Source organism: Pelodiscus sinensis, chromosome 3 (genome assembly GCF_052426305.1).
Source record: "Pelodiscus sinensis isolate ZL-2025 chromosome 3, ASM5242630v1, whole genome shotgun sequence".
Lineage (NCBI taxonomy): Eukaryota > Metazoa > Chordata > Testudines > Trionychidae > Pelodiscus > Pelodiscus sinensis.
The window spans coordinates 97,179,920-97,468,277 of record NC_143054.1 but is presented as its reverse complement, the minus strand read 5'-3'; the positions used below and the strand labels follow the sequence as shown (position 1 = coordinate 97,468,277).

Sequence of the window (288,358 nt, the reverse complement as noted above, 5' to 3'; positions counted from 1 at the left end):
TTAAGTCACCACAGCTCCTTGGAAAATAAGTTCCTTTATTAAACATACCGTATTTTCCGGCGTATGACTACTTTTGATGCTAAAAAACATCCCCCAAAAATCGGGGGTCGTCTTATACGCTGGGTATACAGGCGGCGGGGCAGCCCCGGCGTGCCTGGGCTGCCCCGCCACCCGAGCCCCTCTGCGGCTTAGCAAAGCCTCGGGGGAAGCCGGTGGCGGGGCATCCCAGGCGCGCCGGGGCTGTCCCGTTGCTGGGGTGTCCTCAGAGGCTTTGCTCCCGGTGTCCCTGGTCTGCTGGGGACCGTCTCCAGCAGACCAGGAACACCGGGAGCAGAGGCGGAGGGGCGCTGGGGTATAAGACGAAAACCTATCTTTTAACTAAAAAATTAGGGGGTCGTCTTATACGCCCAGTAGCCTTATATGCCGGAAAATACGTTAAGTCTGTGCTCCTTTAAAATGATCCTCATTCAGCTAAGGATCTGGCTCAGATTTTTCAATGACATTTCAAAGATTAAAAATGCCAAAAATCTCCTAATAAAATTTTCAAAAGTGTCCTAACTGTTCAGATGATCACAGTGGTACCTTCTGACTTGGGAATCTCAAGAATGCCTTTTGGTTTCAATAGCTTAACTTGCCTATGTAGGAGCTTTTGAAAATCCCACTGGGTACCTCACTGCAATTTTAGGCACTCAGAAACCTTTGCGTATCTAGTCCTCAGTAAGGAAAACTCTGATTTGAGGATCTAGTCTGCTGAATATTAGAAAATACCTTTCAGCCCAATGAAAAGTAAAGTCTCGGCATTTAAAAAAGTTTCCATGCGCTGTGGTGGTCAGAATGAAAAGATTTACAGACCTTAAATGAAATGATGCCGCCAGATGCTGCTGTAAGCAGGGAGGCGGGGGAGAGAAATCAGCAGCTGCAAATCCTCATACAACATCTCACTTAAAATGTCATGTGTGCTACTTGGTTTAAATTGTCACCCCTCCAGCAACCACAAACAATGCAGAAACAGCAGATGTGTTTTCTATTTAGAATTAAACAGTTTATCTCAACCACTGTCATTGTTACAGAGGGAAAATAAATAAATATCCATGTTAATGTAAACTTCAAAAGGTACTTTCTGGCAAGAATGGCTATTTCTGAATCCAGAGTCCACTGAGAACCAAGATTTGACCAGATTTTTTTCCAATAGGGATGCTGGCAGCTCAGAGTGTAGTAAAACTTAGACTGGTCAAAAAGATTTTTTGGCCAGATATTGCATCCAATAACTCATGTCATTTATACTTAATGGTCCAGAAAATTTAAGTAAACATCATAAATGTCTTTTGTTATTAAATGTTCCATTTAAAAAAAATTGTTTAACTCTTGCTTACTGGACAGTAAAGAAAGCATTTATTTGCCTACATGATAATCTGAGTCACCTCCTGGAGATTTAGGAATCTGATATAATTTCACCCTAGCCCAGAACTGCAAAAGAAAAACACAAACTGAAATGTCTTGCTGAGAGCATTTTATCTTGAAATTAAGTTACTTCTGAACTTGCCCTTCAGTCGTCATGACCAATTTCCTATCCTACTCACATGTTTAGAAGATGATAGCTTTCCTCTTCCTATGGCCAAGCAGTCACTACTATATGCATATTAGATAATCTCTCTTTTAGCAGTAGTATTTCTCCTTTTTTAAAGAAACAATTGGGCCATATCTTAAAAAAATATAGGTATTTTCTCCAGGAAAATAAAGGTAGAGATTCACTTAGCTGTTGATGTCCTGCAATTATTTTTTTTTTTTAAAAGGACATGATCTAGGTGCCTATGTATTTTGACTAAATCAGACTTGAATTCTTTCCCTGATCTAAAGAAACTTTGATAGGTGAAATATTACCACTTTCTTTTGAGTCTGACACACACTTCAGCAAATGCCTTTCTAGTGTTTGATTCTCAGCCAATATGTTAACATACCACCATTTAGCATATTTCCAGATTTTATATTTTTACAATGAGATTTTTGTTCTCATTCAAGTATACGCGCCAGTCCTTCTGACACCTTTCCTGTTTAGACATGGGCAGAGAAAAGGTCTGTATATTCAGCCAATGAAGAACTGTGTTAGCCATTACACATATTGGAATTGGGACAAATTCAAATCCCTATGCACTAATGTAATGTTGTGTTATGGTCCCCATCCTGTAAACCAATGGTCCCCAACCTTTTGGGGCTGCCGGGCGCCCACGGGCGGCACCACGCATGTGCAGCATGCCCGGAGTGGGGGCCGCGCATGCGCCGGGCACATGGGGCCTGGGACGCAAGAATGACTCTTGTAATGTGCTCCCCCATTCAATAGCTTATACCAAGTTAAAACTTGTAGTACTTAACCCAAGAGAGCAGCCCATCTGTTGGATTGAGAAAAGGGCTGAGTTCTTAAAATCTTGAGTTCTGGCCTTTGCTCTGACTCTGGCTGAGTGGCAAATGTGAATTTTGCTCTTCAGATCATATCAGCAAAAAGGTTAGGGCAGCAGCCCACCTGACTCAATGCAAACAGGTTGACCACCGGTTGCTAATGGAAACTCATTTAATTACAAAATGGCTGAGCCATTTTGCTAGTGCTGCAGTGAGTGAGACCATTTAATTTAAATTATGAAACAGATTAAGCATTTTAACGCTCAGGTTAATTTATCAAACTTTTGTTTTAAATAAAGTACAATTAATTTATGTCCAACACAAGGTTTCCATTTTTTCTTTATTGATGGTTGGAATGGAGAATTTTTTTCTGGTTGGGGCCACTGACCCACAGAGAAATTATTTGGGAACCACACAAGTGAAAAGCAAAAAACTCCTCCAAAAAAGCCCAACCTCACTGATGTGGCCCCCAACTGAGACACCTCACTCGTCTGATGCTCCAGCCTCACAGGGTGAGGGGAAGGGACAGGGAGGACTGGGGTTCATGGTTTCCCATAGACCAGATTTACTGTGCTGGAGTTAATGGATTTTGTGAACCCTTTAGGTTCTGGGGTGGGGACAAATGAGGGGTTCAGGATGCAGGACAGCTGCCAGCCAGTGGGCTAGGCATTGGGGAGCAGGATCTGGGTGGGAGGTGGGGGTGCAGGAAGGAGTGGGGTGCGAGGTCTGGGTGAGAGTAGGGTGCAGAAGCAGGCTGGAAGTAGGGTGTTTCGGATGTGGGGAGAAGAGAGGGAGCAAGAGCAAGGAAGGGTGCAGTATCTGGCCAGGAAGGCGGGTGCAGGAGCAAGGAAGGGTATAGAAAAAAGCTGGGAGTGTATGGTCTTGGCAGGAGGAGATGGGCGAGTGAGGGGGCTTGAAGGTGTGAGGATCTGGGCATGAGAGGGGACACTTACCTGGCTTTGCGCCTCCACCGCTCTGGTTGGCCCGCCAATGGGAGCAGCGGGGGAAGCCTCTGGATAGCACGTTACTGCGCGGCCTTCTCTCCAGCAGGGTGGGGAGGAGTGAAGTTCAGCCCCCTCTCCTCCTCTCCCATGCAGCGGGGAGCCCACACTGCTGCTCCAGCCTTGTGGTTGTGACAAAGCCATGGGGCTGGAGCACTAACTCCAGCTTCCCAATCAGCGGGGGTGTGGGGGGGGGGGAGAGAGGGCGGGTGTGTGAAGAATATCCTGACTTTTCCCACCAGACCTAGCTCGTGGACAGAGGCAGAGCAAGTGGCTCCGTGCACTGCTGCTCCCCCTCCTCCATCCAGTGGGAGCCACTTGCTCTGCCTCTCTCCACAAGTTGGTCTGACAGAAAAGGTGAGAGTTTTCTTCACCTCCTTCTCCCTCATCCTTCCATGCACCCTCTGAGTGCACAAAGCTGGTGATCGTGGCTGCATGGTGACAGCGAAGCTGGAGCAGCAGCACGAGCTCCCTGCTACGGGGGGAGGGGGGGGGGGAGGGAGAGAAGAGGGGCTGAGCTCAAGCCGCGAACCACCTGTAACATGGCTGTAGACCGCACTTTGAGAACCAGTGGGTTGGGGACCAAGTCTCATTTTTGCCTTGGGCACCAATGCATCCAAGTTAATGTTACATCTTATGTTGTCAAAAGCACTTTGTCCTTAGTGTCCTGTTTGTCTTCTAGGTAACATGCATCCAGGAAAAAAATGCAGTAAGCTAAAATGATTTACAAAATTAGACTCCTGTGGCATAAAGATGGGAAGCAGAGCTCTTCTTACTGCAACTATCTTATTGAAAGCTATGGGACTTAAACACTTAGAAAAATCAGGACCTTAATTTCTCAAGACTGGTTTGAGTAATATGTGAGCCTTAAGTGGTCCTTGTGCAGTGAAACAAAAGACAGGACTATGTAGCACTTTAAAGACTAACAAGATGGTTTATTAGGTGATGAGCTTTCGTGGGCCAGACCTATCTTTGTAATGGGTAAGATAATTAGTGTCTTTAAGACCCAGGCATAAAGTGTCAAATTTAAGCATGAATGACAGTTCAGAGGTTTCTCTTTCAAGTCTGGTGTTAAAATGTCTTTGAAGCAGTATGCAGGTAATCCAGTCGTTGAGACAATGCCCTTTCTGGTTGAAATGGCAAGAAACTGTCTTTTCTTTGTGATACTGTCTGATATCCGTTTTCTGTGCATTGATTCTTTGGCGAAGTGTCTGAGACGTTTGTCCAATGTACATAGCAGATGGACACTGTCAGCACATGACATAAATTATATTTCTGGATGAGCAGGAATATGTGTTCTTGATCTTATAACTGAATTGGTTAGGTTCAGTGATGGTGTCAGCAGAGTAAATATGTGGACAAAGCTGGCAACGGGGTTTGTTGCAAGGAAAAGTTCCAGGGTTGGTATTAGTGTGATATGTCCTGTGGTTGTTGGTAAGAATCATCCTGAGTTTAAGTGGTTGTCTGTAGGAGACTATGGGTCTGTCTCCCAGAGCCTCTCAGAGTGTAAGTATCCTATTCTAGTATAGGTTGTAGTTTATTGATAATGTGTTGGATGGGTTTAAGTTGGGGGCTATAGGTGATGACCAGTGGTGTTCTATTGTTGGTTTTCTTGGGTCTGTCTTGAAGTAGTTGGTTTCTGTGTATTTGTCTTGCTCTTTCAATTTGTTTTTTTTTTATTTCTCCAGGTGGATAATTGAGGTTTATAAATGCTTGGTAGAGATCCTGAAGTTTCTGGTCTCTGTCAGTGGGATTAGAGTAGATGCGGTTGTATCGAAGGGCTTGGCTATAGACGATGTATCGTATGGTGTGTTGTGGATAGGAGCTGGAGGCATGTAGGTAACTGTATGAGTCAGTGGGTTTTCTGTAGAGAGTGGTATCTAATTTACCACTGGTGATTTGTACTGTGGTACACAGGAAATGGATCTCTCGTGTAGAATGGTCCAGGCTGAGATTGATGGTGGGGTGTAGGTTGTTAAAATCTCTGTGGTATGTCTCCAGTGTTTCTTGACCGTGGATCCAGATCATAAAGATGTCATCAATGTAGCGTAAGTAGAGAAGGAGTAAAAGGGGACGGGATCTGTGGAAATGTTGTTCTAAGTCAGCCATAAAGATGTTAGCGTACTGTGGGGCCATGATGGTACCCATGGCGCTGCCACTGATCTGGAGGTATAAGTTGTCCTCAATTTGGAAATAATTGTGGGTGAGAACAAAGTTATATAGGTCTGCTGCCAGATTGGCAGTGCTGTCCTCTGGGATAGTGTTTCTAATTGCTTGTAATCCATCTTCATGTGGGATGTTGGTGTATAGAGCTTCTACATCCATGGTATATTTAAAAAAAAAAGTCTGTATCCCTTAAAAATGGCTTCTAGTATCCTAGCAATTTGCACAGCTTAACTTCAAACAAGCTTAATTTTCTCGCAACTGTGTACATTTTTCAGTCAGCCTTATTCAAAACAGCTCTTCAGGAATTTAGAGGTTAATTTTAAAACTGCTTCCAAAGCAATGGGAAACTTGTCAGATAGGTAAAGGGCAAGTGAACTACATGTTGAAGGGTAAGGATACATTTTTACAGCATTGCTTGGGAGAAATGGGCATAATCCTTTGCCACAGAAATCAGAGGCAGTTTTGCTATTTATTGTAATGGCAGCAGAATCAGGTCTTTCAAAGCACAAATTCTGTTTTTTATAAAATTAAAATCCTGGCTAGTGTATAACTGTTTAAAATACTTATAAAACTGAGAGCACTAGGGTCCCATTTGTGAGTTACCTGAAGGGGGAGGGAATTCTTTTCTGAAGTTTGTTATACAAAATTATTTGAGAAATCATTTAGAAGAATTATTCTTGATGTGTAGATTGTTAGTGAACAGGGGTTTTTTGTGTTGTGTTTTTGGCCAAATATTCAGTTGTATGGGTCACATGGGGTATGTGATAGTGTTGCTGTGGCTTGATTGGATGAATATATATCTTAAACACTTAGAAATCAAAAGTAAGACTAACCTTAGATTGTTGTACTTTTCATTCTATAGTGAGTACACCCAGAGCTACACATTGCTGCTTCAGCTTCTTATACTCTAACTTTCAGCTCATGGCTGTGCCCTTTTGTCAAGGGCTAAATGCTCCTCCCTGAGAGACATTAAGTCCACATATTTATGCCTCTACTGGCATGCCAGATGGTCACTGACTCCAAACCCCTCTCTCAGGAGAGGCAATTCTTACTAATTTAAAATGGCCATGTAACAGTCTCCTGGTAGAATAACTCCACACATCAAAGAGCACTCAGAGAGGAGTCCAGTGAGAGAAGCCATGGAAACAGCAGTCCCCATTTCAGATCTCAGCATCCACTTCACTGGCTCATGGAAGTAGAGGGCATCATTTGGCCCTCATTTCTTTTAAATGAAATAATTGTTCTTTCTCTTTTTTAAAAAGCTCCTTTTTGGGAGCAGCATTGCTGGTTGGAAACAAGTAGCAAGATGGGATGTAGCCCTGGGTGAGGTTGACAGCTTAAAATTGCCATGCCCCCAAATCATTCAACTAGGGTAGCCTCCCACGCTGCTCTGCTGGTCATACTCAACATGACTATAGGTAATGATTTATACCCAACTGAGGTACCTGGGTGCTTTTATCAAAGCTGCTTAGCAACTGACAGGGAAGGGACCAGCAAATTTTCCAGTACTCCAGCAGGCGCATAACCTCAGAATTATACCATCTTGCATTGCGCAGAGCTATGGACATTGCAAGCTCATTTAATTAGTTCAGTGTGGGGAAGATCTGCAGCAAGTGCTGTTGCAGAGCCAAGATTCACTGACACTTAATTTAAAATCTTGCTGGCTAAGATCTATCTTTCTGTAATTAGAAATCTTGTTTAATATTTTAATAAGTGATAGCAAACAGATCAAAGCAGTTTACCTAGGAAACTAAACAAAATCACAATCTAAAGATTTATGCACAGTAGATAGGATTTGAATTAGCCATGTTTCACCCTGACTGATGATGCAAACAGGCTACAGACCTTGAAGCGGAAGCTCCATCTTCTCAACAGCTTGGTTTCCCCTCTCCTGTTCCACAGTCTTTTTCTTTCAAGAGTTCTTTCAGTTGTCAAGTTGTGGGGAGTGAAGACAAGTCATGATGTCACTCCCCATTTTATATCATTTCTTCATATGGCAGAAACTCCTTTGTTCCAAGCCAGGGGTTCCCAACCCAGTTTGTGGAAAATATGAACTCCATTTTGGTACCTGTATATCATGTAGTCTGGTCACATGCTTTGCTGAGTCATAGCAGCAGATCTAGTGGTTAGGGAACAGGAGATGCTAAACACCTAAAGCATGGTTTGCAGGTGGTGGTCTAAGGTTATTTTACTCTATGGTGTAGGTCTCCAATTAATCCGGATTGCTTGTGTGATGTAATTGCTGGTAATTTAATATGAGCTTTGGGATGCATTTCTGTATTTATTTTTGAACTTACCCAAAGGCTTGTGTGCAGAACAAAAGTTTTATAAATATGGATGTAAATGAACAACACAAATTTCTCTCTTTCTATATACTGTATGCAGTGAAATTCCCTTATACAGGACCCGATTCTCTGATTTCCTCTCCTCCTCCCCCCTCAGTAAGTAATATTTCTGGAGACTACCAGAAAGAAATAATGATGATGATTAACAGGAGTTGAAGGAGGTTTGGAATGAGACCTGTACTTGCTACATCTGGCCTTCTAGGTTTCCCAGTCCAAAACTGAGTTTAATAAAGTGGGTCTAACATCTGATTCCCAGGGTGGAGTTAAAATGGGATTAGAGCTAGAGTATGGGGTGCTTCTGTATACCTACGTGCAATCTTATGTTGGTATTTAATGAGAGTCTCTTAAGGGTGATATTGGAGTCTTCAAGACATTTTTGATAACTTCATTGTCCATATGGATGACTCCTCCTTCAGACATGTGATGTCATGGCAACTGACACAATCTTAGGAGAGTCTTTATTTGCTTGTAGCTCTGGGTGTACTCTTTGATTTCTGGCTTGTTTTGCTAGGGAAGGCATTGAGGGTTGCAGGTAAGAGCTTTTTGTCGAGGAATAATCAGCCCAAAACCAAGAAGATAAAATACCAGTCTCTGTCTCCACCTCTGCTTTTGTTGATATTGTTCCCTCGCACAGGCAGCAGTCATCCCACGGAAAGTGAGTCCACACTATGCATTCACAATGTAGAATGGCAACCTTAGTTGCATTGCCCTTTCTCTTACTTTAGTCTTGAAGGTGCCACAGGACTACTCGTTGCTTTTAAAGTTACAGACTAACATGGCTGCCTCTGAGGCTTTCTTACACTATTGTGAAGCTTGTCCCACAGGAATGTTAACACAAATAATATGCATCTCAGCAGTGCATCAGGTAAAAGGTAAATTAGGCATTGTGATCACATCCCCTAAATGCTTCATGTGTGCAGAATCAGGATGGTGTCTAACTTGACTCACCAAGTACCGATTGCTGTCAATGAACTCTCTTGCAATTCAACACTGCAAATTTGACTTTGACTTCTTCTTCTGCATTCTTCACACTAGAGTTTCTTTGGCACAATCTCCTCTCCCATTTGGATGCCTTCTGCTAATTAAACAAGGAGTTTCAATGTATCAGTGATTTATAGAAACCCATCTTAGACACAACAACCAGCCATGTACCGACATTCCATTCCACTACAACTCAACCCTTAGCGTTGCCTTGCACTTATAAGAATAGTGATCATTTCTTAGTAAAATAGGGCCAAAGTCTGTGTTATAGTTTAAAAGGAAAGCAAAATTATGCAGAGGGAGAATATTGGAAAGCCAGATGGATTGTATCTGGAAATGTTTATCACTTTTAATATTTTGAAACCAGATGTTGGTGCACAAATGTTGCTGGTTGCAGCCATAGGAAGCTACGTTAGATAATTCTCTCTCTCTCTCTCTCTCTCTCTAACCTTGGTAAGAAATTACAATGTTTTGATCCAGTTAAGATCAACTATTAGTATATAATTGGCCAACCACGGTTATATACCGTTAAAAGAATAAGAAACAGATGCTTGATAGAGAGCTATCAGCCAAAGCATTCCTGATCTTTTTATAAAATGTAAACTTAAATATTTTGTGTCTTTTAATGAACTGCTATAGAACAACGTTAGTAGTCAAAACATTGCAAAAGATTAGACAGATGCAATTCGTCTTTTTTTTTTAATGTAGTCACAAAGTCAATTGTGCTCCTGGGGAAAATGGGCACAAAGCTGAATCCTGCCAGGTTATTAAAATTAGACCTCTTGTATAGGAACACAAAGTAGATATTTAAGAATAATGGCATTTTGACTAAAAAAGTAGATGCTTTTTATCATTCAAAGGGATTGTATGTGGGCGAGAAACCGCCTGATCACCATAAAATGGTGCAGTTGCATTACGAAGCAACACCTTCAGCTGTACATGTTAGTTAGCAAGTGCATGCCAAGAGATTATACTTGCAGTAAGGACAAATGCAAAAATGTTCAGATATTGTGGACATAGAGCAGATTCTGCTAATGCCATTCTGTTGCTAAGTTCAAACCTATAGAGCTGCCCTTACTTTTTTAATAAAGATAACTGAATTGGTTTGTCCTGTCCCTTTAAACAAAGAGCTGAAGCACAGAGCTTCAACAAATACAACACATGCCAGGGTGAAAACTAGTAAGGCCTCTGCCACCACTAGCAGCAGTGCATCATTTAAGAGGAGGAATGGATCTGAACCAGAATTCCAGAGATACCAGAAGAATAGTTAGCCAAACCCCCAAAAAGTACATCAGAAGCAGGAAGCCTGTTAAATCCCCAGTGGGGCCACTGGATGATTGAGGTACTGAAGGAGCACTTGAGAATGACATGGTCATTGGGGGAGAAACTAAATTAATGTTTTGCATCCATCTTTGCAGCTGTGGACATAGGGCGATTCCCAAAATCGAGCCATTCTTTAGAAGTGACACAACCTGAGAATCTGTCCCAGATTGAGGTGTCATTAGAGGAGATTTTGGACCAAATTGATAAACAAAACAGTAGTAGGTCGCGAAGACCATATGGCATTCACCCAAGAGTTCTGAAGGAGCTCAAATACGAAATTATAAATTACTATGACCGTAACCTATCCTTTCAATCCGATTCTGTACCAAACGACTAGATAATAGCTAACATGATGCCAAATTTAAAAAGGGCACTAGAGGTGATCCTGGCAAAAACAGACTAGTAAGTCTAACATCAGTAATGGGCAAAACTAATTCAAACCATAGTGAAGAATAGAATTGTCAGACACATAGATGAATGTAATTTGATAGGGCAGAGGGGGAAGAGTCAAAATGATTTTTATAAAGTGAAATAATCCCTTCCCAATTGAATAGAATTCTTTGAATCAATGAGCATGTGGATGTGGTGGAGTTAGTGGCTATAGTGTACTTGGATTTCCAGAAAGCCTTTGACAAGGTCCCTTACTGAAGGCTCTTAAGTAAAGTAAGCTGTCATGATGTAAGAGGGAAGGTTTAATAAGGGTATTTCTATACTACAGAGGTATTTTTGTTGTTTTGTTTTTTGTTTTTGGAAAAACAGTTTTTTCCAAAAAGAACTTCTTCATTTATGTCCACACTGCAATCACGTTGTTTTGGGGGGAAAATTTAGGGTTTTTTCCAACATTGGTAAACCCCATTCTACAAGGAAGAAACCTTTTTCCGAAAGAGCTGTTTCGGATAAGGCATGTGTGGACGGAGGATAGGGAGTTCTTGTGAAAGAAGAGGAAAGTGGAAAAAGCACAGGTGCCCTGGTAGCCACTCCATCCATAGTAATCACAGCTTAAATGCGAGAGAGCATCCACACTGAATGGACACTATATTTTTCAAAAAAGCAGATCACTCTTTTGATGCGCTTTGGCAGTATGGATGCTCTCTTTTGGAAAAGATTTTTTCAGAAAGATCTCTTCTGGAAAAGCTTTTTCTGAAAGAAACCTGTAATCTAGATGTAGCCTAACTGTTTAAAAGATAGGAAACAAAGGCTAGGAATAAATTGTTAGTTTTCAGAATGGAAACAGGTAACTAGTGGTGTTCCCCTCAGTGCTTTGTATGGGACCAATATGATTCAACATATTCACAACTGATCTGGAGAAAGGGGTAAGCAAAGGTGGCAAAATTTGCAGATGACACAAAACTACTCAAGATAGTTAAATCCAAAGACTGAAGAGATTCGAAAGGATCTCACAAAACAAGATGACTGGGCAACAAAATGGCAAATTAAATTCAATATTGATAAATGAAAAGTAATACATATTGGAAAACATAATCCAAACTATACAACGCAAATGATGAGAACTAAATTAGCTGTCTCCACTCAAGAAAGCTTGCAATCATTTGTGGATCGTTCTCTGAAAACATTCACTCCATGTTTGCTCTGTTGACTGCTGCTGCACAATGTTGTGAATAGTTAATAAAGGGATAGATAAGACCGAAAAATATATTGCCTCTATATAAATCCATAGTACACCCACATCTTGAATATTGTGTGCAGATGTGGTCACCAAATCTCAAAAAATCTATCTTGGCACTGGACAAGATTCAGAAAAGGGCAATAAAAATTTAGGGGTGTAGAATGGCTACCATATGAGGAGAGATTTACAAGGCTGCAACTTTTCCGTTTAGAAGAGAGGCTAAGAGGTCATGACTGATGTGGGGAAAGTGAATAAAGAGGTTTAACTTACTCCTTCCCATATCACAAGAACTGGGGCTCACCAAATGAAATTAATAGGTAGCAGGTTTAAAATGAACAAAACAAACATAACAGAGTAAAACTGTGGTTCTCCTTGCCAGTGGATGTTGTGAAGGTCAAGACTATAACAAGGCTTAAAAAAGATCTAGATACATTCATGGAAGATCTCTCCAGCAATGGTTATTGGCAGGGATGGTGTCCCTCGCTGGGAATGGGTGACAAAGGATGTATCAGTTAATTGCCTGTTCTGTTCATTCTCTCTGGGGCACCTGGAATAGGCCAGTGTCTGATGACAGAATACTGGCCTAGATGGATCTTTGGTGTTTCCCAGTATGGCCATTCCAGTACCCATCTAACCTGTACAAACCAATAACTAATGTTGAAAGCTTGTTAATTGACTTGTCATAAAGATCAAAGACTAGCCTCAGCGCTCTCACATTTATCTAAGCTGAGCTTTATAGCCCATTTAAAAAACAAACAAACTTTTTCCAAACATTCTTCAGCAGTTCACAGCTCTAGGGGCCCTGGGTTTGTGAGACCTTATGGTTAAGGCTTTAGAATGAGATGGGGATTCTGTTTCCGGTTCTGTCACCAGACTTCTTACATAACCTTAGGCAGCTCGCGCTCTCAATGTTTTTATTACTAATAGGAATAATACTTGCTGTATCCTGTTTTGTCTGTAAGCTCTTCGGGGCAGAGATTGTTGCATGTTTGTATTGTCTGTAGTACAGTGGGCCTTGATCTTGGCTGAATCCTTTAGGTGAAAATGTAAATTAATGATTTTTATTGTCCAGACAACAATAAAAGTGGCAAAGACAAAAGAACCTCTTTGCTCCCTCACATCTGGAGTTTGCTGTCCTGCCATTTAAAGCAGATTGCAAAACAGTATCCTCGTTTCTGTTAACAATACAAGACGGTGGAAGGCAAGAATGGCAAGGACCACTGCAAATGACATAAAGGCAAAATGAATCATGTCTTAGGATATTCAGGAGCAGAGAAGCTTTGAAAAAGTGCTAGTCCCTTCTAGTCTGAGGTTCTTACAATGCACATGACACTGTAGTATCTGAGCACTTTTGCTTTGGGTAGAACAATTATGGCCAGGCAGATGGCTGGACTGGACAAGCTAATATGTGGAGCTCATTAGTGTCTCTAATTTCTCTGAAATGCTTGTAAGGAAGGGTAAATTCCAGACAAAAACCTTCCACAGCTACCTATGGTTCCATGTCCAATAAAGACCAAAAAGACCTATAGATTTTTTCCCTTTGTGAAACACATGCTTATCCACACTTAAAACATGCAGTTTCTCAAACACACCAGCAGCAGTTTGTTAAAACATTGGATTCATCTACTTCACAATCAAAACACTCTGAATGGAGAGAGAACTTGGAATATCTTCCAATGTTTATCACATGATTTGAGCAGAACAGTGTTTTACCAGTTCAAAAGTTTCAGAGAGGTAGCCGTGTTAGTCTGTAACTGGAAAAACTTAAACAACAAATAGTCTTGCAGCACCTTAGAGACTAACAAAACATGTGGTATCGAAAACCTGGACCCCTTAAACTCCATTTATCTGAAAAAGTGGCTTGTGCCCACAAAAGCTTATGATACCATCTACATTTTTGTTAGTCTCTGAGGTGCTGCTAGACTATTTGTTGTTTTTTGTATTTTACCAGATCAGATATGATTTACACAAGGGGATGAGAAGAGGGCCGGTCTCTTTTTTGCATGTCTTTTAGCAACCAGATTGTTTAGTTTAATCTTTTGTTCACAAACAAGCTTCTTTTTTTCATTGTTTTTGGACTCCATCCCATGCTTCTGCTCATGCTAACCAGAGCTAGAGTACATCTGGCATTGTCCCTGCTCTTCTTCATGCAGCTGGAACAAATTAACTTGTATTGTTTCTTATGACTTCCCTTGCATATCAAATGCCATTACATGGCTCCTGCTGCAGTACTTTTTCAATCTATACTCTCCTTCTGTTCTCTACCAATTGCCAGGATTTTCTCCTTTTCTTTATTTTCACAGCAATGCATATATAAGACCAAATTTTCAAAAGCAGATGCTAAAGAAAATATGCCATAGCACTTGGTCTAATATGCTACACATTATGGTAGTGCTACTGTGTTTGGGATTATTCGGGTAAATTGTCGTTTTTATAAGAGGGCTAACATTGTGATGTACTGTGCTGTGTTTCTTCTACAAATCTGATCATCTAGACTTCTTTCTCAGTACTACCTTTGTGCTCCCGTAGTTTTGGAAGCAGCTAGGAGAATTGATTTAGTCTCCAATGTAAGTTACAGGAACTTCCATGCTCCTCTAACACACTTTGGGGATTATTGTAAAGCAAGGTGCTCTGGCCACAACCCCTACACCACATGCATACAGCTAGTCTTGCTCCACAGCAGGAAGAAAGTACCCTAAACAAAGTGAAGCCCAGCTGCACTTCTGGGACAACTCTACCCTCCCCTTCTATCTCTTTCTGATGCTACTAGTCCTCTAGCTCAGGTACTAACATTTTCTGAGAACATAAGAACACCCATGCTGGGTTCATCTAGCCAGAATCCTGTCTTCCAGTAGTGGTCAGTGCCAAGGGAATGAACAGAACAGGCAACTGTCAAGTCATCCATTCCCAGCTTCAGGAAAACAGGGACTACGGCCACTTCTACTATGGTGCTGAAGGGCTTGTGTCCTAACCTTCCCCATTACTTACATATTCAGAGGAGTATTCTGTTTAAAAATGGAAAAAGTGGCTTTGTTTGAGGCCAGAATATAGGCTGAGTAACACAGAAGATGTGCATGACTAGTTCAGAAGTACAGCTTTGCTCAATCCATTCCTTTCTGATCCAGATCTGGATTATTAGTGTTTATTTGTTAAGTGCCAACAATGTGCTCAGTGCTGTAGAAGACACAGAATGAAGACCATGCTTGCCCCAAAGAACTTGGACCTGAAGTTCCCCTCAAGTCCAAGGGCTCAGATCAGGTGTTCCAGTTCAGGATCATCTCCATTATGTAGTGGTGCTGAAAAAGTCCAGATGTTAACAAATTCTCTTGTAAAATATTGGAAATGACTCATTTTTTCTAATGAATATTTTGGAAATGACATCCATGAGGAGAAACTGTAAACTGCAATAAATTCAGTAAAGGTCCAAGTTTGTAAAGACTGAATAGGATGGAAAACTTTGGCCAAGATTATTTAAAAACTGTAAGACAAGCCAGGGAGTTAGCATTGGTGTGGTGCAACCTTATGTATCCATTAAAGGTTTCAGGCTATATTATCAGCGTTAAGTGCTGAACAGATACAGGCTGAGGCATCAGGGAGTGAAGCCTATTAAAACAGTGAGAATCCTAGAGACTAATGAAAGATTCTGAGTCTTTGCACTTTGAGGTCAGGCTTTCAGTTTAAAAACATATTCTGATGGTGCCCCTCCCTATGTTTCTCAGAGGAAAGATTGGAACACCACCCTCCCTGTCGGATCTGCTTCCCCATGAAAATGGTAGTAGAGCTCTTGCGGGGGTTCAAGCCATCCAGAGGGTTTGGTTGGGAATGATGATCGATAGGCATTTGGGGAGAAGCTTCAGCCTGGTTTGTTATCGGTCTCCAATGTTGATTGCCTTAACAACTTATGAGATCAGATAGTCAGTGATGGACAGGCAGTACACAATTCATCTCAGGGGTGAGGGGGAGAGGTTTAAAAGGTGGCCTTTGCTCTCTTCCCTCTCCCAATACTCTGAAGTGAATCTCGGAGCATTCTGAAGGCTCTATGTTATGCTGGTTACTAGCTGCCATATCTTCTCCTTGGAGTCGCTGAGAACCAGCAGAGTATGCAGAATGCTTTAACAGTGATCCCTGTGCTGGCAGCAGTGAGATTTGATGAAACCATTACATTGACGCCACACGACAAGAGGGTTCCCATACACTGCAGTGTTCTTCCACTGGCCACCCAGAATCCATTTGCAGTATAGGGAAGAACCCTTGTGCTGCACTATGGGATTGGGTCCATGCCGCTCTTTCTGCTCATCTTGCCTCTGAGAAATAGGTGTCAACCTAAGCAAATAAATAAGGTCTAGGCATTTCTAGACCTACGTTAAAACAGCCTTATTTGGTGGTCTGTCTGGAACTTGAAAGTTTTATCATCCACTCTGTGTAAACTTTTATTAGGAATCTCTGTTTTCAAGTCAGCCTTCAGGACATTGGAATAATTTGTGGTAGAAATGTTGCCACACACGGAAGAGGACTAGGCAGGAAGTGAAAGCCTAGGCAAGAACAAACAGGAGTGTTGTAGTTTCATTGCTACCTATCCCACAGCAAGAATGAGAGACTGAAGTCAATGGGCGAGGAATTCCTGTAGGCTGGAATAAATCCAGACAGCTCTTTTAAATTCAGAGGTTGGTTCACATTAGGTGTAAAGTGTTTTTGAATAGGGAAGGGAAGGGGAAGGGAAGGGAAAGGATTCTTTTACATTCCATAAATGAGGAGATGGGTCTTGGGGTAGGGTATGGAATTTTGATTCAGCCCATGTCTGCAACTGAACCTTTTAACATCTGATGTGTGGTTAAAAGACTACACAAGGCCTGATATTGAATTCTTTGGGAATGACTGCTCAGCATCTCTAGTCTGAGGGGGCTAGCAATGTTATAGATTGACTTCAAAAAAAAAGGGGGGGGGGTAGGTCTCTAGCACCTATAGGCTATGTCTACACTGCATCACTATTTCGGGATACTAGCGTATCCTGAAATAGCTATCCCATGTCTTAACAAGAAGCCTGTTAGTTTGGGCTCGCTATTCTGATGTCCCTGTAAACCTCATTCCATGAGGAGCAAGGGACTTTTCAGAATAGCAGGTTATTTGGAAATTTGGTGCTGTGTAGGCAGTACTAAATTACAAAATAAGCTATTTCAAAATATGACAGAAATAAGATAGGCAATGTGAGCTATGCGTATTGTGTATTTTATGTCACACTACAGTCCAGTGTAGACATAGCCTTAGAGACTAACATTATTTATGTATCATGAGCTTTCGTAGACAAAACCCAGTTCCTCAGATGAGCAGAGTGGGGGGGGGGGGGGTTACAAATTGTGAGGGTCCCCTCACCCCCCCACACACACTACTCATCTGAGGAAGTGGGTTTTGCCTATGAAAGCTCGTGATAAAATATTTATACAGTAAACTTCCAATAATACGTCACCTTTAGGACCCAGGGAGTGCCAGATTATCAAATATGCCGGACTATCAGAAGGGGGGGCTATAAGGCGTCTGGGGGGGGGGGGGAAATGGAGGGTCAGTGCTGCGGGACCAAACTGGCAGCACTCCAGCTCCTCTGCCCCAGACTTCCAAGTCAGCTGCTGCTGAAACTGACCAGTGGCTGACTCGGGGAAGCCCGGGGCAGAGCAGCTCCAGTTGTCTGGCTGCCTGGAGAACTTCCCTGGTGCTAGACTCCTCTGCCCCAGACTTCCAAGTCAGCTGCTGCTGAAACTGACCAGCGGCTGACTCGGGGAAGCCCAGGGCAGAGCAGCTCCAGTTGTCTGGCTGCCTGGAGAACTTCCGTGGTGCTAGGCTATCAGGAGTGCCGGACCACTGGATGCCAGACAACTGGAGTTTTACTGTAATATTAATCTCTAAAGGTACATCTACATAGCAGTGTTATTTCGGAATAACTAATGTTATTCTGAAATAACATAGTCTGCGTCTACACTACAAGCAGTTATTTTGACATAATGTCGAGCTGGAGGACTTATTACTCTGACACCTTACCTCTCATAAAATGAGGATTACAGGAAATTTGGAGGAAGAGTGCTCTTTCTCGGACTTCCTGCTGTGCAGATAGCTTATTTTGACTTAAGCTATGCAATTGATGTAACTCAAGGTGGGTAGCTTATTTCAGAGTTAGCCCTGCTGTGTAGACATTTTTTTCCTAAGGTTCATAGTTGATTTCTATAGTTCCAGTTCGGATGTGTCTACATCATATGCACATGTGCATGCGCACACACAACAACACTCAGTATGATCATTCACAGCATTGTTGCCATATGGGTTTACCTATCAACGGACTAGTAGTAATGTCGGGGTGAATTGTGTGTGTTTGAGACCAGGGTATCTAGGACCTGCCTCTTAAATTAGGCTAAAGTTAAATATTGGTTATTCTTATAGATTTTCGCATCCTAACTATTGTAGTTAGGGGATTCCTTATTATTCTAATGGCTTAATAAATATGTGCCTGAGACTGAGTCCTTGAGACTAAAATCTTTTGCTTATCCACAGAACAGGTGCAGCATAGGCAATGGTAGTTCATGTTGCCTCAAAATGTCTGGTCAGGATAACTATTAACACCTTTTAGAGGTAAGGTAAGAGCAAAGCTAGCCATTCAGTACTGTGGAGTGGACACAGGACTGACCAGGTCCTAATGAGATCGATCTTTCATGCTGTTTTACGTGGCTATATGCACATAACCAGATTATATTTTGGTTTTCCTCCAACAGCAAATGAATACTTACTTACTTCATGCATCTATTGTGAAATATAATTATTATTTAGACAATAGTTTGTGAAGTTATAAAGTATGATGATGCTAAGTGTTAGTCACCCTGCCTTCTGCATGAAAAGCCCAATGGAGCCAATATAAAGGTTCTGGGATCGGTCCAGAGCTAAAGGATTGTCTTATACTACATGTTTGGCTATCAGAATCCTTTTGTTTAAGATTTAAGTCTGTACCTTTTAATATCTGTTGTGGGGGGGGGGGAGGGAACACACACCTGCTCAGTATAATTTTATTCTGTTTTTGTGTGACATCTTTATTCTGTATTGCTCCTCTCACACTACCCCTGCCAGGTCACCTCTGATTTTAAAAACAAATGTAGTATGACTTATCTCTGTGGGAAAACTGTCATCTCATTGCCAAGTAAATTGGAAATTTCCATAACTTTAATAATGGTGACACATCAGCCTTTTGTGAAATAGACCTAGTGCATTGTTCCAGGTGAGTAATAAAACGAGTGCTTGGAATGTGCAAAATTACACATGTACCATAAACCATTCAACTGCCTCACTATTACAAATGTTTCTCAGTCTTTACTCAGGCAAAACTCCTACTTACTAAAGAAATTTCCTTCCTGCATTTGCAAGCCAGTATTCTCCATAGTAAGACAGTTGAAAGAAATGAGAGTTTGGGGCTGTTGGTGCTTTGTATGTTTGCGAAGAATATGATTTTATGGTGAAGCTAAAGAGTAGACTGCCCCCTAGTGTTTCTACAGGGTATTATTGGCCAGTAAAATACAGTTACTGTACTATTTATTGTTAAGTTTTTAACTTTCTGGTAGCACTTGAAAGACTAACACAACATGTAGATGGGCTCACAGTACCATCTACATGTTCTGTTAGTCTTTAAAGTACTACCAGACTCTTAGTCTGTAACAGGAAAAACTTAAACAACAAACTCGGCTACCCCTCTGGAAAAAGTTAAAATTAACACATTCTCTGTCTACCCAGATCTCCCAGAGTTTACATCTTGAACATATTTACTATAGTATAGTGGAACAGACAATGAGGGACTGAGCTTGGAGATAAAATATTCTGGTCCATCTGTCTCATCACATCAACCTATAAAAATAGCTCTTTCTACTACTGGGTGACAGTTCAGTCTGTGCATTCCCATGCCTTGTGGCGGGAAGGGGAGAGCAGAAGTGGAAGAGGGATTTTTTTTTGTCTTAAAACTGTGTTGTACTTTTCATGTTCTTTTGGGTGTTTGTGAATTTCTGTTTTTCCCTCTATTACCATGATGTTGGAAAGGAAAGAGAGCTCTTTTGAATCCATTTAATTGGTCCCTTTTAATGCTTACCAATTTTGCACAAGTAATTGGGGAGTGAATCAAATTAATTGCATGGGCACCAGTCTATTGGTAACGCACACGCTTCAGTTTTTACATATTGTATGTGCTATGAGTTGGCCTACATCGCCTGTTAACAAATACATATTACTGTTTGCAGGGGCGGACATAGGGCAGGGCGAACGGGGCGGCCGCCCCGGGCTTAAAAAAGCCCTGCGCATGCGCCATCGCTTCATTATTTAAATCGCCGCTTCATTTTCCTATGCCAGGTAGCCTAATCTACATGCCTCTGGCGCCAGAGGCATGTAGTCTAGACATAACCTTATTTGCTCCAAAAGGCTTTAATACATTTTCTTTCCCTTTTAGAGATTTGTACTAAGCTATTTTTTTAAAATACTCCCTTTCAAGGTATCTCCCAGTACAATGAGGTTTTCTATGAGCTGCTGATACATCAGTCATGATTTATCTCCCATGTCTCTATTTCCAAATTGGGGCAACCAAGTGAAGAGGATGCTACCGTACTATAAAAAGAACGTGTAAGAATTATATGGAGCCACAAACATTTTGTATCTGTTCCTAATGTGTTGTCATCATGGGATGTTGGCCCTAATAGATGGGTCTTTTAATATTCACAATATTTCTTGCTGTCTATTAAAGATGCAAAGTACAGATGTGGCCAGGAGGTGGCAACATTTTACTACACTTGCCTTTTATTTGCACATTATTTCCTATTGGAAATAAGTTGTAGGACATATGCAAGGGTAGCAAGAGCAAACGTTTTTAATTGTATGGAAATTAAACTACAGCTAACAGTCTCTAAAACAAAAGCAGCATGTTTGTTTGCTACACTTGATAAGTTATTGGTGTTTTCTCCTAGTACATTGGAGTCTAATGTGAGTGATAGAATTTTCAGGTTTGATCTCCCCGAGCTACTGTCCCAGTTTGAGTCTGGACTTATCAGTCTTCACTTGGCCACTGAAGAGAATAAGATTATGTTTATTCAAACTATAACTCCAGCTGTGTTGGAGGAGAGATGGCTATTCTCCCAATAATCCTTGCTGCAAGCAGCTAGACAAGAGAGGGCTTGGCAGTGGGGGAAATCCTGGTTCCATGTCTTTACTCAGTCTTGGTCTACACGGGCCGATGTAAAGTACTGGCACAGTTACAGCGCTGCCCACAGAGCTCAGCGGTGAAACCGCTGTTGTATGTCCACAGTCAGTTGCCAGTCCAATAGCGTAACCATGCTTGTTGCACTGCATTCTAGGCAGCTATCCCAGAGAGCACCTCTTCCTCTTTGACACTGAGGCTTGTGGGAAGGCTGGCGGGGGAGGGGAAGAGGGAGAGGGGATTGCAGGGCATCCTGAGTCCTATCCCAATGCCTCATGGTGCATCACTTTGCAGTCTGTAACCCCTGTACCTCTGTTCTCATTTGGCACCATCTTTTAGTGGCTTTTGTTCTCCTTGGTCTCTGGGAGAAGGTCCTGAACTGTTGAAGAAAATGCTGATTGGTCTCACTAACGTGTCACATGGCAGCTGAGTTATTCCATTAGCTGCAAAGTGATGAGTCAGACACTGATCTTGCCACGCATAGTAGCTGTGACACGAGATGCCTTGTGGCATTCATGGAAGTGCTGACCGAAGTGGAACACCACTTTTGGCCTCAAACAAGCATCTAGTGCTTTTGGATGAGGAAAGCCACTTCATGGGACTGCTTGAGCTTGCCCCCACCCTGCAGTGCAAGGACAAGGACAAGAATGAGAGCTGCCATGCTGGTGAAGTGCGTGACAATTGCACTGTAGAAGCTGGCTACTCCAGACAGCTACTGATCAGTTGCCAGCCAGATTGGAGTGGGAAAGTTGACCATTGGACTTGGGAGTGTGCAGGGCCATCAATCACATCCTGCTACAGAAGACACTGATTCTGGGCAATGTGCATGAAATTGTGGATGGCTTTGCATGGATGGGGTTCCCAAACTATGGATGGGTGATAGATAGCATGCACATTCCAATTCTGGCACCAGACTACTTAGCCTAATATTCAATATGTCTGACATGTCCCTATATCTCCTGATAATACAGGTCACTTTTCTAGTGGTCATAAAACCAGTTCAAAGGATGTCAGAGTTGGGCACCCTCGGTCTTTTTTTTTTTTTCCAAATGACAGGGCCGTGCTCTGGGCAGACCCTTCCTACATCCCCTCTTCCATCTATTCCCAGGCAATTTAGCATCCCTCTTCTTGCCTAAAACTAGCCCATTTGAATGAAAGGGTTTGACATAACTTGGATGTCCAGAGGACAATTAGGATCTGTATTAACTGAACAAAGCCCTTCAGTAATGTCTCCTTCTGGTTTGTTTCTTTCTTTTTAAGTTTTAGTTCTCAGAGGTATTCTCCGCCCTGTATGACAAGCTGTATTAAATGGGGGAGAACGCCCCCATTTGAAACAAAAGCCCATTCCATGAAAGCAATGGCAACTTCATGGGCTAACTGGTTCAGCATATGATATGAACAGTTGGGGGCAGCTGAATCATAGAATCATAGGACTGGAAGGGACCTCGAGAGGTCATCGAGTCCAGCCCCCCGCCCTCAAGACAGGACCACGCGCCATCTACACCATCCCTGACAGATGTCTATCCAACCTGTTCTTAAATATCTCCAGAGAGGGAGATTCCACCACCTCCCTTGGCAATTTATTCCAATATTTGACCACCTTGACAGTTAGGAATTTTTTCCTAATGTCCAATGTAAACTTCCCTTGCTGCACTTTAAGCCCATTACTCCTTGTCCTGTCCTCAGAAACCAAGAGGAACAAATTTTCTCCTTCCTCCTTGTGACACCCTTTTAGATATTTGAAAACCGCTATCATATCCCCCCCTTAATCTTCTTTTTTTCCAAACTAAACAAGCCCAGTTCATGAAGCCTGGCTTCATAGGTCATGTTCTCTAGATCTTTAATCATTCTTGTTGCTCTTCTCTGTACCCTTTCCAATTTCTCCACATCTTTCTGGCAATCGCAGCTCTCTGTTCCTGGCCAATGGGAGCAGTGGAAAGCAGCGCAGACCCATTAGCTGCAGATCACCGTTCCTGGCCAACAGGAGCTATGTCCACCAATACCTGTGCCTGTCCAGGTAAATATAGCACTGGCGGCCTGCTAAACCTGCTAACCCCGGTGAACCACTGCCATGTTATTGCCCACCCCTGACCTAAACCGTTCTAAAGTAGTAAGTAAGACTGTCTAACTTACACTTGCTTGAAAACTCTTTTTGCTGTTCATGGGAGCTTAAACCTCTTTCCCCCCCCCCCCCCCACCCCTCCGCTTCAATGAATGACAAGGTTTTGCCATGTGTGAATGCTGGTTTGTTGGCAGGAGCACTCTCCTGCCACCAAAGTGAAACCTGCTCCTTCAGGGTGGAAGTATTTTGCTGGTATTCACACATGCTGACTTTTACCAACAGGGCCATGTCAGTACTGACAGTTAAAAGCTACACTGTGGACACATCTAATTCTTATTAGAAAAGATATTTTTATCTACTAGAGTCTTTGTTTTCTGTGTAACTTCTTTGTATTTGCTTTTCTCTGCTGTTTTACCTTTGAATGTGTGGTTTTTCTTTTACATAGACCTTGGGCTTATTTTTATCCTGAGTAGGTGTCTGGTGTGAAAACTGTGTGGGATATGTATGCCAAAGAGAGCTTGTATCTGACGGAAGGGTTTCACATCTTAGGAATGGTCTAAGTGTTTGGTAATTGAGACCTCTGGGAGAATGTATTTGAGCACTGGCAGTGTTTGGAGTAACTAAGCTGGTAAGACTCTTTGCTGAGGGCAGGCTATTGGTGTCAGGCAATAGCACAAATAAAGCACACACAGCTACATGCCAAGTAGTGACAGAAGCTCTAACCGGGCTGGGGGGGGGGGGGGGGGGGGGGGGGGGAGCGCAAAACATCATTTTCAGGTTGAACACTTTTTCTTAGTTGTTGGGCAGATTTGAGCTATTGTTGATGTCTTTGAAAGACTGTTGCTTTCAAAGCTGATAACTCTCATATGTGAATGAAACTCTGGGGGAGCTTTTCAGTGAGAGGAGTAATATGGATAGCCAGCCCAGCTCAGGTGAGCCAATAGACTTGCCAGGCCCCTGGGCAAGATGGGTGGTCCCGGATCCATGCTCCTGGAAGGGGTGGGTTTGGTGTGGAAAGGACAGTATCGGAGCAACTGGCTTTCTGGATTGCACCCCTCAGCGCTGTCTGGAGGCCTGACTTCCTTTAGTGGGTTTAGCCCAGCCTGTTGAAAATCTGTCGTCTTCTGTCATGTACCTCTGTGGGTGACTGAAAAATCTGACACTGCTGAATGTGTGGATCTATTCCCCTACTTAGAAGGAAAATTTCTGGTTGAGAGAGTATCTCTCTCACTACTATCTAGCAAAAAATCCATATATGTTAATTTGCAACAAATAATGCCCTACCTCTGATACCTTCTTCCAAAGGCGAAGCATATTAGCCTGCCAAGGATACACAAGTTAACAAGAGGAAAACTGCCTCTCATGTAGCTCAGACCTCTGTCTGAGTGCTCTGTAATCAACATCATGCATCTTGAATTTCACCTGGGAATGGATCAATAAGTGGCTCAAAGGTGCAGAAATCTAGAATTGGTTGGCATTTTGTCCTTTTTATAGGGTCCTCCTCCCCCCCCCCCCCCCCGGGGTGAGTGTGAAAATTTTTGGGAAATTTTGACAAGTTTTTTCAGTGAAAAGTTGTAAAGTATAAACCGATATTTGGGGGGAGAGGGGAGCTTTTATAAATGGAAATTTTGTTACTGAAAAGTGTGGGGGTTTTCTCTCTCAAGTTAATTTAAAAAATGAAACTGTTTTGGTTTCTATTTGAAAAAATATCATAGAAAAAATTAAAAAAAAAAAAAAGCCCCCGAACCTCAAATATTCTAAATTTCCCAGGAAGAAAAATTGGCATTTTCTAACCATTTCTAGTACCATGTTTTTGTCTTGGAATGCCCCATTCAGAAGATAGATAGCACAGACAAATTCAGTATGAGGCTTCCAAGTAACCTCAAATGTAGACAGGGTTTAGTGGGTTTGGCAGTAATCCAGAATTTCTTACTGTCATGGTAAAAATCTTTTGGAATCTGTCAGTTTGGGGTGCAGTCCAGACTAGTGAGGGGCTGTCACCATTTGCCAAAGCTTGTAGGGACTGGTGCCATGGGCAGGTAACACCCAATGTGATGGTAGTTGGACAACATGTCTGGCTGCAGTGCAATGGCCTGCTGCTTAAGACATTGTGACAATGGCAAAACTTAGAGGAAAACTGCTGACCAGTGACTCTCTTGTGTTGTGGTTTAAGTGTGAATTATAACATGACTCTGTGGTGCTGTGACACTGTGAAAGAATCTGTGGTTTTGGTCACATGACCTTAGAGGGTCTAGTAAAAAAGAATAACCTTCAGGACAATGGAAATGGTTAAAAAGGAGGATCTTCTTTGTGAGTAGAAACTGAAAAAAATTAATGGGGCAGATCCTCAAAGAGTAAATTTTCATAGATCTGTTGAAGTCAATGGAGCTACGACCAATTACACCAGAATTATGGTCTGTTCCTGGAACTGGTTAATTTACATTGGTGACGGTGTTGACCAAGACTAATCTGATAGCAGAAGACAAAATGAATAAGGTTAGTTAAGCATTTCTGTTTATCCTGTGTTTTCTCATAACATTGTGCAAGAACAAGTGAATGCCAAAGGAAATTAAAAAAGAACAAATTTATAACTGATAAGGAATACATTTGCAGCCAATGAGTCATTAACCTTTGGCTCTAAGAGCCACATGATATTCAGGCAAAGAGCTCAGTAGGATTTGAAAAAGGGATTACATTTTATATGTATAATAAAAATATCATCGGTTACACTGGCGCAGATAGTAATTTATAAGAGTTGGCAGCCGTCTGTTTCAGGACATATGCCAACCACTGACTGCCTCAAGATAGGAAGAAAATTCTCTCATAGATGCGGTATTGCGCAGTTTATCCTTTATGGAGATTCTTCGCATTCATTGAAAGCAGCTGGTACTAGCCATTATCTGGGACATGGTGCTGGACTTGATTGTCAATTTATCTGATCTGATATGGCAATTTCTGTGTTCTTATAAAACATATGGTACCCATTTCTATTAAAAGCAATAGCTCTGGCGGAAAGAAAAGTGCTAACAGCCTTGCATGAAATATATGCAGACAGACAAAATCCACGCATGACAAAGCAATAACACATGAGATTATGAACATAAACCAGTGACTGGAAAAGAACACTATGTCAATGGTTAGATGTTAGCACAAAATTCTGCCTTTGAGTATGTAGCACACTGAATACATGCTCTCCAAGCCTCTCTGGTGGTACATGGGAGAGAAGCCAGAGTAATGAACTCTGCATAATACCTTCCCGTTCTTCCATGAGGTAATAGCATATATTTCCCTTTGAACCTCCTGCCATGTAGGTTGGCTGGGGCCTCCAATCCCGGTAGGCTCACTGTCTCTTTTGGGACATAAGGAATCTGTAGATATATTAGCTGGATTCACAACAGTCCATAGCCTGGGTTCATATCCTTTTATCTGTGTAAGCACTCTGAAGTGAAGGAGCTTTTATGTTTTTTCCTGCCTGGCACACCTGCGTGAGATAAGATGAATTAGTGGCCTTAGTGGATCAGGTGTATGTCTTCTGTTACATTCATATAAACTGTAGTGATTTTACACAAGTTTAAGGCATACATTTGTAAATAGGAATATACAAAGCTCATCATGAATGTGTTTTTGGCTTTAGCAAATTGTTTTCCTATCTCCCCTATTAATTCGTAAATATTTTTCTGCACAAAGGCTTCTTTCATTATACCTGACTAACTTGTTCTTATGGTGAACCTCTCAAACAGAGCAATCCCAAATTAGTTACTGTCAAATCACCTTGGTATACAATTATCAGGGCTGACAGTGGAACCTAGTTCTCAGGATTCCTAGCTCTGAGCTTTAGCCGCAAGACTACACTCTTCCCCTGAAATGTCTGACTTCGTCCCTCATCAGAACTAGATATCTGCTGAGAATTCCTGCTGTTGAGGGAAGAAGCGATGTAGATCCAGACTTGTTCCATTGTTTTGCCATTGTGAGATCCACAGTGGGAATATCTCTGAAGAAATGTGCTCCAGCATTCAAAAGCCACATTGAAACCAAATTTGAATTTGCTACTGTGTGGCATCATACGGGGCAATCTTCGCAGCAAAAAGTTTTCAGCTAAAGTGCTGTGAGAATACAGAAAGTTACAGTTAAGCTGTTTTATCATAAAGATTGGTTTAACAGAAACTATTGCTGCAGTTTCATGTGGCCTTCCCCATATGCCAATTATTTGATCTGTAGCTTCACTGAATCCCTATATAGCAGTTTTGGTGCTGCAGAGAGAACTTATGAGTCCGAAAACCAGAGTTAAACTCCCTACAGCACTTCTTCGTTAACAGCATTTGTCATTTTGAGCACTGAGTGTTCAGTAGCTTGGCATCTCTGTATCGCAGGCTACGTCTAGACTGCGGCTTCTTGCAGAAGAAGCTTTTTTCAGAAGAGATCTTCCAAAAACACTTCTTCCGAAAGAGAGTGCCTACACTGCAAAAGTGCATTGAAAAAGCGATCTGCTTTTTCAAAAGATAACATCTACACTGAATGGACGCTCTCTTGCATGTAAGCTGTGATTTGCTATGGACGGAATGGTCACCAGGGCACTTGTGCTTTTTCCTCTTTCCTCTTCTCCATCCACACACACCTTTTTGTGAAAGAGCTCCTTCTTTGTACAATGAGGATTACCAATGCCTGAAAAACCCTTGCATTCTTTCAATTTTTCTTGCGGAAGAACGCAATTGCAGTGTGGACGTTCCTCAACTTGTCGGGAAAACGGCCATTTTTTTTCGACACAACTCTGTAGTGTAGACCTACTTGGTGGCACTTAGGGTAAGAGATGCAGGCTTAAGAATATATATGCAGGACTCATGACTCAACACAAATGTGGAATGCTGAAGATGGATGAATTTAGCTCTCATGACACTCTTCCTGGGGAAGAATGGGTCACACTGAACTGTCAGTTAAAGTATCCTGTTGGTTTAGTGTGTGAGAAGGAGAGCAATCAGAAGGCTGTTTTGTATCAAAGTAAGCTGACTCATCCTATACAAGTTCAACCACTAACTCCTATATACCAACAGATGCCCTATGCTAAAAGCCCAGTTTTTGTTTGTGCACTGTAGCCTGTATCGAATCCTTAGTTGACTTGTCTTGGGTTAGGAGACCAGTTTTATAAATTTCCTTTTTGGCTTCAGTCAGTCATCCTTCTCCCTTCTCTCCCCTTCTCTCCCTCCACGCACACACACCCCCCTTCTCTTTTTCCATAGATTTTTGTTCCCATGTTTTCTCTTTACTCATTAAAACAATCATTCCTCCCCACTTAGCTTGCTTTGGCCGTGAGATAGCAAGGGGATAACATCACTATCTACTTTATACTGGAGAGAGTTTGTCTATGCATCTGTCTGTCCAAGAACTCCTCCTCCTAACTTGTAATAGCCAAGACAACCAAATTCGGTATACAGCTTCCTCTTATCATAACTTAAAGCAACATAAGGGTTTGGATGTGCCAGGAAAATGGAGTGTGCCCGAATAGGATTGCTTCTCCAAAAACCACATAGAAAAAGACAGAACCACCAGGCAGGTAAAAGGGGCTGGCTTGGGGTGCTCTCCCCATCAGGGACTGCTCCAGCCCGGAGCATCTCACCCTCCAGATTTATACAGGGACATTGCTGGCTGTTCCCTTTTGTCAGGGAGAGAAGGGGGAAATACACAGTTTGCTGCATTCCTCAATCTGGCTGGGGTCTGCAGATAGTAGACAAATCTGGACCTGCCCCATCCAAGGCACATGCACCTCTTCCCTGTCTGTGCCTGTTGCATCTCCATGGCCACTGCAAATCCGCTTCTTGCCTGGCCACAAGTTGTTGCAGTGAGAGAGCGCTGGGGTAGTTCTCTCTCCTGAGGCAGCCTGCGTATTGAACCCCCTCGTCCCCAGGCCTACCCCAGAGCTCTGATTGATTGAGATAAAGAAAAACAAATTGAGTTAGGGATCCTGGCAAAGGGGATCTTATTTTGCAGTGGGGAGCCATCTGCTGGCAAAAGCTTGCAACTTATCAATTATATATTTGAGAGAGTAAAATAAAAATTATTTGAGGTAAGGACCCTGAGAAATGCTGGATAAATCTTCTAGCATGAACATAAAGAGGCTAGACTCGAAGAAGAAAGAAAAAGGTACAGCACAACAAACAAGTTAGTACTGGTGCCTTCCTGTTCATCATCATGTGGTATGTGAGACTGTAAAAATGCTGTATTCCAAAGTTTGTTTGAACAGTTCAAAGTGGCATCTCCCAGATCAAAGTGAACATTGCTGGCTTTTATTTTAACTATGATGCTAGAATTTTGGAGGTGATGCCTTAGAGGAACATTTGCTTAAAATAATCTAATATTCTTTATTAATTCCGTGAGTTGGAGCACTGGGAGAACAGGTTTTATCTTGTAATTGGTTTCTCCTTCCCTGTGTCTTCCTAAGGTTTCCAAATTAGACTTCTTTAAGAATAGGTTTCCTTGTGAGTTGACCTCTTAAATATGCTTTTTTTTCAAGCCTGTACTATTGTTGGGAGCCACCTGGTAAGGCAAATAAACCAGGGGTGGCCAACCCATTCTGGGGAAAGGGCCAAGATATCAGTGGATACAGCATGAAGAGCTTGCGCAAAGTTCTCGAGCGCGCCCCCCCCCCCCAAAAAATAGAGAAGCCCCTTTAAGAAAATGCGTTTAGAGGCTTTTTTGACCACATCAGGCTCCCGCCAGCTGACACCATATTTAATACTTCATCTTTAATGGCTATGCTGGACTGCTCCCCTTTCCCAGTGAGCACAGGGAGCCTGGTGGAGAGGGTCATTTTCAGGGGTGCAAGACTTTACAAGCCACTGAGGGGCTTCATGAACTGCACCCGGAGGTGGGAGGGGGAAGAGCCATGGGTTGGCCATGGCTGAAATAGACAGTCATACAAGCTCTGTTTAACTGAGATGTCTGGCTAATTACAAGTTTCTCCAAAATCTATTAGATGGTAACAATTTTTACTAAGGAGGTGTCTGATTACATTAATATTTTGTCATAAAACGAAAGGTAGAAGACTGGAGTCTGAGAGATGTTAAAATTTTCATATGACTCCTCATAATGTTTTTGAATGTCAAACACATTCCAGGTAATGTGGGTTTCTCACATCAGAAAATAATTGGACATAAAATGTCAGTGGGAGTAAATTGTTTTTTACCTCTGTGCTTATAAACAATGCCAACAATTTGGAAATCTAGGATTCTGAACTTAGGCTCCTAAATCTGTATTTCAATATGTGAACAACATGGCTTGATTTTTTTGTTTTGTTGTTGTTGTTTGAAAGTGCTAACCTTCCACTGTATTTGGTGGGATTTGTGGGTGATCAGCACTTTTGAAACTCGCATCACTTTTTTATGTAGGTGGTGCAATATGGATTTGGGAGGTGATCCTTGGGCACCACAGTTTGGAAATATTGGCAAAACACACCCGGGACATGAGCATGCCACTAAAAATAATTCTTAGCTCTTCTGAGAGAGCTGTGCATGCAGAAAGAAAGGCCTGTTTAATTCACAGTTAGCAGGTCCAGTTCTGGACCTGCTAACAGCTGTGTTATCCAAACAGTCAAGGACTGAGAATAAGACCAACACAAGGAAGTTAATTTCCATTGCTCTCTTTCATAGGAATTATGTTTGAAGCTTTGGATAAGTTGGCAAGCAGAACTGAACCAAGGTCTTTGCTCGTATCACAATAGGATCTTCTCTGTCATTTTCTGCTGTTCCTTCAAATCTCAGACCAGTGGGGCATTTCCAGCATCTCAGTCAGGCAATGCAGCCTGGAGCACCCTTCACATACAGAAGCTACTATCCAGCTCCTCACCCACAGCACGCTGCAGGCAAGAAGCTGCCCTACCTTGGCCTGGCCTGCCGTGCTGTGCTGTGCGGGTCCAGCTGAGCCAGAGCAGCAATGCAGCAGGCCCACCATGCTGTGAGCACGGGGCCACTCCAGCCCCGCTGGGCCCTCCACTTATGGGATCCCATTTAACTGGTTTACTGGAATGTTTAAACTTCCATTTAACTGGTTAACTTTAACAGGATTTTACTATGAATAGATTAGAAACTGACCTTGTAATCAAGACACACTTCTGCTCTACTCCATGCTTATTAGGCCTCAGCTGGAGTACTGTGTCCAGTTCTGGGTGCCACATTTCAAGAAAGATGTGGTCAAATTGGAGAGGATTGAGAGAAGAGCAACAAAAATAATTAAAGGGCTAGAAAACATAACCTATGAGCAAAGACTGAAAACTGAATTTGTTTAGTTTGGAAAAGAGAAGACTGAGAGGGGACATAATAGTTTTCAGGTATCTAAAAGGTTGTTACAAGGAGGAAGGATAAAATTATTCTCCTTAACTTCTGAGGATAGGACAAGAAGCAATGAGCTTAAATTGCTGCAAGAAAGACTGAGGTTGGACATTAGGAAAAACTTCCTAACTGTTGGGATGGTTATAAATTGCCTATGGAAATTGGAGAATTATCATTCTTAGAAAATTAAGAGCAGGTTCAGAGATGCTCTTGATGATGCTTGGCCCTGCCAAGAGTACGGAAGACTGGACTTGGTGACCTCTTGACGAGCCTTCCAGTTCCATGATTCTATGATTAAGCAGAAGTGAAACTGACACTTCTGAGTCACTTTTACAGTATTGCAGATCCCAAATGTTCAAAAACAATGAATTGGGCTCACCAAAATAATGAGATTTTTAAATACTGAAATTTATGTACAGACAAATAATAGCTTTCTTGTTTATTTGCCTTCTGCATTTAAAACCTTGATGATGTAGTGGAGACCCATTTTGAAACTTTCTCCTCATCCATGAGGGTTAGAAACTTCATTTTTATTTAGGTATGAAGGCTGAAGTCATCACACATCCACTTGACTCCAGGTGCTGGGGCTTTAATGAAAACAATGATTATCCTGAGACTCTTGACAAAATTGAGTTGGCAAAACTGCTTTTACTTCTGTTTAAAGGGTAGGTACTTTCCAGAAGGCTCTTAAACACAACACCACACCGAGAAATGCAGTTCACAGGAGACTATTTAAACCCAAACACCAAGAAGATTCCAGATTTTAAAGCTGACAAATTGAGATTTCTGTGATCTTCCATGACCACTGCAGGTAGGAAAGGAAAATAAACAGGCAAAAGAGTTCTAGGAAGTTCTTGGTATTGAAGAAAAAAAAGTTGGAGAGTTAATCGTCAAGTTCTTAATCCAGTAAAACTTTGGTTATCAGTGTCTCCACTCATAGGTACTAACATGTTCAATAACTATTTATTTATTTATTTAGTTATTTAAAATATTTTTAACCCACATCTCTATTTAGAACCATCATATCCAGAGCTATACAACTTATGCATGTTAGCTCAGGCATGACATTTTCTGGCATATTTTGAACAGTGCTGAGCACACACATGGTGCCCAGTGAATAATAAACATGCCAATCATTGACTTTTGTGGACTCTTTGTGTTTTTCTGTTCTGGAATTAGCCTGGATACAGCTGTAACCTTTAAGAATTTGAGGCATGTATAACACTTTCTCATCCCTTCCTTTTCTCTAACTCAGAACACAAAATAACACAACAAAATGTTTTTCAGTTAAAGTGTAAAATCGCACAGATATCATTGCTTAACAACCCAGCATGGGATACTCCTTGGGAATGAAATAATCTTCTCCCAACTGAATCTTTCCTTCTGGTTTTCATTCTATCAACCATGACATTTTCCCCAATGTTCTGGGATTGCTCCGGCTGAAGGCTCAGAATTGGTTTTGCTCCCGTCTATAAGACACCTTTTTTAAATTTTTCCTGGTTAGGGAGCTAACCCTGAAAGACGAAAGACCTAGGTTCTACTTCTTCTATGTGACTTCCTGTATGACTTGAATGTATGACCTAAGTTGGCCTTAGGGAACAAGTTTCAAAACATTTTAGACACTAAAAGATGCAGCTTGGCTTCTAGCATCCAAACCAAACCACCTAACCTTCTAGGCACTTTTGAATATCCCACTTGGTGCCTAAATACCTTTGAAAATCTGGCTGTTAGTGGGCCAATAAGGCACAATGAGACTACAATGGGAATAAGAGCACTGCTAACTTATACCTCATGAAGGGGTTGGGTGGAGAAATAAGTTAGACATCATAAAGAGCTATGTAAGCACCAAACATAGGGTGGGAACTTCTCTTTATCACTATCCCTCCCCTTGGTTTTGGCCCCATCTTTTCACTTATGCAGCTAAATCTCCTCTTTTACTGACTATACCTTGGCTCAGAGGCCTTGGCTGTATTTCTTCTGTGTCTGCTGTTATCTAAAACAGCCCTTTCCAACCCCCAGGCATTCCTCCTTTTACAATCTCTGCTTTCCCATCCTAACTTAATCACCAGCCCTTTCTTATCTTAACCCCTACTTGTGTTTTTAAACAAAATGCTGATTCTCTGGCTCTGGGGACAACTCTCCTATGCTGAACTTACATTTCACACTAGTTATGCTGTAGTTAAGAGCTCCCCCTGGGAGTAGGGTGGCCAGTTGGTTGAAACAGACCAAAGTTGTTGAGCAAAAAAATTAAAATAAAATAGCATTAAAACAGCTGAGTGAGTGCAGGGATAGGAACAGGGGAACAGTTGACCACTAAGACTCACTCATAGGAAAAATGCAGACAGAAGCCCAGCAGCAGACTATTTATTGCATTGGGTGTAACATGTATGATTACCTGCCCTGTGGGATGGTGGCATATGTGTCCACCTGTTGCAAGGAGCTCTGACTCTGAGATCAAGTTCGAGCTTTGGAGGCCGGGTGGCTAAACTGGAGGAGCTAAGGGAGGCAAAAAGCTATGCTGATGAGACTTTCTGGGACACTGTAGTACTGTCCCACCTACGGTCTGAGAGCCCCAGTGCTCTTAAGGAGGATGAAAGTCTCAGGGGAACAGAGCATTCCATGGGAGCAGAGGGAAACCTTCCCATAGTTGGGACCCTCCTTTGAAAGGAGGTTGCGGTATCCTCTCACACTGAGGATACCTCTGAGGGGGAGGGAATGCCAGTAGTTAGTAAGAGGCAGGTGTTAGTAGTGGGTGATTCGATCATTAGATACCTAGATAGTTGGGTTTGTGATGACCAGGAGACCCGTATGGTCACTTGCCTGCCTGGTGCAAAGGTTGCAGATCTCTCGAGGCATCAAGATAAATGTATGTGTAGTGCTGGGGAGGAGCTGGTGGTCATGGTACATGTAGGTACCAATGATGTAGGGAAGGGTAGGAGAGATGTCCTGGAGGCCAAATTTAGGTTGCTTGGAAAGAGACTGAAATCCAGGACCTCTGTGGTGGCATTCTCGGAAATGCTTCCAGTTCCACATGCAGGGCCAAGTAGGCAGGCAGAGCTTCAGAGTCTCAATGCGTGGATGAGACGATGGTGTAGGGAGGAGGGATTTGGATTGATCAGGAACTGGGGACACTTTTGGGAGAGGGGGAGCCTATACAGGAAGGATGGGCTCCACCTAAACCAGGGTGGAACCAGACTGCTGGCACTAAACATTAAAAAGGCTGTAGAGCAGTTTTTAAACTAAGAGATGGGGGAGTGCTGATGGGTGCGGAGAAGCACATAAATCGGATGGAGACTTCTCTTAGAGGATAATCCATTGATAGAGATTCTCTAAGATGTAGTCAGAAAGAGGAAGGGAGAGGACAAACCATGGGCCAGAGAGGACAGACAACCGCATATAAAGGAATCCAATGCATCAGGGAAGGGCAGACAAATAAACAGTGGCAATTTTTTAAAAGTGCTTCTATACAAATGCTAGGAGTCTGACTAATAAGATGGGTGAACTAGAGTACCTCGTATTAAAAGGAGAGATTGACATAATAGGCATCACTGAAATCTGGTGGAATGAGGAAAATCTGTGGGTCACAATCATACTGGGATATTAAAATATATCGAAAGGAATGAAGGCTGTGTGGGTGGCGGAGTGGCACTGTATATGAAAGATAATGTACAATAAAATGAAATAAAAATCTTAAATGAATCAACATGTTCAATAGAATCGCTATGGATAGTAATTCCATGCTCCAATAATAAGAATTTAGCAGTAGGGAGATATTATCGACCACCTAACCAGGACAGCGATACTGACATTGAAATGCTGAGGGAGATTAGAGAGGATACCAAAATAAAAAACTCTATAATAATGAAGGATTTTAATTATCCCCATATTGACTGGGTACATGTCACCTCAGGAAGAGAAGCAGAGAGAAAATTTCTCAATGGCTTAAATGACTGCTGCTTGGAACAGCTGGTACAGGAACCCACAAGGGGAGAGGCAATTCTCGATTTAGTCCTGAGTGGAGCGCAGGATCAGGTCCAGGAGAGAACCATTACAGGACCGCTTGGGAATGGTGACCATAATATAATAATATTTAACATTCCTGTGGTGGGAAGAACACCTCAGCAGTCCAGCACTCTTGCATTTAATTTCAAAAAGGGGAATTACACAAAAATGAGGAAGTTAGTTAAGCAAATTAAAAGGCACAGTGACTACAGCCAAATACATGCAGCTTGCAGGGAACTTTTTAAAGACACCATAGTAGAGGCCCAACTTAAATGCATACCAGAAATTAAAAAAACATAGTAAGAGACCTAAAAAAGAGCCATCGTGGCTTATCCACCAGGTAAAAGAAGCAGTGAGGGACAAAAAGGCATCTTTCAGGAAGTGGAAGTCCAATCCTAGTGAGATAAATAGAAAGGAACATTAACACTGTCAAATCAAGTGTAAAAATGTAATAAGAAAAGCAAAACAAGATTTTGAGGAACAGCTATCCAGAAACTCAAAAAGAAATAACCAAATGTTTAAGTACATTAGAAGGAGGAAGCCTGCTAAAAGACCAGTGGGTCCCCTAGACGATTGAGATATAAAAGGAGCAATCAAGGATGATAAAGGCATTGCGGAGAAACTAAATGATTTATTTGCTTCAGTTTTCACGGCTGAGGATGTTAGGGAGATTCCCAAATCTGCACCGTCCTTTGTGGGCGATGAATCTGAGGAACTGTTCTGGAATGAAGTGTCGTTAGGAGGTTTTGGAACAAATAGAAAAACTTAATGTTAACAAATCTCCGGGACCGGATGGCATTCATCCAAGGGTTCTAAAAACTAAAATGGGAAATTGCAGAACTATTATCTGTGGTTTGTAACCTATCCTTTAAATCCGCTACCTAATGACTGGAAGTTAGCTAACGTGACACCAGTATTTAAAAAGGGCTCTAGAGGCGATTCTTGCAATTATAGATCAGTAAGTCTAATTTCAGTACCGGGCAAATTAGTCGAAACAATAGTAAAGAATAAAATTGTTAGGCACGTAGAAGAACATAATTTGTTGGACAAAAGTCAACATGGTTTCTGTAAAGGGAAATCATGTCTTACTAATCTATTAGAGTTCTTTGAAGGGGTTAACAAGCATGCGGACAAGGGAGATCCAGTAGATATACTATACTTAGATTTTCAGAAAGCCTTTGACAAGGTCACTCACCAAAGTCTCTTGCGTAAATTACATTGTCATGGGATAAGAGGGAAGGTCCTTTCATAGATTGAGAACTGATTAAAAGACAGGAAACAAAGGGTAGGAATAAATGGTAAATTTTCAGATTGGAGAGGGATAACTAGTGGTGTCCCCCAACGGTCAGTCCTGGGACCGATCCTGTTCAACTTATTCATAAATGATCTGGAGAAAGGGGTAAGCAGTGATGTGGTAAAGTTTGCGGATGATACTAAACTGTTTAAGATAGTCAAGACAGAAACAGACTGCGAAGAACTTCAAAAATCTCACCAAACTGAGTGATTGGGCAACAAAATGGCAAACGAAATTTATTGTGGATAAGTGTAAAGTAATGCACGTTGGAAAAAATAACCCCAACGATACGTACAGTATGACGGGGGCTAATTTGGCTACGACAAATCAGGAAAAAAATCTTGGAGTTATCGTGGATAGTTCTCTGAAAACTTCCACACAGTGTGCAGTGGCGGTCAAAAAGGCAAACAGGATGTTAGGAATTAAGAAAGGGATAGAAAATAAGAGAGAGAATATATTACTGCCCCAGTATAAAACTATGGTACGCCCACACCTTGAATACTATGTACAGATGTGGTCCCCTCAACTCAAAAAAGATATTTTGGCCTTAGAAAGGTTTCAGAAAAGGGCAACTAAAATGATTAGGGGTTTGGAATGGATCCCATATGAAGATAGGTTAAAGTGACTGGGACTTTTCAGTTTAGAAAAGAGGAGACTGAGGGGGGATGTGATAGAGATATATAAAATCATGAGCGGTGTGGAGAGGGTGAATAAAGAAAAGTTATTTATTAGTTCCCATAATAGAAGAACTAGAGGACACCAAATGAAGCTAATGGGTAGCAGGTTTAAAACTAATAAAAGTTGTTCTTCACACAGCGTGTAGTCAACCTGTAGAACTCCTTGCCAGAGGAGGCTGTGAAGGCTAGGACTACAACAGTTTAAAGAGCAGCTAGATAATTTCATGGAGGTTAGGTCCATAAAGGCTATTAGTCAGGGGATAGAAATGATGTCCCTGGCCTCTGTTTTCAGAGGTTGGAGAAGGATGGCAGGAGACAAATTGCTGGATCATTGTCTTCGGTCCACCCTCTCTGGGGCACCTGGTGCTGGCCACTGTCAGCAGACAGGCTAGTGGGCTAGATGGACCTTTGGTCTGACCCAGTACAGCCGTTCTTATGTTCTAGTTTCTTTAGGTGGCTTTGAAAGTCTCAACCAAGGATCTTGCAGACTCATGTTCTCAAGCATTTGACCAGTGAGTGGACAGAGATGAGGCTCTTAGAGCCTGCTTGGAAACCCGGGCTGCTTTCTCTATATAGATGGAGCCCTTACTCTGTGTAGTGTACTCTGCTGTCCTCATCAGTCAGCGAGTCTCCTCTACTCCGACACCAGGCGGTATTTCTCCGCCTATGCCCTATTGCCGTGTCTGCCAACACCACAGGCCTCAGCTCAGATGCATGAGTTATTGTTAATTCTGGCTTATTGCACAACATTCCAGCATGTGGACTCCACAGCATTTTGTAAGGAAACTTCTGCAATGATGGATAGCCTGAGAGAGGCCAAGGAAAGGGCATTATTATAACAGTACATAAATATGGGTTTTTTTCCTCCCGCTTAACATTAAAACACCTGATTTCCTTTAACATTGTAAACATGTGATTTTATTAGGTACTAGAGAGCTGATGGATTTAAAGCCATTTTCAGAGAACAACTGACGGACTTGTCAGCTTTTCTGTTTGTCACATAGGAGCAAGAAGTAGGAATCTTTATCATAGAAAACTCACTGAGGAGGGAAAGGGATGGGAGGGAGGTGGCCTCCCCTCTGAAGCTTTCCATGGATGTGTAAGAAGCCACCCAAGAGTTTTCAATACTTAGTGGAAAATAATTTAAAAGTGGAACGAACATAGGATATAATTTTCCTGAATGAAAGTTGGCAAAGACACTGTGTTTTGTAGCTAATAAATTCAGCTTTCAGGAGGAAATTCTTATAGGCTTCATTTACCAATTTTTGAGAGAAAATGAATACATTAATTATGTACATTTTTACCATCTGGTAAACGAAGTAATTTTGACCAGCTCTTGGCAACCCCCTCCTGGACATAAACTTTTAAAAACAAGCTTTTTCAACCATAAAATTACTGCCCTAGAAAAGGACAGATAAATGTCTAGGTAAGCGCCTCATTACTGTCAAAGCGGTGATTTGTTGTTTCATTATAATGTGTTCTCCTTATTATTAGAGTTAAGGTTGAGTCAGCCTTTCCATTATAAATAGACTCCTACTTTTAGAGTGACATGGCTCAGCTGTTTTTTTTATAAACTTGCCCTGGGCTGAATTGAGAACTCAGCTAACTGCAAGGATTAAAATAAGAGATACAATGTTTCTAAAAATTTGAATGTACTTCTAGGATTGACAAATGCTTGGCTTTTTAAGAGCTCCTGGGTAGAACCCACCTTGCCAAAGCCTGCACTGAGCTCCGACTCCCTCTCTTAATGCAAGTGATTGAGCATGATTATGTAAGAACATAAGAACGGCCATATTGCGTCCGACCAGTGGGCAATTCCAGGTGCCCAAATCATCAGAACATTTCATCAAGATATTCATTCCCTGTCGCCCACTCCCACCTTCTCACAAAACAGTTAGGGTGGCTGGAATCTTGGCAAGTGCAGCTGTGCCAGCATTGATGGGGGGAGGAAGGGACCATAATCTGCTCCAAGAACGAGGTTAGAGCAGGTTGTTTCTTCCCAGAAGTGGGAAGGAAATTGGGAGGCTGGACTCGGGTTCCCAGTCTGCTCCATGTGCCTTGCAACAACATGCTTTTCCTTACTTGGCCTTCAGGTACTGCAATATAAATGTTAAATAATTAGAAATGAGTAATGCTGCTTGGGGCTTGTGACAAAGCAACAGTTCAGCTCCAAATGTGTAAAAATAGCAGAATCATTCCCTCTAAAAAGGGAGGGCTATACTTGAGAGCCATTGTTCCATAAAACGATTTGCTTTGCGTGCCTGCTGAGCATGTAACAGTGGGTTAAAATGGGATCGTTTTTGACAAACTGGTGACTTGCAAACATGTGGCAAAACTTATTGGCTCCTGCACTTCAGCTGTGGACTATTTCCCCCCCGCCCCAAATAAGTGCACAGTAAGGTTCAGCGGCCCCCGAGGTTTTATTTACCAACTAGCATTGGCTCAAGAAGAAGTGTAAGATATGTGCCAATCTGTTGCCATGTAAACACAAATGTTTTAAAATGGCAGATGTTACTAAAGGCTGTGCGATGGGAGTAGGAATGATCTAGTAACACACTACAAATGTCTGAAGGTAATGTTTGATTGACGTTTACAGCAGGGAGGGAGAGAAATTTGTGTAGTGTCACACCCAGAAGTATAATAAGGACCTAAGAAAAGAACATTTAGTATAATTACCAGGAGACTTTTTGGAGGGAAAGGTTGAGATGGGAGACTGACAAGCATGTTAGTCAGTTTCTACAACCCCATCATATTTGATGTACATGCAGGTGCACACCCTCCCCCCAAATAACTAGGAATAATTCTTTCCCTCTGAATTAAATTCCTTATGAATGGAGAGGACTGCAAGGGGACAAGGAATACTGTTGTTCTACTGAAGCATGCCTCCTACAAACCACAAATGCCAACATGTATCCATTTGGTACTGTTAAATATTTCATTAGCATAATAGCAACCTGGTTAAAATAAGTGTGTGTGATTTAAAAATCACAACCCAAAAAAGTGCATGGGTATTCATTGTAGTTACTTGAAATTACTGCCTATTCCCATCGAATGAATTGTTTGTTCCAGAGGAAGTATCCAATACAAAAAATGGAAACCTGTTTTAGTGTTTTCAGTAGCAAGGGATTATATAAACTGCAGGTGATATCTACTAAGGTTTCACCAGTATATATTACCATTTTCTGGAGAATTACTTTAGTTGGTTGTCTGTTTCTTACAGATATAATTTGCTTATAATTGTTCCAATCCTTCCCTCTGCTTCTGCCCCAAATCCCAGTTTCAGAATAACTATTACATCTACACTGCACCCTAGAAAGGTCTGGCTTGCTGCCAGGGGGTGCGGTGGGGGGAGGGATTTCAAAACCCTGACCCCTTTGAATTGTGTGGCATGGCTCTGAAGGTTGGGGGGCACACTGTGGTCTGGGTAGTGTTGAGGGCTGGCTACTTGGCTCTGCCCCTTCCAAGGGCTCAGAGCCAGCTCACCCTCCCCCACCTTGTCATGGGGCCTGTAGTAGCTGTTGGCCCCCCGACCAATATCTCCCTTGAGTTGTGTTATAGCTCTGTGACACCTAAGCCTGCCTTCAAAGTATCCCACGCGTTCAGCCTGTGAGACGTGTCAGATTCCTTTGGTTAATGTGCCTATTCCCATTGCTTCTCCTGGCCCCAGATTAGGTCTCTTTTCCCAGGGCTCAAGAGTGCTCTCCTTGTACTCATCTTAGCAGGGATCATTCTTTTGTTTCCAGACTTGTTGCTGTACCTCATGTATGTGTGTGTACCACCTCCCTGCCACCCTGTGGCTCCCACAAACTGCTTTTCTTGGTAGCACTGGCTTGTTTGTAGCATCCCTTCGTGGAATGAACTATTAACTGTATTTGTGTTATTCTGGGGAAGTGCCTCACCCTAACTTTAATTTCCTCCCTACTTTCAGGTCAGATCCTCAGCTGCTACAAAGCCAGTACCATTTTATAACTGCAGGAAAATGTGTTGGAAGGAAGTAGCTTTCCCCTTCCTCCTTGAACTCCCTCTGCCATGATTCTAGTTCTCCTATAGAAGAGCAGGGCATCAGCTTTGTGCAAGAGCTCTTCTAGAATCACTTGAAATCACTAGGAGCCTGATTCAAAGCCCTGTGAAATCCATGGGTGTCTTTCCATTGATTGACTGAGATGTTCTTTTGGAATAGGTCTAATTGGACACATCCTCCTGGTCAGCAGGTTCTTCCAGATTCTCAGTGGAGTTGTGCCTGTTGACACCCTCTGAGGATCTGGTCCCTAAGTTTGACATGCTCTAGCTCAGCCTTCACAGCATCAAGTCACATGCATGAAAGGCCCAATCTTGTATCCCTGAAGTGAAGGAAATAGAGCTGATGCAATGACTTAGGTTGCTTCTGTCATGGTTGAAATGTTGGTGACCTCAAGCTCATTAGTCAGTCCCTCATCCATTTGACGTGGGTAATTAGGTGTCTGTTACTTTGTTCTGGGACTATATAAATATAGGCCTGTGCGATTATAGATGTGAGGAGATCTAAAAGTGGTAGGGTGTTGTGGATTCTAAGGGTAGAGTATTTTTTGGTTTTGATCATGCTGATCAGCTCTCGTTCTGTAGCTTCCACCTCCTGTAAATCTCTGGGGAGTCAAAGGATGATGACTTCACTAGTGCTTCAGCTCGGACCCTAACAGAAGTCAATGGGAGTTTTCTGAGTAGTCAGTAATTAGGCTTTGGAGAGAGGCCTTGCACTGTGTGTGCACTCATGGGGGGGGGGAGGGGGGAACCTAAACCACCGATAAATGAAAACGCAGCTTTCACGGATAAATGAAACCAAGCTTTGGGTGGTTGTGTGTTAGCACTAAGTACCAGACATTCCACTCAGTACTGAGAGCCTTCTTCCTGCTACACATGCTGTGATTTAATTGCTATATTTAAAGGTGACATTTCTGTGGGGTGGCACAACTGTAGCAAGCAGTTTCACTTAAGCTTTCCCATGCCAATCGCACAATGTTTATTCATTCATAAGTTTCACAAATGGAAAATAAACGTATAGTTCGGGGGTGGTGAACCTCAGGCCCAGAGGCAGTGACCGGCTTGCCTGGATCCAATTCCTGGGCCTGTGGTTCCCCACTTGTGTGAGGTCCCGGACTGTGTTTTTTTTCTTCCTTTGGGTCAGTGGCCCCCAACGTTCCCCACCCTGGTCAGTGTTCCCTCTAAGATTTTTCCATCCATGAGCTGAGTGAGTTTTGTCTGGTCACCAATATTGAGGTCATGTGGGCTTGTCCGGGTGTGTGCCTCCATAGAACCTACCATGAAAACTACTACAACAGCTCTTTCCCAGTCACAAAGAATAAAAAGAGCTGTTAAGTCTGAACTTTTCCCAAAGAATCCTTCTTATTATGGGTGACCCTGAGTACCAATGTACTGTCATGCACCAGCTATAGATAAGGTAAAAAGACATCACCCACCCTCCTCCTCCCTCCTCCCCCCCCCCCCACATACCTGCAAAGTTTGAACAATAACCTTTTTTCTTAGACCTGTGCTGCGCTGCTACACAACTGGGATCTTAAATGTCTGTTCATTGAATAGTTGAGTAACCTCATGAATTCTTATAGGTTAGTCAACTTTCTATAGTCATTGGGGGCAGGGCCAGCAGTGAGTGTGCTCTGGTCTCGCTCCTTAGAGCCCCTTGCCACTCCGTGCTGCTGCCTCTATATCAAAGACAGCTGTGTGGGGTGCTAGGTGGGAGCTGATATGCGGGGGGGAGCTGAAGCTGCTGGAACAGCTGGTCCAGTCCCCAAGCAGCTGAGCAGCCACTTCACAGCCTTGCTGAGGGAGTGAGCAGGCCTCAAATTCTTGGTGCGGGCTGGTGCAGGCGAACACCTTACAGGGCACATTGTCCCTGGTATAGTAGTTCTCATTCACAAGAAACTGTCAGATACTAGTGTTAGTAAAAGAATGTGCATAAATAATTAGAATAAAAGGTCCAAGGCACAAACTTTGTATTATTTATATTTGCTCTAACTTTGAGATTGTAGCATTACAAAAACATCCCTAGTGGTTTATTTAATAGTCTTCAGGGTTTTTTATAGCATAGTTGTATTAGCCCATCACCAATATTGAGTCTCTTGCTTTTACACACAGAGCAGCCCAAACCCTTCTGGACCCCAAATATGAGGGGTTTGGAACGGGTCCCATATGAAGAGATATTAAAGAGACTTGGACTTTTCAGCTTGGAAAAGAGGAGACTACAGGGGAAAGGGGGTATGATAGAGGTCTAAAAATGACTGGCATGGAAAAAGTGAATAAGGAAAAGTTATTTACTTGTTCCCACAATATAAGAACTAAGGGTCACCAAATGAAATTAATAGGTAGCAGGTTTAAAACAAAAGGAAGTTTTTCTTCACTCCGCACAGTGTCATCCTCTGGAACTCCTTGCCAGAGGATGTGGTGAAGGCTAGAAATTGTACAGGGTTCAAAAAAGTGCTAGATAGCCATTGATGGACCTAACCTCCATGAATCTAATAGCTAGGCAGGGTAGGAATGGTGTCCCTAGCCTCTGTTTGTCTGGAGGTTGGTGACAGGAGGGATCATGTGAGGATTACCTGTTTCCTCCCTCTGGGGCATCTGGTATTGGCGACTGTTGGCAGACAGGATACTGGGCTGGATGGATCTTTGGTCTGACCCAGTATGGCTGCTCTTTTCCTACTCTCTAATCCAGTGTTTCCCAATTTTATTTGGCCGAGGAACCCTTTTCAGCTTTTCAGAATTTCAAGGAACCCCTAAGTTTGTCAAGCAAAAAAAAGGGTGGGTGGGTGGATGGGAGAAGAGACCCACCAATTCATGAACATCACATTCCTTCCCCAAGACTGTCCGCTCTGTTCCCCTCCTCTCCACCACTTGCTATCCCCAGCCCTTATACACTCCCACTAGGTTGAGACAGGAGGTGTGAGGTGGGAATGAGGGATTTGGGTGTAGAAAGGGGTGAGAAGTACAAGCTCTGGGAGGGAATCTGGATGCAGAAGAAGGGGCTGTTGGCTCGGGGGGGGGGAGGCTCTAGGCTGGGGAGTATTGGGTTCAGGTGGAAGGTTGGGGTGCTGAGCAAGCCAGGGCTTGTGGATGTGAGGGTGCAGGAGTTTGGGCTGGATATGTGAGGGACTCAGGGCAAGAAGGTTGTGAGTAATGGGCTCAGGACACAGATTTGTGATGTGTGGATGGTGGAGGAATGTTGTGGCAGAAGACTGAGGATGTGGGGATGCAAGAGGCTCAGGACAGGGGGTTCTAGTGTATGATAGGCTCAGATTTGGGGTCAGGTGGTGCAGGAGTGTTATGATGCTACAGTGAAATGGGGGTTTGGTCCCAACTGGGGGGCTTGTTGGCCAGGCTTCATTTTTAAATAAAATATTGTCAAACTCAAAAGGTTTTAGCATTGTCTTTATATATGAGAGGGGTGAGGAACCTGTTTTGAGTCAAAGGTCTCTGACCCACAGAAAAGTTAGTTGGGGCCACACAAGTGAGATGCAAAAAACAAAAACAAAAACTCCTCCAAAACCCCCAAACCTCACTAATGTGGTTTCAAATGTGCTGGTGGAGGTAAGGGACAGAGTGCTAGTGGGTACTGGGGCTAGGGAGAGAGTGCTGCTAGGTGGAAAGATGCTGGCTCAGGTGGTGGTGTGCTGGGGCAGGCAGGTGGCAGGGTGCTGGGGTTAGGGACATGGTCCTGCTGGGCACTAGGGTGATTGGCAGGGTGCTGGGACAAGGAACAGCATGCTGCTGGGTGCTAGAGTGGATGGCACGGTGCTGGGACTGGGTCCAGGGCGGTGCTGAGTCCTGGGGTATGAGGCAAGGTGCTGGGGCCAGAGTGGTGCTAGGGTGGTTGGCAGGGCTGCCAAGGAGCGGGATAAAGATGGGGTGCAGGATCTGGGAGGGAGCTGGGGGGCGGAAGGGGTCAAGGTCTGGGTAGTAGGTAGGGTGCAGAAGCAGGCTGGATGTAGGGTGTCTGGCCAGGAGGAGGAAGCAGGAGCAGATTGGGGGTAGGTTGTCTGGCTACGAGGGAGGGTGCAAGTAGGAGACTTGGGTAGGAGTTGGACCTTCCTGATCTGGCACCCTCTGGACCTGTCTGGTCCCAGATGAGGAATTTTTGGACTGGGGAGGTCATTTCAGGGCTCCTGGTTCCCCTTCCCCACTAGGCTTCTTTGCACAGAGCTCTATCCCCTGCAACCCAACTGAGCTGCCCACCCCTGCTGGTTCCCTGCACTCCCCCCCCCCCCCAAAAAAACCATCCCCACAATCCAAGGGAGTGCAACACCAGTTCCCTGCAGCCCCTCACAGCCAGCTGAGATGCCCATCTATTCTGTATGCCCTCCCCCATCCACCTCAGCCCAGTTGAGCCCTGCACTGGTTCCTTGTATGCCTCCCTCACAGCACAGCTGATCCCCGTTTGCCTGCATCTCTCCCAAGCCCTGCAAAACTGCTGAACCAAGAGCTGATTCCCTGCCCCTCCCTCCCTTTGAGTCTAGCTCCGGTTCCCGGCACCTCCCTCCTCCTGCAGCCAAACTGAGCCCCCCCGCACCCCACTGCCCAGCCCAGCTCCCCAGACCTCCCCACTCTGCAACCCAGCTGAGCTCAATTTCCCTGCACCTTCCCCCAAACCATGCAGACATGCTGAGTCAGTGCTGATTCCCTGGCCCTGCCTTCCTCCCTCCCCTTGGCTGTGTCTACACTGGCATGATCTTGCGCCAACGCGGCCACTCTTGCGCAAAAATTTGCTGCCTGTCTACACTGGTCATGTGTTCTCGTGCAAGTACACTGATGTTCTCATGTATGAAATCAGGGCTTCTTGCGCAAGAGGCCAGTGTAGACAGGCAACATGAATTACTTGTGCAAGAAAGCCCTATGGCTAAAATGGCCTTCGGCACTTTCTTGGGCAAGAGAGCGTCCACACAGCCATAGATGCTCTTGTGCAAAAGCACAGCTCGCACATGGCAGTGTGGATGTGTTCTTGCACAAAAACTCTTGCGCAAGATGTTCTTACGCAAGAAACAACCAGTGCAAACATAGCCTGAGTTCCCTCACATGAGCAAAATGAATTTTGTGTTGTGCACCAGTACTGAGTTCATGTGGCTTGTTTGGATGTGCCACCCAAGTTATTAATAACTATTTTTAAACCTCTACCTTTTCCCTCTGCTGCCATGTCTCCTCCCCTTGCCTCATCAGCTCCCCTGGTGCCTGCTGCCCACCCTCATCTGCTGTCCTGACTCCTGCTCTTCTCATTGTCCTCAGCCCTCCTGCAACCTGCCCCCGTCCGGGCGTCTCCCCACACACAGGTTTGAGCACACTGCGCAGGGCAGCAGCAGCCAGCAAGGGGGAGTTCAGAGAAGGTTGCGCACGGTGAGGATGGGACCGGGATAGGGACGGGGGAGAGACGCTCTGGGGCCGGGGTCAGGACCTGCTCCAGTTCCAAATATTGCTGGAGCATGGGCACCATGAGCCCACACAACTCGCCGCCCATGCCTCTGCTGACTAGGTGGCGCGCGCTCTCTTTTTCAGAGGGGGCGGGGGAGTGCCGGCTCCTTGCGGAACCCCTAGTTTTTCTCTGCGGAACCCTGGGGTTCCACGGAGCACCAATTGGGAAACACTGCTCTAATCAGTCTTGCATGCCACCCTCTGTATGTGAAAAGTACTGGTGAAAAATGTAATTCAAAATATATTTGTGGACAAAAAAGGCCTTTTTCTCCACAACAAGCTTATGTAGAAAATGCCTATTTTTCAACAACATAGGCCAGCTTTATTTGTAGAAATAGCAAATTTTGGGTATTTCCAAAAATCTGAAATGTTCTATATTATTCTGGTTTTGGTTGCCTGAACCCCTTCTCATCTTCCAATGGTAGGTGGCTTGCCTTAGACTGTGAATTCATTGTGCCTCTTCTGCATTTTTGGGCTCAGCCTGCAGCACTGGTTCTGAGACCCATTCCTTTCTTGGGGTTTCAGAGCCTGGGCTCCAGATCAAACGGGAACATCCACATAGCTCTTTTCAGCCCTGAAGTATGAGCTCCACAAGTCCAAATCAGGTGACTCGGGATCTAAGACACAGTCTCAAGTCTTAATGTGTCCATACTGAAAATTCTCTCTGACTCAATGGATGTTTTATTGGTTGACTGGGCAGCACTTACCATGCTGTGGGTGCTATAGTAATGCTCCTTCTATTATTGGCATTGTTAATGGTATGTTGCTATCTAATTAAATACACCTAAAGAGAAATATGTTTATGGTAAATGTAATGTAATTGGTTGCGCTTTAAATGAATTTAGAAAACAAATGAGATTGGTAAAAGACCTCTGAAATCCAGAAGTCAAAATGTTGTTGGTACAATTATTGATGTTTTTGCACAAGCATGCATTCTATGTACAAAAGCGTTAATAGGTAAAAGACCAGCAACTTCATACTCACCCCCCCCTTCCATGGCCTTATTGTGGATCTTTGCCAAAAGCCATTTATCAACTCATGGCATCTGATTTACACTAGTGAAGTTCTGATTTTGGTGAGCTCCAGGGGACTAGAGACCTGCTATTCATAGTGGTTTAATTTACTAGTGTAAACTAGGCTTGTGTTTGTGAGTGGGTAGGATGGACAATAAACTTTGTGAATTACATCCCTTAGTCTCCATCAAGCAACTAAAAGTATAAGTTTTCCACATGCTTCCAAGGATGTGAACTTTTGGAAGGACTTTGCTTGGAGTCATGTGCTTTGCAATCTTTGTAACAATTACTGACAAATCCACTTTGCTAAGTGGTGTTTCATTAGTTAAAAATCATGGACAGCGTGGTGCTTAATATACATTGCAAAGGTCTAGGGCAGTTTACCACCTGCAGACCTCTGCAGGAGGTAGAAGACAACTAATTTTCAACCCCCACAAACTTAATCCAGTACAAACTTAAATACAAGTAATATTTGATCATTTGAGTAGCACTCTTTCAGAGTTTTATAGGAGAATGTGCACCTTTGTTTTGAATTAATTGGGATCAACAAGACTTAGGAAAATTTGCACCTTCTATTAATTCTTTTCCCCATTACTGTTTTCCTAGGGCCAGGGCTTTGACTGCTTCATTGGCAATTGACTTGAATAAAAACACATTTTTATGTGGTGAGTATCTGGCACTTGTTGCTTTTAGACACTAAAGAGAAGACTGGTTTATAAGGAGACTTAGGTCTCAACCCTGCAGAAACTTATGCATGTTCATGACTTTGATGTCAAAGGGAGTGGTTTACCTGCACAAAGTTATGCCTATGCTTAATTCTTTGCAGGACTGGGGCCTTAAGGTTATGCCATATCCTTATGTGATGGTGCGTCTTTAATGAACTATATCTATAAGCCGCCACTTATAGAAAAAATGTGATTACTATTCCCTTTCTTCATGCACAAATGAGCAATTAAGACCACTGACAAGCTATAAATAAAATGATGGGGAAACTGCTGCAGAGTGATACTTTCCTCAAGATGAGGGTCACTACTGAACTATTTGGCTAAATTACCTGTTAATTCCTTAGTAGTAGTTCAAGCTGTGTTCTGTGCAAAACAACCCACATTTTGATGCATTTGTGACACACAATAAATGAATGAATTTCTGATTCATTCATTTATTAAGAAAACTGTAGTGAGACCCTGCTCTTAGAAGAAATCACTGTGTGATGAAGGTTTCAAACACCAAACCAGAAATCCTGCGGGCAGCACAGTACAGAAAATAACAACAGTTCCAAATGTATTTATTGATAAGTAGTAAGATGTACATATATTTTACAAGCTTTTAATATTAATTTACATTTTCTTAAATTATGTAGGCCCCAATAAACTAAACTTGCTAATACATGACAGAGACACTTGGCTTCAATTAAATTTCCAAAATGCTGTTATTGCTGGGAGTCATAATGCAATTTTGGCTCATGTCACTAAAGTTCCTCTTTAGAGATACTAAATACCATATTCATTTAAAGCATATGTTTGGTATAAGGTAGAGCTGGCTCCTGAATGAAAACCCTGGAGCTGGATCCAAGTTCATTGCTAAAACTTAGCCTTCCAGTCAAGGGCCAAATCCATGCGCACACAAATTTGGGATTTGGATTTCAAACCTCCCTCCTATCATGGCAGAAGTGTTTTGGATCCAGGATTTTTATATGGGCACATTTGCTTAGATTGGAACATGCTTTTGCACCTGTTTTTGGTGCATATATTGCTGCTTATACTAATAAAATCCAATTCTGGGAATCAGTCATCACCTATGTCTTTGTACTCAATCAGCATATGTTTCTAAGAGCTTTTTCACTGTATTTTTTTATATTGAGCTGTACTAACTTGCTCCCTATTATTTATGATATTGCTTACTCTGTGATTGAAATTGCACTATATTCATATCTTGCAAGTGCAGTATTAAAAGTGCCTAATGTTCAAGTACTGTACTCATTTTAGGTTGCTACAGTAACTGCAAAGGCACAATAGTCTATATTTTAATTGCACACAGTAAATGCAAACATAACATAGTGTTCATTTTGGGACTAGGGGTTGAAGGGAGGCGATTATTGGATTATATACATTGAATTAAAATGCACTCAAAGTCCAAATGACCAAAGCTTAATTTAGGTCCAACCATATCTATTTGGAACTGTCTGGTCTGACTAAAATATTTGCCTTGGTTAATCATGCCTGTAGTTCTCACGGAGGAAGCTTTATCAAAGTAAGTAAATACTATGAGATTGTAGTTAATGATAACCCCTGTGCTTCTTTTTCCTTAAGAGGAGTATATCTGTGCCTCTGGAAAGAGCTTTGGTATTGTGTATATGAAATATACAGAGCTTAGGGCTAAACCCTTAAGTGGGGAAGTGTCATAAGATTTTGTGAAGTATGTATTGTTGTTGATATTAAGATAATACATAAAAGCTCAATATTATCAGGGCTTCAGTGTGCTAGATGTTTAAAAAAAAAAAAAACAACCCAACATTTTAATCACTCTGAGCCATACCCCTCCCATGAGGTCATGATTTGATTTTGTAAATAGATGGCAGGCTATGGACTATTGCTTATGTCACTCTGTGTTACGTGCCTTTCAAAACATTGTTAATGGCCTTCAGTATATTTAAAATATCTTCACTTATAATAATGAAAACTAAATTTTTGACCACTTGGCCTAAAATTAAAATGTTATGTGAAATTTTATCAGGTAGTATATTGTAAGAATAAACTGCCTGTAAATGATTTTCAGCTATACAACTCTTTCAAGAAGAGGGGGGGAAAAGAATCCTAAAAATTCTTGGGTAAATAAGAGACAATTTAATATTTGGATAGACCAGTCTGAATGCTGTACACTATTCATTTAAAACAAGTGCCACTAGCATACCAGCCTGTTATATGCCAGTCATTCATACAAAATTCCAATGGAGGCAAAGAAATTTTTTCACTCAGTTAAAGAGTTTTGCCATTGACTCACGTGGGGCCAAGATTTCCTGTGAAGACATGCATTTGATATGGTCAATGTAGTTTAGTGTTGCTTATTTCCCCATAAGCACCTCCAGAGTAGAAATAGGTTGGCTTCACAGCAAAGAATGGGAGGACAGTACATCAGTATTGAGTTCTGTCCTTAGATATGATATAGAATGCCAAGGGCATCTAACGTGACAATCTCTCTGCCCAGGCAGAAGGGGTGGGTGCACATGGGCTGTCAGTATCAAGGAAGAGCAATTTCCATCCTCCGCAATAAAGTCATTAACACTTTTAGTTGTGTCATGACATTGCAATCTGTGGGGTGAGAGGACTACAGTGTGGAATGTGATGCTGTATGCTCTTCCTAAACAGGGCAAAGTATAAAAGCAAATCTCGAAGAGTGAATTTCATTTTACGTAAATAGCAGATGCTCTCTGAAGTTTTTCTGTAATCTGTATGTGAGAATGAAGAAAGTTCAAGATGTTAAGCAATTGCGTTAGCTTCGAAGGTTACGGTCCCCAATATCATTTCAGCCTCCCAAAAAACTCTTAACTTGCCTCATACAATCAGTGGAACTAGTCAGAAACCACATAAAAACCACAAACTTTTCTTTATTTAGTTTTTTTTTAACTGCAACATATTTAGCTGCTTTTGATGCAGTCCTGCTCTTCAATTGAATTTGAAATTTGGTCATGTCAAAAATTTTCACAACTCTTGGTTTATCTACATAGTTGTTAACCAGAATTACATTGTAACACACAAACATGGTTGTCTTATGTCTTTAAGGCACAACACATCATTTATGCATGTTTCATTTGCCAAACTTATAAAAGAGACAATTGTATAACCCTTCCCTACAACCCCCCCCAAAAAGAAAAATTGCATCCACTTCCAAAAATCAGCTGCTAATAAAGTCACAGTAAATTATTTTCATCAATAATTTACACAAATTAGAGGTCTAGACAAGATTGTCATTATACAGTCTGAGTGCATTCCAATTCAGATTTTCTGGGTTAGGTAGGCTAAAGTCTGGTTCAAACCTCAGTGCTGAGAGTATATCCCATATTGAGGAATGTTGTCGACCACCACCTTGTCGGTCAGAAAACGCATGTTCGTGCTTTGTCAGCGTGAGTTCTTTATTCACTCCCGTTAGGGCTCATTTGGTGTGTACCAGCAACTTTCATAGTTTTTATTCATTTAAAACGTTGCATATATAAGACCATAGAGCTTCCTTATGTAGCGCTAACATTTTTAACTCGATTCAGCAATCTGAATTCTTCATTTTGGAATTTTCATTCCAAATATTTCTTCCCTTCTTAAGACAATTCATATGTGTTAAGCCAGAGGCATCGAATCACACATAAAAATTCAGTGTACTTGAAATATAAAAAGGCTCGCCAACTATAGAACACAGTTACAAATACTCTAGTTCCAGTGCTTGATGTAGAGCCAAGAGGTCCGAATGACTTGATATCCTCCAGAAAGGCATGTTGTGCTGCATGTGTCAGGAGAGGAGAAGTGAGGGAAAAATGAACACATTATATACATCAGAAGGCACACAACATATGAATACCGTTAAACTCACAATATATTTTGTGTGGCCTGATGTTTGTTAGTGAAAGTCTGACAATCAGACCAAAAATAGATGTGCGCTTTCTTCTTAGAACTAGGAAGAAATAATCAGACAGTCTGTTTCACAATTTGCACTGGAAATAGCCCAAAACTCAATGAATGCAGTTCACTCACTTGCTACTATGGAGTTTAATAGTAATGGAATAAGAAATCACTATTTATTTGTACTAATTTATTACCATTTAAGAAAGTTCAAGTCCCATTTTTAAAAGAAAGCCCCATATGTAAGAGACAAGTATATTTTGGGGGGAGGGAGAGTCTAGCTGTGGAAAAACTCTTCTGGAGAGAAACTTTCAAAACACTAGGTTAAATAAAGATGCTACAGGAAGCATCTATGTCGGTAGATGCAGTATAATGATTTACAGATTTACCCATGCCAAATCACTCCTTGAAGGATGCTACTGCTGGATATTCTAGCTAAATAGATCCCTGGAGCTAGGTAAGAACTTACTTTTGCTAAGTTCAGATCGATTTATTAACTGGTATGTTCAGCTGTTCCTCCGAAAACCATATCTAGTCATGCAAGTACAGCTACAGTTAGAAACATGCCAACTGCCCAAACCAACCACCTGTGTTCAGCACAGGCTATAAGAGACCCATCACCAGTACTACACCTCTATAAGCAACCATTTGGAATGAACATTTTGATTCTGCTTTATTATAGCTTAAAATAACACATAGCACCCATCAAAATATTAGAAAGATTTAAGTTTTGCTACCCTTAATGCTAATTCATGGTTTTTCTGGTTACAACTCAGGAGGCAAAGAGCACGATGTTTAGAGGATAGCTTTCCCACATTAATAGGTGTTACGGTGGAATGCAAAATGTGTTGACATCCGAAAGATTCCCAACTTGTTGTTTTCTCAGATATTGACTATTTAAATTGCTTATGTCACACTTCTTGTCTTTGAAAAACTGTGCGCTGCAAACATTTTTACTTATACAGGTTGAAGAAACTGTTTCTATTTCTGTGTTCTCCTTTTGCAGAAATGTTTCTTGAAACTAGCTCTTTTAAAATCAATAATTTCCCTCTTAGAATATTCTAACTTTTTTTCTTCATAGTGGTAGAACTTTGGCATAGATATTTTGGTGGTTTTCTGCATTCTTGCCAATAGTGCTCATTCTCATTTCCACATGTGTTGTTTTAACCAAAACCCCTCTTACTTTATTACTACTTTATTACTTCTGTTGTATCATCTTGTTATGTTTCTTTTGCCTTTTCCCCTCCAACAATCATTTAAGGTTTTATTGGGGAGGAGGCAGGGGTACATTTCTTACTCAGATTGTCATAAAACAAATGCTAGAATCCAAATAGCTTATTTTAATTCAAGTGTAGATCTTATCGTGCTCTTGGTGCCTCTGTGTATTGAACTTATTTGCCAATCTGCAACATTAGCAGCAATGAAACAGAAAGGCTTTCATTAGTATCTGTGTATCACACCAACATTTCATAAGACAGGTTACCTTTTTTGCTGCCTGTTCTTCTTCTACACCATCCCCAATTACAACATATACTACTTTTCTGCCAAACCTTTGCATTATTCGTTCAAAGCAACTTTCTTTTCCTGGAAGATAAATGAGATAAAAGTTCAGAGTGAAGTTACCTGATTAGCTGCATGCTCCTCATCGCGTCCATCTCCAATCACAACATAAGTTATGTTAGTGCCAAATCTGGACACTATACGCTCAAAACAGCTTTCTTTGCCTGAAAAACAATGCACTACTTATTCAAGCCATCATGTGAGTTATCCTGAAGCTTTACAAAGGGTTAAGTGAATTTTATTAAAAAGTGTGCATTTTTGGCTTGTTTCATAGATACAATGAGCAAAAAGGCAGTTGAATTCCTTTGGTCAGACTAAGCAGATTTAGTTGATTATTAGATCACATACCTAACCTTAGGTAGAGGTTTTGGCTGTAACAGAAGGATGTTATTACCACCATTGTAAAACATAAAATGTCAATAGTTCCAGATTATTTTAAACCCTTCTTCTCCCTCCCCTAAGGGACAGTACCAGTCATTTAAAATGTATTTACTGCAGGGCGAAGAGCTGTTGTGATGGGAAGATGAGCCCTGAATGCTAGAGAGAAAAATAAAAGGAAGTAGAAGGTTGCAGAGAAGGTATCCCTGAAATGTGCCATTTTGCAGAAGTGGATTCAGCAGGCTCAGCGAATGACAAGAAGGGTTATGATTAGGAAAATATGGTGTTAGAACTGCTGAACTAAAAGGACCAGATTAGAGAGAGAGCTAAGAGCCAGCTCTTTTAAACGTCTTTAGCAGCACAGCCCACCTGAAAGGATGCAGTGAGAGGGGAGTACTGTTCATTGTATCCTTAGAAGGGATGTAGCAATGGGCACAGTTCTCCTACATGCCAGTCAACAATTCTCTTTCTGTGCCAGATTTTGCCCATAGATTCTGCACAGATGGTGCTACTCCGCTTCAAATCTTAGTGTGGCCTAAATACTATTGTTGTCTGACTGCAATTTGCACACTAGTGTACAATGTGCAGGTTGCCATAAGTATGATATTGGTTTACTGTAAGTTAGGCTATTTGATATGCTGAATTCTTTGAGAGTTTTAAATGATTTGGTGCATCTTCTTCCTATGGAATGATGTAGCTAATTAAGTTATCAAAATATCCATTTTTCTCTGTTGCTGAAAGGCACATCTAAAAACAATCATAGTCATGACACTTTGCCAGTGAAGTCCTATCAATTCTATTTCATCTTATTTAAGCATCTGGAATAGATGAATTGTCAGATATGAACTCTTCCAAATTTATTAGCTGTTTAAAAGTCTCTAAAATGGTGATTTCCCTTAATTGACAACTATGACAGCTATGATTCTCAATGTTCAGATGCAAGTTTTTCTGAAGAAAATTCTCCCTAGATTTTTCAAAAGAAATTTGGTGGTTCTATGACTTAAATATGAGAATCATTTAAGAACTTTTAATACATGCTTTCATTAGTTGGAAACCTTCATTCTTTCCCCATATTCTATATTCGCAGGCCATGCATTGGAGTTAGCATTTTCAAAGGAGTCTTAGAGGTGCCTTTAAAAATCCAAACCTAAATTTTATTTTGTAGATTATAATCTTCAAGATTATAATTTGTCACTATATATAATAAATAACTTCTTGTAAGTCATTTAACAGACCCGAATAGTATTGGATGACTGAAATTGGTGTGTATGAAATGAAGATCTTTGTTTAGAATACAAATTAGCTGGGTCTTTCAATATTGGTGAGATGTCTGTAAAAATGCAGGCTCCTAGATATACATTATGTAGTTCCAGTGCATTTTAATATCTAAGACTGAATTCAGTTTGAAGAAAGTTAGAGGGAAGACCTGCCTAGAGCACCCCTTTGTGGCATGCCATGGCATGATAGACATTCCTGCCTCACTTTTGCCTTCCAAAGTCCCAAGTAACTACTCTTCAGATTGTCGTCTTATAATATCCTTTTTGCGGCTGGTTTATTAGAAAACCTCAAATTGGATTTCTGTTTTGCACATTTTCCACTTCTTCCCCAAATCCAACCAGTTATGAAAACAAGATATCTTGTCATTTGATGAAACACATACATACTGGCTTTTTCAATTTCCCCAGTTGGTTAATCACCCTGGTTTTTGTACCAGGACAGCCACCACAGCTCTTCCAACTGAAGTATAATCTTGCTCTTCCCAATGGGAACTCCTTAGTGTAGCCTCTTCTCTGGCCTTTTCACAGTTCCTCTGTGTCCAGCCTATCAGCACTAGAGATGTCAACATGTAAGCCGTTTGGTTGCCCCATTTGTTCAGCTCCATCTGGTCAACAGCTCTGGCTCTGTACCAGCAGGCACCTTCCTCTGCTGCTAATCCTTCCTTCGCAGCCTTCTCCTGACCCTGGCTATATATTGCTTTGGGGAAGTCAGCCAACACAAACCCCTCTATGCACTCTTCTGGCCTTCAACTGTCCCTCAGAAAACATCATCTGCTTCTTTCTAGGTCATTCCATAGTCCCTGGGCAGTTCTCATTTGTCCCCATTTCCCACACAGGCAGCTCTGACCCATCAGTCTTTTTCTTTTCTGCTCTACAGCCCCCAGCCCTCTTAACTGTCCAAACTAGAGGCATGCAGATAAAGTGCAGGTGTATTTGCCCTGCTTCCCCTGAAGGCCAGTGTCACTGTGTGACAGTTATATATTTAGATTATACATATTCTATATATAAATAGTGGGATTAGAAGTACTCCTAACAAACAGATGTTGACATTTCTTAACAGTATTTAAACAGGCAAGAGGCAGTGCACAACTTATTTTCTGCCGAACATTCATACTATCAGAGAAATAGCTCTGAATCCATTAATAAAAGGAGGAAAAAACACATGATGAAGCAAATACAATCTTTGAAGACTAAAGAATAATTTTCTTACCTATTTTGGTTGCACTGTAAATATTTTCAATAGGAAAAGCACCTCCTAAACTGTACAGCAGGACTTTTGCAAGTGCTGGGATAAGTTGGGTGGTTGTTACCAAAACGTTTACACAGTTACTCCTGAAGGGAGAGAAATAGTTCTTGAATCTGCATAATGGTACATCATTGCAAAAATTGCACAGTTAATATTTTGCTAAATAAAACTGGCCACTGAGGATGGCAATCAGGATTTCCTGACGTCAACTGTTAATCCAAAGGCATTACTATTACTTAAACAGCACTGAGAATAGTTATACTATAAATCTTTCTTGGCAAAAATCTTTCCTTTGTCAAAGGTGTTTCTGTTCTGGGCAAGTGTGCAGGCCTGCAGCGCTGTCAAAACTGGCTCCCTTTAAGATGTGCCCAAATAGATGCTCAAAAATGGAAACTCCCACAATCACTAGTTGCTTTCAAAAATTTAGGTTCCAATGTTTCCAAAACATTCTCAGACTGACAATTATCGGTGACTTACAAACAATCAGAGTTAATAGGGGGAAAATGCTTTGTTGTACCTGTCTTACAGGAAGGACTGGGATAACATAGAAATTCATATTTTTTCACCCAAGAATCATAAATTAATAGTGGCCTCAAAATGGAACATCACATTCTTGGTATGTCAAGACTGAAAAGAGCAATCTTTACAAAAGGGAGGAGGAGAAAAACTAATCAGTGATGAAACTCTGAAGTTTTAAATGTCATGGCAGTGAATATACTACCAGAATCAGAACACTACAGGCAGTCCCCAGGTTACGTACAAGATAGGGACTGTAGGTTTGTTCTAAAGTTGAATCTGTATGTAAGTCGGAACTGGTGTCCAGATTCAACCGCTGCTGAAACTGACCAGCAGCTGACTACAGGAAGCCCGAGGCAAAGTTGCTCTGTCCCGGGCTTCCTGGAATCAGCCGCTGGTCAGTTTCAGCAGCGGCTGACTTGGGGACGCCTGGGGCAGAGCAGCTGGGGTGCTGCTGGGTTGCTCCAGTAGCACCGCTCCTCGGCGCTACTGGAGCAACCCAGCAGCACCCCAGCTGCTCTGCCCCAGGCGTCCCCAAGTCAGCCGCTGCTGAAACTGACCAGCAGCGGCTGAATCAGGACCTGGAGCAGAGCAGCTGGGGTGCTGCCGGGTTGGTCCAGTAGTGCCCAGAGCGGGCGCTGCAGGACCAATCCGCAGCGCACCAGCTGCTCTGCCCCAGGGTCTAAAACAAAAGCCTGGTCTGCTGGGAGGGGGGCACACTAGCCGCGCCCCCCCCCCCAGCAGACCAGGGACACAGACAGCAGAGCCGCAGCGGCAGCAGGGTACCGCGCCTCTGAGGCTTTGCTCTGGCAAAGCCTCAGAAGCGCGGGAACCCGCCCGCTGCTGCCACTTCAGTCGCGGTGCCTGTGGTCTGCAGGGGACCGTCCCCAGCAGACCACAGGCACTGCGACTGAAGCCGCAGCAGCGGGCAGGTTCCCGCGCTTCTGAGGCTTTGCTCTGGCAAAGCCTCAGAAGCGCGGGAACCTGCCCGGTGCCCCGGTCTGCTGGAGACTGTCTCCAGCAGACCAGGGGCACGGGAGCAGCTTACGAACGGGGCTTTCTTGCCCCGGAGCTCGCAGGTAGCAATCCGCTACCTCGACCTCCGGGGCGAGAAAGCCCGTTCGTAAGTGCGGATCCGACATAAGTCGGATTCGCGTAAGTCGGGGACTGCCTGTACTTGACAAATATTTAAACATCGCTGACTGGACTTCATGTAATTGGCAACAATTTTCCAACAATCCATTATTGCTTAAATGACAATAGCATTTTTTAATATTCCAGTTTAGCTGCTACTTACTTTTTTTAAAAGTAAATGTTTAAAATAATTCATTTTGTTCTGTTCCCTGAACACTGGTTCATTTTTCACCCATGTTAACTCTTGAAATGGCTCAATGTAGCTCCATGTTGTTCATTTCCATGGTTTTCTGTTTGCAGTATTGATTAGCTCAGAGGGAACATGCACCACTTTGTGAAGAGCATCTCTTAAGAGCCAGCAATGATGGTTATTTTTATTTCTTAGAGATGGGAATGGTGGGTTATAATTACTTTGGCTCAACAGCTAGTTGCTCTAAAGAAAAGTGTACATGTATCCAGGGGTCTATTTATGCTTCAATGCAAGTCCATGGTTAATGGCACAGGAGTTAGAAGTAGATCCTGGATTTGTTAGCCTACAGCTGGAGTGTCTACACATACCTCATTTTAGGAACTACTGAACCTTGGGTCCCAATATGGGGTTCCATTGTCTATGCACATTATGCAGCCTGAGTATAGCCCAGACTTCCTCGTGACCTCGCAAAATGTAGCTGCATTAGTCTTTTGTTCATTGAGCTGTGTGGGAAAATTTAACTGTCCCTCCCCAAACTTGACTGCTTAGAGAATAAAGTCAGCTCATGGGCCATGATAGGTGGACTTCCAGAACATGAGTCTTCTGGGGCTGTCTCTACCCTGAATCAGCATAGAGCTTGAACCCTGGGTCTTAGCTTGATGCAGGGGTGGACTTTCCACCCATATGGTGTTCTGAGACCCTGAGTCAGAGTGATTTGTGTGTAGATGGAAGGGGGGCTTAGGCATGAGCCAGAGTTCAAACTCCTTGGCTCACACAACAGTGTAGCCATGTCTGCAGGAATGTATCGACCTCTTGAGCTCTGAGCTTGTGTGCAGATGCCACTATGCAGAAACACATGATAGATAGATTCTAAAATTTAGAGGACATAATTTTAAGATGAAGTCCATTTTAGGCTTACATTAACTGTAGGCAGTTAATATACATTTAAAGAACTAAAACCTGTTAACTTAATGGTTTCCCTCCTTCACTTGTTTGTTATATTATAGGGTTGCTTATGAAGGCTTTTCATTACATGTATTTTTAATACAGAATAAATTAATATGAATGTTACACAAATACATACCTAGTGCTAATAATTGATAATGATTTAAGTGCATTTGTCAACCAGGAGTCTGTCAGAGCTTCAATCTCTGCTCTTAACTGCAGCCATGCATCCCTTTTAGCAGGGCCAAGGAGACCTTATATATAAATGAGTAAGGAAAAACAAATTAAACTATGCTTTAGCTGAAGCATACAGATGTTGTAGTAACTTACTCTATTTTGAATTCTGCTTTTTTTTAAAGGTTTGATTAAACAAATCCACTGAAGCCAATGGAAAGATTCCCATTGACTTCAGTGATGAGTGGGTTTTACTTCTCCCCAATGTGGATGTGTAAGGCTCTAGGACTTTTTGTTTGAAAGATACCTGAGCTCTCATTAATAACCAGTTTAGATACCCATATGTGTATGTATGTGTATTTACAAAGTTAGAAGCTGGAAAGTCCTACTTCATTTCTCCATCAATACATAACTTTTCCCAATGGTGTGTTTTTTTCCAAAGCAATTAGACTATCTCCTCTTTTATTGCAAGGGTATCTACAGCCTAACACCATACATCCCACTGAAATGGTAGCCCCATTTATCTCTGTTATTGTTCTCTAATAACTTCCAACCTTGGTAGCTGAAGCTGTTGCAGCCTTGAAGTATTTGTAGATTTTATGACACCTTTCCTCTAATCTTGTCTGAGAAACTTATAAAAGCTTCCCTCCAACCTCTCAATAGTCCTGCTTAAATAGGAAGAGCCAGATTTTCTAAAGTACACAGTTGTTGCAGAACATTTGAAAATCTGATAACTTAGCTCAGTCAGGTTTCTTTGTCAATGGCTCTTTTGAAACAAGACCACATAGTGAGGAAAAAATGTTACAGAAGATGGAGGGAGTAGGATAGCTGTGTGAATTGGCCACAAATGGTGGAATATATTAGATAATCAAAGTACAAACAATGTTTATGGGGCAAAAGAAAAATACATATAGAATATACTATGCATACAGACTTCAGAGTGATACCAGTTATAACAACCATCTTTAGATTCTTACACATTGGCTCAGTAACAGGTTGTGGGTTTTTTTTTAATGGCACAGAGAAAGTTAAGAATTCTAGAACCAATAGTAGCTTTTTTATGAATGTTTAGTAAATCCATAGGTTTACTTTTTTCTGGTATTTTAAATGTATAAAATCCCATTTCAAAATAGTAATAACATGCTGAACAAGATGGTGGCTTGGAGCATCATTAACTTCTCAGGTATTTTAAGCTGCTTTATCTCAACACCTGCAAATGCTCTATCTGCTTCATTTTCATGTAAATAAATACTTTTAACTAATAAAAATGCAAAGGCAAAGATATGTCAGTCTAATTTTCAGTGAAATGTCTACCATGGTGACCAACGCTCACTGTCCACATCATCCTCACTCATGATTTACATTTCTGCCAGAGAGACTTGGTTACAAAGCAGTGCCAAACCTGCCTGTTTTTGTTCACACCTAAGTTTTAATTTTAGATTATGCTCTGCATGAATCTCAAATGAAGTGAGTCGTATTGTAAAAGTCAAGAACTTCATTGGGATCCTCAGCCTCACACAGGCCTGGGCTTTCCTTCCCCATGGCGTTTGGAACAGGGGACAAGTGACAAGACCATGTCATCTTGGAGTGGATGACTGATCTTGGTTTTTCAGAGTGGGGCTGGCTGGACTGCTAAATCATACAGGAGGAATATTCTGGATTGATTCAGCCTTCTTTCGCAGCAGTAGAATGATAGTATCTCTACACTGCATTCCTCTTTCCAGAGAGGAATGCAAATGCAGGTGAGCGAAATTGCAAATGAAGCAGGGATTTCAATTTCCTGAACTTAATTTACATAATTGCGTCGAGCTGCTATTTCTAAAAAAATGCTGTGTAGACACAGTTATTTTGGGGAAAAAACCCTTCTTTTGAAATAACCCTTAAGCCTCATTTTATAAGGAGTAAGAGTTATTTCAAAAGAAGGGTTTTATCTCGAAATAACTGTCTACACAGCGTTTATTTCGAAATAGTGGCTGGATGTGATTATGCAAATGAAGTGCAGGAAATTCAAATCCCCACTTCATTTGCAATTTCGCTCACCTGCATTTGCATTCCTGTCTCCAGAGAGGAATGCAATGTAGACATACCCCTAGTAAAGATGCCCTCATCTTGTGAGAGGTCAGAAGTTTCCTACTAAGACAGGTAAAGTTAGGTGGGGGTGTCTGGTACAGATTTAAAGGGAACAGCAGCAGGACTCCAAGAACCTTTCCGGCTTCAGAGCTACAGCATGTGGTGGACTAACGTGACTGTCTGCCAGGGGCTCTCGCCAATGGGGTTTGGTGGTAGCCACCCTCTCTAGCAAAAGAGGAGGATGGGGGAATAGGCAGTCATCTTCATGCTGAATCTACCAGCATGGCGGAAGCAGGAGGACACCTGAGCTGTCTCCTAAAAATCATCTGAAGTGGTTGGAACAGCCAGCAAGTCCATGGGACTTGTGCAATTGTGTTGGAAGGGTGAAATTCTAATCACACTGAACTCCACTGGAATTTTGCCACTGATATCAATTGGGCCAGAATTTCACTCTAAGTATGCTGCTAACACACTTCTCTGCAGTGTCCCCTAGAAGTGGTATTCCAGCAGTCACTCTTTGTAGCAGAATATCTTGCCCAACTCCAGCATGGTCATTTTATATTACATTTTAATAGCATGAATTTCACTGAACTGAATGTTCATGTAGAGATTCAAAGAGTACAGTAAAATAGCATTAATTACCATAATCATACAGTAACTTATTCAAAATATTATCGAGTTACATTGAATGTGCCCTACCCTTACCTCCTATGTTGTTCTTGTAAGTATTATACAATTCTTTTACTCTTCTGTAACGGAAAGCCAGCTTCCTCATCCAGTCAACCCCTCCTCTTACACCTGTTGGCAGACAAAGGTTTGCACTACTTGCAGCTGCATGGAAGCCATCAGTTGCAAAACTGTAGGTACTGCAAACACCCAAAATATATTAAAAATAAATACAATATATTCCTGTAAAAAGATCAACTTTTCTAATCTTTGCAAAAAATAAAATTTTGAAAAAGAATACATCTTACCTTAGATCTTGTCCATTATCATCAGAAGAAACATCATCTATATGAACTTGATCACATTCCTATTGAAAAATTCAATTATAAAGATAACTTGTTATAAAGGTTCATGTATGTGTTAATGCTTCCCAATATGGGTTTTTTAAAATACAGGTATTACTGAAACACCTTTTGCATAGCTTTGGTTATGCCAGAAGATGGCAGTGTCTGCATGCTTGTAATCTCATAATCATGACAAAGTTTTCTTTCCAAACAAAAGAAATTTCAGCTCCTCCGACACTACTCAAATTGAGTTACAACGGTGTTCCCAAAGAAAGTAACAGGATACGTGGTACTTGAATTTGATTTTTGGACAGCAATTTTTTAAAACCCTCTCCTAGTCTCTCTCTGATGTGTTGTAAAATTTTTGTTAACCTAGCATTTCAAAATCAGTTCAGACCATTGTTCTACAATCTCTATAAAAACCTGTAATGGGTGAACCTCAAAGATTTGTCATTTCTGTTAAGCATCTGGATTTTTGGAGGCTTATCAAAGTCTTATCTGAACTTACACAAACCTTTGGTTTGGAAATCTCACAAAATCAAGTTCTTAAGGGCTCCACTACTTCCTGGTTTTAACTGGCCTAAAAAACCCCCACAGAAACAGCTTGTTCTGTAGTGTTTGAATACATCCAGTTCGGGGGTGGGGGGGCGGGCGGGGCAGGGGAGGAATGGGCAGTATGGAACATACAGAGAACATATCTGATTTAAAAAACTTAAGGTTTTGCCATTATTCACAGCTGTTATGGACAAAAGCGAATTTGGGATTAAAAAATACTCTACACGTACACAAGTACTGTGTCAATTTTACATTTGTTTTCTGTACCATAGTTATAGTACATTATCTGGAGGACATGTATGAATTTAGTTGTTTAGAGATTTTACCTGCATATATTTAGTGATACGATCATAAGAAAAAATAATCAGAATTTTATGAAATTTAGGATTAAAGGGTTATGCTGAAAAACAGTAAAATTATGTCTAATTATTTAAAGGATGAGGGACGATTTTGAAAATGGATTCACGCCCTCTACTGCTGTAACTCTTATGCCAAGCTTTCCACTTATGGAACTGCATACCCTTAAATGACTGCATACCCTTAAATGACAAGTTCTCAATCATTGTGAAACAAAATCACCAGTCAAGCTGTGCACATTTTAGAAGTCTCAAAGCTCAGTCTAGTATAATTGCTAAGAAATTTTAAAATCTGAAGAAAGAAGAAATTTCAGAATATTCACATTGAAAACTGAGAATTTAAACTGGGAAGACAGCACATGGAGTTAGAGATGTATTTGTTCAAATTTCTCCAAACCTTAATATCAACAGTAAATATCATGATTTTTTTCCAATACAAAGTAAACCTGTTAAAAATCAGATTACACTTTTAGAATCAATTTGTGGACAAAATTAGTGCAGACTACATAGTTTAAATCTCATTTATGATTCACCATTGTCAAATATCCAAAAGAATTAGCTTCCACATTCTACTTGTTTTGGCTTAAACCAATCCTGTAATTGACATGGTAGTGTTAAGAACGCAAGAGCTTACTCATTCTTCTCTCCTTGGGAAAGTGTGTAGTTTTGCTCTAAGTGGAATGGAATTATCCTAGTGTGCAGATTATTAAACAACATACTATTTTCCCTAGGGTCCATATTTAAGTTTGCACAAACTTATGCTGAGGAAATAAAAAAAGCCATTTTAAACAGGGTTGGTTTTTTCTGAGTTTTTAAAAGTTCAGATAACCTGCATCTTTGAATTTATTTTTGACTAGACCTCTGAACTTCCTAGTTCTGATGGAGATTAGCAAAATGCTATTGGAATGTAGAGCCTTAAAACCTCTCTAAGAAAATAGAGATGTGGCAGGGGGATGTTAGAGTGGGGAAAAATGAGTGCCAGATGCAAATAAAGGAGCTGTTCTCTTACTCTCTTGCCTTCACTGTTGTTTGTGCGTATGGAGACATGCCTGTGGAAGACATCACACAGTTGTTTCTCGTCAGGCTAGTATCAGACTCCATATTACACTGGGACAGATTCTGATACCTTTACTCACGTTAAGCAGTATCATATTCTAGAGCAACTCCATTGATTTCCGTGGGATTGGTTATAGAATTGCAATCTGACCTGTGAGTTTGTGTACCTTTCATTTCCTCACCATGCAAAAAGTATGAACAAATAAAAAGGAGTGTCCATATCTGTTCAATGTTTGTTAAACTGTGCAGCTATTTTATGAGTACTACAATTAGAGTACATTTTTAGTACTAGAAAATAGATTTATTTGGAATGGAACCAATAATTGGCACATAACCAACACATAAAATTCCAGAGACTAACTTAACTGCAAAATTGAATATGAAGGGATGGCAAAGCCTCAGCCATTTTGTTCTACTTTGAATTTGTATCTAACATCTTGAAAACTATATCCAAATTCACCAATTTATGGGGAGGAAAGAAAGAGGGTCCAAGAGCATGCAGTTTTCTAACTTCCTTGCTGCTTGTCTTTGCCAAGAGGGTTTTTCAATTTCCAGTGTCCCAGGATCAAAATACACATGCTTTTACAATTCCCTTTCCTCACTGATTCTATGGCTCATCCTTTTAACCAATTGTCTCTGAGCTATACTCACATGGTTACTTGCCATCCCCCTCTACCTTTTTTGGTGCATTACTGAATACTCACAAGGGAGACCTTAGAGCTGATTAATATGCTATTTCTAGTCTATCAAAATATTCCTTTCTTCTTGATTTTTAAAACATTTTAAATAGTCACACTAGACCAACGTATTTGTAAATTTAAATAAACTTTCATACCAAAAATGTCCAAGTTCAACATAAACCAAAGTCAAATTGGGTACAGGTTTTTAGTCAGTTCCCTCCCATTCCCAGTCGAAACAATGAGCATGTTGCACAAGATTAGGAGATTGTAATTTGTTCATAGGAAAGATGGGATAGAAATGGGGAAAAAAGCTCTCTGATAATTGTAAGGTAAAATACCTTTTCACAACAGCTACAGTACTGGCTACACTCAAGTCACAGTGGGTCACTGGCTGTGCAAGTTCAAAACTAAGAAAGATAAAATATATTTTCTATTACTGTGTGTGTACAGAATTAGTCCAGGTACAATAACTGACTTTTCTTTGCAGTAATATTTATTTTAAACACAACTTGGTGCTGTTATTTACCCGTAGGAATTTTTAGAGCTTGAAAATTTTACTGAAAGTCCAGAGCCTATGAATTGTCAATAAAAAATTATCCTCTTGGAAGGGATAGTAATTTCATTATCCAGTAAAAACAGTGACTCACTGCACTGAAAACAAAAATGCTATTATACTGCATATATTCAGCACTATACATTTTCAGGATGTACAGAACCACCCATTTCATGTACATGCCCCGATCTCTATTAAAACTGGACTGAATTGCTTGCCAAGTTTTGAGGTTTATTTAAACTGCTACCTGAACTTTCCCCTCTTTTATGTGAAAGAAAAAAATAGCACAAGGTTGATTTTTTTTTCAACATGAAAAAAGTAAATGTATAGATCTTTCATACCTCATTACCTTTGCTGCTCTCTAAACCAATATTATATATTTATATTCCTTTAAACTGTATGAATTTGGCTTTCCTGCAGCTTGTGAAAAAATGACAACAAATAGCAACAGACTATTTTACTGTTGCATACATACAGGACCCAAATCCTAATTTGTAGACCCTGATTTGTGCATGTAGTGGTGGGGAAAGCACTAGAACTGAAATACTTTCTACCAACATTTCTCTGTCATCCTTAATACTTCTGTAGGGAAACATACAGTTACATTTCTTACCTGTACAACAATCTTCTAATAAATGGAATTGCCACTAATTCAGACATTATTACTGGGTTGGCCCCACCCTCCTACCAGTCTAAAATGGCTTTGCTGCAAGAATTTTCTAGAGCATGCAGCCCCTGTATATAATGGAAGGCCGCAAACTATGTTCCAAATGATACTTTGCAAGCTCCCTAAAATTTATATTTCAAGAATGAAACAGCTTGAGAAAAGAAAAACCCAGCCTGAAATACCAGCAGAAGCTTTACTGACTAAAACATGGTTTACTAAGTTTCTGAGGACTTCCTCAATACATGGGAACTTCTGGGTTGGTGAAAATTATATGACAACAAATAGGGAGAGGGTAGTGCAGATGGCAATATTAAATAATCTGGATATTACTACTAGCAATTTTCAAATAGCGAAAAGGATAGAAAGGGTTAAGAAGATGACTAGATGGGCATGTAATCTAACACTGGCTACCTTCAGACTGTATTTCAATCATATGCTATTTTTGAGGATGAAGATAACAGGAATAAAGAGGCTCTAGTTCATGTATAACAGAGTGGCTCAGCTCCTCAGTTGATGAGAAAACTGGTGCTCTGCAATCTCCACCTCCCATTTCACTACCTCCAATGTCAATTGAAGGCCTTGGTTGTGATGTGTTAGACCATCAACAATTCAGGACCAAGTTATGTCTGAGACTGTCTCCCCATCCAAGACTGGTGTACTCTTCATGGCCAATGCATCCCAGGGCATATAATCTAGGACACAAAGCACGTTGAGAGTCATTTTGAAAAGCAGAGCTTGTAGAAGGAAGGACTAAAGGAAAATGGGCTAAAGAAAAGAATGACTGATTTCAGAACACCCCGAATAACCCAAAGTATCCAACGGTACTCAAGAAGAACCAGGAAAGAAAGGATGGGGACTCTAGTGGAGTTTTTAAAAAGGAGGAATTGCAGACTGGCCAATCATCATGAAGATCTAATTTACCTAATCAAGGAGCATTATTAAAGCTCTTGGGGTATGTCTACACTACCCCACTAGTTCGAACTAGCGGGGGTAATGTAGTCATCCGCAGTTGCAAATGAAGCCCGGGATTTGAATTTCCCGGGCTTCATTTGCATGAAGCACGCCATTTTTAAATGCCGGCTAGTTCGAACCCCATGCCGCGCGGCTACACGCGGCACAGAGTAGCTAGTTAGAAGCCTAATCCGAACTAGCTACTCCCATGCTGCGTGTAGCCGCGGGGCAGGGGGTTCGAACTAGCCAGCATTTAAAAATGGCGCCGGCCGGCTTCATGCAAATGAAGCCCGGGAAATTCAAATCCCGGGCTTCATTTGCAACTGTGGATGACTACATTACCCCGCTAGTTCGAACTAGTGGGGTAGTGTAGACATACCCTTAGAGAGCTGAAAGAGTCCCTTGACAGATAAAGGGATTCCATAGTGGCCAGCCTGCAGATTTTTGCACAAGTTGTCCAGACCCTTATCAACTCTGAGATGCACCAATTGATTTTCTGGAATTGTGGCTGCAGGAAAGGTGGAGAATCTTGTTGGCCTTCTGATATATTTCAAAACAGATCTTAGCTTTTTTTTTTTTTTTTCCTTTTGGCCCTACTACTTTTTATAATACACATAGTTGGTTTTGCAATAGTGTTGAGGCTAGAAAATACTCAATTGTTTACAGACATTCAAGAAATTAAACTAATTTCATTGGAATGTAAAATTCTTGGACAACAATGTTGATCTACATCCCAAATTAAACTTCACAAGCTCTCTAAAATAGGAAAATGTTTTGATTTAGGCCAAACTCCAAAAGAAGCTTGAGTATGATTTTTAGGGAAAAACTATATACAGGCAGTCCCCGAGCTACGCGGATCTGACTTACGTCGGATCCGCAGGTACGAATGGGGCTTTTCTCGCCCCGGAGGACGGGAGCGGCGGGACGCCCAGATGCACTGCGGTCCGCCGCCCCCATCACCGGGGCGAGAAAAGCTGCTCTCCGTCTCCCTGGTCTGCAGGGAGACGGGGAGCAAAGCCTTGGAGCACGCCCGCAGCGGGACAGCCCGAGCGCGCTTGAGCTGTCCCCCTGCAGGCGTGCTCCACGGCTTTGCTCCCCGTCTCCAGACCAGCAGACTAGGGAGATGGGGAGCAAAGCCGCGGAGCATGCCCGCAGTGGGACAGCCGCGGCGCGCCTGGACTGTCCCGCTGCCCGCGTGCTCTGCGGCTTTGCTCCGCGTCTCCCAGGTCAGCAGACCAGGGAGACGGAGCAAAGCCGTGGAGGACTTGGGCGGTCCCGCCACCCCCGTCTCCCTGGTCTGCTGGGGGAGGGCTGCAGCTAGTGCCCCCCCCCCAGCAGACCAGGCTTTTCTTGCCTACCCCTGGGGTAGAGCAGCTGGGGGCTGCCGGGTTGGTCCTGCAGCGCCGCTCCGGACCAACCGGGCAGTACCACAGCTGCTCTGCCCCAGGCATCCCCAAGTCAGCTGCCACTGAAACTGACCAGCGGCTGACTACAGGAAGCCCGAGGCAGAGTTGCTCTGCCCCAGGCTTCCTGGAATCAGCCGCTGATCAGTTTCAGCAGCAGCTGACTTGGGGACGCCTGGGTTTCTTATGTTGAATCTGTATGTAAGTCAGAACTGGCGTCCAGATTCATCCGTGGTTGAAACTGATCAGTTTCAGCAGCAGCTGATGCCAGTTCCGACTTACATACAGATTCAACTTAAGAACAAACCTACAGTCCCTATCTTGTATGTAACCTGGGGACTGCCTGTATATAAAACCTTAGTAAGAAAAAAGAGGAAGTGGTATTCCTAAGTAGAAATTACCCTGTTTGCTAAATCTATACGCTGACACATCTCTAAAGATGACAACTTCATTGGTGAGAAACGAAACTAAGCAAAGCTTTGGTGAATGGCTCACAGAGAAAACAACAAAGCCAATACAGCATGAAGATGAAGTTCCACTTTGGAAGAGGGAGCTGACTGGTGCCTTGAACACAGCATCAGACTGAAGAAACCGGGGCACATGCTAAAAGAGGGTTCTTATAGCTGCCACTTGAAATCTGAGCATGCTAGGACAAAAGTTCATTACAAAGAGAACCTAACCAATGCTTTGAAAAATTGATTTAGAATCTATCCTTTTCTCTGGGCACCAGAAGAAGAATATTGATCACATGCTTTTACATGGTCAAGTGATATCTCATTAAGACTGCAATAAAAGATGCACTACCTGAGGAATAGCCAGGGTTTCAGTTCTCACATTTCACACTGCTAAAGAAAAGAGGTAAAGCTCAGGTGAAGGACCGATCTTGGGACAAAAGGTTGAGGGTAAGGGGAATGATCTGAGCTTGGGACAATGAAGACTACATCAGCATGGTTCCTCTTAATTTTCTTATTGGCCGTGGAACCAAGGAAGTGACTATTACAAGAAACCTCACCCCCCAGTGGAAGGAAAATCCATCCATTCATCAAGTCTTTTCTCCCAGAATTTGAAGCAAAACATTGTCAATTTTGGTTTTAACCGGTGGTAAAAATGTCTACCTGGGGAAGGTATGCTGATCCAAATTAGAAGCGGATCTGTAGTCTTCTGTATGCCTATTCAGAAAAAAAACTCCCAACAACTGTGAGGTGGTTACATTCCATAATATCAGAACTAGACTCCGTGAGAGGCACACAGTGTTTAAATAGTATTGCTGATGGGTATGGTGGAACATGTTTAGTAGGGTGATGACATTGAGAATAAAGGGCTATGAATTAAACATGTTGACAATGAACTCATAAGTGGAAGAATTTGAATGAGTGAATAAAGGATTTGAACCTCCTTGAGAGACACCTGGATTAAGAGACTGAGGCTCATTATTCTTTTTACAACTTTTTCTGACAGTACAGATGATCTATGAAAATGGTAAAGGGTAGTCTGAAAACTCCCAATTTTCTTTTGGACTAAAAATAAACCTAAAGTGGATCCAGAAGCTTTTTGAACAAGGTTTAGTAAAGTCTATCTGTTGTATTAGCTGAGGGGAAGGAAATGGGATATTCTGTTAATGAAATAGTCATAGGCTTTTCTTTTTATATATGTACAACTGTACTATATTTTACTGACACCTTTCTTGTCTGGAGTCTTCAACCATAACCCCACAATACTCTTCAGAGAATGGGAAAAAATAATTTGCCCCTGAGTTTTCTTATCTCAAAATCAAAGTTTTTGAAACTGGAGATCTGGAGGCATCTTAGGGGTCTCAATTTCTATTTCTTTAGAGATATGAATGATGATTATGCCTAGATTGTTTAGGACTAAAAGTCTGTCGTTATGATCATAACTTGCTGATGAGAGAGCTTGAGTAGAATAATGAGAACTCTCCTTCTTTCTTGAAAAGAAAGGGTGGCTCTTAACCCTGAAAACATGAGAAAGTCACAAGGCAGGCCCCAAAAGGGGAGTTTAAGAGGAGGACATCAAACTCGTCTGTTCATATATCTTTTGGAGGCAAAAAGTGACCACTTCAGTTGAGAGAAAAGAGGTGGAAGGTAAGTGGGGTCTCTTCTCAGGAGTACATTGTAGACAGACAAATCTGCAGCATCAGAAAAACAAGCAGTGCGCAAAGAGCTACTGTAATGGACAGAGGCAACACATTGAGGATGTTCCCTGCTCTTCAGATAAATACGCTGATGCTAGAGAAAATTATTGCAGTATGACTGACTCTGATTGTTCTGTTAGACCGACCAACCTCAAAATAATGTCCAAGTGAAAAATACTAATATGTAACAAATCACTGGTGTCATGCTCTGGGATGAAACAGTCAATGTTACATTCTTTAGATTCTTACCTCCAAGTCATTAAAGAATAAATGTGTATCAGCGAGATTAAAAATCATTTCTTCCATTCGCAGGCCCAGTGTCACTGCCATTGGTGGATCCTTAGAAAATGAAAAATTAGGTTAGATATTTAATTACAATCAATTACAATTCATTCAGGTAGCAATTATTCAAAAGTTAGTATTCTAACATTTTGCAGTGATTTCTCAAACAAAAAATTCCAAATATTTGGCAACATAATAGTCTCCCAAACTAAGTGCTGGAAGCCTCTTCAGTGAGGACATGAAAAACTGGACTGGAAAAAACTCACAAGCTATTGTATTGTATACAGTAATGCTATATGGCGTGAGGGAGAGAACTTTTCAATGTCTAATGTCTATGTTTTGTGAAAACAAAAGCCAGTCGGAATCTTCACCCATCTTCCAAACAAATTTCACTTTAGAGAAATAGCCTCTGATTCATCTATGTATTTTTCCAATGCCAGTTCTCTTCCCCATAGTGTCTGCTGCTCCAAAAACATGGATTGGCCCAATTCATAACCACTATTTCAATTGAACACCTGTCCTTTGTCCCACATGATTTCACTATCTATCCTCCTTTCACTGCAGGCACCCACTTGACCAAATTCCAAAGTTTCCCTCCATTTGTAATTTATGCCTCCCAACAAATGCTGATCTCCAGTCCCCTTTCATTGTAGGCTCTCAGCCAACCTCATGTACTCTGTGGCACTATTGATTAGGAGGCCCACAATATTGGGAAAGCACATAAAGGTCTTTCTGCAACTCACAGGCTATGTCTATACTGCAGCCTTCTTCTGCAAATGAAGCACGGAGTAGAATATCACCACGCTTCATTTGCATAATTAATTAGAAGCCATTTTTGCGCAAGAGGCTTTTGCGCAAAAAGGAGCTGTGTAGAGGACTCCTTTTTGCACAAAAAACCTCTCTTGCGCAAGAGCCATTCTTCCTAAGAAGGCTGCAGTGTAGACGCAGCCACAACTAAGAGTTCTTTCTTTAATTCAAGTTGTAAAGGCACACTGCGGGACAAGGTCTGCAGCTGTTTGTGGTTTATTATAGACAGGAGTTAGACTCTCCCTAGGTTAGGCTGCCACCATGCTCCCATTACAAGAGGATCAGATCAGCTTATAATTAAAAAAGAAAAACAAAATCCACGTTCATCTTGCTGATCACTAGAGTTTTCTGAAATCTTTTAAGTACCTTGAAGTCAAAAGACACATTATTTCTACAGACAGCAATGTTAACATCTGCTATCCCCTTGTCAACAGAATCACTCTCCACCACAAATCATCATTTACAGGCAGTCCCCGGGTTACGTACAAGATAGGGACTGTAGGTTTGTTCTTAAGTTGAATTTGTATGTAAGTCGGAACTGGTACATATTGTAGGGGAAACTCTAGCCAAACATTTCTCCAGAGCTCAGTTTTATTCTCCCACACCTCACTTCCCTCAGTCCTTTATTCTCAAGCTGAGGTGTCTGCTGAGAAAAGCTGCTCCGCATCTCCCTGGTCTGCTGGGGGAGGCGCTAGCTTCGTGTCTCCTTGGTCTGCTGAGGGGAAGCAGCTAGTGCGGAGTTGCCTCACCCCGTTTGTAAGTAGGGATCCGATGTAAGTCGGATCCATGTAACCCGGGGACTGCCTGTACTTGTATGGCAAAATTTTTGTTGATAAATCAGGCTCTGGCCACCATTGTGGTGGGCACTTGGCAGACAGAGTAAAAAAGGGTTCCTGCTCTGAAGCACTTAAAACTAAATGGCAACATTTGCAACAAACATACTTTGGAACTGGCCCAGGCAAGAAGCAGATTTAAAGGGCAAGAAGAGTGGAGTGTTTGAGAAATTGCCATTAACTAGTAATGAGACCCAGTTCTCTGCCAGTTTTGCTATTCAACTCCAGTATTTTCATGCTGACTTCTGAACTGGCCCAACTTATTTTTCTAAAAGAAAAAGAAACCTCAGTACCTTGTAAAATGGCTTGTTCCTGAATTCTCCACAAAAATGGCCTTTTGGATAATGAGTACTTGCGTGAAAAGTATAGCAAGTGCTCACGTCTTTTTTCCAGGGAAGGTAACAGAGAAACATGGGTTTAGTGATTTGCCAAAGGTTACATGGGATGTCTATAGGAGAACTGGGGACAGAACCTTGAGCCAATAAGAAATCCATGTCTCCCTCACTAGGCCGTGCTGCCTTCAAGGAGTAACCACTGGCTGTTAATCACTGTCATGTAGCAGACTAATAGTTCTAGACAAGAACAAATTGACTTAATGTATCAAACATCGATTTTTTTCTTCACTAAGCTCTTGAAAATCCTTTTCAGTGAATGTTAAGAGAATTTCCCCTCTCCCCCAAATATGAAATTCACAACTCTTATTTTTGCAGTATGATGATTGACTTCAATCTTGCAAGGTTTATGCCCATGCATAACTTTACTCACATACGGTAGACTCATTTCTGTCAATGGGCCTACAGTTAGGAGCATAACTGCTTGCAAGATGGGGGTCTTTGGCCTTTTTACTTGTTTTCTCCTTTCTCTGTGGAACTGGACTTAATCGTGGAAATACACTGTAAATGACTGCATCATAATCCAGTTACGTTTTATTGGAAGAGAGAAAATAGTGTAATTGTCTAAATGAGACACATACCTGTCACATCGTGTGGTGTACCACATCCAGTGACCTAATAGCAACTGTATGGGTGAAACCAATCACTTTTATACCCTTAAATGAACTCACACAAGAAAATAAAGATCCTGTTATGGAAGGGGGAGGGGGGGGGAGAGGTGGGGAAGAGAGACACTTTTCACAAAGCCATCACTCCATTTCTGACCTCTCACTCCTCATCCTCAAAGAAGCCTGCACAACTCTTTCAAAAGAGAACCCTGAGAGCTTCAATTCATAAGATAGCTAGGCACAAACAATAATGGACTAAATACAGACTGTAGATTTATGGTTTATTAAAATAATCTGTAATCTATTTTCCTTGGACCGACATGGCTACAACATACTGCATAAAATATTATGTAACATTATGCTGAATTTGGTATATAATAATAGTAAAAACAAAATTAAGATACCTCTTTTCCAGCTTCTCACATATTCAGTTTTTTATCTCAGAATAATACAATTTTGTCAGGGCAGATTTGCTGAACCCTTCAGGAGAGAACCTGGCCTCCTTAAGCAAACTTGCCAAATTCCATAATGCAACTTTTTAACAAACGTTGGTGACCAAATTCCAGTACTTCCTAATTAAATTTGTCACTGCACACACAAAGAAATGAGAATCAGGAAGGAGTAAAAAGCACTCATGTACTTTGGTCAGTTTAAAAGATTTCAAAATGTGGAGGAATAACCTAATGTTCACTTTGTCTCTTAACTTGATCCTGGGAACACAGACTCATATGTTAGAATATAAATTAAAACCGGACAAGAGAAAAAATATGAAAAGCAAGCAAGGTATTTAAGGAGAGAAGAAGCAAAAAGACTCCTCCCGTAGTCATACACAATGTAGCTATAAGAGAAATTTAATAAGGCAGATCGAACTTTTTGCTAATATATTCTGTGTGACAAGGCATTCGCCCTGCACTGGCCCTTTAAGGGCAAACCCCAGCTGGGGCTGCATTAGGGGATGAGGGCCCAGCTGGGGGCTATATAAGAACCTGGGTGGCGGCTCCCAGAAGGAAGGTCAGTGAGGGCCTGGCTGCTGGGGAAGCAGGAGGCTCCCTGGAGCTAGAGCAGGGCTGGGGAGGCAAGGCAAGGCAAGGCAAGGCAGGGCAGGGCAGGGCAAGGCAAGGCAGGGGAGGGCAGGGCAGGGCAGGGCAGGGCAGGGCAAGGGGAGCTCTAGCCAAACAAACCCCCAGACTGCAGGGCCTGCATAACGGCCCGGTGGAGAAACAACCACCCCCGGAAGGGGGGCTCAGAGACGGACTTGGGCACTGCCGGAGGGCAGTGTGGTGAAGAGGACAACACGGCCTGGAGGAAAGAGGGAAAGGTACTCTGCCTCCGGAATCAGCTCCTTCTGCTGGCAGACGGCAGACCCCCGCTACGGTGGTGAGTGAACCCCCTCTCACACTGTTATTCCATGTATTAGAAAATAAAATTGGATCCCTTTCCACAGATATGTAGATGCATTAAAAAAACACCACCAAGCAGCTCTGTAGCCAGATAATACTAGTACGCAATGGAGTCACGATCAGCTACAGCACTTCTCTCTAGCAAAAATACCAATGCTTTTAGTTACGTTAGTAGAGGGTATAAATTGGAGCCAGACTGTCTGGACTTGTGTGCTAGATTGAGCCATCACTGGAATGCCTCCTAGGAGACTAAGTAAAAATATCTCGACAAAACCAATATATGTTTTGAGGAGAAGAGAATCATGATAGGGTCCCATATAAAGTCTAAACGTCTTAGTTTAATTATTGGCAGCATACTGTTCAAAATCACTAGTCACGAAATGCTCATTTATTGTATTTGGATACAAAGGAAACATGCTATTTTATATTAACTTTTCTAGTTAAATATAACACCACAAATGAAACCTTTCTAAAATCTTGGTGAACAACAATGTGAGAACATACCTGTAATGGGGATTATTGCAGAACTTAATAGGAATAGCACTGTCCTCTGGAAAAAGTTTATTTTACAGGTGGAAATGTTGAGCGTTAAATGTTAATCTTACTGGCCCAATGGCACTGCTAGTCTAAGGTAGCAGCATTAGGTGTAAATCCAACTCTCTTCCCTGGGGAGAGTCATTATGGAGGCTGGAGAAGAGGAAGTGAGAGCACTGCTGATGGACTCCACAGGAAGTCCCTGTCTATTACTCATTGGGCTAAAGTAGGCAGTAGACAACAAGAGTATAAGAGCAGCAAAATGAGAGATCCTGAGACATCTGACTCAAATACAAAACAATCAATGCAGCTGAATGATTTTTTTTAATTGAAGTATAGTGGTGCTGATGAAACGTGCCAGATAGGAGAGGGCAATAACTCATGACCGGGTAATAATGAGTATTCTTGTACCTCTCTGCTAATATGATTCAGCTGTGACCTGGAGGGACACTCAGTAAGAGGATAGTATGGTCTTCATGGGCCATTCTCTATTTTTGGGCTCACTTCAGAGACTGTCATCAAAGGGGGACGATCAAGTTTTAATACTAGTGGCAGAGCATTTTGCCCTCTAGAAGACCACCAACTTGTTATCATATGCCATTAAAACAGCTGCCACAATTCAATCACAAATAAGACTGGCCAAATTTGAACCGTTAAAGGTTAAAAGATACCTTAATCAAACACTAGGGCCAATCTAATTCATAGTCATGAAAAATGCATCACGGACAGTGAAATCTGACCTTTCCCATAACATCTGGATATTGTACAGGTGGGGACTCCTACTATGGACTGGGTTCTAGCTGTTTGTCCTAGCTGGGCTGGAGAGGGATATGGCTACTTCTTCCCCTGCAGGGGCCACTTCAGAGTCATGTCAGATCCACCTCTGGGAGCCTCCCGTAGCTACATGAAGCTCTAAAGGAAGCTTCCTGCAGCTGGGAGATGTTCCCAGAATTGGGTCTGACCAGGCTCTGGGAGTGGTCCCTGAAGGAAGCCCTGTCCCTCCCCATCTGGTTGAGACTAGTGCACTCCAGGCCCCAGCTGTTGTAGGAACCTCTAGTTCAGGGCCCAATGCTCAGGTGTGAAAGGGGTGTTCAGCTAGCTGGTCAGTATCCCCCAACCATGAGGGCCTGGGCAGTCACACTACTGTATGGACAGCCTTTTCCAGTACCGCCCAACAGAAAACCCCCAAACCTGTGACCTTCACATCTGTGCTGCTGCTGGCAATAGTACTTGATTGAGACCTGGGTGCTTGGCCAGCAGCAGCACAAAAATAAAGGTGCCAATACTACTAACACCCATGATGACCCCTTTAATATTTTCTATCCATATGTGGAATAAACTTTATGTGCTCTGAAGAATACGCAGATGTGCAACACCAGTATAAAATTCATCCTGCTGGCTGTGGGCACTCTGCTAATCATCTGGGAAGCATTTGAATCTCTCCTGGGTGACTGCCCAAGAGCTCAGCTTACAGGGAACACTGGTCAGGACCTCCAGGCTTAAAACATCATGGAATTTCAGATGTAAACATATGAAACCATGGAACTATATTAAAAAATCCAAAAAACATGAAATTGACCAAAATGAACCATGAATTTGGTATGGTCCTCTCAGTCTCCTATCCCCTGAGCCTCTTATATAACGAATAAATAAATAATAATAATAATAATAATGATAATAATAACAACAATAGTAATAAATAAAAAAATATATTAACTAGAAACAGCTAGAGATATAGTTGGACCAGAAAATTGTAGAAAAAACCCTGATAAATTTTGGCACTGACCTACATCTGAATCAAACTGTGATAGTACAGGCAGTCCCTGGGTTACATGGATCCGACTTACACCGGATCCCTACTTACAAACGGGGTGAGGCAACCCCGCACTAGCTACTTCCCCCCAGCAGACTAGGGAGATGCGAAGCTAGCGCGCCCCCTCCCCCCGCCCAGCAGACCAGGGAGAGGTGGAGTGGCTTTTCTCAGCAGACACCTCAGCTTGAGAATAAAGGACTGAGGGAAGTGAGGTGTGGGAGAATAAAACTGAGCTCTGGAGAAATGTTTGGCTAGAGTTTCCCCTACAATATGTACCAGTTCCGACTTACATACAAATTCAACTTAAGAACAAACCTACAGTCCCTATCTTGTACGTAACCCAGGGACTGCCTGTATTTATCTACTTGATAAAAAAAAGTTGGTCGGTTCTGTCCACTTTCTTTTAAAGTATGCTCTAGGGTTTTTTTTTCTGTTGACTTGTACTGTCATATTTTGTACGTCTGCCTAAACATCATCCTGAATTCTGTATAATACATATTCAAGTTTGGAGAACGAAGACTTTTTTCCTCTGGAGTGCCATGAAAGGCAGTTATTCTTTTTACCAGCCTGAACTTTGACTTACGGTATTTTTGGAGCATCTTTGCCCTTTGAATTGACCTTAAAGAAATAAAATGATCCAAGTCGGAAATGCTAACACTCAAACTCCTAAGTACAACCTAATCATCTGAAAAACAGAGAGAAATCACTGGAACATAGTAGAAGGAAGAATGCATATTGTTAATAAGAGAACAGGAATGTACCTCATAAGAGAACAGGAATGTACCTCATAAAATGTAACAGATGATGACAGTCTTCTAACACATGGCCTGTCACATCAACAAATCCTTATTTAAGAGTTTAGCATTGTAGAAAACTATATGTGCCAACTGGTGCTCAGCTGCAAAAACCATCATCAGCCACACAAGTCATAACATAACAGCTCAGATACCAATGATCATAATTTGCTACTGCAGTAAATAATTAAAAATAGCAATGTACTAATTTTATGGTGCATGAAGAGCATCAACAAATGAGATGAGCAAAGTAACCTTACAGTTACCTTACATGTTGAGAGAGACATATTTTGATAAAATAAAATAATAAGGGAAAGTCCAGTAAAAGAATCAGACAATCACTTAAGTGTGAATTTTGGCTTTTTAATTAATATCTTGTAGCTCTATACTGACCAAACTCAGATATACAAAGTCTCTCTCACTTCAGGGGTTAATTTCAAGTTATTTTTTCAACGGGCTTTCTCCCATGAAGAAGCAATTTGACATATATTTTAATGAGACATTTATAATCTTGCTCATAACATTAAAAATATGCATTCTATTTGTCACAGCTTGCTAATACTATTATTATTTATAGTACACCTGCCTCAATGCAGAGACTGGACTAGATAACCTACTGAGGTCCCTTTCAGTGCTAGATTTCGGTATTACATACAAGTCCAAAATGAAACCAAGATCACCATTCTCTTCTCCTTTATGCTACTGCCTGCGAAAAAGGAGAGTGAGATGTAAAAGAAGAATTTTTAATCTGCTGGTCTCTCCATGGCGGTGCACTGGCCTTGCATAAAAACCAGTCTGACTGTGACACTCAGCTAAATTGGCTCTACTCTGTGCTACATTTCTTTTCACAGCCATAATAACAGTAGAGGATTAAGACCTAAAGAAAGTTATTAAAAGTTTTTTTGTTCCTCCTAGGTCACAGCATAAAAAAATAAGGCAAAGAGAAGGAAAAGAGATAGTAGGTATGTTTTAGATGGAAAATAACTATCGTGTGTGCATCCATCTTCACATTGAGTGCCTGTATAAATGTTAGACTAATAGAACAAAGGTGAAACCCTGGAAAACGATCCATCTAAGTACTGGTATAATCCCAGAATTTCACACCTTGAAAATGTAACTTGATCATTCCATTCACCATAAACTGCTCTCTCCCTATTTATAATAGCATCATTATAAATATGCTTTATAGAAAAATCTTGGAAAACATATCAGGAGGCCCTCGTCTGTCTCATTTAATCTTCTCTTTTGAGACAAAAAATTTTCAATAAACACAACAAAATATTTTAAGAAAACCCCACATTTACAAAGAGATGAGAATCAAGCACACACTGTGTAAAGTTACTTGACAGCTTAAAGACGGTCATCATAGGCACAGACTGGAAGTGGCGATACCTGCAGGACTAAGAGATAATGCAAAGGAAGGTGTAAGACTCACTGCTATGATTCTGTGCCATCTGGGAATTTCCCTAAGATGAGGGAATTCTCTATTGGCTGCTTAAACTCACTTTAGACCAACTGTGTGCCACCGGAGCAGCATGGTCACAAGAAAGAATCAATGTCCAATATGTTTTTTGAAGCAAAGAAGTATAACTAGATCTAAGGTACATATGTCAACTATTACCATAATATCTATGTGCCTCACTATATTTTATAGTGTGTTTACTGTCACAACACCTCTTGTGATGTCACAGTTGGTTGCTATAACTAGCCATTAACACATACTCTGGATTTTGGTGGGGACTACATTGCAAGACCAGTTGAGTTTTACAAAGCAGTGACGTGTTACAGACTGCAGGAACGTGCTGGCTGCTACTCCCCACACCTCCCACTGGACAGGAATGGCAAACTGTGAGAGCTGCGCCCGAGGATGATCAGTATAAACACAAATGTCTCATGGCCTGCCAGTGGATTACTCTGATGGGCCACGTGCTGAAGATTGCCAACCCCTGATCTACAATGTTCCTAAGATATGGAGGGGAAAGGAAAAGAAAAACCAAGAGGAGAGAACTAAAAAGATATCCCTGCACAGTTGTTGCCAAAATAGTTTTCAGTTATCCAGAAAGGATTGATAGCTCTCTAATATTTTACAATTTAAAAAGTTTTGCACGAATAATTTCTTAATTTTAAATATCAGAGATGGAGAAAATATTGCATCAGGACAGTTATACCATCCAAAAGGTCACAATGACCCATTTGGATTAAAATTATAAGTAACTGAATCATTAGGGCCAAATATAATAATTCCCCTGGAGGTCTGTGGTCCACATTCAATGGTGATATAAACAATGCAAGTTGTGTGTTTGGTCTGATTAATCTCTTACAGAGATATAAAAAAGAATTAATACTGTCAAAGTCAAGGGAATTATATGTTTGTATTATTAGAACATCACATGGGGTACATGATAATGTAAGTGACACAGTAACAAGAACTGATTTGGCACTGTAAAGCCAAATCTTATTTGTACGAGAATCAAATTAACTAATCTTATATATGCATTTCAAAATGGTCATGGAAATTCACCAGCTCGTACTAAAGTCTGATGGCCCACTCTTTTCATACACCAAGAGAAACAACTTCCTGTGTTTCCAAACACACATACCCATACACACAGCCCTGCAAACACCTCCACATGCACATAAACACCAAATTCTCATCACTCCTTTTTTCATTAACAGAAACATGCTTCAGACCTGTCACTTCCTCTCTCTCTCTCACACCCACACAGCTCCACAACTGTTTCTTATACACACTAAATAACGACAGCATCCTGCAATTCATAGACTTGTCTATCTTCCCGCACTGAAAACATCAGCATTCATTCTGCCACCAGCCCTGCCAATGTCAGTGCAAAAAAAACACTGTGGAAAATCTGTATAAAATTTACTTCTTGAATGTTCTGAAGTTACAGAGCGGTAACTCCTCTGTGGAATCACAAAGTTCCATTAATCTTGCCTCCTCCCCATTTCAGCCTTCTTCCATCTTCTATCCTTCATTCATTCATTTGCTTTCATTTTTCTACCTCCCAATGGTCCATCAATGCTATCCTTTCTGTAAATCCATTGGTCCCCCTTCTCAGTCCTCTTTTTCTCCCTTCTTCAAGCTCCTCAATTTTCTCCATCCTTCATACCCACAGACTCCTTCCCTTTTCCCACTAGTTCCTCAGACCCAGGATGAGTTGGGTTCCTTGCTCATTCCTTTTGCTATTACATATGGTTGCTTCTCCCCTTTTCTCCTTTCACTGCTTACTGCTCCTTCTCCAGCCACCTTTGGATTTCTGAGAGGCAAAGAAAGGAGTAGTTGTGAACAATAAAAGCAATAACCGATTGGCAGCAGGGAGTGTTTCTGCCAATGGCTGTGCCTATGCCAATAGACAGCCAAGAACACCAAAGACTCAGCAAGAAAGCTGATGTGTCGGAGAACACATCAAAAACCTAGAGCCTCCACCCTAGAGTTGAAGTTAGGCAGGTCTGCCTCCCGCTCATTTACTCTGACTTAAGATTTCCCTTTCCCTGCAAACTCATCAATTCCATTTTCTTTTCCATTGTTCACTTGATTCATTCCCTTGCCCTGATTCCAAATGTATCAATTATTTCTCCTTTCCCACCAAATCTATTATCCATTTGCAATAGTTTTTCAAAGCTCTCCCTCAATGAGGTCTCCTCCTTAGCACCTACCTCAACAACACTCTCTCTGTTGGGCCTCACATCTTACCTAAGAGCAGGTGCCTCATCTGTTTCCTTGGCTGCTCCATTTGGGCAAATTACAACCTCTGTGTACCTCAGTTTCCCAGTCTGTAAAATGGAGTTAATACTATTCACCTCCCTATCTTTCAGGGGCACATGAATATTAATTACGTTTTGTAATGAATACTGAAGATGAAAAACATAGTAAAAGTGCCAATTGTATCAACAGTCTGAACTGACTGTTGAATTCATTAAACACATACCTTGCCATATTTTTGTGCATAGGATCCTGTAAGCAGCGAATGAAAAACAATGATGGTTTCATCTAAATCCCAAACAAATACACGCTGAAAATAGAAGAGGTGGCAAAATTAGTGTGTCATCAAGATACAAGAGTTATGATCCAAAATAATAAAATCAGTCAGGTCAGTCATGTCTTCTCTTTAAATAAGCCCTTAAGTGAGTTACTTTATTCTGAAAATCAGCACTGATAGTGTACCTTAAAATAATCTATAAAAAATACACAGGACAATAAGTTTTTCAATTACTTTCCAATATTTTAATTACTCTACAACCTTTAACAATGTTTTAACCCTACAGAATCTTTATTACCCAATAAAAGATAGTATTTCATCCTCCTGGTCTCTCTATCAGTATACTTCATTATAAATAGCCATTAATTTAAGGATACATTTTTACAATCAGATTCTTATATGCAACTCATATTGAGTTCAAGGAATTTGTTTCTCCAATAAAGATAATATTAACTCCTGGTGCTAGTTCTACATCCACAAATACTATTAGGCCACAGTAATTCACGCAGAAAAGGAAATTTAAATAGTTTAAAAAATATATTGTAATTTAATTTTATTTTATTTTGGTTTTTAAGGAAAATTTCTTAGTGATGAAAGAAGAGGGCTCCCTCCCCCCGAAATTCATCAGTGAAAATAAAAATAAGGAAAAGAAAATGGAACTCTTTCCACAAATGTAAAAAGAACAACTGCTTAATTTAAAAAAATAAGTTTGTGGAAAAAAATTCCTCATCCTTTGTACAAAAAGCTATGGCATTCAATATTGATGTTAAGCACCACAGTCAGGCCTGTCCCTGTTATAAAAGTGATGCAGGGACAGGTACAGCCAAGTGATGATAAAGCTAACTCCTGATGATAGGTAGAGATAAGCACAGAGGGTAGAGCAGTCCAGTGATACTAGCACTGAGTGCCAGTATCACCGTGGGAGGAGGCACATCACAAATGTGCAGAACATTATTCTGATCCCTGTGCTGGAACATACCATGCATTCAATGAGTGGTGGTCTTTTATTACAGTATGGCAGAACATTGCTAAAACAGGTAACAAGAATATAATCACTCCACTAGGAGGACACTTGTTTTAAAACATTATCTTGCTCATTGCACAGACATATTTCCTTGCTAAGGCCTTGTTCTCTCAAATAGTGGTGCATAACTATTGAAGTCAATGATACTACTTACCAGAGGAAAAGTTAAAATCGTCCTTAAATGTTTTCAGGATTAGGGCCAAACACAGATGTGTCATTTATGCATTCCTTTTTGTAATGCACATTTTTACACTGAGTATATAGATAACTAGATGGCTACATATGAATTTTTTTTCAAAAAAGAAAGTCAAGCAATACACAAAATAAAAGTTGATCAAAAAATATGAAAAGAAAACTCTTATTGTTTTGTACATCTATTTCACATTAAACTGGAAGAGGCAGTATGCATGGACATAGTGTATTGACACTGTTTACCTTACTTTCAGTGTATTTAAGGAAACCCTGAATATGCCCCATATTATATAAATGTAAAGTGATTATTAGGAATCTAGTACTTTCAATTAGTTATATATATGGTTTAGGTCATTTTTTTAAAAAAAAGCTTTAAAAAGTCTGTGCAGCTTTAATTTGCCAAATCTACCTTCAGGTAACCATTTATCAGTTACCATAGGGCATACCTCCAAGTCACTGTCCGGAGGGGGTGATGGATTATTCTTCCGCCCTCTACCCCGGGACTTTGACCCAGAACTCCGACACGTTCTCTCATCAAGATCTTTGATCGGTGTTGTGGGGCTCTGTACTGTGTCAAACTCTCCTGTAAATATAACCATTCATGGAAAAAAATTAGTGTTAAATTTTTAAATAAGGCATAAAAGCTTTCAAAAAATGTCCCTCTAGACAGTTTATATGCCAACCCAAACACAAGGTGCACACATGCTGTAAACATAAAATGCAGAAGAGCAGTTCTCCGTTTCACATAACAGGAAATTGCAAATGCCACAAATACATTCTGACTTTACCAGAGACAAACTTCCACACATCTCCTTAGAAAAGGAGAGTGGATTTAAATGCACTAATGTGCATATTTATATATAACAGTGTGGCATCACAGTAAGCTTTTTAAAATGCCACACTAATAGTCATGTCATGCCTTTTAAAAAAAAAATTAAGGTATGGATATCTTGTTTCCTATAAAGAAGTCAGCTAGACAGATTTCAATGTCCTCTATTGGTGTAAAGACTCAACTTTAACTCCTGTTCACACTAGCAGGAGACCCACCATCCTTACCTTAAATATGGAGGAGGTACTAAATACTCCTGCAGGTATCAGAATTACCAACCACCTTCTCCTTTCTGAGAGACTAACAATCCAATCTCCTCACCCATCTCCCTGCTCTTCCATACTACCAGCTCTTTGTCAGTTGGTTCCTCTACCTTCTCAGGCTGATTTTCCTAATATAATCCACTTTACTGCTGCTGATCACAAAAATGCCTCTCTACACAATTTAAAGCATGCTGATCAATGGAGATCTGTGAACAGAATAAGGCAGATCACACTGGGAAGGTGGGATGAGGTAAGAGAATAGAGTTACTTAGAAGGGATTGGTTAAGACTTGCTCCATCTCATCTTTCAGTAATCAGAAATTTTTCCTCCTTCTAAGGCCATGTCTTCACTATGGGAAAGATCCACCTCATGATCAATCTTCTGGAGTTCGATTTAGTGGGTCTAATAAAGACCCTGTAAATTGAACTCAGAGAGCGCATCCATCAGCACTGGTACTCCTGCTCCTCTCAAGGAGTAAAGGAAGCCTATGTATGTTTGCTCCTATTGGTCTCCTGCTGTGGAGACCACATGGACACTTGAATTAACTTAACATAGCTGGAGTTGTGTATCTTAATTCAACCTTTCCCTTTATTGTAGACCTGGCCTAAAGCACATCACTACCAGTGCATCTCCAGAAACTTGTGAAGACATATCTAGGGACTGACTAATTTAACCAGATTCCTAAGTGTGGAAAGACATGAATCCTCCCTTTTGTCTGCCTCAATAATGATATCATAGCTATTTCAGAACAACAATGGGTACGTCTATACCTGACATCTTCCAAAGTATTCAATAAACTGATTCCAGGATGCCATCCAATATTTCTAATCTATTGGGTTCTATGCTGCAGTACTGTCAATGGTTCTTTAAAATACTGGGTGATTTAAGATACAATGACTCCAGCTACATAATTAAGTTCTGGAATTGTGTATCTTAAGTTGACTTTCCACTCTAATGTAGACCAGGCCAAAGCGACAATACTAAAGGCACAAGAGCAATGAGTAAACTATCCTAATAATAAGGAAAGATAGCAAGACTAGCAAGAGGCCAATATGCTTCCACAAGGAGTTCTCTTTAATGACATGTAAATAAATACATTAATTAAATAAAAGAGAATCCTACAAAGAGTGAAAATATGAATAAATTGCTAAGGATAAATACAAAGAATAGTACAGGAATGCAGGGATAAAATCAGAAAGGATAAAGCATAAAATGAGTTACACCTGGCAAGGGTGTAATATAGTACCATTCAATATTAATCCATGACTCTGTATTTAGTTTAACATGTTATTCTACCTGCATGTATACTTTCTATGAGAATGCCTTCAGATAAAATTTGTACTGAGATATAAGCAGCAGAGTTCTATAGAAACTACACAGGGCTATGTATCAATTAACTAAATACCCAAAGCCTTTAATAGAAAAATACTTTTTATAAACTTTAATACCATCCTATGCAACTGTATAGAACAGTTATGTCTACTAAATTCATTAGGATCTGTCCACAGAAGACTGACATGTTTGCATTACACACAAATGACAAAGCTGCATATAGGAAGATTTTTGGGGGGAAACAGACTGACACAGGTGAGAAAACAAGGCTAAAATCTTATCTAGTGTAATATCAAAGAAGTGAGGAGTCTAATACCTATTTTCAAAAGTTACTTAGGCACTTAAGAGTTTTAGTCTAACTTCCAATGAGACTTGTGTTTCCAGATGTATAAATCACTTCTGAAAATGGGTCTTAACATTTCCCTAGGTTACTGAGGGCCTATCTGTATCTCTATAAACACCAGCATCTAAATTAATACCTTTACAAAGCTTTAAAAATCTGTTTAAAAAAATTATCCTAATCTAAAATTGTAGTAATTTGCTGAGGAATGAAAAGGAAATTAAACAGAAATAAATCACTTTCATGTAATCATGACTCAGTCATATTCTTGCTTTGCTGTTGTAAAATTAGTCAGGAGAAGGAGTTCTGATTAATCATGCAATTTCATTCTCGGAGTTGTGGCAGGGGTTGTCTGGGCTTGCTAAAGGAGATGGCTCTGCTTTATGGCTGCAGAGGTGGAGGGGGAAAGGGAGTGCATGAGGTCAGACTGTTGCAAAGAGGTGAAGGGTGGGCAGTTTTGCAGTGTGACTCTACTCCTCTCCCCCAGGAATGTGAGGTCAGAAAGGTATAAAGGAACAAACTCTGGGTGGAAGAAGCCCCTTTGTTCCATGCAGCAAGACCCTCCCTTCCATAAGGAAGGTGAATATCAAAGGTTAGGTTAGGACCTGACACGGGCATCATGTTAGTCACTCCTTTTTAAGGGCAGCTGGCTTTGGCAGAGTGAGATTTTTTTCACCTTCCCCACAGAAGTTGTCAGGGAGAACCTTTGGGGTAAGAAGAAAAGATGGTAGGTCATGTGCAGTAACTTATTTTGTAAGCGTGGGGCGATGTGCAGCAGGGTTCCCTCTAAGCTGTGTGCCTGCATGGCCACACACACAAATTTTTAGGCCCACCCAACCTGCCTGTAGAGCCGCACAGCAGCACTCACAACCACTCACTTACCTTCCTGTCCAGCAGGAGAGTGGTGGCAGTGGCGGTAGCAGTGGCCTGGTGGCGCCATGTGGCTGGCCTGTTCCGCCCCTATTTGCTCTGGCTGACGCTTTGCACAGTGAAGCTATACCTGCTTGGGAAGTTTAACCGGCCCCAGTTCCAGCCACAGTGGGCAGGGAGCCACAAGCTGGCCAGGACTGGAGCCATGTGTCAAGTGGTGGCTGGTTTGGTGGCCCTACCTGGGACCAAAGCCACTATGTGGCAGGAGGCAGCTGGTCGGGTGGCAGAGCAGACACATGGCAGAAAGCTTGTTGGATGGCTGTGGGCAGTGGCTGGTTGGGTAGCCCCGGCCAGGACTGGAGCCACCATATGGCAGGTGGAAGCAGCAGCTCCAGGGCTGGAGCTGTTGCATGCCCCCCAGATCTATCCCCCTGGCTCTCAGCTGCAGCACCATCCAGGTTGGCAGCCAGCAGCCCTGGCTCACTTACCCTGGAGCTGCTGGCCAGCGCAGCCCCAGCTTGCTCCTCACTCACCGGTTGTGGGATCCAGGCAGCCCAGCCCCGCTTCCCCCACAGCGAAGCAGCTTCTTGAGGGACCGTGCAGCCCAGTCCTGGGCCCACCACCCACAAGAATAGGCAGCCCAGCTCCAGCCTTCCCACAGCGAGGAGCTGTCACTTCCCTGACTTCTCAGCACCCCCATCATGAGATTTCCCCCTGCCCTGAATTCTGCACCCCCTGAGCTACGCCATACCTTCCACCCCCGGCATCCCTGATGCCTGCACTGATGGGTCATGCACCTTGTTAATTATTCCTTGGCTTGGTATTTTTTCTTGTATAACAGAAAGACACGGACAGAGACTGGTGGGTGCCATGGTGGTGAACACCCAAACAAGCACACATAATGTCAATGTTGGTGCACAAGACAAATTAATTCTGCTCTCAGCTGGGAAATCTTAAAGGGAACACTAGTAATGATTTGAACAAACATGGATTTGTCTGCATTGTACTCTCTGCTGGATAGTCCCAAACATCTATATAATAAAGTTTCAGTCTGAATAAACCCATACCAATAGTCTCCTGTCTTCCTTTTGGAATACCCAGACAAGCCAATATCAGTAAAAACAGAAAAAGTAATGGAGAAGTAAATAAAGCCAGCGAGTATTGGCTTGTCCTCCCATATATGAGAGAAGAAAATATACTTGGTTAAATGAAGAGGTATAAAATTACAACTCAAACCTGGATTCTTTGCACAACAAGAACTTCCACTGACTTCAACTGGAGTTCTGAATATGTGTCTTATAGAAGAGGACCCTTATTAAAGGAAATGTTATTTCTTAGCTCTTCCAAGACTACATAAAAACCAAACTAAAAGAAAAAAAAACACACCTTAATCTCTTGCCCGAGCTTTTTAATTATTTTTAACACATAAGAAAATGTAATTTATGTGAAGAATGTAATGTTTTATAAATCTATATTTAATTACAGAGTAACATATTAAAACATTTGTTCCTAATTATTTAATTTACTTAATTCTTCCAAAAATTCAAAGAATCTTTCTAAATCTTCTATAAAAATTCCTAATAACTGAAGTAAACAACTGAACGCTATTTACAATTTCCATTTAACATTAATCATTACCAGTTGCTCCAGGCTTTGACTTGGGCCAACAATGTACATGATTGCATAATTATCCATTAATCAGTACTGTAACTAATCACTGTACCTTGTAAGTTCTGGATATTTAGAGCCAACTTTATTTCATTAAACTGATCTCTAAATCAGAATGACCAGCTGTCTCACTTGAATGCAAGGCATGCTTCTATTTTAAAACTGCAGAAGTCAGTAGTGCATAGGTTTTTGAACAACTGTAGGCTTAATTGCTGGATTTGCTTTTCATAAACAGCAGGCTTATGCATATTAATAGGGAAACCTATTCTTTATCCTTAAATGGCTTTAGAAAACTTAAAACAAAAACAAAAAAACCTGACCAAAATGCAGAGCTATGGTGTGCAGGGTGTCCCCACTATAAGTCGCCCTGATATACATCTGTTCCACACTAAAGTTGTTGATACTTGTAGGAACTAATGCATTATAAGTCCTCCCATTCCCTGCTCTTAAGTCATGCACCCCTCCCCCCTACCAATTTGCACAAAAGGAAGTCAGTCATGGGGAAAAAATTCCCTGCTTTAAGTTGTTTAACTATAAGGAGGGATGTTAAATTTAGATTAATTATCTCGAATAGTTGCTGCAATTTGCATCAATTATTCGATTAGTCTATAAGGGCACCTCTGACTCCCCAGCTGGCCACGAGCTGCACACAGAGTTTCAAAGTGGCAGCACCACACGGAGTCCAGAGTCAGTTGGGGACTCTAGTCTTCTGACAGAGACAGCAATGGGGGGAGGGAGAGAAGCGACTAGTCCTCTAGCGTGTCAACTATCCGATAAGCATTTGGTTATTGGATAGTCGACTAGTCGTTCACATCCCTAGCTATAAGTTCAAGTTTTTTGGAATGTATTTTGGACTTACAGCAAGGTCAGCCTGTAGTAAGTATGCATGTCAAATCTGACACACTATCCGCAAACTGGTCATAGATGGATGGACCCAAAAATGTGTGTTCTTAGAGATAAGGAAGTCCTAGTGCAGTTCACTGAAGTTAGAAATATTAATTGTAATGCTTGAAATTCTTTGTGTTTACTATATTCAATAATGGCTAAGGATCCTGTTTGGGAAACTTTCATTCACAGGCAAGTGTGAGTATGAAAACAACAAAGGGGTAGGGAAGTGTTAAGCATGTACATGATATGTTATTACAGACACAGTAATAATCAGATACTGGTGAAGGGCCTGTACAAAGCCTTCTTTGCCACTGAATCCACCACAACTCAACTGATTAAGAGTACGAGCACAGTGGTTTCAAAGGAGGCCTTTTGGGAGGGAAGACCCAAACACACAAACCTGGTGAAAATCCCCATGTCTGCTGCTTCTGAATAGGCTTGTGTAGACCAGGAAAGTCAATGCAGGCTGATTCATACACATGTTTATTCCTGTGCACAAGTAGGCCCTAGCACCGTTATCCCAGTATACCAGCAGCAGGCCTCACTGTGCCCTTTTCCCACCCACCAGGTGGAGGAGTAACCCAAAGCTCTTTCCAACTGCTACCTCTGAGCTATGATGTCCAAGTGCCATCTCCAATGTCCAGAAGCAGCTGGACTCCATTCCTTTCTAAAGGAATGAAGTTGCTAAGATCCACAGGCCACTTTCCTGTTCCCAGTTGGCCGTTATTGGCAACATCCCTCAGGCCAATGTGACATCACTCCATCAATAACTCCAAACAGTACATGATGGAGCTTGGCTTTAGGCTGCTTATGGAACATGGCGAAGGTCCAGTCAGTGTTGTAAATTAAAACCCTGTTCATAATAGCATTAGGGAACAACAGGATTGTTAGCATGTCTCTGAGCTCTCTCTGTGCTTACTGGGATGAATGTTTATGCCTGAACATATTAAGATAACATTTGTACTCTCCACAGGAATTTTGCTATAATGCCACTTCTAGAAGAAACAACAGGTTTTCTGTACAGGAAACCTCTCAATCTCTAAAGCATGAAGCAGCCAGAGAGAACAAGTTCTGATCTGTCCCAATAAACGTGTGTTAATGTGCTGCCACACAAGGAAGAGGCTGAGAAATTAAGAATTTGGCCTGATGTGCAGTGGCTGGGTTACCAGGAGCAATCCTACACCCTGAGAACTTATCAGACAGCTATTATTGTTCCTTAGTTTCTTTACATCTGCCAATGGATGTACTTCAAAGGCAGCAAAAAGGAGGCAGGGCCATCACCTGGCACATCAGAGAAGGTAAAGTGCACCATGGGGGGGCGGGCGGACTCATCCCATAGGAAGGAACAGCTATTACACCCCTTACTCATACTAGAGGGCTTGGGAAAAAGAGATATACTGTCCCCAAGGTAGGGATGTGATTTAAAAAGGTACAGTCTTAAGTACGGGACACAGACTGGTAGGAGAAAAGCCAACAAAACCATAAATTACAACCTTGCCACCAACACAAAGGGACACAACTGTCAATCCTTTACTGTTCTGTTTTCCTGACCTGCAGTCACACAGTCTCTTGCAGCTTGTATCTATCAATGGTAAGTGTAAACAGCTGTTATGTTTTTCATCTGTTTATCATCTCTCTTTACTCAATAAACACTATCATAAATGGGATCTGTCTGTGGATTTTAGTGTCACAGTTGTTTGACTAGATTAAAGATCCTCTCCATTCTGGGCAAGAAAAGAAACCATGAAGCACCAGGATGCATCTATCTTAAATTTTAAATGACACAGCCCCATGGTTCTTCAGCCAACAAATCTCTTTCGATAGAATGTGCTGATCCAGGCTAGAGTAGTGCTAAGATAGGACCTAGTGTATCGGTAGTGTTCACAAGTTCTAAACTATGGGCTAAGCATTCAAAATGCTGCACTCCATTTATGCAAGTGTATTTTTAAAGTCACACACAAGAACAGAGGCATGCAATGTATTTTCAAAATGGGTGTTGCACTGTGCACACAGTGTCGCATGACGCACTCAGCACTCTCCAGAAGTGAGAAGTGCATGAACAGATTTACAAGTTCAGATTTAAAAGGGAGACACACTCATGTGCTTAAATATAATAACCTTTCTTACTAATGCATTGTACTTATACACTCATGGTTTTCAATTATTTAGCTTGTATGAAGTTCCCGTCTGTAGTGCATTGAATGAAGATTATAAAACACTAGCATAAGAGATTTTGTAAATACAGTATGCTAACAGATCATTTCTAAAAAGCACAGCTACAGGATGAGATAAAGTGCAAACTTACTCTGTCAAATATTGTTAACTATGCAAGAAATATAAAGTGTCCTGAAGCACTTGCATACAGAGTTTTCAAAATATAATTTTAAGAGTATTCATGACATTTTTGAGCATACACCAGAATATTTTTTAATTATGTGTAGCAATATCTACAGTGAATGTTCGTTCCTCAAGAGTTCTAATTTCAGTTGATTATAACATAATATTTTACTTTTTGTCTTAAATTTGGCAGGTTTGCTGTGAGTCCAGGACTTAATATTTTTTTTAAGCTTGTGCCAAAATGGTTCAGCTTATTTTTTAAGCTTGTGCCAAAATGGTTCAGCTACTTTCAAGAACCAAGGGAGTGAACAAAATATACTTTCCCATTTTACATAAACACACACTTTCCAAAAAAAATTCACCCTGAGGCAGACACCTGGCATGGGAAATTTCAGCCCATACAATTAAAGTCTGGCAAAGTTATAAGTAACTGAAACAGGGTCTTGTAATGGGAAGTGTCAGGCAATCTCAACTGTAAATAGTTCTGTCAGATCTGAGTATATTTTTACACAACCTTAACTCCTCCCCTTCTGCTTATTCATTATTATTAATATAGTACTGCATTTTCTATGAAGCAGCTCTGTTCACTAAAAAGTGAACGAGACAGCCTTGTGTACTGAATTGGTCTGGGATCCAGTGCTACCTTTCTACATTCAGGGACTGATCCAAAACTTATTAAAGACAGTGACAATAGGTTTTGGATCAAGTCCCACACTGCAGAAACAGGGTATGATGAATGAAGCATGTTCCCCTGGAAAACAAAAAAAGCTCATGTGCCACTGGACAGACAACGTGGAGATCCGTAGTCTTTTACTGCCTCTCTTACAGATTTTGCATGTGACCTTGAGCAAGCCACTTAATCTCTATACCACAGTCTCATATTTGTAAAACGAGGATAATACTTCTTGACTTTGCAGGAGTGTTTCAAGGATCAATTCATTAGCTTTTGCAAGATGCTCACCTACTAATGTAATGAGCATTATAGAAAAGTATTCAAAGAAGGAAAAGCAATCCTTATGTACAGCAGTGTTTGAATGGTGTGTAGTGTATAAAGCCGGCATGGAACTATAGGGAAAATAAGATTAAGGCAACTGTCCAGTTTTTCTTGTCCACGTCAGACACTGAATGAAATGTATTCCTGTAAAAAATGTTGAATGTGATTTTATAATAAAATGCTGTAATGCATATGCCCAAAGGCATATAACGGGGCAGGCAAACTTAACTTGTCTTGGCTTGGCTTCTGAGTGCTTTACTTTATAACCTTAACTATTTTAATAGAATTTTAGTAGACTGATACTAATACCTGATAGCTTTACTGTGAATTAGCAATATGGCATGCACATACTCAAAGTTAACCACATTAGTAAGTGCTTGTCTAATGAAAGAAATAAATATAGTTTGGTTTTAATTATTTATTTTAATATTTCTCAGTATACTATATTAGCAAAGAAGCTGTAATAAGGGAGGCAGTGTGACCTTGTGGATAGAGCACTGGATGGCACTCACGAGATGTTGGTTCTAGTCTTGGCTCTGCCACTGGCCTTCAGAGTGACCTTTGGCCAGTCACTTCACCTCTCTGTGCCTAAGTGTTGGTCCATTCTACAGTGTTAGGATGATATAAACTGCCTTAATGTCAGTGTACACATTACTGCACTGTTCCTGTCAATGTTAAGTGCCCTACTGCTCCAACATCGTAACTCCACCTCCACAAGACACTTAGGCTTTGTCTACACTGCAGGGTTTTTGCACAAGAAGCCTTTTGCAGAAGAGTTCTTGTGCAAAAGCGCATCCAGACCTCAAAGAGCATCGCAAAAACGATGTGCTTTTGCGCAAGAGAGTGTCCACATTGCATGGATGCTCTTGTGCAAGAAAGCTCTGATGGCGATTCACAGAATGGCCATCAGAGCACCTGTGCTTTTTCCCCGGTAGGGGTTTCTTGTGCAAAACCCCCTGTGGAGTGTCTACACCTGCCTTTTTGCGCAAGAGCTGTAGAGCAAAAAGGAGTTATTCCTCGTGGGGAGAGGAATAACTCTAACAGCAAAAGCCCTCTGTTCTGTCGATTTTCTTGAGCAAAAATGTGCTTGAGGTGTGGACGCTCCACCAGTTTTTGCGCAAAAACAGCTGTTTTTGTGCAAAAATGGTGGGTTTTGCGCAAAAACCTTGTAGTGTAGACATAGCCATAGGGTGTATGCTGGTATATATAGGGTGATGCAGAATCCCTGTAGATATCTTACATCTACTGGCTGTCATTCTTGTCAATTTCATGGCTCCCCCGGACAGGAAAGTCAGCTGTGGTTGCTGAGCTGGGTTGCTGCCTGGACTCCACTCCAAGATGGACTGATGTTCTCTGTAAGCTGTTCCCTCAATGTTCCCTGTAAGCTGGGTGTGGCAGCACAGCTTCACAGGTGATTAATCAGCCCAGCCCAGTCAGTCAGCTCCATGCACCAAGCCCTGCGCCTCTGACTGGGCCGTGACGATTAATCACCTGTGTAGCTGTACTGCTGTGCATCTTAGAGGGAACACTAGCTGACAGCCAGAGTCTTGGCTCAGACTACTGCCCAGGCTCTCTCTTCCCTGTGGTGAGCTCTGCTGCCTCCTCCCTGCACCAGGTTCCTGGCTTCCCGCTCCTGTCCTGTTTGCCATCCACGGTCCTTAGCTCTTGGCTCCCCAGTGGGAGTACGGCAGACAGGTCGACTTTGAGTGTGGTTTTCCCTGCCAGGAGCCTGACTGGGCTCACTGCTCCATGCTAGGATTGGGACAGTCACACAAGGCTTCTCAGCAATATGCTGGGAGCATAGCAACTGACTGCACTCTGGATGCGCAATTTTCCACCGGGAGCCTGGCTGCTCTCCGGGGCCTCAGCTCCCCATTGGGAGCATAGCTGTGCCCAGTGGGGAGCTATGTGCTCAAAATCCAATCAAATGCCACATGCCTGGTGAAGGGGAACAGAGCTTCCTGCAGGGAGATCTATGGCCAGTGTTTGCCCTGTTCCAACTGGAGTGTTAAGAGGGGAGAGGCAGCCCAGTAGGAAGCCAGGCAAAGAGCTATGTGGAGTTGACAGCCCTGGCTCTCACTCCCCTGCACTGCCCCTCTCTAGCTGGTGGAAGTGCTCCTGAAGAGCGCACGCATCACTGAACGAAATGCTGGCAGCATGGACACAAATCACCACAATTATTACTACAGTGGTTGTAAGTCAACCTAATCTAGGTTACCTTCAGTTTACATAGTAAACATGCCCTAAGTTTCCCCATCTGTAAAAGGGGAGTTATGATTCTGACCTTCTTTGTCTATACGGCAGCGTTATTTTGTAATAATGTCAAAGAGCACGTCTACACTACAGGCTGTTATTTCAAAATAATGTCGAGCTGGAAGACTTCTTACACTGACTCCTGTAACCCTCATTTTATGAGGAGTAAGGGAAGTCAGAGGAAGAGTGTTCTTTCTTTGACTTCCTGCTGGGTAGACAGTGCCAAAAGTCGAATTAAGCCATTTCGACTTCAGCTACGCAATTGACATAGCTGAAGTTGCGTAGCTTATTCCAACTTTAGCCCTGCTGTGTAGACGTACCCTTTGAGATCTATGGATGAAGAACTAGGCACTATTATTATTAGGTGACAGTAATACAAGACCTCAGCCCCATTCTGCTGTTAAATCTTTGCTGAGAGAGAGGAAAAGGAACTGTCTTTTTTTAGTGTGAATTACAAAGGTTTTGATATCAAACACAGCAGTTTAGGACATTCAAAGATATATACTTGATTGTTGTGTCTTTTTTCATTCCTACAATGATACATATATCAGCTTGACAAAATAATTTGGTTATGGTAAAATGTCCACCCTGAAATACAGTAAAACTCCGATGGTCTGGCATCTGACGGTCCGGCACTCCTGATGGTCCGGCACCATCAAGAACCCGGAAGTGCTCCGGGCAGCCGGACCATTGGAGCTGCTCTGCCCCCAGCTTCCCCTATTCAGCCGCTGCTAAAACTGACCAGCGCTGAATCCAGGAAGCAGGGGGCAGAACAGCTGGAGTGCTGCCGCGTAGGTCCAGTAGCTCTGCCCCTCGGGGCTGCGGAACCAACCCGGCAGCACCCCAGCTGTCCCGGATTCAGTCGCTGCTGAAATTGACCAGCGGCTGACTCCAGGAAGCCCAAGACAGAGTTGCTCTGCCTCTGGCTTTCTGGAGTCAGCCGCTGATCAGTTTCTGCAGCGGCTGACTTGGGGACACCTGGGGCAGAGAAGCTGGGGTGCTGCCGGGTTGGTCCAGTAGCGCCGAAGAGCAGCGCTGCGGGACCAACCCATCAGCACCACAGCTGCTCTGCCCCAGGCGTCCCCAAGAGCAGCTGTGGTGCTGCCGGGTTGGTCTCGCGGCGCCAAGGGTAGGCGCTACCGGACCAACCTGGCAGCACTCCAGCTGCTCTGCTGCAGGCGTCCCCGATTCAGCCGCTGCTGAAACTGACCAGCAGCGGCTGAATCAGGGACGCCTGGGGCAGAGCCAGACTGGGGTAGCATTCCCCCACCCCACCCTAGACCCCCTCATGCCTCCCCCCTTCTGATAGTCCGGCATATCTGATAATCTGGCACCCCCTGGGTCCTAAAGGTGCCGGATTATCGGAAATTTACTGTACGTATTCTTTCAAAAAAATGTTCACGATTATTTCCATAATCAAATATTTTTCTAGACACATTAAGAGAAGTATAAAAATTCATTTTCACCTCAGTTTGGTTAAGAAATTACCTATGTTTTCACACATCTAAACTGATGGGATGAAACACAAAAGTTTTTCACCTGGATGAAGATCTGTACCTGGTTGACTATTCAGGCCAGGGAGAGATTCCTGTAGCTGGTAGGTTGATGATGATGAAGAGGTGCCATCAGCTGTGTTGTTTGAGGTCATATACGCTCCATATGTTGATGCTGAATAATACTGTGCATATTGGTTTTGGCCAAAAGCTGTGTAGGATGGATAATCCTAGAAAAAGTAGAGGCAATTTATTAAGTGAATTAATTTCTTTATCATGTACTTTTAAATAAAAAGCTTGATCAAATTGTCTCATGAAGATTGCAGTATGTGGTTACATATTATAGTAAAGGTTGAACCTTTTTAATCTGGCACCTGCGGGACTTGACCAGTGCCAAATCAGAAAATTTGCCAAATCACGGGAGGCCAATATTGTAGTGAATGTGTGTCTATTTTTATTTCACTAAGGCGAATAAATGGAACAACACTTGTCATGCTGCTTAATAATATAGGACTGTACTGATATACCCTATGTAAACCTATGCCTAGCCAAGGCTTATCAGTTGTCTTCATAACAAAGTGTTAGTGTTGTTCATGCTCTTACTGTACTGGCACAAGGAAACAAGCAGATAAAGCATAACAAAACTTGCTTACACTTAGCTGCATTACTAGCATTTCCATTGCTTGCTGGTCTGTTAGAAGGCAGTTAGGGATAATTTGCCAAGACTGGCAGCTGTAAACAAACTTTATGGGACAGCAGGAAACTTGACCACACCCACGATAAGCAGACATCCAGCTAATTAAAATCATGCCAGACCACAGATGTTGCCTCACCAGGCAGTGCTGGACTATTGAGGTTCCACATGTACATTGCTGTCCTATCAAACTCTGAATCATAATAATCTTGTTTTAACCTAAATTGGTCAAATTATGCAATTGCCTGATTACTTACAATGTTATCTTTTTCTGTTGCATATATAAAAGTTTTGATATTCATACCTGCTGTGAACTACTGAAGTTTGTAGAACTGGAAACTGAATTGTTTGCATAAATAGTAGATGAGGGTGTAAAACTAGAACCTGAAGATAAAGGAAATAATTTATTATAAGAATCTATTTGTGTATCGAAAAGAAAATCTTTCACATTATAATACACACAAATCAGAAGTACAAATAATTGTGATCCTGACTTTAAATTATAAAACATTATAATGAACGCTCAACAGAAATAGAAAAGTGCTTCTAAATTTACTTTGTCCTTTTTATATTGTTTAAGTAAACTTGATTAACAAAACTACATAGTTTCCAAGAAAACCTTGTCACACTTACTACAGTGCTTCATCTACTCCCTTTTAGTTTTTTTTCTTGTTCTTTTTCTTGCTATGTGTATTCATTGCTTAGTTCGCCTTCACTTGCAGTCATCTAGTCTTAGTCTCAGCACAAAACAATGCAAATCCCTTCTCCCTCTCAAGTAAAAGGTGGTTTTTAGCTAAGGATTTTTCACATCCTAGATTAATACCCTTTCCACTGGGTTAAGGACTGAAGGAAGTAAGTCTCCTTTCCCCACTGTTTTGCATAAGCTTGCCTATTGGCAGGCAAGCTAGTTAGGAGGAGGAACACCTACCTTCCCCGGTTTCTGTATCACTCTGGGGCTTAGGAAGCTACATGCTTGGAATGGGACTGCAGTGTACATGCTCAGAGGCAGAAACCTAGATGCCAAAGGAACTTTTACTGCAACAAAAAATTAAGTGCCAAATGAGTTCAGGCACCTACCATGTGTAGTGGCAGCTGAGAGAGCATTTTGTGAAGTCTATTAGCACTTGACTCTAGGATTTAGGCAAGGTCCCTAAGTCCTTTTGTGAATTTAGGCCGGGGTGGATAATAAGCAGCCAGTGGGTCAGATGCAGTTTGCCAGGGATAGCCCTGGGCAGGTGGCCAGACTATTTACCTGTGTGTCTGAAGGAATAACTGTGGCTCCTTGTAGCTCCTACTATGTGCGGTTTACCATCCCCAGCCAATGGGAGCCGCAGGAAGTGGAGGCCCTGCCCTACGCCACTTCCCACAGTCCCCATTAGCCAGGAACTGTGAACTGTGAGAGTACCTTTGGACAGTCAAGTAAATAAAGCGGCCGGCAGCCCGCCAGGAACTAACCCTGGTGAACTGTATCCAGCCCATGAGGCTGCTTATTGCCCACCCCAATCTAGCTCCTATTGATTTCAGTGGGAATTAAGTGACTAACCTAAGCTTTTGAAAATCCCACTAGATGCCTATCTACATCTTTAAGTCCTTAAATAATTTTGAAAAATCTGACCCTGAGCATTTTTGTGACTGTTTCTTACAAAGAAATGCATACCATAACACTACATTAAAGAGAATACCTTGCATGAAGTCGCATGATAAGCAGCCTGCGCACCACATTTTAATAATTTTACAGCAATACGGGCGCCTAAATACCTTTGAACATCTGAACTTAAAGGCCTGCCAGCCTTCAGATATTTCTACTCACACTGAGTGGTACCTCACTTGTGAGCAGTGCCATTTAAATGTAAGGGGGGAAATGACAATGAGGGTTACTGACCTGGCATTTGATAAGAATACGGTGTTTGGCCTGGCTGTGGTGTGGAAAAACCCGGACTATAACTCAAGCACCCACTTTGCAGTGGTGACTGCGTTTGCGAAAGCCCGCTTTCCGTCTTGATGCCTGGCAACATTACACCCAAATCTGTGTGAGAAATTAATTTTGAACTGATTCTATAAAATATTTTCTTGCAGTGGGGAAAAAAGTAAAGAATGCTCATGCTGATAATTAATCTTACTTCTAGCTAAGAAGGAATTACAATTAGAGGTAAAAATACCGTAAGTAGGTAAGCTGTAAGGCTGTCCAGTCTGTGAGTAGGCTGTATAGACTGCTGGCTGTTGCATTCCTGAATACTGGGTCTGTCCGGAATAGGCAGACATTGTTTGAGCTGCTGGTGTAGAAAGAATGTGTGGATAGGGCCTAAATATTAGGGAAAATAGCATTACTGTGGCAACAAATACTTTGCATGTTGATTCAAGTAATAAAATAAAAAGTCTATAAGCAGTTTTCTTAGTCAAAAACTAACTCTTCTCAAATCCAATCTAACCTTACTGAAGTAAATGAAGAAACTCTCCGAGTCATATTCTCTTGTGCAGTGTGGATGTTCTATACAGTATCACCAGCATGATATAACCTTAAAGCTGCTGTATCCAACCCCAGGTGGAACATCCCAGTGCCAACATAGTTCTATAGTGACTCCTCCATCTCCTTCCCCCTTTTGGAGCAATGAGCTTCTGGCATAAGTCAATCAGTGATGCCCTCAAGCTGCTCTAACCTAATAAGGGGGAACTGGCTTAAACACAGTGGCAGCAGGATCAGGGAAGTACCTTCATGAGTGCCAAGATACACAAACTTGTACTGTGTGCAGTTCAGCTGTAGCTGAGTACTTGGTCCTCTGATTTCAATGGGAGATGGACTATATATGAGCCTATATAGAGAGGCATTAAAAATGCCTGAGGTAATACTTTAACAACAAGATGGGCTTTCACCATTTGGGAAATTTGGGTTACAGAAAAAATGGAAATAAAAGTGATCTTTTGTTTATGAACACTGAAGTTTTATAAGAAGAGTGAATAAAACTAAGTTTAAAAATTTTATCTTCCAGAGTTGTAAAAATGTATTCAGAAATATTTGTCTTGGAATGTTTAATAAGTCAAATAAGATTTTATGGACTAAGAGTGATCAAACACACACTGAAGAATTATTGTAACTGAAACCTGGCCATTAAAAGCCATGACTAAATAACAAATGCTAATTTCTTTTCCTTTTTTTTTTTTAAATAATTACTTCAGCACAGTTGGCAGCAGCTGCTATCAGAAAAAGATTACATTTTAATTTAGATGCCAAAAATTATTACAGTAAAACAAAAATTCAATAAGACTTTGTAATATATTTGGACAAGAATATCTGATGCACTGCAAGCCAAATCTTATAAGTGAAATAAGACTACACTTAGTTCATTGTTGTTTGCAGAATTGTTGTAACTGACTGAAGAAGTGCCCTGTATAAGGTTGAAAGCTTGTCTCTTTCACCAACAAAAGTTTGTTTAATAAAAGATCTCACCTCATTCACCTGGTCTCGCTAATATGTATAATTGTAGCTGTGCTGGTCCCAGGATATTAAAGAATCTCTCTAATATGCGTAGTTTAGAAATCAGACATTTACTTGTCATCTTATTACATATTTGTTATATCACCATGTGAATGCAAACTTACTGTAACAAAGAAGCTTTAGAAAACATAACTTTCTAATGCTTCAGTGTTTTGTTTTAAAAACATAATGCCAAATTCTCAAACATAGCCTCCTGCTTGGCTCTGTCAAGTATTCAGGAGCAAACAAACTTCACATTGCAATCAGAAATATGTATGCAGAAAACAGAGTACCTCGTGCAAATGGGGTACTTCCATTAGCCACAGCATTGATAACTCTAGTGATTTTATATCAAATCTCACAATATTTCGTGTTTTATCAAAGTCCAAAGCTCTCTGAAGTCATGTGACTACATGAGAGTCTTAATTTTAAATGGGTGAAAGGAGTGTCTAGTCCTAATAGTTAGAAAAAAATCTTGAAACATGACCTCTACTGGTTTAAGAACCAGGAAGTAAATAATAACATTTCAACCAACCTTTGCAGGATCTGATTGATGATTTTTTGAATGTTGGCATCACTGACTATGCGATATCTATGTACAGAAAGTTCTCCTTGTTTAAGGCACTCGTACTTATGCATTTGAGAACTCATTTTGCACCTGCAATTGTATTTTTTCCTAATCAAGCGCTTGTTTCCATGTGTTTGAGCAAATTCTGTCAGCACAGCTTAGATGCCTATGTTTGAGAATTTGAGCACTGGGATTCAATCTTGCCCTTCCATCTGTGTGCAAAATCTATTATATACATTGTACAACAACACATAACTGCACATTTAAGAACCAGACCAAGGTCTTCGCCAACTGTGTGAGAGAAAGAAATTAGAGTAATGAAGCTAATGGGGATCAGTATCAAGTCTTAATTTTTTAGCTATACAGTATAGCCATTTGTTAGTACTTTTATTTATTTATCATGCATTAACATTTGTTGGAAATTTTGGACAACACAATTGCCTGAAGTCTTGGTCATTCACTATGATAGACTAGAAAAGACGTGGGCACTAACTTGGAGGGATAGATCTGCGGAGAGTACTGATGGGCTGATCTTGGACTGTAGCCACTACTTGTTATTACTGCAAAACAAAAAACAAGAGTGCCATATTTAATGAAAACAAAAAATAGATTTAATTCACATACCAAAAACTTTGCAGTGTTAATGAATGCTAAAGTATTTACATTTGTAGAGCATTTAACTAAAATGGGATAACCTTTCATCAAGGCTTAACTACTATAGTTTTAATATGCAAACTGAAAATACTGCAGTAAATTCCCAAGTAGCTCATGTTGTAAAAATGATCATCACCCAGTAACAGCATGCAGCATATTTTAAATTTGATTTATAATTTTGGCATATATTTTAGAGGCCTACAATTCACACATAATATTTGATCCACAAGCCAGAAGCGAACATTTAGGAAAAGTTCCTATAATGCATTACAAAACTGCTATTTTAAGAAGCTTGTGATCTAATGGATAATATTATATAGACTTGAAAAAAATATAAAATTAGCTTTAAAAGCTTGACACTTACAAGTTGAATTACAATTTGGAATTTGCAAAATATGTTTTATCTCATGTTTGAATTTCTTAGTGAATTTTGCAGTCATGAAAGAGATCAAATTAATAGTCTGAGGAAACAAATTCAAGTATTTATTCTCAGATCAGTTAGAGCAAGACGTTGGTGGTATTTTTAACTAAAATGTAAGTAAAACAAATCCCAGTTCAATTGCCATCAACCTTTTATTTGGCTATACTATTAGCAGCTGTATTCTTCCGAAAAAGCTTACAGAATGATAGTCATATCCTATTAAAATTTCAATCAAAAGCAGCACCCAAATTGGACTATTTCCAAGAATTTGGACGTTTCACTTTCCTTTAACCATCTGTCTTGACTAAGACAGATGTATTCCAAATATATGTACTCTAAAGTGTTGAACCAATCCCTTCAGAGCAAATCCATATTGAGCAAATATACAGAGTGTCTTTATTAGGCCATCTGCTGTTCATTCAATGTTCAAAAGATTAAAGTAGTACACAACGAAGGACTGGAATTTCTGTAGTCTAATCAATCATAGTTGTACTTCAAAGTATACCCTTCCTGAGTTGTTCATAATGGTCCTGCAAACCAACTTTTAGAACTGTATAAGTGACAAATAGGTTCGGGTGCCTATATGAAATGTGATACATTTCTAGATCGAAGTCTAATGCGTGCCTTCAAGACCTATTGCTCTGAACACATGCAGAACTTAATAGTTCTTAAGCTATTGTAGAACGTTTAGGAAAATGTAGTAGAAGAAAAAGAATTAATTCCCCTTAAATGTGTTTTAGGTTAGCTTAAAAATTAGGAAATATTGGGTAATAATTTTTAGATCCTGTGCTATCAATTTTAATTTGTAAGTTGCAGCATATATCAAAGCAAACTATTGGTAAAACTATAAAGTATTCTTTCTTATTTGCAAAACTCCTGGAGGATAATGACTCTTGCCTGCAACACCTTAGTCTTCTTTCTGAAGACAAAACAGTTACACAAGGCGATCTTGGAGATTCTCAGGTCAATGAACTTGAATGTTCCATTAATTGCATCTGCTGTTTTTTGACCAGTAAATATCATGCCATTTCCTTGTCTGTTATTTACTGAGCTTTTTGATGAGAGCTGGGAGATCAGCTAATTGATCAAATTTGAAAAATGAAACAGGTTATTTATTGTACTACTGTAATTGGTACAAAGTAAATTTCAGAACAGTTACACTGGATGAACTATTCAAATAACTCTCAGTGAAATTAATGTTGTACAGAAAAATGGATGCTGTACTTAAACACCTCTGCAAATCAATCTCTACTTAGAGCATTCAGAAGAACTTAAAATATTATTGAATGTGTCTTTTCATATTCTTTACATTTCACCTTAATGACTGTAAAAGAGTATTCTTCTAGTAATTTTCCTTATTGCATTGACCTCAGCTGGTCTGTTTTGGGATAGAAAAAAATATAGATGCCCTGACAGAATTACATGTACATCTTTTGTTTACATATAATATTAGATCACATCTCTGAATATCCTGAAGACATTGAATCATGCCAGGGGATGGGGAATGTCTGGATGCCAGGGTGAGGGAGCTAGGTGGGTTCAGAAGCCGGAAGTGAGAAACTGGGAATGGCTGAACAGGGAGACTGGAATTGGGAGTCAGAGGAGACAGGGATAAGGAAACTAGAGGGGTAAGACTAGGACTTCTGGGTATCCTGAGGGAGTCTAGGACTGACTAGATGAAAGCAATAGGGCTGGGACATGGACTCAGGGGAGGGGACAAGACAGGACAGGCACAGGTTGGAGTGGATAGGAGAAAAGGGGTCATACTTGAGGGTCCCAGGTAAGAGAGTCTCAAATGGAACCTCAAGGTTCCTGAATCTCAACCTCTCTCTGCAGTCAGCAAATATCTATGAAATCCACTCCACTGGCAAAGTGTCTCATCCCTCTCTAGTGTTATCCCCACAGGGAATGACAACCTACAACTGCTATCAATTATTCTATTAGCTCAAGTGGCAGAGATCTGTATGCAGGAGCTTAGGATTCCACCATGTTCATGATTCAGGTAGGTGTAAATATGATGACATGAAATGGACACAATAAGTTAAGAACATTATTAATGTTTCAAATCCAAACATTGAACAAGTAGGAAATGCCAGAGTAGAAGTTGCCTGCACAATTTTAATTCAGCCTCCTCATGTATGTGCATTACAATGCAGTGCTTATTTACACCATCACATATTTTTTCCCCAAAGGACCTCTGCCTCAGATGGTGCACAGGATGGATTACCTGGGAGGATGAACCTGGAATGTGTAGTGATGGAGATTGTTGTGCACAGGACCCGATTCTTTTGTGGCAGAAGTTGGAAGATATGGAGTAAGTCAGGGGATTATGGAAGATCTCTGGGTTAACATAACTGACTGCTGATATGGAGAATTAGATTCTGCTCCTGACTTGGCCAAAGCGTGACACCGAGCAGGTCAACAAACCAAACTTTTCCATATGCGGTCACTATTTGTGCATCCTTCAATGTCTGGGTGCATGATTTAAAGATGTGTTGAATAATTGCTCCTGCAAATGAGGTTAAGGGGAGCTACACTTTCAACCTTGTGACATGACATTCCATATGCTTTATGAAAATATGGATATGATACAAATTTCATAACCGAGGTGTTTGCTTTATGTCAGGTCATTAATGTGAGATATCATTGGAAAGGTTATGATTTACTGAATATGATTATCCTATTTGTAGGCTTGCATCAACTCTGTTTCTGGAGTTAAGAATTTCTCTAAGAAGATTGGTGGTGATTGGGCACCTAACATAGTGAATGCCAGTGAAAATGGGGTAGGTTCAGAAGCTAAAATAGGAAAAGAAAAAGCTAAAATATACTTAGACAAGTTAGATGTCTTCAAATCATCAGGGCCTGATTAAATGCATTCTAGAATACTCAAGGTGCTGACTAAGGAGATATCTGAGCTACTAGCTATTATCTTTGAAAAGTCATAGAAGGGTTCCAGAAGACTGGAAAAGGGCAAATACAGTGCCCATATATAAAAAGAGAAATAAGGAAAACCCAGGGAATTACAGACCAGTCAGCTTAACTCCAGTACCAGGAAAGATAATGGAGGAAATAAGTAAGGAATCCATTCACAAACACTTAAAAGTTACAGTAAAACTCCGGCATCCAGTGGCCTGGCACTCCCAATAGTCCAGCACCAACTGGAACCCGGAATTGTCCAGCTGACTGGAGCACTTGGAGCTGCTGAGAGCCCCATGGGTGCTCACAGCTGGGAAAGGGAAGGGGATTATACTCCTGTGACGGGTCTACCGGGACCCGCACTGCGTCTGGCCGGGGGGGGGGGGGGAAGGGGGAACGGCGCAGCAAGGGGCAAACCCTCCACCGTTTTTCAGGAAGGCGGGGGAAGAGCCATGCAGCCACCAGCGACAGGCCAGCTGGGGAAACCCAGCCGCCGGCCTGCAAGCGGCAGAGGAGGAGAGGGGGCAAGAGCTAAGTCCCCGAACTTGCCCCATTCCGGCTGCGCTCGGCCCTGTGCCACCACCGAGAGTTTCTGGGAGGGGAGCGGGCTCCCCACTCCCCAGACTGCAATAGTTATCACCGAGCAGGGGGATGAGGGGTGGCGCTGCGGGACCAACCTGGCAGCACCCCAGCTGCTCTTCTCCTCCACTTCCCCAAGTCCACTACTGTGATGAGTACTTCTGAATACTCCAGCATATCTGATTATCTGGCACCACTTAGGTACCAAAGGTGCCGGATTATCAGAAGCCTACTGTAATAAGGTTGTAAGAAGCAGTCAGAATAGATTTGTAAAGAACAAATCATGTCAAACCAACATGTTATTCTACCAAAACTATCAAGCCTTGTGGATAAGGGGGAAGCAGTAGATGTAGTATATGCAGACTTTAGTAATGCATTTGATAAAGTCTCACATGACCTCATTATTTACAAACTCAAGGAAATGCAACCTAGGTGAAGCTACTGTATGGTGGGAGCAAAACTGGTTGCAAAACCATTCCCAGAGAGCAGTTATCAATGGTTTGTAGTCATGTTGGACTGGAATAACAAGTGTGGTTCTGCAGAAAGCAGTTTTGGGACAAGTTCTATTCAATATTTTCATTGATGATTTAGATAATGACAGAGAGTACACTTATAAAGTTTGTGAATGATACCAAGATGGGAGGGATTGCAAGTGCTTTGGAATACAAGACTATATAGACAAACTGGGGAAATGGTCTGAGGTAAATAGGAAGAAATTCAACAAGGACAAACGCAAAGTACTCCACTTAGAAAGGAACAATCATTTGCACACACAAAAAATGGGAAAGGACTGCCTAGGAAGGGAGTGCTGCAGAAATTGCTCTACAAGTCATTATGGACCACAAACTAAATATGAGTCAACAATGTAACACTGTGGTAAAAAACCCAAACATTGTTCAGAGACGCTTTAACAGGAGTGTTATAAGGAAGATATGATAAATATGGACAAATTTGAGAAGGTCCAGAGAAATGCAACAAAAATGATTAAAGGTATAGAAAATATGAGCTATGAGGGAAGATTGAAAGAATTGGGATTGTTTAGTCTGGAAAAGACATGACAGAGGGGACTTGATGACAGCTTTCAGGTATCTGAAAGGTTGTTACAAAGGGAAGGAAGAAAAATTATCCACCTTAAATTATTCACCCATACTGATGATAGGACAAAAAAGGCAATGGGATTAAATTTCAGCAAGGAAGATTTAGGTTGGATATTAGGAAAACCTTCCTGTTTGGGGGGGAGGGGAGGTGTGTTAACACTGGAAGGTTGTGGAATCACCATCATTGGAGATTTTTAAGAGCAGATTAAACCTGTCAGGGATGGTCTAAATCAGGGGTAGACATGAGAAGCAAAAAACCCAACCCTAACTGACTTGCTATTGACTGAGAAGGAGAAAGACTTTCCTCAGGTTCCCTTTGCAAACCAGGGATGTTAAATTTAGTGTGATGAACTAATTAACTAGTTGATGGATTTTTCCATCAACTAGTTGAATACTCAATAAAAAGGGGGGCCACAGCAGGGTTAGCTCCCACCAAGGAGCTAATCCCACTGCGGCTCTGCCTTTTAAATGTATTAAGAGCTTGTTGGCTCTTAATACATTTAAATGGCTAAAGTGCAGCAGGAGGTACCGGATAGCTGATTCCTGGCTCATGCCCAGTCCTGCCCGCTGCACACCAGCGTTTTAAATGTATTAAGAGCTGACAGTGATTTTATGCATACTCCTTTGCATGCGTACTTTCTGATCCGCTCTCCTTTGCTACCTCTTCCATTAACCCTACAGACTCCATCCCATCTCTTGCTCTCTGTTGAGTCAACGCTTGTTCCTTCCTTCACCTCTCCCTCTCGTGATTTTTCCTCTTTCAATACAAGTACACATTAATGTTTTCCACCTTTAAAAAAACCCTCACCTCTTTATTCACCATCTCATCTCCTTGACAGCTCTACGTTCATGTAACATACTGTCCGTAATCATTGTCTGGAGTTTCTCCCCAATCTGGCATCTGCCCTTTGTGCTACACTGAAATCACTCTCAACAAAGTTTATTAATTCCCTCTCCCTGGCCAAATGTATTAAAAGCTGATAGCTCTTAATATATTTAAAAGGCTGGTGCACAGCATAGGGACCCAGCATGAGCCGGGAATCAGCTGTCCCAGCTTGTGCTGGGTCCCCCTGCTGAACTTCTGATTTGTAAATGTATTAAGAGCTATCAGGCTTTTAATACATTTAAAAAAGTAGAGGTGCAGTGTCTAGGACTGAGTGCGAGCCAGGATTTCCTGCTACTCCGGATTCCACCCCCCCAGTGGAGACGGTGCTGGGGGAACCAGCACTGACTTCTGCTCCATCCTCCTTGCTGCCTCTTCTTTTGCTTATAGGATAGTCAACTAGTCACTTACATCCTTATTGCACACCAGAGCCTTGGGAGGCCTAGGCTAGTAGATTTTGTGTGTAGGGGGTTGATGGCGGAGCTGGAGCACCAGCATGGCCTCTCCAATGCTGGGGGGTAACCCCAAACCTCAGGAGAAGTACCCGGAAAAGCCTGGGGCTGCATCCTGACTACAGGCCTTAGGTTCCCCACCCCTGGTCTAGATAGCATTTGGGCCTCCTAGGAGTTCAGGGGACTGGACCTGATGACTTTGAGGTTCCTTCCAGTTCAATTATTCTATGAATATGGACTGTAGATTTATATTACATTCTGGGTGAAGCCTGCTACCTGTCCTTCAAAATACAAAAGGACAATGCTGATGGCCCATTAGCAATAGACTATGGACTGTAAAATGTTTAGTCCTCTTGCAAAGATGCCTACACAGACGTATGACCATGTCAACTAATATTGAAACCCATCTTGAATGCTGTACTTTTCCATGTAAGGATTTCCCACCTTATGGGAATTATATACAAGGCAGGAAAAGAAAACAATGATTGGCTTCAGATTGTTTTCCCTCTGCCTCCCCATTTCAAAAGAGATATTTGAAAACACCTGGAAACAAAAGGACTGTGACTGAAGTGGGGAGAGGGGAAGAAATGCTAGACCCAGGCCAAGAGACACTTGGAGATGAACTTCATTTAATTTTGGGTTGGTACCCTATAGGAGAGGTGAACATGTAGGGACTGGAGTAAATCCCTGAAGCCGAATCCTCCCAGAGCTGACCTTAGTGTCTGTATCTGCAGCTGAATGTGGCCCTAGCACATGGGTTTTTCTAGAGGAGACTGGAGAGCCTGATTCAATAAGACCAGCTAAAAAAGGGTCTAGGCCAATAGAGAAAGGGGGCTCTGTAGTGTCTAAGCACTGCAGGTGACACCCCATGGGTCCTGAACCATCACAAACTGATAAAGAGCTATAAAATGCTAAAAACTTTAAATTATCAGGACTTAGCTTTCTCTACTTGGACACTCAAAAAGATGATCTCCTTGGCTCAGAGTCTCAAAGTTATTTAGTCTCCTAACTGATTCAATGGAAATTAGGAGCTTACATGCCATTAAGGATCAGTACCTGTGTGCCTCAACCATCTGTAAAATGGTGATGATACCATCAAATTAGGTATGAAATAAATACATTTATTTTTGTGAGTTTTTTTTTTACAGTGATGAGCACCCTAGAATTATTAATTTCTTCATAGACTTTTCTGTCTTCATAGAGGGGTTTGAACAGTATGCAGTAAATAAAACCTGAGGCCATGTATTGAGTAACAAGCAGTGAGGAAAACACAAAACACTGAATAGCTGCTCATTAAGTCAGCAGTACCCATTCTGTGCCCTGAATGAGGCAGAGGGTCCAGTGGAAAAACTAGTATGTGATCTTTGAATTAAAGAATACATCATAATGCCTAAGCACTAAGGGGGCAAACAGATTATGCAGACAACCTTAATTTTCCATTTACTAATTTTTGAATGTGGATTTTGCAGCCATAATAATATTCTAACAAAGTTTTTTGTGTATAATAAATATTTACTGAAAAGTGATGAAACTAGAAAGCCTAGAAGTTGCTTGCTGCTCCGTTAAAATTGTTATTAATTCTCAAATTCACCTAATTTAAACACAAAAATGTATGCTGAACTAACACTGCAGTCAAGGCAAATTTATCAAAGAAAAAAATTCAGAGTTAAAAACTCTCTCAGTGTCTTGTAGCTTCATGTATCTAGTACATTGTAATTGCCCAATATAGTCCATTACCATATCCCAGAGTTTCCTGAACTTCATACAGTATTAAATACCAAAACCATATTCTTCATAGCTATACCATTATATGTAGAAATGGTGAACAATTGATTTGTCTCCACAGTTAACCTGGAGAGACAAATATTTTCCTCAGTGGTAACGTGATAGTGTGTTGTACAATCCTCTGAGGCTGTGTCTACATTGGCACCCCTTTCCGGAAAAGGGATGCTAATGAGACCAGTCGAAATTGCAAATGCCGTGGGGGATTTAAATCTCCCCCGCGGCATTTGCATGAACATGGCTGCCGCTTTTTTCCGGCTCGGGGTTTTGCCGGAGAAAAGCGCCAGTCTAGACGGGATCTTGCGGAAAATAAGCCCTTTTCCGCAAGATCCCTTATTCCTACTTTCAAGGATAGTTTAACTCTAAATTTATTAATGATAAATGGTTTCTCTCTTATCATTAACATTAGTTTATTGTGTCTGAGATGTGACATTTCCTATTCATTTTAATATAGGGCTGTTTAAAACACACAGTTTTAAGCATTGTGTAAATCTCTTTAATGGGGTTGTTTGTGTTTAAGTGCTGAATCAGAGTTCTTGAATATTCCTGATTGTAGTCTGATGTCTTATACTTATATCTATCTATTCATGTAAATTGAAGAGATTAGATGGCTGAAGCTCACAGATCTGGACACCCTATCAATCCAGAATTATTTCCTCTCCCCCATCATACTCCCACATATATCCCCTTCCTGGGGTTGGCTATCTCTGACTGCAAGCCTGAATCCACAGGGCATGTTTTCTGCAGAAGAGAGGGAGCCTTATGATCGATTTAATTGTTTTAAAGCTATATGGCAATGCTGACATTATGACTTCCCCAGAGATTGGGTGTTCAATTTGCTGGTATTTGTCAGAGGAACATCTTGTTGCTTTATTTAACAAGAATTAGATCCACTACATTCACTTGCCCTTAAGCCAGGCTTCCCAGTGACTACACATTTGGCAGCTTTGTGCATAGATACTAAGCAACAACAACAACAAAAAAAGAATGTGGAAAAAAAGTATTTCTCTGTTTCAGCTGGTATATTTGGAAAGCTACATGTAGCTGCCATTAAAAAACACATGTACATCCTCTTCCTGGCAGCTGAGGGATGCTCAACACTGAAAATCAGGTACTTATTTAGGTGCCTAAATATGAATTCAGGAATTTATCTCTAAGCAACTCTTCCTGAAATTCTTACCCTAGTCAAGCCCAGATTCCTTAAAGCTAGAGTGTGGATCAATAAAAGCTACACAATCAAAACAAAACCACTATTCTTTCAGCTGGTTGTGAATTTTTCAACTAATCACATTTTTGTCTAAAAACTTCTGATTTGGCAAAATGAAACTGTTCATGAGTCCATTTTGACAAATCTTTCAACGTATAAGTTGAACAAAGTTTTTAAGTTGTCTATATAATTTGTTTTGACCTCTTTTAGACCAAAAAAACCCAAACAGTTTTCCTGCATGAAATTACTTTGTTTCAGAATTTAAGATATTTAGATTAATAAAAAGTTTAAAAGGAAAGAAAAAAGATTAAAATCAATACAAAACATTTTGGAATTATTTTAACAAAAAGTTTCAGCTGACCCAAACCTTCATCTTCTATACACATAACTTCTGTAAACAACCCTAGGGACATCATATCCTCAATAACAAAGCTAACTTATTCTCAGCTTTCTGTAAGTGCCATGAGAACTTGGATGTAATGGGCCTGATCCAAAATCTACTGAAGTCAATGGAGAGTTTTCGTTGACTCATACTAGTTTCTATGTGTTCCAAAGATGTTTATAGGTGGATTATTATTCTGCTTTAATATTAACATGACCAAAAGCCAATATTGAATTATAATGCAAAAAATATGTACTTTCTTGTACCTTTAATTCTTTTCAGGCAGCTACTTGCAAATAATTTTATTTTTTTTTTTTAAACAACTGGGAAGATAAAGTTTATTTATATTGAATCAAACAGATACTTCACATTGAGATCCCTGGATAAGATAATTTAGGACAGCCTCATCAGCTAATAAGCACTACTGGAATTAAGGTTAGGATTACTAAAGCAATATAGTCTTCAGATTTAAATTCTATAAATTATAATTGCTAATAAAATTTGGTTACAATAATTACAATCTGGTTTTTTCTTACTCTCGCTGATATTATATGAACCTACAAACTATAAAAAATAGGTCAATTGTGACCATTGTTACTTAAATATTCTTGCACACAAGAATGACTGTAAATATAAGTTTCTTAAGAACATAGCTGATAAGAATTGCAAGTTAAGGTGTTTTCAAAAAAGGCATTATTACTCTTTGGTATTAAAGCTACTTTATAACTTTCACAAAATTTAAGAGAAGTTCTCCATGCACTGACATGTTCATAGTGAAAGTTACCAATGCTGTACTAGTGTGTATCTCATAACATGTGATCTTATTATAGCTTTACCTGACCCAGTAAAAGTGTCAAGCGATCCATCTCCAGTTGTGGTAGTGGTGGTGGTTTCACTGCTGTTCATAGGCTCTGTTTTGACTGCAAGAAGAGACACTACATAGAAGAATAAGTAGACATGAGATTTTATTTCTAAATTTACATCAGAGACCTCATGCCAGTGTCACGAGTGGCAGTCCAGCTAGAACAGACATGCGATTGAAAAGTTTAGAATTTTATGAGAACAATCTGCTATGAACTTTCTGAAATGGCCACACATGCATCTATTTATGTATCTAATTGAAAGACTTTGATAATTATCTGATTAATTGCAATCTAAATCTAATTGATTCTAGCAATTCCTGAAAACCAGTGAACAGGAAAGAGAAAAGAGTATATAGCATATAAAAAATAGTTATGCTTGAGAACCAGTACAATATGTTTTTGTTCTCTTCTAGCAGCATATTGCTTTTCACAGTGCAAACTTTTTCCCAACAGAGATGTCTGCTTTTATCAGAGGCTAAGCTGCCCTAGGAAAATTAAAAATTATAGCTAAAATTATCACAGTTACATTCACAACACTCAGGTAAGTAGATGTGCATATTTACAGCATATATTATTTACCAGTTGATAAATACTGAGGGAGGGGCTGGTTTTCATTAATTTTAAGGCTCTTTTACAAAGCTAGTGATATAAGGGGCTAAGTATAAATTAGAATCAGGCCTTCTATGTTTTATTAGACATGTGGTATATTGTGCATTTTCATTCTAAGAACAAAAAAGGCTGGAATTTTCAAAGGAATTTAAGGGCTTACAATGGAAAATTGACTACCTGAACAAGAGAAGTATAATTATACCAGTGTTGTTTGGCTGATCAATTACGCAACATTGACAAGTCCTTAGCAAATTGGGGAAGGAACCCTCAAAATCTCAGCTAAATTCTTTGATGGCTTTTACAAACTATGGGATCTATTGTAGCTGTTTGAAATTACACACCCACACACACATTTGTCCCACATCCATACTGGAGCTTTCATAGGCAAATGTGTGAGTTGGGTGATTAATACTTAAAAGCAACACCACAAAAAACACATGGCCACATATTAGAGATAAAATTTGGGACACTGTCTACATTCAAAGTTCAAAGAAAGACTATGGAAATTTACTTTTTGACTATTTATAGGAATCGTGTAAATCTTAATATGGGCTATGAATATTTCAGGGTGCTATCAAATTGGCAGCCTGAACAACTCCAGTGTGGTTGGTTGACTTCATAGTGTAGGATAGAAGAAATAGGTCAAAGTAGTTTACTCCTATCAGTGGTCCTCCTGTTCTCTACTCCACATGACCGGGAAACAGTGTCATGAATATGGTTCTGAAAAAGTCAAAGTTAGCAATATCAACTGAAGTACCCAAAAGGAGGAGTTACTTCTTCAGAAGTCCACTGAACTTGCTCCACAGAATTTTTAAAAGGAGTTAAAAAAATCATCATCAACAACAGCATATTCTTAAACCAAATACTACATTTCATTGCATCTCTGACTTGAGATCATTTCCAAGAGATGGATAGTTCAGATTAAATGTGGAAATGGAGTGACATTTCTTTGCACTGATAATAAATAGTTTTTACAATGAGAAAGCAGCTGGAACAAAAAGATGTATGCCAAAATTTAGGGAATGTATTTTTATACTAAATACAATCCATATGAGAAATTAAGGAAGGCTTTTTTTCCATAAGGCAAAGATTGTCTTGCATCGCTGTTAATACGAACACAACCTAAGGGTATTTGCTCTATAAATGACAGTTGTGCTGTGAAAGAGAACACCTCTTACTGATTTCATTGAGAAGAGACTCAGGCCTTGCCTCCCCTCTCTCTACATATATCAGAATTATGCAGTTTCCTAATTTGGTCTTTTCTGCAGTCTTTGCTCTTTTTATTAACCTCCTTTTCTCTCTCTCTATGGCTCCCATCACAGCAGTCTCTGACTACCTCACAATCTTTATTTATATTTATTTTTATAATATCCTTACGAAATAGGGAAGTGCTATTAACCCAGCTTACAGATGGAAAACCAAGGCACAGTGATGCTAATTTTTTGCTAAAGATCATATAGAGACTCTCTAGTAGAGCAGGGAATTCAAATTACATCTCTCAAGTCCTAGGTTAATGCCCCTAGCCAGAGGATCATCATTTCTCTCTTCTAGCTAGACTGATACATATGCAGAAAAGCACTTCAGTATATGCATAACTGCATAAAGTACGGCATTGAAAAGTAATGTATTGAATTATCCTTCGCTCCAGTCATCATGACATGCAGCACACTTTCCTGGGCACAGATATTCACCCAATTTTCCTCTCCCTGCCAAACAATCACTCCCCCCCCCCCACTTTTAACTCTTTAATTAATTTGATAAAAACACCAAGTTTGAATTACATTTTGTGAACAGTACATCTGGAAAATATCTTTTGAGATACCCTTGATTTTAAAACAGCTCTAATCTGTTTCATTCGGTTTTTATTAGAGTAAGGAATTCAGCAAGATCTTTTCTCTGTATCGTTAGACTTTTGGAATACTGCCCTTATTTTTCATGTTGCACATAATTACACCATGAAGTAAAACCATTAAACAAACAAAAAAGAGTGCAACTTTAAAATAAAAAAGGCAATAAAAATACAAGATCACACCATTTAAACACACTATTTTGCCTAGGTTTTGTAGCATATACAACACGGTGTGTGGCATCACGCAGTGTTCTGACACTGCTACAAGATCTATCATAGAAAGGGAGTAGGGTGACAAAGACTGGAATTACAAATCATTTTTAATTACTGCTTTCAGAGTATAAATAAGATTCTGTATTATTTCTAAAGCATCAGTTATTCCCTATTTTAAATCAAAATCAAAACAGAAGTTCTAAAAATAAAATTGAAGTATATTGGAGTGCTGAATGTAGCTCCCAATAAGTAACATCTTTTACAACTGACTTTATTTACTTGATTTAATGGCACACGATGGCCAAGCTGTCTGACTCGTGTTCTGAAACTAATGACATACAAAACTTCATTTTAACAAATAAACTATATTTTAAGGACTGAGAATGTGAAATGGTACAGGCTGAACCTCTCTAGTTCAGCACACTCTAGTCTGGCAACATTTGTGGTCTTGCATGATTTTAGTTAGTTGGATGTCCACTTATCATGGGTTTGACCAAGTTTGGTGCAGTTTGTTTACAGCTGGCCCTCAGTGTTCTGTGCTAATATTTAGCTCTAATTTACTCCTAAATGTCTTTTAAGAGCCTAATAAAAGCTGCTAGACAATACTGACTTCCCGTGGTTCAGCAAATTCTCTGGTTCGGCACCAATAAGGTCCCGAGGGTGCTGAACTACAGAGGGTTAACCCATACAATAAATCAGATGGGCAGCAGATTCTACTACTGTTGTTCTGCCTTATACACTAGAGCTTCAGTGTTACAAATTGACCGGTCAACCACACACTTCATTTGGAACTGGAAGTATGCAATCAGGCAGCAGAAAGGGAAAGAAAGTTTTCTTTTTAAATGTTAATGCAAGGAAACTGCTTATATGCTTGTTTCAGTTAAATTAAGATGGTTGAAAGGCAGCTTCATTTTTCTTCTGCATAGCAAAGCTTTAATAAGTCAATGTTCCAGCTGTACATTTTTGAAAGGACAACCATAATGTTTTGTTCAGTGTTACGAACACTTCAGAGTCATGAATAATCTCCATTCCTGAGGTGTTAGTAACACTGAGGTTCTACTGCATTTGAAAGCAGTCGCAGATGAGGGAGAAGAGGGGCCAATGAGAGCAAGCAACAATGGATCCTTTAGCAGATCAATCCAGGGAGGTGTACAAGAAAGTTAGCCAAATGACTTAAGTGAGCCCTCCTTTCACTTAACATCCAAGCCTGAGGACTTGTGATAATGGAGAAAAGTAGTTGGCAGGCAGCGAAGATGCTCCTCAAAGAGCAAAGGAAGATAATAGGCTACACACCGCAGCACAGGAGACCAGCAGTAACGGGCTGGGATAAAGTCAGCGCAGCCAAGCAACCTTTCCAGCTGTGGGACTTAGGCGGGATGCTATACTCAGATGAGAATGGAAGATGTAGTCTGTGACTCCAGTGCAAGAATACAGGAGCAATCAAGGGAACATACATGCTGGATGGGGTTATCATTAGCTAGGACTTGAGGAAGTGCTAAGGGGACTGTCAGAGAAAAAAGTTACAGAACATCTAAGATTGATGGGTGTGAAAGGAAGCACATGCAGGGAACAGACCAAAGGCAGCCATGCACATCCGATGGCATAACTCAATACACAGAGGCATATACTCTAATCACACACAGTTCACCAAGCAAATACTATGCAACCACAGATGCAGGTGGTCAGTGAGGACACCTGCTGGGGTAGCATGTGTCTACCCACTAGATTTCCCCCTTGCCGCTTAGCTAGGAACTAAGATGTGTGTGGCAATGTACTTTTTCCTTCACCTGTACTTACTAAAATAACAGATTAGAACAGATGAGTTATTCCATAATCAGACTAAATTATTACTTTCACACATAGCTGTCTAGCCCCCATAATAAGCCATTTATCCTGGCATGGCACTTCCTCTGTGGGACAAATAGAAGATATTTTTATAATACCTTATAGTGGCTGACTTGCACATATGGAGTCATTTCAAACTTTTTTTGGGGGGGGGGGGGTGTAAAGGCAACTTTCTGAAACCTGACTAATTCTGTCCCTAAACATACAAAGCTAAGTATGTGTGTCATATTCTCCAACAGGGCCTTTCAGAATAATAGATTATGGTTAGAATTTGTGTGTGTACTAAGAACAACTCTACACATTATCTTAAAATATTTAGATTACATGATACACAATACAATGGATTTCATTAAAATGCATATCAAATATGACTATATATTCAGCGGACCTCAATACCGACCTCCAAAACCATGCATGCAGGATCTTGTATGAGCAAAACCTAAAACTGTAAATGCAAAGAAGTTTGAGTGTCCAAAGCATGAGAATCCAGCTTCATAGAAAGGATTTGAAAATTGGTCTCAGCCAAACTTTCAAAATCAGCCTCGCAGGGTGTGTCTTTATTACAGAGTTAACGTAGGTGATCACAGGAAGGCCACTTGTCTTGTTCTATATAGGACAGTCCTCTTTTTGAGAGATATGTCCCTAGTGTGGTAATGGGCCAAATCTGAAGTTGTTTTCTGTGGTATTAGACAAGAGCCACCATTTTCAACAGTTTGCTGCCCCACCCCTGCCGACATCATCTCACGTGTCAATCAGAACTATGGATTCTCAGACTCTGAAAATGATGCCATTAGGTTTTATGAGGCTGTGTACAGTTAATCTCATTCTAGGACAATTAAAATTCTTATTTCTAGTGAAATGGCTTAACAAGTATGATTAAAAAACAGTTTGTTATTGTGGCTTCCTGATTTACCAACATTGTACAAGGACTCTGAGAAGTAGGAAATCAAATACAAAATGTTCTAAATCACAGAGAAAAAGAATTAAAGAAATCAAGAGAAATGTAACACAGCAGTCAGGAGCCACACAGTCACACACATGCATTGTACCATAATCTCTCATACTTGTTGCAGAAGAGGGAGTGCTGCAACTCAGCAACCAGTCTGCAGTATTTAAAACAGTCATGTTGTCTCCTGAGAATGGGAATGGTATAAAGATTCATTGTCTGAATGTCTTCTCAATATACATGGATATTCTTCAATGCCAGTAGGTGTTTTTGCACTTTGAGCCTAGTGTTTAACTGTATGGTATTGCTTTTGTGAGTATTATTCTAGCTGGTTTATTTAAGTAAAATATATACATGTAAATATTAGTGCTCTCAAAGATCTAATTTTAGTTTCAGCCCCTTCTTATTCTGGAACATTAGTACAGTATTTGGTGTTTAAAGGTGAATATATTGAATCTAAAGATATTTCTACAGGGGACTATTGCCTCCATATGCACAGGTAAATTTTCACAGATATTAATGGAATTTTTGCATAGAGAGAAGCAAATATTGTGGTAAGAAAGAACTGAACCATAAAATGGTAATATACCAATGCAGTGCACACTAATGTACAAAACCTAAGAAACACGGGTAAAATCCTGGCTTTGCTGAAATCAATAGCACAATACTTATTGACACCACAGGGACCAGGATTTCACCTGTTTTGATATCTTTGCTCACCCTGTGCATTGTCACTTTCAGATTACTCAGTAGACCAAGGGCAGCATAAACCATTATTAGCATTAAAATGTAATATTGATCTAAACTTCACCAATGATGTCTTTATAGTGGTACACAGAGCAGCAATCATTTAATTAATAAATTAAGTAATGAGCAGTAGTAATTAAACAGGTTAGACAAAGATCTATCAGGGATAGTATACATTTACTTGATCCTACCTTTGTACAGAGGACTGGACTAGATGACCTCATAAGATCCCTTTCTAGGGCTTCTATATTTTGAGCATTATACGGTGAGAAAGACTGGTATATTACAACCATTATTTATGTTATACTTTCAATACTTGTAGACAACTGGGTTTAAGACCCAATATCTTTCCTCATTAAGTTTCAAGTTGTTGAACAGAATTAAAAGGAAACAACTGTACACAATTAAAATGTTCTATTTAGCTTTCTTGTTGATGGCTGATATCTGGCTTATGCTCACCACTATACTGAAATGCTGAACTTAAAAAGTTTATTAAAAATAGCAAAATGATATATAGCAACTTTCCGTGCATTGATGATGTCTTACACTTACCTCCTGTTCCATTTGTGGTGATGGATGTGCTGCTGAGATTAGATTTATCCAGTTTGGAACTACCCGGATTATCACTGCTTCCAAGATTATGAGGACTTGTTAGATCCTGCATTTCCATAGACCTTTTAAAAAAAGGAAGCAACACAGGGACATAATAAAATCAAACAACAATATTTAAATCTTTGTATTGCAATAATCCCTACAAGACCCAATCATTGTTTGAGCTCTCACCATTGCACACATACATCCCCCCGAAAAGATGCACTGCACACATACATCCTCCCGAAAAGATGTTTCCTTCTGTAAAGAGTTTGCGGTCTTAAAAAGATAAATATATGATCTTATTGAAAAACAAACCTGTTGCTAATAATGAATAGCTAAACTACCGTTACCAAAGTTTTGTCGTTTCCATGACAACTGCTTGTGGTTTGAAGCAGGAGAGAAGGATGCAGATGTAGCAATATTGTGGGCATTTTTTTTTTGTCTAATCCCTAATATATTTGTTGAAAAACTCCATTTTAATAGACTCATAAAATACTAGAATTGGAAAGGACCTCGAGAGATCATCAAGTCTAGTCCCCTGCCCTTTTGGCAGGACCAAACACAGTCTATATCATCCCTGATAGATGTCTATCAAACTGCTCTTAAATATTTCCAGTAACAAAGATTCCACAACCTCCCTAGACAATTTATTCCAGTGTTTAACCACCCTGACACTTAGCGCAAGAAGCAATGGGCTTAAATTGCAGCAAGGGATGTTTAGGTTGGACATAAGGAAAAACTTCGTATCATCAGAGGCCAAGGAGAACCATTTTTCTTCCTCCTCCTTGTAGCACCTTTTTAAATACTTGAAAACTGCTATCTAAACTAAACACACCCAAATCTTTCAGTCTTCCTTCATAGCTCATGTTTTCTAGGCCTTTAATCATTTTTGTTTTCCACTTTCTCCAATTTTTCCACATCTTTCTTGAAATGTGGTGCCCAAATCTGGACACAATACTCCAACTGAAGCCTAACCAGCGCAGAGTAGAGCGGAAGAATGACTTCTCGTGTATTGCTCACAACACTCCTGTTAATGCATCCCAGAATCATGTTTGCTTTTTTTGCAACAGTGTCACACTGTTGACTCATTTTTAGCTTGTGGTCCACTATGACCCCTCAATCCCTTTCTGCAATACTCCTTCCTAGACAATCACTTCCCATTCTGTATGTTTGTAACTGATTGTTCCTTCTTAAGTGGAGTACTTAAGCTTTATCCTATTTACCTCAGACTATTTTCTAGTTTATCCAAATCATTTTGAATTATGACCCTGTCCTCCAAAGCTTTTGCAACCCTAACCCCTTTGGAGCTCTCTGTTCCCCATGCTAATCTCTTGCATGTTCTGAGGGGGAAACAATTTTTACCTCCTGCTGTTTGAACCTGTCCTCAAAGGGGAGCTTTATTTTGTGCGCCTAACAGTAGAAAAACTTGGTGAACATTCTACTTACTTCAGGTAAATCTATCTGAAGACAGCATAGGGTTATATAAGAGATCTGAAAGTCTTTCATTTTTTTGTTTTGTACAACATCACAATTTGGACAACAGAGTAAGGTTCTTCTCTGAAGCCCCTCAAAGCCAACTGAAAGAATCCCATTGACATCAATGATTATTTGATTTGGGCCCTATATGAAGCAGAATTCTTTCGGCAGGGCACTGTACCCAGCAACAGTCTGGATGAGTAGTGGGACTCTTATAAGTGCAAGGAAGAGGTCATGCATCAGTCTGTATGAATTTTATACTAATATTTCAATAATACAAAGGCATAAACTGTGATTTAAAGCATCTTGACCCAGATTTCACCATATAACTGTATATCCAGTTCTATACATCTGTCTACAGAAGTTTATATTTATTGTCTACTGGAAATGTGATCAGTGATGAAATAAAATGTCAGGTTTTGTCTAGTAGTTTGCTGTACAGTGAAACTGCACAGCTAAAGGTTACAGAAAGTCTTAATGCTTCTGTCATGTAAGTGTTTGAGAAAGCAAGGGGGACGCAAGATAAACAATACAGATTAGTTCTCCCTATATGTTCACTAAAGCAACATCATGATTTTCTGTTAAAAAACGACCAGCTTGGAAATACCTGATGGATGCTTTAAAGCTTAGAAACACACAGTTGTTCTCTCTTTCTGGTCAAGGTAAAAACTATTTTTTCTTCCACATACATGTACAAGGTCTACAAAAGGATACACTTCAGTAATATTGCAGAATGCAAAATAATAAGCTTCTCCACATATTAAAGGTTCTCCATATTTTAAAGGTTCCAAACACCTTTTACTTCGGATATGAATCAAGGTTATTTAAAACAGAAAACAATTACCCTATCAGGTTTTTTTTATTATAGCATATAAGCAGATCACAAGGGATGGCTGTGATTCCCCATATTTATGTCATCTATTGTATATTTAACTAATATGCTTTAGAAGTAATGAGTTGAAAAGATCAATGAATGAATAGGAATTGTGTTTCGATGAAAAAAAAGACACTCTGGTTGATGCCACTGTGCTTGCTGAGGCACAGTAAAGTTTACAATTATTTCATAAAACTATTTATATAAATATTTACATATTTATCCTCAATTGCTTTGCCTCCAGTGAACAAGCAAGAAGAACCTTTAAATATTTCCAGGTCAGGTACTGTACATTTAGATTTTACCTCGTGTACTGGATTTTAATTCACCTGTCTCAATATATCCTGCTCACCGTTAACATAAAACATCTCAGCTAAGGTACAAGAAACCTACTGCATATAAAGGTAATAAAAAGAAGCATGGAATTCTAAACAAAATTTCTTAAAAAAAAAATGATTTGCCACTGACCTTCTATATGATTCTATACGATTTTGTGCAAAATTATCACAATAGATCTTCACAAGGAAGACAAAATAAGGAACTGTGGCATTTCCTAACTTCTGAATGCTTGACTTTGCAATGGTCAAATTTATTTAAAACAGGATTTTTTGTATATAATATATTCAAACTATTTCTCTGGCATGGCACATCCTTTTTTTTTAATTCAATTTTTCCTCTCAGTACAGCTATCTGTTCATTCTTCCCCCTTTTTTCAGAAAAAAACAAACATCCATTTGCAATTTTTAAAAGAGATAAAAATAGAATAATTCATACAGATGGAATAAATCTTACCAGCCACTTCAGAAAAGTGTTAGCTATTTAAATTGACAACTTAAATGGGGAATAACTGGAGCAAGGTCTTCTCAAGTCAGAACATTCTTCAGTGGAATTCATGACTTGCAGGAAGACACCACATTAGATCTAATTGTGTCTTCATTAATTAGAACATTTAAATGACTAAAGCTTTTTATTAAAACATGCCAGTTTTGAAAATAATACATTTTTACTGTACTTACAAACTACTTTCTATCAGCTTCAGAGGTATAGCCAAGTTAGACTGTAACAGGAAAAACTTAAACAACAACAAAGAGTCTAATAGTACTCAAATAGTCTAGTGTCCACTCATTAATGCAGTGGTCACCAACCTTTTTGTGGCCAATAGCACATTCATGTTTTCAGAAGAGTGTGGCGGGTGCCAACAATTTTTCAAGGCTTATTTTGTATTTGTACATTAAATAATACGAAAACATCATATTTAATATTACATAATATATTAATCCATAAGATAAAAAAGGTAATTTTACATGTAAAAGGTATTAATTAAATTATTCAGCAATTATTCGGCCCCCCCTTTGGAGAAAAAAAATAGAAGAAAGGCGTCAAATGAGAAAATTGAAGGCTATTTTCATATTAAATGTACATTGGGTAAATTTGATAGAAACTTAATTTAGTTGGATAATTTTTGTTTTAATTATTTTGTAATCCATTTTTAACAAAATTCTGCATTAATAAAAAGGGGGGCTGTCCAAATATTGAGCAAAAAAAGCACCCCCCCCAAATCATGGCACCTTTAAATTTCACACTCCCCATCCCCACCATGTCCCCACCATTTGCTGCCATGTCTCCTCCCCTTCCTCCATCAGCTCCCCTGGTGCCTGCTGCCCCCCAACCTCTCACCCTCCTCTGCTGTTCTGAATCCTGCCCTTCTCCCTGCCCTCATCCCTCCTGAGACCTGCCCCCCTCCACCAGCCCTTCTCTCCCTGCTGTGCCCACTCCGATCACGTGAGCTACCCCCTCTCTTAACACCTCCCTCTACACACCTGCCCTGCCTCTCTCCTCTGGTGCTGGTCCCTCCCCTAAAGATGTTGGCCCTTCTACTTCACCTCCAGAATCCCCTTGCACCTGCACCTTCCCTTACCCCTGCACCCTCCCCGTGCTCCCCTTCTCTCACTGCTCCTGCCCCCTTTGCCCTCTTTTTCTCTGATGCCCACCCCCTCACCAACCTCTGCCCCCATTCCTCTCATGCCCCTGTGCCCTCACACATGATTTGCTCCACCCCCAGCTGCTTCCGTGACCCAAGACCAGGTGCCGGGCCTGGAGCTGGGCCACGCAGTTTTTAAATTTAAAGTCCCGGGCTGTGACGTCATGGCATGCCGGGTGTCTCCTCTCTCAGCTGTTGCATGAGCATTTGAAAATGCCGCGCATGTGCTCCCTCGGATGCAAACCAGTGTCTCCCCTCTCAGCTGTTGCGTGGCGGCATGCGCTCCCTCGATAGTCGGCACAGGGGCACTTAAATGCCCCAGTGGGTGCCATGGTGCCCGCAGGCACTGCATTGGGGCACCGTATTGGGGACCCCTGCATTAATGGATCTGCCAATTCTCTTCCAGAATTTGATCTGAGAAAGTAGGTCTGGCCCACGAAAGCTCATCACCTAATAAACCATCTTGTTAGTCTTTAAAAAGTGCTACATAGTCCTTTCTTTTGTTTCTACATGTTTTGTTAATCTTTAAGGTGCTACTAGACTATTTGTTGTTTTTTAAATTTTTACTTTCTATCAGCAAGTTCTAAAGCACACACAAAATCTATCAAACTATGTTTGAAAATAAAAACACACATTATTTCCTTATCTAAATAAAATATTTTTTAAAAAGTAAATAAACAAAAAGTGTTTCTAAATAAAATGCTCTGAAAGCATAAACTCTATGGTAGGTAACACTGTTAGCAATTCCAATGTTAAGTGAATTTAAAGAAGGACTAATTTACCTTATTCTCTACATTTTCATAACAACTCTTTCGAAAACAACTGAATTCTCTACATATTTGAATGAAAATCTTTACTACTTTTGCTAAGAAAAGTATGGTCCATTTTTAAAGTTTTGTATACAGTTTTTCTAATACTCCTCTGATTACAACTAGATTTCCAAACTTCTCTCTCTCAAAAAAAAAATTATAATATTTCAGACACTGGTTACTTTTGAATTTCTAAAATTAAACAGAGTTTCCCCCTTTATTTAAAATTATCATCTGGAGCTCCATGAAGTCTGACTGATAGAACTACTCTGATCTGCCAATTACTTCCGTTTCCTAATGAAGCCAGTTCAGCTCTATGACCAGAGGCTCAATTTAGATGAAAAACAGAAACATTTTTTTTTGTTTCTGTTTTTCCTCAAACCTCCATTTTTTGTCAAAAATGTCCAGCTGTGTTCTGAATATGCTCCTGGTGAGCAAAGACAACAACCTATGTCTCTTCATCTTTACCCTGAACAGCCAACATGCAGCTTTCACATCAACATGCACACAGATGCAAATTTCAGTTCAGTAGCTTCTACCTAAATGTCTAATGATCGCTAACGATACTGACCATCCATGTACATAACTTTACCTAAACATTATAGAAAAGCTTGTCTCACAGCAAGCCTCATTTATACTTAGACATACAATCCACTTACAATGTAATTCATGAAAGCTACACCACCCTTTTATGAATCAATCAAAGGACATGAACATTACATACACTTAACCAGGTCTAAATGAGACTGGATAAATGTGTAGTCTGGATGGCAGAAGTGCAGAAAACTGAGGATGATAAAGGAAAACTCATCCACTAAGTGAAGATGGGTATTTTGGGACTTAGCATGTTATCTCCTTGTTTTTATCATTTATGGTGGTAGATGGGCTATTTAGCAGCCTTGACTCAAAATTAACAATATAAAAATAAATAAATGGATTCTATCATAGGTTGCCACAAGCACAGTAAGTTATGATGATGCTGCCCTAGGATGATATCTTAACATATTACATTCCCAGTCATCATATTATTCCTGGAGTGCTTTTGCAGATGCTTTGATTTTGTAGGTGGCTGTCTCTGTGATGTCTAATGTCAACAAGGATGACTTTCTAGGAAATATACCAGTTAGAACTGCCTGTGAATAACTCTAAACAGGATATGAATTTCTAAGACTGTAAGAATGACCATATTGGGTCAGACCAAAAGTCCACCTAACTCAGTATCCTTTCTTCCAACTGTGGTCAATTCCAGGTGCCCCAAAGGGAGTGAACAGAACACAAGCATCAAATGATCCCTACTCCTGTCATCCATTTCCAGCCTCCGACAAACTATTTGTTTTAGTATACTATTCTGAACCGCAAGTTCTAACTCAGACTAGGATATCCCTGACAAAAACAATGAAAAACTTTAAAAAACAACAAATAGTCTAGCAGCACCTTAAAGACTAATGAAACATATAGATGGTATTGTGAGCTATTGTGGGCACAACCCACTTCTTCAGATGAAACTTGTTGGGTTTTAGTAAAGTGCAGCCAAGAGAAAGTGTGTGTGGAAGCTTGGCTTTTTATGAGAGTCTCTAATGTTGTCATTAAAGGAAATAAATATGGGTTTCTTTCTGAACATACACTGCATGTGCCTTGTTTGTTATGACTCCAGATACTTATACAACTCCAATGAAGTCCAAAGCAACTGCAAAATCCAGTGAAAGAAGAATAAACTGATAAAGTTTTTGCCATTGAAATTACTTTGGATCTCTCATGCAGACTCAGGATGAAGGAGAAGAAACTGCACTCTCTCAAACTGGAATAGAAGGAAATGACACCAACTCCACTAGTCTACTGTTTATTGTTATCCTGACACTATAGACCAAAAGCACACCCACTGACAGCACAGTGTCAGTTCTAGCTGTTCGCCTGAGAGGAAAAAACAAGTACAGCAGACTTGCAATAATCCAGCACCTTTGGGAGCCAGGGGGTGCCGGATTATCAGATATGCTGAAGTATCAGGAGGTAGTCCGGCAGGGGGGCTGTGATAGGTCGGGGGGGGGGGGGAGGAGGGCAGCATGGGGTGAACCAGGTGTTGGTAAGGGGCAGCACTACGGGACCAACCAGGCAGCACCCCAGTTGCTCTGCCCGCTCTTCCCTAAGTCCGCCGCTGGTCAGTTTCAGCAGAAGCGGACTTGGGGAAGCCGTGGGGCAGAGCAGCTGGGGTGTTGCCGGGCGCTGAGCAAGGGGGTGAGGAGCGGTGCTGCGGGACCAACCTGGCAGCACCCCAGCTGCTGTGCTCTGCACCAATTCCCCAGGTCCACAGCTGGTCAGTTTTAGCAGCGGACTTGGGGAAGTGCCCGGAGCAGCTCCAATTGTCCAGCTAGCAGGAGCACTTCCGGGTTCCAGTTGGGGCCGGAGCACTTCTGGGTTCCAGTTGGGGCCGGACTATTAGGAGTGCCGGACCACTGGATGCCGGACAATTGGAGTTTTACTGTAATAAGACCGAATGCTAACAAGAATCCACTCTTCATTCTTCTTCTTGAATAGTAATACAAATAATGAAATAACACCACATGAAAATACTAAGCATTACAATGTGTACATTATCTGTCAGAGTATAAAAGTAGAGGTGAGAGAATTTTTTTTCTGTCAACAAGTTTATTTGTCCAAAAATGCAGTTTCAGGGAGATTGGTGCTATCCATGGATTTGTCTAATAGTTTCAGATGAATATAAAATGTTAATAAAAAAGTCAAAATAGTTGCTGAGATATTTTCTAAACAAAATATGTTGACTTTTCATTTCAAAATATTTTGTTGAAAAATTGAGCTAGATGTTTTTAAATCTTGCTTTAAAAGGGGCAAAACACACCTACATATTCAACAGCAACAAGTACTTCAGGTAATAAAAATATTTCCTTCAACCTGAAAATGTTTTCCTCCCTCCCTCCCCTCAGTTCAGCCATCAAAATTGCACCTCTGTTTGGGAGAAGAGAGAAGCTTGGAGGTATTGAAGCAAAAAAGGAGTAGAAGATATTGAAGATTCAATACCAGTCTTCAAGTGTGGGCTTCTGAAGTGTAACATCATTCACTCCAAGCAGTAAATGATATCGTGAGATCACCATCAACCCTGCAACTTTTATATCAATCTAGAAAATACCTGCTAAGCCATTTGCATGAACTGCTACATAAATGTCAAAGGATAGTGGTGGGATGTTACTTGTCATTTTATTTCCTACTGAGAAAACCCCTAGTTTTCTTCAGTTATCTCACACCCTATACAAGAAAAACAGCACTATTCAGAGAAGCAAGTTAGCAAAATGGAGAAGTACAACTCTAAAATTTTCCACAAGCCTTCCTTAATTATAATGATCAAAATACACCACATAGGTCAGCTTTGTAGGGTCCCTAACACAATCCAATGACTATGGAGGAGTCATTATGAACTGGTATGTTATTAAGTTCACAGTGCTGAAGAAAATTCATAATGAATAATCTATACACATAAGATGGGAACAAAATCACTGTAATGAAAATTTATGTGGGCTATTGGTGTCACACCTTGAGGAAGATCAGTATTGCCCATTTTGTTTCATATCTTTTTAGTTTGCAATAATGCTATTTATTTTGTGGAGATCTCAGTTCAAAGATGGTTCTCTAGTTGATTTTCCTTGGTTCAGCCACTGGTTGTGGTTATTCCTCTGCTTTTCTTTCATAAATAGCCATAATCTGGGGGCTATCTAGTCTCTCATTCAGGGGTGGGCAATAATTTTTGACTGGGGACCACTTCAGAAATTTTTGAAGTGGCCACGGGATGCCCCAGAAGGGGTGGGGCTCAGGTGGAAGCGGCAGGGTTAAGACACTGCTATGCTTCCCCGCCCACAGACTCAGATTGGTCTGTGGGTGGGGGAGGACATGAAGTCTTTGTTCCCTGCCCTCCCCCAGAAAGAGCCACCAGCCTGTGCCCCTGGCGTTAGGAGGAAGACTTCATGTACTCTTCCCCGGCCTCCTCACCCCCCGCAGATAAATCAGGCCTGGGGGCAGAGGGAGCATGCAAAATCTGCCCCTGCCCTGCAGGAGAGCGCCATGCTTAGAATCTCCTGCAGATGCTACTCAGTGCTGAGCTCCTTGCAGGGTGGAAGGAGACTTTGCAAGCTCCCCCTGCTCTAAAGCTAGTCAGGGCCTGGAGGTGGGGGAAAGCGTATTAAGTCTCCTCCTGCCCTGCCTCCATTCTGCAAGGTGTGCGCAGTGCTTCCAAGGGTCATGAGCTCTTTGCAGGAAAGGGTGGGAAGAGACTTTGTGTGCTTCCTCCCAGGCCCTGATTGGCCTGGAAATGGGGGGAGCACGAAGTCTCTTGCTCCCTGCCCCGCAGTACATGGAGCTTAGAGTCAACTGCCAGGGTTGACTCAAAGCACTGCATGCTCCCCCCCGTCCATAGGCCCTGATTGGCCTGGGGGCGGGGTAGCAGCAGGACCTCCAGAGGCTGGATCTATCTGCTCTGCGGGCTGAATCCGGCCCACAGAGGCCCTTTAAGCCCACACCCCTGCTCTAAATCTAGGAGAAAAAAAATCATGTCAACAGTATTATTTTTACATGAAAAGCCTGACAGGAATCTAACTTCCAATTTATGCAACAGTGCAAACTACTTAAAATGTAAATATAAAAAATAGGCTGAACAACAAAGCCAGCTATGTACTAAAACTCACTATGCCATTCACTGCCTGAGAAAAATTATGCTTTTCTGGCCCCCTTCCCAATCCGCTCCTTTAGATTCAGTGACTTAATTCTTATATTCAAGACTCTGCCATTCTGAGATCCTCTATTCTTGTCCATAAAAATGAGACTTTTTCCTCCACACTTCCCTCTCTTATCACTATTTGATCAGAGGCGAAAGGCCATGGGTTTTATTTGTCCAGGATATGACTATTTCTATAATAGGAAGAAGGTCTGGTTAACTTATTGAGATTTTCAATGGATTCTCAGTTATGATCATGGTAGGGATGTTAAATAACAGTTACTCGAATAGTCAATTAACCTCATGAATTCTTATAGGTTACTCAAATATTCTATAATTCCCAAGGGAGGGGCAAGCAGCCAGTGCACTCCAGCCTCACTCCCAAGGAGTACCCTGCCTCTCTGTGCTGCTGTCTCTGTATCAAAGAAAGCTGCATGGGGTGGTTCCGGGAGCTCTGAAACTCTCCCCCCACAAACAGGGGCTACTGCCCTCCCCCCACAGACAGGGAATACAGAAGCAGCAGTGTGGGGTGCCAGGCAGGAGCTGATCTGTAAGGGAAGCCATTTTAAAAATGAGCTCCCCTTGCGGACCAACTGCCTGTCACCTCGTGCTGCTGCCTCTGATACAGAGGCAGTAGTGCAGGATGGTAGTAGCCTCTATCCGGGGAGGGAGGGTGTCTGAGCCAGACCTAGAGCGTGCCAGAACTGAACTGGGCTGCCTGTCCACCCAGCTCCTAATATACTTTAAACGTAGAGCTATAGCAGAGGTTAAGTCCTGGACCCAGCGCAAGCCAGGACTGAGCCAGGCTGTTGAGCAGCCTACTAAAATATTTACTAGTGGGGGGTGTGGAATATGTGTAGTCTATAGCATTAAATGATTAGCTTTTACTTATCAGTTAATCGGTTAATTGACTATACTATCACATCTCTAGATCATGGTAGGCATGAGTGTACACCAAATTAAGTATTTTGAAATATAACTGAATACAAACCACAAGGTTGCTTTTAATGTGAAAAAAAGCTGAAACTCTTCTACCTGATGGATGAAAAAGGTTGATATTTGTTGTGGACACGTTACTGAGTTGACAGGGATGTCCATACTGTATACTGTAGTTACTGAAAACTGCCTTACGTTATAGAAAACTCAGCGTGCAATTCATTTTAATGGATTTTTGCATGAGTGGACAACACACAAAAGTAACTTGCAGTAAATATTTCAGGTTTACTGTATCAGAGACCATTCATCTAAAGCCAAAATGAAATGAAATAAAAATCAAATAGCTCTAGAGAAACTACTTAAAAAAACCAGTTTAAACATGAATTTCCAGCTCACTGAAAAGTAATGTTCTCTATGTTCAATAGATTTCATGAATATAAAATAACTTACACTTAAGTTGTGGACATTGGAGACTGGTTGGTGCAAAAGAACATAAGGTAAAGCCTTTTCTTGATAGGTATTTTGTTCGAATTTGGGATGGGTTGGTTGTGACAGAGTCTTTACTTTCTGACAGTACGCAGCATATTAGATGTTTAGTCAGAAAGCATTTTTAATCAAAGGGATACACAGAAAGGAGCAGTTCAGAGAAAGGCTACTGTGTTCCACCTGAAGCGTGAGCAGAAGTACACATGAACACAAGATTTTAAAAAAGGGCCTCAGATTTTAAAAATGGGTGCCTAAAATGAGGCTCTTAATTTATTTAGGTCCCCAAATATGAACCTTCCTGCTTGTCAGAAGTGCTGATAAAACTTCAGATTTACTGGGACTGGCTGGAGATTCAGCACTTTTTAAAATTAGAGCACTTATTTAGGTCCCTAAATACAGGCTTTTGGATCCAACATTTAGATACCTAAGGACAGATTTTCAAAAGAGCTCTATACCCAACAGTTTTATTTAGGTACTTAAACGACACAGATTTTCAAAAGTGATCAACATCTAGCAATTTCTGTAATTCTTAGAAACAAAATAAGAAACTATGTAAAAAAAAAAGTCACTGCTGTTAGTCACAGGATTTATTCCTGGTCCTTCTCCCTTTACCTCCAAATATGTATGAGGTAGCTGTGTGTTGTTTTCTCTCTTGTATTTTTATGGTAGATCATGGTAGGAAACCATAGACTTGTAGGCTACGTCTACATTGCTCTTTCTTGTGCAAGAATATAGACAAATGAGGTGCAGTGATGAATATCGCTGTGCCTCATTTGCATATTTAATGAGCTGCCATTTTTGCGCAAGGGGCTTTTGCGCAAGAAGGAGCAGCGTACACTGCTTATTTTCAGGCAGAACGGCTCTTGTACAAGAGGGGTTTTTTGTGCAGGAAGGAGCAGTGTACACTGCTCCTTGCGCAAAAGCTCCTTGTGCAAAATGGCGGCTCATTAAGTATGCAAATAAGGCACAGCGATATTCATTGCCGCGCCTAATTTGCATCTGTTCTTGCACAGGACTGGCCAATGTAGACATAAGCACAGAGTTTCAGAGCTATGCTTGGACAGTTCTGCTGTTCTTTACTCCACTATCATTCTTTCCTTCTCTTACAATGGGGCCATGAATTTAGACATATAATTATGGGGTTAAGTGCCCAAGATTTACCAAAAGTTTGAGTCTTTTCTGAACATATGATGGTCCTTACAATAGACAATTATGAAACTGGAGTGTTTGATCAAGTGATTTCTTAGCTTTAATTGGGTTTAAGAGCCAGGATTTTTTTAAATATAAGAGTTGGTGATAGGTTCTAGTACTTCTAAAGTCTAATTTTGATCAATAAAGTGTATTTAATTCATTGTATACTAGATTTACCCAGTGTTGCTCAGATCATTAACTCAATTTTTTTTTTTTTTTTTAAATAAAATGAAAATGTACATGCTTCATTTAACACATTGCTCTGGAGTAAGGCTAAGGATGAAAAGTTCAGAAGGGGTAGGTGATTTGGGGATCGGGCAGTCCAGGAGCAGGAAGGGGCATGCCACCCCTGCAAACACCTTTTAACTGCCTGGTTATTCTCTCTTTTTAGTATGGCTTAATAAGATGCAATCCTATTCCAGGCACATCTCATTTTCCTGGCACATCCAAACCCGTACCTTGCTTTATGTTACGGTAAGAGGAAAGACAGGTTGAATCTCTCTCGTCCAGAAAGCCCCTAGGATCAGTGAGCCCTAGCAGAGAGAAGCTGGTCATGGAGTCCCGGCAGCCCTGGGGCAGTGCAGCCTGGCACTTTGGGGTTGGCTGCAGGGTTGGAAACCTGGTGGCCTGAGGGGCTGAGCTCCCTTGGTCCACCAAACTCCCTCTTTTGGGACTGGTCAGGTCCCAAGGATGCCAAACCAGGGAGGTCCAGCCTGTACTGAATTTGGTAACCCTAGCTCTCACCATATAGGAGAAGTTCTTGGACACACACACACACACACACACACACACACACACACACACACACACACACACACACCGACAAAGTTTCTCAAATGTATTGTAGATATATATAATTGATAAACTGTCCTTTCTTTATTAGTATGGTTCAAAACTGCATCTTATAAAAAATGATTTAAAAGGCCCAGGATCGGTCTGCAGGAGTTTGAGTGAAAGGTGACATTTTTTTCTGCATCTTTTAAAAACAATGAATTGATTTCACAACAAATCGGTGAAACTTCAAGCAGGCCTGCATTATTGCATGATGGTATATCTGTCTGTAACTGAAATTAACAGCTATAATGGGCTGATTGTCTCAAAGAGGAGATAACTTTGGGATAAACAAAGGAAAAGAGGGCCTATATCTGAACTTCTACATTTCAAACTGTTTTAAGCATTTAGTCCTTTAAATCTTCAAAGCCACTTGTTGCCATTCTGGGATCACAGAAAAGACCCTGTGCTTTTTACATGGCTACTTCAGTGGTGGAGAATTCTTTAGCGGCAGCATGTTCATTCCTACATGTGGGTGGAGGCCTGAGAGATGACACACTGGAGTGCCCTTCTCTGGCCAACAGTTATCTTTTCAACAGATTAGCTATATGGACCTATATAGGTGGCACAAAGAGGGCCTAAGAGGCCCCTGCCACTCCTCATCCCCAAACAAAAGAGAACTAGTGATCTCTGGACACGTCTCTTCTGCTACCTGATTTCCTGACTACCTTTCTCATGTTAGGAGAGAGCATAAATACGTATCTCCTTTCTAGCCTAAAACAGACTATGGTGTAGAATTCAGGAATTTGTTGTTCTTGAGTGTGTCAGCAACATATTGATTCGATAACTTTCATTTTATCAAATAGGGTAATTTGAGAAATAATTTTAATTGCATCCAAAGTCATATAATCAGCAAAATCCTAGCCACACTAAAGTCTTTGGGAGTTGATTGATTTTAATGGAGTCAGGATTTCACCAAGTAAATGTTTCATTCCTGTTGGGTATGGCCTGTGTTCCTGATCCTCCTAAATTGAAAAGCCTCTTTCACTTTAAACTAGAGCTCGAAATATCTCTCTCTCCATCCTAAGGGGTCTCTCAAGGTAACTGTCCCAGATTCAGCTCCCCTTTCCTGCTTCCACCCTAGGAACCCACAAAAACTTTATCCACTCCTCATAGGGCTGAATTATCACAATTAATGTATGCCTCAGCAGTTACCAAATGTGTCTTAATACTATACTTAAACTCCATTGTTTAAAGCAAATATACTACATCAGTCTTTGTAAATATCAAATACAGAGAATTACTGTCAAACAGGTTTAACATGGGAAACATTAACACATCACACTTAACAATGAAATTCCCCTTAAAAGTTAAATGTGCTATGAACCTCTGCTACCAGTGACATTAGAACTCCACAGAGACTGCTTCACATGAAGCAAATTATGCTTGGCTCGAGAAAAGCCTGTGTCAAAATCAATCATTTTTGTTCTCTAACGGTAGTGACAACTACTATACCATTGGAAACAAAAAACAAAACAAGGCAGCTTTCTATTTGCCTTGTATTAACACATGCCAACAATCTAATAATTTATGTTCCATTCAAATATGTAATAAGTATGGGAACATACTGGATATCCACACAGATTAGATGTCTTACACAGAATTCCTTTGTCTAGTCAATGAGAACACTTTATCTGTACACTAGCTAGAATAGGGGAAGTTAATTGTAATGAATAATCACATTTAAAACATTTTTAGTGATTAAGTCTCTTGACAATGTAAGTATATTCATTGATTTTCTGTATCTTTTTAATTTTGGGTGAAGTAGGTAATTTAAAAAAAATAGCTGATAAATATTTGCAGTTGAAGACTCAGACAAACACTTCAGTTACCCTTTTGGTCCACAGGAAGAGAGCAAGGTGGTAATCTGATACTGGCCCATATCAGCAGCAAAGCTATGCTACCTCCTGCATCAATTCAGCTGGTTGGCATGTGGGGGGCAGTGTTTGTGTGGGTGGTAACACAACTATGACTCCAATCAATCACTCTATGCCCTACCTAACCCAGTACCCCTCCATAGCTGGGCCTAAGGTCCAAGCAGCCTGTGCAAGGCTATAAGGGTTTGTCTACACTAGCCACCTAGTTCAAACCAGGGAGGCCAATGTAGGCATTCGAAGTTGCAAATGAAGCCCGGGATTTAAATATCCCTGGCTTCATTTGCATCTTCCCAGGCACCGCCATTTTTAAATCCCCCTTAGTTCGAACTCCGTGCCCGCGGCTACACACGGCACGGAGTAGGTAGTTCGAATTAGGATCTCTAATTCGAACTACCGTTACTCCTCATGGCGCCCGGGAAGATGCAAATGAAGCCAGGGATATTTAAATCCTGGGCTTCATTTGCAACTTCGAATGCCTACATTAGCCTCCCTGGTTTGAACTAGGGGGCTAGTGTAGACATACCCTAAGAGAGCTAAGTCCTTATAGCCCCGTCGGGTATGTTATCCACCTCAGCAGTGGTTCCCAAACTTTTTGGCATCATGCCCCTTTTTGATTTTTGAGAAACCCTCACGCCCCCGTCCCAAAAAAACTGCAGCAAAACTTGGGGTGGGATAGACGGGTGTGTGTGTGGCTGGGTCACCTTGCTCCCCCCCCCCCCCGAATTTCTTCAGATACCCCCAGGGGGGTACACCCCCCCAGTTTGGGAACTCATAGCCCTTAAAAATTAACTATTTGTATTTATATAAAATCTAGTTCTGTCCCAGGAAATAGCAATGTAAGCAAAGAAACTTATCTACAGTGTTCCTGTTTAAGGTCTGTCCCTGGAACGCTTATGTACCTGAGTACAATAGATATGTGTATAACTCCACAAAGTCTACAGCTTAATGGTACTAGGACTGTATTGCCCTTTCGGTCTGTATAGGTCCCAACACAGTCAAGCCAGTCCTGATTAGAACAACTAAGTGTTATTGTAATATAAATGTTAAATTACAAAAGCTATTATTCTTTAACTCCTTATTGTTACTTATTTAACATTAAAATGACATTGATATTGTTATGCAATGTTATTGTGGACATGGTCGTCCTAGGCTCAAGTGACCTGAAGAAGAGCTCTGTGGAGCTCATAAGCTTGTCATTAACAAGAAGGTGGTCTAATAAAAGATATTACCTCATCCACTGTCACTATCATGCAACACAGTACAGTATACAAACCTTAAAAAGAGAATGAATGTTTTATTATTGATTCAGAAAGTCACAAATAGCTACAGTAGTGCAAGAATTTACTGTTTATTTCATTTTCAAATTTTAGTTTAACTACATTTAAAAAAAAATAAAGGAAGAATGAAGGGAGGGGAGAAAGGAAAATCCAAGAGAGAACAGTAGTAAAACAATTCCAAACCAGTGTAATTTTATCAGTATGGTCTTTTAGTTAGCCAATAAGTTGAACTGGTAATTGCATACTGAAAAGCAAAGAAAATAAAGTACAGGCTACAAAGAATGAATGATACAGATGCTCAACTGTAAATCAAAACAGAACATAAACCAAATTCAGAGGGAAAAAAATGTTCTGGCTCACTGCCTTCTTCACTGTTCTGAACATGCAAGCATTTCTAGCAGAAAGGTTTGTTCATAGAATTGCTTTATTTGGGTGCTTTGTGACTTCCTAATGCAGCGCTGCTAGTTATGACCTGCAACAAATTTGATACACGAGTCCGGGATTCACCTAAGCAATAAACAATGATTCCCTAAGGGCTACATTGAGCCCACCACACACATTTTCACCTGTAACCAAATTCAGATATGAACATAGGTGTTCAAAGGGTGAAGGCTGGGGGAGGATAATAGAAGGCAAGTATATATCATGCTTCAAAGAGAGGTAAAGTTACTCTGCTCCAAAAGAGATCATATAGAATCATAAAATACTAGAACTGGAAGGGACCTTGAGAGGTCATTGAGTCAAGTCCCCTGCCCTCATGGCGGGACCAAGCACTATCTAGACCATCCATCCCTGATAGATTTCTAATTAACCTGCTCTTAAATATCTCCAGAGATAGAGATTCCACAACCTCCCTGAGCAACTTATTCCGGTGTTTAACCACCCTGACAATTAGGAAGTTTTTCCTAATGTCCAATTTAAGCCCATTGCTTCTTGTCCTATCATCAGAAGCCAGAGAGAACAATTTTTTCTCCCACCTCCTTGGAACACCCTTTTAGATATTTGATAGGGTAATTCCCAAAGAAATCTGACAATAATAAAGATTCAGCTCATGCTGAATTATATCACTTGGCAGTGAGACTGGAGAAATTAATCCAGAACTGCAAACACAACTCAAGGTGCACATGTGGAATTATGGAAAACTTTGGCATTTCTTACACAAAGAATCATGCACAGGGATCTTACGGGACTCATAAAGAATCTTATCAATTGGAAAAGGGTGTGTAAATATCTAAGAATGGGATGACAGCTTTTTTTTTTAAAACACATTCAAAAGGATAAAGGCCTGCAGACAGCTCATCTGCAATCTAACCACATAAAAGACCCATGGGCAAATCAAAACCCATTAGTAGAAGTGCTTGAGGAATCTGCCAAGGAGCCAGATGCTGTCTCTGGAAGAATATCTTCCACAGGTTGTCATCTGGATCCCCAGACTGCCATTCAAAGTAGGGACAATGAAGAATGGTGATCTGATTAAATAGTGTGTAAAGAAAGCCCAAGTATGCCACATATTTCCTTGAGTTCATACAACAGTTCACTGCCTATGTTTTAAGAAAAAAAAAGACAATTGAACCTAGAAATAAAAAAAATATATTTAAAATACACATTCATGAAACAAACCAGAAGACGAAGATGCTATATTAATGACTGCCTCTGTTGCATTTGATTTCTATATTCTTTAACGGTTACTCTTTAGATTGAAGACATGTTGGGATCACTCTTACCTTTTCTTTTATTACCTGTTGCCCATTGACTCCATTTGATTATGTCTGATCAAGATATAGCAAATGGATTTAAAAAAAACAAACATTGGGATATTACATGTTTAGTACCTAGTGTAGACTGGCATTTATACTGGCTGAAATGTGTCTGACTAGAATATGAAATATCATCCAAAAAACTGCACACAGAAAAATGGGAACTAGCAGAGACTATTTTTCTTAACTGGAATTCCAAACCAAACTTGCAAGAAAAATCCAAATCCAAGTATGTACTTTTGTGTAAATATACATAAAAGGGCTAACCCCTTTTTAATGTACAAATTCCACTAAGAATCCACTTATTGGCCTTGGAGTAGAATGTAACTGGAACTGAACACATTTATTATTTAAAGTTGTCTATGGCACAAGTATATTTGGATTATCCAAGAAGGTCAGAGAAACTGGCATGGAGTCTGAATTACTTCTCCTATGCTTTGCTGTAATTTGATGCCACAAGGGCAAAAATAGACTGAGGAAAGGGAGAAAAGCAAGAAAGAGAACTCCTTCTCGCTGTTACATTTTCTGGGCTTCATGAACCAGTATCACCATTTCTTGGCTCAAAATCCAGTTCAACTTTATGATAAAAAGCCCCAGGAATAGATACGATTACTTAAAATATAATCATAGAATATATTCTTCTGCCTACGTACCCTTTTCCTAACAAATTTTCAAGATCTTCACAACACTAAAACATTAATAGTATGTTTCTTTAATAAACAGTAAATAAGGTTTTTTTCACGTTTCAGACTTTCAAAATTCAAGCAGGCCAAGTGAACTGAAAAGAGTTATGATATTAGTTATGTATCATATGAATTTTTTTTAAGTATTTAAGAGGGCAAACACATAGAATGACCAATCAGACAGTAAATCCTCATCGGGAATGATCAGGAAGCAGCTCTCCAGAGATCCATTTTCCTTCTTTAAGCAGAAGTCAATTTCAACAAGTTTACTGGTTCTCAAACTGAGGTAGTTGTCCAAGTTATGCCATGCCATTGTGCCCAGGAGGCATTGACAAGGCAATCTCTCTATTAAGATTTAATCCATATTATAAGAATCTCTGTATCACACTGCTCTTTTTCTGCTTTTAAATTGTTCTTCATGGCAAATTAAAAAAGCAAAGCCAAAAACCTAAAAAAGGCCTTCTGTTGCAGAGTATATATTCACTAATTAAAAGAAAAGTTTTAGTTATACATATGAAAATGGTGTTGCTCAACACAACAAAGATTTCCTGCAAGTGAAGGACAGGGTTAGCCACTCTGATGGGTACATAAGAGGGGCTACTAGACCCTCCCACTACTTCTACCGCTAAACACACACACACACACACACACACACACACACACACACACACACACACACTTACTTTAGTGAACTAACTCAACCAGAGATAGCGTAGGTATGTCTACACAATTTGGGAATCGCAGTCCTAGCTTAAGAGGGAGACTCGAATTCAAATTGGACACCGTGATGTTGACATTGTAATGGCTGTTTGGGGACCAGAAGGAAGGAAGGAAGATATTATAGAATTTACAGCCCTATGAATAAATATGATTACTTAGAATACATTTTTAGGATTTATTCCTCTGCTCAAAAGATAGTACGTACCCTCTTCCTAAAAAATGTTAAGAGCTTCACAACATTAACTATCAAAAGTATTATTAAAGAATACAATATAGCAAGATACAGAGCACTTTGGCCCTGATGCAGCACAGTATTAAGTGCTTAACTTAAGCACAGTATGTGCTTAATTTAAAGCATGTGAGTAGTTCCATTGAAACATGTGTAACTACTCACTTGCTTAAAGTTAAGCACCAATGTTTGCAGGATATGGGCTAGGGATTTTTTTTGACAAATATTTAATTTGAAGTTTTGAATTTGTATTAAATTTGGTCAACAGTTTCAGTCCAAAATATCTTTTTAAATTAAAAATGTTTGAATGTTTCCAAAGTGCCCAACATTTATGACACACTATTTAAAATAAACACACAAATATTATATATGTGTGTGTATTTTAAAAGGTAATGGTATTATATGCTACAACTTCAATTTGTGCTCAGAAAAGGCAAATTTTGAAATTAAATCCTTTGAACTTTTCATTTTTAAAGACATTTACAAATTAAATTAATGATATTTCTAAATGAAAAGATGGTAAAAAAAAAAACTCCCCCAAAATAAACAAAAATGCTTTGGGTAAAATAAATAAGTTAATTCCAAATTAAACTTTTAGTTTTAGATTCAATTTTTCATTTAGATTGAAATATTTCATTAATCCAAAAATTATTTTTGCTTTTATTTTGGCAAGAAAAAAACCAAAGAATTTCTATATCGATCTGACCCCTGGGGTTTTTGGGGGTTTTTTTTCCCCCCAGATTTTTCAGCTCAGACCCCAAACCAAATTTATATAAACTGATGTATTTTGGTACTTGTAAATTAATACAAACGTGATAAAAGAAATGTCATAAGTGTCTCATGAATCAGAGTTAAGACTGCAAGATTTGCATAGTGAATTTTTATGTCAGCATCATTATTAAATTGTGAAATCAATTATAAATTAATTATTCTCACTGGTTATTTCAATATTTTAAAATATTTAGTTATTTTTCATTATAATATTTTAGAGCAACTTTAGCAAAATGTTATTCTTGTTAAAAGGTACACTGGGGAGGAGCTCTGAAAGCATTTTAAAACAGATTGCTAGACACAACATTATATATGAAGTCACTACCACTGTCAAAGAGGCCACTTATCCAACTACCACCAACTTTTTAACCCACCACCTTACATAGAAATTAAATTAAAATATTACTGTTGCATCATGCCATTTCGATCTGGTTTCTTGTGGACAGGTGTCAACATCCAAATAGCATTTTCAAACTTAGCCCCAGAAGAGAGGCTCAGAAAGACCCCCATGTAGCAAAGCACAAAAGACCATGTTTAATTGTGAGTGAATCCAGCTGAATTCAAAACAAGAGCTGGATAATCTTGTTCAGCACAGACTGAAAAAAATGTGTGAAATAATGTCATATTTACATTACTTTCACAAAGCCATCATTTTATATTTGATCTGCACATGTCATACAGGTTTCCCTCATTCTCAAAGGAAACCTATATGACATGTTCAAAAGACAAGCCTGGGATCTTAAATTCATAACTTTGCTAGACATTAAAAATCACAAACTGAACAAAGACACTGGATTTATGATTTATTACAGCAATCTGTAATCCCCTAACAACAATCCCTGACAGATACCTTTTCTCTCCTCGCCCTCCCTACAACTTCACCTTGAATGGTCCCTTGAAACATGTTACTTACTTATGTTAAAAAAATCTGTTTCACCATGTCTTTCACTGAGTATGTTTCCCAGACCAGAAGAACAGCTCTGTGTAAGTTAAAAAGGTTGTCTCTCTCACCAAAAAAAACTGATCCAATAAGGCAACGGATTCTTTTTGAGCCCCTCCCCACCCCCACCCAACATGCTATAAAAATTCCATAGCCTAGTTATGCCATAACACCAACAACTGGTTTTCTGCATATGAGTCAGGGTCAGCATTAGGGGGTAGCAAGTAGGCCTGCCCCACAGAGCGCCCAACGAAGTTAAGTGCACAGTTTTCAATCCAAGGTTGTGTGACTTTGGCTTTCTGTCCTGGGCCCCATCAAGTCCACCCCCATATCTGGTGGCAGCCCTTACCTCCACCCCAAGAGACCCTAGATCCCTGGTTGAGAACCACTGCAATAAGGATATGTCTATAGTGCAATTAAAATCCACAACTGGCCCATGCCAGCTGAGTCACATTCTAGGGGCTTGGACTAAGGGGCTGTTTTACTGCAGTTTTACTGCAATTTCAATAAAACTGATAGTGGATGCATTCTCCCGTCATGCTAACGAATGGTCTGATTTTAAGGCCATTTTAAGGAGAGCTGTTTGCTTGAGTCTGAATAATAAGCAGTAACAATGATAACTAAGTTTGCTTTTCATGCATTCATTTGGAAAAGTACAGGATAAAAAAAACTGAAGCCATCACTCAAACCAGTATTCCATGGACTCAGATTTCACATATCCAGGTGAGAGGAAGGCTGACTGAATATTATAAGGGGGAAAAAAATTGTGCAGCGTAATAAACTCTTTGTATTTAAAAACTGCAACATGCACTGTGTGCATTACATCACAGTTCACATACATAATGGTTAAATCTCACCAACAGTTAAAGAAAAACAAAGATGGGAGCGCCTTTAAAAAAAAAAAAAAAAAAAAAAAAAAAAAAGAGAGAGGACTCTCCTATCCCCAAATGTAATTTTGGTTATTGTTGCTGCTGATTGGTTTGCTTTTATATTATATTTTTATAAGGTTTTGGTGTAAAATCCTCACATCATAAGGTATTAGCCAGTAGTAAGGTACTTGAAGTTCAAGTAGCTGTTTGATAAATGATTCAGTTATTTTTATATCAGGTTTTTTACCATTTCACTGTACATAAATTCTGTTATATGTAAATTGTTTGAAAGAGAATTTTCTATGTTAAAAAGCATCTTTCACAATGTGTCCCATTTTTCTTGTTTCTTACAAAGTTTTACCAGGCTTGAGCCAAAGTTCAGGTCAAATGGGAATCTTTTCATTGACATTTATGGCCTTGGAATGATGTCCAGAAATCATTAATAAAGGTGCAGAGGTAGAGACTTTGTGCATGATTTTAATAAATTGAGTTTTCTTTTCTAGCAAACCTTAAATATGTAGGGCTGCATCAAAAAATTGTGAATAAGGACACACACATATCATGAATCTGTGAACATAAGCCATTTGAACTATTCTCCATGATTCATCCATACCACTTTGTTTGTACTCTAAATACATTATAGTAATTTATGTAATTATTATTCCATATGTTTATGGAACTCTTTTGGGGCCTGATCCATAGCCAATAAAAAGCATTGGAAAGACACCAACTAACTGTAGTGAGCTTTGGATGCAGTCCTTGCTGTAATAATAGTAAAACTAAAAATCTGAAGTTAACTTTGTTATATGTTAAAGGATAGCCAACAGGTAAGGGGTCTTTACAAATTTCTTAGATACAGTCAGATATTGGCATTTTAATGGAGATATAGCTTCTAAAATAAAATAACACTTTATTTTTGTAATACAGTTGTCACAAATTTTATGTTTTGGTCCACTGCACACGTTTGCACAACTATCTCACAAATTAAATTATTTTGATGGACTTACCCTTAGATAGACTAAATAGTTGCACTGACTTTTCAGTAAATAATAATAAACAGAAATCAATTAAAAATTTAAAAAAATCTACAGATGGACTCATTTAATAGAAATCTTATTCCATAATACAGTATTTTAAAATTGGAAAATTGAGATACTTTTGCACGAGCAGATGAAAGGATGCCAACAAACACTGCATGTGCCAATATCTTGACAGAAAGACTGAGGCCCGGGTCTGCCAATACTTACTGCTAGGAGTGTTGCTTCAACTGAGTGTATTTTCATTGAAGTAAACACTACCTTGTCAAGTATTTGCAGAATTGGGCCCTATTACTGACTAAAAACATTAGTTCTTTCTTTTCACAACCATTTATATCAGCTTTTCAGTTTCAAATTATTTAATTCTATTACCAACTTTTCATACAAAACATCTGTTCTGGCGTATCTGTTGCTTATACGTTTCTTTTTTTAAAAAAAAAAATCCATGATGTACCAACTGACTGTTGCTAAACTATTTTCCTGGCAACTAAATATTTTTACGATGCTTTTATTCCCTCCTGGAATTAAACAGTTTTAAAGAAAAAAGAAGACACTAATACAAAAATAAAGCCAACACTTCACTGTCATTGCTTACTCTGGCATATACATTCATTCTCCTTGGAATGAATCTGCTCCACATGAATTATACTGTCACCAGCTTTTTCATGCATACCTAAAAGAATGGACATGGTGCAAGCCCATGCCTGAAGGCACTACAAAAGTACTGGAGGCAACTGCACATATGGGACCAGATATCAAGGGTCAGAGCCAGAGTCAAAGACTGAGGGTGATAACTGGGTTGCCTGGAGTAGGGGGTGTTAAAATGTGTTTATTTAGGTAAACATGTAACTGATGAAATTTTCAATGGTTACATGTTTACATGTGGGGTGCAGGGCAGTTCCCCAGAGAGATGCCTCTCTCCCTGCTTCTCCCCATGCTGCTGCCTCCCATCCCTCTCCATATTTCTGGAGACTGCCAATCTAATAACTCCCCGCTCCTTTCTTTGTGGTCAGACTCAGACCTTGTAAATAAAGACTTACTAGAAGATTTACCCGGCATTGCTCCGGTCTTTCAGGCAGGGGGGCTGGTGGAGTGGGAGGTGCACGAGTCAGGACAGGAGCTTAGGGATGTCCAGGGCTCAGGGCATGGGATATGGATGGTGCAGAAGTTAGGGATAGGGGTGAGGAGGTGCTCAGGGCAGGGCGTTGGGGATGTGGAGAGGTGCAGGAAGCGGCAGGGACCATGTTTCCTGGGCAGCAGCTCCTGGGCTAGCCATGGCAGGAGCCGTGCTTCCCGGGTGGGTGACTCACCATAGTTAACTGCAGCAGAGGCTTTATGGGACAGGTGGGAAGCTCACCTCCATCTCTGACTCCTCCTGCCAGAAATAGGGTTGTAGTTGGTCCCCGACTCTATCCCCTTGCTGCCCCATTGTGGTCATTACATAGTATAACTATCCCTTTCTGTGTTATAACAAATAATTGCATTCCAGGGACATCCCATTGTCCTGAAACAACCAAACTCTCACTTTTCTTTAAATTATGATAAGAGGAAGTGGCATACCAAATAAGGTGTTCCTAGCTCTTACTATTTAGGAGAGGTTGTTGAACAAACAGACAGACATCCTTGCTTGCTCACAGACAAGCAAGACCAGTTGTAGATGAGTTACCTGCTTTATGGTCAATCGCAATAGAGTGGGCTGCTCCAAGCTCTAATGCCATGCAAACTGACATGCTCAGAGATTTGGTGTGCCCCAAAATGCAGATTAGATTACACAATAGAAAATTTGAAGCTAGCAACTAAGTCCCAGCACTATGATACTTAGTAGAAGCCATAAATAGCTGCAGGGAAAGAGATTGAAGAGGAGATCTGCTTTGAATGAGACTATGCAAGGTGAGCTCTCAGTCTGTTAAACAGGTATAGGACAGAATTAGGGATGTTAAATTTTGAGTAATTGACTAATCAAATAGTTGATGCAATTTGCATGACAATTCAATTAGCAACCCTAGGGCTGATGCTACACTTCAAAGGTGAAAGTGTTGCGGTGAGCATGGGGCTAGTGTGGCAGTCCCCCACTGGCCCTGTGTTCCCCACTGTGTTTCAAAGTGGTACAGATCCTGGAGATAGTAGGGGAGTCCCCAGCTGATCCTGGGCTCCATGCAGCGCTGTCACTTTGAAATGCCACATGCAGCCCGGGGACACCCCAGTTGGCCCCGGGCTGCATGCGGTATTTCATAGTGGCAGCGCCATGTGGAGCCCAGGGTCTGGCCCCTGGCTCCATGTGGCACTGCCACTTTGAAGCAACCCCTCCTCTTCCTGCCTCCCCCCCTTGCTGCCTCTTTCTGATAGAGGCAGTATGGGGAGGAGGGATGGAAGCGACTAGTCGACTAGCCTGTCGATTATCCAATAAGTCATTCGCATCCCTGGACAGAATATTACAATAAGATAAAGACTCTCAAGACAGAAAGATAATAATTATTTCTATTCTTGATTAAGGCGGTTTCAATAAAATTAAGTCATTTCTGTTATGCCTGTCAGAGTACATCTTCCATTTAAATGTGATGTCTCATACGTAATTATATCAAATGATAATTATGATTAGTCACAGTTCTTTCCCCTATAATAACCCTATACTTCCTTGCTTTCAACATTCAGGGCAGATTTGCCAAGGATGTCAGTATCTTAAAGCCCTGATTGAGACCAAAAATGCTCATCACCAAAAAGGATCTCATTATCTTGTTTCAAAGGGAGCTGCTGCTATTTTAATGAAGATATAAAGACTGATAGGTAATGGGCTAATGCTATATCAGTATATCTCAAAACTATAAATACAGGTCAGTTTACTGGCTACAAGATATAGAGACAGTGTGTTTAGGTCTAAAGGAAGGATCCTGAAAGATGCAGCTCTTAAAGCTATTCAGTATCACAAGCAAACCAATTAGCTAACGAACAAAGGAGTGTTAATTAGAAGCTTTGGAGAAAGCTATGCATACCACACCCAAGGTACGTCTACACTGCATCCCTAGTTTGGACTAGGGATGCAAATGGAAACGACCGAAGTAGTTAATGAAGCGAGGATTTAAATATCCCACGCTTCATTAACATGATCTCGCCGGCGCACTAGTTCGAATCACAGTTGATTCGAACCAGGAAGTGCGCGCCGGGACACTTTAGTTTGGACTAAAGCCCTTAGTCTGAACTAATGTTACTCTTCAAAAAATGAGGAGTAACATTAGTTCGGACTAAGGGCTTTAGTCCAAACTAACGCGTCCCGGCGCGCCCTTCTTGGTTCGAATCAACTGTGATTCGAACTAGTGCGCCGGCGAGATCATGTTAATGAAGCGTGGGATATTTAAATCCTTGCTTCATTAACTACTTCGGTCGTCTCCATTTGCATCCCTAGTCCAAACTAGGGATGCAGTGTAGACGTACCCCCAGAGAGTAACAAAAGCTGGCAGGAAATTGAGGCAAGTAACAAAATAAACAGCTCTCTCTCCCTCTCCCCCTCCCCCTCCCCCTCTCTCCACCCCCCCCCCCCCCCCTATATACTGAAACTACTGCTATGTTAGCTAGTGGAGGCTCTAATTTTGGTGAAATATTGGAGACCTATGTAGTATTTTAAAAATCCTCAGTTCTATTCAAAACATCTCAAATGGTTTAGCTGGCAACTGTGTTTCTTTATCACATTGTTTACTTGGAGACTGGCAGGGTTTTTTTTTTTTTTTTTTTTTTTTTTTTGGTGGGGGACATGCGTTATTGAATAACCACATACTCTGAGATGAGCTTTGTCTAATTGAGAATACCTAATGTAACTGTTAGTGTGCTTGTGACAGTGTTGCACTGTAGTGTCTGGTAGAAGTTTTCATTGGAATTTCCTTATGAGCAGTTTCTCTTTCCAGTTTTCCTACTTTTTTGAATTTAAAACCAAATAAAAAAGGGTAAATGGGGAGAAAGTGTATATCCTTAGGCAAATGACCTATAAAATTGTAATAAAAAATATGTATAAAAGCATTACATGCATTTTGCAAAGCAAAGTGCCTCCTTGAACCTTATCAATAAGAAGTTGCATGGTCCTGTGAGTAATAGAAGGCTTGCTTGTTGGCTTTTTACCATCTCTGAGTATTTTCAGAAATAATTCAAGGTCAGCTGACCTCTGTCCACAGGCCAGAAAACTATTTCCCAAAGTCTTCAAGTGTTCTTTTTATTCGTAGATACTATCCTCACACATTACATATTTTCTCTCTGTATTTATAAAGTTTCTGGCCTCCGTTCTTACCTGGAGGGGGATTACCTCATGCAAGACAGAAGAAACTCTCTGACACTGAGCTCACTGAATGTTTTACTCATTCGTCAGTGGGCTATGATTTGTCATCCCTCTCCATCAGAGAAAGGGAGAGAGAGGGAAAACAACAACCAGGAGTTCTGTTCTCTTGACCCATGGATTACAAGGGCTTAGCTGGTGACATAAGTCCAGATGGCACAAGTCATGCCTTTAGGTGCTCCACTATTACAGCTCTCTTTAGAACCCCATTAAATGGAGATTTAACAGCAGAGCAGGCAGGGAGGAAAGGAGTATCTGTGGAGTGAAGAGCCGAAGAGCCCATGCTGACTGGGGCTAGAACACTAAAAACTATTTGAATCTTTTTGAGTCTATTCTGTCTTTGAGCAAGACAGAAGGGATGACATTCTCCCCTTCACAGGCTCTACATTGTTTATATTTACCCCATGCTTCCATCTAGTTCCTTAATTGTTTCTGTCTGCTGTATAATTAATTTTGCTGTGTGTGAATCAATCGAGATGGTGGCATATAATTGGTCAGAGAATGATGTTACAATGTATTAGACTTGGTCAGTAAAATTTCAGGAAAATGATTGGTTAAGCCAGTATAGCTAAGCAGAACTCTAGTTACTACATAAACTAAGTTCAAACAGGAAATGGGGGGAGGAAATTGGAATCATGTTTGCTAAGGGAGGGGATGGGAACAGGGATTAACCTGCAGTGTCAGAGCTGGGCACTACATCTACAAGGTTACTGACTGATTAATCTGATTATGTGGTCATATTATCTGGACTTTACAAGAGTGTACTGAAAGTCAGTGCTATTGCTGACTCTGCCGCTGATTGGTAGTATGACTCTCATCAAGTCATGCCCTCTCTCCATCAATTTAATAACAGTGAATCCAAAATTAAATTATAGGGGCTTTTATGTTGGGAATCTATCAACTCATCTATCTGAGAATTTATTTTTTTATGACAAAGGAAATAATTTCATAATTTAGCTATCACAAGATACCACAGAGATGGATGCAACATAAATACCTAGACAGAGATAAAGGAAAACATTTTCAAAACAGCACATAGGAGATATAATCAATCACTCCCAGGAAGCTATCACATGCCTACATTCTTTTGCCTTGCTTGAAAATATATGGGTCAAAATATGTGTGTGATTGAAAGATATTAATGATTAATGCACATTTTTTGTGCATTCATGTGCTTAGAGAAGACCATCCTATAAAACAAATTTGCAAATTTTATAACTGTAGCCAGGTCCTTGCCCAAGTGTGGTGTTCAACATCTATCAACTGGATAACAATTTTGTATACATGAGAAATAACTGCTGTTGATTAGGAATGTTAGAAATTGTGTAACTGAATAGTCATGTAACCGCATGACTACACTACTATTAGATAGTCCCTGGGGGTGGGCTAAGCAGCTAGTGTACTCCTGGCCCTACTCCCAGAAAGCACCTTGCCACCCTGTGTTCTTGCCTCTAATACAGAGGCAGCAGCATGGGGTGGCAGCAGCCTGTGTGTGCTGAGAGCTTGGACCCCACTCCCCGACAGGTGCTGCCGCTGCACATCAGCGTCTGTCTATGGCAAGCCCAGGAAGCTGTGGACAGAGTTGCTTTGTTGCAGCCTCCCTTGCTCCCTCTGTCCCTATGCTGCTGCCTCTGATGGGGGCAAAGCAGCACTGCAGAGCTGGTGGGGGAGTGGGTGGAGGAGAACCAGCTTTTAAGCCGGCTCCCCCCAGCACTGGCTCCTGACTGCCCACCCCCTTGCTGCCTCTGTAGGTGGATCTGGTACTCACAAGGAGACGGCATAAAGCCAGCTCCTCACAGGCACCTGCTCTCTCTCCCCCAGACTTATCGGTTAATCATGAAGTCGATTACCTGTTGAGATCCCTACTGTTGATGTTTGAGCTTTATCACACATATGGCAGGATACTTCTATGAAATATAGGCTAGTAGATTTCCTTTGCCCAAATTTACCAGTCACATCTGTATCTTGAAAGTTTCTTACTAAAAGAGGAACCAACGCCAAGTAAGACAAAGAATATGCTGATACACACATGTCACTCCAAGAATTCTCCTGACAAAGTTCCCACACCCAATTTAATTACTTCCCTACTGTAAAAACACTTTCCATCTGCATTTATTGTAATAGATTCAAATCCAAAACCAACACACTATAAAGCTAGCTAAATAAATGAATGATATTAGCCTTGAGTCCCAAGCCAGCAGCCATTCTATAAGGCAACATGTCTCCAGCATTCATTTTTATGCTGATGTTTCATTTTATGTGCAATGTTTTCATTTAAGATGTATTGGAGAAGAATTACCTTGCTCTAGACATTAAAACTTCAGGAGATATAGTAGTGCCCTCTAGCACACACTTGTCAAAGGTCTCTCTCAGATTCCATTCTAAGACCACAGTTGCATCTTATATCAAACTGGCACAAAATTTGCTTCTGGCTATATTCACATCATCAGAAACTCTCACACCAAGAGCATTCCCTTTCATTTAAACTATATCTGGCTTAAAAGAAGTTTCCTGATATAAGGAGGACATAGTATACATATTTTTTGTTCAAAATTTTCCTTTTTTTTTTTCAGTAAATTAAATTTTACCAGATTTACAGTTTAATTGTTCACAGTGTTTGTTGGTCATGGTTCAGAGAAAAAATACTTCTTAGATTTATTTTATATAGTAGATCAACAGAACTACAGTTCAACAGAATGTTCACAATAGTGTCAGGATTATGAAAGTATATTGGGTCATGAAGTACCCTTACACTTGTTACAATACAAGGCCCTGACTGACCAAAGCTGCTGAACATGTGGATAATTTCAAATATATAAAGAGTCCCATATATTCATGTGCTTAAAGGTAGGCTTATATTCAAGTGCTCTGCAGACTCAGGACCCTAATTCTATTGAAAGTACTTATAAAGAGCTGTGAGGGTTTTTTTAAAACTGTAACTTAATTGTCAGTCAAAAATACTAATGGGAAGGATTATTTAATAGGAATCGAAGGTTCAAAGCAGCTCCCATTGAAATCAATAGCAAATTCCCCATGGACTTCTGTAGAAGTAAGATCAGGCCTCAGTCTGTTCAACTCCTACTGAACCCAATGGGAGCTATGCGTGTGCAACTGAATACTGTAATGTGAAAAGCAAATCAAACAAATTCTGACATGCCATAGAGCACTACTTACAACTATTCCATTGTCCATAGGCATTATTGGGTCCCAACCAACCACAGGCTTTGCAAACATTAAAGGTGCAATACTCAGATGTAAGAACAGTTATGTTTCAATAATTTTTAATTTCTTAGGGGTGGGGGTTGTGGTTTTTTGTGTTAACAGATTGTTAATGTTACTTTAGGTTTATTTTGTTTTTCTATTTGTATTAAACATTTTCCGCCTGTGAAACCGAAATATAGCTCATGTAAAAAAAAATAAAGGCAGCCTATAAAATATTTCATACCACAAATCTTAGACAAAACAATGTCCTGTCTCTTAAAAATTGAATAAGTACCAAATATGTACATGCTGGATGGCACATTTGCAGTAATTATTGCATCACTTGTCCAAAATATAGACAGAACTAGTGACTTCATTTAAGTTAAATTAATTTCCTTTTCCACTTAGACATACAATTAGGAATCACTGCATTTTAATACATCCTTTTGGAAGAAGGAATGTCATTTTTCTAAGATATAGACATTAGCATATTTTGCACAAGTAAAATAATAAAAACACACCCCACTGATAAAAGAGTCATTGACCAAATAAAAACTGATGTGCTGACACTAAAAGTAAAAGGAAACTAAATGAATGACAACAATCAGGTGCGGAAAGAGATGGAAACAAAATAACTTATCTACCAACTTTATTTATTGTTTTAAATGGGATTAGCTTCTAAACTGAAGGTGACAAATCACTGTTAATATACTATCAAAACTCTCTCCATCCCTCCCTTCCCCGCTCTATCCCCCAATTTCAATTTTTATCAGTAACTGCAGAAAACAATACAACCTCTGGGATGAAATACTACATTTAAAGTAATCTAGCCAGACTCATTAACTCTCAATACTAATCTCTCAAGCCCTTTCTACATAGCTTCAGTATTACTTCACATAATCATGTTCTTCTCATCAAGTATTTTTTTAGTTACTGTACCTGGAATTCTGAACCTCTGAAACATCTGATTCTGTGCACGTTTTCTTTACCTGCAAAAACAAAATCATTATCATCAGTTACTCTCATATGAAAACACAACTTCCTCACTCATAGTTCATGCTCTTACACCACTTAAAATGGATACAGCTCTGCTCACCATAGTATCTATAAAATACTTCCCGCATTTTACAGCAGCAATATGCAGTACTAAACAGTGTGTTTCATTATTATCCCATGAACAGCTGCCAACTGCACTTCCCTAGGCTCCATTAGTATGTAAAATGTTCAACTAAAATAGCTTGGGAGTAGTCTAACTAAGAACAAAGAAACCAAAGAACCAGGTTCCCCACTTAGAAACTAGAAAGCCATACTGTTCTCCGTTCAGAAAAGAAATGTTTTCTCAATTGATACTGCTTCTGTTTCCTGCTAAAACTCACAATAATAAACACCAGATTCTGGGGCAAAGTGCAGTGTTAGCTAAATAATTCATACCATTAATTTTCATTTTCTGAATCTAGTAACTAAGGGTACGTCTAGACTACAAGCCTTTTTCGAAAGAGGCTTTTTTGAAATAATCTTTTGAAAAAGCCTCTTTCGAAAGAGAGTATCTAGACAGCAACCAGTATTCTCAAAAAGGAAAGCTGCTTTTTCGAAAGAGAGCACCCAGGCAGTCTGGATGCTTTCTTTCAAAAAAAGAACTGTTTGAGTTCGATAACGCCTTTTTTCGAAAGAGCATTTTTGAAAAAAGGCATTATACCTCCTAAAATGAGGTTTTCTGCAGTTGAAAAAACTGCCGCGTTCTTTTGATTTAATTTTGAAAGAATGCAGCAGTGGTCTAGACGCAAGTCAAGTTTTTTTGAAAAAAACCTGTAATCTAGACACACCCTATATGTTTAAATTATGTTCATAAAGTGTCAATGAAGATTTTCACACATTTGAAATATACAATTATATATATTCTATTTCAACCTTCAAATTCATCTTTGTGAAATACTGCCATTAGCCAGCAAAAGGAGAAAAAAAAAACCCACTTCTAAGACTATAAACTACTCTTTTCCAGACCCTCTATAGTGTTGGGTATAGTTTGGGTTCTGGAGTAGTGCAATTTGCACCTTTAAGTCATTTGAATTTCAGTAACTTTCTGAGAGACTTTTTGTTGAATATGCAACCTACTGAGTTCGTTTCTTCTATTAAGACCATCTAAACCTATTTACAGATACTCTGGCTTACTTAGTATCACTTATACTTACTGAACACTCCCCTTGTAGCCAATAAATGTTCAAATTCTGAGCATTTTCAATTATAGTACCTTGGATCAAAAGATTCATCTATTGTTAAACCCTCCTTTTGTTACACTGTTTTAAAAAGTATTTCTGTGATATGGTGGGATTTTCAAACACACTCAACTCTGCCAAACATTTCCCATCAAAGTCAATGGCAGAGCTTCTATTGACCAGAGAGTTAGGTCAATACTGAGCCCTTTTAAAAATGCCAGCTTTCATGGCTTGAATGGATATCATGCAAAACTACAGGCAGTCCCCGAGTTACGCGGATCCGACTTATGTTGGATCCGCAGTTACGAACGGGGCCCGTCTCCCTGGTCTCCAGCAGACCAGGGAGAGGAAGCAAAGCGGCGGAGCACGCGGGCAGCAGACAGCCCAGATGCGTCTGGGCTGTCCGCTGCCCGCGTGCTCCTTGGCTTTGCTCTGCTTTGCTCCTCGTCTCCCTGGTCTGCAGACCAGGGGCACGGGGAGCAAAGCAGAGCAAAGCGGCTGAACACGCGGGCAGCGGACAGCCCAGACGCATCTGGGCTGTCCGCTGCCCGCGTGCTCCGCGGTTTTGCTCTGCTTTGCTCCCCGACCAGGGAAATGGGGAGCAAAGCAGAGCAAAGAGACGGAGAGCAAAGGAGTCTGGGCTGTCCGCTGCCCGCGTGTTCCGTGGCTTTGCTCTGCTTTGCTCCCCGGCCCCCTGGTCTGCAGACCAGGGAGACGGGGAGCAAAGCAGAGCAAAGCCGCGGAGCCCGAGGGCAGCAGGACAGCCACGGCGCGTCTGGGCTGTCCCGCTGCCCCCGTGCTCCGCGGCTTTGCTCCGGACGCCTGTGGTACAGCAGCTGGGGCGCTGCCGGTTGGTCCCGTAGCGCCGCTCTGGGAGCTACTGGACCAACCCGGCAGCACCCCAGCTGCTCTGCCCCAGGCGTCCCCAAGTCAGCCGCTGCTGAAACTGGCCAGCGGCTGACTACAGGAAGCCCCTGCCCCAGGCTTCCTGGAATCAGCCGCTGATCAGTTTCAGCAGCAGCTGACTTGGGGATGCCTGGGGTTCTTAAGTTGAATCTGTGTGTAAGTCAGAACTGGCGTCCAGATTCAGCCGCTGTTGAAACTGATCAGTTTCAGCAGCGGCTGAATCTGGACGCCAGTTCCGACTTACATACAGATTCAACTTAAGAACAAACCTACAGTCCCTATCTTGTACGTAACCCGGGGACTGCCTGTACTCAGAGATATGCAAGTACAAGAACGAGTCTAGAGCAGTGGTCTCCAACCTTTTAAAGCACAAGATCAATCCAGAATCTACCTCAAATTCAGATACTCTTGTCCCGCCTCCTTCATGCCTCTTCTCCAAAGCCCCACCCCTGCTCACTCTGTCCTCTCTTCCTCCTCTTTCCTCCCTCCCTTACACCAGGCAGGGCCAGAGGGTTGGGGCACAGGCTCTGGTCTTGGGCTCAGGGATTTGAAGTGAGAGAGGTTTCTGAGCTGAGCCTGGGACAGGGAGTTGAGGTGCAAGAGGGGGTTCAGGGTACAGGCTCTGTAAGGGAGTTTGGATCTAGGAGAGCTCAGGGCTGGGGCAGGGATGTAAGAGGAGGAGTACATGACTGGGGCAGGGGTTCGGAGCTGGATCCAGCTGGACACTGTTTACTTCAAGTGGCTCCTGGATGGTGGAGCTAAGGCAGGGTCACCCTTGCCCTGGCCCTGCAGCACTCTCAACAGAAGCCAGCAAACTCCCTCCATCCCAAGCCCTGTTGTATAGCTGCCCTCCATTCTGTGGAGATAGAATACAGGGTGGGAGAGGGGGTACCCTGACAAAAGCATCCTCCTCTCCCTTCTCTGCACAGCAAGCAGGAGGCCCAACTCCAAGGCAAAGGGCAGGAGATGAGCAGCAGAGGGGGAGGGGCAGCTGAAGTGCCAGCACTTGATAGCGTCTTGGCCAGGCAGGATCCCCTGTCACAGGCAGGATGCAAAAGGGGCAGTGAATGCTTTAACATCGACTGTGTGTGGGTCAGTACTAGCAGCCAATTCTTACCAGGGCACCATCCTGGCTCACATTAGCTCACTTTCACTTCTGCACAAAACTGGTATTAGGATGACAGCAGCAAGGTTGCCAACTTTCTGGTTAAAAAAACCTGAACAGAGTTTTCCTGCCTCTTCCCCATGGCCCTGCCCTGTCCTGCCCCTGCTTACTCCACCCTCCCTCCTCCTTATGCTTGCCGTAACCCAGTGTTTCTCAATCTTTGTTTATAAAGTACCCCTTTTTTAAAAAAAATATAAGGTACCTACCCCCAGTACCTACAGTTTTCAGGCACACATTTTTTTCCTACCATTGCAACACATTTGTTTAAACGACTTAATTGTAGCTGGGGAGGGGGGGAATGAAATTGTGGGTGTAGAAAATACAAAAATAATAAAGCGCTGTAAACACAAAAATTCCATTTTCTCCAAATTTAAGTTGTGTTGACATACCTCCCAGACTTCTTTTGAGTACCCCTAAGGGTAGTTGTACCACTGGTTGAGAAACAATGCTCTAACCCACCCTTGCTTTGCTTACTGATTTTCACTGGGCTGTGGCAGGAGGTTGGAGTGTGGAAGAAGGAGAGGGCAAGGGCTCTGGCTGGGAGTACCTTCAGGGGTGAGACCAGAAATAAAGGATTCAGAGCGTGGGAAGAGGCTTCGGGCTCGGGGTAGGAGGTTGGAGTGAGGGGTGCAGGCTCTGGGCAGCACTTACCTCAGGCAGCTCCCAGAAATGGTCAACTTCCATCCCCTCAAGTTTGAGGGGCAGGGGCAGCCATAAGGCTCTGCATGCTTCCCTCATCAACAGGTGCCACCCCGCAGCTCCCATTGGGTGTGGGTATTATGGAGACGGGGCTCAGAGTGGGGGCAGGTTGTGGAAGTTTCTGTGCCTTGGAAATGGATGGAAATGCCAGCTTCTTCCAGTAGCCATGTAGAGCCAGGGCAGGCACTAAGCCTGCATTAGCACTGCTGCACCACTAGCCAGACAATTTGTATAGTGTGCGGGTGTGTGTGTGTGGGGAGAGGGGGTGCTAAGAGCCACTGAACCAAACTGTAAGTCTCCTATATAAAATGAAAACTACTTCAAGTCAGACAGTGCTACAATACCCGCCACACTCCTAATTCCAGTACATATGAAAATATGTTGTTCATGATAAAAAAAAAAAATCTTATAATTGTTTTCTGAGAAGCCGTCTAGAATCTCCATGCTTTGGAGCAGGTATTTAAAATTTGGCAGAGGGTTGGCCCTGGTGCCAGCGATGGGATGAGCCTTTTGCCATTTTTGTGAAAATCTGCCTAAATTTGAGCAATTTAAGCTTCTGAAAAAAATTGCTTTGCACATGATCAGCAGGCTTGTTAGAAGCGGACCATAAATCCTCTGAAAATTCCACCTGCATTGATCATATTCCACCTCAAAAGCTGCAGGGGCTGATCAGAACTTTTCCTGCAATTCCACTTACTGGTTTCTTTATTGGTGCCAGGCACAGGGACTGAGAGCAAGGAGACACTTCTCAAAACTGCCTCTATAGTCTATACAAACTCAGAAAGCATGGAAGAAGAGGAGAAATCAGTTTGATTCAGAGGGAACTTTGGAAGTAGGGAAGGGGGAAACAGAGGGAAAATAAGAACAGAGAGGAAAAGAGGTGCTAGAGGGTAGGGCAAAGAGGGGTATATGGGTTCAGACAGAGAGGGAGCCAGAGAGCTGGATAAATGGGGGCATACAGGAGCAAAAGTAGCCGTTGTCAGACAGTTGGCAAATGGAATAGGGAGGGGGGTAGGAGCTGAGAAGCCAGGACATGGGTTCAGATAGGAGCAGAGCAGGGGGGGACAGGGTTAGTGGGTAGGAAGAAGCAGAAGTATGGTGGTGGCAGGAAGTGGGGGGACAGAGTGGATTGACTTAAATCCAAATGATTTAAATTACCTATTGGAATAATCATTTAAAACAGCAAGCAGGGAACCTTGATTTAAATTATCAGTTTTAATATTGTTTTGTATTTGTGCTTCTTGGTTCCTTTTTTGAATTAGGATGATACTTAGTGGCTAGTATCCATTAAAACATGTTGATTTACAACTAAATATAGTATTTAGATTAAATTTGGTGCTTCTTTTTAATAACCAGGATACACTCCATCTATGCATATTTATTTGAGCATATTATATTTATTCAGTTTCTTAATCTTTACATTTTTACTATGGCTGAAAATGGTGATTGATGCATTTGTTTACTAGATAGCAATTAATTTGTGGTTTATAGCAAGCTCTGTTTGGATAGAAATTAAATTAAATGCATAAAACAGCACTCAATTTTAATAAATAAAACTATTTAAATGTCCTAAATGCATAAGAGAAAAAAAGTTAATCAAAACTGATTAAACAAAAAAAATACCTGTAGTTAGTGAACTGACATGACTATTTCTAGTGACCATGTTCTTCAATGTTTTAGACATAGTAGAGCCCATCCTCTCACCCCCAATTTTTATTCATAGACTGGACGCTTTTCTGCTTTTTTGACTCCAAATTGATTTCTTAACTTTGAATGAATTAGTCATTAAATTGAATTAACTGAATAAACTAAAATGAAGAAAACATTCTCTATGTACCTGGAGAACAGGTTACTGCTCATAATGGCTGGTTTAGCACAGAGATACATTTTGGTTTCAGATTAGTAGCCATTCACTTCCACCAGTTCAGTGGTTTGTCTTTCTTTAAAACTTTGCAGGAAATAGATACATCTTATTTTTTTTCATTTAATTTAAATATTTGAATAGATTATAACGTTAGCCTTTACTATAGATTATCAATTTCAAATTTAATTTTACATAAGTTTATTGTAAATGAACTTTACAATTACATTTTAAAAGATCTCATTTACTTGATTTTTTTTAAAACTGCTTTTTATCTACACCTGATGGGGTGGATGTGAATAGAAAAGGAGTATGGGCGTAGGCGCCTTTCTAAAACCTGGAACTGAATGTCCCAAGCTTCTGTATTTCTTTGCTGCCCACAAGCTTGAAAGACTGACAAAGTACACGTCTCACGCTCGCCCCAGTGGATGGTTCCCAATGGTGACTGGCCAAAGGCTACTATTGCTATCCATTGTATGTGTGCTGCAGATTTCAACACCCAGACCTGCTCATGCACCAAGTTGGGGTTCAATACACGACAGGATCTCTCTTGTATCAAGACGTTTGTTTTTTGTGAGTCTTTTTTTTTAAATCAGGAAATTATATGAAAAACTATATTGAAAGAACATTTAAGGTTGCAAAGTCAAGCACTCGTAGAGAAATACAAGAATTAAGGATGCCTGTATCATGCATTACAGGCAGTCCCCGGGTTACGTACAAGATAGGGACTGTAGGTTTGTTCTTAAGTTGAATCTGTATGTAAGTCGGAACTGGCGTCCAGATTCAGTGGCTGCTGAAACTGACTGCCAGTTCTGACTTACATACAGAATCAACTTAAGAACCCCAGGCGTCCCCAAGTCAGCTGCTGCTGAAACTGATCAGCACCTGATTCCAGGAAGCCCGGGGCAGAACAACTCTGCCTCGGGCTTCCTGTAGTCAGCGCTGGTCAGTTTCAGCAGAAGCTGACTTGGAGACGCCTGGGGCAGAGCAGCTGGGGTGCTGCTGGGTTGCTCCAGTAGCGCCGCTCCTCGGTGCTACTGGACCAACCCAGCAGCACCCCATCTGCTCTGCCCCAGGCGTCCTTATTCAGCCGCTGCTGAAACTGACCAGCAGCGGCTGAATCAGGACGTGGGGCAGAGCAGCTGGGGTGCTGCCGGGTTGGTCCAGTAGTGCCCAGAGCGGCGCTGCAGGACCAATCGGCAGCGCCCCAGCTGCTCTGCCCTAGGGTCCAAAACAAAAGCCTGGTCTGCTGGGGGCACACTAGCTGCGCCCCCCCCCCAGCAAACCAGGGACACGGGGAGTAGAGCCGTAGCGGCAGCGGGGTGCCGCGCCTCTGAGGCTTTGCTCTGGCAAAGCCTCAGAGGCGCGGGACCCGCCGCGGCTGCGGCTTCAGTCCCGGTGCCTGTGGTCTGCTGGGGACCGTCCCCAGCAGACCACAGGCACCGGGACTGAAGCCGCAGCCGCGGCAGGTTCCCGCGCTTCTGAGGCTTTGCTCTGGCACAATCTCAGAAGCGCGGGAACCCGCCCGGTGCCCCTGGTCTGCTGGAGACGGTCTCCAGCGGACCAGGGGCACCGAAGCAGCTTACGAACGGGGCTCTCTCACCCCGGAGCTCACAGGTAGCAATCCGCCACCTTGACCTCCGGGGCGAGAAAGCCCCGTTCGTAAGTGCGGATCCGACATAAGTCGGATCCGCGTAAGTCGGGGACTGCCTGTATTTATTAAATATGCTCACATACTATTTTTTCCAAATATCTGCTACTTCATTCAGGGCACAGGATGAACTAAATTATATGAAAGAATAAAGGATGTATAATGAATTAAGATACTATTTGCTACATAACTGGGAAGGTATATAATCAATAAGGCACAGACTGCAGAAAGAGAAAGAAATGCCAAGCTGTCCAGGATAATTTCATTTTACCCTCATCTCTGTCACAGAGTTTCTTTGTGATACTGGGCAACTCACTTAAAGCAAAATGTTAACAGTTGGCCACTAACTGTTGTGTAACTTATTTTCTGGATGCTCAAAATGAGACTCATGAGGCTAGATTTGCAGACGTTCTCAGTTCAATGCTGCAACTGAAAGTGGGATGGGGTCTGTATTTCAAACATATGAAATGGTTTACAAATCCTAAGTACTCTGAAAAATGAGAATGTGTTTCAAGTTGGACACCCAAAACCAGCCCTTAATTTTGGCAGGACCTCCATGTACTACCATAATATAAATAAATTAATCAAAGCAATTGATAACTTCTTGGCCCATGGAAAGCACACAAGATCTAGTTTGAATAAACAATTCATAAGGTTAACAGTCCTCTGATAATGTTTTTCTGTTTAGAATATGCTTTTCAAATTTAGATTAATAAAGTAAATGTGTCATTAAGATACGAAGCACGAGGACAATGATCCCAATTTGGGACCTTCCTTCCAGTTGTCATGGTATCTGCTTACAAAGAAGTTACCTCTCCCACAGACAGGAACCCATTATTAGGAAGAGATAGGTAAAGTAATGGGGGATTTGATTATTAAAAATATAGATAGCTGGGTCTGTGATGACCAGGACAGCTGCATGATGAATTGGCTGCTGGGTGTGAAGGTTGCAGACTTCTCAAGACATTCAGATAGATGTATGTGAAGTGCTCTAGAGAAGCTGACAGTTGTATATGTAGAAAAGAGGGCCTGGAGATCAACTTTAGGTTGTTAGGGGGAAGAGACTGACGTTCAGAACCTTCAAGGTAGCATTCACTGAAGAGATTCCAATTCTAAAAGCACAACCGTTTAGACTGGCAGAACTGTAGGGTCTTGATGTGTGAATGGGACAATAGTACAGTGAGGAAAGATTGAGGTTTATTAGGAACTGGGGAACCTTTAGGAAACGAGGTACCTATACAGAAAGGATGGGTTCCATATAAACATAAATGCATAGCTCCCAGATCTAGTGCAAGCCAGGATTGAGCAGTCCTGGCTCCTGCCAGGTCCGGGACTGATGCGGCTCTGCATTTCAAATGTAGCAAGAGCTGGCCTGGCTCTTACTACATTTAAAATGCAGAGCCGCAGCGGGGGTAGCTCCTGGACCCAGCATGAGCCAAGTCTGAGCCAGGCTTGCTCAGTCCCAGCTTGCACCAGGTCCAGGACCTACCCTATTGCGGCTCTGCAGTTTAAATGTAGTAGGAGCCCGGCAGCCTGCATGCCCAGCTCCTCCTATATTTAAACTGAGAACCACAGAGGGGGGGTAGCTTCTGGACCCAGTGCGAGCTGGGACTGAGCACTTCCCCTTATCAACTAATCACGTAGGGTATGTCTACACTACAAAGTTAATTCGAACTAACAGCTGTTAGTTCGAATTAACTTTAATAGGCGCTACACATGCAAACCGCTAGTTCGAACTTAATTTGAACTAGCGGAACGCTTACTTCGAACTAGGTAAACCTCATTCTACAAGGACTAAGGCCTAGTTCGAATTAAGTAGTTCGAATTAAGGGCTGTGTGGCCACTTGATTCGAACTAGTGGGAGGCTAGCCCTCCCCAGCTTTCCCTGGTGGCCACTCTGGGCACCACCAGGGAAACTCTTCTGCCCCACTCCCGGCCCTGGAGCCCTTAAAGGGGCACGGGCTGGCTACGGTGCCCGTGCCACATGCAAGCCTGCCAGCACCCAGCCAGCAGACGCTGCACCTGGCACGGCACGAGCCAGCCACCCGATGCCACCCAGCCCTCCCCCTCTTCCCGGGACCAGGCTGGCGGCTCCCAGGAGCCTACCCAGGGCCGCAAAAGGCAGGCGCCCGGCTAGTCTAGTGCGGAGATCGTGGACCTCATCCATGACGTCCGCAGTAGGCACAGGAAAGTGGCCATCTAGGGCAGGATAGCTGCCAGCCTGGCCACACAGGAGCAGGTTTGCAAGAAAATCAGGGTGGTCCAGTGAGACCCCCAACCCTGAGCCCTGAGCTTAGAACATAAGAATGGCCATAGTGGGTCAGACCAAAGGTCCATCTAGCCCAGTAGCTTATCTGCCAACAGCGGCCAATCCTAGGTACCCTGGAGGGGATGGACCGAAGACAATGACCAAGCCATTTGTCTCGTGCCATCCATCTCCAGCCTTCCACAAACAGAGGCCAGGGACACCATTTCTACCCCCTGGCTAATAGCACTCCATGGACCCAACCTCCATGACTTGATCTCACTTCTCTTTAAACTCTGTTCTAGTTCTAGCCTTCACAGCCTCCTGCAGCAAGGAGTTCCACAGGTTGACTCTTTGCTTTGTGAAGAAGAACTTTCTTTTATTAGTTTGAAGCCTGCTACCCATTCATTCCATTTGGTGTCCTCTAGTCCTTCTATTATGGGAACTAATGAAGAACTTTTCTTTATGCACCCTCTCCATACCACTCATGCTTTTATAGACCTCTATCATATCCCCCCTCAGTCTCCTCTTTTCTAAGCTGAAAAGTCCCAGTCTCTTTAGCCTCTCTTCATATGGGACCTGTTCCCAACCCCTGATCATTTTAGTTGCCCTCCCCTCTCCCGCCCTCTCTCTTCCCCTCTCCCATCTCCTCTTTCCAGTCTCCCCAGAGGTTAATCCCCCTCCCCCACCCCGAGTTTTGTTAAATAAAGAGAGTTTCTATTTTTGAACACACGTGTCCTTTATTTTGTACATCAGGAAGGGGGGCTAGGGAGGGGTAAGTGGAAGGAGGTGAGGGAGGCATGGGGTACGAGCCCCTGATGGGGAGGACTGGGGTGGCTCCTCGGGGTGGAAGCTCTCCTGCAGCCCCCCGATTGACCCCCCGCTCCCGGATGGCAGCCTTCGGCAAGTGCAGCCGGGCTGATGGCCGAGTGCTGTGATGTGCCGAGTGTAGGCATTCAGGGCACTCCAAGCCAGGACTGCTTTGCTATCCCTCATCAAGTTAGACAAGCGAGCGGGGAACCCCTGAGAACTGTCTTCCCAGGGTGGGGGTCGGGTCCCTTTAAGCACAGCCCTCGGCTAGCCTGAGACAGCAGCTCCATGCTCTAAGTCCTAATCTGATGCCCTGCCTGCACTGCTTCCGGCCAGCCTTAACCTCGGTTCAGGGTCCACTCAGTGTGGATATGCTAGTTCGAATTAGAAAAATGCTAATTCGAACTAGTTTTTAGGTCTAGATGCACTAGTTCGAATTAGCTTAGTTCGAATTAACTAATTCGAATTAAGTTAGTTCGAATTAGTGCTGTAGTGTAGACATACCCGGAGTCAATACAGATTGTGTTGTCTACACAATTAGCCAATTATCTGCTACCTAACATCCTTACATGAGTACCTAGTATAAAAATGAGCATATTGATATAATTGGCATCATGGCATCACAGAAACTTGGGTGAATGATGGAAATCAATGGGACAATGTAATAGCAAAGTACAAAAAAATAGAACTAACAGAGAAAGTTACACTTGTGCGAGAGTGACACCTCTCATCTGCAGAAATGGGTTTTGTCCACAAAAGCTCATAATACAATTTGAACCTCTCTCAACTGGAACTCCCTAATCCACGGACCCAGCAGGACCACGGATGTTGCTGGACCAGAGAGACCTGGTGAAAAGCATGAGGCTAGTGGGGCCAGAAACCCAGCCAGGTTTGCTGCAGGGAGGCCAGTGGCAGGGATCCCTGCTACAGGAGCCCAGCTGAGCTGGCGGCAGGGCAGCCAGAATACCAGTGGTTTTTGGCAGGGCAGCAGTCTGCTGTGGTGAGGCCAGGAGCACTGGTGGCAGGACTGCAGGCTGCTGCAGCAGGGCTGGCAGGACCAGGAGCCTTGGCAGGACTCTCTCAGTAGAGCTGGCAGGGTCAGGAACACTCGTGTCTGAGCAATGGTCTGCCATGGAGACTGCAGGCTGGATGGCAATGCTGGTGCTATCGTACCAGTGGAGGGACAGGGATTTGCTGCAGGGGGACTAGGTAGTACCATGGGTTGGCAGGGTCAGTGCTACTATGGCAGGGTTGGTGAGGCCTGGAGCACCATCAGTGGAGCCGTAGTTTCCCCCGGTGGAACTGAGTGCCCCAGCGCTGGGACCATGGGCTGCTGTGGCAGGACAGTGCAGCTGGTGGTAAGTGGGAGCTGTAGTTGGACTTTCAGAAGGCCTTTGATAAAGGTCCCATGCCAAAGGATCAGAGTTGGGATGGGGAACTAGAGGTAAGGGGGCCAGAAATGACATCTCCGGATCCATCAAAATCTCTTGTTTGGGACCACTCAGGTCCCAAGGGTGCCCAACCAGGGAGGTCCAACCTGTACTATATTTTTTTGTATTAGTGTCTATGATGCCATAGGACTACTCATTATTTTTAAAGTTACAGACTAACACAGCTACCTGCTTGTAATTATTAGAACTGGGAGCACTGGCTGTTGGGAATCTGGAAGCACAGGAAACGGGAAGGAGGGGGGAAGAGATGGGCCAGGCCTGAGTGAGAGCTACAGAGGGGAGCAGCAGCAGCTTTGTAAAGAGGTTTCACCTTTGGTAAATAACAGCCCTGTTGAAGTTTGTTACTACCTTGCTTGCATGATACAACACTACCTCTCTGAGACTATATATGAAGAAAAGCATGGAGGCAAATACAGTAAAAATCTTAAATGGATCTGTACCATAATATCTCTATAGATAGAAATTCTATATGTGAATAAGAGTATAACATAGGAATATACTACTGACTACCTGAACAGAATGGTGACAATGACTGTGGAATGCTAAGGGAGATTACAGAAGCTACACAAACAGAAAAACCAATATTAATGGGATATTTCAACTATCCCCATATTGCCACCACAGGATGGGCTGCAGAGGTAAAATTTCTAGTCACTGTAAATTTGAGGAATTATCCCAGTCCGATGCATCAGTAGAGGTGGTTTTGGAACAAACTGATATTTAACAATAATAAGTCTCCAGGACCCGATGGTATTCACCCAATCGTTCTGAAGGAACTCACATATTAAATGCAGAGTTACTAGCTATGGTATATAACCTGTCACTAAAATCAACTTCTAACCCATATGACTGGAAGACAGGTAATGTAATGTTGGAGTCTCCATAGGTGGCACCAGGCAAATTTAGTTAAAACTATAGTAAAGAATAGAATCATTAGACATACACATGAACATAACATGTCGGGGAAGAGTAAACATGGCTTCTGTAAAGGGAAATCAGCTCACCGTAATCTATTAGAATTCTTCAAGGAGTTAATAAATATGTGGACAAGGATGATCCAGGGACTTTCAGAAGGCCTTTGATAAAGGTCCCTTGCCAAAGGCTTTTTGTTAGGATGGGATAAGAGGCAAAGTCCTCTCATGGATTAGTAACTGGTTAAAGGATAGAAAACAAAGAGTAGAAATAAAGGGTTAATTGTCTCAGATAAATAATGGGGTCATCCAAGAGTCTGAATTGGGACATTTGCTGTTCAACATATTCATAAAATCATCTATAACATCTATAAAAGGAGGTAAATACCAAGGTGGCAAAATTTGCAGATGACACAGTATTGCTCAAAATAATTAAATCCAAAGGAGTTTGCATGGAGTTACAAAGGAATCTCACAAAATTAGATGACTGTGCAACAAAATGGTAGATGAAATTCAATGTAGATAAATGCACAGTAATGCACATTGGAAAACATAATCCCAACTGTACATAAAAGAGCATGGGTTTTAAATTACCTGTTACCACTCAAAGAGATCTTAGAGTCATTGTGGATAGCCCTCTAAAAACCATCTGCTTAATGTGCAACAGCAGTCAAAAAATCTAAAAAATCTGTATACCCACACACATTATGTGCAGTTCTGCTCACCTCACCTCAAAAATGATAAATTAGAATTGAAAAAGATACAGGGAAGGGCAACTAATGTGATTTATGATCTAGAACAGCTTCCATATTAGGAGAGATTAAAAAGACCAGATCTGTTCAGCTCAGAAGAGAGATGAGTAAAAGGGAATAGAACCGAGGAAGTACTTGTTCACACAATGCAGAGTCAACCTATAGAACTTGATTCCAGGGGGTTTGTGAAGGACGGAAGTATAAGTGAGCTCAAAGAAGAATTAGGTAAGTTCATGGAGGACAGGTTCATCAATGGTTATAAGCTAAGGTGGTCAGGGATGCCACCCCATTCTCTGAGTGTCTCTAAATCTCCGATTGCCAGAATATGAGACCGGTGACCGGGGGCAGTCACCTAGTAATTACGCTGTTCATTTCCTCTGGAAACATCTGGCACTGTACACTGGTAGAAGACAGCATACTGGGCTAATCCAGTGGTATGACCTAGTAAGGCCATTCTTATATACTAGTTTTCTGGTGAATTACAGTTGAAATACTGTTTCAGCTATATAAAACTTAAAAGCAAAAATGAATGAAGCTTGCATAAGAACAAAAATACATGGTTCACACATGGAACACCCTGGAAAAAAAATCCCTTACAACACCAAATTCTTAAACGTCACAGTAAATCGTTGCTGAAATGTACTTGAAATTTCTTATAATTGGTGCAATTAATTAGCTGATAATACCAAATTATTTAGAGTTTGCTTCTGCATAGGCAATGACCCAAGAGCCAAATTCAGTTAAAAAAATAAGCCCAACAAACTTGATATTACTGTTGTTTCAAGATCACGAAAGCAGAAAATTAATTTTTCACAATTTTTCAGAATACAGAAGCTGGACATCCTTTATTTTAATAGAATTGGAGTCTAAAAATAGTTTTACAATATCTCACCAATTCTGAAAAAGTTTTATTCTTTAACTACATAGAAGGTCCAGAATAAATTTGCTTTATATGAGATTAACTTTGAGAGTGAACACCAAGAACAGTGAAGACATATTTATCAATTATTAAAACAATTACATCAGATCATCCACAGTCACACACTGATTCAATCAACTTATAATTACAAGGCTAGTTTCTAATGTAGATGATCATGCAATTTTATACTTCAATATAATTGACAGAATTGATGACAAAAAATGGGTTAGGGAACTAGCATCAGGTTTTATATTTTATACTAGCTACCAAAATTACTCAAAAGAAAAAGGGAATTAGTTATGCTGAAAAGTCAGTGAAGCCTGAACCTAAAGGCAATATTATGTAATATTATAGGTCATTTGAATCTCTCATGCTAATTTACTCATTTAGCTCAGCTCATAAAGTAACTGTTTTCCTGCTGCACACCTACCATATACAATCCATCCCATTTTCTTACAGAATATTGTTTCAGCAAGTAAAAGCTGACAATTGTTAATTACTGTACTAAAAAATGTATATCATTTTGAATATACCCAACTCTGAAGAACCTTGTCAAACTTTTGGCTGAAATCATGCCCCTTTGACTTCAAATGCAAGCATGAAAGTGGATTTCAGAAATTGACTCTGACATATGAAATCTTGCACGAAGCACTTCAAAAGTTATGAAAACATCAGAAGTTGTATGGATAAGAGAAACAAGAATGCTGCAGTTCAGGCTATGGGAACAGGACTTGTGTGTCTGAGAATGGAGTTGGAGATAGGAAAGGGTGGGGTTAAGTAGACAGCAGCACCAAAACATTTCCTGTTCCCCTTTCAGCATGAAAGTTTTCTTTTTTTCCCTTCTTTGTGTAGTAAAAACTAAGTGTGCTTCTTCCCCTCCATTGCTTAAGCTCGAAACAGCACGTATCATTTAGCTGATTGCGCATGTCTTAGAAGCTGCTAAACTTTCTGCCAGGGAACTGAGTAAACTTGCAGTGACCAATCACGTTGCGACACGATGGCCAGAAGGAATGTAGAATCCATAAAAGTTTCAGCTCAGGGGATGCTCAAGGTCGACCTTGCTTTGAGCACTGAGCTCCTTTGCTGACCTTGTTTGCAAACAATAAAATAGAGTTGGACCCAGCCTGAAAGTGTGACTCTCTTCTTGAGGCAAATTGAACTAGCCTCCAGGGGACGAAACTAGCAATTTACGCGACATTTGTAAACAAATTTGCAAATTAAAGCAAAGAGAAGTCAGGGAACTGCTCAAGTCATTCTCTGGACTTTATAGGAGTCTGAGGTCTGCTGAGAAATAGCTAATGCCGTGGTCGGCAACAAGTAGATTGGGATCTACCGGTAGATCTTGGACCATCTGACAGGTGATCCTGACTGATTAGCCAGGAAGCTATCAAGCTCTGGCACTTCAGTTGCCCCTCCATCCACTGTCATGCTGCCTCTGCCCTCTGCCTTGGAGCTGCTCCCCCTGGGAGCGTCCTGCTTGTTGTGCAGGATGTGGGAGAGAAAAGAGCAAGTGTCCCTCCTCCCCCCACTTCTGTACCCTACCTCCACACAGACAGAAGGGGATGGAGGGGATGGCAATGCTAATCTCTGTCACTTTCACACACTGTGTGCCGCTCATTCTCACAAACTCCAAACAACCACCCACGTATGTGTTGTCAGGAGATGAGATGTCTCTCATCTCCTGACAACACATACGTGGGTGGTTGTTACTTCTTTTACTGCTTGCAAAGTATGTTGTTTGGTTTTTGACTGGTTTGTGCATTTCATAATTTTCATTTCTCTCTTATGCTTAAATGTAATTCTTTGAGTAGTGAGTTCTAAAATGCCTAACCTGTCTGTGGCTGCAGTAATTATCTCTAAGGTAATTGCTGCTCTTAGAAGTGACTGTCATGTCCTTGCAGTCCCAGAGAAAGGGAGTGCAGGAAGTCTTCGCATGCTGTCCTTGGACACCACTCCTGCAGCTCCCATGGACCAGTAATGGGGAACCATGGCCAGTGTGAGCTGTGGGCTCAGTGCCTGAGCACATGGCACCATGGAGCCATTGCAATACATGTCAGATGCTTTCAGGAGTGGGTGCAGAGCCAGGGCTGGAGTAAGCCTGCCTTAACCCCACTGCTCCTCCACCAGGAAGACGTCTCAGTTAAATGGTGCCCAGCCAGAGCCTGCTTCCTGAACCTTCTCTTACACCCAACCTCCTGCCCCAGACGTGAGTCTCCCTGCACCCAAACTCCTTCCCAAGGCTTGCATCCTGAAACCCCTCCTGGACCCCAACCTCCCCTCCCCCTGGGCTAAGCCCAGAGCCCCTCTTACCCTCCAAACCCTTGGCCCAAGACCAGAGCCTGCATCCCAAATCCTTACCCCAGCCTGGTGAAAGTGAGGGAGGATGGGAGAGGAAGGGGGATAGAGTGAGCAGGGTGAGGCCTAGGAGAAGGGGTGGAGCAGGGGCGGTGCCTAAGAGAAGGGCTGGGAAGGATGTGGGGCAAGGGCATTTAGGTTAGAGGTAGATCTTACATTGCACCTAAATGGAAAAAGTGATCATGTGGTTAAAAAGGTTGGAGACCACTGAGCTAATGCATCTGGGGACATCCCTGACATTAATTTTGTGCATATGTTGTTTTACGCCTTACCTGCTCCCAAATCTCCTTATTTGGTTGATGGCAAAGATTTTTCCAGTCATCTAACCTTTCTCTGAGTAATGAATAAATACTCTCAGGACCCAGGAAATCAATCCCATAATCCCATTCTCTCACAGATCTCACACCAGCCCCATAGAAATATCACAGGGCTAGCAAACTAGATATAACCAATAGACCATGAGGGGTAGTAACACAAAAATTACTTCTGTGCATTTTGTTAAATTAATGCATTACAGTACAGTACCATAAGGTATACTATGTTCATTTGGTATCAGTTTGTGGGATCAACCAAGAATGACACATGCACCTGGCTCATACAAAAAGAAGGCCATGCTGAATCCTCCGTCAGTCACAACAGAAATTTTTTGCCAACTTAATTCAGACCTTGAATTGAAGAGCCTTGATTGCTGAACCTTCCTGAGAGCTACCTTCTATCTCCAGGAACAGAGAAACAACAAAGCCTTCCCTTCCCTCCTCCAAATGAAACAGGAAAATTCCTGGCCTAGAGCCACAACATTCAACTTGTAGGTGCTCTGAAAAAAATCACTGGAATCCAAACAGGTATGTAGTCTTCCTATACACAGAATGAAGAGAAACAAGCTCCTAAGAATAGGATCCAAAAAAGCCAGGAAACTGAGTCAGGAAGCTGGCTAAAATAGCCAATGAGAGATGCAGAGAGGAGGAGTGTTTCTTAAGTCCCATTCCTTTCACAATGTTAGGATACATCTACACAGCAGCATTATTTCAAGATAACTAACATTATTTTGAAATAAAATGCATGTCTACGCAGCAAGCTACTGTTTCAAAATAATGTCAAGATGGAGGACTTCCTACTCTGACTCCTGTAACCCTCATTTTACTAGGAGTAAGGGAGGTCAAAGGAAAAGTGTTCATCTTTCAGCTTCCTGCTGCATAAACAGCATCAAAAACCAAGCTATTTCGACTTCAGCTACGAAATTGACGTAGCTGAAGTTGAGTAGATTAATTCGACTTTTGCTCAGCTGTGTACTTTTAGGCATTAACACTGGGCCGGTAGAAGGCTCTGATTTCTGCTTTTGATGTGCAGCTAGCAGTCCATTTCCTGGAACATGGTGGTTTAAACGCCCAAACTAGTTCTTACAAGAACAGAACCAAGCAAACTTGTAAGTCCTTATAACTTTGAGCCAAGTGGTTAGGAAACTCATAAGAACATAGGACAGACATACTGGGTCAGACCAAAGGTCCATCTAGCCAGTATTTTGACTTCCAACTAGGGGTGTAAAAGAATAGTCAATTAGTCGACTACCAATAAGTCTACCCGCATTTCCCATCCCCGCCCCCCTTACTTCTTCTATATCAGAGGTAGCATGTGGCAGAGGGAAACAGGAGCTGGTGCTGGGGGAGCTGGCTTAAAAAGCTGGTTCCTCCCCAGCAGCATCTCCGGGGTGCCACTTGCAAACCCCCATGCTGCTGCCTCTATCAGAAGCAGCAGTGCAAGGGTTTGGGGGAGGCAGCAGCTCCTGTCCACGGGGGGGGGTCCCAGCAGGGAATTGGGGCCCCCAAAGTAGGGGCTACTACTGCAAAGCAGCCCCGTCCGCTGTCAGCCATTGTGAATAGGTACTGCTTCACCACAGCAGCTCCTACCTGAGGGGGTCCCAACTATGCAATAGGAGTCCACGCGGACAGGGGAAGCTGCTGGCTGGGCTGGCTGCCAGGCTCAGTCCCAGCTTGTGCCAGGACCAAACCCCGGTGCAGCTCTGCAATTTAAAAGGCAGTAGGACAGGAGTGAGCGAAATGGCCTCTGTGGGCCAGATCCGGCCTGATAAGTGGGTTGATCTGGCCCACGGAGGCCCTGCCACTTCCCTACCCCCAGGCCAGCTAAGGCCGGGGAGAGGGTGAAGCGCACAAAGTTTCCTTCCCCCTGCCAACAGAGCTCAGCGCTTAGAAGCACCATGCGCTTCTGGCAGGGCAGGAGGAGACTTTGCGCTTGAAATTTCCTCTGCCCTGCTCAGTGAGTGCAGTGCTTAGAAGCACCACACACTCCTGGCAGGGTGGGAGAAGACTTTGCGCACTCCCCAGCCCCCATGCTCTGATTGTCCTGGGGGAAGAAAGGGGAGCACGTGAAGTCTCTTCACACCACCAGGGGCATGGGCGTGTAGGGGAAACATCTTGGGTAGGGGGGACAAAGACTTCACACACTCCCCCATCCCCAAACCAATCATGGTTTGAGGGTGGGGCCAACAAAGTATCCTGGCCCCGCCCCTTCCACTGCAGCCCATGGTTACTTAAAAAATGTCTGAAGTGGCCCCTGGCAAAAAATTATTACTCACCCCTGCAGTAGGAGCTGGGCAGCCTGCTCCCTGGCTCCTGCCATGATTTAAATTGCAGAATTGTGGCCAGGTTTGGTTCCAGTGCAAACCGGGACTTAGTCAGCTGCCTTCCCCTATCAATTAATTGAATATTCCATAAAAATTCTATCGACTACTTAATGAGTAAAAAAAAATCTCATTTCAACAGCACTACTCCCGACAGTGGCCAATGCCAGGGCCCTTGGGTGAATAAAGTGAACAGAAAATCTTGAAGTGATACATAACCTGTGGTTCATTCCCAGCCCTGACAGATGCTAGGGACACCATCCCTCCCCATTAGGGATGTCAACGTGTAGACAACTGCACAATTAACTAATAAGCCTGGGCTTATCAGTTAATCTTGTCGACTACATGCATTCCCTCTACCTTGCTGCCTCTGTATCAGAGGCAGCAAGGGTGGGGAAACGGGAGCCAGTGCCTATGGGGATCCACTTGCCCCTACCTCACCACTACCGCGTTGCTACCTCTAATAGAAAGGCAGCAGTGCGGAGGGTGAGGGGGACAGGTGGAGCTGATACACACAGCTCCATACATGCAGGTTCTACAGACCCATCTCCCCTGAAAACGCTGCCTCCTACAGCGACAGCAGGGTAGGGGCAGGCAGGTGTCGGTACTGGGAGGAGTCAACATCCCACAGAGAAGCTTCTGTCTGCAGCAAGCCTGGACCTCCTTCCCCTCCCCCCCCACCCCTGCTTTGCCCTGACAGAGAGGCAGAAATGTGGGATGGCATGGGGCTCCCCAGGGGCGGGGTCCGGAGCACACTAGCTGTCCACTACACATCTGGAAACTATCAAATAGTCTTGTAACCACAAAAATTTGATAGTTTCATGACTACTCAATTACACACTAACATCCCTATTGCCCATCCTGGCTAACAGCCACTGAAAAACCTATCCTCCATGAATTTATCTACAGGTTGGACCCCCCCGTGGTCCAACAACCTCAGGACCTGAGCAGGAGAGTTTGCTAGGCCAGGAGAGGTCAGGCTTCTGGGGCTCACCTCCGGGCCCATCAACTCCAGCAAGCATGTCTGATCCTGGCCTGCCTACCAGGCTCCACTGACCGTACCCAGAAGGCTGCCTACACTCTGCGGGGGCTCTACTCTGGCTGCCAGCCCTCCAGTGGGGCCTCACTCATGACCAATGACCTTGTGGATTGCTGGCAGGGCTCCCCGCCTCTAGCGGGACTCTGCTCCGCGCTGCTGTCTGGGGCTGCCTGCCCCAGGCAGGGCTCCACTCTGGGCCACAAGCCCCGCAGCTGCCAGGCTGCTGGCCTGCCAGACCAACTGACCCCAGCTGCTGGAAACCCCTCTGGCTGGGGCTCTCTGGTTCAGCAACATCTGTAGTCCTTCCAGATCACAGCTGTTGCCAGACCAGAGAGTCCTGGATGAGTGAGGTTCAGCCAGTCGCTCTTTTCCGAACTATGTTAAACTATGTTAAAGTCTTGGCCTTCCTAGGGAAGGCCTCTAGCAGGGAAATTCACAGGTTGACTGTGTGCATTGTGAAGAAGTATTTCCTTTTGTTTGTTTTAATCCTGCTGCCTATTAATTTCATTTGGTTACTCCCAGTTCTTGTGTTATGGGAAAAAGAGTAAATAACTTTTCCTCATTTATTTTCTCCACACCAGTCATGAGTTATAGACCTCTATTATATACCCTTAGTTGGCAATTTTCCAAACTAAAAAGTTGTAGTCTTATTATTTTCTTCTCATATGGTGGCCATTCTATACAGTTAATCATTTTCATTGCCTTTCTTTGAAACTTTTTTAATTCCAATACATATTTTTTTGAGAAAAGGTGACCATATCTGCACCACTCTCTTTTGGCCATTGTGTGTGGCATAGACTTGCTCTAAGTTCAACTAATGGATTGGCCCCCTTAAATAAGTGTTGCCCTGCCCATCTTCACTTGCTTAAAGGATTACACTGAGTCTTAGGCTACTCCTAGACTGCAGCGCTTTTCCGGGATACCACAAGAAAAGCAAAAGCAATGCTGCGTCCAAGGAACACGTCCGCTTTTCAGAAAAAATGTTTGGAAAAGGGGATGCACTCTTTCATCATCCCTGTAAACCTCGTTCTAAGAGGAAGAAGGGATGTGTCGAACAAGTGGGTTTTTCTGAAATTTGGAACTGTGTAGACATGCCAAATTTTGGAAAAGCCTCTTTCAACAGAAAAGCGGAAAAAGAGACACAATTTGTTTATGTTTTTCCAACTTATCTTTGTAGTCTAGTAACCTCAGGCATGAGATAGGTGTCCAGACACCTGCCTGAGACAGCAGTTTGCATGCTCAGAGGCAGAAATTTAAGTATCTAGTGAATTTAGAGTTTAGTTTATGGTTGAGGGAGGGGCACCAGGAGAAGCTAGACCCTTTGTGAATCTGAGCCCTTTGATATTTATTCTGCTAGGCTTATTAATTGCCTGGGCTGGAATTTATTCCATCCCATCCAAATTTTGGTTAATTAGTTCATGGATACAATTAACTGTTCAACTTACTAATAATAAGGGTAGCAGATGAGTGACAGTAGCGTGCGACTGAGGCCACACTGTGCTGGTGTTGTACACACATGAAGACAGTCCCTATCCCAGAGAACAGTCAACGATGGGATGCAATCCTGCAACATTTTATAAACTTGTGTTACTATATGCACTGTGAGTAGTCTCATTGTACAGTGTGAACTGTCTCAACGAAGACAAAGTTAAGCATGTATATAAGTGTTTGCAGGATCAAGGCCTGAGTTAAGGCCAAGATGCAACAGGTGGACAAAGTAAATGAATAGGCTGAGAAGAGTGGAGATGAGGGAAGAGTAATATGATTATGTAATATGCACACAGTTTGGCTCACCACTATCAGTTGGCAGAATTCTATAGGCATCCTGGAAGAAGTAAGCACTAAGAAGGGATCTGAAGGAGGACAAAGTAGAGCAACAGAACAGTACAAATTTGATACAGGTATAGGACCTGCTGTAGGATTAGAAGTATTGACCTATTAACATACACTCCTTTGTACACTATTGGCCCAAACTTAATTTTTAGACACCACTTAATGGGAATTGTGGGCATTCAGCCCCTTTGATATGGAGGAGTTTGGAGGAGACAACATTTTTTTTAAATTCATAACTTTGGAATTTCCTATTTTTCTGAGTGTTGTCTGAAATGGATGCTGTACAGTATTTACATATTTGGAGAACAACAAAAACATTTCTATAAAACACTTAAAATTTATATGAAGGCTATATTAACAATCAATGGAGTTCAGCACAGGGGAAAATATGGAAGTGGTACAGGTATGAGAAAGTAATAAATATTCACGTATTATATTCCATCTAGAAAATTACCAAGTACATTGACAGTGCAAAAGAAGTATACAGCTGTCCTTTTCCTTCGGTTTGATATATTTCTGTTCTTACCCTCTAATGACACTAATTTGTTTAGTATTATAACAATTTCTTACACCTGTTGTCAAATAAATAAACTATGTCAGATAACTGAAAATGTCAAACTATTCCCAGTAAATATATTAAAAATCCATTGCTGAATAAACTTATATCTAAGTAACATAATATAACTCCTTTCTTAAGCCATACACATATCCTTACTCATAAAAAAGTACATTCACTAATAGTCACACTAAACTTTAATAATTAAAAACTCATAGGAGAAATAGATCTAGTGCAAGGACAAATAGTGTGTGTTATACTATTCTATCACAGATTGTGGGAAATAAATTATTTTTGAAAAATATTTGAGAGTGCTTAATTAATCAAAATACTCTGAATAATTTTCCCTTTAACAACAATGCCCAAAGACTCACCGGAATGGAGGTTGAAAAGTATTCTCCAATAAATACACACATACATAAGCCTATGATATGTTGCAGATATTAAATATTATAAGGTATATATATTATAGATTTTAAATTGTAGGTTTTAAATGCTACAAGGTATATATTTTATTTGTATTTTGTAATTTGACTTAAGATGTTAATCATTCAGTGGATAGGCACCAATCTCATGCTGCGGGAACATTTACGTTATTTACAATTTACATTTATATAAAAAATATAAATATCATATAGATTCCTCTTAATTATGCACAGTGGGATACACAACCAACTCTCGCTGACATGGAACACGCTAAAATAGGGCAGATCGTTTGCTTATTTTATTATTTATTTTTGTGCATTTATATTGAAGTAATATAGCAAAATAATGTCATAGTTAAGAAATTATTACCACTGTGGGGTTTTTTAAAATGTGGGATAGCTCTTTGACACCAGCACTAATATCTGTATTTACAGTATGAAATATGTAAGTAAATCTCAGAGCATCAACTAATGGTATACTTTTCATTATTAGTCAACAGGGACTACATCTGAGGTAATATAGCACTTAAAATACCACAGAAAGAACCACAAGATGCTTTGATAGATCATGTTTCAGCTCATACGTAAGTATTTCTCTTACTCTCTTTTTTTAGGTTTGGAAATTTAACTGGTTTGTTGATTTACACTAATATGTCCAGGTTTAACACTTTGGACAGATATTTTCATGCCAAAAGTATATATCCTTCAAAAGTGCTCTACTGACAAACTTTCCAACTGTAATTACTTTATGGTGTTTGTTCTATTTTGTTCATATTTTCAATTCTACCACATATTGTTTAATGAAAAGGCAATTATTTTACATCAGGAATCCTTACACTTTATTTTGAACTATTTTATAAATGCAATTAGCATTAAAGCAAACTACTGCCATTTTGCAAGTATAAGAACAACTAGGATTATGAACGTGAAAATGTGTAAAACAAAAACGATACAGTTTAATGTTAAAGGATGTGTTTCTGACAGCTTGACCACTGAATATGTAACAATGATAAAAGTATGTGGCCATTTATATGCATTAGTTGTTTCCACAGTGTTCTCAAGCGTAACTGAGTACTTTAGAAAATAAACACAGTCTGCACTCATACTCATCCCTTAATCAGAAAAAAGAGACTCCTTCTCAACTTAACTTGAAAAGACATCCACATCTTTTTTTTCTACATGAGATGTTGGAATGTTTTGGCCACAAGGTTAAGAAAGATTCTCCCATTTATCACAACCTGCCAAGCACAACAGGGTCACCAATCCAAGCCAGAATTCTACCACTTAACTAATCCAGCTTCATCACAAGCATGAAACTTCAAAGATTTTTTGCCACGGGCAAAAATTAGCTCTTATTTGCTTTAAAACTGAAGTATCAATCAAGTTAAATTGTGCTTTAGCGGAGCTAACGTTTTGAACATTCAGCATAATGTATATTTGCTCCCCAGTCCTGACTCTAATTGAATGCAGAGCTTACCTGGTATAACAATATAACTACTTCTGCAACTTAAAAAAAAATCAGACTGATTTTTAAAGCTGTAACAAAACCTTCTATCTTTTTTCATTTGATTAAAAAGCAAACTTTTATATATCAAAATTCTATGTGAATACAAAACATTCAAATACATACAAGAATACAGAGAATAGGTAATCATAGAGCATAAAAGACATTTTAAAATTGTTTGCATTCTACACTTTTGATTTCAAGATAGATTTAATTGCCAGAGATAGTTTTTTTTTCCGAATTCCATCATTTTGAAATTTTATTGATGTTTTGGTTTCAATTCTATATAAACTATTTGAATATGCTACTTTTAATCAATGCCTTTTAAAAGAATTAAATGAATCCTTTGAAAAAAAGTGATTGTATAATAGAGTTTTTCAAATTCTCATATTTCAGGACACTGTCTTAGAGTTTTCTTATAAACTATACTGTATTTCTTAGAAGTACAACTTTAAGCTAATTCTTAAATATTACTTTAACAGAGATCATATGGAACATGGGCGGTGATACATGAATTAAAAAATTCCTGCTAAGGTTCTATGGGAATGTATTTTTCTATTAGGCTTTATCCATTATTGTTTTGTTAGTTAGTTTGTATATACATGACAGTATATACAAATGTAGCATAACAATACTATTATTGTTTTAATTAAAATATATCATAGTGCAATTACAATTACAAATAAAGAAGCATTTATTCTGAAATTCCAAACTGTATATTTTAAACAATGTTAATTTTTTTCAGCTTGCCATTTTCAAGCAACCCAAAGACCGTATTAATTCTTATTAAATTTACATGTATTTATGTGCTGAGGAAGGAAAGAAAGCAGTAGAAGATAAAGAAATAACAGGTTATACAGTATTAGCATAGCTATAAATTATAATCAGGATATACCGTATTCTCTTATTTGCTTGCTCATTTTACAAAATGCCTGGACCAGTTATTAAATCTTGTTCAACATACATTTATGAAGTCATTTGCCTTTTGTATTTCTTTAACAGCTGTAATTACTTTCTCTATATACATAAATTTAGTTTTGGGGAAATAATGTAAGGTCACGTGGAGACTATAATCTACAGGGTTGATGCTACTTAATTCAGGAAATCATGTCCCATATAAACATATTTCTAAGCCTTGAACAATTGCAACCAAATAATTCTTGCTTAAAAATTCTCTCAAAAAATTCTTGCAAAATTAATATTTAAGCCAAGAATTAAAGAAGTTATTGCTATACCTTTTTAGCATATTAATTTAGTTTAGAAGACAAAAATCACAGTGGCAAAAAAAGGTGCTGAGACAGTTAAAAGTCATTCAGCTGAAATGTATTATATAAAATAGTGAGCAATCTAAGAAAAGAAACATGTAATTGGACACTGCTGCTTGCTGTTAACCAGACCCTAGAAACTAAATTGAAGAACTTATTGGCTGTTATAATTTATCATACCTTTCTTCAAAACAGGTTCCCTAAACAATACAGCTCCCTGTAGCAGTAAATCAATTTTCACAGATGGACAGAAGTAATTTTCCCCCCTGAACTTTGCTTCCTTTACTAGGATAATAAAACAGTACTCCTACAGCAAACCCTGTCTGATTCTCTTGAATGAAACGGACATTTAAGAAGCAGTAATCATTATGCCAACTCACATCATGGCCCCTGAATGCAGCAGAGCAATAGCTTTGCTGTACTCGCCTCCTACTTTGCATTTGAACGTTGTGTACTGCAGCACTCTATGCAAGAACCGATGTAAAAAACATTTTACAGTCAGAACTCATTTTCCAGAAACTATTTATGTTATTACAAACCACATGAAAAAGTTCTCAAAGGTTTTACAAGCAGTAAAATTACAATCAAATATGAACTCCAGACATTTACTCCCGAATGTCATATAACACTTCAGAAAAGTTTACTAGGAAAAGTAAAAGCTAACTTTTTGGGGGGGGAAAGGAGGAGAATTAGTTTGATACATTAGTATAATTACACTTCTTCATCTTCTTTCTTAAACAATTGTCAGATGATGTTAGAAGTATACTAAAATTCAATAGAGACCAAATAAATTAACTTGGTGTACGTACATAATTAGTTATGAAAACAAATATTTCTGCCAAATGTAGTTAATGAATTTCATTTCTAAGTCTCTGAAAAAATGATCATTTCCCATCAGTACATATCTCAATGTTTTAACCATTAAAGATGCCTTAAATTAAATGTATGAAAAATCAATAAATTATTCATAGATTAAAGTATCAGACCTGCATTGCACTTTATTTCCTAAAAAACCTAAAGAATAACAGGGAAAATGAAGCTTTTGGAAAAAATACAACAAGAGAGTTTGAAGAACTCATGATTTCCATGCTCAACTACTGCCCTCAAGAACTACTATTACCAAATAGATTGTGTTAAAATCAAATTCAAAACAACTAGAGAGGAGAAAATATATCCTTTTTTGCAATAAGATCTCATTGTGTATATAGTACCCACTAGTATTTCTCAATTTATCACTAAACTACATGCATTTCAAGCTCTGACATTAAAATCCATCAAAAGCTTACCTCATTTGCCTTGGAAGAACTGAAACAAATTCTCAATGGTGTAAATTTATTCTCCAGAAAAATATTCTTGTGTTATGTTTAGCACCAATAATTTCCACTGTAGAGCATATAAGGTGAGCAGCCAGTTCCAGGACCAGGAAATTCTGTGTAAGTCAGCAGTATTGTCTTCGATTCAGGAACTACTGAAGACACTTTGTTCTCCCTTGAACTGTCACTGTGCCTAGCTCAGTTTAGTTATTTAAGTTAACTAAGAAGAGATCTGAATAGTAAACAAGGCTGGCTCTGACCAATGGCTTTCCACACCCTTCTGTTTATAGTAAGATGACTTGCATTCAGAGGTCACCCCCATCAACAGCTCCTGTCTTTCAGTAGGCATCTAATGCGCTGCATTTATCCCAAGGCTCTTTTAATGAAACCACCTTCCTAGTCTCTGCTTGCCTGCTGTCACTGAGACACATCTGTTCCTTAATATAGGAAGTAACTTTAAGTGTTAAAATATAATATTATAGAAATGAAATAATTTAGCCTACAAACTGCAAGTAACTAAGGTATATTAAGGTAGCTCTATTTATATTTGTAAGTAGCAAAATATACTTTAAAGATTCTAAGATTTATATTAGGCAAAGGACATATGTTTGCCAAGAAAATACTCATCTTATAAATAAAAGAAAAGCAGGCACAAGGATAATGAATTCCATTGTTTGATCTGGACTTGAAAACTATTTAAAAAGACTCCTCCCCAAGAATAATGTATGTGACTGCACTAAATAATATTTACTTGAATATGTTAACATGCTGGAAACAAGAGACAGGGAGTATCCTCAGTGAAAAAGTGCCAAGAAAACCAAAGGTCAAATGCCAGAATCTCAATGCAAACACCACAAAGTCAATTCTATTCTTTATGTGTATTCTTTATGATTGTTCTTTAAAAGGTAGAATAAAAATACAACAGGGTAAATAAAAATAATGTTCATGTATTATGCAGACAATAAATGACAAATTGGTTGTTAGTATTCTGTGTATGCACTAGCATTGCCCCCTCCTCCATTTTTATTATTTTTTACAGCACATGTTCTTATAGACCAAAAGTTGGAAACAAAGCGTATTTCTTGACATTTATTGTAATGCAGGTTATGTCACAATCAATATGTCTAAATAAACTATTTTAAAAATGAGTATGTGCACACACACGGGTTTTCTTAATAAAAGGGACATATTTCCAGAGTTCTACCACTATAAAGGATTTCACTTTCTGCCACCAGGGAAAAAAAAAAAAAATCAGAATTCAAAGCTGGTTTACATGGACACATGAAACTGAAGATGGCACTCTCTCCCCACATGAATATAAACTAACTTGCTGCTTAGGAATAGTCTTTGAGTGAAAGTTACACCTGCAGCACATTTTCGGCACCAGTTTTTGTCACCACTACAAAATTTAAATGACAGACAGCAGCCTGGCTCTGTTAAAGCTAATAAAACATGATTGATGAACTGGGCTAGAAAGCTATGTCACTTCGGATTAGGATATTTGTGCCATCGTTTGACAGCTCCAATCTTTATTATTAGAAAGGATTGCCAGGGCTGCAATAAATACTTACAATCAGATACCTATTTTGTGTACTTAAAATTCCTACTGAGAACTTCATGGAACTGTTGTTTAGCTTTTTATCTCAGAGCATTTCCTTAAACAGGTGCTTGTCAGCTGTAATTATCTCAAGTGTTTAAAGACCAAGTAATCCTCATTTTATTGTATTTTATGGTATAATATAAGCTTGCCTCTCTGACAATGAAAATCCATTGAAGCATATGTAAAGTTTTGAGGAGAGTATAATCGGCTTTCAAATATTGTTTTGGACATTAGTATTAGACCAAACCCTGTTCTTAACTGTTGTAACAATCAAAATGTCAAATGTTGAAACTATAGCATGAGTAAGCATTTGTGGTTTATTTCACCATTAGAATTAAAAAAAAAAAAAAAAAAAAAAAAAAAAAGGGAAAATCCACCATAGAAAATTCTGTGAAAGTGAAGACAAAGAAAAATACACCGTATGAACCAAGGGCCAAATCCTGCTGCCCAATGCAAACCCAGGCTAAAGGACTTTTCAGAAGGGAAACCCCATGGAAGCTGATGAGCAACAGAATCAGATCCACCTTCCACCTCATATTATGTACAGAGAAACAATGCAGTTACTCTCACAACCCACTACTATAGTGCATGGGCATTTGGCTTCCTCCTGGAGTAGCAGAATCAAAATTTCTCCATTAGTTGGTTGGTTGGTTTGTTTGGCATAGAATGGTGGGGGGGGGGGGGGGGCACATTTGGTCTAATAAAATTGTAAAGGCAGCATTTTCAAATAAAAACGAGAAAGTTGTAGGCAAAGTAGTAATAATAATTAATAATGTCAATAGTGCTTCTATCAGAGGTTACCCAGAGGGTGCTTTCTCCCCTGTGCCAGTTAGGAAAACCTTCACTTCAGCATCTCCATGACAGGCAAACTACTGCACCTGCAAACGGAAATTACTAAGAAACCACCATTTTCCATAGATGTGATTTCTCGCCTGTGACTTTGTTCTGTTTTTTGCACAGTTATAGAAGAGGTATCACTCTCAAACCCAGCTGGTTTTCATGATCTTGGGGAACCCAAGCTGCCTCTAGATTTGCTTCCTAACAATTACGTATAAACCATTATGTTCTACAACTCTTGCTTGCAGGGTCTTGGTTGTAAATGGGGAGGTGAGCTAATAAAAATGAAGAAATTTATTTATTAGCATAAGTGCGTTAACTGTAACACGAGGGAGTCCTAGTCATGGACTTCAGCCATCATTGTGCTGCTACTCTAAGCATTCGTGTCTGCAAGGATAGTTGCTTTAACATCACTGCAGTCAGAAGAGGAACAGACTATGCTAAGTCTGATCACAATCTTGGTCACCTCCCCTCACTTTGCTCCACTCACTAATTCCCTCACAACCACAACACCATCCAGAGATCTCAGAGGAGTTTTTGAGAGTTATACGGAAAAAAGGAGAGCAAGGAGCAGAGCTAATGTTCTCTTCTTACAAACTTTTCACAACAACCGTGCACTTTTGTCTTCTCCCCTAATAAAGTGCATTCCATAGTGCACTTAATTATTATAGCTAAGTTTTTCAAAAGCACCCAGCTCACTGAGAAGCACAATTCCCATTGATTTTCAGTGGTCTTCAATGCTTTTCCAAAGTGTTTCTTTTCTTATTTTCAAAATATCTGATTTTTAAAATCTCTTCCTTAAAGCAAAAGAATGCTTCACACAACTGAAGCAAACTGGGTAAAATTACTGGACTCATGGGAAAAGACACTTTGATATATAAAAATTTACAACATTTATACTGTCCAAAATGTTGTGTCTGTACCGTACATACACTCGCAGATGCATTATATATTGTAAATGCAAATGCCAATACTGCCAGCATCACATATTCAACAACCATTAGAGATCCAAAAAAATCATGAAATTAACTTTAAAATCCTGAAATTATAAAATAATAAATGTGGGATCTTTTCTTTTGCTTTCTGGTGAGCGATTTGGTGTCATATATTCCAAATTTTCTCCACAGCCATGAAAGCCAGAAACTTATTTTTTTAATGAAAATTAAAATTCTAATGTAAGCACACAACTTAATGAGTTGGGTCTTTAATAAACAATCTATGAGCAGATTTATGACAAAGTTGTGAGAGTTGACAATACTGCAAACTCCCCCTATTGAAAAATTAATGACAGGTTTTTTTCGATTGGTTTTAGTAAAATAATGACTGTCCCCACAATGCGAAAATGTACATTAGATTACTGCCTTGTGTTTTACAATGTACTGCTGTCATCTATCCTGGGGTTATTCTACTAAAATTAAATCTTGATGCCTTAAAAAATTACTAGCACTTGGAAATAGGTATCCAGTTTCAAGAACTTGTTTTGTGAAAACACTGTACAGATTATTTCTTCTAAAAATAGGTTACAATGTTGTAGTTCAGACTTACAAGACACTGGTCTATACTAGAGGAGGAGGAAGACCTAAGATCTCCAACTCCAGCTACGTTATTACGTAGCTAAAGTATCTTCAATCACAGATTCCTACAGAGGGAGGTCGATGAGAGAAAATGTTCCCGTAGTCTTCCCTTATTCCTCATGAGGAGCAGGAGTACACTGGTACCGAAGAGGGCACCCTCTGAATTCAATTTACTGGGTCTCCGCTACATCTACTAAATCGAACCTTGGAAAATCGATCACAGCAATCGATCTTCCGCATAGTGTAGTCATAGCCTGAAGGTAAAAGCTACAAAAATATTTTATTCCAACCCATTAAATACAGTTGTTTGTTACCATCGTGCTCAAAATCCCCAATCATAATCAGGGCCTCATTTCATACACTAGGTGTATGAGAACATGATTTCTGCACTAAAGATTTTAGCATCTGTTCTTTTTATTTAGTTCACCTAGTACACTATTTTCTGAAGCTTCTCTTGGGTTGCTTTCTGAATTCAAAAGATCATTTCACCTACAAGACATCCTGCAACTCCCTCGGCTTCCACTGATGATCTCCAAGTAATGGCCAATCTTGACTCTACTCAGTATGTGAAATCCAGTAAGATGTTTTATGGTTTCTGATGCTAATTTAAATGAACATCCTAAAAACAGTTTTGCTTGGCCACCAGTGAGAAGTGAAACAGATATTAAAAAGTGCTATCAGAGTGAAGATAAATTTTCCAGCTTGATTTGACTAACAAGTTGGTATACATAAGAGGAAGACGCTATTATATACAAGTGAAAGCTGGAGGACTATTATGTATTTCATAATATTTGAAGGTGGTCAGGAAGGAGAAGATATAATTTACAGAGCTTTTGATTTAAATCTTTTGGGGAGTTCTTAACCATTTTTAATCACTGAAGTCTAAAAAGTCGAGGGTTAAGTGCTAGTGTCCTGAACAAGCTTTAATCTGAGTAATTTACTTTTCAGTCTATCTACAGTTTCTCCATTTGTTCAACTGTATGCAATATACTTTATTTCTTGTGTTGAACACTTTTGTACAGTGTTGTTCAGATCTAGTCCTCTGAAAATAAATACATTTAAACTTTATTGTATTCTCAAAAAATTTGCTATATTCTCAAAAAGTGTAATTTTATGGGAGGAAATGCTATATTTTTACTACGTAATAAAGTGGTTGCATTCCTGTGTTAAGTGCAAAACTCAAATTTAAATGTGCAGCTAGATCTGGCATCTCTATAATTTATAATTAAAATACCCAGTGCAAGCCTCAGCATACCTAGATATTCATTAGACAATTGCTAAACTTACAGAACCAGATGCTCTTCTACTTGGCACAGATGGGGAAGGCTAACAGGGAGCTAACTAGAATTCCTTGTTACAGAGATCCAAACTTCACTGTCTCTGGGCCTACCACAAGTTAAAGCAATTTATACCCACTTGTTATGGTTCCTAAAAAATCTCAAGGCATCTGAGAAATGGCAGAGTTCAGGGGCACTCTATCTCCATGCCCAACATCCCCTAAACCTGGGACTGAAGGTTAGTTGGTGTAGGAACTGCCTATGCCATCTTTACACTAGGGATGTAAGCTAGTAGTCAAGTAGTCAACTACCCGATAAACGTAGGTCGCTGCCTCTGTATCAGTGGCAGCAGAAGCTAGTTCCGCCCCAGTACCACCTCCGTGGTTCTGCCTGTCCTCCCCCTGCCATGCTGCTGCCTTTATCGGGGCAGAAGCGCGGGGGGGGGGGGGAGGGAAGGACAGCAAAGGGAGGTTGCTGCAAAGCAGGACAGGGGCTGCTTCACGGCAGGAAGGATCTGCTGGGATGCCCCACAGACAAGGACCCCTGTTCGCACCGGCCTGGGCTGGCCATGAACACAGGTTTCTCAGGCAGCAGCCCCTGTACACAGGGGTCCCAGCTCCCCACTGGGACAACCTGCCTCCCTTCTTCCCTATGGACAGGGGCTACTGGACCTGGTGCGAGCCCAGCTCCCACTATATTTAAACTGCAGAACCGCAGCAGGGGTAGCTCCTGGACCTGGTGCAAGCCGGGACTGAATGCCTTTCCTTATTGACTAATTGTGTATTTGACACAAATTGTATCGACTAAGCAATTAGCCAATTACCCACCTCTTAACATCCTTATTTTATACCAAGAGCTCCTGACACCAACCACTAGGAGAAATTCTCAGCTGGACAGCTCTGGTCAGTTTTAAGTTATTTCACGTTACCTGAACAGTGCAAAGGAGTCAGTTTAGTTTAAAAACAGTTTGAAATAAAATTTTTATTACTTTAGAATAATATATATATATATATATATATATATATATATACATACACACACACACACACACACACACATACACACACACACACACACGAGATCTTCATCTCAGCTAGCCCTTAAACCCTATCCTATGTATAGCTTACTTTATGGTGAAACCTACATTAATGTGTCCATTTCAAGGTACTAACAAAAAAACAATTGCTGAGCTGAGGTGGTCTTTTCAGGAAAGATGGAAGCGAATTGCATTGCACTTCATATTTTAAGTTAATTAAATGGTGTTTGGGGACACCCTTTTAAGAGCTTACATAATGATGATAGTTTCTTGTATATGTTTCACTATATTTGATTTTTCCATTTATATGTTTTCTCTTTCATGTGAAATTCTATGTCCAAAACATACAGTAGGAAAATTTACTTGGTCTTTTCTTCATACACAAAGTTTCAGCACTGCATATAAAATAAAAGTCACTAAAAACAAGGTGTTATAAAAGGAACCCTAACTTTTGGAAGCACTACAAAAGGACCTTTAAACAACCTTATAGAGAAAGTTATACTTCCAAATGGTACATGCTTTGCCTAATTTTGACATTTAAGGCAGATGGTGCTGCATATAAGCATTGAAATAGAGCTTTTACTAAAAATTAATGTCATGCTTCAGTCACATAGCACAGTACAGTCTGGCTCCTGTGTGAGCTTTGGTGGGTACTGAAGAATGATACCTCTTCTCTCTGGCTTAGCTAGGTCTGTTAACCTTAACTGGTCCTTGATTGGAAACAGCTTTGTCTATTGAATAGCCTTTTTTTTCCTGTTTTTTATGCTGTTATGTGGGGAATACAGTGAAACCTTCTCATAAAATTCCTTTAAAAATTAGAGAAAAGGATAGGTTAATAGACCATTGCTTTTTCATAAAAGGATTTTTTTTTACAGCTTTTTCCATGGAATTAGATTTACATTTGAGGTTGACCATGTGTTAACAGATAAATCATATCATAAAACAGTTACTGCTGAGAGTTTAAAGTTCATACTGATCTCTCGAACTTTTTCTTTGAAAGATACTTCAACTTTATTTTAAGTAGTTAACAAAAACGTTTAAAATATCGCACAGAAATATATTTGTAGGTTTTGATCTTTAAAGTTATTAATACTGTAATTGTGATTTTTATGGTCAAAGTTTCTTAGTAAGAAAGTATTTGCTTAGGAACATATTTTATCAACCTATTCTCATTATTGCTTAGGTTTTTATATTCCTTCTGGATCCTCATAAAACCTTTCTACTCTATCTACAATGCTTCTAAGAGAAAATATCAAGCATTTACACTGATAAAGGCATTCCTCTGATTATATGTTTTTCTACATTATCAAAGGGCTTGGGGGAAGTTTCAGGGGTTTTTGTTTGTGTTGGCAGCTTTACCAATGGGAATTACAAAGAATTTCACAGCCTAGCAAAGGGAGGAAGTAACATCTCTATATCCCCAAATTATCCAGCTTTCAGCAACTTGCTCCTTTTTCTGCAGTTACACTACAGTCTTTTATTACTTTTTTCCAGCAGGAAAATCTAGCAACAGCTGAATGCTCATCTAAAATAAAATCCTCCCTCTTTGTAACATTATAAAAGCAAACTCTAATTTAAGGCTACTATATTCTCGTTTCTTACCATATTAAATATCCTTTGTAAGACACAAAACACGCATGGGCACATTCTCTTCTCTGTTATATCCATGCAAACTCATTGATTTCATTTGGGATGCCAAGACATAACAGAGAGGACTGCAGCTCTTGGCTTTCCAAAACAGCTTTATCAAGAGAGGGCACTGTACTAATCCTATCCCTCCTGAAACTACATAGGTAAGAAGTAAACATGCAATGCCTTTTGAACACATCACACAACACAATTTACATTTCTGAACTCTTCAGTATGCATGAATCCTGTAGCACTTTATAAACACTCTAAAGTTAGCATTGAAGCACAATGCTGCTAAACTCCACTTGCGTACAATTCTCTGAATTACAGATGTATTAAGCCACACTGATACCAATGAACCAGCAAAATGTGGCACTTCTTACGTATATTTACATGATTGCTCTATGTATAAAGAAGTTGCAATACAGTGCGCCACGTTCTCTTCTCAGATACAGTGATTCAATCCTATTGAAATCTTATAAGGATACTGTCAGTAGGTATGTACTGCTGTAACAGAGAGCAGAATTTAGACTAATATGGATTTCAGTACCAACCTACTCCAAAATACAGGATTTCAGCAGTGTCACCACAACTTTAAAAGTGAAGTCTCTTAAAGAAACTATCACTGGAGAGCAAACATTCATCATCATCATCATCATCATCACAATCAGTTTCTCACCATCAGCATACATCCTTGGAATTATTATTTAGTTTTAATTAAGTATATAAACTGTAGTCCTGGATATGCTAGATGGAAATAAAGGTATACAAATGCAGATTTACTATAAAAAAGGAATTTGTATTTGTATTCTGCCACTGAAAAATAAAAAGTTGTAAATCGTAACATTTAATAAAATAAGATGTTTTAATTGAGGTGGTCTATAATAATTGGCACTTGATTATAGCACACATTAGGAATAAACTGTTTCAAAGTTGGCAATATAAAACAGCATCACTATTAAAATCTGTAACGTGTGCTCCTATCTGTATAGCTGCAATGTTCAATAGGTTTCTATTCCACAGGCTTTGTAATCATTGCTACAAATAAGCAGTGAAAATTTTCAAAATGGAGCACAAAATATACCAAGGCTGTTTTAGGGGTGTGTTGTTATTGTTTGTTTTGGTTTTGATTGGGAAACAAACAAAACAAAAAAATTTGAGGGCAACCTAGTTACTTTTTCAGGTGAACAAAGTATCTGTCCAGACTAGGAACCAACTGCCAAGCCTTAATGGAATACAGACAAAAAACATTAATGGTATTTCCTTGTAGTTAGCCAAGAGATTTTTCTCAGCTTTGAAGGTAGTATTCTGATACTGGTAATTGGTCACACAAAACGAGTGGAGATATTCTTTCTCCGGCCTGCTCTCTCTCTCTCACGTACATATATGTGTAATTATATTTTCCATAATTTTTTGTGAAACTCAAAAAAATTTAGTCGTGTTTAATTAAACAATTTTATTTTAAAAACATAGTTTATGTACAGATAAGTATTTACAATACACTTCATGCAAAGATTTATGCATGTATTCATTCATTTCTTTTTGCTTGTAAATAGTCACATTCCCTTTAAGGGGATTACGCACAGTATGCAGAGTTAGACGTGTGTGTAATTTTTTTGCAGAAATATAACCTCAATTTGAAATACTGCAGTAGGCTCTTTCCTCAGATTTCCAATCAGCTATATTCTGTTTTTCAAATTTGCAAAACTCTATGTTCTCAAAGAAAAAAAGTAATATATAGTGAAGACTAATTATGTGTCTCATACATATTTAGAAATACACAAAATGCACTTTGATATTCTTGGGGGAAAAAACCCATACAAAACATGTATATTAGAACACTGTTTAGTGGATAATATTCTAATGCAAATATATTAAGTCAAGATCCTTCCAGTTAGAAATGGGCCTGAAACACACTACCAGATTCAAATTTTTCAGACATATAATACCATAAGGTAAAACTTTTAAAGAAGAAAAAAGATGAAAAAGGAAATAAAGAAAATAAATAAATGCACAAATAGAAGCTACAAAGACAACAGCAGCCAAACATAAGGTTAAGGAAGTGTTTGGAAATATGAAATAATGACGGAGATATTCTGCGGTGTGTGGAATGGGAGGGAAGGTACAAGTTACCGTTATTGTCTGAAATCAACAATAACACATTATCTTTTACAAGGAGACAAATCCTGCCACATATACAATATATGTATAAATAATGAGCACTGAAGCCACGCATACAGGCTCCACACCAATGCAGTCAAAACTCAGTAGAGCTGGGCTCAGTATGCAAGGTGTTGAGAGGGGTTCTATGTCTACTCATAACCTGCAGAACTGCTCATGAAAGCAGAGTGTTCAAATATACCTAGATCACCACAGATTCTGCTCCCACAGTTCCAACCCTCTGAGAGCTACCATGGAACAGATGAGAGAAAAGAGGGAGTCTTGAATGGGCTCCAAAAATAAATTTAGAAAATGTGACTACCTTTGTGAGGTTGAGGGGTTTGGGATGTAATAGTGTAGATGATTACGTGATTAACCGATACGCAAACATTTATCAGTTAACGCCATCGACTTACACAGAAGTTTATTTTTATATAGGGCTGGCCAGCTGCGGCTCTTAAATTACTTTCAGTTCAGTGGAAGTAGTTGCTGGACCTAGCACGAGCCGGGACTGAGCACTATCCCCTATCGATTAATCATGTAGTTGACAAAATTTGTGTCAATGAAATGATTAATGAATTACATGCTTCTTAACATTCCTAGCATGGGTATGAGAGGATGGGTAGTGTGGGAGGAGAAGAGACTCACTGTTTAAATAAGATATGGAGCTAGCAAATGGGGGACTGCAAACAAAATTAGAGGGGGAGAAAGATCCTCTTACTGAATGAACAAGATGCGAGTATTATCTCTGGGATGAGTGAGTTTTCTCGAGTATGTGTGTTTTTCTCTTTTAGGGTATTTCAGCTACTGAGTCAGTTGGGATTGTGCATCTGGGTACTATTGGAACCTTTGTTCCCTGGATCATCCTTTATCATCTTTGATCAGCCTCAGTCAGCCTTGTGATCACCTGTCCCTGGTATGGTTAAAAAGGAGATCGAGGTGACCTTGGAGAGGAAGTCTTAAAAGCCAGAGGCCAAGTGACCCAGGGGAGCTAGCAATCAGGGGACTACAAACAGATGAGTATGGGAGGAAATTCATATGTGGGAGTCATAAGAAATCACTATGGTTAGAAAGGGCTGCATTGCCTGTGCTAGCAATGCTCCTGTCTTCTCCACCTGCGCCTGAATCCAGACAGACAATCTAACCATGTATGTCTCTACCCAGACACTGGTGTGGTTTTCCTGAGACTGTGGCCTGCACTTCCCATTCACGGAAAACCAGCTTTGGGAGGACCATCCACTGTGAAATATGCCTGCTAGTAGAATCTCTCGTGAAGCTGGTAGGAGAGCTACAAAAAGAGGTGGGTAGGCTCAGGACCATAAGTGCCCATGAGAAATTCCTCAAGAGTTTTCCTCTGGAGACATCATAGGCTGAGCAAGCTATCCAGCTACAGAGGACTGCTGTCAAATCACCAGGAGAGGAGAACATGACTGTCACAGGGAGGGCACTGGGATCTGTTTACTTCTGGCAGCAGGCAATGCTCCATCCCCAAGGCTGTGAGGTCTGCAGTCACCATTGCCAGCAGGAAAAGCAGGGTAGTGATGGTTGGAGACTCACTTCTGAGGGCAATGGAGGCACTCGTCTATCACCTTGACATGGCATTCCAGAAATCAGGACAACCCAGAATTGGTTGTCCTTATTGGTTGAAATAAGGACAACCCAGGAATTAGAGATCAGTCAGCTTAACTTCTGTATCAGGAAAGATAATGGAGATCATAAATTAAGGAATCCATTTGGAAACATCTTAAAATAATAAGGTGATTGTAATAGCATAGGTTTGTCAAGAACAAATCATGTCAACCTAACCTATTAGCTTTCTTTAACAGAACAAGCCTTGTGAATAGGGGAGACATGATAGATGTGGTATAGTTAGACTTTAGTAAGGCATTTGATAGAGTCTTGTATGACCTTGTCATTAACAAACTAGGGACATACAACCTAGATGGAGCTATTATAATGTGGATGCACAACAGGTTGGATAACCATTTCCAGAGAGTAGTTATCAGTGGTTCATAGTCATGTTGGAGGAGCATAACAAGTGGAGTTCCACAGGGATCAGTTCCACGAGGCGTACAGATAGTTCGGATTAGAAGCCTAATCCGAACTATCTAGTCCGTGCTGCGTGTAGCCGCGCGGCACGGGGTTCGCACTAGCCTGCTTTTAAAAATGGCGGCGCCGGCTTTATGCTAATGAAGCCCGGGAAATTCAAATCCCGGGCTTCATTAGCAAGTTCGGTATGCATACATTACCCCCCTAGTTCGAACTAGGGGGGTAGTGTAGACATACCCTCAATGACTTAACCACCTGCATTCTGCTACAAAGACCTTTTACATCTGCACTTGAAAGGGAATCCTCTGAACTGTCATTCATGTTAAAATTCGACACTCCAAAAAGGAATGAACAAACACTCAGGCTATCTTACCCATTACCAAGATAGCTTCCCCAATTATCACCTCTAATACCATTAACTCACAAACATCCCACTCTCCCCACCTCTAATATCAATTCACAGACACTTACCTTCCTTCCTCCCCCCCCCCCCCCCCGCATCCCCCTCCTGTTCTGAAATGTGATTTGTCCTTTTCATATGTGTTCATTTTTTTTAATTGTATCCTTTGGTATATATGGTTGTGACTATTTTCTTCCACTATTTGATCTGAGGAAGTGGGTCTGGCCCACAAAAGCTCATCATCTAATAAACCATCTTGTTAGTCTTTAAAGTGCTACACTGTCCTGCATTTTGCTTCAGCTACCCCAGACTAACATGGCTACATTTCTATTACCTTTCAGTTTTATGATTTTATGATTCTAACAAGAAGTCTGGTTCTATACCATTATAGTCAATGAGCATACCATTGACTTCCATGGGGAAAGGATCAATCCAAAAGGAGCTTTAAGCAGTCTGACTAGAATACTTTCCCACTAAGCAGATCATTTTTAGTTTCTTGACTCCTGTGATGTCAACATTTCCTTCTAGAATCTTCCCGGGGTGAGTCTAATGTGGTGACTTAGACTTAGATGCATACCATTTACAAATATTAAACCCTTCTCATATTGCCTCTGAATTGGTCTCAAATAGTTTGAGTCTAAGATGGTGCTGCTGACATGCTGAAAAGCTGCAAGACAGGGTATAGCAGAAAAAGCAGCTAACAGGAACATACATTAATAAGTAGTTCATCTCCTGTATTAACTTACACTTTCTTCTGTCTCTTATGTATATAAATTAAACCAATCTGAACCCAATTATACTCATACATACACATCTAAGGGAGTCTAGATTGGTCACATATACACATAATAACTTCTTTGCATGTTAGCAACACCAACTCAGACTCCCTTATGCCCACTGATATGCTCCTGCAAATGTGGACAAGTCAAAAATGAAACAACCAAAGACCTAATCACAGCAAAAGCAGAAGATTCATGTGCTACGGTGATAAGCCTACTTTAAAGGCAGCTTCAAAAACAGCAACTACTTTAAACTCTAAAAGAGAGCCACTTAGGACCTTTTAGCCTGGAAAAAATTACAAGGGCCTAAGTCCAAATGCAGAGTTTATATCAGCCTACACATTTGGGGGAACAGACACTTCCTGGCAGTTAAACAGAAGTTAGCCTAATGGTTTCGGAATTGTTTTGACTTTGAGCCAATGCAATTAGGGATCTGTACAAAATTACAGCTGTCCTGTGCAAAGAGGACTATCACAGTATGCTTCAGAGGTGTGTTCTTACAGATAGATTGGGTCCAACTGGACAGGGTTTAATTTGCAATTTAACAATGATACTAAACATTTGTCTAGACCCTAATAGGCTGGATGGAAAAATAAAAGCTTTAAAAGAAAATCCACAGAATATAAGAGTCTTTGCAGTAATCCTACCAAAAAGCTAAGAATGAACTGGATCAATGTACTAGCTTGAACTACTGAACAAAATATTTTATGTAGCATTTGGTTAGTAAATGCTCTAAATGTGTCTACATTTCAGATAAATGAATTTAAAATAAAACAATCCTTTTCAACATTTGAAGTATGTATTAAGACGTTCAACCTGATTGAAGGACCTGCCTCCACCCTAGGGTCTCAGAGCCCAACCCCCAGTTTACATGGCAATTTTTACCACATTTCATGAGCCATGCAAGCCTGAATCAGTTGATCCATAGCAGTGGGACTAAGAGCCCACAACTTCTTTGGCTGTGTAGATGTACCATGGGATTGATTATTAATATAATCTGGAACAGAAAAATTCTGTGCCACCATAGCCATTCTGCAGCTGAGCAGAATGTGGTTTCCTTACTCGAATGTGATTGAGGGGGTCTTCTCTTTAGCATTGGAAATGCTATAGAACCTAGGATAGGTTCTATTTGTAGTAATGGGGGGGGGGGAAGAGTTTTTCCTTAATATTATTCAGGAGGAGGTTTTATTCTATGCATAATACATTTTTAGGTTGTTAAATATGTCTTAGGGTGTGTTTGAGAGATTCTATCAAAGACCCTGAGTGTGTTCCACATAGGTTTGAAACAGGTCCATGTTAATACAAGTTTTCTTCCACTTGACTCCCCCTCTACACACCTTTTCCTTTTACTTCTGCTTTAACTTTCTAACAACTCATCAGACCAAAAAAACCCAACGAAGTTCACTATCTACAAACCATGAACAAAACACAACCTAAATAGTTACCACTAACCCCAATGCTTCATGTTCTAGGGAATAAGTTCTCAGTGATCTTAAAACAGACTGAAGAAGAAACACTCTCTTCTACACACAATTTGCAATGTACAAAAATTGTTGATTGTAAGTAATTTTATTGCATTCCTGGGTAAGTATGATTGAGTGTAAACGTCTAACCACTTAATAAGTAGATGCTTATCAGTTAATGGTGTCAGTTACATGCAGCGAAGCCTCCTTCTCAGGAGCTGGGCAGGGCTCTGTACCTGGGGAGGAAGGAGGATCAGCAGTTATATATTACATGATTGGGAGTATAGTTTCATTATTAGACAGTCTAATAGGTGGGTTGGAAGGAAGGTAACCAATCTGTCATAAGAAGGTAGTGTTAGAGTGTTCTATTCTCTCCTAATCTCCTTTGTGGTTGGTTACTGTTTGTTTGTGTTTTTTGTGAGGAAGTGGGAGCAAATGTGGATCCACTGCAGACTACATGATACTTCTTATCTCAGGTAAAGCTTTGGAAAGGTAAGCAGGTAATTCCTTGCCATTGTAGAACCTAATTAGATGTTGATAATATGGCAATCTAGCTGGACAAGGGACATAATAGTGCGAATGTACGTCAAAGGGGAAATCCTGGCTCCTCTGATGTCAATGGCAAAACTCAAATTTACTTAAATAGGGCCAGGATTTCACCTCAACTGTCTGCTTCTACACCTCCACATCTTTTCCCTCTACCTCCCAAGCCAGTGGAGTATAGGAAGGAACAGATCTAAGGGTATGTCTACACTACCCCCCTAGTTCGAACTAGGGGGGTAATGTATGCATACCGAACTTGCTAACGAAGCCCGGGATTTGAATTTCCCGGGCTTCATTAGCATAAAGCCGGCTCCGCCATTTTTAAAAGTCGGCTTGTTCGAACCCCGTGCCGCATGTAGCCCCGTTCCACGAGGCGTACAGATAGATCGGAATGGCTACATAGTTCGAACTATCTAGCCCGTGCCGCGTGTAGCCGCGCGGCACGGGGTTCGAACAAGCCGGCTTTTAAAAATGGCGGAGCCGGCTTTATGCTAATGAAGCCCGGGAAATTCAAATCCCGGGCTTCGTTAGCAAGTTCGGTATGCATACATTACCCCCCTAGTTCGAACTAGGGGAGTAGTGTAGACATATCCTTACTGCTTCAGTCTGGTTCTTAAGCACTATATCCTGTGAAGCATGTGCCGCCGCCACCAGATTCATCAGGCTATGATGTATAATGCCCATCTTGAATCATCCATTGAAAGTTGTCTTTTTTCAGCAGGAGCCCATATGGGAGGATTTAGGTTACTTAAATCTCTCAAAATTGCATCTTTCAATCTCATTTGTGGTTGGGCTCATGCTCTACTTCCTTCAACCCTATCTCTATCAACCTTCTGTGAAAGCATACCTACTCCAACACATTGGACATGACCCATCTCTTCAGTTATGTTGTCCTCAACTGGAGCAAGACTAACTGGCTAGGATGATCTGAGTATTTCCTTTTATGTGACAAAATCAGAGCTATTAATACACCTTAACATTTGACATTGAAAACTGTTTCATTTCCTCTTCTCAATTGTTTTTTCTGCTTCATCTCTACAACACTCAACGTCCATGTCTTAGTTTTCACAGACATCTTGCCACCCAGATGGAGGTCTTATAAGCTGCTAAAATACCACTGATGCAAAACCAATCTGACATGGAGATATAGGGCCTCCTGCTGTCAACTGACTATCCTGATAGATAAAACTATTCACCGATTCAGTGTACTGTCCATTTTATACTGCATCAGCAGGTTGCTCATTTCTGTTTTACAGAAGGCACACTCAGCTTTGATTTTATCAGCACCAATCTTGCATCCCCTAGACCGCATTTTTTCACAGGTCTTCCAAGCATTATTTGTAGCTGGTCAGTAATTTATCCCAGTAAGGCAGTATCATCACATACATGAGATCCTCTACAGATACATCTTTGAATTTCTTATCTCCTGCTTTAGCTCAGTAAAGTTTGTCAATGGATAGTTTATTAGAACATTAATTTAGGTGAAAGAACAAATTCCTGGCCCACTCCTGATTCTACTGAAAGACAGTCTGCAATACAACTATTGTCTCTCACACCACTAAATGTTCCATGGTACACTTCCTTCAGTAGGCACATTAATTCCTCAAACGCCCTTCACTTGTGGCAGTATATCAGTATTCACAGTGCTAATCAATGAACTTAGTCAAAAGTGGCTGCAAAATCTATACATTTGATGTGAACTTTCTACTGCTGTACCTGTGCAATACCGTCCCATAGAGCTTACAGCATATGGATAGTAGATCAACCTGTACAGAAAACAACAGTGCTTGTCACCCATTTTTGAGTGAGACAACATTTCAGCTAGTTCAATAGCATGATCATAAGCACTTTCCTTGGGACTGACACCAGTATTATTCCCCTATAACTTGAACTAGCTGATGGCACTCATTTTCTGAAAAATGGGATGATGCAGCACAGTTTCCAATCTTCTGGAATTTGACCAGTTTTCTAAACTTAAGTCAGTTTCAGATAGCCGGTTATTCAGACTTCCATTTTTAACAGTTCTAACAAAACATTGTCAACTTCAGATGCTTTATCATTTTGTAACTGTTTGACTGTCACTTCCTCTAATATCACTGGCATTTTATTTGCTGGGTTAATTTCTTGAGTAAATTTCAGTTTAGATGGCACTCAGTTTCTTAATTTACAAAAATACTCACACCACCACTTTAATTTTATCTCAGTATCCCAGCAGCCATTCTCCATTTTTGTCCTCACCTGGCATAAACTATGAGTAGGGTCATCCAGATAGGAACTTAAAAGCCTTAAATACACATTTCCTGTCATGTCTTTCAGCAGCTTACTCAGGGAACTGTGCTATTCTATTCCACCACAGATTACATCAGGGATTCTCAAACATTTTTGGCGGGCCCCTCCTTAAAAATATTTCAGGATGTGATGACTCCCTCTACCACAAAAAAAGTGATATGAAATTACTGTTCATATTCATAGAAACATGCTCATGCTATTGCCATCCTTACTTCTGTGTTGCTGTTGGTAGTAGTGCTGCCTTCTGTAGATGTCCAGCTGTGAAGACAGCACTGCTACCAGCAGCAGCACAGAAGTAAAAATGGCATAGGATGGTGTTGCACCCTTACTTCTGCTACTGCTCTCTGGCCCTCCCAGCTCTGAAAGCAGCAGTGCAGAAGGTTGGCAATACAATACCATGCCACCCTTATTTCACTCCCACCTATAGATAGCCATACAAAGCTCACTCAGTGTCAGTGGCCAGTACCCACAAAGACTCATCTTTTCTAAGATAATTCCCGAGAATTTTTTTTATAGACAAGTGTCAATCACCCAACAAACAGCGCTTATGATTAGGGATGTAAAATACCAGTTTATCAATTAACCGGCTAAATGTTAGGTTAACCTAATTTTTAACTGGCTAACCAACTAGCGGGTTCTCTGGCTCCAGCCCCCCCAACCCTGGGGCTCCCAACCTCACACTTGGGCTGGGGCTAGTCGCTGGCTCCTGGATCCAACTGAAAGCTGCATGAGGGGCTGGAGCAGCCCTCTGCCGGCAGCAGGCTGTGGAGGAGGGGAACTGCTCTCCAGGGAACCAGTTAACATCAGGTAAACATCCCCTAGAAAGGTTAACTGGTTACCCGTTCACATCTCTACTTATCATGCAACTATTGACATACTTTGAATTATGATAATTCTAGCAGAAGTTGGAGGCAACTTTTAATATGCATACTATTGAGGCATTGGATGGTGTTTTCATCTATGGAAAGTGCACAGCACACTTTGAGCACTACAACACTAAGGGTGTGTCTAGACTACAAGGATTTTTTTTTTTTTTAAAGTGGCCTTTTTTCTAAAAATCTTTACCTGCGTTTAAACTGCTGCCGTGTTCTTTCAAAAGTAAATCGAAAGAATGCAGCAGTTTTTTCGACCACAGAAAACCACATTTTACCAGGAAGAATGCCTTTTTTCGAAAGTGCTCTTTTGAAAAAAGGCGCTATGTAATTCAAACTGTGCTTTTTCGAAAGAGAACAGCTAGACTGCCTAGGTACTCTCTTTCGAAAAAGCGGCTTGCTTCTTTTAAAGTACTGATTATAGTCTAGACACTCTTTTTCGAAAGAGGCTTTTTCAAAAGTATCTTTTGAAAAAGCCTCTTTCAAAAGAGGCGTGAAGTCTAGATGTAGCCTAAAACATTTACAATATTCCTCCCTAAAATATTTTATTTATGTACATTAACATTTCCTGTCAAATTCATTAAAAAATGAAGTTTCAGGAAAAAAGGAAGTGACTATCAATAAAACTCCTGAATCAAATGCAAAATTAAGACATCAAGTATGTATTTACTAATTAATATTGCTTCTTTATACGATGACATAAAAACCAGTTCAACAATTCTAGCACGGCTTCATAAAAAGCACTGCTGCTGTAAACTAGGTCCTTTCTTAGAAACTGAGCAGACACAGTGCTCATTTATTATTTAAGGTGTCTTGTGCCCATGTCAGCTCCTGATTAATAATTAAAATTAATCTCATTATGGTAGATTTCATTACAGGATAATTTAATTAAATGATGAATTGGCTCCCAGATGTCACCATTTGTGCCACCTTTTAAATAATGCTGGTGATGACACAGATTTGCCAGGTGGATCAATTAACAGATTTTGCCATTTTAGCAGCAGGACTGGCATTGCTCACTACTATTACTACTGATACACAGGAATGAAGACCTGGACACAAAGGTGTCAGTAGGCAATTTTTATAAAGGGTTTTCAAACATATTGAGCATACAAGACTTCTACCATTAGTGTCCTTGTGGAGATGGTGTGCCAGGACCATTCCTTATCCCCGAAGCCTAGTCACTGCTCCAAAGGTGGCTAGGCTATTTTAAAATTCATGTCTAGGTTAGAGACCTGACCTGAGTTAGTTTAAGACTACAAATTCAGCTTCCTAAGATTTTAGGTGAAGGGAGGGGTTGGAGAGAAGAGAATTAGGAAGGAAGAGAAGAGGAAAAGAGGCACCAAGGTATCTTCAAGGGGAGAAAATGACAGCTATAAACAACCTTCTCCAACACTTCAGTCTACTATAATAATCAGTGGCCTATTCCCCCCTCCCACACACACACTTTCAATTTGCCCTTGCTATTAAAAAATAAGTAAAACAAACAAACAATTGGGCTTCTAATTTAGTTTTTTCAATTCAAAGCAAGGTATCAAGAAGTTGCTAAAACACCAACCACAGATGAGTGGAAAGCCAATATGATCATAATAGGGACCAGAAAGAGGGAAGAAATGAGGATCTTGCCTAAAACTAGGGATCATATCAAAAGGTATTTTCCAAGAAAATATTATGAGAAAAATATTCAGAACAGTGAGAGGGGGGAGAAAGCATTTATTTTATCATCTTCTCCAATGTGTTACATTTCATATTAAAAGAACACATTGTACACAACCCACAATACTTTCTTTTAAAGAATTTTATGTTATTAAATAAAAAAATTAATAGCAGCAGGCATTAATAAGCTAATGGTGCTACTTTAGATAGCTAAAGTTGCCTGAGACACCAAGAACCTGTTATTGACTTATTCAGAAGAGTACCACTGATGCCAAAGTTAATGATCACTAATGCAGCAAAGAAGAAAAATATGTTAAAGTTAAAAGCAGAAAGCTATAATTTTGACAGAGGTCACCCACATGATAACACCTTTAAATATTCATTTCACAGACTAAGAAGAATTCCAGGGCCTGTAGTGTTACCAGAAGGTTGTATGTAAAAATAAAACTGTCAAATTTTAAATTTTGAAGTTGAAATTGCAGTAGCAGTTCTGATATCAACTTCAAACCATTCACATTTTGCTGTGGGTTTGTTGGTGAAGGGTTTGGTGATGACAACAGCTTCTTTATAACTTTTAGTCCAGTGACTAGTGCATTCTTCTAAGAGGGAGAGGAGACTCCTGTTCAACTCTCCCCACACCCAGTCAGAGGCGGCAACTGAACCTGGGTCTCCCTCATTCCAGGGGCACCTGGGGTCCACCCTCACCAGTTGCCTTGCTTGTTATATGAAAGCTTATTTCTTAACTTTATCACCACTATTTTCAGTTCTTTAAGCAATACAATTATTACACAAAAATCTACATTTGCAAGTTCTCTTATACCATTAAACAAACAAAAAAAAAAACCCAAATCTTTCTACTTCCATCCTTAACCTATAGGATTAATCTGTTTTGTACATAAGAATTATATTAAATACTTGCTCAATACTTTATCAATTTGCAGAGTAAACAAAGCTTTTTATTTAAGCAACTCAGTTTCCTATTCCAGAAAAGCTGATGGTATTTCAGAACTGTTCGCATTAACAACTCCCAACTTAAATTAACCGTATCATTCTCTGGTGATGCATAAGAACACTGCGCCAACCCAAAGGTCCATCTAGCTCAGTATTCTGTCTTCTGACAGTAGCCAATGCCAGGTGACCCAGAAGAAATAAACAGAACAGGCAATAATTAAGTGATTCATCCCCTATTGTCCATTTCAAACCTCTAACAGAGGCAAAGAACACCTTCCCTATCCATCCTGGCTAATAGCCATTGATGGACCTAACCTCCATGAATATACCTATTTTTTTTAACTCTGTTATAGATTTGGCCTCACAACATCCTCTGGCAAGGAGTTCCACAGATTGATTGTGCATTGTGTGAAGTACTTCCTTTTGTTTGTTTTAAACCTGCTACCTATTAATTTCAATTGATGACCTCTAGTTCTAGTATTATGGAAAGGAGTAAATAATTCTTCCTTATTCACTTTCTCCATACCAGTCATGATTTTATAGACCTCTATCATATCTCCTCTCCCCTTAGTCATTGTTTTTCTATGCTGAAAAAAATCTCAGGTTTATTAATCTCTCCTCATATGGTAGCCATTCCATACCCTTAATCATTTTCATTGCCATTTTCCAAATTTTTTTCAGTGCCAGTATATCTGTTTTGAGACGAGGTTATCACATCTGCATGAAGTATTCAAGATGTGAGCATGCCATGGATTTATATAGAGGCAATAAGAGATTCTCTGTTTTATTCTCTCTCTCACTTTTGAATGATTCCCAACATTGTTTGATTTTTTGATTGCCACTGTACATTGAGTTGATGTTCTCAGAGAGCAGCTGGTTGGATCTCCTGTACAGAGATCACACACCAGCTGACCAGAATCAGTGTGCTAGAGTGAACATCCTCTTGAATTTCCCCATCTGGGCATTAGCGTTCTAGGTAGCTGGGCATGTGTCTGGGTACTGTGGCCTCTCCACTAAGCAACAGTGGCCTCTCCACTGGTGCAACAAGATTGATTCCAACAATCTCCTGTAGGTACCAAAAATTCTGGCAGGGAGACATCCAAGCCTCATATGACATCACCTCAGTAACACTCTATCCTCAGCCACCTAGCCAAACTTTGTAGACAAGTCACAAAGTTAGCTTATACAACAAACATTGCAAAACACATGGAAAGTTCTGTAGATTTCCAAAGTAGTAGTAGCAGTTGTATTGGTTATAGACAACAGACTGGCTTGATGAAACTTAAACATACATTGTTCAGTAAAATAGCTTAATTTAAATACATTGATGTTTGGTTAGCTGTTTTAAAAACAAATAGAAGTAGTCAAACTTGTCATTCATTAGTAATAAATATTCTTATTAACTTGGGTTTTAAAGGAAAGAAAAATTCAGCTTTAAATTTTTCTGCATCCAAATATGTATGACAAAGACTGATGGGTTATTCCTCCTAAGCTCTCACTCTGGCAAGACAGCAAAAACCCCTTTTAGTTTGTTCACATTTATGCTCACACTTACCCCTGGTGTACTAAAGCCAGAGAGGGATGCCTACACAGCATTCCTCTTTCAAATTTTATAAGGAGTAAGGGTAATTTCAAAAGAAGGATTTTCTTTCAAAATAATTGCATCTAGATAGCGTTTCTTTTTTCGAAATAGGGTATTTCAAAATAGCAGCCGGATGCGATTATGCAAATGAAGCGCAGGAAATTCAAATCCGTGCTTTATTTGCAATTTCGCTCAGCTGCATTTGAATTCCTCTCTCGAAAGAGGAATGCAGTGTAGACATACTCCAGGAGTGTTGTTCAGTAATTAAAACATGTTCATAGGATATCAAGTAATAATATTAATTAAAAAGGACAACAGTAGTGACTTTTTTTTTTTTTTTTTTTTTTTTTTTTTACCAGAGAGGTCTCACTGAAACACTGGCAGATATTACAGATTAACTACCCAATGCTGTATTCTTCACGAGCATGTAACATACACTCAGATCAATCCGAATAGTGCTCACAAGGGCAGAAGATCAGTTAATGTGCAATCTCAGGAAGCTGTGGAGTATAATTTTCACTCATAAGACTATGCAGTTACGTCTGTAGGGTAAAGAGTTTTCATAAGATGATCTTATTCTTCCAAGTACACTTCTAGACAAAAAATATCTTTTTGGATCAAGGGCACATGTGGACACCGAAAAACAGAATCCTGCTATTAATACATAAAAAAGGAAATGCATGGTTCAAGTGGAGAAGGACAGAAAAGATACTTTAGCAGCAAATTTGAACTCCAAGGAAAGGAACCTGCGTGTATCTTAGGTCTAAGATTTAATTCTGCCTTAAAATACAAATGAAAACAAGAGATTGAAATTGTGTCCGTTTTCCCATTCATTGCTATAAATGGCTGCTTTTAGTCTTCAACAAAATATTTAAGCACATGCTGAACTGTAAGCATGAGTAATCTCATTGCTTTTAATCTGGACTGGGGCACTGAGTGCCAGATCTTTATCCTATCCTGAAGGAACTCTGGAATGCTTGCTATGGATGATTTAACACCAAGCTGAGAAGCCAATCCAGTCATTGCTTTCCAAACACTGGAAGTCACAAACTTATGAAACAAATACAGCTGCATAGCTCAGTATTCTCTGAGGGCACATCTACACAGCAACATTATTTCAAAGTAATTAGCATTATTTTGAAATAACTTAGTCTGCGTCTAGACAGCATGCAGTTATTTTGAAATAATGTTGAAATACTGTGCAGCTGAAGGACTTCTTACTCCCACTCCTGTAACCCTCTTTGTACGAAGAGTAAGGAAAGTCAAAGGAAGAGTGCCCTATTTCAAAGTAAGTGCTGAGTAGATGCTCACAATTTCAAAATAAGCTATTTTGAAATAAGCTATGCAATTGATGTATATCTTGTTTTGAGATAAGCCCTGCTGTGTACACGCATCCTTATATTCCAAGTCAAAAGGTATAGTCAGCTGCATATTGTGTGGTAAACTGTATTAGTGACACAGCGCCATGGACGTAAGCAGAGGAAACTATATTAATTCAATCAAGTTGCTTATATCAATGGGATATTTTACTAATATATGGAACAATGGTAGTTTAACAGAGTGACAATTACTAGTTTCAATCAATATTTCTGCTATTCTGGATCTTACCTAGTTAAAAAAGATATATATTACTAATGTGACTGCAGGTCTGGGACAGTACACTAGTGGTGGAAGAGAAAGCAGCCTCTAGACTCTCAGTCAGAGAGAGGCTGGGTATTGCTGAATTAGGGAGCCAATAACTAACTACCTAAACACCTTTCCATTCCAAGCCCATAACAAATGAACTTCAGCATGGGAAAAAAAAAAATCTAGCCCTTCATTTTTAATGTCCTAGTGCCTAACTCAGGCAGAATTCTTCCAGGAGCTCACATTTGAATGACTGGTCTCTTCTCCTTGTCCCTTGCTCTTATGTCCACTACACTAATATGGCTTTTTAGACATATCTCTTCATAATAGACCTACAAATAATTAGTGTCTCCAGAACTTCTAGGAGATAGAATAAACTAGTTTGCCCCTACCCCTCAGTTTATAACTAGACACATGGTTAAGACAAAGTTTGTGCCCAATGGACAGTTTCTCACGGATACATTTGAAAGAGCTTTTATCAGTCATCTATATACATAGGATAAAATAATATTCCTTATTTCTATGTAAGTTGTTAGAACTAACCTTTTTATTTTTAGCAGTACATAAACTCACAGGAAGACCAACATACCTTTGATAAGAAATACCAGTAAGAAAGAGCTTTTCCCATTGCAGATTTAACATTGATCAAATTTCCCACGATTACAATATACACTTGATGGGAAAATATTTACATTTCCCCTCATAATAAAGATTGTCTTATCCTTAACTGTTAGATGTTAGAGACAACAACATTCTCATCAGTACTTTCTACTTTGAAAATTTGTTTTTGTTGGCTCTGATAAGAAATTAAAATATGTATTAATACAAATGTGTTGGATACCTTTTAGTATGGTACTGACCAGCCAGACATTATAAGCATAGAAACCCACTTAGTTTTATGTCACAGTCTTCAGGTAAAATATATTTTTTCAACATGTCACTTTTAAGTAGTATATTTTTGGAATAGTAAACCACATTTAGTTAAAGTGCCATTTGAAGACATTAGAGCTTTACAATCTTTATTTTTAAGGTGTCTCTAAAAATTAGTGTTGTAGTCAGTTAAATTCAACAGAGCTTCATCAATTTAGTAGAAACAAATAAGGACATTTTACTTGTGTGTTCACCTAGAAACTTGGGTAACACTTCCTCATTGTAAGCGGCTGATTCTGAAGCTACTTTAATTCTTAATGTCTTAATCACTTGCACTTACTAAATTATTTAAAGTGCTCTGAAGAACAAAGATTAGATGTTTCTTCCTCTGCAGGCAATGGAGTAAGTGAGGACTCTAGGTTCCCAGAATATGAAAGGGGGTGGGGGAAAGAGGAGGGAAAGAGTTGCTCATGAGTGTTTTGTTTCACGGTTTGCCTTTTTGTTAAGTACTTTTTGTTAAGTATTAGAGAACAAAAAAAAAAAATTAAAAAGGATGAAACATTAGGAGTGGATTCACGTTTTGTTTTCAAAATTTTCCTGCATTAAGAGTGTTCCTCTTCCTGATTCCATTCATCTGCCTTTGTTTCCAGATGATTTTTATTCAAAGTCTATTACTTAAGGGGGGAAATTAATGAACTGAGGCACCTGTTTTCATGCTATTGTAGTATCTTTGGATGTTGAAAGGGAACACACTTTAGAATTAACAATTCCCTTCCCATAAAGAGCTATATCTTAAAGGGCTCCTACTATCCATCAGCATCTATGGTGTGAAGATCAGCAAAACCAGTACAGGCCTATCATTTAGAAAAGGACAAACCATGAAAAGGGAAGAGTCTCTACCCATTTTGAAGCATTATGCTTTGTTCTAAGGGAATGTGGGAATCTAGCGATGGGGGTTTCGTAATGTAAAATGGCGGGGGAAGGAGAGAGGTTGGTGGCAAGGTGGGCTGGGAGAGGTGCAGGGCCCTGGGAAATAGATCTATGATTAAAAGAGAGCTGGAATAATTTTTAAGGTGGGAATGCTAAGAGCCACTGAACAAAGCCAGGGGCAATAAAACAGCAGCCATTCGCCAGGGTTAGCCCCTGGTGAGCCACTGCTACTATATTTAGCTGCACCTCAGCAGGTACAGGCGATCACAGCTCCCATTGGCTGCAATCCCCCATACCTGCAGAGGCGCAGGTAAATACTGTGGTGGGCGACTCATCAGGGGCTAACCTTGGCAGACTGGTATTTGCCCATTCTTGAACTAAACTGTAAACTCCATGAATAAGGGAAACCACTCCAAGCCAGGGGGTGCTGTAGCACCCCTGTCCCCTGGCACTCTTATTTCCAGCACCTATGTGTGATTGTGTTGATCTACTACATAAACCATCCTACAGAGGTAAAGAAAGGGGACACTGTGGCTACACTGCTTATATGAGCAGCGGCTGACTGCTCCAGTGCTGGTGTGCAGCCTGAAGGGATGATACCTTCTACCTTAACCCTGAATTATCTCTTTAAATCAAGCTAAGCACAGGTATAGTGCATTTCAGCCAGTCAATGTCAGCTTAATCTTCAGAGAAGAATTCTACCACAAGTCAAAAAGTTGTACAGATTTTTCTCTCGCACTCTAAACGATGGCATTTACTTTATAAGATTAAAGAATACTGCCAAGCACAGCACTGATTTTTTTTTTTTACTCTCCCTTTTTTCCCCTCACATTTGAAGTTCCTCTCTTAGGGAATGCTCTTGAAACTAAGCATGCTTGCAAAGAATAAGATTACCAGGTAGTCATAAAAAAAGTACCGGACACGCTTCATCGGGGGAGGGACCAGCCGGCGGGAGAGCGGTGCTGGCCGGGAGGAGGGTGGGGCGGGAAACAGAGCTAACGGGGAGGGCAACAGGGCTGGCCAGGAGACATGGGGGGGCCGACGGGAAGCAGGGCTGGTTGGGGGTGGGATGGGGAGTCGGATGGAATGGGGCTGGCTGCGGGATATCGGGGGGGGGGTGGCCGGCGGGGGCAGAGCTGGCCAGGGGAGCTCAGCAGGAGGAGAATGGGGAGGGGCTGGGAGAGGGGATAACTGGCCGCCGGATGCAGGGCTGGCGGGAGCTGCAGCGGGGCTGGCCGGGGAAGATCCGGAGCAGGAACCGGCCAACAGGAGACAGAGCTAGCAGCAGTGCGGGAGGACTGTCCAAGGAAGACGGGGAGAAGAAGTCGGGCAGAATTAACCAACCGACCGGCTAGGACGGGGTGGGGGAGCGAATCAGCCAGTGGGTAGCAGGACTGACTCAGGCTCTGCAGATCTCAGGGCGCTCCCGTTCCACACACGGCAGTCTGGCTGCGGTTCCACCACATGCTTGACTGGCGCGCAGGAGGGCCGCCCATCCTCCTCCTCACACGCAACCAGGGCTCCCAGTGCCGATCGCGCCCCGCCTCCCAGTCACTCCCCCCACCCCCGCCAGGCTTCAGCCTGGCGCCCAACCGGAAAACCAGGAAATACCGGACATTGGACATGTCCAGTATTTTCTGGATTTTTTTATCGGGCAGAGGGCCCGAAAACCGGACACTTGGCAACCGAAGGGGTGAGGGTAGGGGGAAGTTGAAGCACATAATACACCAGGTGAGATGTCCCTATCTGAACATGGAAATACTGAAAACAGCAGCTTGATATGTCTGACTTATGGACATGTTAGAAGGAATAATCTATGAATCAGAAATGGAAGCAGTAAGAGAAAACCATACAAACGCTTTTAAAAAAGTCAAAGTTAAAATCTAAAAGCCTAATTACAGTGGAGTATCCTCACCTCAGAGAACTCAAAATTTGAATACTGTGAATTCTATATTGAATATGTATATTATATTTTGTTTTACTATCATACAAATATGTCCAAATACTTGTGTTACCTGAGCATAATGAAACAGGCTTCAAGACTCATAAGGTCCTAAAATTAAATACAGTGAAATTATCCTTAGTGGCACATCACTGGCAAAATATAAACTAATGTATCTCTCACCTTCACTCTATTGAACTAGACATCAAACAAATCTTGGATTTAATTTAAAAATATTATGTAGGTACAAATAATTATGCACAACAAATAATACAAGCTTTTATCTTATCTAACTTAGCTAAAAAGGCAACAGTCATGGAAAAACTAAAAAAAAGAGTCAAATGTGTAATTCATGATTGCTATATAGTACAAAAATTATCAAGGGTGAAATCAAATTTATTGCAGCTGTAACACTTCCAAAAGAGAACAGAGGTATGGATTTATGCCAATGAATATAATTTGAACAGCTGATCACATGATCTTCAAACTAACTACATTAACTTCATTGTACAAAGAGAAAAGTAAAACCCACTAAATTTCAAAAACTAAGGAGTAGGTAAGTATTTTCCAGTTGGAAAAGAAAGATTTTTAAATCTGTTAATAAGTTTCATCAAGCTCTCTAACATGATATATAATACCAATTAGAAACTATTAATTCAGAACAAATGGATTTAACATAACACCACCACAATTTTAAAGAGAATATATACACTTAATTTTTACCTTCAGATGCACACTTTTCATCAAAAACAAAACTAAAGTACTGACAGGTCTTTATGAAGTTTTCATATCAAAATTTTGTTCTATTGGTGTTCTACAGTTCTCAGAAAGCTTAGGATCGATAAGCATGTCATCTCCCTTCTGGCTTGCAACTCCCATGCTCAGTGGACACAAAGTGAGAGATTTCAGCACAGCCACCAGTCATTAATATAGATCCAAATTCAAGAAAGCATCCCTTTTCAGGAAGGCACCTAAGCACATGCTCATATATACATACATATTTCAGTGTTTTCCTGAATTGGAACTAGGGTTGCCAGATGGTTTCAACAAAAATACTGGACACACTTCACATCACACCACAATCTACATTACATCTTATTTAGAAAATACTGGACATTTATATTTTCGCAATTTGTTTCCCAAACAGAAAGCTCAAATACTGAACTGTCTGGTTCAAAACCAGACACCTGGCAACCCTATATATAACTGGAAGGGAGTATGATGTTTTGGCTATACAGTACAGTCATGCACATTCATCCTGAAAAATGTGGAGATTTGGACTTGCCATATTAATAACCAGTGACCAGACTATAGGGCCTACTAAGTCTCCAGCATCTTAGTCCAGCAGTGGTCAGGTGCCAAAAAGGGTACTGCATGGTACCATGGGGAATTTCCGTAGTGTATGGCCAGCTGCAGGAATAAGGGTGTGGTGGGAATGGGGGAGAACTGGACAGAGCTCCTTGCATTTCAGCAATTTTGTTCTGTCCTCTGAAGGTAGGATAATAAGTAATCTGCTTAACCCGCATGAAAGGAGATTTAGGTGAGAGAGAGAGAGAGAGAGAAAGAGAGAAAGAAAGGTTACTAAAGTACTAGAATAGGTTGTCTCAGGAGTTTGTGGAATCACTGTGTTTGAAGGTTTTTAAGGAAAGGGATGAACTAGACAACCTCTTGAGATCTCTTATGTTTTCATGATTCTATGAGGAAGCTCATAAGCAGCCAGATAAGGCTGCTGTATATAAAATGAGAGTTGGGAGGGAATTAAATTAATACATCCTAACATGCAGGCAGGCTTCAACTCCACAAGCAGTTTCTCCCAATGGCTGCAGATGTATAGAATAAGTAAAGCAAAAGCAAAACTGAGAGCAGACATTGCATACAAATGATAGGACCCACTGGCAAGCTCTGAAAATGCTAAGTTTTGATTGGCTGTGATTTCTGCATGTTATTATCCTGCCATTTCTGTTTTATTAGCAACAAGTTAGATCTATTCTGAAGCAAACTAAGTTTAAAAAAAAGTAATTTACACAAATATGGAATACCAGACCCCATATTTAGTATCAAATCACTGTTTTAATCAAATATATTGTTTTTCTAGTCTGGTTCATGTTGATTTTCTGTCATTTAAAATACTAAGCTGAATACAACATATTACAGTAGAATCATCTGATCTTTTAACTTGTACAGAGTGCAAGAATAGCCACTACCTCACAACTCTATGGGGCCAAAAAGTGTAAAGCTTGATTATGAATTTCGCTCAGTGCAAGAAAACTACCATTTAATATCAAAATATGAAATATAGAGATAGTTTAAATTCCTTTTAGCCACTGAAAACAGTAGAAGTGTTAGTAAATATGTCTTGATGTAACACAAAACAAGTAATAACAAACATTTACAATAAACCAAAAGTTTTCAATAACATTTCAAGTAAATTATAGAGCAGCTAATTAAACTGCTTCTCTGAAATCAGTTTAAATGTTAAAGAATTCTGACTAAAACTACCAATTACCCTGGCTAAAAAGATACTCAAAATGACATGAAAACAGATTTTTACAGAATTAAATACAAGAAGAGTCTTTGAGAAGGACGCGCTCAGAAATTAAAAACCTAACAGCTTAACTCAGCTGAATAGATGCATAATATAAACATTGTAAACATGACTGCCGATGTAAATGAACGTGAAGCAAGATTCTTTTCAAGTCAAAGTAACGTGACAAGTAAATAGAACAGAAATAGCAGGGTGCTGAGCTCTCTGCATACCAATTCAGCATTGCTACCATAGACTGACTTACTGCTACCAAAGGCTTTACTTTTCACTATGCAACAATTGTTGAAGGCCCTTTCAAGCATCAAATGTCAAATCACAATGCTATGCAATCACATAAATGTTTTTTTACTTTGTGATTTCATTATGCCAAATAAGGGTGACTTACAGTCCAGTCCCTCTTTTCTAAGCAGGGAAAGATGTCTCAAGTATTAAAATATGGACTGTCCCTTTCCCACTTCTTCAAAAGCAACACTTCTTAAAGCAATGTTAATTGCAAATAGGCTATGGAACTTCCATCCAGCGCCTCAGGTTGGTTTTTCCTTTTCCTTTACATTTGTCAATTTTTAATTTCCTCCCTAGACATCTTTCTCTGCATAGGATGTAACAATAAAACCAGGACAAACACTATCAAATCTCTGTGGCTGCTGTCAGTGTTTCCCCTTCCCTTCGAGGGCTAATCATTGAATGTGAAACAATACAGTATGATTTATCTAATGCTAATAAGAAAACACAAAAGCATTCATTTATTCCTTATAGTATGATGCATTTCAAATTTAAGGCCTAATATTTTTATGAGGAATGCACAATTTTATGGAGATTCAACACTGTATCATAATTATTTAAATGAGCTCATTCCTCAAATCATGAGGGGTTTTGCTGAGTACCTAACAGATGTAGAAAACTGGCTCATTTAAAAAAAAATATTTTTCCAGTTGAATCTTTACATATTAAGTTATTTACACTGAAAGCAAGTGTAGAAACTTCTTTTCACCACAGGATGCTTAGATTTTTTGCACTTCATTTAGCCACCTATCCTCCGCATACATGCAAACATTCCTTCTCTGAATATCCAAAAAAAGCAGGAAGCTCCAAGAAAGGGTAGAGTCAGCAGTAAAAAGGTGGCGGTACTAATTTTAATCATTTTGAATATTTGTTTTAAAAAGAGCATTAGCAAATTACTTAAGTCCCAGAGCAGCAATAACTCTTAAACCAAAAGGTAATATTGATAGTATACATGCAGCTACTATTCAATATATGCTGTATTGACTTCTTACTAAAACATATATATCTACTTAAAAGAAAGAAAGTTATATAATAAGAACCACTTCATTGAAAAGAATTGTAGGGAAAGAAAATTTTAGCATCAAAGGTAATATTTCTTTCTTAAATACAATGGCCATTTATAAAAATATTTAACCTCTTATGCAGAATAGCCGAAATACTAATCAAAATAGTTGAAGATTAATGGATTAAAATATAGAAATCCTCAGTGGGTTATTTAAAGGATAATAAACTCAAGATGGTGAATTATGTCATCTCTTATATGGTACATTTTACACCCAATGACTGTCCATTATCTCTGCTGACACAATAAGAAGGAAGAATGAGCCTCTACTGAATATGTGGTTGTTGCACAATAAAATTTGATATTCTGCTGATAGGCAGTAAACATAAGATTCTGTCTGATGTGATTTAAAAAGATGGAACTGCATGCACCTATACAGACTCTAATGCTTAAATGAAACTAAATGTTATCAAAACTCATTATTAATTGATTTCAAAAGTCTGATAACATCTTTGTAACTGCCTTTTTAACACGGCATCTCCAGTGACAAAGCTTCTCTACGAATTCCATTTTCTCTTTCAGTATAGTTGTTGACCTGCCTTGAAGCATTGACGCAACCTATTCAATGCTTTCAGTTTGCCAAATGATCCACCCAATAAGATAATGAAGAAACTCTCATTATACATGTAATCTACAAGGTTTGTATTCCCAAAGATGAAAATTTTAAATTCATCATCAAGCAATTCAAAGGAATGTTGTAACACTGTCCTGCATGATAACGACGTAACTTCACTGTGAAACAGAAACAAGTGTGTTCAGCTTCTCTCTTCACATGGCACATACGAAAACGTGTTCACTGTCCATGATTTTATAAAATGGATAATTTTAACAATTTTGAGGACCTCATGTGCTTCAGATTGCTACTTCTTGGATACCAAATCTTGCCAATAAATCATGCAGGGTTACCAAACTGCTGCTGGCACCACTTTCTTTATTCATACTGCAACCTCACTGTTCTTTCTGGTCCTGGCTGCATATCCCCACACACATGGGTCAATTCAGACTTTCTTTCACTATGAATTTATTCCACACTCTTCAATATTTCCTCACCTGATGTTTACGTCAGGGTTTCTTCAAAAAATAAAAGTTCTTCAATTGTTGTCCCTGCTTTTACAAATCTCAAATAGCGAAGAAGCTATGTCTGGGTTCATGAAGTTGCAGTGCCAAAGTTTGCCTTTTTTAAAAGCTCTCTCTTATCCCCTGACCTGCACGTTTACTGCAATTTGTGAGTGTTGATGGATAGTTTTGTTTGACACATGAACAATTTTCAGTGGCATGTGTTGGGGTCTGGCAACACATGGATGATTGTACCCCAATCATAATTCTACGTATCTGTTGCTACTGGAAGTGGAAGGGTCTAACCAATTTTGCAAGGCCACAATATAAAACACTTGTAAGTGGTGTTCTTTGTAAGCTCTGCACTAGTGCCACCATTCAGGAGAGATTCAAATGCTGCACAGCTCATTAGCAGAGCACCCACAGCTAGATTTTTTGTTTCTGGTGGTGCACATTCACACATGCCTCGATGCACACACACAAAAATATTCTGCACATAAATGGAAAAAAATCTGCACATGGTAGAAAAGATTAGAGGGAACATTGCTTATAAGGCTTTTTTTAGAAATAGTTTCTTCTTTAGATATGATTTTCTCCTTTTTCTCGCACTTTAAGTGCTCTGGGGAAAAAATATCCATCATTCTTGCTCATGAATGCCCAATGTTTGGTTTCTAACTGACTATGTCATTTCTATGGCCTCATATTTTCATTTCCTAACATGAAAATAAAATACAGATTGTGGCTGTGGATTACTATAGTAATACCAAGAAACAAAATTCCAAACAAACGTAAAATAGGGTTGCCAGGTATCCGGTACTGGTATTTGCAGCCTCTGTCTGGTTAAAAAAAATGTCCGGTATTTTCTGTTTTTCTCTGACAGAAGGCCTTTTTTTTGTTGTTTGGTTTTTTTCCTTTTTGCTCAACCAATTTTTTCCCTGGCATGTTCGGTATTTTTTGTGAAAGTAATCTGGCAACCCTAAATATAAATATTATCCCATTGTCAACTTTTCTTCCTTTTCTGTTTACCATTATTAAAATTGTCTTCTTCAGCTGAACATTTGCTACTGGTAAAACAGTTTCATTATAAAGAGAACATGAACCACTCTCTCTCTCTCTCTCTCTCTCTCTCTCTCTCTCTCAGTCCCTTTCCTTTGTCTGCTAGTGCTGCCGGAGCCTCTCAGTGCCCCAAAGCAGGGGGGTTTCAGCACAGAGATTTCCTGCTGAATGCTTCCCCTGAAAATATCCTGTAGGAATGAAGAGGAGTGAGAGGCTCCCAGGTCCAGCAAGCAGCAGTATAGATTAGACAAGTGATTTCTCAGATCCTGTTTTAATAGTATCTTAATTAGAAAATAATGCAAATATCCATATTGATTAATTCTCTCCTCCCCAAAACACTGGCATGGCTCACAGTTTAGGAAGCACTGCTATAGTTTACACCTTCATTAGCACCAGAAATCTGAATTTTGTTCAAAAGAATGGACTGCCCTAGATATCCACACCTGGGCTATTTGCATATTGTGATTGCTTTTAATTGTGGCTTCTACAGAACACTTTCAAAACTAAACCTGATGACATGTTGTCTTCAGGGAGTCAAAGATCCTTTGGAACTGTGGTGACCTGTAAATATAACACTTGAAAAGTCAAACAATCACTCTATTCAGACTACTGATCTATTACAATTTGCACCACTCCCCCACAGCGACTCCATCCTGTGGAACTCAGAGTATCAGAGCAAAACTCATTTCTTACCAGACTCTGGCACATGTATACCAGAAACAGTTAGAAAGCACACGAGGTGGTTACCTAGTAGACATTTTATTTCTCTTATTCACCTTGGCAGGAAGGCAGACACTATGTCTTTCACATTTCTGAAGTATTGTAGATAATGTTAAGCTATATTGTGTATATGTAATGTGAAGGAATAGACATATCCTTGTGATTACATTTCCTTTATAAATTTGGCTATTTTTCATTATTATTATAATTTCCTATCTATTATATATTTTGAAGAGTTTGTTGATGGATTTGTTTGTGCAAAATAAAAAGTCATATTTCACGATTACCTACAAATACCAAATTTTGCATAAGCAATCCTGCCACTTAAATTAGCTGAATATAGTAATTTTTACCCTGGAATATGCTGGGTGAAAGGTTTAAATAAATATTTTTTGTTTTCATTGGGGGAAAAAAAGTCATGACTATTATGATTAAAGTTAATAAAAAATATTTGCTAACAAAACTAAAATTGAGTCACCCATTCAACAGTCATTTTAGTGTTACTGTTAAAATCACAAAATAATTCAAATTAGTTACGGAAAGAGTAAGGGAAGCTTTACAAGTTTCTGATTCAAATGTACTGTACGTGGTAATTATTCAATGAAATGACTAATGGTTGAAGTTGAATTCCTACAAAATTTAAAACTGTTCTTTTACTTCCCTTTTTGCAAGAAATTCTATTACATAAAATTAATTTCTTGAACTTTCCTATAAGTGTAATCTATGTAAAATGACTTTGCCAGGTCAACAACAGGCCTCACCTGCTAGTATTTAAATAATTTTTAGTTGCAAGAAATTATCAAGAAAATAATCTCAAATCCTATTCATTAGTAATGATCATTAAAATCTGTCCCTTCAAATTCACATAGTTATTATTGAAAGGACTTCTGAAATAAGTGGTGCAGATAAATTGCTTAATTTCACATGAAAAGTAAGAGAAGGAATAAATGATCTTCCATTTATTTACTTTATCCATGTTTTATGTCTGAATTTAATGCATATAATGCCAAAATCTGTGTGGACTGTACAGTTTATATTAACTGTAGATTATAAATAAAATGGACCAGGGATGGATTTATTTCATCTCCTGTAGATTAGAGAGCACGTTTTCAGCACTCTATAGACAGTAATAATTCCTAATGTTTATGTCATTGTTTTGTCCTTTATCTGCTATTTTTTTTTACTTGTGTACTTTAATTCATCTCTTTACAGCAGTTATTAGTTTACGTCTGTCTTGGGAATCTTGCTACTAAAAAGGTTGAAAAGGAAAGAAAAGGCTATTCAAAGCTCCCATACTCTTTCAATAAAATAAACAGCATTGGTGAGGTCTTCCCTTATGAATTCCCTTAGCTAACAGTTACAAAACAGACTTAATTCAAAAGAATTTTAAAATTGAAATGTTTAGGCAGTACAGTCTCCAGTTAAATCTTTCCAATCCAGGATGCCAGATAACTAGCGCTGCATAGACATAGAAAGGAAGGCCAAAAAGACATGCAGCCAAGACTCACAAACTGAGTATCTTCATTTGAACAATAGCTGAAAATACTACCCATGAAGAAAAATAAACTTCACTATATATTCTTCCTTTCACTGTCCAGGGAATGGCTAGGTTTGAAAAACATATACAGGAAAAATACCGGCTATTATTAAAGCAATGAAGTTTCAAGCCCCAAGAAAGGAAACTTGTATTTCCAAAGAATAATAAAGGGGGGAGATTTCCAATAAGGTTTATGAACAAAGTAGTTAATATTTCCCTTTATGAGTTTTATGGTTTATTCTTTAGGATTAACATTTTCTAATATTTCATTGAATTCTGCTATCTATTAATTTTCTTGAAAATGAATTGCCTGGATGTATAAATGTTTACTATATTCATATTCTATGGAAAGACCATAGGCAAGAAATTAGCTAACTACTCAACTATTATGGAACTCTTCTTTGTTCCTACCAGATACCACATCCCAACTTCCCCGTAGGCCTGGACAGTGTCCCCTAAGACGGTCAGAAATTGGCAGTAGCCAGTCTGCAGGCCAGCTCCTTAGTTTAGGATATTCCAGATGGACTTGCATAAGGAACCATGCTCCAACTAATGCAGCCCTATTAAAGCCAGCTGGCGGCCTTCCTCTTCACTGCATTTCAGGACAGCTGAACCCAGAGCATAGTGAAGAATACAACACAACCCAGGAATAAGCCCAGGGATATTAACCATCTTTAGGTTAGCTCTGAGCAGGACTGAGAACAGCAATTCCAGGCCCTGGGGCAAAACGGTCATCCTCCCCCCCCCCCCCCCCCCACACACACACAGAGTACCTGTGCAGATGAAGTCTGCCTGACATTTGGTCAGTACTACAGCTGCACCGGATGGTGCACAGTGAGCTTGGACACGCTCTTCCAGCACTGTCCTGACTTTCACATGCCTGCTTGGTAGGGTTGCCAACTCCCTGCCCCTTCTCCAAGGCCCCACCCCCACTCACTCAGTTCCCTTCCACCATGACTCACTTTCCCCCAGCAGGAACATAGGGTTGGGGTGCGGGATGGGGAGCAGGCATTGGGAGGGAATCTGGATGTGTGTGAGGGAGGAGTGTAGGCTCTGTAGTTGGAGTGAGGGAAGGGACCAGAGCTTACCTCAGAAGGTTCCAAAAAACAACCAGCACACCCTTCTGTTCCTAAGCAGGGAAGGCTGAGGAGCACGGGAGGCCAAGGAGCTCTTTCTGACCCCTGGACATATGCCCTCTCCCCTTCCCATTAGTGGTCTGTCTCTGAGGCAAAGCTGGACCTAAACTCTACAGCAAGAATGTCTGGCTTCAGAGCATGCCAGCACAGCAAATGGGAAATTCCATGGCAGATCCAGGAAAATTAAAATGGGAGGTTTCTGAGGACTTAAATATGAAAATGAATAACAATCAGTATAACAGTCTTTGTTTATTATTACACTACTGCATTACATTTAGATTATACTGGCATCCAGCTTTCAGTGTGATGCAGACTTTGGTACTGACAACATAAAATTTCATTGTAGAAGCTGCTGAAGATTCTAACACCTGGGGAGAGGCCAGTTGAAGCTTTTAGGATCCAAGGTGGTAAGAAAGGCAGCATAAGGTTCTGAAACCCAGGAAAACCCAGTCTTTTGGCAATAAGAAGTACACATATCTCCTCTCCTTCCCCCCACAGGCACTTGGATTTTAAATATTATGTAACAGCTTGTTTGCTTTTACCTATCCAGCAACCCTGGACAGCAGTGAGATGTCCCATTGTATCTGGCCCCATGACACTGCAACCTATAACAATGGGTGAATTTGATATTTTCTGCAGCAGTAAAATGGTTATCAATCTTGACATTTAAATGCCATCTTTAGGATTACTTTTTAATGCTCCATTAAGATCAGACCTCTCTTACAGCTGTTTTAGTCTAGTTGAGTGCTACTGCATTAGGACATTGCACTGGGTTATATTTATATGGTTTTCACCACAAATTCATAAGGTAGAACATGTTTTGGATTAAATCTTATATGCATTTAAACTATTCTGCCCGAATATAGATTCTGCAGCAAGTACTCCAGACAGTGACTCAGATAACACTCAGGGTTTTGGGCAGTTAAACTGGGGATAATATTTGAGGTTGTACGTCTAAATATTAAAATACAATATATTTAAGAGGAGGGTATATTTAGATACATTTAGAATACAGTACTATACAAAACACTTTTAGACATGCAATAAGTTTCCTACAAATGTCTCAACTTCACTAATATTGATCATTATATAAAGATTAAAAATTAGCTATTTTCAGATATTTGATATAATTTTAATGCACATTTTTCATATATATCATTTGAGACTGACAATCAGCTTTTCTATTTTTATGTTGTTCACATGTTTGAATATAGACTACTTTGAACTTTACGTGAATGACAAATACACAGCTTCCCACAGCCTGCTGAAGGTCAAAGCACCAATTACTGCAATGTAAATATACCTTTCTTTCTTCTTTTTTTTCCCTAAGTATGTATGTAAAGATCCAACACAGAAGCTCTGCTTGAAACCCCCAGGATCGTGCATCTGCTGATTTTTGCACTCACATTATACAAGAATGAGGCAAAGTATTAATGTCTGGATGAGAGCAAATATACAAGTTCCCATTTTTGCAAACAAAAAACTATCTTACTATCTTAAAGTGCAAGACTAAACCATGTATAATGCAACACTCAGGTACAATGTCAGATAATTATTTGCCTTCTTTCAGCAATATACAACTATTTACACACACAAAATAAAACACTATTAGAAAACCTTTCCAAAACATGAAACTACAGACAAGAAAATTACTCCTTCAGGTAGGATTAGCATTTTCAGGATCTCATTAACCAATTATTCAGAGATTCACTTATGAGAACTCAAAACTAGGTCTTTCCCACCAAAATTAATGGTAAAATTCCCAATTTCTTCAGTGAGAGAAGAGTTATATCAGCTTTGAGCACTTTAAAATACTGTTTAAATATTTTTACTTTGGTAGAATCCGTAATTTTCACTTCTGGAAATTAATAATGAGCTAAAGTATACAATCAGTCAACCTGTGAAGCAAAGATGATTCATCACACCAGTCACTCCTAGCCCCACAATGAGGATTTTTTTCCCCACTGCTGGGATTGCTTTGACAATCTTCTGAATAAATTAGGTTTCTCGCAGGAAAAATCAAACATATCTTTTGAATCAATTCACATTTCTAACCCTCACTGACTTGAAAGGGGTGATTTCAACATTCATCCCTTAACAAGCCCATAATTGCCCCTAAGTGATTTTTACATGGCATGATTTCAATTATTTGCTATTTAAAAGCAAATACTGTACTCCTGTTTTGTTAATAATCCTAAAACCTGATAGCCACTTGCAGTGAGAAAATTATGAGAGAGGGAGAATCAGTTTTAAAGCCATGCTTCCTCTAGGCCACTGGTCTCAACCAGGAGTATGCATAACCTTAGGGGTATTCAGAAGTCTAGTAAGGGGCGCATCAGCTCATTGATAGTTTCTCAGTTTTACAACAAGCTACATAAAAAACACTAGCAAAGTCAGTACAAACTAAAATTGCACACAATGATTTTTATACTACTCTAGATATTATACACTGAAATGTAAGAACAATATTTATATTCCAAAGAACAGATTTATCCAGCGTTGTTCAGGTTCAGAATTTCAGAATTCCATCAAGTGTATTTTGTTTCTCCATCCTTATACAAACTCTTATCATTCGCTATGTTTTAACAAAAGAGGGCTATAGTCAATTTGGTTTCCAACATCATTTTCTTCTAGTTTTCAAACGTAAAGCATTGATTTAGCTGTGCCAAAACAGAGCATTCCTCCAAATTTCTCAATTTTATCTCTTTTCTGTAAAGTTTATTAAGAAGCAATCCTATTCCAGGTTCATCCTATTTTTTTGGCTCATCTTGGTTCAGTCTCTTTCAACATAACCTCAGTTATGCCAATCATGAGGACTTGCTTTAGTGATTCTCTCACATTTATTTGGTTTTATGAGAAGCAATCCCTTTCCAAGCACATCCCGTTTACCTGGTACAACCAAACCCTTACACTGCTTTCAGTTATGACAAAAGGAAACTGTATACCAAATGTGGTGGTCCTAGCAAGCAGTTTTTAAGTGAGGTGAAACTTGGGGTCTGCAAGACAAATCAGACAAATCACCGATCAAAGCTGTAGCACCCACGTAACTTCCCACATGATCACATGTGGTGCAAACTACCCAATCTTAATTTTCTGGGCTATATTTTATGGGAGGTAGAAGAACTTGGGGCACTAGGGTCCAGGCAACTGATGAAGACAGTAAAGGGAGGGAAATTTGAAGAATGCCAGGATTTAACTGACAATGGCAATAGGAGGTCATAAGAGTTATAAAATAATGGCAACCCAATGGCTCCAATAAAGTCAATGGAGAGTTTTTCCAAGATTTTACACAATACTTTTCTCCAATTATTATACAAATCAGAAAAGGTAAAGAAATAATGGAAAATGTTAAATGTTTCAAAAAGAAGAAATGGAGGAAGAAAAGAAATGTCAAAAAGGACCCGAGAAAATCCAAATCACTGCAAGCAGCACTTCTTGTCATTCAGCACCTATAGAATGAAAGTGATGCCTACTGTAAATTTAATTCATATACTGGGAATTAGCAAGAGAGAGACTTGAATCACTTAAACCCAAAATAATTTGAAACAGACTAAAATGTAAAGCGTACCAACTGATTAGCAAGGGAAGGGAAAGGGATTCAACTGCCACCTGATAGTTTGGGATTTGTTCATGTTCCACTTGATGATTTAAGACTATTTGCTTTTTATAAATTCCATTTGTCAGCAAAAAAATAAATAACTAAAATATGAGTACATTTAGATGAGGATAATTGATTGCAGAGGCTGTAAAAAATTTTAACGGGTTACTACTTCAAAAGTGCTATTCCCGTCAAGCCTTCTTTTTATTTTATATGCTTACACACCAAAAATGTACAAGTTGAAATGGTTTGCACATAACAGACTAGTTTAATGGAACCATTACAAAGGAATATGGAGCTTTATTAAAGAGAATATACATTTACTAAGGCTATGTATTTTCTCTGAACCACCACTTTTTCTCTCTCAAGCAAATACAAAAAAAGTCCAAGAACAGTCAACACACAAAAAATTAAATACGATGAAAATCAAAGCTGGAATATTTAAAGGGGCTTATGAGAGTTATGTGCCTAAGACCTCTAACTCCTTTGAAAATCTCTCTCTAAAGCTTTTTAAAATCTATACTTGAACTGTTGTAATTCTTTTCAGAAAGCACTTAAGTGTGGCAAGTTTTGTTCTCCATAAATCCATGTTGCTTATAGAATTCACATTTCAGTTCTCAAGATGTTTGTTTAGGCTTTTTTTTTTAATGTATTCTTTTGTTTTTCTAAGGTGCATGTAAATGGTGATTTAAATAAGGAGATTTAAGAGGTTTTTATGTTTTTGGACAGAAATCTTAGTCCCGCAAAAGAATGGAAAAATGCAAAAAGAAATATGTAATACGATATGCATTCTGCAAATAAATTAGTTTGTTAAAATAATAGCTTATAGAGACCATTTTATAAATGTAATTAATCCTGGTGACTTCAATAAGCAAAGAGATATATACTTAAATTAGCTATTTAAAAAAAAACACACAGCATATTTGGTAAAATAACTAATTCTGATAAATTTATGCCACAGTACTCCCTCCAGTGGTCAAAACCACAGAAGGGCATAAAAAGGGAGAAACCCCATGAGGACCTCTTAAATAATGGTTGGGAAATTTATTTGAACTATCACATTTACCCAATATTTGATATAACGCAAGATTAGCAATGGGGGGCAGGGAGCAACAGCCTTTCATTGTTGAACATTCAAGTGTCTGGGGAAAAAATTCACAATGACTATCATACACATATAAGCTTCATCTCATACTGAAATTCAGGACCTCACTGAATATAAGATTCACCATTACATGCACACATGCCAACATAAAACAGATTTAAACTAAAAAAGTGTTGCAACTAAAACATGGGGGAAATCTATATTCCAGCTTGCCTCAACTTGCAAAGAAAAACTGAGCAGAGTATTAAAAATTAATGGTAGCTTAGGTACACATGATCATGACTGATAACATTTCTAATGTGAAAACAAAATAGTTCAAAAAAGCAATGTATATTATTGTTGCTTTAAAAGAACCCATTTTTCAAAACTGAAAACAATTATGAGCCAGATAAGCTGGGAGGAAAAAATTAATCATAGAAATGTGAAGGATAACTGGGAATAGTTTAAGAACACTTCACTATATGCCCCAAAAGCCACAAACCCACAATTGAGGAAGAAGGTTACTGGTTAAAAAACCAAGCCAGATAAGAGGGGAAATGAAGGCAGCTATAAAAAAAACCTATATAATAAATGGGAGAAATATGAAACTGATCATAATTAACATAAATCAGAATCTAGGGATTGTAGAAAATTGATAAGAGAAGTAAGGAGACACATGGTGAACTATGGCCAGAGAAATGTTCAGGAGAAAAAAAAAAAGTGTGTTTTCTAAATAGGTTAGAAACAAAAAAGAATTGGTCCATTACTAGATGGAAACTGTAGAATTATCAATAATAATACAGGCAAGGTAAAAGCGATCAGTAAATATTTCTGTTCTCTATATTTGGGGGAAAACAGATGATGTGCTCTGATCATATGCCCTATGCAGATAGACTCAAATAATTTACTCTGTTGAGCTCAGTGGTTCTCAAACTGTGGGTCAAAACTCCAAAGTGGGTCATGACCCCATTTTAATGGGCTTGCTAGGCTAGCATTAGACTTGCAGGGACCTAGAGCTGAAGGGAAAGCCCAAACTCCACCCCCACATAGAGTAATTGGGCTCAGGTTGTGGCTCCCCTCTCCCTCCACCAGGGCCAGAGGTGCTCAGGCTCTGCCCCTCCCCCAACAGGGGCCATGTAGTAACTTTCTGTCAGAAGTGGGTCATGATGCATGAAGTTTGAGAACTGTCCTAGCTGAACAAAGAGAAGATGAGGGGTGACTTGATTACAGTATGCAGGTGCCTACAAAAATTTAATAGCATGCTCTTCAATCTAGCAGACAAAATTATGACAATCCACTTGCAGGTAAAAACGAGTGGTCCTGTGGCACCTTAGAGACTAGCAAAAAATATATAGATAGTATCATGAGCTTTCTTGGGCACAACCCAGTTCTTCAGTGGAGCAAGAGGCACAGAAACCACAAAATTTAAAGCAGAAAAAGAAAAAAATACCTCATCACATAAACCAACACATCAGAGGTTAGGTCCTTTTTCTTTTTCTGCTGCTTTAAATTTTGAGGTTCCTGTGCTTTTCTATGCCTTTCCTCCATTCATCTGAAAAAGTGGGTTTTGCCCATGAAAGCTCAAGATACTATATATTAGTCGGTCTTTAAGGCTATGCCTACATTAGGAGATTATTTTGACTTTACTAAACTCGACTTTTGGGCATCCAATTTTACAAATTCAAACTTCCATGTCCTCACTACAGGGAAACAGAGCCCCAGGAAGCACTCTCGGGAGCTGTGGGAGGCCTTGTGGAGGCCAATTAATTCGAATTAGCAGAAGTAGAGTATCTACACTAACTTTATTTCAAATGTACAAGTTCAGGAATAACATTATTCCTTATGAAAAGCAAGACTACAGAGTTCAAATTCCGCAGTCCCTTATTCCAGAATAATGGGCTTGGTAGTGTGGATGCATCGCTTACAAATTCGATGTTGGGGGGGAGGGGAGAAATTACTTCGGACTGAGGTCCTAGTTTAGACCAGGCCTAAGATGCTACGGAACCACTCATTTTTTAATTTTTTGTTAAGTTATAGACTAACCTGACTACCCCACAGACATTTAAACGTGCATTTGCTGGAAGTTAGAGCTAGACAAACTCAGTTTGGAAATAATGAGGAATTTTAATAGTTACAGAAAACAACCATTATAAAAATTTACCAGCAGATAATGGATTCGCCAATCTTGATTTTTTTATAAATCAAAATATCTACTCTAGAAATTATTTTGGAAAACTTCTACAGCCTGTGTCATGCAAAAATCAGACTATATGATCACATGTTTCCTTTTGTCCTACCATTAGCAGTACAAAAGAAATAAAGGCCTGGCATGGTATTGCCACCCTTACTTCTATTCTCCTTCCTGCAGAGCTAGGCCCTCAGTCAGCAGCCATCATTCTCCAGCCATCCAGCTATGAAAGCAGCAGTGCAGAAGTCAGGATGGCATGCTGCTGCCTTCAGAGGAGGGTGGTTGGACAACAGCCCCTTCTCTCCAGCTGCTCAGCTCTTAAGACAGCGCAGAAGTAGGGGTGGCAATACCACAACCCTATAAAATAATCTTGTGATCCCACCCTGCAATGCCCTTTTGGATCAGGACCCTAAATTTGAAAAATACTGGTCTCCCCTCTAAAATCTGTATAGTATTGGGTAAAAGCAAACAAGAGACCAGATTTTGCTTGAGACATTTTTAATGGCCTTGAATTTGATAGAATGCTATCCATTCTAGCTAGCCCATAACAGGATATGCTTTACTTCTAGAAGATTTTTATTCATTTTGAATGCCCAGACACTGTAAACAGGAGTCACAACATAGCTTTGTTTATCAGCATCATTTTAAAATGTCTACATCATGAGTATTGCCTCATAGTTCCATAACACCTACTTCCTATCGTTCCCACCCTCCGTGAGCAAGTAAGACTTAAAACTCAGTTAAATCAGCACAGTTTCACTGCGGGAGGGGGGGGTAGAGGGGGAAGGAAGGAAGGGAATGAGAGAACATCAGGCGTGGGGAGGGTACTCTGTAGGAAACTATGTCCCCTGTGTGCTGCAGGGCATTGACATGTAGCAGCTGTCTTTTTGCAGACCAACAAAAGGAGGCTTGGCAATAGGGAGGAACCTTTGAACAGGTGGTCCAGAGTCTGCAGCCAAAGAAGTGTCACCAGCACCCACAGAGCTGCTGGGAGAATCTCCTTCACCTTGTCACCATTTTATGAGAGTTAACTTCCATAATCCACTTAGGCCCAACAAAGCCATTTGCTAACGCTGTGTGTGAATACAAGCAGTTGGCCCATAACTCTTAACCCTGGTGGGCTACCTTTCAGTAAAAAAGCTCCTGAAACAGAAGCAGCCTCCATAAACTTAGTACCACACTGTGTGCAATTGGGTCACAATGTTTGTTTGTTTGTTTGTTTTTAAATGAGTGGAATTTAGTTGTATAGTGCATCTTTTTTTAGTAATGTGCTCAATAATTTGAGGGAAAACACCTGGACATGCTTCACAGGCAAATTTTAAATGGACGTAACTCTCAGAACCAAACAATAGCTTTCAGAACAGTCTTGTACTGCTGCATGGGGGGAAACTATTTCCATTCCAAACTGGAACTTTCAAAACCACAACAGTTTCAATGGTGAGGACAATTCAAATACATACATACATACATACATACATACATACATACATATGGCACAATTTTTTTTCATTGAAATGATGGGAAAAGGTTTGTTTGTTTTCATTCTTACTCAACAGTTCTTTGGGATTGTGGAATTGTTTGTTGTTGTTTTTGTTTATAAGTTTAAACAAACAGATAAACAAAAAAATCAGTTTTGGGGAGAAGTAAATATGGACAAACGTCACCTCAAAAGATCATTTCACAAAACCAAGACTGACTTAGACACACTCTATGAAAGAAACATTTTTCCAACCTTAATCACAGTGGTCACTATTGCTCCCACTGTTAAAATCTATTATTCTCTCTTTCTCTGCCCTGCCTGGGCAAAAAAGTGAAATTTAATAGATGTTGATACAAAATTTTACTAGAAAATTCTCAATTGCATGCAATTCCACTTTAGGCCCAAATTAGACTAAGATTATACTAAAGTGGTTAATTTTATACCTGGCGTGGCCAACGTGAGTTAGATAAACTTAATCTAAACTGAGCTATTCTTCCTAGAATAGACACAGGATAATACTTTTCTTTTAGCAAATCAAGTTATAGCCAAGGCTCCTACAGAAGTTTAAAGTTTTAATTTCTCTAGAATGGAGCTTGAGAGGGTGTAGAATGGAGAACAGAGAAAGAATCTAAGGCTCTGTCTGCACTATGGAATTTTTCTGGGATACCAGAGATGTCCTGGAAAAACTCCGCTGAATCCAAGGAATGCATCTGCTCTTCTGAAATTTTTTTTGGAAGCGCAGACACGCTCTTTTGAAAGCCCTGTATTCCTGATCTTATGAGGAATAGGAGTTAAGAACATAAGAATGGCCATACTGGGTCAGACCAAAGGTCCATCTAGCCCAGTAGCCCGTCTACCAACAGTGGCCAGCACCAGGTGCCCCAGAGAGGGTGGACCGAAGACAACGAACAAGTGATTTCTCTCGTCCCATCCAACTTCAGCCTCTGACAAACAGAGGCCAAGGACACCATTTCTATCCTCTGGCTAATAGCCTTTTATGGACTTAAGCTAGATAATTTCATGGAGGTTATCTTTAAACTCTGTTATAGTTCTAGCCTTCACAGCCTCCTCTTGCAAGGAGTTCCACAGGTTGACTATGAGCTGTGTGAAGAACTTTCTTTTATTACAGTAAACTTCCGATAATGCAGCACCTTTAGGACCCATGGGGTGCTGGATTATCCGATATGCCGGACTATCAGAGGGGGGGGCTATGAGGGGTCTGGGGTGGGGTAGGGGGATGCCACCCCAGACCCCTCATAGTCCCACTTCCGATAGTCCAGCTCTGCCCCAGGTGTCCCCAATTCAGCTGCTGCTGGTCAGTTTCAGCAGCAGCTGAATCAGGGACGCCTGCGGCAGAGCTGCTGGGGTGCTGCCGGGTTGGTCCCGTAGCGCCGAGGGGCGGCGCTATGGGACCAACCCAACAGCACCCCAGCCGCTCTGCCCCAGGCTTCCCTGATTCAGCTGCTGGTCAGTTTCAGCAACAGCTGAATCGGGGAAGCCGGGCGCAGAGCAGCTCCAATTGTCCGGCTGCTTGGAGCACTTCTGGGACCATCAGGAGTGCCGGAGCATTGGATGACGGACCAATGGAGTTTTACTGTAGTTTTAAACCTGCTACCCATTAATTTCATTTGGTGTCCTCTAGTTCTTCTATTATGGGAACTAATAAATAACTTTTCTTTATTCACCCTCTCCACACCACTCATGATTTTATATACCTCTATCATATCCCCCCTTAGTCTCCTCTTTTCTTAACTGAAAAGTCCCAGTCGCTTTAGCCTCTCTTCATATGGGACCTATTCCAAACCCCTAATCATTTTAGTTGCCCTTTTCTGAACCCTTTCTAAGGCCAAAATATATTTTTTGAGGTGAGAAGACCACATCTGTACACAGTATTCAAGATGTGGGTGTACCATAGTTTTATACAGGGGCAGTAAGATATTCTGGGTCTTATTTTCTATCTCTTTCTTAATAATTACTAACATCCTATTTGCCTTTTTGACCACCGCTGCACACTATGTGGAAGTTTTCAGAGAACTATCCACAATAACTCCAAGATCTCTTTCCTGATTTGTCGTAGCCAAATTAGCCCCCATCATACTGTATGTATAGTTGGGGTTATTTTTTCCAACGTGCATTACTTTACACTTATCCACATTTACTTTCATTTGCCATTTTGTTGCCCAATCACTCAGTTTGGTGAGATCTTTTTGAAGTTCTTCACAGTCTGCTTCTGTTTTGACTATCTTAAACAGTTTAGTATCATCCGCAAACTTTACCTCCTCACTGCTTACCCCTTTCTCCAGATCATTTATGAATAAGTTGAAAAGGGCTAGTCCTAGGACTGACTCTTGGGGGACACTACTAGTTACCCCTCTCCAATCTGAAAATTTACCATTTATTCCTACCCTTTGTTTCCTGTCTTTTAATCAGTTCTCAATCCAAGAAAGGACCTTCCCTCTTATCCCATGGCCATGTAATTTACACAAGAGACTTTGGTGAGGGACCTTGTCAAAGGCGTACTGAAAATCTAAGTATACTATATCTACTGGATCCCCCTTGTCCGCATGTTTGTTAACCCCTTCAAAGAACTCTAATAGATTAGTAAGACAGGATTTCCCTTTACAGAAACCATGTTGACTTTTGTCCAACAAATTATGTTCTTCTATGTGTCTGACAATTTTATTCTTTACTATTGTTTCGACTAATTTACCCAGTACTGAAGTTAGACTTACCGCTCTGTAATTGCCAGGATCGCCTCTAGAGCCCTTTTTAAATATTGGTGTCAAATTAGCTATCTTCCAGTCATTAGGTACGGAAGCCGATTTAAAGGATAGGTTACAAACCGCAGATAATTGTTGCAAGGGGATGTGGATTGCAACTGCTTTAAATACTAAGGAGAGGGGATCACCACATGGGAGTGTAAAGGATTTTTTATTCAACTAAAACTGGGAAGGGAGGGGAATCTCATTCATACAGTCAATCACACTTACAGTCCCAGGCAGGATGATAAGGCGAGCAGAAGGCAGTTCATATTCTTTAATCGTCCCAAGTTGACGCCTAAGCTGGTCCGCTGGCCAGGCGATCCGAGCAGAGGGCGTTCTGGGAGGCTTCACTTGATAGTCCACCACCACTGTCTCTCTCTCCCTCTCTGTCCCTCTCTCCTTCAAGGATCCGCCACATGCAGCCTCTGAGTCTAGGCCTCTTGGGGCCGTGTGCACACCCTGCTGGGGGCCGTGTGCACACCCTGCTGGGGGCCGTGTGCACACCCTGCTGGGGGCCGTGTGCATTGTTGTTTACTCCTGCTGTTTACCTCAGACATTCTTCTGCACTCACTCAGGGAAGGGGTAGGGGGTTAACAGACAACACTCCAACAGTTTAAGGAACCAAATAACATTAACAGGTGAGAAAGAACAACCACCATTTTAACTGTCCCCTTACTTCTCCTTTGCCTCCAACACCCCGCCCCTTGATCTATTGATCATCCCATGAGGTGATGTCGTTGGAGGGCAAAGGTTACCTGTTGAAGGCGTACCACTCTATTTACCAATCTACGAGTATAACAACATAGACATAAAAATACAATAAAGAACACAATTAACAATAACAAGAGTCCTACAATAGGGTGGACTAGAACTCGTAGGATAGATCTGGCAGATCCTGACCACCCTTTAAAAATGTCCCACCAATGATGCTGAGTAATTTGAACAGCCTCATCCCCTATTTCTACGAGGCGTTTACTTTGTTGAATAATGTGTATTTCTTTATTTTTAATTTGTTGAGCTACAGCTTTGGCTTTCTTAAGACTATGTTGGGCATCCTTTTGTAGTTCAGCCCAAACAGCAAAGTTAATGCTTGGGGGGGGTCGGTATGACCATATAACTGCTTGTATAGCCAAATTCTCAACTGGGGGAGGCAATAAGGCAGGTGAAAATATACCATCCACTACAACCCCGATAACGTTAGATACACAACAAGTATAATTACTGGGTGCACACCAAGAAGCATTGGAAGATGGGGTCCACACCACTGCAGTAGATAAATTTGCTCGAACCACACACATAAATAGTGGACTAGGGGTCAATACCACTACCGGTTCTTGTAATCGCTGCAACACACACATGGTTTCGGCATCCCATGGGGAATAACAGTCATCTTTGGCTGGTGCTTTGGCAGGACATATCCATCGACCAAAACTTGGGCTTACACACTCTTTGCCTAAATTTAAAAACCCCAGTTGTGGGTGGTGATGGCTGTGAACACTACGGGGAATCCATAGAGATGGTCCTAAAGCTTGGGGCATAGGAACCAGGGTACACAGGGTAAAGTGTGGGGACTTTTGGGGAACTGCCAATAATGACAAAACCCCTGTCCATGGCCCCTTAGGCACATAGGATATACGGTGAGCATATTTCCAATCGATTTCAGTAAAATGCTGTTGCACCACCCCTGGAACCAAACCCTGGTCTAGGAGGGTACGTTGCTGGAACCAGCTTACAAACAAAACTTGCTGAACTGTTAAACACTGTTCTGCCCAAGAATGATTGACAAAAGATTTTACCAAAGCCGAAAGGGTATTAGTTAACAGATGGAGGGGTAGAACCCCCATTGAGGCAACAAGACTCTGCCCAGCTGCCAAGTCCTCTGAAATACTCGCAGCCGTTTTTTGGGCCTTTTGAAATAGGGACCCTGTGGCAGATAACTTGTTGGCCACTACTTCAATATCTACAGCATTTAAAATGCCTGCTCCCGTGCCCAAACCTCCCAAAACCCACCCTCCTAAATCCCGCTTAGCACGGTAAGGGGGGTTAAGAGCTAATTTCAACCATGCTTCTACCAGGCGAGAACAATTGGGCCACACGGTGGACACATTAATTAAAGACATGTCAAATTGAATCCGATACAGAACCAATTGAGCCACCGTAACCGCTTCCGCCTGTAGAGAGGGAATTTGGGCACAAATTAGAGGTGACGGCGGAGCCCGCGGGACTATCCGGCCAGGTACCCATCCCCCCCGCAGTTGCAACAGCCATCCTCTAAATCTGCGGTTCTGGCCTCCACAGTTTACATATAAGTTTAGAATACCTTTGACACATGGCTCTATCACTTGGACACTGCTATCCCACCATTGGGACCACAAAATCACCCGCTGCTGTGAGCTCAAGTTGGTGGAAAGAAAAATGGAGGAAGTAGTGGGATCCCACCTTTGAAGCCGGGCTCGAAGCCGGTTGAACCAATCACAAGTTGTAGTTCGTGCAACCATATTAGTGTGCTTCCAGATTCCCTCCCACCAGATAGAGTTGCTTGGGTCAGCAAAAGATCCATTGCCATTCCGCCAGATCAGTTGAAGGGTTACTGGGCCTACCCATGGAACCCAAGGTGTACATCGTGTGTGTAGACGAGTATTATAATAATCTCCTATTCTTGATGGGTTCCCTCCCCGATTTGGTCCTAAGTGGCCACATGGGTCAATTATGGGTAAGGCGGTTCCATCAGCAGTGGAGGCAATAATTTGCAAAAAAGGCCTTAAAGGAATGGATGGATACTTGTCTACTGATTTACACCACAGAGTTGAATTAATGTTGGAATGGTTCACATGCGTGCCTGTTGTCTCATTCCACCATGGGGTCCGTTCTGCAGGTGGTGGGAAAAACTGCAAGTCCAAACGCCCTTGAGCTCCAGGATACTGGCACCATCTGTTTTAAAAAAAAACTCACATAACCAGATTAACATAAAGCATGGTAGTTTTCTTGAATCGCTGACACTCGCTTCAGTTGACCACGGTGAACCCATTTGCCTTCAGGGATCTTGTCTATCATATACACTGTGTCCCCAGCCCGATTTACAATGGTGAATGGGCCCTCCCACTTTGCCTGAAGGGGTCTGGTTGAGAACTTGCAATACATAACTCGAGTCCCAACATCCCATGGGTTCACCTCCCGCCGCCCCTTGTCCATTCGGGCTCTTGCTCTGTTCATGGCCTCCTGTAGCTGATGGGTTATATAGGGTTTTTCCTCCACCAGCGTCTTATACCACCGAATCCAATCCTCGGGGCGATCCTCCAGGGGTTTATTGTCCCCTGGAGCTGATCGGAGAAGGATCATCGGGGTACCAAATAACAGCTGATATGGGGACAAATGGGAATTCAACCTGTTTTTGCTCCTAAGAACTGCCAGAACTAAGGGGAGCTTCTCTACCCATGATCCTTTTTGCTCTTCTAATACCTTCCCCAATGCCTCTTTAATAGTACGGTTCATTCTTTCAACTTGTCCCGAGCTGTGAGGGTGGCGTGAGATATGCAATTTGCGTTTAATACCTAACGCCCCCAACAAATTTCCCCACATTTCTGAGACAAATTGTGGCCCTCTATCAGAGTCAAAGATTCCTGGAGAACCAAATCGGCAAATGATTTCTCTAAAAACTATCTTGGCAGTGTCTGCTGCGGTATGTCGCTTCATAGGAAAAGCCTCTACCCAGCCGCTGAAGGCATCTATAATCACTAGACAACAAGTTTGCCCTCGTGGGCCAGGGGGAAGACCCTCAATAAAATCAAGCTGAACACGGGACCATGGCCCCTCCGGAATGCGCTGATGTCCTAATGGCAGCACTTCCTCTGACTCACTACCTGCTCGGGCATTATACATGGCGCACACCAGACAGTTGCTTACCCAGTCCTCTACTTGTTTCCTCTGACCCGGCCATCGGCTTATCTCCCGCACACGCTGGTATGTAGCTTCTACTCCCTCATGTCCCAAACTGTGAGCCCAGCATATAATATCCTGCCGGTCCCATTTTCCAGGAATTGACACTGGGAACTCAGAGGGGTCGCCTGCTTCCTTTAACTGTTTACGCAGAGCACCTCGGGTAGTAACAGCTGACACTACTGGTGACTTAGCCAATGCATCTGCCCTATTATTCCAAAGGGCCTCAGGGGACCCTTCTGGATCTTGATGTCCTCCTACATGGGTCAGATATAATTGTCCTGGATGTGCCTGGACCCATTTATACACAACCTGCCAATCTTCTGCATGCGCTAGTGGTTTCCCATCCACACTTCTCCACTGATCACGGGCCCACTGCCACATCCAGTTCCTGGTCCCTTCCACTACATACTTTGAGTCACTAAAAACCACCAGTGGTCCCAGATTCTCTGACCAAAGTCTCAAACACTCAACTAGGCCTTTAAGCTCAGCAAGCTGAGCTGATCCAGTGGCCCAACTGCGGACCAAGCTGCGATCCATTAAATTAAGGCATGCTGACTGGATATGAAGTTTGCCATCTATTCGGGTTGCTGACCCATCAGTAAACCAAATATTTTCTGGGTGAGTGATTGTCTGGGCTTCTTCTAAGGAGGTGACCTGTGGAACAGCCTGTTCTGGTACCTGAAACGGACATTCATGGGTCTTTCCTGTACTTGACAGGAGACCTGCGGCTGCCGTAGCTGCTCCTGGGGTGGACTGATACTGCACTCCTCTGTTGACTAAGGCTAGGGTCCACTGTGCTAATCGGGGGTTGCTCACACCACTCCCCATAAGTTTGCCTGACAAAATGTATCGCAGAGGTGTATGGGAGCTCTGAATGACGATGGGACTATCCCCTATCATGGCAGCAGATACCTCCAGGGCCCATACAGCTGCCAGACACTCCCTCTCACAGGGACCAAACTTCTGTTCAACTGGGGTCAGAACCCGGGAGTAATAGGCAACAGGGCGAGCTGGTTCTGCCCCTATTGCTTGGAACACTGCCACGGCCAAAGCCTGGGGTGAGGTGGCAAGCCTAAATTGAAAGGGGAAGCCTACCCTGGGGGTGGCCAGCACAGCTGCCTGTAGGACCCCCTTTTTAATCGCTGCAAAAGCTTGGGATTGTTTTTCCCCCCACTTAAAAGGCACACCCTCTTTTAGAAGGGCATACAGGGGCCGGGCCAAATTGGCAAAGTCCCAGACATGTGCACGAACAAAATTGAAGGAGCCCAGAACCATCTGAAGCTGGTGCTTATCAGAGGGCACTGGGAGAGTCTGCAGTGCCTGCAGCCGTTTTTGACACACCTGCCGTCCCTTCTCTGATATTTGTACCCCAAGGTATGTGACTTGTGGCTGAACTAGCTGGGCTTTTTCCCGGGAGGCTTTAAAACCAGCTTCCTGTAAGACGTGCAGAACCCTCTCTGTACGTTCTTGGGTCTCCTGCTGCTCTGTCCCCATGGTTAAAATGTCATCTACATAAGACACCACCCAGGGCTGATCCAAGGGTCCCAGGTTATTAAGAGTGGCTGTCACAGCCTGGTGTGCTAGTGTCGGAGAGCTGTGAAAACCCTGAGGGACTCGGGTAAACATATATTGTCGGTTCTGAAAGGTGAAGGCAAAGCGGTCCTGGCTTTCAGGTGCTAAAGGCAATGCAAAGAAACAATTAGCCAGATCGACCACCGAGAACCATCTCGCCTCAGGTGGCATGCTTTCTAATAAGGAGGTCATATCTGCCACTATTGGGGCTCGCTGTGGGGTATTTGCATTAATTCGGCGATAATCAATGGTCAATCGCCATGATTTGCCATCTGCCTTACGAACAGGCCAGACAGGGGAATTAAATGGAGAGGTGGTCTCCCTAATTACCCCTTGTTTTTTCAAAGCCTCAATAATTTCCCCGACTGCCTGTTCAGCTTCTACTGGATATTTATATTGCCGCTGTGGAGCGACCAGAGGGCCTTTAATCACAATAGGCTCTCCCTTCCATAAGCCACAATCATATTTATCTGTAGCCCAAACTCCAGGGACCCTATAACACCACTCATCATCCTCTGGAACATTCACAGAAGCAACTCCCAGCATTGAGCGAGTTAACACCCCTGAGACACCTCCTAGTGCTTCTGGATTCCAATCTCTCTTAGGGACCTGCCACAAACCACGATTAGCACAGTCTACCACCAATTGCATTTCCTTTAATTGATCTATTCCCACAATTGGCTCTTCTATTAAGTTAGACTGGACCCATGGTAACACCGAGATGAGGTCTGCCACCTCCCATCGGGTGGGAGACAAGACCCGTCCTTTTTCTTCTTGACCCCCATAAGCAGCTAAAACAACTGACTGGACTACCAAACATTCAGGAGGTCTGAAGGGAAGAAGGGACACAGCGGCTCCAGTGTCCACTAGCGCTGCACAAGGGGTTCGCGCCCTTCCCACCCTCATTTGGACCATAAGGCGTCCCCCTGTATCGGTGGACAGAGTGGCAATCCATTGCCATCTGCCCTCCGAACGCCGGTCCTCCTGTGGGCTTCCCTATGGGGTTGGAGTCAGCCGGTGGTTCTCAGCTGACCGGGTGTCATCAGGGGAAGAAACCCTTTTAGGGTCTCCCCGGGGAAGGGGAACTCCTAGATGGACGCATCTCAGCATCAATTCCTCTGTTGGCTTCCCATGCCAATTGTCCATATTTTCCCCCTTTTCCAATAAAGCCCGCCACAATTCGTTACGTAGGCGGGAAGGCCCTTTTCGGGTCCTTGGACGGGGGTCCTGTAACTTATGCTCTACCACTGCCACCTTAGAGGGCTTGCCTGTGGGTGTTGGTGTGACAAGAGCAGCCTGTCGGACGGCATCCAGTAAGGCTTCCACGTCTGCAGGTTCCCCAGGCCTCCATCTCCCTATTGCCTGCTGTATATACATTGGGAGCCCCTGTGCAATTAGCCTTAATTCGTCAACAGGTAAAGCTATTTGGGCTATGGATGTGGGGGTACCACTCCTTGCTGCAACAGGCACACCCCGACCACACAGACATGCCAGGAGAACCATCCTTTCCACAAACCTAGTGGGGTCTTCCCCCGGTGTGGCAGCTGCTGAAACCAGTTCCGCCAGCAATGCTCGTGGTCCCACAGCTGATGTCATTCCCATCAGCATCTCAAATATATCTTTATGTGTGGTATCACAGGCCTGCTGTCGGGCTACCCCTGCTAAGTCCCCTCCCAATCCGGATGCAGCCTTGAGTACCCGCCGAGCCTCTGTCATATTTAGGCTCTGATCCAGGCACAAAGTCACTAGATCTCGGGACCATCCACTGAACCCAGAACGAGAGGGTCCTCCTAAGGTTTTGGCCAACTCCACCGCCTGTGCAGGGGTCAACTCAGTCTCTGCCACTGTATGCCCAATATTCGGGGCCTCTCCTCCCCCTTGGGGCGTGGGCCCATAAGTCCGGACCACCCTCCGGATCGCTGCAACCCTATGTCTGAGATCTGGCCCTCCAGGGTCTGGATCTGGGCGATCTAGGTCACCCCAAGTATCCCCATCCCAATCTTCACCCCAGTCTAGGGATTGATCATTTCTCTTAGGAAGCCCTAAAGCTGCTACTCTTCCCTTAGAAAGCAGCCTTCCCTCTGGCCTACTCTCTCCCAAAACTAACTCCTTGAGACACTGCACCCTTTCACTTAAAGTTCTATTCTCCTCCTGGACATGCTCCCGTTCTTCTTCTGCAGCTGCCACTTGTATGGCAGCAACAGAAAGAGAAGAGGCTTGGGCGCTGGCTGTAAGCGCCTGAGCTTTCCACATATCTCGTTCTTTCTCCAGTTCCTTCTTCTGTTCCTTCAACTGCTCCACATCCTGTGCTAGCTGACTCTTAGCTGCCTGCCACTGATGTACTGCCTGCCATAGCAGCCAAGCAGCTGCTCTCTCCTTACCTCCCTTGTCTGGCTTATACAACAACACATATTTTTCCATCATTAGTTCCAAATCAGTCACTGAAGCACCAGAGAGCACCGCCCCTTGAGTCCAGGGGTCAGCCCCTTTACTTTGGATCCATTCCCTCAGGGGTCCGGGCGTAGGTGCTGCACTCCACCCTTCTCCTCCCTTCTGGGAGTCCTTTACACCTCCCTTTCCTTTACCCCAAATGGGCATCTTGTTGTCGGGAACCTGGACTGTGTGCCGTGGGTTGCTAGCCTACCACGTTACAACGCACCCCAGTCCCCCAAAGTTCACCGTCTCAACTTCCCGTGGGGAAAGGACTTTTACTTATCCCCTCCTCCCCGGCATCTCCACCAAAAATGTTGCAAGGGGATGTGGATTGCAACTGCTTTAAATACTAAGGAGAGGGGATCACCACATGGGAGTGTAAAGGATTTTTTATTCAACTAAAACTGGGAAGGGAGGGGAATCTCATTCATACAGTCAATCACACTTACAGTCCCAGGCAGGATGATAAGGCGAGCAGAAGGCAGTTCATATTCTTTAATCGTCCCAAGTTGACGCCTAAGCTGGTCCGCTGGCCAGGCGATCCGAGCAGAGGGCGTTCTGGGAGGCTTCACTTGATAGTCCACCACCACTGTCTCTCTCTCCCTCTCTGTCCCTCTCTCCTTCAAGGATCCGCCACATGCAGCCTCTGAGTCTAGGCCTCTTGGGGCCGTGTGCACACCCTGCTGGGGGCCGTGTGCACACCCTGCTGGGGGCCGTGTGCACACCCTGCTGGGGGCCGTGTGCATTGTTGTTTACTCCTGCTGTTTACCTCAGACATTCTTCTGCACTCACTCAGGGAAGGGGTAGGGGGTTAACAGACAACACTCCAACAGTTTAAGGAACCAAATAACATTAACAGGTGAGAAAGAACAACCACCATTTTAACTGTCCCCTTACTTCTCCTTTGCCTCCAACAATAATAGTTCAGCAATTTCCCATTTGAGTTCTTTTAGAACACTTGGATGAATGCCATCCGGTCCCAGTGATTTGTTAACGTTAAGTTTCTCTGTTTGTTCCAAAACCTCCTCTAATGACACTTCAATCCAGGACAGCTCCTCAGATTCAGTTCTTCTGAAAGAGGAGGTTTTTCTGACATTTGGCCCCTTGTAGACGGGCCAAATGTCGGAAAAGCCCCTTCCAAAAAACTAATAGAAAAAGGGTACACAAATTGCAGTTTGCAATTTGCATACCTTTTTCCGAAAAACCTCCCAGCAGTGTAGACACAGCCTGAGAAACAACCAGGATTACCAGGGACCTTTCTTCTGCATCAAAACTTGTTGCACATTTCATAATACATACTAAACAAAGACATATCTTTATTTCTTCTTCCCCAAACTCAGGGCTGGCTGGATTCTCAACAAATTGCCCTGCTCTTTTCATTCCTTCTGAAGTTTCTGGCATTGGCCACTATCAGAAGATAGGATAGTGGACTAGGATAGTGGACTATATGGAGCAATCTGACTCGTATGGGTGTTCTTATGTTCCTTCATTTTATTTCCACCCAGGATGTTTCTCACCTTGTCATCCTCAAGAAATTCAATTGCTAATTTATGGAACACTGGAACTGGGCAAAAAGCATGGGCAAGATTCATTAATTTATGTTCTATTTTAATATTCCCTTAACACCTGTAATTCAGTAAAATCTTTTTTATCCAATGCTAATGCTCTACAGTAAATGCAAACAAATTGTTCACTTCCCTACCTCACAGCAGTGTCGTGAGGATAAATATATTAAAAACTGATTGTGAAATGCTACGAAATGTACTGATGAGATGTTCTATATAAAAGCTAGGAGCAATTATTACTGTTATCACAAAATAATTGAGACCAGTATATATTCTCACTTGAGAAGTTAGCATGTTTTTCATTTTGTGAAGTGAGAGAAAAACGTGTTACACTGAGATTAAAAATTGTTACTTTACAACAATTTGAAACAATGAGAACAACCATTCCTCAAAAGAAAAAGTTGTGCTCAGTGGTTTACTATCAGAAAAGAATTTCAGTCAGTGCTGGAATTAATACTCCTATAACCTGTGTTCAGAAATTAGGTCAGACTCAAACGGGATATTTAAGAATCTTGATATACTAACTTCTAATATGATACTTTAGTATAACATAACAAAAAGTGCTGGGCCCAGTAATATTATATGACATTGTAAATGAAAAATAATTGTACAATAAAAAGCAACGTCAATGCGGCAAACAACTCATTGTTTCAAAACAGTTAACCTTAAAACCATACAAATCTCAGTGTCCAACTTTTTCTCTAATGTCATAAAAGCCAAAGTAAGTTAAAAATTTTATTAAAATTTACATCATTCTGAAGTATTTTAAAACAAATACCTGGCACTCTGCCTACTGCCAAAAAAAGGCTCTGTGGTTTACTGATTTCAGAGTCAATCAAGACTACCCTAGGTCTAATTCAGTTGAGACACTGACAATGACCAAACAAATGAAAGTATGCAAGTCTCCTTACCTGATTTCAAAGGCAAGTAAGTCCTTAAACTGAAATTTCAGGCACAGATTCTCAGAAGTCACTGCTCAGGAGAATGGCAGTGAAAGTGAATTTAAAGCACCTTTGCACTTCCCCAGTTCTGGGTTGAGACTAGGGATATAAATGACTAGTTGACTATCCAATAAGCAAAAGCCAGTTCCCTCAACACAGTCTCCACTGGAGGCAGGGGTGTAGTGGGGACTGGGTGCAACCCTAACCTAGTCCCATACACTGCCTCTGCTTTTTAAATGTATTAAGAGTCTGCCGGCTCTCAATACATTTAAAAATCAGAAACGTAGTGGGGGGACCCGGCATGAGCCGGAGGGTCCCCCCTGCTGCGCACCAGTCTTTTAAATGTATTAAGAGTCTGTTGGCTCTTACTACATTTAAAAGGCTAAAGAGCAGCAGCAGGGACCCAGTGCGAGTAGGACTGCTGATTCATGGCTCATGCCGGTCCCCTCCACTGCACACCAGTCTTTTAAATACATGTACAAGGCTGGTGTGCAGTGGGGTGGGAGGACTGTTCAGCTGGGAATCAACTGTCCCGGGCTTGTGCTGGGTCCCTCCTGCTGCACGTTAGCCTTTTAAATGTATTAAGAGCCAACAGGTTCCTAATACATTTAAAAGGCAGAGCTGCTGCAGGGTTAGCTCCCAGGCTAGGAGCTAACCCCACTGTGACTCCCCCACTTATCGACTAATTCACTAGTCAATGGAAAGTTCATCGACTAGTCAACTAGTTGGTTAAATTGAATTTAACATCCCGAGTTGAGACAGGAGCCAAATTCGTCATCTTAGTGTCTGTGCCTGATAAAAAAAATACAGTGTGTGTGTGTGTGTGTGTGTGTGTGTGTGTGTGTGTGTGTGTGTGTGTGTGTACACACACACAAACACTAGCTCGCTCGTCTACATTTACAAGTCAGTGTCAAGGTAGGTACAATAACTCCTGGCCACTGTTGTGATAACTGGGCCTACAAATTTACCCTACCTGTGAGGGCAACTGTAAAGACTGAATGAAAGTTTATAAAATGTCACAAAAACCTAAAATAACAAACAGCAAACACTGATAGGTGCTAAATGGTGACAGAAATACTGAATTGGTCCCAACATAAAGGACTAGGTCAAGATCATCTCTGGGTTTTTTGTTTTAAAAAACCCCCACACATATACGAATGTACACTAGAAATGTGGGATCAGAAATCAATAGACCCAATAATGGTGTGCTGGAAATTAGGCCTAACTGGTGAATTTAAGGGCTATTTCGCCCATCTCTGCACTTTTAGAATTCTCAAAGACTTTTAGAGGGAAAGCTCACAGGCATGGACCAATGGATGCCAATGCTGTCTTACTAAAAGGTGAGAGAAGGGAAAGGAGAAACCTACATTGTCCTTGCTGCCAGAACCCATCATTTCCTGACACCCACTGTGAAATAATTGGGCCTTTTTTGTCCTAATCCCTAGAGATCTCTTGCCCAGACCAGGGGAAGGAACCAGGTGGCATTGCCTCACTACTCCCACTCACTCTGAATTTTCTCTCTCTCTCTCTCTCACACTCACACTCACACTCTCACACACACTCACTCACACTCACACTCACACTCTCACACACTCACTCACACCCCCCGCATGTCCATGTTCTTCCCCACTTTAGTTCTCTTTCCTATCCCTTTCTATTTGCCTTCTACCTAATAGAAGTCTTACCTGGCCAAAACCATTTTGCAACACTAATTAAGCCTGTGACCAAGAAGAAAGATAAGAGCAATGATCTAAAGTGTCTGATGCTGTTACAAGTTTTCCAGGTGCTGGATTGGCTAATAAGACTGTATGTTTATGCTTGTGTTCTTCCAGCACTAGGGTTGCCAGGTGTCTGGTTTTGAACCAGACAGTCCAATATTTGAGCTTTCTGTTCGGGAAACAAATTGAGAAAATATAAATGAGAAAATATAAATGTTCGGTATTTTCTAAGTAAGATGTAATGTAGATTGTGATGTAATGTCAAGTGTGTCCAGTATTTTTGTTGAAACCATCTGGCAACCCCATCCAGCATAAATCAACACTAGCAACAGAAGCTGCATTTTCTATCTTTGCTCTTGTTTCCTGTTTTGTGCACGTCTTCATTTTGCCTTCTGGGTAACTGAGAGGTCTCAAAATGTAATTGTCAAAGGGGAATCCTTAAGTGGCCCACAAGGATCAGTTCCTAGCTTTATGCTATCTACAATTTTTTATCAATAACCTGGAAGAAAACAAAATCCTCACTAATAAAGTTTGCAGAGGAAACAAAAATTAGTAGTGTGGTAATTAATGAAAGAATAGGGTCAGTAAGGGCACGTTTAGACAACAGGGCTATTTCGGGATACTGTGGCTTTGAAACGCACCTGTTATTTCGAAAAATATCTCAAAATAATGGACACACTATTTGGGCATCCCTGTAACCCTCATTTACATGTCTCGAAATAGCACATTATTTCGAAATTTGGCGCTGTGTAGAAATGGCAAATGTCAAAATAAGCTATTTCAAAATGCAGTCGTATCTTATTTTGAGTTTAAGGTGCTGTGTAGACGCACCCTAATATAAAGTAACCTTCATTGCTTGATAATCTGTCTGAAGGCAAACAATCATAGACTACTAGGACTGGAAGGGACCTTGAGAGGACATCAAGTCTATTCCCCTGCCCTCATGGCAGGACCAAATACTGTCTAGACCATCTCCGATGGACATTTATCTAACCTACTCTTAAATATCTCCAGAGATGGGGATTCCACAACCTCCCTGGGCAATTTATTCCAGTGTTTGACTACCCTGACAGTTAGGAACTTTTTCCCTAACGTCCAACCTAAACCTCCCTTGCTGCAGTTTAAGCCCATTGCTTCTTGTTCTATCCTCAGAGGCCAAGATGAACAAGTTTTCTCCCTCCTCCTTATGACACCCTTTTAGATACCTGAAAACAGCTATCAGGTCCCCCCTCAGTCTTCTCTTTTCTAAACTAAACAAACCCAATTCTTTCAGCCTTCCCTCATAGGTCATGTTCTCTAGACCTTTAATCATTCTTGTTGCTCTTCTCTGGACCCTCTCCAGTTTTTCCACATCTTTCTTGAAATGCGGTGCCCAGAACTGGACACAATATTTCAACTGAGGCCTAACCAGCGCAGAGTAGAGCGGAAGAATGACTTCTCGTGTCTTGCTCACAACACACCTGTTAATGCATCCGAGAATCATGTTTGCTTTTTTTGCAACAGCATCACACTGCTGACTCATATTCAACTTGTGGTCCACTATAACCCCTAGATCCCTTTCTGACGTACTCCTTCCTAGACAGTTGCTTCCCATTCTGTAATGTGTGAAACGGATTGTTCCTTCCTAAGTGGAGCACTTTACATTTGTCTTTATTAAACTTTATCCTGTTTACCTCAGACCATTTCTCCAATTTGTCCAGATCATTTTGAATTATGACCCTATCCGCGAGAGCAGTCGCAACCCCTCCCAGCTTGCAATCATCTGCAAACTTAATAAGCGTACTTTTTATGCCAATATCTAAATCGTTGATATTTGGATACAACACACATTGTTTGTGTTATAATATAGCTAACTGTAAACTTACACATCTAAAAACAAATAATGAGAGTCATAGTTACAGGATGGAGGACTCCAAAAATTTGAGGAGGGAGGAGCACTATGAAGGATACTCAACTGAACACAAGCTCCCAGTGCTATACTGTGGCCAAAAGAGCTCATGTGATCCTGTAATACATGAACAGGGGAATCTTGAATAGAAGTAGCGAGGTTATTTTACTTCTGAATTTGGCACTGGTTCAAAAACTGCTGCAATACAGTATCCAGTATGAGTGTTCAAAACTGAAAAAGCACGTTAATAAAGTAAAGAGGATTCAGAGAAGAGCCACAAGAATGATTAAAACATCAGAAATGCGCCTTTGGTAATAGGCTCAAGGAGTTCAATCTATGTAGGTAAACAAAGTAGTAGTGAGAGATTATTTGGTTCCAATCCGGATGAGAAACAAATATTTAATTACAAGCTTTTCAATTTATCAGACAAAGGTATAGTACAATCCAATGGCTGGATATTGCCGGACCAGAGAGTTCCAGTTGTGGAAGGTGGAACCTGTATCTGAATGACTAAGTTGTTAGTTATGTCTGCATAGCAAAAGCGCTGCATGGGCTAGTCTATCTACACTAGCTTCAATTCAACTAGTGAGGGTAATAGCAGCAGCAAAGCCTGTGCAACACAGGAATCAGTGCAGACAGTACATGATTTTGGCAAGTATTTTATGCTTTTGGCTCTCTGGCCCACTCTGAAGCTCCCATTGTGCTGTTTTCGCTGCTAGACTACTATTGTTACCTGGGCTAGAAGGCTTCAAGTTAGCTCAGATAGATGAGCCTGTGAAGAACTTCCACCCTGTAGACATGTCTATTGTCTTAAACACACACCAATGTTTTTTAGTCCAACCAAAGGCTTCATCTGGTAGTGCTGGTCTCCCTTACATGGACAACAGAGAGCACATCCCTGACTCACTGTAACACAGCACCACGACTAACCACTGAATTTAATAACAAAATTTGCAGCTTTTAATCACAAAACTTTGGTATTTTTCTTAAAGCCCCAACTCTAGATGAGGTGCTTATACAAGACTTTCAGCTTCCATGGGAAGAGAGGGGGGAAAAGGATTGCAACCTTCATGAGTGCAGAGAAAAACAATTTAAAGTCAACAGGACAAACATACATTTAAAAGTGCTTTTTTTAAGCACGTCCAAAAGTAATTTCAGAATCGAATCAGAAACAGAAGCATCATTGCTCAACAGATCTCAACTGTAAGTAGTTTGGCAACATCTGAAGTGAAATGACATTTCTTTAAAGAGGAATGGTTGCTGGAGCAGAGGCTGCAGCATACCAAAAATAGCAGAATCTAGTAAACAGAGGAACAAAAGGTCCCCTTGGAGGGAGGCTTTTTAAAGCTTTAAAACAGAACTGAAAATATTGCAGGCTTGACCTGAACATTATCTGGAATGACAGATATTGAGGGATTATTTCAGTTCAATGCGATTCTTAAAAAGGCTTTTTAAGGATACAAATCACAAAGCCTTTATTTTCTTAGTGATATGTTTTGAAAAACAGAGCCACGTGAATCACAAAAATCCCCAATGTTAGTGGCTTTACAATCCCACAAAACACTATCAGAATTAAGGCTACATATATAAACTGTCTCACTTCATGAAGACCAGCTATCTGCAAACTTTAATTATTTTTAAGACAGATCCTAGAAATCACACTGATTCCAATAATATCTATTACTATGACAGAGAGAGACAGTAATGACAGAAAACCAATACACAAAAACAATTATGCAAGGGATAGAGAAAATAAATAGCTAAACATGGATCTAAGGGACTGCTCGGGAGATTGAATTAAAAAGGGGGGCTCTCCAGTGAGAAAGCCCAGCTGCCCATCATGACGTGTTTAACCTTATGATTCAACAGATTGTGTTGCCAGCGTTTGTGTGGGTAGAACAATGCACTCTGAAGCTCTCTACTCATAAAATCTAAATAACTGGGTTGCCACACACACTCCCTCATTTAGAGATGTTAAGAAGTGTGTACTTCATTAATTGTGTAGCTGACAAAAATTTTGTCGATTACACGATTAATCGATAAAGGATAGCACTCAGTCCCAGCTCATGCCGGGTCCCGCAACTATCCTCCTGCTGCAGCTCTTCACTGAAAGTAATTCAGGAGCCAGGCGAGCAGACAGCCCATCTTAGTCCTGGCTCGTGCTGACTCCAGGGAGCTACACAACTCCTAAATTACTTTAATCATCTACACTATTACAGGCAGTCCCTGAGTTACGCGGATCCGACTTATGTCGGATCCGCACTTACGAATGGGGCTCTCTCACCCCGGAACTCGCAGGCAGCGGGACCGCCCAGAGCGCAGCGGTCCCGCCACCTTGACCTCCGGGGCGAGAAAAGCTGCTCCGGGTGCCCCTGGTCTGCTGGGGACCGTCTCCAGCAGACCGGGGACACCGGGAGCAAAGCCGCAGCGGCGGCGAGGTGCCGTGCCTCTGAGGCTTTGCCAGAGCAATGCCTCAGAGGCGCGGCACCCCGCCGCCGCTGCGGCTTTGCTCCCGGTGTCCCTGGTCTGCTGGGGGGGGGGGGGGGCGCAGCTAGTGCGCCCCTCTCCCCCCCCAGCAGACCAGGCTTTTGTTGTGGACCCTGGGGTAGAGCAGCTGGGGTGCTGCCGGGTTGGTCCTGCAGGACCTACCTGGCAGCCCAGCTGTTCTGTCCCAGGCTGGAGATTCAGCCGCTGTTGAAACTGATCAGTGGCTGATTCCAGGAAGCTGGGGGCAGAGCAATTCTGCCTCCAGCTTCCTGTAGTCAGCCTCTGGTCAGTTTCAGCAGCAGCGGCTGAATCTGGAGCCAGTTCCGACTTACATAGAAATTCAACTTAAGAACAAACCTATAGTCCCCATCTTGTACGTAACCTGGGGACTGCCTGTACATCCCTACCCTCTTTATCTTAAGTGGGGCTGTCTAATGGACTTTTCTGACTATCTTCAGTTATTTTGAGGGGTGAGTGGATCATAACAGTTTATATAAGATTTAACCTAAAACATCACATGCCTATTACTCAGTTTCTCCTCCAGCCACCATCCCACCTGCCCTATCTGGATTGGAATATGACCAGCTCGCTCTCATTCAGATCCACAATCAGATATTGCTGAGATGACAGAATTTTGGTTTGGGTGAAGAAAGTCAGAATAATCAACCTATGGATAACAATGCAGCCTAAAATCTTCTTTAGTGACTTCTGGAACCCTTGGGATGGGACCACTACACACAGTCTACTCCCCAAAGAAGTTGAAGAGCTCTCTGTAGATCGAAACACTTTTCTCCTTCACTGACAGAAGTTGGTCGGATAATAAGTATTACCTCGCCCACCTTCTCTCTCTACTTCCTAAAGAGTCAATAGCACATAATGGTCACTGATATGGAAAGCTGCTGCTACTTATGACATTCCCAGAAACCCTAGCGCTGTCTATTTTAGAGCAGTTCTTTTCTATTTTATGGTAATTACGTCTGAAAGCCTAGTGAATCTATCATTCTTTTCAGTCCATAAATATATACTTGAATAAACACATGAGCCACTTAAGTGATGAACTGTGGGGAAAAACTCAACTGACACAACTGCTATATGCCCATACTGTAGGTTGTCAGCAATCTTTTCAAACCAAGAGCCAAACTACATCAAAATTCAGAACAAGTGGTGAAGAAAGACAGGATAAGAATGCCCAATTGCTTGACTGAAAATATACAACTTAATATTATCGATAATTGACATGATGATTAATAGCAGGATAAATGAAAACTTGTACACACAGACTTTATTTAATGGGACTTCTGCTACTGCATCTTTTCACACATTTTTCTGAAGTTTACATAATAACTGGTCAAACTCAGGTTCATGCACGCATTCAAGCTACATAAGTAATTACGCATTTTTAAATTTTTGAATTAATTTTTCATTTTAATTTAAAAAGTTACACTGTATTTTGGAAAGGAGTAGAAAACCATATTTGGTTCTACACTGAGCCATATTTGGCTTGAGTGGCATAGGTTGAAGACCTCTGCCTTATTATATGAGTAAAGGGCAGCAGAACTATAGTTAACATGTCCTAACTGAGGGAGTGGTGATGATAAACCCAAAAAGAATTTAGAGAGGGTGAGAACAGGAGTTTCTACCTTCTGGACTGAAATCCTAGGGTAAGTTTATTCTGTAGTTAAAAACCTACATCTGGCCTATGCCAGCCGGCTCAGGCTAAAGGGCTGTTGAACTGAGGCGTGGATGTTCGGACATTGGTTTCAGCCTGGGCACTAGACACTGCAAGGTGCGATGGTCCCAGAGCTTGAGCTCCAGCCCGAGCCCAGAAGTTTACACAGTAATGAAATAGCCCCACAGCCAGAGCCTGAGTTGGCTGACACAGGCCAGTTGTGAGTTTTTCTTTGTTGTGTAGACATGCCCTTTAAGGTGCCTAAAGATGATATTCAGTTTTCCCAGATTATTGGGTGGAATGTTGAAAGCTATATTTAATTATGAATAATATTATGGAAATAAGACTATCCTAAATGTAATGCATATTTAACAGCATTTTTTGTATCTATCAGACATTCAATGTTTAAAAAACAGTTTAACCATCACAAAGTATACATATTTTTGTTTAAACTTACTAATCTACTTTGTTAATATTTCTACTAGGTAGTTGCACAGATTAAATTACCTCAGATATGAAAAGAGAAGCTATTTAATGATGCTGTTTAATTCTTACATGCTAGAGTTTTGGCTGAGAACATTTTAGATAAATAAATACAGCCGTACCTAAACAGTGCCACTACTATGACTCAATCAGTTTAAAGGATATTTAAATCATCTATGAAAATGTATTTCAGCATAAACCTCATACATAAGGTGTCAAAGGAGGAATGAATTATTTTTCCCACCATCCAAAAATGAAGAAACCCTTCTGTTCTGATTGAACTTTTAAGAACAAAAAAACTGGAAGTACTGTTCTCTGCATTCCTGTTACCTACAAAAAGTCTACGTTACTATAAAAGAGTTACACTTTTTCCATAATGGACTAGTAGAATTTAAATATATTAGACAGCAAAATACTGTGTCACCCAATTACTCCTTACAGAGGAAGAAAAAGAAATTATTAATATTGTTCTCACTCTTTCTGTAAAAGGAAACTATAGCAGGATTATCTACATGCCCGGCAAAACAGGCCATGGAACAAGTCTCCAACCCTTACAGATCCCCACACATCCATGGAGTCCCAGGAGGATCAGCATGAGCCAAAAGCTTTTCACACAGTTACTCTGCACCTCTGTATCACTCCAACTACCCTGCAGCTCTTGTTTCTGGTAATTGGTAGTGTGGTGATAATAGAGCTTAATTGCCCTACGCCCGTGGTCCCCAACACGGTGCCCGCGGGTGCCATGGCGCCCGCGGGGGCATTTGCATGCGCCCGCCAGGTGCTCGGGGCTGGCCTGGCCCTGGGCACATGGCGCGGCGCTTGCGGGAAGCGCCAGCCCCGGACGCGAAGCGCTTGCGGGGGGGGGGCGGGAGGAGCGCCGGCCCCGGGCGCACGGCCCTTGGGGGGGGGGGCGGGGGGGCGGGGGGAGGAGCGCCGGCCCCGGGGCGCGCGGCTACGGGGGGGGGGTGCCCCGGCCCCGGGGCGCGCGGCTACGGGGGGGGGTGCCCCGGCCCCGGGGCGCGCGGCTACGGGGGGGGGGTGCCGCCCCGGGGCGCCCGAACGGCCACGCCCCCTGGCGCCCGACAATCTCAAAAGGTTGGGGACCACTGCCCTACGCTATCCTGGCCACAGTTCTCTCCTCGGAAGAGGATCCACTGCATTATCTTTCGGGATGATCTCTGTAGGACATATGGGGTATGTACAACTTTCCCTCTTTGGCCTATCTACTTCTCCCAAGTGATCAACAGCTCTGCCCCAGGTCTCCAGACTATGGGACATCCTCTGTGGGGAAGAAAGAGGATCTCCCTCTGCATGGTTCATAAACAACCAGAAGTCCTGTGGCATCTTACAGACTGATCGATTTATTTGGGCTTAAGCTTTCATGGGTAAAACCCACTTTGTTACTTGCATCAGAGTGGAAATTACAGAGACAGGCATATATATACGTACTAGTATATCAAACGAAGGGAGCTGCTTATCAACTACAGGACCAGCTGACTCTAGCAGCTGATGAGGAGGGGTGAATACCAAGGGAGAAAATTGCCTTTGTAGCAAAATAACCCTTCTAAATCTTTATTCAGTCCTACTTAGAGTGTGTTTTATTTGCAAAAGAATTGCAGTTCTGCTGTTTCTCTTTGTATCGGTTTTTTGTAGAAGGATGGCTACTTTTCAATCCCTTACTGAGTGTTCAGGGAGGTTAAAAGGGTTCTCCTACTGGTTTATGTAGGTTAGCTTTCTTGACCTCTGATTTGTGTCCATTTATCCTTTATAACAGAAATGTATGTTCATGTGAAGGTCACTGAGGCATGACAGAGCCACAAGTTATTTCATTTAGAATTGGTATTACATATGCACAGTAATTATTTAGCAAAGTAAATTATCTTTGGTAGGGAGAGAGATTAATATACAGCCTAAGGAATAAGCACTCTTATCCTATCCTTATTCTCTTATCCTTATACTTGTCAACATTATCCCATGGATGCTTAATTAAATGTTTCATGTTTTCAAATTCTCCTACAAAAATTGTGTTATGCTTAGATCTTTTAGATTATAAACATATAGCAAAGTAAAATTGATGAAATGCAGAGTTAGAACTCCTACTTCCTTCATGAGGCCAAGTTGTTTGTGTATAGTAACAAATATTCTACCAATGGAATCCTTGATTTCAGTAGGAATATGCAATATTTTCCTCCATCATAACTAGCAAGACAAGGAATATTAGCTGTAATTATCTATTAATGCTAACATTTATCGGATCTTTAACTTCACTGAAACAACTGTGTGCATGAGTGTGCGAGAGAGAGAGAGAGAATTTACAGTACAGACACAGTGAAAGTATGTTTTGACAGAGTGATTTGAGCTAGGCACAGTGCAGATAAGTTTCTACGCAACATCTCCACATACTGCTCTTCCACGGTATCTCAGTTCCCTCAACTCTTACTGTTTCAGTTCTGACAAACCCTGCTAAACTGTGTATTAATTTTGCAGTGTGGAAAAACAGACAAACGTGAGACCAGAAAACTCACTTCACCTCTGCCCTAAAAAGTAATTTGAGCCTATATTCCCAGAAGCTTCCTCGGGGTCTTTTTGTTCAAAAAAACTGGTATAGATGTAAGAATTATATCCCCTCAGAGAGAAATTTCTAATAGCATCCTTTTGAAGATGGTATACAAAACAATGCAATGTCAATTTCTTTGATAAAACTTTACTGAATTTGTACTTACTGACTGTTCATTTAAATCCTGAGAGTCTTCCATGGAGGTAACTTTTCTTTTCTCCTCCTTTTCCCCCACAACAGAAGTATCTTCTCCTTAAATTACAATAGGGATTTCTAAATTTGAAAAAAAAGAGAAACATGTATTTTGATCTAATTATTACTTCTAAAGTATGTCAAATAAACATTCTGGGTGAAATAAATGGCAATGCTCCCACTGACTCCAATTGGGCCACGGTTTCACTCCGTTGTCCAACATACCCAGTGTCATTTTGGAAAGTGGTAATATTTGAAACACTCAAACAGAAACACACACTTAAGCAAGAATTCTTCAGCTCCTGCCCGAAAAAAAGTTCTGAAAATAAAGCAGCAGAAAAGCTAAAAATGTTTAATGCAAGCAGTTATTTAAATAGACAACAAAAGATAAACTTTGGGTAAAAATATTTGAAAGGTAGTTATAGAATACACAACAAAAAACCGCACACACAAAACTTATTCAAAAGAGAAGCATTAATGACAGTCATTAAGCACGTAGCAGAGAGAGATTACTGTATAAATTATCAAAATGATATTGTCTTAAACCTCCATTAAATTCCTTTAGGATTAAATAAAATACAAAGGGATTTAAAATAGGCAGTCCCCTACAGAGGGTTAAATAATGAGCATTACCCTAATTATCTACTGCCTCCATCCCCACATCATTGCATCAAATGATGTAAGTTGATGTATGCACATTTTGTGACTTAAGAGATCACTGACTACTGCAACCCGAACTATGGAGCCAGGGCCATTTTACTAGATAAATGTAATGTTAACAGTTAAGATTGAGAGTACACAGCAGTAATTTAGAGTAAAATGTGTACAGGGACATTGGGGATAATTCAATCCAAGCATAATAATGGGAGGAAAGTCAGAGTTGGGTTAACCTTAAAGAAAATCCAAGCACATTAAAATAGGAAAATACAAAGTTAGTGAATCCAAACAAACTTAACTTTTTGCCTTTTGTTTGTTTGGGGTTTTTTTGTTTTTGTTTTGGGGAGGGAGTTGGTTTTTTTTCCATTTTGTTTGTTTAATCGTACAAAAAAAGTCAAAAGAAAAAGCTACTAGGAGATATTTCTAATGATTTGAAGGTATGAATGATCCGTTTTAAATTGTAACTTCTATGTCAGTATGCTCCAGCTTTTTTATGCCATTCTGGAGCACCACAAAGTAATTTGAACATACTTGCCAGTTAAGTTGTGTTTACATCATCAAAGCAGCAAAGTAGTTGGAGGTTGTATCTCACTCCCTACTGCACTGAACATTTTCCTGTACAAACAGACCTCAAAGTCCACCTGCCTCTCTACATTTCCTTCTCTTATCTTCCAGATCATCCCCCTATGCTGCCCCATACACAATTTTAACAATAACTTGTAACACTTAGAAAATTAATCCTGTATTCAAAGACTGATTCTTCATACCTCAAGTAGCTGAATCTCTGCCGTAAGTGCAAAACTCAACCTTCACTATGGAACTACAATTGGCACTTCTGTAATACCTAAAATTAGTGGACTCACTGTTAAATCTTTAAGGGCTGGGTCCAAACCCCACTAAAGTCAATAGAGACAGCTCTCACACCTTTTCTTGAAAGGAACAGAAGCTTATTGATATTTTAGATTTCTTAAATATACACATTCTGCCCCTATTGCCATTAACTTAAGTGCAGTTAGGTTTTCACCCACACAGTTTATATATATATGCTTTCAAAAAAATACACAAATGAATTCTATTCACATTGCCACCGCTCATAAATAAATATATGCCAACTTCACATAGAACTTGGAAAGAACTTAACTGCTCTTTACTGAATGATTTACAAGAGTAATACCACAGGAACATATAATTAGAAATACCACTTGTGTAAATTGTATTATTCTGAATATGCCTGATACTGACCAATTAAAAAAATATGTTGACTCAGTTCTGTTCTAATTTTGCACAAATGTACAGTGATACCTTAAGTGCTAAGTTGCTTATTTGTTGTCTCCAAAATTCTGATGAATTGTTAGGATTAAATAATTTCCTGACTTAATACTTAGAAAAATATCCTAATACTGTATTCTTTACATTTGAAGTGCTCAAAAGATGGTCCATTTTGAACCAAGTTAAAACTATCATTATGAGTAACCACAAATGCATTATTATTCATACAATTGCATGAAGGTGACTATACCAATTACATTGTAGAACCAATATGTAAGGGGGGGAAAACTATTAGATAACTTAATGGTTCAAATAAGACCTACATTACTCCCCAATGAAGATATAAAATTAAGGGATAATAGCAACCTCATGCAGTTTTATAAGCCAATAATCCAGTTACCAATTCAATCATGTAGTTTATCCCATCAAGAGAACCAGATTTAAAAACAGAGGGATAGTACTGCTGTCCCTATTATATTGCAAGGGTTTTTAATATAGTTTTCAACTATTTTTTAAATCATTAATAGGCTTAAACTCACAGATAAGCCAGAAAGAAGAAAAAACATCTGTTTCTGTTCTTGATCCAGTCCTCACAGATGTGGCTTTAAAGCTGATGAAGTGTTTTATGCTTCAAGATAAAAAATTATCTTTTCAAGAAGTGTCTTAATTAGGAAGAGTCCCGATTTCCTGATCAACAAATGCATTTTTTATCTTGGTGCATAAAACACTTCATCAGGTTTACAGCTGCAACTTCCAGAACTGTATCCAGAGCAGAAACATGTGTTTCTTCCTAGTGATGCACATGTAAGTTAAGAGCAATGAAAAACAATTTTGAAAACTCCCTTTAAAATCTTATAATACATATGGGTTTTAAAAAATAATTTTGGCTTAGAAGACAGCTAAATTGTGACCTAGCCTGTAACAGTGACTGATTGCAATCTTCTATTCAGCAGAAAGTTAGAGTTATGAGGAACTAACCAGATTGATGGGAAATGTTCAAGTTGATCCAAAACCTGTAGGGTGGAGGTTCTATGCTGCACTTCCTGGAGGTTCAAAACAAGACGTTCTGCCATAGGGACTGGAGAGCCAAGATAACTATCAGCTAGTTGCACACTTCCATTTCTAGACTACTCCAAGGTCTCAAACTGCCTCCAGAATAACTCAGGGAAATGGAACTCCAAAAAACAGACCGGTCATCTTTCCTTGTTTGCCCTCTAATACAGATAATTTAGGAGGAGAATGTGCCCTCTTCCAGTCTCAAAAAATTACCTTTTTAAAGTAAAAGTATAGAGAAGTTAGTGGGACCTACCTTAGCATCTTGTCCATGCAACCTTAATTCAGTTCTCATTAAGCATATGCATTATAATAGTAGTTAATTATATGTTAATATACTATTTTTTCATAGGATCCCTGCCTCATTCAGTGCACAGGACAGAGGATCTACAAATTAACCAGGTTATGTAGTAAGTTAGGCTATTTGTAGGATCCCTGCCTCATTTGCCCTTGAAATTGGAAGTTGAGAAAAATAAAGAAAGATAAAGAATGGTCTTATGATTAAAGCAGGTGATAGCCACTAAGATTTCTCTCTTCCACAAACCTCCTATTTGTTGCTGAAGAAGCCACTTAAAATGGCTAGAACTGTGCACTCCTTGTTTTCTGGGTGCCCAACTTGAAATACCCGGGGAATTATACAGAAATTCTCAGAAGTCACAACTGCAATTGATGTCAATAGGAGTGGTAGAGATTGTCCATATATGTGGAATTAAGGCACTCTGTCAGCAAAAATTAGAACAGCACCACAAGTTAGAAGGTCATGATTTCTAATCCCGGTTCTGCCACTCAGTGTGTGGCTCCGGCAAATCTTTTTATCTTATTTTCCCTATTTGTAACCTCAACATCTTCTCTTATCTCACAAGGGTGATATGGAGGTAATTTTATTCATGTCTGTGAAATATTCAGTATAGTAATGAGAGCCCTAGGGAAGACAATGAAGACATGAATAATGCCCTATTTAATGCACAGTTCTTTTGTGGACAGGCATGACAATACACTCTAATTACATAATCACACACTATTTTATTCCACAATACCCCTGCCTCATTCAGTGCACAGGATGGATGCGCAGGAGCTGGAATTAAAGATGCACAGGCATACATTGGAATGTCCTAACTTTTATCTTTCCCTCTTGAGTAGTATGAATGCTGTACTTTGTAGAAAGAAATATTAACCTACTAAAGGTAGCATCTTATCATTTTGTACAAGGTTATTTATTCCCAATTGCAAAATAATAATTAAATAACTTTAAACATTTTCATTATAACAAACAAAGAAAAACATGCCAGCATGACACACTGTTCTCTTGAGGAAAATCAGTACATGGAGAGAAAGTAGACAGGAAATGCAATGAGATTTGCCTCCCTCACATGATAGTCTCTTTCTGTTCCTTTCCTAATGATCCGGATTCCTTCAGGATTTGTAGGAGAGCCTTAAGGTCAGCAGGGATAACTGGCTTTACCACCTGCCTTCAAGCCAGTTAAAGTGAATCTACTAAATGAGAGTCTACTTAGTCTGGGCCAGGGATCAATTTTATTCTTTGTACAGTGCCTAATAAATATAATAACCTTGCTCGTCTACTGATTAAACATGTAGTGTATCTCAAATGTCATCCAGTCTCTGAATATATTTATCCTCACAAAATCCCTCTGTTAGAGAATGGTTATCCCCATTTTACAGATGAAGTACAGAAAAACTGAACCACTTGCCCACAACCACACAGGAAGTTGGGGTGAAGAAAGAAATTGAACTTGAGTCTTTGCAGTTCGAGGCTATCACCCTAACCACTACACCCTTCTTCCTATTCAGTGGAGTCCTGGTCCATGACCAGGGCTTCTACATGCTACTATAATACCACTAATAAATAATATATTACAGAAACCATTACAGCTACAAAATTTGCTATAGAGTTTGTAACTAGACATATATGTAGCTCAGAATGTGATTTTACCTCTCTAGCTTCAGCAAAGAACAGGCAGTATTTTTAAGAATTTGAGACCACTAAAGTGTCAACTATAGAATTTATCTTTTCAGATTGTGTTTTTCAATTGCTAAGAATACAAAGGGAAATTAACATAGATCTAAGAATTCCCCAAACACTGATGAAAGGAGACCCCCATTTGATTTCTCTACATAAAGAGAATATATGAGCTACACATATTTCCCTCTCATGGTCAGTCAATGCCTTCCCTGGGCCCTAGTGCTCAACCATTCCGCTCTTGCTATCCCTATTCTGAAAGTTGCTGCACTCTCCCACAGCAGGCAGATCAAGGCTTGAAAGTTTTCCCTGGGAGTATATCTAGTTCACTTAAAAGTGAAAAGTCTTCCACCTTGCCAGACTATTAGTATAACATTGAAACTGTGAAAGAGCCACTAAATGGTAATGAACCTAATTCAGAAATATATGCCTTCAGTTTCTAAACTTTCATTACTGTAATAGTTTAAAAATTGCTTTAAATATTTCATTAGTTTGTTACTGAAGATGATAAAAATAGCATATCTAAAAAATCCTTGCATAGATTTTCAGATGCATAATGTGAGTATTCAGTTTTAGCCTTAAATGCTTGGCTCTTCAGACATACAGGGAATTTTTAAAATAAATTCTTCAAAAGACCACCCTTGTCTAATACACACATTTTAATTACTATAGTGCAAAATACTTCCTTCTAAAGTCTTCTTGTCCATTCCTGCTCTTCTTTAACTGCCTCCCCCCACACCCAGGAGAAGAGAGTCCTTATAGGTACAACATCCCTTTTCCTCCAGTTGGCTGGATAAATGAGTTTCCCTTTCTTTATTTCTGACTATTTGATGAGCTAGTTTTAAGAGAATAATCCACCAAAATCAGTATCTTGGTAAGATATAAAATCCTTTGCTAAGATTAAAATCTTTGGAAACAACATATTTTTAACAAACATATCATGACATTTCATAAACATGTCTATACTTATGGAGATCACACAAAATAAATCAGCATTCCCTTTTTCCACAAGCAATGAGCTCTGTTATGAACACACTAAGCCACTCTGATTAATTTAAAATATTTGTTTTCAATGCATTAAATATGAAGTAATCTGGTATGATAATATTTTATGAAGACTTAAGAGTACATTTAAAATATAAAGCATGTTAGAAATACTAATTAAGAACATGTAAAACAGAAGAGCTGCATCATATTAATGTTGTATTCAGCAGAACAGCTGATTTGCCCTTACTTACAAAGTTTATGCGAATAAATTTCTGACAAACTTCAGTGTATATCAAAAAACCCGTGACTGACATTTTTTATTCACAAATGCAGTGCTTTTAATTAGGTACTTTCTGCATGTCCAGTCTTCATAATCTGGCATGCAGTGGGAAACATATTCCATTTTCTTTAGAAGAGTAGGGTTTTTTTTTTTCAAATATGATTTGCTAAATTTGAGTTCAGAGATTTGGCTGGAAGGGGTGAGCAAGAAAGGAATAGGGAACAGAAGAGAAGAGGAAGACAGGCTAGAAACAGTGGAGCCCGGACAGAGTGGAGGTGGGATTTGGGCAGAGCAGGGGTGGAGTATGGGCAGGGCCACAACCTAGGGAGCTTTACACCCAAAGTAGCAGCTTCACCCATGGCCACACGTTCCTGCTGACTCATTCCAGTTCAACCAACTTCAGGATGCTATGGCCACTTTAAAAAAAAAAAAAAAAAAAAAAGGTACTGTACACAGCTCAAAAACAGTTCTTCCAGACTTCTTGTAACCAAATCTAATCTATAATTACATTGTTTGCCCCTAAAAAATAAAGAAAAGCTAATTTACAAATAAATAGATGTGGGGGAGAATATTAGTTTATATCTAGATACAAAAAAATCATATGCAGCATTTCAGGAGTGAGTAATGCAGAGAAGCAAAAAGGCACACAGACTTTAAGAACTCTATTAGAAACATAAATTTTATGGGGAGGGTTTGTCTTATGGGTCAGTGGTTTGGTTTTTCAAAAATTACATACTTTGGAGACTTTCTGAATCATTTTGCTTATTGTTTAAACAACTACTGAAAACAAATGACTATAAGACTATTTTTTGTTCTTCTTAAACAGGCTCCTTAAAAGAGTATCACTATTACCACTGGATGCCCAGTATACTTAAAGAGATACAATCAACATTAAAAAAAAAAAAATCACATCTCTGTGATTTGTTTCAAACAAATCGTATACATTGAAACTCTATAAACCAGTACCCTCTTGTCTGACAACATCTGTGGCTCAGCACTGATGTTCAGGATCAGAGAGTCCCAGTGAAGGGGGAGCTCTTTGTGCCAGCAAGCTTTCTGCAGTGAGTAGCCAGCGGAGCCTAGAGCTGCAGCAGTGGAGCCGAGAGCCTTAGCATGTGGCTTCTCAGGGGAGCAGACAACTGCAGCATACAGATGCCTGGAGGATGGGCAGGACAGTGGGGCCAGAATCAGGTGGGGAGCCAGATGCAGGCCAGAGCTGCGGTGGTGGTTATAGGGGGGGCCAGAAATGACCTCCTCCGGTCCAGCAAAATTCCTCATCCAGACCAGTCACGTCCCAAGGGTGCTGCACCAGGGAGGTCCAGCCTGTCATACTTTAGACATATAACTCATATTGCATAATGTCAGTTATGATAATGTAATTATATCTAGGATAAGATCCCTTAACATGTCATATTGGAATTCTTGTGGAACCCAAACATAGATATGAACTCTAACAAAAGGAAACTTTTATGAATCACCATATATATTCTCATTCAAGCCTACTTAGTATACAGTGAACACATTCCATTTGTTCCAGGAGGTATACTACAATATTCATAGAGTATTCAACAATAATATCCCTGATTTGAATGGACATTTAACTATTTTTAAAAGTAACACCCAGAATCACTAGAAATGAAAGTGTTTAAAGAAAAAAAAATCTGCTTTTCTTTGTTTCTTTACATTGATCATTTGACAACACTCTTTGTGCAATTGGTTTCATGCTTTCCTCTATGTACTCACTTTCCACTGTTGCTTCTGTGAGTCTTTAAACAGATCAGCAGAAAAGAAAATATTTTGAAATACATGACAATTTTATTGAAAAGCCACAACATTTGGCAGAGGTTCTCAGGTATATGGATACTAAACTAAATATTAGAATACAAGTTGCCAGTATCCCTGAAATAGAGGTTCAGAGAATGGAACATCTTTATTTCCAATGAAGCACTGAATAATGAGCAATATAATAATCTGTGTACAAAAACAGCCTCAGAATAAATAATAATTGTTGAACAACTCTTGTAGACTAGAGGCTGCTTCTTTAAGAAACTGAGGAAAAAAGGAAAATCATTTATCATTTCTATTGCAGTCACCTCAAGACTGACACTGAATCAAGCATTTGAAATAATATAAATAAAAACAACAATTGTTTGGGTGCCAGCTAATGGAAATTTGTAAGAATTTTTAATATAAATATCAGTAAGTGTTAGATATTAAGATTATCTTCATCATGGGCCTCTGTTGCAGAAAAGGTTTCTCACACACACACACACACACACACACACACGTACACGTCTGAAGCCTGGTTCTCATATGTGTAACATGGCTTTTGCTTAAATCTATAGCCAAAAGATACATTTTGTGGGAGAAAAAAAATCAAAGCAACCAACACCATAAAGATTGGTGTAAGTTCAATAGGTGAAATCCACTCCACTCTTAAAAACTGAAATACTACACTTAGGGTCTATATGGTTGGACAGCCGAGTTTCTATGAAGGTGAAATCCACTCCTTCAGTTGTAATATTAACAGAAATAATGGCTACAGCAATTCTGCTCCACTTGTGAGCGGGATGTTGAGACCACTCTGAATCTATGAAAATGAGGTTCCAATAGATTTGTTTTGGCCTCCCACCTCTCCGATCAAATCCTCCCATGGTTCAGAGTGTGTCTACACAGCAGGGCTTAACTCGAAATAAGCTATGCAAACTGAGCTATGTTAACTGCGTACCTTATTTTTAAATTGGGAGTATCTACACCGCACTTATTTCAATATAGAGCACTCTTCCTCCAACTTGTCTTACTCCTCATACAATGAGGGTTACAGGAGCCAAAGTAAGAAGTCCTCTAGCTCGAAAGTATTTTGACATTATTTCAAAATAACTGCCTGCTGTGTAGTCACGGACTGACTTATTTCGAAATAACGATAGTTATTCAAAAACAATGTTGCTGTGTAGACGTACCTTCAGAGTCCCCTTCTTCAGCACAAAGAAACTACATTAGATCCCTCTTAGTGGACACTGTGATCCTGTAGTAAAATATAGTAAAGACTATGTGTGCTTCTTCCCCCTTCCATTACTTAAGCTTGAAACAGCACATATCATTTAGCTAATTGCGCATGTTTTAGAAGCTGTAGTAAAAAGGGGAACTAGCTGTTTAGACCCATTTTTCAAGGACTGGAGTACACGTATTACTTGAGTTAGGGAAATTTGCTAATTGCTATTGCTTAAGTAAGCTATACTGGTGGTTGTTACTGAATGGAATAGAGTTGAAATATGCTAACCAATAACGCGGCAACACGAAGCTAAGGTAACAAATCAAGATGTGCCAAGTTAGATAAGAAAGTTAAAGAAAGTATAAAAAGATGCTTAGCCAACGCTCAGGGTCGGCTCTGCTTTGAACATTGAGTTCCTTAGCCGTACCTTGGTTGCAACCAATAAACTTGAGTTGGACCCAGCCTGAAAGTGTGACTCTCTTCTTGGGGTAAATCAGACTAGCCTCCAAGGGGACGAAACCAGCAATTTATGCAACAATCCTAGAAGCTGATCATCTGAGCAGCCCCTTTGCAGAATTTAAGTGTTATGGAAGTCCTTAGCTTTGGATAATGTACCAAGCTACTGGTGAATTTCAAATTATACTGGACACCAAGTATGCAACATGCTATAATTATGAAAACTAGAACACTGCTATACAATATATTTTAAGTGTACTGAAAAAAAGTCAGAGCTAAGTTTTAAAAAGTGTCATCAGTCCTCAAAGATCCTCTCATACAAAGACACAAAGAGTTAAATTAGATTTGTCAAGCAACACGGTTTGAACACTTGAAATTAAAATACACTATACAATGTTTTGCCTTCAGAAGACATAATATAAAATGGCACATCTGACAGACAACTGCAATTATTTCCACTAGAAAGTCTCTGACTGCACTTAAAAAAAAGATGTGATGTACCATGTTATTTGCAAACAAAATAAGTTATCAAATAAGTTAATACTTTGTGACAGTAGACACTAATAAAACATAGTTGCCATAAATTAAACATTTTCCATGGAGACAGATGAGTAACAGCCACTTTTGAGAAATGGTCAATATCATTCCACAGGGATAGCAGTAAAAAACCCAATCAGTAGCTGTTGCTATACACTTTGGTGACCAAGTTTTCTGCCAATAAAATTATGCTTTGTCTTTCCCTCATAAGAACAAGTTTGAAACAGAAGAAAACCCAAATAGACAGTGTATATCATCATCTGATACTGCACCTAAATTTTCACAAAGCTAATGCATAAATCCCAAAACTGTCACCTCCAAAATGTCACACATGGACCTGTCGGAACTTCCCAGAAGTGTTACCTCCAAAAATGTGCCAAACAAATCTCTCTCAATGCAAGTTATTCCTGACTCTGAAGCACCTCTGAGATCTACTCTAATTGTGAGTTCTTGAGTAGAGATTTTCTAAGTAAGCCAAATACTGCAGGGTAGTTTTAAGTACCCATCAGGGATTACGTAGAGCATTCAAAATTCAATCTCACTTATGGCCTAAGCCAAAATTTGATCACTGTTTGAGCTAGCCTCCAGAGAAATAGCAGCACATACCTAAAATATAAAATATTTTATGCGAAAACAAGTTAACAGTTAATACTCGTCTAAATAGCTATCAGAAATGTCTAGGAGAGACTTAGTTGGACAACTCATCTGAAGGGCATTACCATTTTCATTGTAGTCACATCCAGTATTATTGTTCTAAAGCGTCAGTCAGCTATAAAGCCAACTCCTGGTATGGTACCTGAACACGATCTTCTGGCTGTGAAATGAGATATTAACTAACCCAGATCAACATGGTGAACTATCAGTTCCTTATATCGCACCAATGTAGAATATTAAGATAAGGTGGTACTCCCTTCTACTGCCTAATGTCACCTTTGGAGTCCTACTATAGATCCAAATCTTGTTTCAGTTTGGGAGACCTCCCTAATAAAAAGTTATCCAGTTCACAGAACCACTACAGTTTTTAGCACAATTATTATTCTCTGCATTTCAGAGGGCCAGGACTGGTATAGCAGGTTGGGTCTGAGATGAACTGACTGAAATTGGCAAGGAAATTTGCCTATAACCAGTGTTCCCTGTAAGATGGCGCTTATGCAGCCACTCAGGAGAAATTCAAATGCCTATCAGTTCCTTAGCGCCCACTGCTAAGTTTTGTTTTTACTGATGATGCACAGTCTCATATGTCTCCGTGTGTATAAAAAAAAATATTCCACGCATGAGTGGAAAAAATCCACATAAGGATGGAAAAATATTAGAGGGAATGTTGCCTATATCCCCCACCCATGCTTGATTCTAGGACTGCTCACTTGCATGAGCACCAAAATTACCTAAAAAGAATTAACAACCAGTTCATATATTATGTCTAACGGAGCCAATGCTCCAGTGATATTATTGGCTCACAATTCTCTCTTTTATACCCTAAATATTGTTACGTTATTAAAAATAAAATATTCTTGCACAACTCTGAAAGCCCCCCCCCAAAAGCAGAAAATTCTAAGATCTGACTGTATCTTTATCTTTAACTTATTTTGTTCTGACTAGTGAGCACAGGAATCTCCAAACTGTGCACGTAACTTGCACATAATGTGTACTACAATATCTTAGACATAAGAGACCAAGTTAAAAATAGAGGGTCTGATACTCAATGAGTATAAAGCTGAACAGTCCCACTGATTTCAACACAATTATACTGATTTACAATAGCTGAGGATCTAGTCAAGTCAAGATTCCAGTTACCTCCATGCAAAGGTATTGATTACAATAGCGTTTATGCATATAACTGAGCAGAACTCTGTTCAAAGTTTCAAGCTTAGTTCTGCATTTCTATTCTTTTGTGCTCCTAGTTAGACCCTCACTGATAGGTCGGTGTAGATTTTTGTGGTTTAATTATAGATGTGTCAATAGCAAAATGCTTACTCTCTGCATCAACCCAATTAAAAAAAGGCAGCAGTAATTCTTTACATTGCTGACAATGTCAACGTACATGGGTCATTTCAGGTTAGTATCAGAGTAATACTTTGACTATTACATTGTCAAATTAATTTAGGTATTCTCTCACGTAAAAAAAAAGTTAAAAGCTATTCCAGGTATAAAATTACTCCTATCTACAGTTATTTTGTGGATGATAGTGTCTATCGCAAGTCTTTTTAATGAACGAAGGATACAAATTACAAAAATGTATAGCCTTGGCAATCAAAACAGAGCTACAGTACTTTTCTATTGGTACACCGACTGTAGCTTGACCATTATTTTTCAAGCAACTAAACAATCATTTTCCTATAAGCCTATTCATTGTATTGGAGTTTAAGAAACAGCTGTCCAGTATGGAATCACAATGATTTTCCTACTTGTTCTAGAGAGTATGAACTTAATCAGAAAAGCTGCACTGACCTTGCTTACCACAGCACTGAAAGCTCTTATGGGATTAATTTCTTGTCATACAAAACTGTGACAAGTTTGAAAATGAAGTGCTTAAGTTTGGCATTTTCAAGCCTACCATTAGCAGTGGCCATTTTGCTGAAAAATGTGACAACCAGTATATATAAACCTGTCAGCATGAGAGCTCAGTGACAAGATTGGACATTTCTGCACAGTCTTTTTTAATACAGGATTAAAGGGGGGAAAAAACAAATGCTTTAGTATTTAAGCAAAATATAGAATATGTCCCCAGTACAGTTTTCAGGTTTTGAGTCTACTAACTCCCCATGGATGTCCCAAATAAATTGCAATAATGCCAAAAAGAATGCATAACATGACTCAAAATGCAAATATTAAATAAACGTGCCTTCCAAATAACATTAACTTTATACTCACCAAATATTTGAGTTTTCACATTGCTGTAAGATGGACCCAAGTTTCTTTAAGCACTTCTGATTTAATCTGATATTCAGACAGAAGTATGAATTCGACCAAAAATCTTTCACATCCCTCCCATGACAGCCTATTTCTATAAATTAACATAAAAAATTTAACCATTATAAAACATGTAAATACAAACAACGGCATTTTTAACTGCAGACTATGAAGTCTAAGAAGTCAAGTTCAGAGTTTAGGAAAGCAAAACTCCCATTGACTTCAAAAGGAAGAACACACAAAACAGTTAACTTTTTAAAACTATTTTTATTTAAATTCAAAAAGGGTAATAGTTTTATGTCTTCAGCAGAACCCTGTTCTGAAATCTCAAGAGCGATTAAAAGACTATTGCAAAGCTGAATGGTTTCAAATATCAAACTGTATTATTATGTCAGGGCCCGCAAGATCAATTAGCGCTTTTTAATGACAGGAAAAGTTACAGTTAGACTCACATTTATACAATGTCTAAAACTAAAAAAGAAAAATGTTTATCATATTTACTTACAAACTTTTTAAACAATCAAAATGTTAAATATTTTCTTTAATTCACATGGTATTAGAGTGGCTTTTCTGTTGCATATTTTAAAAAACATTTTATTAACTGAAGTAAGTTGTTGCTGCAGTTACAACAAATGTATATTCTGAAATGGCCAGAAATCACAGGGAACATTAAATTATGCAGTAAAACCAGTATCATCTTAAGGTATTTCAGTATATGTGGTGCTGGTACTAAACCTGGTTTATTGCTAGGCTTTATAAAGCTTTAAAAACACTTGGCAACTATCTACAAATCATTTGCTTTTTCTATCTGGGTTTACATTCTTTTTGAGAATCCAAGCTACAATATTATGAATGGATAAGTGAGTTTGGCTCAATGTTTCTAATTAAAAACAAAAAACACTATCATAAGACAGAAACAAAATATAAGAATTAAATACATTTATATAAAACAGCTTATCACAGATCTGCATCAAAAAAGTAAGTTTTATACTTTGTTATTAAATGCCGTGCATAAACTTAAATGTCAACAAGCGACTGAATATATATTTCACTTCTAAGCACAGAAAGAAATTATAAGTGGAGATACAGGTATGTTAGAAATTCCCTCTTGGTACATTGTGTTCAAGCACCGTTTGCTGTAACAAAATACCTCATTATAGTTTCAAACACAATTAGTTTAAGACTCTCTCTGTGGTGATATTTCAGAAGACAGCGAGAATATTAAAAACACACTTTGTGTATGGTTTAAGCTGTAAGCATATTATTTTTAATAAAAGTGAAGCATGATTGCTTTTATACAAACAGCAGACTTCAAAATTTCATATTCTGAAACTAAACTTTTCTATTTATTTCTTCAAGGAGTGATTTGAAATATTTACTACCAGACAGTACCTAATTTTAGGTTTTAAGTGCTTTAACAGCTCTATGAAATATGATCAGCAGCTGCAATGTAGAAGTACGCTGAATAAACTATCCTTTATAAAAAGGGAAACTCATTTTACCCAGAGTTCATAAAATCCTCACTTTCAAAACAGAAAATGATAACAAATAATTTATATTTGCTTTCTACATCACTTCAATAAGTTGATATTTTTTATTGATTGAATTTAATATTAAAACAGAAAAAAGTAGTTTGTTTTATTACCTGTAAAATAGAAAGAACACTGTTCTATATAAGCAACTCTTGCCAAAAGTGCGTAATTGTTTTTACGCCTTCTCAACCAAATTCTGATACATAAAGTAAAACTAAGGTATACCAGAGCCAAACACAACTACGTTGATTTCAAAGCCTGTATCGCAGACTGAAAATATAAAATAGGACAGTGTCTTTCTACATTTCAAGTGGTAACGCACAATACATTTTCATTGGGAACTGTAGTATGAATAGCAAGGAACTCAGTGATGGTGGAAACCTGATCTACAGTTTTGTCTATGAACTCTCAGTCACTTAGAACATATTTCTATTATAGCACGTTACTACTGTTCTGTAAGACATTACTACATGAAAGGAACTTCTAAGCATAAGATTCAACTGAATATGATAGTATAATTTAACACAACCCAAAATAGGAAATATTTATTTTTCTAACTATGCACATATCATTTGAACAAGGTTATATAGGTACAAGTAACTATGACATTCTTGCCTTGTATTTTCCTTGTCAGATATTACAGTTAATTCAAAAACAGTTGGTAATATGAACACCAGCATTCAGAAAACTAAAAAAAGAAAGGTTTTATTTAAAATTTGTTTTAGATTTAGTTCAGATACCAGCATAAGTTGTAGGTATATAAAGATCTACATTCTACAGCATTGTATGGATACGCTGGAGAAAAAATGTAAAGTCTACAGTGATTTTAAGATTTTGGATTCACATGATCACTAAGAATTGATGAGAAATCAGAGAAAAATGTTGAACATAACACAAAACACTATGAAAACTGAAGTTATGATATAGCCAGAAGATAAAACATAAGACTATAATTACAGAAATACAGTAAAAAAAAAAATTGAGAACTGAAATCAGATACAAAATAATTTATAACTGTTTACAGTGAAAATACACTTCTCAGTACGTCAGTGCAATTCTGAATTTTCTATATACTTATATTATCCCTGCTACTATTTCATACGTTCAAATCAGAGCTTTAATTTAAACCAACAAGGATTTATTTTACGAGTTTAATGCAAAACAATTTTATTATTTAAAATGTTATCTGATTTTTAGATAGTCCTACCTAAATTTGATCTATTCAATGCCAAATATCTATTACTACATAATTTATCTCCTTGTGTTTTGCTGTGAACTTTGCTCACAGGATTACCCAAAAAACAACAGTATCTGCTTGATTTTTAATAGTAGTTAGTTTCACAAATGTAAATTAAAGTTTAAATGCCAATCACTGGTTGGCAGAGACTCAATCCTGGAATGCCTTTCACTTTTGTTAAAAATGCCTAAGTCTGGGTGTTACCTAGATCTCTATACTGCATGACACCGAAATGGGCACATACATAAAACCAAACAGTTGCCTTTACTTAAAAATAAAAAGTCAAAGCGACTATGAGTTTGTCATACCCCACTAATATCGATTAAATGGATGCTAAGTACCACGCCAAAAAAGACAGATGTAGGAGAAACAAAACTGTTAACTACGAGTCCTTAATGTGAAATCTAACCTGCAGTTTTTCTTGGGTATCAGATTTTGGAAGTGTCCGTACTGACAGCCAGAGAGGCAAATTAATGGCCAACAGCCCATTGGGTTTAAACACGGAGAATCCTGTTACCTCCTCAGATTAAGTACAAACACACACAGACTCTCCTCCACGTGGAAGTGTTTTCAAACCCAAACACAAGCCCCTGCATGCTGATCCACCTCGGCGGAACAACTAACTCTACTAAAGAGCTGTAATTCCTGTGTTTTCGTCTAGAGTAGAGAGTTAGCAAAAACAGGAAGGGGGAGCCCTGAAAAAGCCAGACAAAACCGAGTTAAACCACAAAAACCAGTCATTCATATTATTTTAAACACACACTAGGGAAAGAAAGTGGGAGAGAAACAAAAAAGCGCCCTGGGTTCCTACTGCCCCCAATTTCCGCAGCCTCCTTCACATTTTATTTTGTTGCCAGTGTGAAATGAGACCGCCCTATCAGCAGTTATTTTCTGATGGCTGCAAACTGTAAGTGTGATCCATTAAGAAAGAAAAGTCTATTTAAATATTGCCGGATTCTGGGGGTGGAAGGGGGTTTGGAAGGTACATAACACGGCATAGGATGTCATGTACAACTGAACAAAAGGGCATATTTTCCGGACCAGATGGAACCATCTACGTGTTTACAATGCTGAAAGCTAAGCATGTTTGCACAAAAGTTGCCATAAATTAAAGAAACTCCTCTTCTCCTCCCCCCTCCCGCAAGGACTGTTAACCTATAACGCTCATACTGCATGATCAGATTGCTGGCAGCAATCGCTAGTCAAGTTACCGCACCAAACCTCCCGAAAACTCGCTGCCTGGCACTCTCGGAGTGACCACCTCTACATGTCCTGCCCCAGCCGCGATGCCACACACCCCGCCGGCCGCGTGCGTCTCTCCCTCGCTAAGCACAAAACTTCCTCGAGTTGGGGAGGAGGATCCTCACCAGAGACAATAAAATCGCCTGCAAAGTGCAAAGCGGCGCTCAGGGGGCGAGGAGAAAAAGGCTGGTGAGTTTCCTGCTACACAGGGTTTCTCTGCCTCCTCCACCCCAGTCCATGTGCTTTTCCGGCTACAGCCCGGCGCTAGGGAACTGCATTGCAATGGGACGGGGCTGCCCCCCTCCCCCGGGCAAGCACAGCAAAGGGTGGCGGCGGCGCGCGAGCCTCGGCTCACCTGGCGGGGGGCACAAAAGCCGCCGGGCCAAAGGAGCGAGCCGAAGGCAGCGAGGATCTCGCCGGCTGGGGCTGGGCTCGGCTCAGCCGCCGCTCCCGGGGAACTCCGCTGCGCCTCCTCGCAGTAGTTTCAAAGGGAGGGAAACAAGGTTCAGTAGCCGCGGCGCAGGCAGGCAGGCACCCGGCGCGGGACGAGGTGGGACGGGGAGCGGAGCGGAGGAGCGACACTCACCTTCTGGGGCTGGGACGCGCCGCTGCTGGCACAGGCTGCGCCCGGCTGGCGATCCCCCTCCTGCTTCAAGCCGAGGTTCCCCCTCTGCGCTTCTCCTCCGGCAAAACAACAGGACATCCCCCTCCGCAACTCCCACCACCACACAACCCAGAACAACCACGGGGGGGGGGGGGGGAGGAGGGCTGGTACGGGAGAGAGCAACCACTGACTCTCCTCGCTTTAGGGCGTGCAGCTAGTCCCCCCCCCCCCCGCTCCGGGCACACACAGCTGCCCCCTCCCCCAGAGCACCACTTCGCAGTGAACCCCAATGAGGCGTTCGCTGCCCAAAGCGGGAGGGGCGCGTGCAATGCAACACCGCCCCGGGCTCGGCTTTGCACTTGTGTAGGGAGCTGTTGCAGGCAGCGGGGCCAAGGGTGCAGCAGCACGGGGCTGAGCGTGCAAAGGGGGTGGGGGCTGAGCCTGTAGCCGTGTTTACTGCAGCCCAGGGAGCTGCATGTTGTCATTGGCTGTTTCTCCCATGGGTATCTAGGGAGCTCCCTCCTATGCCTCCCACCCCTTCTTGCCCCAGGTCCTGAATACATGCTGCTTCCCAGCCCCGGGTTGCCCCTGGGGAGCCAAGCCTTCCACCTACAGTTGAGGCAGCCACCCCACACCGGGTGCTTTGGGGATCCCTCAGCAACCACTTCAAGCGTCTTATGGCCGTCAGGTCGGCCCAGGGAATTACTTAGGAGCCCAACACAGAGCAGCAGCAGAGGTCACCCATGCCTCCCACTCACTGCAGTGGCCTGAGCCAGAGTGACCTGGTAGCTTGTTCTGTCCCAGCCTACTGTCCACTCAGTCCACTGCACTCTTGCTTCTTCTTGGTAGTGGGATGCAGAGCGCCCCAGTCCCAGCCTGCTCACTTCCCTCTGCTGCGAAGAAATGGAGCACCTGAAGCTGGGAGAGGGCAGCAGGGTAGAACAGCCTGCCAACTCCTGTCCCCACTGTGAGTGGACAGGGATCAGGGCAGAGCTGTCCATAGGGGGGCATGGGCAATCCCGCTGCTTCCACCTCACCCAAGCCCCTCATAATCAGCTGCTCCCATAGCTCAGGGGTGAGGCTTCAGCAAGAGAGTGGAGCCTACCACAGGAGAGCTGCCCTTGACCCCATGCCTGGCACACTGGGAATGGGGGCCCTATGCAATCCCCATTGTCAGTGCCCCAGGCCTTGCCTGGAGCCCTTCCCCTACCCTACCATCCCCACTTTTCCTGTGTCTGCCAGGCAGTGCAGAAAAAGCAGCTGCTGCTTGCATGCGGCCAGGCTAGTGAGGAGAGAGCAGTTTCTCCCAGGTGCCAAGGCTTAACCAGAACTCTCCTCAGGGACCTTGCCTCTTCTCTGGGGCTCAGGCTCTGCAGCTCTCACTGTCATTAACACCAGTGCAGTTTGGCCTGAGCAAAGGATTGCAGCTGGAATTAGTTACTGAGCAAGCAGGCACCTGGGGGCTGCATTTGCTCATAATTCCCCAGGCCACCTTTACTCAAGTTGAGTGTTACCTGGCTCACTGAAATCAATGGTAGGCCATACTACTTCCATGGGGCTAGGTGACTTGTGATCTGGCCCATAGCAATCTGTTGCACTGGCCCTACAGCAGCTCACTCATGACTCCGAGTTTTAGTCTCCCCACTATTCTACTGAGGGCATAGACTACAGCAGCAATCAAAGCAGACAGAATATTTGGAATCATTAAGAAAGGGATAGAGAATAAGGCAGAGACTATTTTATTACCTCTATATAAATCTATGGCATGCCCACATCTTGATTACTTTGTGCAGATGTGGTCTTCTCAGCTCAAAAAATGTTTATTGGCATTGGAAAAGAATCAGAAAAGGGCAACAAAAATTATTAGGGGCATGGAACAGCTGTCATATGAGGAAAAATTAATAAGACTGAGGCTTTTCAGCTTGGAAAAGAAATAACTAAAGGGGCTATGATAGAGGCCTATAAAATCATCACTGGTGTGGAGAAAGTGAATAAGGAAGAGTTATTTACTCCTCCCCATAACACAAGAACTACGGGTCACCAAATGAAATTAAATAGGTAGCTGGTTTAAAACAAAAGGAAGTACTTCTTCGTACTAGGGATGTTAAAGACTAGTCGACTATCCGATAAGCATTTGCTTATCGGATAGTCTTTTGACTAGTCAACATCTCCCTCCCCTTGCTGCCTCTATTAGATAGAGGCAGTAAATGGAGGGGAAGGGGTACTTCAAAGTGGCAGCTGCCAAAGGTGGTGCTGCTACTTTGAAACCCTAAGGTGGCCGCTGCACAGCTGATACACAGATCAGCTGTGCAGCGGGCTGCCCCTTTAAAACGCCACTTCTGCGTGATTCAAAGGGACAGGTTCTGGGGAAATGCCGCAGAGAGCCTGGGGTCAGCTGGGAGTCCCCAACTCACCCCAGGCTCCATGGCAGCTGCCCCACTGAAATGCACAGAGGCAGCTGATCAGCTATGTGGTGGCTGCCCCATTTAAAACACCACCTCCATACATTTCTAAGGGACAGCTGCTATGGAACCCGGGGTCTGCTGGGGACTCGCAGCTGACCCAAGGCTCCCTGCGGCATTTCCTAGAACCTGGGATCAGCTTGGGAGTCCCCAGCTGATCCCAGGCTCCTAGTGGCATGCAGCATAGCATGGAACCCGGGGTCAGCAGGGGACTGTGATTCCCCCGCTGCCCCCGTGCTCCATGGCTTTGAAATTTACAAGATCCCCCCGCTGGAGGCTCTTGTGTATTTCAAAGCAGGCACACCGCATGTGGCCCGGAGTCAGCAGGACTTCCCACTAACTCCTGGCTATATGCAGCGTTTCAGAGGCTCTTGTACATTTTGAAGGAGGAATGCAGAAGTGCCTATCGACTAGTCGATGGAAATTCCGTTGACTAGTCAATTAACCATATTTTAACATCCTTACTTGATACAATGCACAGTTAACCTGAGGAACTCATTGCCAGAGGATATTGTGAGGGCTAAGACTATAACAAGGTTAAAAAAACTAGATAAATACATCATTGACTACTAGCCAGAATGGGCAGGGAGGATGTCCACAGTCTCTGTTTGCAATAAGCAGGGAATGGGTGACAGGGGATAGATCACTTGATGATTGTCCATTCTGTTCGTCCCCTCTGGGGCACCTGTCACTGGCCATTGTCAGAAGACAGGATACTAGACTAGATGGACCTGTGATCTGACCCAATATAGCTGTTCTTATGGCTATTTTCGGATGCAGCATGAACTATGCAAGGCATCTGAGGGAGTTTCATGATGCTGGATGTGTTAGAGAAGTAGGGTCAGCATACTCTCTTCCTCCCTCCCCTATAACTACAGAGTTTGCAGGACCAGGCACACAAGTAGTAGTGGTACAGTGCAAGGGAACACCTTAAACTTCCTCAGCTCGCTCCAGAGGCAATGCATGGGGAGGCATGAGTGGTCTCATGTCCCCCAATGCTGTGAGCAGGCCAGCAGCCAGAAGGAGGAGCCTACAGGAGGGATCCAGCTCCCGCACTCATTGGCAGCAGAACAAGGAGGCCCTGCTGCTTTGCTCTCCTGATCATGCTGCTCTGGGGGACGAGAGGGGATCGCCCCCACTCTTCCCTGAAGGAAGCAGAGTGACATGGCAGCTGGGAAAGCAAAGCAGCAGGGCCAGGTTGCTCCACTTCCTCACTGCTGCCGGTGAGAGTAGGAGGATGGGGGAGGTGGACCTCTACTGCCAGCACTGGCACCGCTAGTTCCTTGGGCCACCTCGAGTGCAGGAAGGAGCGGGGATGGGAAGAGTTGGGTTTTGGCCAGAGAGGAGTGGTCCTAGCCCTTCCTTGGGTTGGAGAGAGGGGTCTCATGACCAGTGGCCAGTCACCTTTGGCTCCCTTGTTCTCATGATGCACAGGACAGGTCATAGTTCAGACTCTGGTAAGATAATACTGTATGCCCAACATGATTACAGGTACCACAAGATGGCACTTACTTTGTAATCTGTCATTGTCTCTGGTTGTTCTGAAAAAGGAAGGCTCCAATTCAGTCTGCGTACATTTAGGGAGGCTAAAGCAGAGAGGCATAGAAGAGATGCACACGAGGAGTACTCAGGGATCATACACCACAGCACCTGCCATTGTACCCTTTTTAGAGTTGGCAGTTGTCTTCCTTCTCTCTGCCTAGCCAGTGTGGAAGGGGCCCAGGTCCAGCCCATTGTGAGGCAAAGTTTTCCCAATCCTTATGTTCTAGGAGTTGAAGGACTGTGTTCAGTTCCACTCCATACACAGGAGGGGTAGGATGAGAGCGGAAAACTCAATGCAGCCTTCCTGACCTACACTTGCTGTTTTATAAGAAGTCTGCTGATACTTGTTTTTTCCTCAGAACTCCAGCTCTTACAGTAGTGCTAATACATGAAAAAAATCCATTTTCATTGTTTAAAAAGTAAGGTTCTAGTTCCCTTGTGAAGAGCATATTAAAAATTATGAACCCCAAAAGGCCCATAAAATAGAAGGTAAATAAAGAACCCTATGCATATTTTAAACCAATCCCATGCTTTTGAAGGCCCTGATTTAGGATTTTTGAAGAATGTGTTGGCAATTCCTAACCATCTAGTTCTTGATAATTACTTTAAGAGCTTTACAAAATTATTTATATGTCAAAATGCAGCCAATTTACTGCAAAGGGAAAATGTTTTCAGTGAAAGCTGATGCCATACTGCAGGACCAAGCCATTTTGCTTTTAATGATGTCACTCAATGTAACTCAAGAAGGAGCTAGATAGGAACAAAACCTGTAATTTTTAGTTTACCAGTCTTTATGTCATGTTCTTCATTGACTGTGTGATAGGGTGGTACTCACTATTGTAAAGCCTCCTAGTAGCTGTCTTGGGAGTTAGCTCTGCACCCTCTTCTAAAGGGTCTGAAGGCTGACGCCCTTGAGAAAACGGCAAAAAGTGTGTTGGGGCCCCAGGGAAGTGACCCAGGGACATCTACTGAGGAGTTGAAAGGGACACAGCCAGTGGTGTCTATCTACAGAGTTTCTGGGCTAGTACCCAAAGCAGTGGGTCTCTTCTCTCCACCCCCATTGAAGAAGTGGCAGACAATTGGCTGCATTAACCACTGAGGGTATGTCTACACTACCATCCTAGTTCGAACTAGGGTGGTTAATGTAGGCAACTGGAGTTGCAAATGAAGCCCGGAATTTGAATTTCCCGGGCTTCATTTGCATGTTGCCGGGCGCCACCATTTTCAAATGTCCGCTAGTTCGGACTCCGTGCCCGCGGCTACACGCGGCACGAACTAGGTAGTTTGGATTAGGCTTCCTATTCCGAACTGCTGGTACACCTCATTCCACGAGGAGTAACGGTAGTTCGGAATAGGAAGCCTAATCCGAACTACTTAGTTCGTGCCGCGTGTAGCCGCGGGCACGGAGTCCGAACTAGCGGACATTTAAAAATGGCGGCGCCTGGCAACATGCAAATGAAGCCCGGGAAATTCAAATCCTGGGCTTCATTTGCAATTCCGGTTGCCTACATTAACCACCCTAGTTCAAACTAGGGTGGTAGTGTAGACATACCCTGAGGGATGTGGCTGAATAGCGGACAGCAGTGCTGTTTCCTGAAAAGGGGAAGCACAGAATGCAGTACAGCTGGAGGGCTGTGTTCTGAAAAGGATGCTGCAGTCCTTGGGGTGACATGGGTAAAGGAGGAGAGATGATGGAATATCCTTGCAGCCTGACAGGAGCATCTTTAGGTCCCTGGAACTCTGCCTTCTGCACAACTCTTTTTGCTGGATTCAGCCTGCAAAGAAGTTAGTCCTCTCTCCCTCAAATTCCAGCAAGTGACTGAAAGGGTTTTGTTTTGCCAGCCCCTTTTATATGGACCAGCCTGGCTGAGATTTGCTGCTGCACGCAGCCTTTCTTTAATTAGCTGCCTTTTACACAGCCTTCCTAGGTGTCTATTAACCTCTTATAGACTGTGTGGGGCAGATGCCCCATCACAGACCTCAATGGAAGCTGTCAGATGTTCTGTACTTCTGAAAAGCAGTTCTCTTATTTTGATGCACAGTGGATTTAGGAGCCCAACTGGGCTCCTGTTTTTGAAAATTTAGACCTAAGTCATCTTACCTCAGAAATAATTTGGTAAAAAGATGTCCATGTTAGTGCAATTGATTGCGTATCAGCTATGCAATTCAAGGATTTAGTAGCAACTTCCTTAGGGAATTATTTCCTTGTGAAAACAAGTTTATAAAATCTCAATATTCAATGTCTTCAGAGACTTGCTACTCAGAGAGAGAAGCAGTCTTGAAAAACTGTCAACCTTCAGAAATTCAGCAAGAAATTCCCTCCAAAATACTGTACATTACATTTATGCAGCATAAGAACAAGCCACAAAAAATCAAATGACTTTTGAACATGAAAGTTGAGAGGATACCTGGGGCAAGAAGGAAAAACAAATCAGATTTGAAGGAAATAATTCATATTGACAATCCTGATGCAGAATGAAATTAGTGACCACAGTAGCTATGTTATTAACAGACTACTTTTATAAGAAAAAGTTCTAACAACTCATTTGTTTCTATTACATTTGTGAACAGCAGTACATTCTACTACAAGGTAGTTGATCCCTGCAGTGAGGGTTTTCTGAAGTCTAGTTTAAGGTTTCTCTCCAACAAGGGGTGAAAGGAGAGCAAGGATGGACAGAAAGACTTTGGAAGCAGGTTTTTGTACTACAGTAATTAAAATTAAAATGTGTATTTTTTTATATAAGGTGGTCTGTAGAGGGTGGTGTCTAATTTTCCATTGTTGATTCGTACTGTGGTGTCAGGGGCTAATATCTTTATGGCTGACCTAGAACAACATTTCCTCAACTCCCATCCCCTTTTACCCCTTCTCTACTTATGCTACATCGATGACATCTTTATGATCTGGACGCATGGCCAAGAAACACTGGAAACATTCCACAAAGATTTCAACAACCTACACCCCACCATCAACCTCAGCCTGGACCATTCTACACGAGAGATCCATTTCCTGGACACCACAGTACAAATCAACAATGGAAAATTAGACACTACCCTCTACAGAAAACCCACTGACTCATACAGTTACCTACATGCTTCCAGCTCCCATCCAGCACACACCATACGATCCATCATCTATAGTCAAGGCCTTCGATACAACCGCATCTGCTCTAATCCCACTGACAGAGACCAGAAACTTCAGGATCTCTACCAAGCATTTATAAACCTCAACTACCCACCCGGAGAAATAAAAAAGCAAATTGAAAGAGCCAGATAAATACCTAGAAACCATCTACTTCAAAACAGACCCAAGGAACCAACAATAGAACACCACTTGTCATCACCTATAGCCCCCAACTTAAACCTGTCCAACACATTATCAATAAACTACAGCCTATACTGGAACAGGATACCATACTCAAAGAGACTCTGGGAGACAGACCCATAGTCTCCTATAGACAACCACCTAACCTCAAGATGATTCTTACCAATAACCACAGGACATACCACACTAATACCAACCCTGGTACCTTCCCTTGCAACAAACCCCGTTTCCAGCTTTGTCCACATATTCACTCTGCTGATACCATTATTGGACCTAACCAAGTGAGTTATAAGATCAAGAACACATATTCCTGCGCATCCAGAAATATAATTTATGCTATCATGTGCCGAAAGTGTCCATCTGCTTTGTACATTGGACAAACGTCTCAGACACTTTGCCAAAGGATCAATGCCCACAAAACAGATATTAGAGAGGATCACAAAGAAAAAACAGTTTCTTGCTATTTCAACCAGAAAGGACACAGTCTCAATGACTTAATTACCTGCATCCTGCTTCAGAAGCCTTTTAAATCTGCACTTGAAAGGGAATCCTCTGAACTGTCATTCATGCTAAAATTCGACACTCTACGCGGGGGTCTCAACAAAGACTCTAGCTATCTTACCCATTACAAAGATAGCTTCCCCAATTATCACCTCTAATACCATTAGCTCACAGACATTTACCTCCCCCCCCCCCCGCATCCCCCTTCTGTTCTGAAATTTGATTTGTCCTTTTCATATGTGTTCATTTTTTAAAATTGTATCCTTTGGTATATATGGTTGTGACTATTTTCTTCCACTATTTGATCTGAGGAAGTGGGTCTGGCCCACGAAAGCTCATCATCTAATAAACCATCTTGTTAGTCTTTAAAGTGCTACATAGTCCTGTATTTTGTTTCAGGGTGAAAAAGTCTGCTGTGGGAGCCTGCAGGAATGGTTAGAAAAGGGAGAGGAAAATGGAAAAAGGCTGAGTGCTAAGACCCAGGGAAGGCACTGCCTCCCCTTACCTCTTATATCCATCACTCATTGTAGAATGATGCTTGGGTTGGAGCCTTGGCTCAGAGACCCTGTGAGGGAGAAAGGGTCCCAGAGGCCAGACTCCGGCCTTGAGCACTAACATCTATGGCTCTGCAGCTCAGGCCCCACCAGCCTGAATCAGCTGACCTGGGCCAGCCACAGGTGGTGTATTTCAGTGTAGACATACCCTGAGTGGCCTGATCCTGCCCTTGGGGAAGAATATAGATGTTTTGCTATTGGTTTCCATGGGAGCACGTGGGCTATTCATTTACATGAATACTTAGTTTGTGGAAATCTGGAATGTGATCCATCTCGCACTAGTTTGCTGCCCACAGGACATGGATGCTGCTGACTCTCACTGACAGTTCCTTAGTGCACTTTGATCCCCATTCAAGCACTCAGAATTTGCTAGTGCACATCAGCAGCCTCCATAAGGACACTTTGTCTCTAACTTTCTACACACAAAATGTTCACATAAACAAAGTCAAAGAATGTGAGTTTTGATATATTCAGTAGTGCTAAATGTAGCCCCAATGGAACAGCTATAATAACCAAACACATTTTCTTCAGTAAGAAGTCTTTGATAGGACAATGGGTAGTCTACACAGCAGGGCTAAAGTCAAATAAAGTTATGCAACTTCAGCTATGTCAATTGCATAGTTTACGTTTGAAATAGCTTAATTCGGCTTTTGGCGCTGTCTTCACAGCAGGAAGTCAAAGGAAGAGCATTCTTCCTTCAACTTCCCTTACTCCTTGTGAAATGAGGGTTACCACGAGTTGAAGAAAGAAGTTGTCTAGCTTGACGTTATTTTGAAATAGAGGCTCGTGTAGTCTTCCTTCCTTCCTTAACTTAAAACACTATGTTCTTTCAGAATGTCAAGTTACTCCGAAATAACACTGCTATGTAGATGTACCCAATGAAATTAATTACAGTGTATTTATTCTATGAACATGTACCACAACTGACACTGAACAACAATTATAATTGATAAAAAGGGCACAGTTCAGATCTAAATGCTTATTCAAATTCCACTAAAATCAATGGAAGGACTCCCCTTGATTTCACCAGGCTTTGGATCAGGCACTTAATGCAAAGAACAAGCAGAATATCCTCTGTATCACTTATATCCCACAAAGGAGCTACAGGGCCACGTAAGGCTGCCTATGCAACACTGAGTGAGTTCCTGTACTGGCTCAACAAAAGCTAATGTATGAGCTCATGAAAGAAGTAGGCCAAGGGCAGCTCAAGGAGGAGCCCTGAGATTCATTTTTACAGAAGAATAGAAGAATAATACCGTATCCAATTAAAGCAACAGGGGAATGTAAGTAGGCAGGATGTAATTACCTACATTGGTATTTGGCCAGAACGGTCACTCCTACACTTGCAACAAGTGCCATAGGCTCTCTAATGACCGCAAGTGGCCATAATCTTAGTTTGAGCACTTATCTGAAAAACAGCATTATGATTATTTACACCATGCTTGAGCACCATTTCATTACTGGGTCAGTGGAAGAATGGTGCTTACTAATTCACAAATACCAGTTCATACAATAACTTGGAATTTTCTTGGAGGTCTTCCACGCAAGTACTATAGGCCCAACCCTACTTAGCTTGTGAAATCTAATGAGATTACAGCCTTAAATGGCATGGATCCAGATAATATGCCTGTTTACATATGTTATTAAAATAAATCGCACTTTTAAATTATAGGAAGCAGTTCTGAAGTGAAATTAATGTAATTATACTGCATTGTTGTAAAATAAACTATTTTAGACAAAAGGTATTATATTTATGTTTTCTGAGGAAAGAATCTTAAAATTGATAAAAATACTAAATTTGGTAGTTTTGATTATTATTGTTATTGGGTCTAGAGACCCAACAGAAATGATGGTTTGTACTACTAACTGTACAAACACATAGTTTTACGTATCTATTCCTAATTTACTCTATGAAAAGAATATACAAATGCAGCATCTTACATTTTCAGGTTGAAATCTCAAATCCAAAAGCAAGTTCATTAGGCTGAGTTCATTGATCTGTATACTTAAGGTACTTCATAGCTTTCTAGTCATACAAAGAAAGAATGAATGGGGGTTCTTTTACCAGGGTTATCAGATTTCAGGTATAAAAGGAAAGCTACCTGCCCTCTTCAGTAATTCTGCATATAGAGTTCAGCTGTGGGTTCAACAGCAGGTTATGACTGGCTAATTATTGTAAACTTGAAGTGCTAACTGTGCCTTTAAAAGCATTACATAACACATTGGGAGTTTTTTAGCTTCCCTTTAAGTATTTCGTAATGTAAAATATTATTTCCTTGTCCATATATTTGAAATCCAAACAAATATAAACATTTTTATATCCTTGAACATAATGCTTGATGACTCCAAATATTAGCTCACTTCTAATAAGTGGCAAGTTTATTTGGAGTGACTAGATTTAACACTGTAGCATAAAAACATGTCCAATGTACTCTGCCAAATACTGTATCAGAGGTGTCCTTAAATGTCTTTCATGCTTCCGGGTACAGGGCTCAGTTTTGTATTTTTGTGTAGGCAAAAGTACAGTTGATATTAATGGGAGTTTTGCCTCTTTCAGACCCCACTGAGATTGTTTTACAGATTTAAGGTCTGCATAGTCTTGGGAAGAAGGAATAGACTGAGCTTGCCCAGAAAAGGTAATCTATCCTAGATCATATTACAGAACTTCCCTCAGAGAATCAAAGGACAGCTGTGCTCAAGGGAAGTCTCTCAATACAGTTCCAATACAATCCTACCGGTACTTGAAAGGGGGATTCTTGGACCAAGAGGGGCTGCCAGGGCCAAAGTTGATGTGGGGGTACAGGATTTCCTTCAGATCCTCCAGGACTCCTCACATTTGAGGGTAGGCTAAGTAGCCTTTACTGTGGGGTACTGTAGGAGATCCTATGTTTTGGGGTTTTATAAATGTACAGACAATATATAGGTTGAAATTATAGATATTTCTGCTGATCTCTGAACCATGGAACATCTTAATCTGTTTCATTAAACCATTAATGTGATCCATCTTCTAGTGCAATTTTTTTTACACTTTCCTGTGTTCAATTTTTAAGCAGTTTTACCTGAACTAACAGTTCCTTGGCATTTTAATGATTCTGAAAATTTTCAATGGTGTTTTAAAAGCTTCTTGCCCTAACATTTTCATTTGCATTTGCAACCTTACCTCTCCTCCAATTCATCAGCTGTTGCTCTCTGCCCACCACTGGCATCTCCCCCAAAAGTACTTGTAATATTCTAAACTCATGAGGAATATGAAACAGTACAAATAAATATTTTAACATCAAAATAGTTTTTCTGTCGTGTATGTGGCATAAACAAAATACATACTGTTATAATATAAAAATTGTATGGCACTTATTGGGGAGGAACTACATAACCAACATTCAATCATGTTCATTAGTCTGATGCTGCTTCCAGTGAAGTCAATGGCATAACATTGATTTAACTGCCAGTGTGATTAAGCTCATTATGCCATAATCACAAATGCAAATTCATGCCAAGATTGTTATAGTGTAGTAAAAACATCATGTAGTCTCTATGACTGCCATTGCAATATACTAATTTTTATTCAAGAAGAAAAGAATTGGTCTAGCTGCCAGAAGCTAATTCACAAATAAAAATTTCAGTATTTTTTTAATGCTTATAATAGGTCATAATTTCTGTTACAAAAGACCATATACCTTACTCTTACTATCCAATGTAACTGTATTCTTTTCTTCCAGAAATTTTGCTGGAACTCTATTCTTCTAGGGCTGTGTCTACACTGCAGGGTTTTTTCGAAAAAAGTAGTCTTTTTTCGAAAAAACTTCACCTGCGTCTAGACTAAATCGAAAGAATGCAGCTTTTCGTTCGACGGTAGTACTCCTCATTTCACATGGAATAACGCCTTTTTTCAAAAGTGCTCTTTTGAAAAAAGGCGCTGTGTAATGCAAACTGTGCTTTTTCGAAAGACAGCATCCAGACTGCCTGGGTGCTCTCTTTTGAAAAAGCGGCCTGCTTTTTCGAAAGTACTGGTTGCAGTCTAGATGCTCTTTTCGAAAGAGGCTTTTTTGAAAGTATCTTTCGAAAAAGCCTCTTTCAAAAGAGGCTTGCAGTCTAGACTTAGCCCTAGGGTAAATGAAGATTTAAGTGAATCTCAGCCAATTACAGCCATTTATTAGCAGGTGTATACAATAGAAGCAGGAAAGACAGAAACATAATCACTAAACTTGAAACCTATAAAATGAAAAATAGAGGTTCCAAAAATGATGCCAAAATGAGAGTTTTCAGAAAACCTGTCTAATTCATAGTGAAAGTTTGTTCCCCCCCTTAAGTGTACTATTCTACACATTTTTTAAATGGTGCCATTATTTCTGACCTTGTATGTTATAGATCCAGAAAAGGGAACTCAAGCTAATAGTTTATTTTCAGCACTTACTATTTGATGATATGCAGAAAACAATGCATGCAACAAAGGCCAACTATCAGTCCCTTTGAGAGTTTATTGTAAAGTCCTCTAGTTGTTTAAAAAGTACTTGCCCTGCTATAGTTTTCACTATACATTTCAGAATTTCTGAGGACTCCAACATGAGAAACATAGGTGTCAGTTGGAAGTTAACTGTTTAAATTACTTTCAAGCCATTTGGGAATCAGTTGTATAGTTATTTTAGGTAGGTAGTTCAGGGGGCAAATTTAATATTAAATAATGCTTTAAGTTTTGAAAACTAAAAGCATCTAGCTCAACAAACAAAGCCCAAAACTACTGCTGTTTCAGAGTAATCACAGAATCATAGAATACTAGGACTGGAAGGGACCTCGAGAGGTCATCGAGTCCAGTCCCCTGCCCTGATGGCAGAACCAAATACTGTCTAGACCATCCCTGATAGACATTTATCTAACCTACTCTTAAATATCTCCAGAGATGGGGATTCCACAACCTCCCTGGGCAATTTATTCCAGTGTTTGACCACCCTGACAGTTAGGAACTTTTTCCTAATGTCCAACCTAAACCTCCCTTGCTGCAGTATAAGCCCATTGCTTCTTGTTCTATCCTCAGAGGCCAAGATGAACAAGTTTTCTCCCTCCTCCTTATGACACCCTTTTAGATATCTGAAAACTGCTATCATGTCCCCCCTCAATCTTCTCTTTTCTAAACTAAACAAACCCAATTCCTTTAGCCTTCCCTCATAGGTCATGTTCTCTAGACCATTAATCATTCTCATTGCTCTTCTCTGGACCCTCTCCCATTTTTCCACATCTTTCTTGAAATGCGGTTCCCAGAACTGGACATAATACTCCAACTGAGGCCTAACCAGTGCAGAGTAGAGCGGAAGAATGACTTCTCGTGTCTTGCTCACAACACACCTGTTAATGCATCCCAGAATCATGTTTGCTTTCTTTGCAACAGCATCACACTACTGACTCATATTTAACTTGTGGTCCACTATAACCCCTACAACCCTTTCTGCCGTACTCCTTCCCAGACCGTCGCTTCCCATTCTGTATGTGTGAAACTGATTGTTCCTTCCTAAGTGGAGCACTTTGCATTTGTCTTTATTAAACTTCATCCTATTTATCTCAGACCATTTCTCCAATTTGTCCAGGTCATTTTGAATTATGACCCTATCCTCCAGATTAGTCGCAATCCCTCCCAGCTTGGTATCATCTGCAAACTTAATAAGCGTACTTTCTATACTGATATTTAAAGCGTTGATGAAGATATTGAAGAGAGCCGATCCCAAAGCAGACCCCTGCGGAACCCCACTTGTTATGCGTTTCCAGCAGGATTGTGAACCATTAATAACTACTCTCTGAGTACGGTTATCCAGGCAGTTATGCACCCATCTTATAGTAGCCCCATCTAAGTTGTATTTGCCTAGTTTATTGATAAGAATATCATGCGAGACCGTATCAAACCCCTTACTAAATTCTAGGTATACCACATCCACCGCTTCTCCCTTATCCACAAGACTCGTTATCCTATTAAAGAAAGCTATCAGATTGGTTTGACATGATTTGTTCTTTACAAATCCATGCTGGCTGTTCCCTATCACATTGCCACTTTCCAAGTGTTTACAGATGATTTCCTTAATTACTTGCTCCATTATCTTCCCTGGCACAGAAGTTAAACTAACTGGTCTGTAGTTTCCTGGGTTGTTCTTATTTCCCTTTTTATAGATGGGCACTATATTTGCCCTTTTCCAGTCCTCTGGAATCTCTCCTGTCTCCCATGATTTTCCAAAGATGATAGCTAGAGGCCCAGATACCTCCTCTATCTGCTCCTTGTGTATTCTAGGATGCATTTCATCAGGCCCTGGTGACTTGCAGGCATCTAACTTTTCTAGGTGATTTTTAACTTGTTCTTTTTTTATTTTACCTTCTAAAATTACCCCCTTTCCACTAGCATTCGCTATGTTAGGCATTCCTACAGACTTCTCCGTAAAGATCGAAACAAAGAAGTCATTTAGCATCTCTGCCATTTCCAATATTATATATAATATTAGAATATAATAACCATATTCCAAAAGGGTAAGCAACAGAATACAATGGCATTTCCCAGCTTCTACCCTTTTTTATAAGCGTTCAAATCCTCTATTGTTTTTATTGTTTTTTATTATTAATTGATTTGTACTGTTGGAGCTTCTGAAGTCCTGGTCAGGATCGGGGCTCTGTTATGCTACACACTGTGTAAACGTAGATGCTGAGTTGGTTCCTGATCACTTACAATCTAGGAATATTCCTCAGCAACCCTTCCACAAAATCTATATATAAGTACTTAGCATCATTATTCATTTTAGAGCCTGATCAAATGCCCATTAAAGTCAATGTAAAGCCTCCCTATAACGTCGGTTGAGATTGGCTCAGGGTTGTGTCTTTAATATGCCTCTTCCTTTGGAGTGGATGTATGTTTTATATATATATATAAAAACGGAAAGGATCGAAGTACAATACATGTTGATTGGAGTTGGGGCTTGCAATAGAAAAGCAATGCACTGTTTGATATATGAAGCCACAGGCTCAAAACTGTAGATCAGACAGACACTGTTACCTTCCTATTTTAGGCCATTCAAAAAACTGAACTGTGCTGGTAAATCAAGAGATATGAAGTGTAAATGGGCAGTACGTTCTGTAATTTTCTTGTAGGGGACTCTTGCAGTGTGCTGCCAGCTTGTACCCTGCATCAAGAGTTAGTATGTATCCTTAGAGGTGACCTACTTTCACTGAATCAGCCATGTACATCTGAAATGGCTTCCCATCTCCTCCCTTTCAAAGGAAAAGTCTAAGGGTATGTCTACACTACCCTCCTAATTCGAAGTAGGAGGGTAATGTCGGCATACTGCACTTGCAAATGAAGCCAGGGATTTGAATTTCCCGGGCTTCATTTGCATGAAGCCGGCCGGCGCCATTTTTAAATGCCGGCAGTTCGAATCCCGTGCCGCGCGGCTACACGCGGCACGGAGTAGCTAGTTCGGATTAGGCTGCCTAATCTGAACTAGCTGTACTCCTCATTCCACGAGGAGTACAGCTAGTTCGGATTAGGCAGCCTAATCCGAACTAGCTACTCCATGCCGCATGTAGCCGCGCGGCATGGGGTTCGAACTGCCGGCATTTAAAAATGGCACCGGCCGGCTTCATGCAAATGAAGCCCGGGAAATTCAAATCCCGGGCTTCATTTGCAAGTGCGGTATGCCTACATTACCCTCCTACTTCGAATTAGGAGGGTAGTGTAGACATACCCTAAGACAGCCAAACTACCATATAAGGCATAAGGCACTGACTAAGTATAGTGCCTCCCTGAAATCCCATCGGGCTCTTCTCCAGCTGACTGCCCGACAGCCAAGAAGTAACAGAATGGGCTCTGTGACATGAAGAGGGTATTTCCTGATATACATCGCCAAAATGGAACCAAGAAAGGAACCCCTCAAATGAAGCTGTCTCAATTTACGAGAAGAGAACCACCAAGAAATATGTCCTTCCACAAGCCTTTGTTCCTTCAGCCATTTCCTATTGCCTCCATTTAATCCTAGGTCTGTTACACTAGGACTGCTATCTTGGTGGAGCTGCACCCATGGAGCTATGCCACTTCAGTGGGTCTGAAGAAGACACTCTATACCAAAGGGAAAGAGCTCTCCCATTGGCACAACAAGGCCATCTCTGTGAAAAGAGTAGGTATGTTAGCAGGTGAAGTTCTCCTGTTGTCATAGTGCTGTCTGTGTTGACACTTGCATCAGTGTAACACTCCTGAGTGACACAAGTTATGCTAAAGTAAAATGGTAGTGTAGACCTGACTCTAGTATCTCCTTACGTCCCTTCTGGGAGCAGCAAATGGTTAATTTCAGCTCTAGTTATGGAAAGCCCTTGCAGGAGAGGAGAGAGGCACAGAAAGAGTTGGAATGCTGCTTAGACCAAGGAACTCATGCAATTCTCCCTTTTCTGTGCTCCTCTGCACCTCCCAGTTACAAGGCAAGTGCTGGGCCCATCCTTCTTTTCTTCTACATTAGTGTGTCATATCCAAGGATGCAGTCAGTTTCAATGCCCTTCTGACTTTTGAATGACCCATACTCCTGCGTAAATGAGCCTGAGGAGTTAGCAGTATGTCAGACAAAGAAATGATAAACATCTTTAATAGGCTGCAGCTATACCATTTTCTAGGCATCCATATCCTGTTCTGTGAGGTTGTGTCTAGACTGCAGGGTTTTTTTTGAAAAAAGTAGCCTTTTTTTGAAAAAACTTCACCTGAGGCTAGACAACAGTCACGTTCTTTCGAAATTAAATCAAAAGAACGCGGCTTTTCTTTTTATGGCGGTAATCCTCATTTCACGAGGAATAATGCCTTTTTTCGAAAGTGTTCTTTCGAAAAAAGACATTCTTGAATGCAAACAGGGCTTTTTCAAAACAGAACATCCAGACTGCCTGGGTGCTCTCTTTCGAAAAAGCGGCTCACTTTTTCGAAATAAGAGGTTGCAATCTAGATGCTCTCTTTCAAAAGAGGCTTGCAGTCTAGACGTAGCCTGACAGCTTTTCCACACTTCTAACTTAGTTTAAGAACATATTTATGTTTTGAGCTGTATTTTTTTAGTGTACTCTTTTTCTACTTTTGGGGCAGATAGTAGAACTATGACAACCTTGACATTTTAGATCGTCTACTCTGGAAGCATAATTATTTGTTTGAATTATTGATGATGTGAGTACCTAACTCATCTCTTGTACAAAATAGAAGAGAAAAATATCTGAATTGTGAAACATCAACAAGTGAGACCAAAACATGCAACTTTAGAGACAATTCATTCTGTCATCTGTTTATGTAGCCATGGTTGATGATAAATTAACTTCAGATTGGATATTAGAGATACATGAATAGAAATTGTGATAGTGTGAAATATATTAAAGTTTTATTGCCCTGAGCTTGAGATGACTGCATTATTTATGGGTAAGTTATGCAGATCCTTTCAAATCAATTGCACTGTCATGTATTTAGTTTGACACCTTTTTGATACTTTTATTGATTTCCCTCATTTTTTCTTTTTGAAAGAATTTAACTACCATGGAAACAATTGTTTCATTATTAGTGTTATCCACAAATGCAATGAAAAAAATCAGCATAAATTATAAACTGTGGTTTAAGTGATATGTAAGTTTATCTAATGGTTATCATGAGCAGATGTGGCATCATGGCTTCACTATTTACAATACCACAGCTATTTACAATGTCTGTTGATTATGTAAGTCATTACAAAGGAGTGCCAATGAAATCAATCTAGCATATCATGAATTAATATAAATTCTGAAATATGATGCATTTGTTATGAAATAAGGAATATTCTTGTTGCAGGTTTTTAATTGTAGCTATTTAAATGCTCTGAGAGAAGAAATTTGCATAAAGTTAATTACCATAATGAAATGCAAAAATGCAAATAAATTATCATAAATATATAAATGTTTCTATACAAGTCCGCCAAAAGTTTTTGAATGAGTCTGCTGGTCCACAGTATAAAAAAGGTTAGGAACCACTGGTTTAATAGATAAAGCTCAGGTGAGATAGTCAGTTCACTCATGTATATATAAATTCCTGAAGGTCAAAGACCTTTTCTTGTATTGAAGATGTTCTGTGCCATGAACAGTGTCAGCAACGAATGAATGTAATTAAACAACAATTTGCAAAAGTTTAATTACAGGGAGAAGCAGTGCTAAACTAATACAGCCTGACATTTTGCAGGTTTAAAGCCATACTCTCTGTTTCAAGAAAGTAGTCTGAAGTTGAATTCCACATTTGGGAAAATATAGCCATCTTAACCAGACAATAAAGCCTAGGCAGGGTCATATGCACTAGTTCTCTGCGTAAGAGGTTGTTTCTTCAGTCAGATAAATCAGTCATAAAAGATCCTTGATACATCCGGGTGGAACTGTATTTTTCCCAGGATAATTAATGTTCTGTGCCAGTCACAGAGCAGTAGTGGAAGAAAGGAAGTCAGTCCACTTTGACTCCAACTCTAGAAAGCAGTTATGTTAATTGAAGTCAATGGTAAACCTCCTATTGGACTGTAATGGTGTTAGTGACTAAGGTCACATAGGAAGTCTCTTCTGGAGAGAATGCAAATCTTCCATCTCCCCATGCACCTTAAATGACAAGACTATGCATCCTCCCAACCCTACAAAGGTAACTGACTTGTCTATAAACCTGGGTCAAATTCCTCAGTAAAAATCTTACACAAGTCTGAAGCCAAAACTTACCTTGTGTGAGTGGGCCTATCCAGAGTACATAAAAAAAACCTGTCAGTGGTTAAGAAAAATTTCAATATAACTACAGCTTTGGAATATATTTCAACAAGACCATACTCTTAAACTATTGCAAAAGCTATATACTTGCAGCACTGGACGTTTCCAATTTAAAATGTCCATGGAAAGCTAAGTCTAGTTTTGTAGTCTCAGGTCAGTTAGTATTCTGCAGTGTTATTCTGGAAACCAGGAACTGATTCTGACTCCTAGGTCTCCTCTCACATCTCTTGTGACAGTCAGGGCTGGGAAATTTGTGGAAGAAATTTATTATTTCATGTCATTTAAAAGCCGGATTTTGGATAATTAAAGAGGAGCACTAACAAGCTCTGAAAGGAATCCTGTCCTTTTCAACCGGAATGAAGATACTCATTACATTTAGTCTTGATGACAGGAGTTTGATGTAGGAAAAAACAGAATTGATCCTTAACATCCCTCCTCCCTCCCAATCAGGGAAATGGAAGATTCACTAGAGGGAAATTGGGGAATGCTAAATGTGACATAGATGCTGGTTTTCCTTAACTTCCATATTTAAATAGCATGCCCATGGAGTATCTCATCATAAAGATAAAATGTTGATGTTGGGCAATCCATATGTGTATCAAAAACCTAAATTGTAATGTGAGAAAAAGAAAGAAACTTACAGATTTATTCTTGCTCGTGAAGAAAAAAACAGGTCAAATATTTTTATAGTAGAACCCAATCAAGATTGGGACCACATTGTGCTTGGGATTGCATTCCCATATAATGAGAAACAATCCATACTTGAAGAGTTTACAATCTAATTACACAAGAGAAACAAAGCATGGGAAGTGGAACAGAATGCTAAGTACTTGTTCAGTGTTAGACAATAATTAAGTAGCAGGACTATAGCCATGAAGACCTTCTGATTCCCACATCAGTGCCCTTCGTCACTAGCCCATGTTGCTTCCCTACCGTAGTTACAAATACTCATTCTTTTATTTCACAGTTTGCCTACTTCTGAGTTGGAAGGTGATCTGGACCCCTACAAAATGCAAAGCTGTCCATCTCTGTAGTCCTTATTAGTCCTTATAGATGGGGGCCTGCAAGAGACCTTAAATGTTTTGGCTCTATAGGCTCTGTTTACAAAAACTTCTCAGAATCACAGATGCACTGGCTCTGAGAAAAACAAAAAACTGCCACCATCAAGTGATTTAAAAAAAAAAAACAGGGAGGAACACTTGAATTCCTTCCACAGGGATACCTCAAGCTCTTTTACCATAGGAGAGCTTGACAAAGCAAAGAAAATAAACTGCAGACTCTGGTAGCTGACCTCTTAGTCTGAGGCATGAATACACACGCACAGACAGACCTCCTGTTTCTTTCCAGGTCACAAGACTCAAATCATCACCTTGATCATCATACTTGATAAAGCACTTAGTTGCTAAGTGTTACAGAGCAACTGAGTAAAACAAATTAAAATATAGAGAACATCTCTGGATGCGCTCTTAGTGAAGGGAAGGCATAGATTCACACAGAGAAGTTTAACCAGACAACCAAAACAAAGAGATATACCTTGATTGCAACTAAATGCACTTTCCCCTTTACTCATGATCCGTGCTGATTTGTCTTCCAAAGACCAGTTCACGCCCATGTCTAATATTTCTTATAGGCAATGTAATTCTGATTACTGCAGCTGCTCCCTCCTGCCCTTAGCTTAGAATTCACAAAGGAAGAGCAGACAAGGTATCTATATCCAGTTCAAATTTCAATACTATATCCTATTGGTTCTTCTAGCCTCCTGCCAACACCCTTACTAATTACCTGAATTTAACCCTTTAGTCACCGAGTGCTGGCTAGCACTCCTCCTATACATCACAGTCCTAGAGTGTTCTCCATACTTTCTTGCTGTTACTAGTATGCCCTACTGTCATTATGTCCTGGGAATATACATTTGATAAAAATGTACAGGAGATC

General features: G+C 40.8%; 1 protein-coding gene across 21 annotated transcripts; it reads right to left on the bottom strand.

The window, feature by feature from the left end:
* Positions 1-49,126: 49,126 nt before the first annotated feature.
* On the bottom strand, positions 49,127-267,662 carry EYA4 (EYA transcriptional coactivator and phosphatase 4). 21 transcript variants are annotated; one of them, XM_075924205.2, is made up of 20 exons: positions 267,273-267,430; positions 249,531-249,637; positions 151,972-152,021; positions 120,011-120,132; positions 118,830-118,898; positions 113,223-113,321; positions 102,507-102,573; positions 100,133-100,275; positions 99,856-99,999; positions 98,278-98,357; positions 97,326-97,509; positions 84,459-84,595; positions 82,746-82,829; positions 71,585-71,674; positions 62,930-62,988; positions 62,661-62,821; positions 59,851-59,965; positions 56,891-57,012; positions 53,949-54,049; positions 49,127-52,346 (listed from the first exon to the last, which is right to left on the bottom strand). In XM_075924205.2, the coding sequence occupies exons 2-20, from the start codon at positions 249,561-249,563 to the stop codon at positions 52,266-52,268; spliced, it is 1,941 nt and encodes a 646-aa protein (XP_075780320.1). In that variant the 5' UTR covers positions 249,564-249,637; positions 267,273-267,430; the 3' UTR covers positions 49,127-52,265. The 21 variants fall into 21 exon arrangements, with proteins under 21 accessions (XP_075780320.1, XP_075780321.1, XP_014435637.1 ...); XM_075924206.2 differs by lacking the exon at positions 267,273-267,430 and adding an exon at positions 267,042-267,077; XM_014580151.4 differs by lacking the exon at positions 267,273-267,430 and adding an exon at positions 266,812-266,941.
* Positions 267,663-288,358: the final 20,696 nt, after the last annotated feature.

Excerpts from the sequence above, each read along its gene's own strand:
- EYA4 (XM_075924198.2), bottom strand. The coding sequence starts at position 267,389 with ATGTCCTGTTGTTTTGCCGGAGGAGAAGCGCAGAGGGGGAACCTCGGC. Across the intron at positions 152,022-267,272 it reads GCGCGTCCCAGCCCCAGAAG|GTAAAGAAAACGTGCACAGA; the intron begins GTGAGTGTCGCT and ends TTGTTTTTGCAG. Across the intron at positions 71,675-82,745 it reads ATGCACAAAAATATGGCAAG|GATCCACCAATGGCAGTGAC; the intron begins GTATGTGTTTAA and ends TCATTTTCTAAG.